The sequence below is a fragment of the Oncorhynchus mykiss genome, chromosome 16 (genome assembly GCF_057628025.1).
Source record: "Oncorhynchus mykiss isolate SJ-2025 chromosome 16, ASM5762802v1, whole genome shotgun sequence".
Taxonomy (NCBI): domain Eukaryota; kingdom Metazoa; phylum Chordata; class Actinopteri; order Salmoniformes; family Salmonidae; genus Oncorhynchus; species Oncorhynchus mykiss.
The window spans coordinates 45909647-46143889 of NC_143037.1; the positions used below are offsets into that span (position 1 = coordinate 45909647).

A 234243-nucleotide genomic window follows, 5' to 3' on the forward strand; every position below is an offset into this window, starting at 1 on the left:
TATTTGAGATTCTTCAAATAGCCACCCTTTGCCCTGATGACAGCTTTGCAAACGCGTGTTATTCTGAACATAGCCCCAAGGCCCCAAAAACTCAACTCTTGACCTTGAAGCCAGTTACACTACTTTTTTTCATTGTTCCCCTCTAATCAGGGACTGATTTAGTCCTGGGACACCAGGTGTGTGCAATTAATCATCAGGTAGAACAGAAAACCAGCAGGCTCCAGACATCTTATTGTAAGAGTTGAGTACCCCTGTCCTAGGCTATATGAAAATAAAGAGACATGAGCCAATTTTTTTTTTAATAGTTTGGCTAGCCATTTTATTCGATTTTCAGGAGTCTTATGGCTTGGGGGTAGAAGCTGTTTAGAAACCTCTTGGACCTAGACTTGGCGCTCCGGTAACGCTTGCCATGTGGTAGCAAAGAGAATAGTCTATGACTGGGGTGGCTGGAGTCTTTGACAATTTTTAGGGCATTCCTCTGACACCGCCTGGTATAGAGGTCCTGGATGGCAGGAAGCTTGGCCCCAGTGATGTACTGGGACGTATGCACTACACTCTGTAGTGCCTTGCGGTCGAGGCCGAGCAGTGCCATACCAGGCAGTGATGCAACCAGTCAGGGTGCTCTCGATGGTGCAGTTGTAGAACCTTTTGAGGATCTGAGGACCCATGTAAAATCTTTTCAGTGGCATCCTATATACAAAAATATGTGGACACCCCTTCAAATTAGTGGATTTGGCTATTTCAGACACACCTATTGCTGACAGGTGTATAAAATCGAGCACATAGCTATGCAATCTACAAAGACAAACATTTGTAGTAGAATGGCCTAACTGAAGACCTCAGTGACTTTCTACCTGGCTCCGTCATAGGATGCCACCTTTCCACCTCCAAATGGACAATGACCCCAAGCATACTTCCAAAGTTGTGGCAAAATGGCTTAAGGACAACAAAGTCAAGGTATTGGAGTGGCCATCACAAAGCCCTGACCTCAATCCTATAGAAAATGTGTGGGCAGAACTGAAAAAACGTGTGTGAGCAAGGAGGCCTACAAAACCTGACTCAGTTACACCAGCACTGTCAGGAGGAATGGGCCAAAATTCACCCAACTTATTGTGGGAAGCTTGTGGAAGGCTACCCGAAACGTTTGACCCAAGTTAAACAATTTAAAGACAATGCTACCAAATACGAATTGAGTGTACGTAAACTTCTTACCCACTGGGAATGTGATGAAAGAAATAAAAGCTGAAATAAATAATTCTCTCTACTACTATTCTGACATTTCACATTCTTAAAATAAAGTGGTGATCCTAACTGACCAAAGACAGGGAATTTTTACTAGGATTAAATGTCAGGAATTGTGAAAAACTGAGTTTAAATGTATTCTGCTGAGGTGTATGTAAACTTCCGACTTCAAGTGTAGGTGTTCCTTTTGTCCAGGTGGGAAAGGGAAGTGTAGAGTGCAATAGAGATTGCATCATCTGTGGATCTGTTAGGTCGGTATGCAAATTGGAGTGGGTCAAGGGTTTCTGGGATAAAGGCTTTGACGTGAGCCATGACCAGCCTTTCAAAGCACTTCATGGCTACAGATGTTGGGAATCATTTAGGCAGGTTACCTTAGTGTTTGTGGGCACAGGAACTATGGTGGTCTGCTTGAAACATGTTGGTATTACTGACTCAGACATGGAGAGTTTGAAAATGTCAGTGAAGACACTTGCCAGTTGGTCAGCGCATGCTCGCAGTACACATCTTGGTAATCCATCTAACCTTACGGCCCTGTGAATGTTGACCTGTTTAAAGGTCTTACTCACATCGGCTGCTGAGAGCGTGATCACACAGTCATCCAGAACAGCTGGTGCTATAATGCATGTTTCAGTGTTATTTGCCAAGCAAGCATAGCAGTAGTTTAGCTCGTCTGGTAGGATCGTGTCACTGTGCAGCTCTTGGCTGTGCTTCCCTTTGTAGTCTGTAATGGTTTGCAAGCCCTACCACATCCGACGAGCATTGGAGCCGGTGTAGTATGATTCAATCTTAGTTCTGTATTGACGCTTTGCCTGCTTGATGGTTTGTCGGAGGAGGGATTTCTTATAAGCTTCCGGGTTAGAGTCCCGCTCCTTGAAAGCGGCAGCTCTAGCCTTTAGCTCAGTGAGGATGTTGCTTGTAATCCATGGCTTCTGGTTGGGGTATGTACGTACGGTCACTGTGGAGACGACGTCCTCGATGCACTTATTGATGAAGCCAATGACTGAGGTGGTCTACTCAATGCCATCGGAAGAATCCCGGAACATATTCCAGTCTGTGCTATAAAAACAGTCCTGTAGCTTAGCATCTGCTTCATCTGACCACATTTTTATAGACCGAGTCACTGGTGCTTCCTGCTTTAATTTTTGCTTGTAAGCAGGAATCAGGAGGATAGAATTATGGTCATGTTTGCCAATTGGAGGGCGAGGGAGAGCTTTGTACACGTCTCTGTGTGTGGAGTAAAGGTGGTCTAGAGGTTTGTTCCCCTCTGGTTGTACATTTAACATGCTGGTAGAAATTTGGTAAAACGGATTTAAGTTTCCCTGCATTAAAGTTCCTTGAACACTAGGAGGCCTCTGGATGAGTGTTTTCCTGTTTGCGTATGGCAGAATACAGCTCATTGAGTGCGGTCTTAGTGCCAGCATTGGTCTGTGGTTGTATGTAGACAGCTATGAAAAATACAGATGAAAACTCTCTAGGTAGATTGTGTGGTCTACAACTTATCCAGGGTGCATTGCATGGTGCAGTTGCCAGAGATATTATAGAATGGAGATAGCTATGAAAGAAGGAATGTATAACGCCCCACCCAGCAGGCCGTCGACCAATCACGTTCAAGTTGGCATGCTACGTCACTTGGTTCCTAAGCAAATCGTCACGCAATCCCTTTTCTAAGTCAGTGTACATGTTGAGGAACGTGACTATTTTCCGCGAAAGTACACAATGTCACGATTCCAAAGCTATACGATACTGCAGATAGCAAGTTAATTATCTCACATCTCGGAAAAGATTTGTAATGTTGTACTCCTTGTTGACGAAATTCGTGCTACTGTTGCGTTTTTGAGCTAGCACCCAATATATGCCAATTCACTCCTTGAAGGAGAGAGTTCCTTGTTACAGAATCGCGCAGAATGGACCGTGCGGCCCATTGACATAGCATAGACACCGTTTCCCATCTCCTCAAATATATATCTACCGTTGTGCCTCTGTGAGGCACATCAATCTGCAGGTTTAACACTGTGAGATTGTAGACTCCTAAATTGATGGTGCAGTTTGTTTAGGCGATGTTACAGCTAACTAGCTACGTTACATGCTGATATTGTTTTGGTATTATTGTGTTTAACTGTCTGCTAACTAGCTTGCCAGACAGCCCATAGAGAGCATTGCGTTGAGGATTTTGTAGTCAACTTGAACTGTAACAATTTTCCATGTTGCTACCAACCTAATTATAACGCCAAAATGAAACATTTGTAAAAAAAATAAATAGATTGTTCTCACATATGAGTGTTATTTAACACTGTAAATTAAAGGAATGTATGGTTTTGGGTGGATTTTTTCTTTAACCCTTGAGCGGGGTTCGGGTCTGTTGGACACATTTTCGATGATTACTAAAAGAAAAATCATACGTCATTCTTTCAACCTGAGACTCATTGGCCTTCTCTCATTTTCTGTGAAGATCATGTAAAATAATCATTTTCATTGAGTGCACACTGTGCACCCCCCAACACATTTAAATTACATATGTGGTGTTTGGGTCCACTGGACCCAGTTTATACATTTCCTGGCAGGGTTGAGGAGACAGTGGATTGCTCAGTGAGACGGAACATAGTAAATAGGCATTTCAACGTCATAGATTTAGCCGGTGGTGACTTGTGGAATAGACACCGGCTGGAATGTGTAAATATTTGTATGAACATAACAAGATTCAACAACTGAGATATAAACTGAACAAGTTCTACAGACATATGACTAACGGAAATTGAATAATGTTCCCTGAACAAGGGGGGGGTGTCAAAATCAAAAGTAACAGTCAGTATCTGGTGTGGCCACCAGCTGCATTAAGTACTGCAGTGCATCTCCTCCTCATGGACTGCACCATATTTGCTAGTTCTTGCTGTGAGATGTTACCCCACTCTTCCACCAAGGCACCTGCAAGTTCCCGTACATTTCTGGGGGGAATGGCCCTAGCCCTCACCCTTCGATGCAACAGGTCCCAGACGTGCTCAATGGGATTGAGATCCGGGCTCTTCGCTGGCCATGGCAGAACATTGACATTCCTGTCTTGCAGGAAATCACGCACAGAACGAGCAGTATGGCTGGTGGCATAGACATGCTGGAGGGTCATGTCAGGATGAGCCTGTAGGAAGGGTACCACATGAGGGAGGTTACCCCAGGAAATCTTAAGTCATATTATATACAGCCGGGAAGAACTATTGGATATAAGAGCAACGTCAACTTACCAACATTACGACCAGGAATACGACTTTCCCAAAGCGGATCCTCTGTTTGGACCACCACCCGGGACAATGGATCGGATCCTAGTAGGTGAACCAAAACAACGGAGCCGCAGAAGGGGCAGACGGAGCGGTCTTCTGGTCAGGCTCCGTAGACGAGCACATCGCTCACCGCTCCCGAGTATACTACTTGCCCATGTCAAGTCTCTTGAAAACATGGTAGACAAAATTGGAGCAAGGGTTGCCTTCCAGAGAGACATCAGAGATTGTAACATGTCTGTTTCACGGAAACATGACTCACGCAGGATCGGTGCATCGGTGATGTTGTACCCACGGTGAGTATTAAAACCTTCCCCAACCAGAAACCGTTGTGAACCACTGCTTTTAATCATGGCAAGGCGACCGGAAACATGACCGAATACAAACAGTGTAACTATTCCCTCCGACAGGCAATCAAACAAGCTAAGAGTCAGTATAGAGACAAAGTAGATTTGCAATTCAACGGCTCAGACACGAGGCGTATGTGGCAGGGTCTACAGTCAATCACGAATTACAAAAATAATACCAGCCCAGTCGCAGACACCAATGTCTTGCTCCCAGACAAACTAAAAAACTTATTTGCTCGCTTTGAGGACAATACAATGCCCCTGACACGGCCCGCTACCAAAACCTGCGGGCACTCCTTCACCGCAGCCAATGTGAGTAAAACATTTAAACGTGTTAACCCTCACAAGGCTGCCGGCCCAGACGGCATCCCTAGCCGCGTCCTCAGAGCATGCTCAGATCAGCTGACTGATGTGTTTACGGACATATTCAATCAATCCCTATCCCAGTCTGCTCTTCCCACATGCTTCAAGAGGGCCACCATTGTTCCTGTTCCCAAGAAAGCTAAAGTAACTGAGCTAAACGACTATCCGTAAAGCTAGCACGCACTTCCTTCATCATGTAGTGCTTTGAGAGACTAGTCAAGGATCATATCACCTCCACCCAACCTGACACCCTAAACCCACTCCAACTTGCTTACTGCCCCAACAGACGACGCAATCACAATCACACTGCACACTGCCTTAACCCATCTGGACAAGAGGAATGCCTATGTAAGAATACTGTTCATCGATTGCAACTCAGCATTTAACACCATAGTACCCTCCAAACTTGTCATTAAGTTTGAGACCCTGGATCAACACCCCGCCCTGTGCAACTGGGTCCTGGACTTTCTGACGGGCCACCCCCGGGTGGTGAGCAACATCTCCACGCCGCTGATTTTCAACACTGGGGCGCCACAAGGGTGCGTTCTGAGCCCTCTCCTGTACTTCCTGTTCACCCATGACTGCGTGGCCATGCACTCCTCCAACTCAATCATCAAGTTTGCAAGACACTACAGTGATAGGCTGGATTACCAACAACGACAAGATGGCCTACAGGGAGGAAGTGAGGGCCCTCGGAGTGTGGTGTCAGGAAAATAACCTCACACTCAACGTCAACAAAACAAAGGAGATGATCGTGGACTTTAGGAAACAGCAGAGGGAGCACCCTCCTATCCACATTGGACGGGACAGTAGTGAAGAAGGTGGAAAGTTTTAAGTTCCTCGGTGTAGACATCATGAACAAACTGAAATGGTCCACCCACACAGACAGCGTGGTGAAGAAGGCGTAACAGCTCCTCTTCAACCTCAAGAGGCTGAAGAAATTTGCCTTGTCACCAAAAACACTCACAACTTTTACACATGCACAATCGAGAGCATCCTGTCAAGCTGTGTCCCTGCCTGGTACGGCAACTGCTCCGCCCACATCCGTAAAGCTCTTCAGAGGGTAGTGAGGTCTGCACAACACATCACCGGGGGCAAACTACCTGCCCTCCAGGACACCTTCACCATCCGATGTCACAGAAAGGCCAAAAAGATCATCAAGGACAACAACCACCCAAGCCACTGCTTGTTCACTTGTTAAACAGCCATAGCTAACATTGAGTGGCTGCTGCCAACATACTGACTCAAATCTCCAGCCACTTTAATAATGAAAAATTGGATGTAATAAATGTATCACTAGTCACTTTAAACAATTCCACTTTATTTAATGTTTACATACCCTACATTACTCATCTCATATGTATATACTGTACTCTATACCATCTACTGCATCTTGCCTATGCCGTTCGGCCATCGCTCATCCCTATATATGTACATATTCTTATTCATTCCTTTATACCTGTGTGTATAAGGTAGTTGTTAGATTGCTTGTTAGATATTACTGCTCGGTCGGAACTAAAAGCACAAGCATTTCGCTACACTCGCATTAACATCTGCTAACCATGTGTATGTGACCAATAAAATGTTATTTGATTTGATTTGTCTTCCTTGTAACGCACAAGTCCGATGATGCTGTGACACACCTCCCCAGACCATGATGGAACCACCTCCAAACCGTTACCACTCCAGAGTACATGACTCGGTGTAGCGCTCATTCCTTCGACCATAAACGCAAATCCGACCATCACCCCTGGTGAGACAAAAGCGCGACTCATCAGTGAAAAGCACTTTTTGCCAGTCCTGTCTGGTCCAACGACGGTGGGTTTGTGCCCATAGGCGACGTTGTTTCCGGTGATGTCTGCTGAAGACCTATTTTACAACAGGCCTACAAGCCCTCAGTCCAGCCTCTCTCAACCTATTGCGGACAGTCAGAGCACTGATGGATGGATTGTGCGTTCCTGGTGTAACTCGGGCAGTTGTTGTTGCCATCCTGTACCTCTCTCGCAAGTGTGATGTTTGTCTGTACCGATCCTGTGCAGGTGTTCTTCCACGTGGTCTGCCACTGCGAGGATGATCACCTGCCCTTCCTGTCTCCCTGTAGCACTGTCTTAGGCGTCTCACAGTACGGACATTACAATGTATTGTGCTGGCCACATCTGCAGTCCTCATGCCTCCTTGCAGCATGCCTAAGACACATTCACACAGATGAGCAGGGACCCTGGGCATCTTTCTTTTTGTGTTTTTCAGAGTCTATAGAAAGGCCTCTTTAGTGTCCTACGTTTTCATAACTGTGACCTTAATTGCCTACCGTCTGTAAGCTGTTAGTGTCTTAACGACCGTTCCACAGGTGCATGTTCATTAATTGTTTATGGTTCATTGAACAAGCATGGGAAACAGTGTTTAAACCCTTTACAATGAAGATTTGTGAAGTTATTTGGATTTTTACAAATTATCTTTGAAAGACAGGGTCCTGAAAAGGGGACGTTTCTTTTTTTGCTGAGTTTATGTGTGACCAATAAAATTTGATTTGATTTGAGCCGTCATGTTGGCGTCATGGCTTTAATTTCCAACTTATTTACATTTGTTTTTACTTACACTTGTGTGTTGACTTCTCCATATTAATGTTGCTTTTAGGTTTTGGATGACTTTTCTTAGCGGTTGTACAATCATCGCGATTTGAATTAAGGGCCGTTTCAGCCCGGAGAGAACATAATTATACACTCGCAAACTGATCAAAAACGAGGGCCGAGGGGCTTACGTTGCCTACTCCCCTTGATTGGCTAATCATTTTGGGATGGGAGACCAAATTAATGCCTATAGATAAATCAACTCTTCAGTAGGAGGTGCTGCCCAGCCTATTGTTTTTTTCTTCCTGATTTGTTTCAAAGGTACACATGTCAACATGTTTTATACAAGGTTTGATTATGTTGAAAATTGATTACCATGATGGCATAATCCTGTAGTTGAAATTTCAACCTCAAAACAACAGTTGATTACTTTTTTAATAAGATCCCATGTATTTTCCACATACTGTAGATTCCACATCACAATACCTTGCACATTATGCTGAAACCATGTTTATTCAACCAGTTTGTCTCCAGTGGGTATTATTGAAAGTGTATATTTTAAAAAAAAAGTGTATCAGAATGTACCAAGATTTACAATTATATTTGAGTCATTTAGCAGATGTTCTTATTTAGAGCTACTTACAGTCAGTGCTTTCATCTTAAAATAGCTAGCTGGGGGGGGGGGGGGGGGGGGGGGGCTCACGGGTGCCCGCATCCCGCTGCTGACACCAGTGTAGAAAATGTGGGAGGCAAATAAAGTGGGAAATGACACTCCCAAACTATTGGTCTCAAGGCAAGCACAAACCACAATCCCAAATAGGCTTACGTTATTTCCATCGAGCCTGCCCTCTTCAACCTAAACTTGATGTACAGCTATGATAAATAACCTAATCAAAGATCACATTTTTCACAAAAATATTGGTAGGCCTAACGTTACATGACTCATGAATGTTCGTTCGTGCATTCCACATCTTGAGTACGTTAAACCTCGGGCATTTTACAGGAAACGGTCACGTGTGTTTGTCTTTTAAGGAATCCCCCATGTTTCAAGTCACTTATTTATTCTCCGAGTCCAGCCCACCGCTCAGCTCGTTGTCAAGAGACTGCCCGTAGGTCTACAGTACCGTTGCTTGACTACCCAGACTCGTTGCTCTCGCCAAACGCTACGCCTTACCCACGTTTCTGTAGCGAAAGACTGAGCAGCAGAAGAATTTAGCGTGAAGGCTTGTACAGTAGCCTATTTGCGGAGTGGGATTGCATAGAAGCGGATGAGAGGAGTTGCAAAAATACTTGGTTGTTTTATTACGACAAGGATCGAAATGATCGTTCTGCTTTTATGTATTCTGTCGGTGAGTAGCTTAGGTAACTTTTTATTATTGTGTGCTACAATGGCATACGTCTTTTGCATTCAGGGAACCATATACAATACATAATATACTACAAATAGCCTATATTGATGTTGTGTTGGGTTTCTTTTGAATTAATTTTACAATTGAAGCGTTTTTAAACAAGTTTGCCAAATGCGTCAAAGCTCATTCAACACTTTCACTTTCGATTTCGTTTTGAAGCAACTGTGTCTACAAAAAAATGTCAGTTAAAGCTACAATGTTGCAATATTTTGTTATTTTACTATCTCTAATGTGAAGCATTAACGCAACTGACTTATGAAATGTGGTTTTATAGGCAATAGTGGCCAATCCTCAAAAGGGCTTAGGTTTTTGAGATACCACAACCTGAGGTTTTCACGTCTCTAATGCCTCCCATTTGTGAAATGGATTTGACAGCAAAGGTGCTTAAATTGATAGATATTATGACAAACCCCTAAACTCAAAACGTGCAGAATAATGCCTGGCTGAAGGGGGTTGGGCCACATAGGTTAATGTAACCATAGCTGCGCAAAATATGGGTGCTGACATGCTGACCAGACCGGACAAGTCGCGCGTGCGTCGCAAAATAAATTTAGAAATCCATGTTATTCAATTATTGCACCCACACTGCTTGCGCGCGCCAACGAGCGTCTGTGACGCCAAGGGCTAAAATAGAAGTAATTCCTATTTCTGACGCAGATCGAGCTGAAAGTCCTGCCTCTCCCATCTCTTTATTGGTTTATAGAAGCAGGTACCCACCTCATTGGTTATACCCACGTGGGTGATTGAAAGACGAACTTTGTTGTCATGGTAATACAATGAAAGTTTAGATGTGATCACCATATAAGTTCAAAGATGGAAAAAGCCTGGAAGGAGGAGAGATGACTAGAAACGATTCAGGTTGGCTGTTTTATGTGTGGATTAATTGCCGGAGTAGAGGTCCTTGTGCATTTCAGGTAAAATAACAACTCAATGTTTATATCCCAGGACAAATTAGCTAGCAACAGCAAGCTAGCTAAAGAGGACAAATTAACGTTAGCTAGCAAGTGCAAGCTAACTAGCTAAATTGCCATACATGTTTAATGCTTTTCGACTTGTCCCCAAATTAATGTAATTGGTTCAGAGTTTGTTTGGATATTTTAACCTGCGTGTCGTGATCGCGTTTGGTGTGGGGGGGCAAAATAAATGTATGTATGATGGCGCACGCGCGCAGCCGGTTTGGGTTCCGTGTCAAGTGTGCTGCAGCAACTATGAAAATGTATGATGAATGTAAGCTTTACTTTTTAGAAGCTGACAAAAATACATGTTACACATGTTTTTTGATGTTTGATGTTGTGGCTATTGTAATCTAATCGGCTCTAAGGAAAACATATGGACTGAGACAGTGAAAATGGTTATTTCTTTTCAGTAAAACGTTCCTATGTAGATTTTATATGTTCAGCCTCTTGCAATTACATTTGATTTGACCCCAAATCAGAGGTGGCTGGTGGGACAAGCTATAGGGGGACGGGCTCATTGTAATGGCTTGAATGGAATAAATGGAACGGTATCAAACATATAGAAACCGTTCCATTTATTCCATTCCAGACATTTCAATCCTCCTATAGCTCCTTCCACCAGCCTCCTCTGCTCCAAATCAATGATGGTGTCCAAAATTCAATATGGCTGCCACAATATCATTAACTGGTGGTTTAATCACCTGTATATACAGTACCTGTCAAAAGTTTGGACCTACGGTTTTTCTTTGTGTCCTATTTTCTACATTGTAGAATAACCGTGAAGACATCAAAACTATGAAATAACACATATGGAAACATGTAGTAACCAAAAAAGTGTTAAACAAATCCAAATAGATTCTTCAAAGTAGTCACCCTTTGCCTTGACAGCTTTGCACACTCTTGGAATTCTCTCAACCAGCTTCACCTGGAATGCTTTTCCAACTGTCTTGAAGGAGTTCCCACATATGCTGATCACTTGTTGGCTGCTTTTCCTTCACTCTGCGGTCCAACTCATCCCAAACCATCTCAATTTGGTTGAGGTCGGGTGATTGTGGAGGCCAGGTCATCTGATGCAGCACTCCATCACTCTCCTTCTTGGTCAAATAGCCCTTACACAGCCTGCAGGTGTGTTGGATCATTGTCCTGTTGAAAAACACTTTTTTATTTTTTATTTCACCTTTATTTAACCAGGTAGGCTAGTTGAGAACAAGTTCTCATTTACAACTGCGACCTGGCCAAGATAAAGCAAAGCAGTGCGACACAAACAACAACAACACAGAGTTACACATGGAATAAACAAACAGTCAATAATAGAATAGAAAAAGTATATATACAGTGTGTGCAAATGAGGTAGAATAAGGGAGGTAAGGCAATAAATACAAATGGGTGCTACGGGTAGGTGCCGCTATAGTGACCAGTGAGCTGAGATAAGGCGGGGCTTTACCAAGCAAAGACTTATTGATGACCTGGAGCCAGTGGGTTTGGCAACGAATATGAAGCGAGGGCCAGCCAACGAGATCATACAGGTCGCAGTGATGGGTAGTATATGGGGCTTTGGTGACAAAATGGATGGCACTGTGTTAGACTGCATCCAATTTTCTGAGTAGAGTGTTGGAGGCTATTTTGTAAATGACATCGCCCAAGTCAAGGATCTGTAGGATAGTCAGTTTTACGAGGGTTTGTTTGGCAGCATGAGTGAAGGCTGCTTTGTTGCGAAATAGGAAGCCGATTCTAGATTTAATTTTGGATTGGAGATGCTTAATGAGTCTGGAAGGAGAGTTTACTGTCTAACCAGACACCTAGGTAGTTGTCCACATATTCTAAGTCAGAACCGTCCAGAGTAGTGATGCTGGACGGGCGGGCAGGTGTGGGCAGCGATTGGTTGAAGAGCATGCATTTACTTTTACTTGCATTTAAGAGCAGTTGGAGGCCACAGAATGAGAGTTGTATGGCATTGAAGCTCGTCTGGAGGTTAGTTAACACCGTGTCCAAAGAAGGGCCAGATGTAAACAGAATGGTGTCGTCTGCATAGAGGTGGATCAGAGAATCACCTGCAGCAAGAGCGACATCATTGATGTATACAGAGAAGAGAGTCGGCCCGAGAATTGAACCCTGTGGCACCCCCATAGACTGCCAGAGGTCCGGACAACGGGCCCTCCGATTTGACACACTGAACTCTGTCTGAGAAGTAGTTGGTGAACCAGGCGAGGCAGTCATTTGAGAAACAAAGGCTGTTGAGTCTGCTGATAAGAATGTGGTGATTGACATAGTCAAAAGCTTTGGCTAGGTCGATGAATACAGCTGCACAGTATTGTCTCTTATCGATGGCGGTTATTATATCGTTTAGGACCTTGAGCATGGCTGAGGTGCACCCATGACCAGCTCGGAAACCAGATTGCATAGCGGAGAAGGTACGGTGGGATTCAAAATGGTCAGTGATCTGTTTGTTAATTGGCTTTTGAAGTCCTTAGAAAGGCCAGGTAGGATAGATATAGGTCTGTAGCAGTCTGGTCTAGAGTGTCTCCCCCTTTGAAGAGCGGGATGACCACGGCAGCTTTCCAATCTTTGGGGATATCAGATGATACGAAAGAGAGGTTGAACAGGCTAGTAATAGGGGTTGCAACAATTTCGGCAGATCATTTTAGAAAGAGAGGGTCCAGATTGTCTAGCTCGGCTGATTTGTAGGGGTCCAAATGACAGTCCCACTAAGCGCAAACCAGATGGGATTGCGTATTGCTGCAGAATGCTGTGGTAGCCATGCTGGTTAAGTGTGTCTTGAATTCTACATAAATCAGAGACAGTGTCACCAGCAAATCACCATCACACCTCCTCATCCATGCTTCACGGTGGGAACCACACATGCGGAGATTATCCGTTCACCTGCTTTGTGTCTCACAAAGACACAACGGTTGGAACCAAAAATCTCAAATTTGGACTCATCAGGCCAAAAGACAGATTTCCACCGGTCTAATGTCAATTGAATATAGAGAAGGCAGCAGACTGCTTGACATGACAACACCAAGCATTCCAAGTCACAAACGCCTCTGAGGATCAATGAGGCAACTCGGAGGCTCCAACGAAAGGAAAGAGAACCCTGGACATCTTCTCCATAGCTCTACCTCTTGCGGTATACCTCTGTGGTATAACTTGTGGCTCCAGGATTGGGTTCTTAAGTCACCTCCTTATTATTTGGAAGTAAGCTTGAATAATTGCTAGTCCAATACTGTTGCCTGAATCCAACATGACCTTCCGTTGGCTCACTGCATTTGTGATGCCCATTGGGATGTTCCAGTGCACTCTTATGATATTTGGGTTGAGCTGGCACATTTATCTAAAACAAAAAATCATGTTCACCATCCTGGCTGTCTGCCCTGGAGTTGCCTTCTACAGTGGCAAGAAAAATGTGAACCTTTTGGAATTACCTGGATTTCTGCATACATTGGTCATAACATTTGATCTGATCTTCATCTAAGTCACAACAATAGACAAACACAGTGTGCTTAAACTAATTACACACAAATCATTGTATTTTTCTTGTCTATGTTTAATACATAATTTAAACATTCACAGTGTTGGTTGGAAAAAGTATGTGAACCCATGACTTCTCCAAAAGCTAATTGGAGACAGGAGTCAGCTAACCTGGAGTCCAATCAATGAGATTAGATTGGAGTTGGTTAGAGCTGCACTGCCCTATAAAAAACACTCACAAAATGTGCGTTTGCTTCTCAAGAAGCATTGCCTGATGTGAAACATACCTTGAAAATGCGATCTCAGAAGACCTAAGATTAGGAATTGTTGACATGCATGAAGCTGGAAAGGGTTACAAAAGTATCTCTGAAAGACATGACGTCTCCTTCACAACCAGACAACCAACCATTACACTACAGCAGTATCCTCAGCATCAATCAGACTGAGATAACTATAGTCAATGGGTCTCGTTGGCATGCAAGCTGCATCTGCTGAGTGCCTGCACCCAACTGTCGTAGAAATGGAAGCTGCTGTACTACAGGTTGCTTTTCTGTAACTTGGTTATGCTACTATGTGCTTGTGTTGTGAAAAACATGAACACAGATTGAAGAACTAGTTATATTCAGCTATTCAAACACAACAGAGGCGGGGCAGTGCCACTCATAGTTTGAGTTATATCAAAAGCAGAAGCGGTGGGTGGGTAAAATCACAGGGGAAGCCAAGTCAGGGGGGAAAAAATGCAATTTATTACAACCTATGTGTTGTGATAATTGCATTGTTTGCTCTATAACCTGTTAGTTCATATGACTTCACAATGTGATAGACAGTGCTTTCGGAAAGTATTCAGACCCCTTGACTTTTTCCACAATTTGCTACATTACAGCCTTATTTTAAATTGGATGAGACATTTTTGTAAATCTTTTTTATTTTTTTATTAAACTGAAATAATACATGTACATAATATTCAGACCCTTTACTCAGTACTTTGTTGAAGCACCTTTGGCAGCGATTACAGCCTCAAGTCTTCTTTGGTATGACGCTACAAGCTTGGCACACCAGTATTTGGGGAGTTTCTCTCATTCCTCTCTGCAGATTCTGTCAGGTTGGATGGGAAGCATCGCTGCTTTGGCTAGGCCACTCCAGGACATTGAGAGACTTGTCCTGAACCCACTCCTGCATTGTCTTGGCTGTGTTCTTAGGGTCAATGTCCTGTTGGAAGGTGAATCTTTGCCCCAGTCTGAGGTCCTTAGCGCTCTGGAGCAGGTTTTCATCAAGGATCTCTCTGTACTTAACTCCGTTCATCTTTCCCTCGATCCTAACTATTTTCCCAGTCTCTACCACTGAAAAACATCCCCACAGCATGTTGTTGCCACCACCATGCTTCACTGTAGGGATGATGCCAGATTTCCTCCAGATGTGACGCTTGGCATTCAGGCTAAATTCAATCTTGGTTTCATCAGAGCAGAGAATCTTGTTTCTCATGGGTCCTTTAGATGCCTTTTGACAAACTCCAAGCGGGCTGTCGTGTGCCTTTTTACTGAGGAGTGGCTTCCGTCTGGCCACTAACATAAAGAATAAGACTGTAATGTAACAAAATGTGGAAAAAGTCAAGGGGTCTGAATACTTTCCGAATGCAATGTATAGGCCTACGGCCGAGACAAAGAATACACAGTGGCAGAATAAATTTAACCGTACCTTTGTTTCATCATAAAACCGGAGAGCGACATCTGTCTGAAGTCTAGCACCACAGACTCCACTGATCAGCCAAAACTGAATGCATGCACACACACTCCTATTGAATATGCATTAGTGTATTGTGAGCAGGCCTATGCCACCTTAATCTACCCAGTTTTTTAAAAAAGATTTACCATTCAAATAAAAGTATTACCATTATGATGTTGTTATGAGTGAGATTGGTTAAAAACAAAGTCAAATGTATTGTTTGATTTAAACAAAAGTATGCATTAATGCATACCCGGCTGTCCCTGGGATATTTTTTTCATAAAAAGGATTTAATGATATTGAACATCGGCCTAAAATATCGTCCATTGGCCTCCCTAAAAAATCCTGTTCGATTGTTCTCTAATTTACAGGGGATTTGAGCTCCATCTAATGGCAGTCGTATTTGATTTTGGACGTCATATTGGATTTGCGGCAAAATCGAGGATGGCCCCAAAGATAATCTGTGGTGGCCCCCTGACGATTGCAAGAGTAACTATATGTGTTTTTGTCAGGCAGGACCATACAGCGTGAATGAGAGTAAATTTTACTCGGAAAGTTGTCTATAAATCAGTTCCAAAAATGACATTCATCATAATATTTATATTATATTCATAGGTCAATCAATCAATAAAATGTATTTATAAAGCCCTTCTTACACCAGCTGATGTCAGAAAGTGCTGTACAGCAAGCAATGTAGGTGTAGAAGCACAGTGGCTAGGAAAAACTCCCTAGAAAGGCCAGAACCTAGGTAGAAACCTAGAGAGGAACCAGGCTATGAGGGGTGGCCAGTCTTTTTCTGGCTGTGCCGGGTGGAGAATATAACAGAACATGGCCAACAGAACATGGCCATGTTCAAATGTTCATAGATGACCAGCAGGGTCAAATAATAATAATACTCAGTGGTTGTAGAAGGTGCAACAGGTCAGCACCTCAAGAGTAAATGTCAGTTGGCTTTTCATAGCCAATCATTCAGAGTATCTCTACCACACCTGCTGACTATAGAGAGTTGAAAACAGCAGGTCTGGGACAGGTAGCACGTCCGGTGAACAGGTCAGGGTTCCATAGCCGTAGGCAGAATAGTTGAAACTGGAGCAGCAGCATGACCAGGTGGACTGGGGACAGCAAGGAGTCACCTGGCCAGGTAGTCCTGAGGCATGGTCCAAGGGCTCAGGTCCTCTGAGAGAGAGAGAGAATTAGAGCATACTTAAATTCACACAGGACACTGGATATGACAGGAGAAATACTCCAGATGTAACAGACTGACCCTAGCCCCCCGACACATAAACTACTGCAGCTTAAATACTGGAGGCTGAGACCGGAAGGGTCGGGAGACACTGTGGCCCCGTCTGACGATACCCCTGGACAGGGCCAAACAGGCAGGATATAACCCCACCCACTTTGCCAAAGCACAGCCCCCACACCACTAGAGGGATATCTTCAACCACCAACTTACCATCCTGAGACAAGTATAGCCCACAAAGATCTCCCCCACTGCACAACCCAAGTTGGGGCGCCAACCCCGACAGGAGGATCACGTCAGTGACTCAACCCACTCAAGTGACGCACCCCTCCCAGGGATGGCATGGAAGAGCACCAGTAAGCCATTGACTCTGCTGCTGTAATAGGGTTAGAGGCAGAGAATCCCAGTGGAGAGAGGGGAACCGGCCAGGCAGAGACAGCAAGAGCGGTTCGTTGCTCCAGTGCCTTTCCGTTCACCTTCACACTCCTGGGCCAGTCTACACTCAATCATAGGACCTACTGAAGAGATGAGTCTTCAATAAAGACTTAAAGGTTGAGACCGAGTCTGCGTCTCTCACATGGATAGGCAGACATTCCATAAAAATGGAGCTCTATAGGAGAAAGCCCTGTCTCCGGCTGTTTGCTTAAAAATTCTAGGGACAGTAAGGAGGCCTGCGTCTTGTGACCGTAGCGTACGTGTAGGTATGTATGGCAGGACCAAATCGGGAGGAGCAAGCCCATGTAATGCTTTGAAGGTTAGCAGTAATACCTTGAAATCAGCCCTTGCCTTAACAGGAAGCCAGTGTAGAGAGGCTAGCACTGGAATAGTATGATAGTGCTAAACACGGCTGCTAGAATCTTGACTAACTGAAGTTTATTTACTGCTTTATCCGGGTAGCCGGAAAAAAGCATGGATGAATTTCTTTGCATCATTTTTTGGACAAAGTTTCTGATTTTTGCAATGTTACGAAGATGGAAAAAAGCTGTCCTTGAAACAGTCTTGATATGTTCGTCAAAAGAGCGATCAGGGTCCAGAGTTACGCAGAGGACCTTCAGGTAAAATATACAGTGAAAACAATAGTGGTCCTAAAACGGAGCCTTGAGGAACACCGGAATTTACAGTTGATTTGTCAGAGGACAAACCATCCATAGAGACAAACTGATATCTTTCTGACAGATAAGATCTAAACCAGGCCAGAACTTGTCTGTGTAGACAGATTTGGGTTTCCATCTCTCCAAAAGAATGTGGTGGTATCAAAAGCAGCACTAAGGTCTAGGAGTACGAGGACAGATGCATTAAAATGTAATTTACCACCTTCACAAGTGCAGTCTCAGTGCTTTGATGGGATCTAAAACCAGACTGAAGCATTTCATATACATTGTTTGTCTTCAGGAAGGCAGTGAGTTGCTGCCCAACAGCTTTTTCTAAAATGTTTGAAAGGAATGGGAGATTTGATATAGGCCGACAGTTTAAAAATATATATTTTCTGGGTCAAGGTTTGGCTTTTTCAAGAGAGGCTTTATTACTGCCATTTTTTTGTGAGTTTGGTACACATCCGGTGGATAGAGAGACGTTTATTATGTTAAACATTGGAGGGCCAAGCACAGGAAGCAGCTCTTTCAGTAGTTTAGTTGGAATAGGGTCCAGTATGCAGCTTGAAGGTTGAGGCCATGATTATTTTCATCAATGTGTCAACAGATCTAGTAGTAAACCATTTGAGAGTCTCCCTTGATCCTCAGAACAACTTTGCTTTGGAGGAATACGCAGATTTAAAGAGGAGTCCGTAATTTGCTTTCGTGAGCTTTTCCACAAAGAAGTTAATGAATTTATCACTGCTGAAGTGAAAGCCATTCTCTCTTGTGGAATGCTGCTTTTTAGTTGATATTTCCACCTATTGTATCTCTGTGTTTACAGGTCTATATTTCCAAGATGCATTAAGAGATGTGTGTGTGTGTGTGTGTGTCCACATTTGAGCAATTTCAGAGCTTACAATATTGGGTTACATGTAACCCCTTCCCCACCCCCCTCCAGCCAGGCATTCTGCACATTTTGACTTTAGGGTGTGGTGTGTCACAATATCTATCAATTTAAACACTTTTGCAGTAAAATATTTTTTCACAACCAGTCCATTTCATAAATGGGAGACATTTAGAGATGTGAAAAATATTGTGTTTTGTTCTACCCCGGGTAGGACTCACAAATGTGGCTGCCTTGCCACAAGCCTATTAGACTAGAGCGTGAATGTTGGTACTTTCCGCCCCTATTGTAGTGGTTGATCTTGTGACAGTTGAGGTGAGAGAATAGATCATTGTAGGAACCATTTTTTTTCTACCTTTTTGTTGACAGGTTTTGACCGTGGTTTACTCATGTGATCCAGAAACACAGTACATGAAGAATGGGGTGTGTTGCAGTATGTGTGGGCCAGGTAAGGAAGAGAACGTTCATTATTTGACATATCTGTACTCTTATCAGCCTTTTGAGTGAAACTGAGTCAATATACCCTTGTTAGGATCTACACTCAATATTCATAATCCGCAAAACTATATTATCTTAACAGGCACCAAGATGTTATCCAGCCATAGCGGTTGTTTAGATCCACATTGTATGCCATGCCAAGAGGGTGAATACCAGCATGCATTCACAGACAAGAACCTCTGTAAACTGCAACCATACTGCGACCCAAGTAAGACTTTTGATGCTCTTAATGTGTTTTAAGACAAAGTATGTGTCTGAAATTAGATGTGTCATGCCCATAGGGGGCACAGGGGCAAGATTTGTACTGTAAAAAAAAAATACATTGTTTCTCTGTAATGCTACTATCCACTTAGCAATTTGATGAAGTTGCCTTTAGCTAGCCCAGATAGGTTCCCAATCCCGCAAACTCATAACTAGCTACCAAGAAGACATTTCAGACTATCATTCAAGTTAGAATAGCTTAGCTATATCAGCTGGCATGCCTGCTGGCAAGGTTAGTAGACTTTAGAAAAGCAAGCATGTACTGAATAAGACTCACAGACCTTTAAATATGTTTACCCAGAGCTGCAGAGAAGCATTTTTAATGTATTTAAAAAAATAACCTCCAGTCAGGAAGATACAGACAGCTGAAGAGGTATGCTTAGATATGCAGAAAAATAGACCTATTTATTTCATAGAATTAATGATTATGGTTCTAGATTGCAGGGAAAAAAGCTGTTTCAGGTGTTTGAAAAATGCCCCCCCCCCCGGACCACCCCCCTGCCATCCTCGCATACTTTCTGCCCCATCAGATTATTGGGGTGCATGATTATTGGGGTGCACCCCTGTCTGAAATGACACCCTTTTCCCTATTATTGCATTACAGCAGGCCCGGGTCACAATAGTGCACTAAGGAATAGCATGCCATTTCAGATTCACGTAGGGCCTACTGTTTATCTGGCTTATCTGTTTGTAATAACACAACACTTGTATCTCCTTCCTGCCACAGATAAAAACTTTGAGCACAGTACCAATAGGAACACAACAAGCATCAGCCCATGCAAATGTAAGCCTGGATACCACTGTTCCAGTGAAGAGTGCCTGACATGTGTTCCACATACTAAATGCAGACCTGGAGAAGAGGTCAAATCCAAAGGTAGAAAACACTCACTTTCCTCATGCTATCAGCAACGATTGAGTTCTACGCTAGTGTGCCCTACTACGTGTTCAAACATGGCTTTTAAGTTTCTGTTTCTATTCTGTTGTATTCTATTAAACTGCAAGAGTTAGGCTAAACTGTGTTATTTTTGAGAATGTGGTCACTCGAACCGTATACTGTATATTTTCTCAGGTAACCCCATACATGACACGGTGTGTAAGGCCTGTCCTTTAAACATGTTCTCCAGTGACAGCTCTGCCGAGAGCAAGTGCAAGCTGTGGACAGTGTGAGTATTTCGATCCTTGTACCATTAAAACAAATGTGATGTGTATGTTATCGAACTGTAATTGAAACCGCAGCCATCATACACATAATAATGTTGGTTTGTTTGATCCCAAATTATGTTTTCAGTTGTACGTCTGAATTCAAAACTGAAGCCGAAGGGACAGCCACCTCAAACGCGGTCTGTGGTAAGTACTATACAGGGTCTACTAATTGAATGCAACACACATTTACACATATCACAACGTTTCCATTCTACCATACTGAATTGGGGAACTATAAAATATATTCCTTTATTGTCAGTTGACCATCACTTTCTCACAGTAACTCATTCACTTGAATTGGGCTACATAGTAGGAGTGGCCTGTTTATCCTGGTTTCAAAATCAGACAGCTTAAACCGAAAGTTGTGGTGGGGCTGTGTGGGAGTGTTTTCTCAGTATTACAGTAGCCTGTAGTAGGGCGGCCAACAGTAGCCTGTAGTAGGGCGGCCAACAGTAGCCTGTAGTAGGGCACGTAACAGTAGCCTGTAGTAGGGCAAGTAACAGTAGCCTGTAGTAGGGCGGCCAACAGTAGCCTGTAGTAGGGCAAGTAACAGTAGCCTGTAGTAGGGCGGCCAACAGTAGCCTGTAGTAGGGCGGCCAACAGTAGCCTGTAGTAGGGCACGTAACAGTAGCCTGTAGTAGGGCAAGTAACAGTAGCCTGTAGTAGGGCGGCCAACAGTAGCCTGTAGTAGGGCAAGTAACAGTAGCCTGTAGTAGGGCGGCCAACAGTAGCCTGTAGTAGGGCACGTAACAGTAGCCTGTAGTAGGGACGCTAACAGTAGCCTGTGTAGTACCTCTGTCGACACTGGTCTAAGGGACACATAGGCTGTAGGCTATGGTTGGTTGGTTTGTTAACAATAGTTGGTTGAATTGTTTGTAATGTTGTTTTGATTTACTTTACAGTGCCAGTACCCAATTCCTATGGGACAATAATCACAATTGTAATGGCCTTTCTAGCTGCAGTGGTTTTGGGTATTGTCCTGTTCAAATTCAGAGGTATTTAACACTAATTGTATTATGTTATTTGAGTGATATCTTTACGTTGGAATCTTTGAGTAATCATGTTTTTATTTTGTTCTAGGTCAACTCGGAGAGGCCTGCAAGAAAGCAAATGTACGTTCTATATATACCTTTAGTACCAGCCGTGACAGTAATGCTGCTATTCTGTTATATTTAGATGCTAACTCACAGATGCATTGTGTCATTCACCGTAGGAATCCTGTATGGACTTGAATCTTAAGAGGGGAACTAAGAGGGCTACAGCAGACGGAAGAGCAGAAGAGGGAAACGCAGGACCTGAAGAGGGGAGGGAACAACTTCAACCTATAATCCCATTTGGAGAGCCATCATCAACACCATACCCATCATGGCCAGGTCCTCAAATACCAGAGGAGGTTGAAGCTAAAGACATGTCTGAAAATGGACAATTGGTGGTGCAGGAGGAGGGTAAATCTGACCATGTTTCTGTTTCTGATAAACAAAGTGTATTTTATGAATAGCTATAGATCACATGACCACCTGGCTTCACCTATTGCTTAACATGATTAACAACAGCCAGGTTGTGCATTAATTAATACAGTAGCGGTGTGTGGGTAAAATCACTGGGGAAGCCAAGCCAGGAAAAAAGGTCATACGACAACCTATGTTGTGATAGTTGCGTTGTTTGCTCTATACCCATTAGTTCATACACCACTGTGATATACAATAAGACTGTGACAACAAGAAGACAACAGTCACACAGTGGTGGAATAAATTCAACTACACATACGTTTTGTTTCATCACAAGACCGAAGAGCAACATCTGACCCGTTGAAGTCCACAAAGCATATTGCATGTAACAAACAGTTGTGTTACCTACAGCATGGTCAATAAAGTTTTATGTTTTCGACAGTTACTAAAGAGCTACTGAATTAGAACCACAGAATTACCTCAAGTCACTACAAAGACAACACGAACACTGTCCCCGCTATTCCAGCACCATTTCAACTTAAAACATTTAAACATCATCAATCAAGGCTATATATGCTTAGTTTAATACACTGAAAACAAACGTAAAAATACCAAGAACATTTTAGTCCAATCAATGTTGCTAAATATAATTCTGGCTGTGTGCGTGTGTGTGTGCGCAAGTGGGAAAAAAAAGAAAGTTCATTCACCCTAATTGTAGATTAGTTGAACGCCAGTGCCATCCTCCTCTCTTTCATGTTGGCAAAACGTTCTATGGCTTTGTCATATAGTATGCTTTTATTTTTTTATTTTCATAGGCTACCTAGATAAAATGCTTGCTATCCTAACTTCCTCACATGGGCAACAATGATTGTTATGGTTGAATGTTCTGTATATTGTAAATTGTTGTAAAAAGTATTGGTTGCTGTATTCTGTTATAGAAGATGTTCATAAGCACACTAGAGAATGGCTTTTTTATTATGTTGTTCTGTTTTAATTACTCTACTTTGCATTAAACTATCAAAAATAAATGCTACTGAGTTGTTCATAAAGACAATGCCCATTCAAATTTGAAATGTCTGTTTTGTTTTTTATTTAAAATCAAGAGACTATTTTTTTGTGTGTCTCAATTTAAGTTACATTTATAAAGTATAGATTTTAATATTGTTGGAGCACACAGTACCTGGCCTTTTCTTTTACAGTACTTTTACATGTTTGGGTCAGTAGCAGGTACTCAGGTTTTCCACAAGGGGGTGGTAATGCTTCACTAGAACCGTGAGATTAGAGCATCAGTCAGGGGGTGGACTTCACCCTCTTGTGGCTCTCAGTGGTGGAGAAAATACCCAATTGTCATACTTGAATAAAAGTAAAGATACCGTAATAGAATATGACTCAAGTAAAAGTGAGGGTTACCAATTCGAATACTACTTGAGTAAAAGTCTAAAAGTGTTTGGGTTTTAAATATACTTAAATAACAAAAGTAAATGTAATTGCAAAAATATACTTAAAGTAAAAATATGGAGCCTCCCAAGTCGTGCAGCAGTCTAAGACAGGCTGTGTCGCAGCCGGCCGTGACCGGGTGACCCATGAGGCGGCACACAATTGGCCCGTTGCGCTAGTGCAGCTTGGCAGGGTTGTGTTTCGGAGGACGCATGGCTCTCAACCTTCGCTTCTCCCGAGTCTGTACAGGAGTTGCAGCGATGGGACAAGACTGTAACTACCAATTGGATATCACGAAAAAGGGGTAAAAAGTACAAAAATAAATAAGGAAATATATAGATAATTCCAAATTCCTTATATTAAGCAAACCAGAAGGCACCATTTTCTTGTTTTTTAAATGTATGGATAGTCAGGGGCTCACATCATTTTCAAACAAAGCATTTGTGTTTAGTGAGTCCACCAGATCAGAGGCAGTAGGGATGACCAGGAATGTTCTCTTGATAAGGGTGTGAATTCGACCATTTTCCTGTCCTGCTAAGCGTTCGAAATCTGGGTGTCAGGGAGCATTTCAGGCTTCTTTCCTCTTAGGTGTTTTCTCATTATCCCCGGATAAGTGCAGTTTACATGCATGGAAACCTGGGTGATTGGCAAGGAAGTTTTTCTAGTCTTTCACCCCCCACTCATCTACCTCTTAACTGAATCTCACCCATCAGATCCTGTAGGTATGATCTCCTGTTGTCTGATTATGTCCGTTTCTCACACACACACACACACACACACACACACACACACACACACACACACACACACACACACACACACACACACACACACACACACACACACACACACACACACACACACACACACACACACACACACACACACACACACACACACACACACACACACACACACACACACACACACACACACACACACACACACACACACACACACACACACACTCTCTCTTTCCATGTGGAGGTTTGGAGATGCAGAAAAAATGAACTGGTTTTGGTTAGCAGGCCTGCTCCCCCTTTTGGCCTCTTCAAGTTGCATTGTAGGATCAATCTGTTTCTGCTCATCTGCAGATCTACTGTGTTCTGGTTTGAAACTGTATTATTCAACTATTGTCTGAATTTGGATAACGACCCCCATGCAGTTTCCTTGTTTGGGCTATGTTCCATCAAATTGCTAGTGTGACTATCACCCTGCATGGCCCAACAATGAGATAACCAATTACTTTATTAATTAATTGAAATTATTTTAACTGATTAAAGGATGATTTCAGTCAGTGAACATGTCACCATGGGCCATGATTCATTTTCCTCCTTGTTATTCAACAATGTTTATCCTGCATTGATTGAGGTTTAGATAACAAATATTGAATTTGCATATCAAGCAATCTGTTAAATCTTTACAGTCAGGTATTAAGCAATATTCTGGAATAAAAATCGTAATAAACTACCAGAATAAGTTTGGAAAGCTAAATATAAAACATTACAAATCTGATTGTGGCCTTGCCAGACCTTGCCCCAAAAAACAGTAAGAACTGGTGAATGATCAACACATGACAATTCCATTTAATATTTTGAGGGATTTTATTTTACCAAAATAAATGTTAATGATAAGACAAATGAAATTAGAATGTACAGATTATTCATGCAAATACATCTACACGTATGTACACAAAACATAACTCTGTAAGTGTCTTCGGTCTTACAAGAAGCCAAACAACATATAGGCCTGCCCAGCATTTTCCATAGTAAGCGTGTAGGCTCCCACATAAAAAAAATAAGCCTGTTCCAATCCCTGGAGTTTGGCATTTTAAAGTGCAAAAGATGTAAACGTGTTTTTTGGTCATTTAAAACTGTAAATGCTTCGTTAAAGAATATCGTGAGCAGTATATCTGGGAATATACAGTCCATTCCTTGATGCCCATTCTGACCAGAATTTGCCCATTTCTGTGCTCCTGGGATGACACTCATTGTCCTGGTGGGGCTTTTTCACCGTTTCCGAGGTCGCGGTTTCTGCCAAAGACCATATTTTGGGCTTTTGACACTCAGCGTTGTCCTTACATCCTAGACGAGATGGGGATGATGTGCGTTTGGTGTAACTCTTTTCGACATAATTTTCCCCGTGAGCACGCGTGCTGTCTCTATGGTCATCGCTTGATTGTTTCTCCAGGCGTGCATCCACCAACTCTGGCGTTGAGTTGTCCACTCTATGTCCAATATCCTCCACCTTGTCATCGACGGTTTGAAGATCTATTTCGTCTTCATCAACCAAAGCGCTTTTCTGCAGAGTGACATCACTCTTCTCCTCGTCGCTTTCGCCCTCCTCCTCGTCAGATTTCCCCTTGAACGCCCAGCTCACCCTATTCTCCTTCTTCAGCCGTCGCCTGGCGTTGGCAAACCAAGTTGACACCTGCGTGAGGCTCATCTTGGTTACGATGGCAAGCATGATCTTCTCGCCCTTTGTAGGATATGGGTTCTTGAGATGCTCGTTCAACCAGGCCTTGAGCGCGCTGGTGCTTTCCCGGGTAGCCACCTTGGCGACTCTGCTTGGGTCATCAGTTGCGCCTGGTCGGTATTGTGGGTAGAACGGCCCTCCTCGGCCGAGAAGCGCTTCATAATACGGAGAGACAGTCTTCAGGTCGAAGGAGTTGTTCTGAAAACACAAGGGAGAGTTGCAACGTTTAAAATGCTGCATAACCGACCACACTGATTTGTCAAGTGCGTAATTACGCATTTCATTTTATTGGCGAGAAAGGCAAGCAATCAAGCACAGTTATACGTTGTATCTGTTGTATTCAGATTACAAAATGTAATGAATTATCCATTAGAAGCATAGGCTATTCTCAAGTAACTTACCATGTGCGCAATGTGTCCGTAGTGTGGATAGGGGATAAAGTTGTATCCCTGTAGTCCTGAATATGCCAAAGGGACCCCAGTCATCGCAGCAAGATGAGGGGCTTGTTGCTGTCGTACCCTGGGTTGAGATCCCAAACCCGGTATCTGATATCCAGGGAGCATGTTGATGTTTCTTTCAAAGAAGAAGTTGCCAAATCCAATTTGTGACGCAGGCATCCTTACGTCCTGACTATCAGATTGTGAATGACAGTATGTGCACCCTCGCGAACTTTTAATATACCCCTGTGCAGTCATGGGCGTTCCTTGGCCGCGGCGACTGACGGGTTGAAAAGACTCGCTTTCACTCGGACCAAATCCCATCAAAGGAGAACTCCGCTGTTCCTTTTAACAGTTTCTTAAAGGCGCTAAATAGCCTACGTGATACTTATCTCGAACCAAGCATTTCTATGGTGAGAGACGAATAATTAAACCTAATTTGAAATTCACAATTTTATTCTGATGCGTAGGATATAGAGATCTAGCTAAATATTTCTAATAATTGACTATTTTTTTGTCACAACATGATCGGGAACCTTAATAATGGGACAATTCCAAACTATTAATTTATGGGTCACCTGAAATTAGCCAAAATTCCACCTTTTATTTAACGCCCAACAAATCGTAATCATTTCACCTATACTTACCCCAACATTTAAAAAATCCAACAAAATTAAGTGTTTTACAGGAAAAGAATAAACACATTTTCCAAAAAAGAATGGAACTATTTTAAACTCAAACTCAAGTGTCCCATCAAATTTGATAATAAAATAAATAAATAAAATTACTTGAATAAGATTAACACCAGGCAGACCTATCTTGGCAGACCTGGAAATTGACTTATGAACATATAGCTGTGAATTTAATTAGCCAACTGAATTAGTTAATGATGTTAACAGATTTTCAGGTTTCTTTCCATGACCATTGACTGAAACTGTAATGCCTTTAATATATTGTTATTTGGATTTGTCTGAGGTTTCATCTAATATTTGTAACTTGAATTAAGCTATGGATTTTTGTAGCCTATACTAAATGTCCCTCAACATCTGAAACGAACAAAATGTAGGCTTTATGCAGATATTCCACAAGTCTATCTTAAACTAGTAAATTCATATCAAATCGGAAAACATCTCACATATTTAGTTAGATACCAATTTACTTGATTTACTATTCCTAATTAACAAATGTAGGCTTAATCTTTGGGTGCCAATTGGTCAATGGGTTTACCTGCCTCAGAACTTTTTTTGTTAATTTATTGTGATTGAACCCTAACAGACTTCCCTTTGCATGTCGGAGAGTTTTGTTGTGGCTTCAGCATGTCGTTTCAACGGGCCTAATTAAAAGTGGTTAAGTGAAACAGGTGTTGACTAATGTATATGATAATTATGAGATAACAAATGGCGATGTGGGAAGGTCGAATGGTTGTTAAAGATACGAGAAGCTACGAGAAGATACGAGAAGAAGAAGGGTTCTTATTCCACTCTGCCCTTTCATGTTCTCCAAAAGGACATCAGTTAAAGGATACGTTTTTACAGAATTTGTGCGCACTATAGGTATTTCTGGTTCATTTCTAAAAGGGTGAATTGTTAAATATAAGTATCAACATGTCAGAGAATAATAATATTTAGCCATGTTTGCATAAAGGTGTAAAAAAAGAAGAAGTTATAAATATATATATATATATATATATATATATATATATATATACATATAACAACGCATAGCTTACATATCGTATTATCTATTTATTTGTTTTAAAAAATAATGTTATTGAAGTAAGATACATTTATAACAGAAGACTAGCATCTGTTATTCATCTGTTATTAGCAGAATTCATGAAGTAAATCATCTTGATTTAAATGTTCACATTATGCTGAACATTGAGGTTATTCAAAAGGCCTATTCCACAGATGGTTTGTTTCTGTCTGTGTGTGTGTGTGTGTGTGTGTATGTGTGTGTGTGTGGCATTAGGTAGATGGAAAGGGATAAACAATGGGAAGAAATACAGGGGAGAGGGGGTATTTGGGCGAGGTCCCTCAGGCCTAGAGCAAATTTGTTCAACTGGTACAATGAGTTGACTGGAGAGCAATGAGTCAAAGGCTTAAATAATGCCATCAGTATGTCTTAAAACACAAACAGCTCAGGGCAATTGCTTTTGTCTGACTTGTAGACTGTTCTTTCAATTATTTTCCTCTTTCGCATGTCGGCGACAATGCAGGTGTTGGTCTTGTTCTGACAGGTTGCATAAGTACTGTTTGCTCTCAGGATGTCCCTCGTTTGCCCAGAAGAGTGGCCAAATGGAGGAGGACTGTCCTCAGTTCCCTGTGAGATTCAGTATACAAGATAAAATGAATGATAGTCTCTTGTGAGTGTTATATGGCCAGCACATGCACGACTTGGCTGGTCTTAAGGTGAATGCAAAAGTTTCCTCCGGGAAAACTCCCTTTTAGACAAGACAAGCAGGCCCACTTTAGTCCATCATAGATGGAATCGACTGGGAGCCTCAATGATGCCTTTCATTTCCCACTCTCGTACATACAGAATCCTATATAACTGTGCCAATTAACCGTGGGCCTCTGATTAAGTCCAGGAGAAGAGCCATGCAGGACAACATTTCAAGCCTCCTTTCTCTAGTGGAACTCTCAATTATGCTTTTAATTTCCCATTCTCATACTGTATTCTATATCTGTGCCCCCCCCCCCCCCCTATAGTCTAACAGTGGGCCTCTGATTGATGAGAAGATCCAGGGTCATGACAACAGCGTGAGTCCTTAATGAGCTACTAACAACAATGGGCTTAGGTGTGACTTCAATTACTGGTCATCACCTGCCGCTGAGCTGACACAACAAAAGGCCTAAGTACGGCATGTCAATAGAATAGCTCACGAGAAGGTGCGAACAACACAACAAAAGCTTAAAGGGAATCTACAGAGTATTCAACACCTAGCCCTTGTTCGTTTAAAAAAAAAACACAACCAGATACCTGTACTTTTCCTAACAGAGAGGGAAAGTGGTAAGCAGAGAGTAAATCTGGATATTTGGCATAAAGAGGGAATGGAACGCATTTCTAAAATGCTTATTTGAATATAATTCACCCAAATACAGAACTAATCACTACTAATGTAACATAAACATAGGAGGCAAGATACACTACCTCTTTAAATCTGACTCAGTGAAACAAGTCAATGTATCAACCTGCTCATTCCCTTAACGTTCTGTTCCATTTCCAGGAAATTAAGTGAATGTCAACTCATCATATAACAAATCCCATTCTTCCCAGGTCATATGATTTAGAGGGACACAACCCCAAATGGAGAAATGTAAGAAAAGTGTACATTTTATCAAGCTCTCCCACCCACTCCTCAGCTATCAACCCCTCCCCTCCCCTCCCTTCAGACCCTCATCCCTCCTACCTCTTTGTCCTTTGTCATTACTCTTATCAGCTACACTCTATCATTCTTTTTATAGAGAAGTGGCGCTGAAACCGCTTGCAAATGTAAGTATGTCTTTGTTAGTGTCTCGGGCGGTAGGCTGGTGTCCCGCCCCTCTGCTCCCTCCTGGGTGTGCTCTGATTGACGGCCCTCTGCTGGGTGAGGGACAGGCCGTGTTCGTTAGGCTGTGACGGACAGGCCAACAGCTGGGGGACTGAATGACTGCTGGTGGTGCTGGTTGGGCCCTCTGCTGCTGCGTTGGACGTTGTAGGACACTGGCCCGCTCCACCACCACCACCCCTGCGAGGCCTCACTGGGCCCCTAGGACCCCCAGCCTGCCCAGCAAGTGTAGTTCCCCGGCAGGCTTGCTGTGCCAGAGCAGCTCGTTAGCTGTTAACTGGCAACGCCCTGCCTCTCCTCCCCAGTGACAGGGGGACTCAGCGTGGTATGTTGGTCCAGGTGGCCCCCAACACACATCTGCAAGTCAACATGCCCTGCTGCCCAGGAGAGTACATAATTCATTCATTGAAGTCAGAAATAGCACTGTAGACACTGAATGACATATTATAGAAAAATTGGTTATAGTGAACTCCCACAGACAGACATATAGTATCTACTACTATATTACAGTAGCTACAGCGGAACATGTGACACGGGAGTACTTTTTTTCTACATGCTGCAAGATTTCCAATTATTATTACTGGAAAATAACCATCCACAATAAGAGAGGGATTAAATGTATTGCTAATGTACACTGTGGCAAATAATTCCACTGCTACTCGTGGTGCCATGTACGTATGCTTGTTTTGTTAAAGAGTTATGAATGGGGGTAGGGGAAGAAAGCAACTCCTAAAATGTAACGAACTTAAGTTCACTGCCAGCATCTAATGAGCTTGTGGGGCATCTGTGACGTGACATCTACATTTCGGCCCATTTGTAAAACAAAGGCTACAAGGAAGCCGGGGGCACTGGTTCTCTGTGTTTCAACCCTTATAACAATGAAAAGCAGGCGCTGGTCGGAGGCAGTGCCCTCATGGAAATGAGCAACCAAACCAACAATGTGTCTCCTAATCTCCTCAGAGAGAGGAATCAGTTACACAGCAGTATGCACCCCTCAATGCTTTTCATTAGAACCAGCGTGCTATTGAAACACTACCCCCCCCCCCCCCCCCCCCATCCCAACCCCCCTAATGTGTAGCCACGGGCTCTCCTCACACATGGGCCAGATACAAGGTAGCCCCTCCAGCAGTGAGGGGGGGGGGGGGGGGGGATCTAGACAGTGGGACAGGGGGTTAGTATTGGGGAGCTAGGCCTCAAAGCATGGGATTAGAGTTAATGTGCCCTCCCTGGGTTATAATCTCTTCAGAGGGGGACTTTGTTTGAGAGCTTGAGGGCAGTAAAATAAGTATCTATTACAGAAACCCCCCTCTTATCCCACACTCCAATAGCCTCCCCCTCTTCAAAAAAATGAAGCACAAAAACACTTGCCTCTGTTCCCCCATGTCTTCTGATATCCAAAAGCAAGTGCTGCTGCCCTTTTCAGCTAATCTGGAGTTAAGGGCTAAAGCCGTATGGAGAGTAACCGCGACACATATTTACTCCATCTGTAGCCTGCAAAGTGAGGAGGTTGATGTAGATCAAAGGAGGCTTAGAAAAGAAGTGAGGATATCACCATGAAAAGAAGAAAAAAAAAAATAGTGTTCTCACAAGTTTCATTTCTTGTTGTTGGGGAGTCATAATGTGAGAGCTGAACTACGGGGTCCAAAGCTGAGGATTTAATGAAATGTAATCTTGTTAGTATACCCGTGTATAAAGAAAAATCTTGATATTATTATCCATCGACTAAATCTTAAGACCATCCCAACCACAGGAGGCTGCTGAGAGGGAGGACAGCTCATATTCATGGCCGTGACAGAGCCAATGGAATGGCATCGAAGCACACATGGAAACCATGTGTTTGATACCATTGCACTGATTCCGCTTCAGCCATTACCACGAGTCCGTCCTCCCCAATTAAGGCACCACCAACCTCCTGTGATCCAACAGCTGATATGAAGTGCCCATTTAACCAAGTTAACTTGGTAGAACTCCACCTACTGTGACTCTCATAAAGGTTAAAAAGTGAACACAAAATTAGTAGCACAGCATAGCACTTTAATATACAAATATCTCAAATATAAATAATGTGCAAAACAAAACAAGCTGGAAGAGGCAGGTTCAATTTGAGGCAATACAAACAACTTGAGGAAAAACATGATGCAAAGCCATGGCACATCAACTAACTTGTTTCCCAATTGAATAAGACACTTAATTATGAACGGACTATTCTATGCCAGTACTCTGGTATTGTTTTGTCTTTCAATAGAATACAACGTGAAATACAAATTGAATACAACGTGAAATACAGAGGGTGAAACAATAAAAAAAAGATTGTCCCTCGTTTTCCTCCTTCAATAGAAATACAATGAGAAATACAGAGGGTGAACCAATAGAAAATAGTGTCCCTTATGACAAATCAACCAACTGACAATGTTAAAGTGCGATCATCAACATTGTAAACGTGGCACTTCAAATCTGGAACGTCAGATCGGCTTGGAAACTACACATTCGGGCACGGTCTTCACTAAACACGGTGCGAGGAAAAAGGCAAGTGAAATTCAAATACACACTCAATTGAAAGAGCAAGAAAACAAATGCAGCATGCCAAATAGCTCCGTATGGAATGTCACATTTTGTCTCACTAGAATCAAATTCTACTTTTAAAATGGAATTAAATGATAATCAAATCATTTTGGGAGATTGTATTGTAGCAATCAAGGCAGTAAACAACAAACTAAACAACTCAATAGTTACAGCTCCCTACAACATAAAAGCATACAGAATACATAATATAAAAGCATACATTACAATTCAAATAAACACACAGTGACTGAACATGTTTTTTGTGATGTCATTTCTGTGATGCCATGGAATGCGGGACATTTGGCAAGCTTCTTTTTTAGCGTGAGAATTTCCTGGGTCTGAATGCGGGGACCATGAGTTGATGGGGTGCTAGTGCCACCCTCTCCTTTACAGGGGCTAGCTCCTCCGCTGAGCCCCACTTCTTCTTGGACTGGAACAACGAGACCAACTTCCTGTTCCTACCGTGGTCTCTGGCCTGGAACTCGGGGAATTCTGAACAAAATACAGACCACCATATAATACATTCTATGTAAGGCTGAAACTGTAATACATTCTATGTCAGGCTGAAACGGTAATACATTCTATGTAAGGCTGAAACGGTAATACATTCTATGTAAGGCTGAAACGGTAATACATTCTATGTAAGGCTGAAACGGTAATACATTCTATGTAAGGCTGAAACCTAACGGTAAGGATGACCTTTTTTGGGCTCTGTTTTGATCTTAGTAACAAATGTTATTCTGTATCAGACCGGGGAGGGAAATATTGTGGTCTTTGTTCATTTCTTGCGTTTAGACAACATTTCAGAGACGTCAGAGAGTCAAAAACAAAATAGTAAGAGACACTCACGTGTCTCCTCTGGAGCTGCTCGGTCATCCTCTGTAGACTCCGTGATGTTCAGGTACTGGCAGGCAAGATGGCCGCTGTAGTCCCGCAGATTCTTCTTCGCACCTGAGAGGAAAGGAAGAACATGTCAAACAATGACTATAAGAAAACATGTAGCTGGAAAAAGGCAATCAATGGCAGAAAGATAATAGATTACCTGTTGCACTGATTCCACACCCCAAAATAAAAAAAAAGCATGTGGGTTAACTTTCCCTGTCATTTACCATATTTTCCAATGAGCAGCTCCAAAATGTGTCGATGGCCATGCAATGCTGCAATATGCAGGGGTGTATAGCCCTGCAAAACAAAAAAAGTGGAAAATTATGCAAATTTATTCCCCACCAAAGACATAGGGGTATAATGCTAATTGTATAACCATTTTTTTTTTTCAAGAACAAAACAGGCTGTCCAATACAACTATTTGAACATAACCTCTGACATCCACTGTGTGCAGAGTTCAAGGTTTAACCCTGGACAAATGTACAAGGCGTTTTAAGACCTACCCCCTAGAGTTCCCCATGGCCCCAACACAGCCAATGAAAACATGAAAGGAGAGAATATACAAATTACCAGAGGTTATGGCAACACAACATAATGACCACATACATAATTGGCTAGTTATTCTCAGAAAATTGCCATAGTTGTGAGTTTGGCACGGTAATACATTTACACAATTGACATGATTTATTAGTAGACACTCTGTGGGCGTGTTTTAAGAATAGTAAACTAACAAATATTTGACTGACTAGGGACATTCTGTTAGTCCCCACAAGGTAAAATGCTATTTGTAGGGGGTTAAGGTTAGAATTAGAATTAGGTTTAGGGTTAGGAGCTATGGTTAGGTTTAGGGTTAAGGTTAGGGTAAGGGTTAGAGTTAGGGTGTAGGGAAAATAGGATTTTGAATTATGTATCCCCACAAGGTTAGTTATACAAGACTGTGTGTGTGTGTGTGTGTGTGTTTTGACTGCTGTATTGAATTTGCACAGCTGGATCTTCACAGGAACCATTACGATGCAACATTATATCACCAACACCACAGAAAACAAGATAACTAACCTGGCCGCAACCCATGGGCTCATTGCCTTGGTAACAAATCTGCCTGGCCGGCCTCCAAATATACAAACACTGATCACTTCCTGCTTATGATATACTGTACTGAAAGAGGAGGTACTCACATGCTGAAAGAAAATTAAAAAACAGTAGTAATGTTATTACTACGGTTCGACAATATTTTATAGCATTCCATTCCTAAGAAATTACAATACAGCCTATATTCACAAAAAAACAAGAGCAAACTCACAGATTTAGTGTTCACATCAGCTCCTGCGTTAACCATCATGGTAGCCATGTCCTCCTTGCCGTGTTTGGCTGCCCAGTGAAGAGCTGTCTGTGTCCAGAACAAGGAGAGGGAAATGTGAGCCATTCACAAAATACAGACGTTTGAACCAAACTATTTCCCTATACAGAACAAAAGCACTTTACTGCAACACCGACACAGGAGTTGCCCTATTTACAGTGCCTTGCGAAAGTATTCGGCCCCCTTGAACTTTGCGACCTTTTGCCACATTTCAGGCTTCAAACATAAAGATATAAAACTGTATTTTTTTTGTGAAGAATCAACAACAAGTGGGACACAATCATGAAGTGGAACGACATTTATTGGATATTTCAAACTTTTTTAACAAATCAAAAACTGAAAAATTGGGCGTGCAAAATTATTCAGCCCCTTTACTTTCAGTGCAGCAAACTCTCTCCAAAAGTTCAGTGAGGATCTCTGAATGATCCAATGTTGACCTAAATGACTAATGATGATAAATACAATCCACCTGTGTGTAATCAAGTCTCCGTATAAATGCACCTGCACTGTGATAGTCTCAGAGGTCCGTTAAAAGCGCAGAGAGCATCATGAAGAACAAGGAACACACCAGGCAGGTCCGAGATACTGTTGTGAAGAAGTTTAAAGCCGGATTTGGATGCAAAAAGATTTCCCAAGCTTTAAACATCCCAAGGAGCACTGTGCAAGCGATAATATTGAAATGGAAGGAGTATCAGACCACTGCAAATCTACCAAGACCTGGCCGTCCCTCTAAACTTTCAGCTCATACAAGGAGAAGACTGATCAGAGATGCAGCCAAGAGGCCCATGATCACTCTGGATGAACTGCAGAGATCTACAGCTGAGGTGGGAGACTCTGTCCATAGGACAACAATCAGTCGTATATTGCACAAATCTGGCCTTTATGGAAGAGTGGCAAGAAGAAAGCCATTTCTTAAAGATATCCATAAAAAGTGTTGTTTAAAGTTTGCCACAAGCCACCTGGGAGACACACCAAACATGTGGAAGAAGGTGCTCTGGTCAGATGAAACCAAAATTGAACTTTTTGGCAACAATGCAAAACGTTCTGTTTGGCGTAAAAGCAACACAGCTCATCACCCTGAACACACCATCCCCACTGTCAAACATGGTGGTGGCAGCATCATGGTTTGGGCCTGCTTTTCTTCAGCAGGGACAGGGAAGATGGTTACAATTGATGGGAAGATGGATGGAGCCAAATACAGGACCATTCTGGAAGAAAACCTGATGGAGTCTGCAAAAGACCTGAGACTGGGACGGAGATTTGTCTTCCAACAAGACAATGATCCAAAACATAAAGCAAAATCCACAATGGAATGGTTCAAACATAAACATATCCAGGTGTTAGAATGGCCAAGTCAAAGTCCAGACCTGAATCCAATCGAGAATCTGTGGAAAGAACTGAAAACTGCTGTTCACAAATGCTCTCCATCCAACCTCACTGAGCTCGAGCTGTTTTGCAAGGAGGAATGGGAAAAAATGTCAGTCTCTCGATGTGCAAAACTGATAGAGACATACCCCAAGCGACTTACAGCTGTAATCGCAGCAAAAGGTGGCGCTACAAAGTATTAACTTAAGGGGGCTGAATAATTTTGCACGCCCAATTTTTCAGTTTTTGATTTGTTAAAAAGGTTTGAAATATCCAATAAATGTCGTGCCACTTCATGATTGTGTCCCACTTGTTGTTGATTCTTCACAAAAAAATACAGTTTTATATCTTTATGTTTGAAGCCTGAAATGTGGCAAAAGGTTGCAAAGTTCAAGGGGGCCGAATACTTTCGCAAGGCACTGTATGTATACAAAGATACTTGTATTGTATTGACATATACACAGAGACTTGTATTGAATTGACATGCACATAGATCATTGTATTGATGTACACACAAATCAAATTGTATTGGTTGCATACACATGTTTAGCAGATGTTATTGTGGGTGTAACGAAATGCTTGTATTGTATTGACATATACACAGATACTTGTAGATACATTCCCAGTAGTGGTTAGTCAGTAGATAGTAATTGGCATAGCATCATTACTCCTCTACCAAGTGGTTTCAACAGTGTGGATCAGATGAGAGTTCTGATAGGCTGGCTGAAGCGGTGGGCCAGCTGTGCACAGGAGGAGTGGAGAGATGGAGGGAGAGGTAGAGGGAGGGACGAAGGGATGGTTTCCTGCCATCTAACAGAGCCTAATTACAAAACAACACTGCACTGTGCCCACACCAGGGGGGAGGGGGGGGGGGGGCCGCCTGTCACAGGGAGGAAGATTGATGATGTTGGTGTGACCCTCAGAGGGGAGCGAGGCAGACCCACCCAGGAATCGCCCTACTGTCAGCACTCAGCCATCAGAAAGACAAGGCTAGGGCCCCACCACGCTGTGTGCCCCCTGTGTGCCCCCCCCACGCTGTGTGCGCGCACACACACACACACACACACACACACACACACACACACGCTCAGAGACAACATGCAGACAATTGCCCACAATTTCACCTGCTGAATCGCCCGTAATTACACAGCCTGAAGTGCTCAGAGACCCATTGACAAGAGTAACACAGTTGATCACAGCAGCGGCACTATGTCAGAAAGTTGTATGTGGTTTGCGTGGGACTTATTCTTGAGTGTGCAGAGCTTGGCTGCAAATGTCAGCCTCTGAACCACAATGTCTATGTTTCTCAGTCTGACTCCAGACATGGAACAGGGAGAGCAGAACAATGATGAGAAGTAGGTTACCTATGTCAATCAAGACTAGTAAAGGTGTTCCTTTACTAGAGTTGGTTAGGCAGCTTGAGCTCACCAACTATGAACATCCTTGTGCTTGTTCAAGGCCTTAAATGGCATTTCTTCATCTCCTGAATTACACGCTACTACATCAGGAACTTGGTGAACTATATCACAACCTTGATATTAGGACTCAGAGCAGTTGGGGGGGGGGGGGGGGGGGATGCACTTCTAGATATCCAAAACCAGTCTGGGACACAGATTGTGATAGATGAAGTCTGGCTCTGAGTATCTCCATTTCTGTTGCCCGCCCTGTCACACGCCGAAGACGGATTGGTCGGCTGGGCCGTTTGAGTGGCAGCTTGGCGGGTCTCCTAGTGAGCGGGAGTGATGGACGAGATGGGACAGGATGTGACGTTATTCCCTCCTCGTGCCTCTCGTTCCTGTCCCAGCCCGCTGGGGCCACCTCCCGCGTTCCTGCCTGACTGATGACACACTCAGTGTGTGTGTGTGGGTGGGTGGGTGTCATGCACCCAACGTGGGAGTTAGTAGTGTCCAAAGGGACAAGGGTTGATCAAGAGGAAACATTGGACAAAATGACCTATGGCCTGTGACACTTTCCTGTTCATAGTAAGACCACTGAGGAGTGATGGGAGAATGATTTACTTACAAACTGCAGGGTCAGAGGAAGTACGTCACAGTCCAGCACGGCAGAAGTGGGGAGCACATGTCACGTGTAGAGGACGAAAAGGACAGAGATCAGGAAGGAATAGGCTATGTTAGATGGGGTTAACATATGTGGGTCTTTGAATTAGCCATTCCCTGTCAATGACAGTTGAGGAGGAGAGTGTAGGTACACAATCTATCTGCTATTGGGAAGGTCAAAGTTTATGAGTGGTCTAAACTTTGTCTGATGGGGACAGAACTTGTCCACAAACGGCACCCAGACCTCAACTTCAGGCCCTAGGTAAGAGTGACTTCACCGCCGAAGAGTGAAGGTGGGGGCATCAAAGCCGCCCGAGGGAGATTTAGCTCCTTCCCGGGGACATGGCCAACACTGTTCTTCAATTAATCCCAGCCTGCTCTATAACTTTCAGATTATCTTTAAGTGGTTGAAGTCTTTGTGGTGCATTAAGAGTCTCTCTCTAATCCCCGCTCCCATCTCCCTGCACTTCAATGGCGACCCTGGTATCTTGTCTGGGTGGGGATGCTGATGGCAGGGGCTTAGGGATAGGTCTTAGAAGGTGGTCTGACACAGGACAGTGTGAGAACCCCAACACAGGGGAGGGACAACAAACATGAACCCAAATCTCTTGAGCGCACAGGGAGACCAATAAAGGGATTTGGGTTGTCAGGGGGAAGGGGGGGGGGGGGGGGGGGAATCCAGGAGCTAAAAAGCTATCTTCCATAATCCTTTTGAAAGCGGCGCCTTTGAAATGCATGATCTTGATGTGTGTACATCACAGGGTTTTTAGAATACAACTAACGGAAAAATAACAATGGAATGTCGACTATTTGAAATGCATTTTTATAGGTTTCATAAAACAATAGGTATCATTTCAGAATATGATCAACTTTCTAGAAATCTAGAAAATGATTGTCAAGAATTGAGATTAACAAGATATAAAGTAGGCCATATCAATATTTAATTCACTTACCCCCTGACAGTCATAGCAGATTCCAAAAAGAAAATAAAGAACACAAATCAGTCAATTATAATAGAAATGTAATACAAATATTCCTAATTAAAGTTGTGGAGAAAGTATACTCACTGAAACAAAGTCCTGGTTTAGTCAAATGAAGGAAAGGGAAGGAGGGAAACTACATTTAGTGGTTGCATCCAATTAAACAAAGCTACCCATTTATCCACAAGATGTATACTGCAATGTCATGCAGACACATCAAGGTAGTTTTGGAAACCTTGGCCTTTGTGAGGGGCAGAGGTGGATGGGTAGAGGTTACCTTCTTGTTGGCCAAGGAGGGCTCCTGTTTTAGCAGCTGGGAGAGGTCAGAGAGACGGCCACAAGTAGCAGAGTAGATCCATTCCTTCTCCACGGGGTCCAGCTGTAGGGATTGGATGAGCTAAGCAAATGGATAGTGTCCATGAAGCACACGTCTAGTATGTACAGTATTATGAATATTCATGTCTAATATGTACAGTACCAAATCAAAGGTTTGAACACACCTACTCATTCAAGGGTTTTTCTTTATTTTTACTATTTTCTACATTGTAAATAATAATGAAGACATCAAAACTATGAAATAACACATATGGAATCATGTAGTAACCAAACAAAAGTGTTAAACAAATCAAACCATCTCAATTGGGTTGAAGTCGGGTGATTGTGGAAGCCAGGTCATCTGATGCAGCACTCCATCACTCTCCTTCTTGGTCAAATAGCCCTTACACAGCCTGGGCGTGTGTTGGGTCATTGTCCCATTTAAAACAAATGATAGTCCCACTAAGCGCAAACCAGATGGGATGGCGTATCGCTGCAGAATGCTGTGGTAGCCATGCAGGTTAAGTGTGCCTTGAATTCTAAATAAATCACAGACAGTGTCATCAGCAAAGCACCCCAAAATCCATCACACCTCCTCCTCCATGCTTCACAGTGGGAACAACACATGCAGAGATGATCTGTTCATTTGGTCTTTTATCAAATAGGGCTATCTTCTGTATACCCACCCTACAGTGTTACAACACAACTTCTTGGCTCAAACGCATTAAGAAGGAAAGAAATTCCACAAATTAACAAGGCACACCTGTTAATTGAAATGCATTCCAGGTGACTACCTCATGAAGCTGGTTAAGAGAATGCCAAGGGTGTGCAAAGCTGTCATCAAGGCAAAGGGAGGCTACTTTGAAGAATCGCAAATATATTTTTATTTGTTTAACACTTTTTTGGTTACTACATGATTCCATATGTGTTATTTCATAGTTGTGATGTCTTCACTATTATTCTACTATGCAGAAAATAGTACAAATATAGAAAAACCCTTGAATGAGTAGGTGTGTCCAAACATTTGACTGTTACTGTATTTATTAGCATATATAAATGTGGAAACTCACAGCCACTGGGGTGGAGCGCATTCTGCCCATACACTCCTCTTCCGACTCAGACTGAAAGAGACAGACAATAAGACAAATGATATGAGTATTATTGATCCAGCATGCTGAAGCAGTAGGGACATCTCTCCCAACCAAAGCCTTATGTTGTTCCACATAGGAATGAAGAATGAATGTCCTAAAGCCCTAATAGACACACCCACACACACACACACACACACCAATCAATCACAATGTTTGTATGTTTATCACCTCAGACATCAAAAGGGACGAAGTGATCCAACAAGTGTCAGACAGATAGGTAGGATGGAGGCAAAGTGAGCTTTTCACACCAAGGGGTCAATGTAATAATAACTGTGAACTCCACTGTTAACCAATAGACAAGTCTGTCTGTGGACCTTAGGGCTCCTGAGTGGTGCAGCGTGTCTAAGGCACTGCAGCTCAGCGCAAGAGGTGTCACTACAGTCCCTGGTTCGAATTCAGGCTTTATCACATCCGGCCGTGATTGGGAGTCTCATAGGGCGGCGCATAATTGGCCTAGCGTCAGCCAGGGTAGGCTGTCAATGTAAATAAGAACTTGTTCTTAACCGACTTTCCTAGTTAAATAAAAAAATACATTGGTCAGAGACCATTCCACCATCTGTGTTCCCCTTTGTTTTAAACGTGGTCAGAAATGCCCCGAAATTAAAGCACACATTTCTCTGAATGCACAAAAGTGTCATTCTGGCTGATTAATGTGGGGAGAAAATGGCCGTTTTCTATATGTTTTGTTTTGTCAACCACTTGATTGCTAATTGTTCTGAGATCATACAGGGACATGATGTAAAAACACCAACGTCTTTCATGTCGCTGTCATACATGCCTTGTATAACACGAAAAGTGGAGGCCTATTTATCCACTGGCACATGTCCACTTTCTCTGCTGGAAATAAAAAAAACAGGGGAAGAAAAATATTGTTGGGCAGAATTTTTTTTCTATAGTTGAGTTTCATTTTGTCAAGTGAATCTCTCAGCACTTTCCTCCTCTCTGTCATGTAATTCCATTCTCTTTGTCTTGAGGTTTAGAACCAGGGTTTAGAACACAGTTTAGAACAGAGTGATACTTCAGCTTCCCAAGCGCTTCAAGAGAAAATGAGAGTAGCACAGGCAGAGATACAACTGCGCAAAGAGGAAGTTCAACCAGCCACAGAGAAACAGCTTTTTTTAGACAAGGGAATATTTGCTGACAACTGGTTCTTTCCACAGCATCAATTATTTTTTGATACAACTCCCACATTCTAATGTTGTCACATAAGAGAGGTGGTGAGATTCAGGAGGCCCTTTTACGTTATTGTGATCTATGTAGTTGTAGAGATCTAGATTACATCCCATTCAACAAGATAGGAACACAACCTAAGTTTCCATCCAATTGGCGACAGATTTGAATGTGAACATTGTCAAAACTGCATAAAAACGCAAAAAAAACAAAAAAAACTTTTTGTCACGGCAGGTGTTTCCATCAAACTGACCTGTTGCTGATAAAAGGCTGTGTGTGATAACATAGTGCACATAAAAATGACTTTTGTGGTTAAAGTTCCCATGTACCAAATAAAAGTAAATGAGTTTCCATCGCATTTTCAACTCTCCTGATGGTTTTGTCACAAAAAAAGTTGCGATAAATAACTAATCTTGCCCAATCTGGCATTGGCCCATGCTCTTTAGACAAGAGTTTGCTGATAAGGCGAACAGGTTATATGATGAGATATGGAGAAGAGCAAAATCATTGTATTTGATAATTGGCAGCCAAACACCAAGTCACCAGCATTAAACTAATAGCCTAACCTCGACATTTAGCCTATATTGGACATTCGCGTGATCACTGATAATTTAACCACAATGTGAAGATAAATCTGCCGATAAACTTTTCGTGCTTTTCCAAGATGTTTTTTATTTTTATTTTTATTTCACCTTTATTTAAACAGGTATGCTAGTTGAGAACAAGTTCTCATTTACAACTGCGACCTGGCCAAGATAAAGCGTAGCAGTGTGAACAGACAACAACACAGAGTTACACAGAGTTACACAATAAACAAGTCAATAGCACAGAAGAAAAATAAAGAAAATAGTCTATATACATTGTTTGCAAAAGGCATGAGGAGGTAGGCGAATAATTACAATTTAGCAGATTAACACTGGAGTGATAAATGATCAGAGAGCAGAAAAGTAAATAAATAAAAACAGTACGGGGATGAGGTAGGTAAATTGGGTGGGCTATTTACCGATGGACTATGTACAGCTGCAGCGATCGGTTAGCTGCTCAGATAGCAGATGTTTAAACGATTTTTGCAATTCGTTCCAGTCACAGGCAGCAGAGAACTGGAAGGAAAGGTGGCCAAATGAGGTGTTGGCTTTAGGGATGATCAGTGAGATACACCAGCTGGAGCACGTGCTGTGTTGGGTGTTGCCATCGTGACCAGTGAACTGAGATAAGGCGGCGCTTTACCTAGCATGGACTTGTAGATGACCTGGAACCAGTGGGTCTGGCGATGAATATGTAGCGAGGGCCAGCCGACTAGAGCATACAGGTCGCAGTGGTGGGTGGTATAAGGTGCTTTAGTAACAAAACGGATGGCACTGTGATAAACTGCATCCAGTTTGCTGAGTAGAGTATTGGAAGCTATTTTGTAGATGACATCGCCGAAGTCGAGGATCGGTACGATAGTCAGTTTTACTAGGGTAAGTTTGGCGGCGTGACATAACTCTTGACTCCAAGTTAACTTCAATGTGATGGTTATTATATTATATGTAGGGTCCTATAAAATGTAATATATTTTTCCCAAAATTCTGTTTTCTCCAATTAGTTTTTCCAGGTTTCCGTTTTTTCCCCAGATTCTTTTTTCAGGTTTTTATTTTCAAAATGACACTTTTTTTTTTAAATAGAAAAAAAACAACAAAAATGGATGGACTAAATCCACAGCAATGCTTAAACCACATCAGGAGACAACTTTTGAGGTCTAGGACAAATCTAGGATGTTTTTATTTTGTGTTAGCCTTTTAAAGTTTGCTTTTCGTTAAAAAAAACAAGGACATTTAAGTGTACCCAAACTTTTGAACAGTAATGTACAGTGGGGCAAAAAAGTATGTAGTCAGCCACCAATTGTGCAAGTTCTCCCACTTAAAAAGATGAGAGAGGCCTGTAATTTTCATCATAGGTACACTTCAACTATGAAAGACAAAATGAGAAGAAAAAAAATACAGAAATCACATTGTAGGATTTTTAATGAATTTATTTGCAAATTATGGTGGAAAACAAATATTTGGTCAATAACAAAAGTTTATCTCAATACTTTGTTATATACCCTTTGTTGGCAATGACAGAGGTCAAAGTTTTCTGTAAGTCTTCACAAGGTTTTCACACACTGTTGCTGGTATTTTGGCCCATTCCTCCATGCAGATCTCCTCTAGAGCAGTGATGTTTTGGGGCTGTTGCTGGGCAACACAGACTTTCAACTCCCTCCAAAGATTTTCTATGGGGTTGAGATCTGGAGACTGGCTAGGCCACTCCAGGACCTTGAAATGCTTCTTACGAAGCCACTCCTTCGTTGCCCGGGCGGTGTGTTTCGGATCATTGTCATGCTGAAAGACCTAGCCACGTTTCATCTTCATTGCCCTTGCTGATGGAAGGAGGTTTCCACTCAAAATCTCACGATACACGGCCCCATTCATTCTTTCCTTTACACGGATCAGTCGTCCTGGTCCCTTTGCAGAAAAACAGCCCCAAAGCATGATGTTTCCACCCCCATGCTTCACAGTAGGTATGGTGTTCTTTGGATGCAACTCAGCATTCTTTGTCCTCCAAACACGACGAGTTGAGTTTTTACCAAAAAGTTATATTTTGGTTTCATCTTCTTCTGGATCATCCAAATGCTCTCTAGCAAACTTCAGACGGGCCTGGACATGTACTGGCTTAAGCAGGGGGACACGTCTGGCACTGCAGGATTTGAGTCCCTGGCGGCGTAGTGTGTTACTGATGGTAGGCTTTGTTACTTTGGTCCCAGCTCTCTGCAGGTCATTCACTAGGTCCCCCCGTGTGGTTCTGGGATTTTTGCTCACCGTTCTTGTGATCATTTTGACCCCACGGGGTGAGATCTTGCGTGGAGCCCCAGACCGAAGGAGATTATCAGTGGTCTTGTATGTCTTCCATTTCCTAATAATTGCTCCCACAGTTGATTTCTTCAAACCAAGCTGCTTACCTATTGCAAATTCAGTCTTCCCAGCCTGGTGCAGGTCTACAATTTTGTTTCTGGTTTCCTTTGACAGCTCTGTGGTCTTGGCCATAGTGGAGTTTGGAGTGTGACTGTTTGAGGTTGTGGACAGGTATCTTTTATACTGATAACAAGTTCAAACAGGTGCCATTAATACAAGTAACGAGTGGAGGACAGAGGAGCCTCTTAAAGAAGAAGTTACAGGTCTGTGAGAGCCAGAAATCTTGCTCGTTTGTAGGTGACCAAATACTTATTTTCCACCATAATTTGCAAATAAATTCATTAAAAATCCTACAATGTGATTTTCTGGATTTTTTTTCCCTCATTTTGTCTGTCATAGTTGAAGTGTACCTATGATGAAAATTACAGGCCTCTCTCATCTTTTTTAAGTGGGAGAACTTGCACAATTGGTGGCTGACTAAATACTTTTTTGCCCCACTGTATATATGTGATGGGATGTATAGACATTATGGATAGAATATGTAGTATATCTGAAGAATACGTAGGATAGAATAATATATGTACAGCAATAGTTGAATAGGATGGCCTTGACTAGAATACAGTATACACATATTAAGTGGGTAAAACAGTATGTAAACATTATTAAAGTGACCAGTGTTTCAATATTAAAGTGACCAGTGTTCCATGTCTATGTACATAGGGCAGCAGCCTCTAAGGTACAGGGATGAGTAACTGGGTGGAGGCCGGCTAGTGATGGCCATTTAAAAGTCTGATGGTCTTGAGATAGAAGCTAGCTTTGATACACCTGTATTGACCTCGCCTTCTGGTGCTCGGGTGGCTGAGGTCCTTGATGATTTTCTTGGCCTTCCTTTGACACAGGGTGCTGTGTTTGTCCTGAAGGGCAGGCAGTGTGCTCCCGGTGATGCGTTGGGCTGACTGCACCACCCTCTGGAGAGCCCTGCGGTTGCGGATGGGGCAGTTGCCGTACCAGGCGGTGATACAGCCTGACAGGCTGCTCTCAATGGTGCAGCTATAAAAGTTTGTGAGGGTCTTAAGGGCCAAGCCAAATTTCTTCAGCCTCCTGGGGTTGAAGAGGCGTTGTTGCGCCTTTTTCACAACACTGTCTGTGTGGGTGGACCATTTCAGATTGTCAGTGATATGTACGCCGAAGAACTTGAAGCTTTTCACCTTCTCCATGTCGATGTGGATAGGGGCGTGATCGCTCTGCTGTCTCCTGAACTCCACGATCAGCTCCTTCGTTTTGTTGACGTTGAGGGAGAGGTTATTTACCTGGCACCCCTTCGCCAGGACCCTCTCACCTCCTTCTTGTAGGTTTAGGGCCATCAAGGAAACCTATATCTTTCTAGATTAATCTCAATCTGTTTAATGGGCAAAAATCGGAATTATTTTTCTAATGAGTTCAAACATATTGTTGCAACTTGCTTTACATAATGACAGAACAAAGGGCAGCATTCAAATGCTAATGCTTGCCCCCTTCATATTGTTTCCCACTCTCAAACATCCATGGTTAGTTTTAAATCCAGATAATTTAGCTACTGCCATCTGGTGGAATTTTGCAGCAACAGTTCCTGCTATGACTCACTATTTTGTTTAGAGAGAGAAAGTAAATAATAAGTATTACTAGGGAGGCAGAGCCAAAGGCCTGTAAATGTCCAACACGGTGAAATGTGACAAAGTAACATTAGGAGAAAGTTTAATCTCAAAAGTATTTTCCTTGTTCCTTGTGTACTCTGGCTCCAGGACCTGCTCTCCTCGCCTCCGCTTGGCATTTTGAGAGGGAAGTGAGAAGAGCATTGGATGACATCTTCTCCTTAGAACTTCTCCTCCAACACTCTGTGTTTCCCTCCGATTTGTTGAGAAGATAAGGCGAGGAGAGAGGACACAAGGAATTAAGGAAAATACTTTTGAGATTTACTCCTGCTGTCACTAGCCTCTCACCTTTGACCCGGAGTCCCTGTCTAGCTCATCCTCTCCATTACTGTGCGCTAGGGTTTTCTCTGAAATGGACGGTGAGGGGGTCCTCTCGGTGTGCTGGTCCTGGAGGCACAGAGACAACATACAGAATTAATCTGTGATGAGGCAGCCTTAGTTTGGCCTCAACACCATTTAAAAAAAGGTCTTAATGTAATTTAAAAAGTGTAAAAGTATATACGTGTGGTTAAGATAAAGTGCACGGCTAAATCCCAAATCACCCCCTTCCCCCTCCATTTGCACCTTCACACGCACAAGTCTCCCAAAGCTGAGGGAGTGAAAATGATCGAATGTGTAGGAGCTAATTAGACCCTCCAAGCCGGCAAGGTTGAAGGCTCCACAGCCAAGTGCTATCGCACCACAAAACACAATATGTTTGGAGTTTGCGCAATTGAATACAAAATAATGGCGAGGCGTGCCTAATTATATGTCAGTGCATATGTTCTTCTGATTACAAGGCTTGACACATTTAACAAATGAAATACCTTCCAAATTAAATGTTTAACTGTTACGGAGGATTACATCTTTTTTTTCCTTCTTTTTTTTAGGGGTGGATCAGCTTAATATTGCGGAAAGATTGTTGCTTCCATCAATGTAATTGTCTGCATCATTTCCAATCCCCCATATCTTTTTTTGGTAAATATATATATATGCATATACATACACACATACATACATACTTTAAGAATATACCTTTATTATTCACTGCAAACCTTACCACCCTCCCCCCCAATTGGAGTAAACTAATAAATAATAACACTTAGGCTTCTACCTTCAGTTTATACGTATTATACACATTTTAAATCATCAAATCAAATTTTATTTGTCACATACACATGATTAGCAGATGTTAATGCGAGTGTAGCGAAATGCTTGAGCTTCTAGTTCCGACAACGCAGTAATAACCAACGAGTAATCTAACCTAAAAACTCCACAACAACTACCTTATAAAGGAATGTAAAGGAATGAAGAATATGTACATAAAGATAGATGAATGAGTGATGGTACAGAACGGCATAGGCAAGATGCAGTAGATGGTATCGAGTACAGTATATACATATGAGATGAGTAATGTAGGGTATGTAAACATAAAAGTGGCATTGATTGAAGTGGCTAGTGATACATGTATTACATAAAGATGGCAAGATGCGGTAGATGGTATAGAGTGCAGTATATACATATGAGATGAGTAATGTAGGGTATGTAAACATTATATTAAGTGGCATTGTTTAAAGTGGTTAGTGATAAATTTTGTACATCAATTTCCCATTATTAAAGTGGCTGGATTTGAGTCAGTATGTTGGCACCAGCCACTCAATGTTAGTGGTGGCTGTTTAACAGTCTGATGGCCTTGAGATAGAAGCTGTTTTTCAGTCTCTCGGTCCCTGCTTTGATGCACCTGTACTGACCTCGCCTTCTGGATGATAGCGGGGTGAACAGGCAGTGGCTCGGGTGGTTGTTGTCCTTGATGATCTTTATGGCCTTCCTGTGACATCGGGTGGTGTAGGTGTCCTGGAGGGCAGGTAGTTTGCCCCCGGTGATGCGTTGTGCAGACCTCACTACCCTCTGGAGAGCCTTAAGGTTGTGGGCGGAGCAGTTGCCGTATCAGGCGGTGATACCGCCCGACAGGATGCTCTCGATTGTGCATCTTTAAAAGTTTGTGAGTGCTTTTGGTGACAAGCCAAATTTCTTCAGCCTCCTGAGGTTGAAGAGGCGCTGCTGCGCCTTCTTCACCACGTTGTCTGTGTGGGTGGACCAATTCAGTTTGTCCGTGATGTGTACGTCGAGGAACTTAAAACTTTCTACCCTCTCCACTACTGTCCCGTCGATGGGTGCTCCCTCTGTTGTTTCCTGAAGTCCACGATCATCGCATTTATTTTGTTGACATTGAGTGTGAGGTTATTTTCCTGACACCACACTCCGAGGGCCCTCACCTCCTCCCTGTAGGCCATCTCGTCGTTGTTGGTAACCAAGCCTACCACTGTGGTGTCGTCCGCAAACTTGATGATTGAGTTGGAGGCGTGCATGGCCACGCAGTCGTGGGTGAACAGGGAATACAGGATAGGGCTCAGAACGCACCCTTGTGGGGCCCCAGTGTTGAGGATCAGCGGGGTGGAGATGTTGTTACCTACCCTCACCACCTGGGGGCGGCCCGTCAGGAAGTCCAGTACCCAGTTGCACAGGGCGGGGTCAAGACCCAGGGTCTAGAGGGTACTATGTTGTTAAATGCTGAGCTGTAGTCGATGAACAGCATTCTCACTTAGGTTTGCCTCTTGTCCAGATGGGTTAGGGTAGTGTGCAGTGTGGTTGCATTTTACAGACACAGTCTATTTTACAATAGTTATATTTTGTTTGTTTTTAGTCCTTCCTCTATTTCTGATGTCCCTCCAGTTTGATTTCTATTTGTAACTGTTTCACAACATTTCTGAGCCTATATACATTTGACAAATGTTATGTTTTACATTGGTGTTCTTGTTATTAGTCCCATCCTTCAGCTCCATTCAACCCCTCCCATCTATCTCTTAACACCATCCATTTTGGATTTCTATTTGCCATTATTTTTCAACTGTGCTTTGATGTTTCACAAAAGTACTGAACCTTTCCATTCTCATAGCTTCTACAGATTATAAATTAAAGAAACATTTTATCTAAATTAATTATATTATTGATTGCTTGACTATGGCTTTTCAAACCACCCATTATTGTTATCTACAGTGTTAGTTCTAGGCAAATGTTGCAATTCTTCAGCCATTCCTGGACCTGTGACCAAAAATGAGCTACATATGGACAATACCAAAATAAATGACCTAATGACTGCCTCCTCACAGCAAAATCTGCAGAGCTGGGAAGATTGTAGCCTCCATATTTATAACATTCTATTGGTTGCAATAAATGTGTATAGTAATTTAAATTGAAAAATGTGAGGTTTTGAATCCGGTGTTGTTTTACATTTCAATTCATAAACCATGTGCCATGGAATGAGTACATCGAAAATCTCTTTGCAATTTATATGGCACAGCTGTCAATTTTTTGGTCCTTAAATGAAATTGGTATACGTTTTTATAATCTATCACACTTTTCTTTAACCATTTATGTTCTTTAATACAGGGCCGACAGACAAGTTCCTTACTTTTTTCCCCTTCTACTTGCCTCTTCCATTTTTGTGGTAATGCTGCAATTAGTCGTAATTTTGGGTAGAGCAGACATTTCCATATGTCTGTGTTAGTTGCATGTGTGACATAACTCCACCAGTCCTATTTATGATATTATTCACTACAATTATACATTTGTTAAACATTTCATCAAAAAATACGTAGTTTTTTTAATCAATTAGTATATTTGAGTTTAACCTCAAGACTTGTTGTATTATTTGTTCTGTCTTTTCAGGTGGATTAAACTGAAATTGCAACCAACTTTGTAAGGCTTGTTTAAAAAATAATTATATTTTGGAGATTATTTCCTTTTCAAACAACCGAAAGTGAGCAGTTGTAATCTGAATAAAGGGGAAAAGGCCATTCTTGAACATAGGATGAGACAATCCTACCAATTTACTAGAGAACCAGTTTGGATTTAAGTATAACTTTTGTATGACTGATGCCTTTAGTGAAAGGTCTAATGCTTTAATATGTAATCATTTCTGCCCTCCGAATTTATATTTGGATTTATATATTAAATACATAGGCCCTTTACATTTTTTCTGGCTTGCCATTCCAAATAAAATGTAATATTTTTTGTTCATATAATTTAGAAAGCAGGTCACTAGGTGTTGGCAAAACCATAAGCAACTAGCTAAACTGTGATATGACAAAATCAGGGTGATTTTTCCACAAATAAACAGGTATTTTCTTTTCCATGGTAGCAAGATCTTATCTATTTTTGCTAACTTCCTATAAAAATGTATTGAGTGAGATCATTTATTTCTTTTGGGATTTATATACCGAGTATGTCCACATCTCCACCTGTCAGACTATTGTCAGACTATGTAGAATTTGTAAAACTATGTAAAATTTGAATTTTTTAGTGATCCAATATAGCACACTTATCATAATTTGGTCATAATCCAGAGAGGTTAGCAAAAGTATCTAGATCCTCTATGAGGCCGTGGAGAGATTCTAATTGTGGTTTTAAAAGAAAACATGAATCATCAGTGTACAATGACACCTTAGTTTTTAAGCCACGGATTTATAATCCCTTCATATTATTGTTGGATCCAATTTTAACAGTTAACATTTCGATGGACAACCATGTTTTACTCCTCTAGACAGTTTAAAACTCTGAGATGTAGCAATTATGTACTATTTTACACCTAGCGTCACTATACATAACTTTAATCAATTTTATAAGAGATTCCCGAAAATTGAAATATTCTAGGCATTTAAATATAAACTCCAGTCGTACTTTATCAAAAGCCTCTTCAAAATCAGCTATGAAAACCAGGCTGGTGTCCCCGATATTTCATAGTATTCCATTGTTTCCAGTACTTGTTTTATATCATCTCCAATGTATCGTCAACGTAAAAAAACCTGTCTGATTAGGATGAATAATATCTGACAATACTTTTTTTATTCTATGCGCCAAGCATTTAGCTAGGATTTTTGCATCACAACACTGAAATCTAAGAGGATTATATCTTTGTTAATTTCAATTTGTTTAATTATTAAATGTGGAACATAAATTGCATCATTCAAAGTCACAAGTGTGTCCTGAATTTAATGGGTTTATTGATCCCGTCACCACTCGACGGAAGTCACCGTCGGAGTTGTCGTCATCAACAACACATGACAACAGAGCAAGTTGGTAGAGGCGAGGGGGAGATTTGGGATTCACGGCACCAATCCATTGCCACGCATAGGTGTGCCTTACGGTAATTGCTTGCTACAGAGTTGATTGCTCAGGTTTAAACCAGGTATGGCAATTTAAGATAATTAGCGTGCAACTCACCCATACTTTCAGTCTCTCTGAGTAGTAGCTCTAATCCTGTTCCATTTGATGCAAGCTCTGTATTTTAAACTAATGTCCACTTGACTAAATATGCAATTAACTTCATGTTTTCCATGCCTGGTCTAATTAACAAAGTAAAGTTCAACTAATTAAATGTACATTCTCATTGGTTAATCATTATGGGTGGGGTTTAGGAGCAAAGGTAGAAAGGCAATCCTTTTCTCTCAGCTCAGGGTTGAACAGCATTTTACAACGTGCTCCATAGCAGTTTGTTTGTGGTGGCCTGTATGTATAGGCCGTTGATGTTAGCTGTACTGGTTGATTCTCCTAGTAAGGGGTAGAGTTAGGCTCTGTTTAGCACGGAAAAAAGAGTAATCCGTAGTTATGCTGTTTAACATCTAAGCCTAGTCTTAAAATGCAGTAGGAACCGTGCTGAGCTTTAGACTCGCCATCATCTGTCATTTTGTATCCTGAATGTTGCTATGACAATGTTTTCAAGACGAGCCAAATTTCCTGCAATAAATCCAAGTACTGTTTTTCTACAACCATTGGTCCTCATTCCCACCTGTCACCTACCTTGGATCTGCTATTCAACAGAGACCATCTCTCCATGCTACATTTAGCTTTCTTGTTTTACACCTGCTTACTGTAATTCTGACAAAGTTCTAGGTAGTATACTATATGTCCACTTCATGCCAAAACCACTTGTGTTGTGCTGTTGCCCTTTTCCTGTGTGAGTAGAGATATTATTTGCACGTACTAATGTGGACACTGACACTATTGGCTTGGCATATATTCTCTTTAAGTGATGCTTCTAGACACACTAAGGCTGCGTTTAGACAGGAAGCCCAATTCTGACCTCTTTTCCACTAATTGATATTTTGACCAATCACATAAGATCTTTTCGCATCAGATCTTTTTCAGAACTGACCTGATTGGCCAAAATACCAATTAGTGAAAACAATAACAGAATTAGGCTGCCTGTCTAAACGCAGCCTAAGTGAAATCCCTTCTGCTAGATTGTGTAAACTGAACAGCTGGTTTTTACTTTGGTAAAATATCATTGTGCAATTAACCCTAACATTTTTTAGGAAATGCAATACGAATTCCACAACTCAAACCAAATAGGAAAGACAACCAGAATGAGGTTGTTAACAGCTGCACCCTTTGAGTAAAAGATATGGTAACTTGCACAAGCCATTTGTAAAAATAATAATAATAAAAAATATACAAAAATCTGAGACAATACAGAATTAACTTTTTGAGAAGTCCATAAAATGACAGATTGGAAATTAGTAAGAAGGATAATAGTATCAAAGTCTTGCTTTCAATCCATGCTTCTTCCGCTCTAATGCCATGCTCTTTGTGTGAGGTCTTCTCAGCTTTCTAGCATACCTATCAATGCATCTCATCCCTCTTTTTTTTGTGGGAAACAAAAAACATAAAAACTGATCATGGTTGAAGCTCACCTCCTGCGTGTGCTCCTGCTTGGGTGCCTCTTTGAAGGTAATGCTGGGGCTTCCGCCAAACCACATCACCTGTGAAGGCTTCCTCGCCTCTGCCCTCTTGGCCGGGTCAGGCTGGAGGTCTGGTTCCCCCTGGGTGTGGCGAGACGAGACCCCCGACACATCCCGCTGGACTGATGCCGAGGGCCTGGCAGTGCTGGCCGCAGGACTGGCCTGTCTGTCTGTCCCAGGCTCTGTCTCACTGCCCTGCTCCTGCTGCCTGTACCTCTTCTTCAGAATCAGGTACTTCTCACTCTAATCGGGACAGACGGCAGGCAGGTGATGAGGAAGAGGGTATAGGACTACTGTATAGGAGAGTTTAACTTTGATCTAAACATAAAATCATTATGCAGAGTGGAATTTCTTCAAAACTAAGATATATTTTATTGTGGAAATAATTAAAACTGTTTGAGATGTATTTGTAAGTTGCCCTTTCTAATTATTATTTAACTGAATGGTAATAACCTTGTGTAGTCCTACAACCGATAATACAGGGCGGGTGCCCTAATCCTATTGATGAATAGCAAACTACATAGTAAACAGACACAGAAAAGAAAATCATTTTATTTGTAACAAATTAACTACCATGGCTGAGTAAAGATAGTGGGAAGGCAACTCAATTTGAGTGTGGAACATTAAAGAACTATGCACACTTATCACAGCACACTTTCTACAAATGGTTGAAAGTTCACCTACATTCTCTGATTTCACAACAGCAATCATGTCGATGATCCGTTTGAACTCCTCTCTGTATTTGTCTGGGGAAAATGAACAATTTTGGCATCATAGAATTAGGAATTAGAATACTAGAATGGACATGAACCTTCTTATGAGGGTCCAAATGTCAGCCATGTTGGTCAGGGAGTTAGTCAAAATCAACGTGAATAATGTATCTGCACTGTATATGTGTTAGCTAGCCTACTGGTTTTAGAGGAATGGTTCCATAAATGTTTCTAATTAACTGGCAATATGCCAACATTCCATTCAAACAATGCCGGCAATTCACAGCCATATATACACTGGCTCAAATCAGTTGATGATAGGATTTAGACAAGTTGTAAATGCAACAAGTACTGATATTGTATCATATAATAGCACTCACAGCTTTCCAATAAAAAAATAATATGAGACATTTATGGTCTATTTACATATATTTTAGAGGCTATTTATACATAAACTGTTTTTTAAAAATTATATTACAAGATTTTAGGTTGACCATAATTCAATAACACAATTTCTGATACATCACATGCCGTACTTTTAGTTTTGCACAAGTAAAAGCAGGAAATGCATCACCTATGCCTCTACTGCAATTCATTCCAATTAGACTGGTTTTGGATTTCTCCCTGGCCAAGATGGCTGCCATTTTCACCTCATTCTGGAACTTTGGGGTTTATAACATATCCCCTCTAGTAATTTAATAGGATCTCTAGAGTTGGCATATCAAGTTCCAAAAATGTGATATAACTTTTTGTTTTCTCCCAAAACCCCAGACTTTCATTCTTTGAGGGGATTAGAGAAAGAAAATGGATGATGAGGATAAGAAATATAATTTGGTCTAACAGTGTAATAATGTAATAATAGTGTTCTTATGGAATGAACTCTAATGGGATTAAGTGTTGTCTTACAATTGATTAAATCTATCTATTTTTAATGGTTTTTTTTTTCATTTTTAAATTTATTTGTATTTTATTTTATTTATTTTTTAACCCTTTTCTCCACAATTTCAGGATATCCAATTGGTAGTTACAGTCTTGTCCCATCACTGCAACTCTCCCGTATGGACTCGGGAGAGGCAAACTCGAGAGCAACCCTGCCAGGCCGCACTGCTTCTTGACACACTGCTCGCTTAACTCGGAAGCCAGCCGCACAGCCGGTGACCGAAGTCAGCATGCATGCGCCCGGCCTGCCACGAGGAGTCGCTAGAGCGCGATGGGACAAGGAATTCCCGGCCGGACAAACCCTCCCCTAACGGCGCTGGGCCAATCGTGCACCGTCTCATGAGTCTCTCGGTCGCGGCCGGCTGCGACACAGCCTGGTATCGAACCCTGGTCTGTAGTGATTACTCTAGAACTACGACGCAGTGCCTTTAGACCGCTGCACCATTTGGGAGACCCTAGATCTTTCTAGTTGACAAGCCTCTCTAAATCAGGCTGTTGAATCACTGGCATTCCAAGACGTAGACCTATTGAGTCTGAAGAATGCATGATGGCTATTTGAGATTATTGTGTAGCCTGTGAAGACTTGTGGCTGATCGTGGTTGATCTGCCCTCCCTGTTACTTCATCATCTTTCCCCTTCTTGCAGAGGCCAGGTTTTTGTCCCAAATGGCACCCTACTCCCAATTTAGGGCACCATTTTTGACCAGGGCTCTGGTCAAAAGTAGTGCACTTTATAAGAAATAGGTTGCAATTTGGGGAGCACGACAGGGGCTCCAAGAGGGAGGGGCTTTTATTCTTCATTCCTCTGCAGGCCAAACACAGCTCGAGTTGCAAAACAATCATCTCAGAAAAAAGTCACTGACTGGGAAAAGGGACGAAGAGGAAACTAAGGCTCTCTCTGCCAACATGAGGCAGGCAGAGATACAAACAACTCTACTCCCATATCTCCAAAAAGCCCACCCCCAACCTATCTGTCTATTTCTGCAGTATTAAAGCTTTCCTATGGGAACCCAAACAAACTGCAAATTGATGGCTATTATAATAGTTTACTGTTTAACTTCCTCTCTGACAGATACAACTGGGTTTGTGAAACGATATTCAGACTTGATGCTGACAGACGTCAGGTTGTATAAGCTGCTGTTTCTGAGAATGTACCTATTACTCCAGCCGGCCAGACCACTTAACATAGGCCATCTTAGTTCAACAAGACAATAATAATGGCTGAAGCCCTGTGTTTGAAAGAATGTTTAGGTATGTAAGAATATAGGCCCGAACAATTGAGCTCTTTCCTTTTTCCTGACAGCAGCAGGGAGTGGAAAGAACATTTTGAATGAGACAGTTGCATAGCTCACAACTTCACGTCCACAAAAACAGGAAATCCAGAGGAAGTGGCCACTTACATCTCATCAACAAAATAATTCCTGGTTTACTAGTACAGGGGTGACAGTTTACATGTTCAGTAATTCATTAGCTAAAAAGGTAGACAGATAGCCATAGCAACTGGACAGACACAGCAATGTTAGCGATCCCCACTATATTCCCACTTTATTCAATCGTATTAAAAAGAGCACCTCATTAGCGATCTAGTTGCGCTGGTGGTGCCTGTGGCCTAAATGATTGCATTATGATTAAAACACTATTATCGTGCAATCGTGCCCATTAAAAAAAATGGGAACACACGTGTTGTTATAAATGACTAAGTACTGGAACTATGTGCTGGAAATCATTTTCATAATTGGACACTCCAGCCATGTCAGATAGCACAATATCAAAGCAGCTTTATTTGGAAACCTCTGTCAACAACTGTACCACTGAGATAGCATCTGGACAGTACAACTGTAAATACAAGGTCACATTGGATAATCATTCATCTAGCGCCTGTCAAAACATGTTAGGGCCTCGTTATTTTATCCAGAACCAAGCCGGGATGATGCCCTGGTGGATTGCATTGCAAGTAATTGGTCAAACGTAACAATATTGTAATTTCAGGTATCAGTCTCAAATTGAGGGAGGACATTGGAGAAAATATTTGCTGTCAAAAAAACTGTAACAGTCTCAGGTTTCAGGATAATACCGAGTTGTGTTCATGACTCAGGGGCTGAGTGGTATTAATTAAAAGGCAGCACCATAATCACACTGTTTATCAGTGTGAATCATTGTTGTCATACCACAACAGAACACCAAAGTCCAATGGTGAAAATGGTTGGTTGTTGTGGTCTGGATCTCAGGCAAGACTTGGGTAGCAGGCACCAGAGAATTCAGGCAGCTATAACTGGTCTCAGGAAAGGAAATTACAGAATTCCTGGTGTAAATGTTCTGTTTAAAGGCCCTTTAATGTAAAACAGATGTTTAGTTTCGGCTACCCGACCGGGAATTGGGAACAATGATAAACAAATGGGTTTGAGGGGAAACTATTCATGAAATATAATTGTTATAAAGGAATTAATTATGTATGATCATATGATGTGTCTGGACCACACAGACTATGTTATTGTGACAGCTAAAATACGTGACAGATGTCGCACGAGACGAGAAACGGTGATATCGCGTCAAGTCATACATCACGAAGCAGTTGATGAGAGCAACTGTTGCAGTTTCGTTGAAATCATTTTTGAAATTCCACATTTCCGATACAATGTACTGCTACTTACCACGCAGCTGCATGTCGTTATGACCAATGAAAGGCCTGTATATTTTCATTAAATCAGCATTTTTTACTTTCCCTCCGGTTGAGCAGAAATAATCCAGCAACGATTCTTCAGTGACATCACCCATTCTTGCTTTATGTGTGCTCGTTTTCTATGACTAAAAAAATGTTTCTTTTAGAGTTAGTATGGTCTTGCTGCTATGACATTGTACGCTCCCTGGCTAATTTGAGAAGGAAAAAAACAAACATTTGTAGCACATGTCCAACTTCACTCCAACCAAACCCAACCCACTCACTGCGCCCCCTCCGTTTAACTATTTCAGTGCTGAAAGAAAACTGTGAGGGGTAAAAGCCATTTGAAAGCATATGTTACGGTATAAGAGATATTTCTGACCAACTTGAACCATTGTGTTTAAGCACAATTACAAACTCTTTAACTCTGATGGACACATTCCCATTAAACCTAACCCATGCATCTCAGTGGATTACTTTGTGTACAAATCTTTCCATTTTCCCGCAAGTTTATTATTTGTGACCAAGTGGGAGGAGGGAATTTACAAGTTATGAAGTCGTAAATACCAGTTTTATGCATACACATGCTTTGAACTCGATAGGCTAATGGCCAACAAGCTGAGTAAAACATGAACTAAAAGTACAGCTATCATGCTTGTAAACAAATATGAATAGATATATTTGTATATATTTTTTTTGGTTGTTGTTGCATTTAACTCCTGAAAATGCTATTATCAAGGTCATTTCCATAGTACAGGGTTCCCAGCAGGCCAATTTTGGCCGGCAAGTGATTCTATTAAGTTTTCAGAAAAAATATATAAACTATTTCGTATTTTTTTGGGGGGGGGACATAAAATACTGTAAAAACGCCAGCAAATCAGCTCCAAGTGATTTTCATTTTGGAAATCTGTTCCATAGTATTCCTATCTATTTTAGAGAGATAAATGTGATCATAGGCGGCACAGGGGCAGGTGCTCTGTCAGATTTGTCCTGTTGTTTCTCTGTAATACTACTAGCCACCTAGCAATTTTATCAAATTGGCTTTAGCTAGCCCAGATAGGTTCTCAATCTCCCAACCTCATAACTAGCTACCAAGCGATTTCAGGCTATCGATCAAGTTAGAGTAGCTAGCTTGTCAAACTATCTACCAGCCATGCCTGCTGACAAGGTTGGTAGACTTTAGAAAAGCAATACAAAAAATGTAAAAACAATTAAATGTACCGAATAAGACTAACATTCATTTGAATGATTTTAGCAGAGATAAGGAGAACCATATTTCGTTTCTTAAAAAAAAAATCATCAGTCAGGAGGATACAGACAGCTCAAGAAGTATGCTTAGATATGCAGAAAAGGATGCTTATTATTCTTTTTCTTTTTTTTTTTTTACATAGAATTAAGCATAATTGTTATGACTCTATATTGTAGAAAAAAGCTGTTTCTGGTGTTTGAAAAACACAAAATTCTCCAACTTCAGGACCGGCCCCTGAATATACTTGAGTATCAAAAGTACCACATTTTTCTGTATTTTTCCCACTTTTCTCCCCAATTTCATGATATCCAATTGCGATCTTGTCTCATCGGTGCCGTTCCCCAACGGCCTCAGCAGAAGTGAAGGTCGAGTCATGCGTCCTCCGAAACATGACCCACCAAACCACGCTTTATAATACCCGTCCGCTTAACCCGGAAGCCAGCCGCACCAATGTGTCGGAGGAAACACCATCCAACAGACAACCTAAGTCAGCCTGCAGGCATGTGCCCCACCACAAGGAGTCACTAGAGAATGATGAGCCAAGTAAAACCCCCCCAGCCAAACCCTCCCCTAACCCGGATGACGCTGGGCCAATTGTGCGCCGCACTATGGGACTCCCGGTCTTGACACAGCCTGGGATCGAACCTGGGTCTGTAGTAACACCTCAAGCACTGTGATGCAGTGCCTTAGACTGCTGCGCCACTCTGGAGTCAAAAGTATATTTAATTGCTAAAATATACACTACATGATCAAAAGTATGTGGACACCTGCTTGTCAAACATCTCATTCCAAAATTAAGGGCATTAATATGGAGTTGGTCCCCCCTTTGCTGCTATAACAGCCTCCACTCTTCTGGGAAGACTTTCCATTAAATGTTGGAATATTGCTGCAGGGACTGTCTTTCTTTCAGCCACAAGAGCATTAGTGAAGTCGGGCACTGATGTTGCACGATTATGCCTGGCTTGCAGTCGGCATTCCAATTCATCCCAAAGGTGTTAGATGGGATTGATGTCAGGGCTCTGTGCAGGCCAGTCAAGTTCTTCCACGCCGATCTTTACACACCATTTCTGTATGGAACTCGCTTTGTGTACAGATGCATTGTCATGCTGAAATAGGAAGGGTCCTTTTCCAAACTGTTGCCACAAAGTTGGAAGCACAGAATCATGTAGAATGTCTGTAGCGTTGATATTTCTCTTCCCTGGAACTAAGGGCCTAGCCCAAACCATAAAAAACAGCCCCAGACTATTATTCCTCCTCCACCTAACTTTACAGTTGGCACTATGCATTGGGGCAGGTAATGTTCTCCTGGCATCCACCAAACCCAGATTTGTCCGTTGGACTGCCAGATGGCGAAGCATGATTTACCACTCCAAAGAACGTGTTTCCACTGCTCCAGAGTCCAATGGTGGCTAGCTTTACACCACTCCAGCGACACTTGGCATTGCGCATGGTGATCTTAGGCTTGTTGCTGCTCGGCTATGGAAACAGCTGCTCGGCTATGGAAACCCACTTTAATGAAGCTCCCGAACAAACAGTTCTTGTGCTGACGTTTCTTCCAGATGCAGTTTGGAACTCGATAGTGAGTGTTGCAACCGAGGACTGACAATTTTTTCACGCTACGCACTTCAGCACTCGGCGGTCCCGTTCTGCGAGCTTGTGTGGCCTACCATTTCGTGGCTGAGCCGTTGTTGCTCCTAGACATTTCCACTTCACAATAACAGCACTGACAGTTGACTGGGGCAGCTTTAGCAGGGCAAAAAGTAAAAGTATAAATCATTTCCATTTCCTTATATTAAGCAAACTAGATGGCACCATTTTCTTATTAATTTTTATTTACGGATAACCAGGGGCACACTCCAACACTTAGACATAATTTACAAATGAAGCATTTGTGTTTAGTTAGTTTGCCAGATCAGAGGTAGTAGGAATGGCCAGGGATGTTCTCTTGATAAGTGTTTGAATTGGACCATTTTCTTGTCCTTCTAAGCATTCAAAATGTTACGAGTACTTTTGGGTGTCAGGGAAAATGTATGGAGTAAAACGTTTATTTTATTTTTTAGGAATGTGGTGAAGTAAAAGTTGTCAAAAATAGAAATAGTAAAGTACAAATACCCCAAAAAACTACTTCCATTGTGGTTACGGTGTTGGGTGGATGTCTAATGCAAACGTCTAGCAACCTTCGCATGTTCAAATCTCATCAAGGACAATTTGAGCTAATTAGGAACTACTTACTACTTTTTAGCTACTTTACAACTATTTACCATGTTAGTTAACCCTTCCAATAACCCTAACCATTTTTAGCTAACCCTTCACCTAACCAAATTTGTAACATATAACAAGTTATGCAAATTCGTAAGATATAATACTAATTTAAATTTGTGATATATCACACGAAATGGGTGATGGGCATCCACAAATGATTACATACCATATCATATCATAATAAATGGAGTGTCTTGATTTACGTACAGAATAATACGAAATGCTTTGAGACCAGGTTGTTTACTTGGGTGTGTAACCATACCCCACAGCAAAAGGGCCCATCCTGCTTAGTCAGAGCCCCAGTGTAGTGGATGGCTAGTGTCAGTTAAGGTATTATCCTTTAACGCAATGTCAGATTAATTGTGTCAATGCATTCTGAATATTAAATGTGTTTGATTTACCCCAGTAATCTCACTCTCCCTTTTTCTCCACTTGTAGCGAGCTACTCTTTAAATTAATTTCGATTTCATTAAGAAATATGCTTGTGATTTCAATTTCATATGTTTTACCATACAAAAAAATACAATATTGAGATGACAATAAGCTCCTTATAAACTGATACAATTATAGAGGGCAGTAGGCCCTAGTCCCTATTAATCTTGAAAAAAAAATGGGAACCTTATGCTCTGCCCTTTTAGAAAAACACCCTTTTTATGAGGGTCAAGAATGATGATCCACCGACATATGTCATGTCTTTGTGTTGTAAAGTACCAACACAGAAGCTGAGAACATATTTAATCACTTTGCCATTACTGAAATACACTGTGTGGAAGGTAAATCATGAGTAGCAATCATGTAATTACTTTGCTCACACTATGGAGCAATTTTGGAAAGTTCTTTCAAAGTACATGTAATCACAGTATTGAGGACACACATCCTAATATATAGCAGGTAGAATTTGTCTGTACAGACTGTATCCATAAATAGGTTGACGTTAGGTTGAAATAGGTTGACGTTAGGTTGAAATAGGTTGACGTTCCCCATGGGGAAACAATGTAAAAGAAAATACTTACATTGCGGTAAACATCTCCAAAAAACATTTTCTCAACAATATGCTCTCAGCCTAACTTCCTAAACTGTAACTTGGGGGATTCCATTTTACATCTACATTTGAGTCATTTAGCAGACGCCCTTATCCAGAGCGACTTACAGGACCAATTAGGGCTACGTGCCTTCCTCAAGGCAGAGGAAGGCACGTAGATTTTGAACCTAGTCGGCTCAGGGATTCAAACCAGCGCATCTTAATCGCTAGGCTACCGGCCGGGATGTATGACCAGAAAGATTCCAGACCAGGAAATACACAGAGGGTGACCCATCACCTGTCGTTTAAAACTTTGGGGCCTTGAGGGGCCTCGTGGGGGCAGATATTAAGCTAGCTGTGGCCCTCCCAGTCTCCAATAACATGAAAGTCAATCAGTCTCTATCTAACTAATGGCAACACGTGGCAGTGGCAGTGTATTGGTGCTGTGCTGACTCTGATAGAGGGCAGCTGTTCACTATGACTAGCATGGTGATTCACTCCATATGGCTGCCACTTGTCTGTGGGCCTTTTCACAGCACAGACCTTGTAAACACTTTATTCCCCCCCCCCCCCCCCCCCCCCACCTAGCTCTTCTGAAGGGGATGATGTTGATTAATGGGAATCGATGGTGGCGGTATTATCAAGCGGACGACCCATAATTTAAGCCAACCGGCCAGCCCTGGGTCTGGGTTACACCATCCAGAGAAAACTGGCTGAGAGAGGGAGGGAGAGAGAGATTAGAAAGGGGATTGTTTAGACAGACAATGGTGTCTACCTGATTTTAATCCCGGCTCCAAAAGAGCATAGGGATTGGCAGAGTTTAATAAATGAAAGTGCTCTCCATAATCGGGATTTGCACAAAGTGCCCCTTTGTGTTAATCTGACATTTTTTACAGGATGCTTTTTGACATCTGTCACAGGGAGGAGTGCTCACATGCCCCAGCTGCTTGGAACTAAACAGAACAACCAGGATGGTAATACTGTACATTTAAAAGGATCTCATCCTTATTCCAAGAAGAAAAATTAATCAAATTTAGGAAAGCGTAACAATGCCTTCTTTCAAACATGTACTCCTAAATGTAAGTAATTTCTCGACAAATTCATTTTGTACCAACAGTATCAAAGAATCCAACCTGATTAAAGTGCAGTTACATTAAACACTTTCTATGCAATGTCTTTCACCTTAGACTTGTGATTGTGAAGACGAGCACACCAGAGTACCGTGCCCAAAGAGCAGCCAAGCCACCATAGACTACTACAAGCAGTGTACCACAACCACAACATATGAAGATGGGTTTATTTAGCTGGGGTTGTTTAATTACTTTGTGGTTCAAAATGAAAGCTGCATTTCAATAATTAAAGTCCAGTGTATCAGCGCTAAAGCATAAAATGTTGGAAATAAAATCAAGGATTACAACAATAAATCCCACAGGGCCAGATGTGAGCACGGGAGGGGCCACTGCCCACTGACAAACCGGATTCTGGATCAGATTAAGACTAGGGACAATCCCAGAGGGGCCACGGTGCCTTTTCCAATGCGGATTAGGGGCATGTGTGGAATCAACATGCTGTAATCCACCGATTAGCTGATAATCACCTGTAAATACACCTTGGTCTGCGCACACTACAGACAGGACAGGACCAGCCTTTCCTGTGTGTGTGTGTGTGTGTGTGTGTGTGTGTGTGTGTGTGTGTGTGTGTGTGTGTGTGTGTGTGTGTGTGTGTGTGTGTGTGTGTGTGTGTGTGTGTGTGTGTGTGTGTGTGTGTGTGTGTGTGTGTGTGTAGGCTTACACGTTTCCTGCCATACCTCTGGAAGGTCTGCCACATGCATGGACCGTGAACCACTATTCAAAGCTGAGAAGAAGTTCTGAGGAAAAGGAGAGGCCAGTCAACCAGATGTATATAGCATTACCTCATCAGGAGTTCAGTCGTGTTCAGCAGGAGTTGCCTCTGTAAAGACTGGCCAGTATAAAAGAAGAACATCTTGGTTATTAAATTAGGGCTAGATTCAATCCGTAGTGAGGAAGATCTGTGTTGTAGCGCAATTTGACTGTTGAGGTAATTTCCAATTGAGCTGACATATGCAGCGTTTACCGTCAATGCAGTCTCCGCAAATACAGGAACATAGACTTTAATTTTCAACTGCACTATAGCAGGTATCTTCCGCTCTACAGATTTAATCTCATTTAATTTAATCTAGGCCGGGTCCCAGATCAGTGCTTTTCATTACTCCATTGTTATTGTCGAGCATTCCTTAAGGAGTTGGCAAGAGAGCAAGAGAAACAGACTGGCACCCAGGCTAACGCAACACCACAGATCCAACGCTTTCTTCAACCTGTCACACCAGCCATAGAAAACGGCAACATCAGTTATACTTTGAAAACATATTCGGAGGCTTTGAGATGATCTTATGCGTAATACGAGGATCCAAGAGGTTGTAGTAAAGGGTACAGCATATCATATCCAAGCAATAAAATACTGGATGTACACCTCGTAAAAAGTATAGGGGTACTTCAATAGAAGTTGTATTGTGTTATGTACCATATGCTTAACTGGATCTGTATCGAGAGGTCAAAGTGTGGGTGAATGATGCAAACACAATACACTGAACAAAGATATAAACGCAACATGTAAAGTGTTGGTCCCATGTTTCATGAGCTGAAATAAAAGATCCCAGACATTTTCCATAAGCACAACAAGCTTATTTCTCTCAAATGCTGTGCACAAATTTGTTTACATCCCTGCTAGTGAGGATTTCTACTTTGCCAAGATAATCCATCCACCTAATAGGTGTGGCATATCAAGAAGCTGATTAAACAGCATGATCATTGCCTTGTGCTGGGCACCTTGTGCCGGGGACAATAAAAGGCCACTCTAAAATGTGCAGTTTTGTCACACAAGACAATGCCACAGATGTCTCAAGTTGAGGGAGCGTGCAATTGGCATGCTGACTGCAGGAATGTCCACCAGATCTGTTGCCAGAGAATTTTAGGATTATTTCTCTACCATAAGAGGATTTGGCAGTACGTTCAACCGGCTTCACAACTGCAGACCAGGTGTAACCACACCAGCCCAGGACCTCCACATCCGGCTTCTTCACCTGCAGGATCGTCTTAGACCAGTCACCCGGACAGCTGATGAAACTGAAGAGTATTTCTGTCTGTAGTAAAGCCCTTTTGTGGGGAAACCTCATTCTGATGGCTGGGCCTGGCTCCCCAGTGGGTTGGCCTATGCCCTCTCAGGCCCACTCATTACTGCGCCCCTGCCCAGTCATGTGAAATCCATAGATTAGGGCCTAATTAATATATTTCAATTGACTGATTTCCTTGTATGAATTGTAACTCAGTAAAATCTTTGAAATTGTTGCGTTTATATTTTTGTTCAGTGCCTTCAGAAAGTATTCATACCCCTGGACTTATTCCACAATTTGTTGTTACAGCCTGAATTCAAAATGTATTACATATATTTTTTTTACTCATCTACACACAATACCCAATAAGCACAAAGTGAAAACATGTTTTTCTAAATTTTTGCAAATGTATTGAAAATTAAATCCAGAAATATTTCATTTTCATAAGTATTCACACCCATGAGTCAATACATGTCAGAATCACGTTTGGGAGAGATTACAGCTGAGAGTCTTTCTGGGTAAGTCTCGAAGAGCTTTGCACACCTGGATTGTACAATATTTGCCTATTATTATTTTCAAAATTCTTCAAGATTTATCAAATTGGTTGTTGATCATTGCTGGACAACCATTTTCAAGTCTGGCCATAGATTTTCAAGCAGATTTAAGTCAAAACTGTAACTCAGCCACTCAGGAACATTAATTGTCTTGTTGGTAAGAAACTCCAGTGTAGATTTGGCCTTGTCTTTTAGGTTATTGTCCTGCTGAAAGGTGAATTGATCTCCCAATGTCTTGTGAAGAGCAGACTGAACCAGGTTTTCGCCTGTGCTTAACTCCATTCCGTTTCTTTTTTATCCTGAAAAATCTGAAAAACTCCCCAGTCCTTAATGATTAAGCATGATCACAAGCATACTCATAACATGATGCATCCACCACTATGCTTGAAAATATGATAAGTGGTACTCAGTAATGCGATATATTGCATTTTCCCCAAACATAATAATTTGTATTCAGGACAAAAAGTGAATTACTTTGGCAAATGTTTAGCAGTATTGCTTTAGTGCCCTGTTGTTGTCCTGTCCCCCCCCCCAAAAAAAAAAATCTATCAATAGGTGCCATTCTTTGCGAGGCATTGGAAAACCTCCTTGGTCTTTGTGGTTCAATCTGTGTTTGAAATTCACTGCTCAACAGGGACCTTACAGATAATTGTACGTATGGGGTACAGAGATGAGGTTGTCATTCAAAAATCATGTTAAATAACCAAGCAACTTATTTGACTTGTTAAGTGCATTCTTACTCCTGAACTTATTTAGGCTTGACATAAAGGGTATGAGTACTTGATTCAAGACTTATCAGATTTAATTAGTAAAAAATTCCAAAAAGATAATTCCACTTGGACATTATGTGGTATTGTGTGTAGGCCAGTGACCAAAAATCTCAATTTTTTAATTCGGGCTGTAACACAACAACATCTGTAAAAAGTGAAGGGGTGTGAATACTTTCCGAAGGCACTGCATAACGTAGCACCACAAAGATTCTTAATGCCATCTGCTGGCAGTTTATAATAAATACATGTGAAGTTACTTGCTAGTCCAGGTGCACGAGGCTGTGATGTGACTCCATTTCAGACATTTGAGACACAGCCCACGCATTACTGTTCATTAACAACATAAGTCAGACTCCTATTTTGTGGTTAAAAATGCACATTTATTAAGTGATATAATAATAAATAATTTTGTGTGTGCTTATATTTGTCCATTTTTAACATACACATGTGAATTGGAAATGTGCCTTTTACATATCCCACTCTCCCTGAGACACCTTCAGAGATTCGGGTCACGGCCCGGGTCTGCCATTATCAACGGCGACCCTGGACCAACTAGGGTCAAGTGCCTTGCTCAAAGGCACAGACAGATTTTTCACCTTGTCAGCTCAGGATTCAAACGACTGATCTTTTGCTTACTTGCTCAACCTCTCTAACCTCTAGGCTACCTACTGCCTTGTAAAAAAAAAATTTGTAATATCCATGGTGTACTTCACTACACACAATGTACTCTAAAGCAAAATGTTTGATGCTTTTTTCTTTTATTTGGTAAGACACTTAAGAGACATTCCTGAAAGGGAGATCAAATAGTTTTGGTTCATAGCAGATTCATCATGCCTGATACGAAAAACATGAAGTGTACACCAACACAAAATGTACAAGTCATGAAATCAAACAATATAAACAATATTTTATATATATAAAACAACATGGCAAGCTTAATAAATATTACAAATAAACAAAAACTGGTGAAGTAAACAAATGTTAAACTATTTGGTTTGGGCAATATTTGACAAGGGGGGGGGGGGGGGGGTTGAGAGAACACATATTAAATCAATCAATAAAACACAAGCTGAATGTCAGTTTGACCATGTCAATGTACTATGGTGGTCAATGCTCCCGCCAAATCCCTGTTCCCGTTAGTGTGGACAGAAAGACATTCAAAGAAAACGGATTCACAAATCATATGCAACCCCAAAGCGTTGTTCAGTCTCTTTAAGTTACTGTATCGCGTTAATGTGTTACATTAAAGGAACACAAAATATGCAACGTCTCAAAAGGTGTTCCAAGCTCATTGTTACATGGATTAGGATTTTTTTTTGTGTGTGTACAGACTGCTCTTTTACATATCACCACATTCTACCGTGCATTTGTTCCATGTAGGTTTGCAGGTTGTAAGTGCATGCTGAAATCTTTCTACATTTAGTGTAGTTACGTTTCCCAAAACAACTCCATTCCACCTAATAACCAAGGGTTCATCTTTCATTATCTTAGTCTTTGTAGTTAAATCATACCACCACTATTGACTGACAAATTGCACCAGCACAGTAGAAAATGTAAAAAAAAAAAAAAAAAAAAGCCAGAATTTACTGGGTCTATTCTAATGCTTAGATGCGGCAATTTTGATAATAAATTGTCGGCTCTGTACGTTTGAAAATACACAGTAGTTGATGACGCAATATGTGGGGCTGTTACTTGTTGCTGGAACACTTGGTACTTAGGTCTTAACATCATTGGGTATGTCACTCAAAGAGGATGAACACCATGACAGAAATCATTTTGATTCAATCAGGAGTTTAGGACAATGTATCGTTCACATACAGACACACCCACAACACATACCCAGACAGACACACACTCACGCGCACAACTCATTCTAAGTGTGCATTGTGAATGTAAAGTCATCCCCTTAGTGATTAGTCTATTTAACAAAAGATACAATTGTGCAACATTTAATTGTTTTCATCAAAGTAAACCAGGAGTAGAACATATACCAGGCCATCCTAGTTGCTGCAAATCACCAAACACATTTTAGAGAGCAATTTTTTTCAGACATTGTGCCCTTTTCTTTTCTTGTAGTTACTTAAAGGTGCGTTCTCCTACTTTTGCATAATTTCAGCCAGTAGTTTTGAAAGTGGTGCTCATGAGCCAAAAGCGCTCCACATTTTTTGAGTACTACGTCATCCAATTGTCTACTGTGTCATCCATCTCGTGATATATTACACATTTTGCAATTTAGATATCATTTGAATGTTGCAATTCGTGTGATATGTCATGAAACCAATTTGTGCAATATGTTATGAATTTGGATCCCGGAGTGCATCTTTAAGAGTTAAAGAGTGTTTGGGCCACCCAAGCCTTTCCTAGATCTTCTCTGATCCACTCCGGTCCATTGCAGAGAGAAGCAGGCAGATCTATGCCTGGACGACCCCTCTTTCAGTCTCTTTTTAGAGGGTAGTCCGATAGGGTGTTACCCTACACCAGTAACTGTCCAGTCCACTGTCCCCCCAAAGGTCCCAGCCTCAGCTCCCCTCGACGCTCTGTCCGTCCGTTACAAAGTGCAAGCAGTTAAATGTCTCTTTGCCTTTTCCCTCCCATCCCACACAATAAACTGAAACCAAATGCAACATCAAAGAATATTCTTATTGTCCGATTGCAAAACCGTGCAGCAGACACTGTCCAACAGGCAATGGAAAGGGAGAAGGCAGCTTGAGAGAGTGCATTTGTGTCACAAGGAATTCAGTCCCCTCTACGCAGACTCCATAGAGTGTGGTTCCTCTTTGTGGTCAGGTTGCCACTAGTTGGTTGGTTGTCTGCCAGAGTGGTTACACCTCCCTAGAAACAGAAAACACACAACAGAGATTGATTACCACAAGGCCTTTGATATATGTATAGAGTAAAAGGCAGTATCCTGAAGATCATTTCTTTAGCTTTGGCTGAAAGAGTTCCTCTGTGGTTTCTACTTTGGTAGTGATTGTAAATAACCATAGCTTGCATAGTGTCAACTTGGCAGAATTTAATAGAACACATGGAAGCCCAAAGAGCACATCCAGGTGTATAGACATGATACCCATGTATAAAGTGAGCTGTGACTTACGATGCAGTGAGAGTAGAGTTGAGCACTAGGGTGGTGCGTATCCTATAGAGCTGGGCTAGGGTCAGCTTCTTGTGCTGATGGGTCTTCCTTCTTTTGGGCGATGACTGCTTCTCTGGGCAACCGGCTGTGAACGACTCACTGCACTTCCCCCCGTGTCCTCCAGAGGGCGCCACCATCGTCTCCCCATCTGAGCTGCTGCTGTCAGCCTGGCTATTGCTGCCTTCACAGGCCTCAGCTGCAGCCAGAGCCCTCTGGACCTGCCGGGCCTCCGCCTTCCTCAGGGTGTCACAGAGCTTACCAGAAGGCATGCTCATACTCAGGAAGTCCTCATACTCAGGCTCTGAGTCTTGGTCAGTCTTAAACAGCCCAGTAAGGTCTTGGGCTGATAGGCTCTTACTGTGGACCAGGCATTCCGCCCTCTCGCTCCTGTGTTCTGATTGATCCTGGGCTGTAAGGCTGCGGGTTTGTATCCGGGAGACAGGGGCGTTGTCACGGAAACGCTGCAGAAGGTTGTCCTCTGAAATTGACTTGATGTTCAGGCTCTGGAGGCTGCGGAGGCGGGCAGTAACCGGGGGGCGTCGCCGAGGCTTCAAAGACTGAACCACTGACAGCTGGGAACCAACAGAGGTTGAATCCTCCTCCTCTTCCTTCTCCACTTCCTCATCCATCAGTTTCCTTACCACCTTTTCACTCTCCATTTCCACCTCCACCCCCACCTCGTGTCCCTCTATCCCTCCTTCCTCTTCAGTCTCCTCTCCCTTGCTCTGGCCTGGTCGTGTCTGCAGGTCCAGCTCTCTCAGTAGGGACTCTGGGGAGAGGGTACCGTAGGCACTGTCCATGGACAGAGAGCGACACTGAGGCTCCAGCTCAACCTCCCCTCCCTCCATAATACCCTCCTGCTCTGGCTCAGGGTCCCGGTCGGCAAGGTTGTCCTGGGGGCTGGCAGGGTTGCAGTGCAGGGGCTCAGGCCCAGTAGGTGGGGTAACTGTGCCCGAGTCTAGGCTCTTCTCTAAGGGTCCTCCTGAATCTGTGCTTGTGGCAGAGGGGTTTTGGTGCTCCCCTGAATCCTCTCCTATGTCCATGACTGACAGGGTCTCTGTGGAGCAATCCGAATGACTGGAAGAGAAAGAGACCAAAATGTTAGACTGATGAGAATGGTTCTAGTAATATAAAACACTAACAATAAATGATAATGTTTACATGAAATAATCTTTGCACAGATCCGATCAACATCTACAGTGTCCTTATAGAAGAATGAAGCTCTACGATGTCTAAGTCGTTGTTTGGGTTTGTACCTTGGTCCCTGCTGATCTTTGTTCCTCATGCAGGGGGAGCTGGAAGTGGAGTTGCTGCTCTTGTTTTCCTCCTCCTCTTCCTCTCCGCATAGACGGCGCTGTAGGGTGACCTGCTGCCTGAGAACCTCCTCAGTCCGCATTCTCTGGAGCTGGTTCTGGACGTTGCAGATGGCGTCAACCCAGCTTCGCCCCTGGGTGGCGCTGTTGGCCTGGAAAGTGTAGGCTGCCACCGCGCTCTTGAACTCATTGAGGTAGATGAGAATGAAGGAGCCTATAGTAAGAGAGAACAGCTAATCAAAACACGTTTCTCAAGCATTTGCGTGAGCCTGTCTGCAGTGCCAGGTGGGAAGGAATATCCCTTTCAGGACTTTTCTAGTGGTTCCACTGTGCCAGACATGCTTAATTAAGCACAGATGAAGTATGTGAAAGAAAACAAATAACTTGAACCCCGGTTTAAATGTAGCTGCGTGCTGGTACTCACCAGGGTCCTTGAGTTCCTTGCAGACAACATTGTGGATGAGGAGGGGCTGTCTGATCACCTTGACCTTCTCTAACCTCTTCACTGGTTTGGTGATGAGCAGCAGGTCTGTGAACAGGAAGCAGTACACCTCCATCTGTGGGAAGGATGGGGAATTGCTTCCAGGTCAATTTCAGGTCACTTGTCATCATTCTAGTACAATAAACTAGGCTAAATCAAATAAGTAAATATTATGAAAGCAATTTGCTCCCCAATCACCCTGGTCATTGACATATTCTATCACAATGACCGTGGGTAGTTCTCAGCCTGCGACAGTTATAATGAGGTAAAAGCAGTTACAAAGTAGCCCAGCCAGACACTTACCCTGCTGTCTTTGCCCTCCTTCATGCGCAGTGCCGCCTCCAAATGGAGCTGTCTGGTCTCCTCTGGTGATGTGCCTCTCATAGGAGCCATCAGGTCGAAGCGGTTAAACTCACGCAGGATCTAAGGAGAGAGACAAGAAGAAGAAGTTACACACCAAGCAGAAACACAATTTCAACCCAGACTAAAAATCAAATTCAATAGAGATTCTCGTCTAGCACCGGTATACCCAGCAAGCCAGCCCTGAGTGTGGTGAGTGCCCACCTTCTCCAACTCCTCGCTGCTCCCCTCCACTGCTTCGTAGGAGTCGATGCGCCCAGAGATGGCGGCTAGCTTCTGCTGCTCCTCCCGCTGGCGCATCTGAGAGTCCACGCTGTTGATGAAGCCCTCCACCCACGCCACCATGCCGCCGACGGCGTCGCGGGACGACGAGTCGTCAGTCTTCTTGAGAACAGCCTTCAGCAGTAGGGGGTACTTGGTGAGTCTCTGGTGGGGCTTGGCCAACATGTCAGCCAGCTTCAGCCGGTTACACTGCTTATGGGTCTCAGCCCACTGCGCAGGGGAGAGAGAGACCAGGAGTTAGAGGTTAAAGAAAATGTGGCTAGGAACTTAAATGAACAACACTGAAAAGTGCTATGTAGAACGTAATAGTGGTATCTGATATTGGTTGACTGTGCTGTATTTGTGAGATGAGTAAATGGTATTTGGTGGGCAGTTGTTTAACTTGACACCATCAGTGTGAACAGAGAGAGAGCGAGAGAGAGAGAGCGAGAGAGAGCGAGAGAGAGAGAGAGAGAGAGAGATCGGGAGGACAGGCGGACTGCGACTCACCGTGACGTAGATCCTGAAGAGCTCGTTGTCCCTGAGCAGTGACCTCATGTACTCCATACTGGCCTCCTCCTCCATACAGTAGCGGATGTAGGGCTTAAACCTGGAGCCAATCGTCCTGAAGCCGTGGTGGAGGTCTGTCGGGTTGAGGAGGGTTCTGGCTTGCCGGGCCATCTCCAGGGCAGGCAGCATCACCTGGTTCCACAGGGCCGTGTGCAGACGCACAATGTCCTGGATGTTACTGAAGAGTCGCGCAGGCTCCACCTCCGTCAGCAGACCACTCTCCTGCAGGTTCAACAGCCCACACAGGAACAACTGGAGGAAGAGAGGACATGGGAGAACAGGTTGCAATATGGGACATCTGATAGGGAAGTACTGCACTAGAGATAGACAACCTACTCCGAGTGTACATTACATTAGGAACACCTGCCTAATATTGAGTTGCAACCCATTTTGGCCTGAGAACAGCCTCAATTTGTCATGGGGCATGGACGGCAAGGTGTCGAAAACGGTCCACAGGGATGCTGGCCCATGTTGACCCAATGCTTCCCACAGTTGTGTTAAGTTGGCTGGATGTCCTTTGGGTGGTGGACCATTCTAGATACACACGGGAAACTGTTGAGCGTGAAAACACAGCAGCGTTGCAGCCCGACACACTCAAACCGGTGCGCCTGGCACCTACTACCATACCCCGTTCAAAAGGCACTTAAACTCTTTGGTCTTGCCCATTCACCCACTGAATGGCACAGATACACAACTCATGTCTCAAATGTCTGAGTGCCACTAACGGCACTCAGAGAGCACACCTAACCAAACTAAAATTCTTAGCACGATTCATTGAAGTTGTTCCTTTGGACTTGACATAGAAGGTTATGTTGTTCTTCCAAAAATGATCTAGGAGGTACACGTGTGTAAGGGAGAGAAGCAATTACTTTGTAAAAGGGCACTTACGTCAGTGATGACTCGTAGTTTCTTGATGTAGGTGGCCTCAGTGTGCAGGAGCTCCCAGATCGCCTCCTGCTGATGGAACTGGCGTCTGGTCAACGTCTGGAAGCAAACAGAACCAAAAACACACTCATGAGGTAATGGCCTCATACACATCCATGTGAACAGACGACGACACTCTCTTATCCATGAGTTACACATAAGAACACAATACACCCACCCACGTTCATGAGTTAACAGCCTTACACAGGTCTGAACATATAAAAGTAGCAACACACACACACACGCACTCATAGGGTAAAAGCCATAAGCCATGTCTAAGAACATATGGCACGAGACAGACTCATGAGGTAACAGCTTTACTGTTACATGTCTGGTCACAAACAAATGACACCATCAGGACCGAGCTCAGTCAAACACTGATTGAGTTGGAGTGTGACTGAAATCCCGATCCCCAATCACACAGCATCTTATCACACACAGACATCGGTCTATCTTGCCTGAGCCCATCCTCTAAGGGTGTGCGTTTTGTCCGGGAAAGAGAGACGGACGCGATTGAGCTGGTAACGTTTATACAACTCCACATTAACCTTAATAAACAGCTGTACAACACTGGCTGTAAACGTTATGCGCCCTGTTGCTGGGAAACACCAGACTGGATGGGCGGGAGATTGTCAGGCCAAAACAGGAACGGATTGTGAACAGTTTATTACTCAATACGGGAGTAGCTACACGCATGCGATCATATCAAAGTTCATTTGTCACGTGCGCCGAATACAACAGGTGTAGACCTTTCAGTGAAATGCTTACTTACAGGCCCTAACCAACCGTGCAATTTTTAAGTAAAAAAATAGGTATTAGATATTTGTATTAAGCATTTGTGGTTATGTGTCAGTGAATGAGTGTGTGTTTCGGTGAGTTTGTTTTGGTGCGTGTGTGTGTGTGTGTGTGTGTGTGTGTGTGTGTGTGTGTGTGTGTGTTCATGTTACCGTACCTCATGGTTGTCGAGTAGCTGTGTCCAGCTGTCCTCCAGGGTGAGGCTGGTCTCCTCCTCCTCCTCCTCCCAGGAGTCGTGATGGAAGGAGAGCTGAGGAGGAACCTTGGGAAGGCCAAACAGAGTGTACGACTGCAGCTTATTCTGGAGCTGCTCCATGCGGTCCACCTCCTAATAGAATGGGGGGAAAACCCATACGTGTCATTAACCACAGCTCCTGGGCAAATTAAGTATTCCTGCTTCATTCGAACGTAATTCACATGCACAGCACCTTTAGAGGAAATCACAAGGTCAGTATTAAATAAAAGGTTAAATAAAATTTAAAAAATCAATAAGAAAACTGTAAGACAGATTGACCTCTTGCATAAGCATAACCCTCAGAGTCCACTGAATTCTTCAATCTTAACAGCTACCCAGACTATTGTCCTGCCAGGGCAGCCTTATGTGTACGTATGAAAATGAGCTCAGTGTATTGAGATCACTTGGACAATAGAGGAGCTGGGTAAGGGGGCGGGAGATGCTAACTATGCTTTGGGGACCTGTCCCCTGAAGGGGATACAGGATTTGGTTGTTTGACCCTGGTTCACTCTTGCTTTGTGGAGAGGGGGCAGGTCTCCGCGGTCCCCCACCCAGCCCTGCCACTGACAGGGTTAAAGATGATGGCCATGGTGAATAGAGATGACCTGGGAGCTGACAGGTGAGTGACAGACACAGTCTCCCTCTGACATCTGCTACTGCGCAGGATATGACCTCAGGGGAGCGCGGACAATGTACGCGTGTGTGTGTGCTTTGTTAGCCTTAAGAGATAAAAGTGAAGGATTATTGCCATTTCGTATTTTTTCATCTTATTTTTTTCCCCCATTCTTGTGTGTGGAATGTTATTATCGTAGTCGGGTCTTGAATAGACATTCCTCAAAACATGTTAATCCTTTGTTCTTACCAGTCACTTCCACCACAGCTACTTAATGCATTTGTTTAGTGGAAGGTTGCTGTGTGAGCCTATTCAGAGGCTTTGGAGAGGAGGGATGTGATCTCACTGAGAGCTGAGTGGATATGGCCTTTGAACCCCGTACCACGCACACGCTTTGCGCCGCACAAACACACCACCTCCCTCACTCTACAAGCTGATAAGGTTTCCCCTCTGACGGCCCGGACCAGGCCTTCACCCCTCACCTTGCCAAAGGCCCCTGCTCCAGTGTTGGAGCTAAAGAAGCCAGAGAAGCGGCTGGCGGCGCGGTTCTTCCAGCTGTCCGGTCCAGCCCCCACACTGGGCAGAGAGCCGCTCAATGCGGTCAGGGAGTCCGGAGACGGGATGCTGGCGTCCCCAAGGAACTCCGTTATGTTCTTCCTGCGACGTGCCTGACCCTGCAAGAACCAGGAGAGACCCGTGTTAAGAGCGAGTTTACATGAAGTCACCATGAAGAGCGAGAGAAAGCGAAACAGAAAGAGAAACAAGAGACAGTAAGAAGAATAGCAACTCGTGCGAAAGGAGAGGAGCAAAGACGGGAGGGGAAAAAAGTCAAATACACGAGGAGAATAAACAGGAAACAGAGGGATTTTTTTAAAGTGATGATGACATCAGCAGGAGAGCTGTTAAAGCAATCCTAACATCCTAACTGTCGTTCAGACACAAACAGGACCACAGGGAAGGAATGCCACTTCCTGAGACGGAACACTAATTACCTCAGAGGGAAAGAGAGCAGGCCGGGGGAGGGGGGGGGGGGGGGGGGGGGACGCTGTTCCATAAGAACTGGCGGACGGCTGGAATTAATCCACTGCATTGCTCCATCACTATTGCTACCCTGTGAGCAAGCAAGCCCTCCCGCTGGCCTGCGCGCCTCAAACATACAATCTCAATCCAATCCACGAGCATCGTCCGGCTGGGAAACCAAAACAAACATGGGCGTCGGTATCTGAGGAAACAGTTGTTTTTTTTTGCCATCAGAGAGAGACAGTGTGTCAGTGCAGTGTAATCTGCTAGTGGGGACTAGGGAGTCGCTGGGCCATTGACCCGTGTTCAGTTCATGTCACAGTAGAAAGGAACATCAATTCCATGGTATTGACTGCTGCTTTCTTATCCACTGCTCTCAATCTCAACTAATTCTGGGTGGCTAACAAATCATAGGCAGAGGATAAGGTCTACGCCTACAGTACGCGATCCGTAGTGAGAATGTACACAAGAGGCTGGTTGGCATTGAGCAGTGGTAAACAAACTGTTGGATGGAGAGGAGCAATAGCAAATTTCTCACACTCACACACCTTTCTGGATTCTTGAAAGGCTTTCATGCAAGAACCCCGTTCCTCTTCTGTTTTAGTATCAAAGTGGGATAAGATCGAGAGGGAGAGTAACAAATGACTGAAGCATAATTTCCCAATCCACTATATTTAGATTTAAGTGCTTCAGTGGAGCAAACAGTGTGGTTTCTCATCCAGCTCTGACCAGGGGGGATTTCTGGGGGATCTTGGCCAAGAGGACAAGGACACAGGTGCAGGAAGTGGACTGACACAGAGAGAGAGAGAAGAGAGAGGAGAGAGAGGAGAGAGAGGAGAGAGAGGAGAGAGAGGAGAGAGAGAGAGAGAGAGAGAGAGAGAGAGAGAGAGAGAGAGAGAGAGACTGTGCTAGTGACAGTATCTCATTGGGCTAGACTAGAGAGGCTAAATTCCTATTAGCTTAGCGTGGTAATGCTCTGGCAACAGCTACACAGAGCATGGTAGGTGAGAAACATGTGATTCTAGTTTTAGCAACATGTTTTTTTAGATTAGTGCATGATAACGAACATTTTGACCAAAACTAAAAATGACACAGTCATTTGCAGGACATTTCTGAAATGATGAGTTTCAATACATTACAGTACAAAACAAAGTCCCGGCACTATGCCCACCAACCCAAAGAGAAGTAGGCTTAGCCTTTGCTACCAACAACTGCGATACCCTAGTGTGACTTCAAGACTTACTGTCTAAACTGGCAAATAGATGTCCACGTCTTTAATTCTAACAGAGATACAGTAAGGGAAAGGCTCCCTGACCCGTCACACAATGTAAGTAGTATAATACTCACCATTGAAACCAGCGGCATGTCAAAGATTACAAAAACCATAATTCGGTTAGAGACTCATTGACTGCAGCCCATACCGGATCGGAAGCAGCTGCAGTGTTCTCTCAAGTTGAACCTCTCTTCGTCCTTCTCCGCATACATGCACGATACACACACACACTTCAGAGCCAGAGCTCTTAGACTAAGAGGGGAAAGCCCCAGAGAGCGACAGCTGCAACAACTAGAAGTTGTTCCCCATCAGAAAAGCGCTTTTGAAGTCAAGTTATGAGCGGTGATGTCCTGCTCAAGTTGAAAGAGTCCACGTTTTGATGTTTGATAGGAAGGACAACAAGAGCCACTCTATCTCCATGAATACACCATGAGCACCACCCCAGGACTCCTCTTTGACCTCTGTGTGTCTCTGTGGTAGTCCTTCAAGTACCGCTGCTCTAACACTGAGAGGTGAAACCTGCTGTGCTGACTGAGCCTGCTGCCTGCCTAGCATTTCACACAGCCACTGTCCTGGAGTCATAGCAACCGGGAGGATCCTGCCTGGCCCATTGTGTTGAGGAGGAAAGGAAGAGGAGGCAGGGCTACTGGAAAAAAGTGTGAGTGTGTCACTTATCTACATAAAGGGGGCGTGGACAGAGCAACAGCTTGCAGGGTAGAAGAGAACAGACATCCTGGTGCTGCAGAAGACTTGCCAACTGTTCAAAGTGGCTCTTTGGCCCTTTGGTTAGAGCCGCAACCGATGTCCAATTTCCTTGTTCTGACTGTTCGGAATCCCCCACAGAGCCCCACCCCGTGCCTTTCCTTTTCTTTTAAACCACTGCACTTCCCTCCAAACTGACTGACAGCTTTATCATTAAAAATCTGCCATGCTTCCTGACCGTAAACAAAACTGTTAGTCTACAGTCCAGCTGTACAGAAATGTATTCAGGCTGTCACTGGTATGACGCATGTACCAGGCATATAGAAACAGACTCACAAGGAGAGTTTTGCTTTTGGGAGCAAAGCAGATTGTCACAAAGTTAATTTGGGAATATCTCCAGTTGTAAGGAGAGAGAGAGAGAGAAGAAAAAAAAAGAGGCATTGAGTGAGCTAACAAAAACATGTATTACTGAATTGGTGAGAACTCTAGTTAGGCCTTTACCACAGTGAAATGACCACAAAGTCTTGCTCTGTTGTGGTTTGAATGGGCATTCCAAGCTTTGAAATTGAGACGTATCTTTTGGCTCCGTTCACCTTAAGAAAATTATTTTAAGAGACATTATTTTGTGAGCCATTAATTTGGCTCACAAACAGCTCTTCATTCAGTGGTGCTTGATTAAAGAAAGGTGTGAAAAACCATACATTTCTAATGTGAAGCCTAAAAAGGTTGACTACCATTTTGTCGACTCGTGAAACGTGAGTTCAAATTCAAGAACTAGATTTCTAACACGCTGTGTGTTCAAAGAATGAGGCTCTCTCCTCACTACCAGTTATTCCTGCAGTGAGGAATAACCATCTTCAGATCATGTTTTTATAGCTCATCTACAGATAATTGTTGTCTGGAGTAGGGCTGGCATAATTACCGTATAACCGACGGTTATGGATGAAGCCTGTCATTATTTTTTTTTTTTTACCATCATAACCAGGGCTAAAATTAACACCCTCCACCTGCAAAACGCAGGTAGATTCTGGCATTGGTGGTAAGATGTCTATTTCACCAGCCACATTGGCAGGTGGGCAGAGCTCCACAGTGTGCGCATTCCACTCACATTTGTGAAGAAAAAAAAAGTCAAGTATGATCACATTTATAGTAAAATAAACGCGGCAGTAGGCTGTTTTCAAAGTGTTTCTGCCGTTTTGTTTCATAGCTGGTAAATTCGTCGCACAAAGTCAAAGAACTACGAATCCTATATAGCCTATTCCACTTCGGTCTACAACACCGCCAGACTGTGCGCACGTGAAGAGCCGAGTGAAATATTCCGTTTTAGAAGCTCTGCACACAGGAATAAAATTTGGTCTGATATATCTGAAATGAAAGTCTGAAGTGAGACTTTGTCCTTGTGTTTCTTGGCTATTTACATTGTTTTGTTCACAAGCTATGTTGTTTTTCTATGCATGAGTTTAAACTGCTAGGGAAGAGAAAACAAGCTGCTACTAGTCAGACTCAATCTCGAAAGGCACAAACATGACTCAAATCGCGCTACCACGGTAACCTTCTGCCATTAAAGGGCAGGAACACATTTTTGTATCTGATATTTTGGTTAAAAGCCAATCGAAATGAAACATACCACATTACTTCTTACTAGAAATACATGTATTGTTTTAGAAACAAAGCATGCTCATCCATTTTTTTGTTTTGTTGGTGTAAATAAGGCAAAGCCAAATATCTTTGGCCTGGTAAAAAAATCTGAGTGGCTGGTAGATTTTGAAATCTACCTGCCACAGTGGCTGGTGATCCAAAAAGTGAATTTTATGCCCTGGTCATAGTCGTTAAAAATGAAACGTTTTTTTTTTGTGTGGAACGAACAGCTGACTGAAGACCAGATGCGGGCATTTGTATGCTCTAACACGGACTCTACAACTACTAATGTTGGCAGCAACATGGACTCTACAATGTGACGAAGGGGCAGCAGGTAGCATAGCGGTTAAGAGTTTTGGGCTAGTAACCCGAAAAGTCGCTGGTTCAAATCCCTGAGCCGACTAGGTGACAAATCTGCCAATGTGCCCTTGAGCAAGGCACTTAACCGTAATTTGCACTGTAAACTAATCTGGATAAGAGTGTCTACTAAATGACGTAAATGTAATTACACTTTGTTGCTCCTTGCTAAAACAAGCAACTTGTTGTAGCAAAGGAGTCTTCGGTTGCCTAGGCAATGCCCACATCCTTGCAGCAGCAGTCAAAAGCAAAGGAAAGGAGAAAATGTGAATCAGAATGTTTTTTATTTTTTGCTATTCGCACGGTCATAACGATAACCGCGGTCATTTGGCTGACCAATGACTGTCATCCAAAATTCCATGACCGTCACAGCCCTAGTCTGGAGCTCAAAAAGCAGTACTCAAATCAGGGATCCAAAAGATCGGCTCTTTCACAGATAGGATTCGATTCCCGACATTCACCGAAAATAGAGCTGTTCGTTCATGAACGACCCATCGCTAGTTTGAATCAAAGTTCCCAACCCAATAGGTTGATGTTTTCCTCAATCAACTCTGTTTTGGTTTGCACGTCTAGACACAACTTTCCACAACACTTTCCTGATTGACTGTAACAAGGAAACAAATGCCCAGTACTGACCTGAAGGGGAAAATCCCTTGTAGTGCCTGTTTCAACAAATAAAGTGTGCCTACTTATTCTACACAGATAGGACTAAGAAAATACTTTCTCATAACATGGCAGATCAACGACAAGCCATCAAATTCAGGTAATCTCTAATCAACTGGAGTAGCTGTCTTTCTTTTAGCATTTATCTCCTGTGTTTCTCAACATAGGCTACTTAAAATGAACCATTTGTAATGGTAGTCTCCTTACAAAAACAGCAGATATTACAGAGCACGTCTACTCAAAAGAGCAGCAGTCTACACCTGACTAAACAGCCCCCCCATCTTACCTATGGTGTTTACTATTTTACCAACATGTCTGTGTGGCCCTGTCTATCTAACCAGCCCTCTCCAAACGATGGTGTTTACATGAGTTTCACCTGGCCTCTGTGTAGACCTTTCGGGTCACCCTCCATTAATAACAGAGAGGACCCTGACCTACAACACTACTGACAGGTCTGGGAACTAGGGTTGGTGGCCCTCGGCAGTCTGCAGTCACGGTCAGCTCCAAGCAGGTTAATGATATCAAGTCTCGTGTCGAGTCGGCTCCTTATCTCATCTTTGCCGTTTGTGGTCTTAACCTTGGTTTTGATGGGGAAAATCTTTCAGGTGCCAAAACCCCAGAGGGGCCTTGGGTGGAGGATTGTATTGAAAGTAGCTAAACAGTCATGCAGTAGCGCCCCCCCCCACCACCACACTGGCCTTTCAGGTCTGTTGTTATTCAGCGATAAGAGGCCCCTAGGATCAGGCAGGCTGATTAACGATTGGAAAACAGTGTGACATTAACTTTCCTGGCCACATGGACACAAACCCACACACACACTCAAATACATGAAAAAAGCCAAAACACGCATTTGCACACACATGACCATAGCCAGTGCCATGGTGGATACAAAGAACCACTGACATAAAAAGGGGAAGAGATGAAATCGTCCATCACCTGGTAAACCAGATATCACTGATAATACAGGCCAATAGTCAGAATGTGATTCCAAATGTGTCTCTACAAGAGGCCCACCAGCATGACAGGAGTCGCCACTGTTCATCTGATTGCCTCGCCTGGTTCACCAACTACTTCTCTGATAGAGTTCAGTGTGTCAAATCGGAGGGTCTGCTGTCCGGACCTCTGGCAGTCTATGGGGGTGCCACAGGGTTCAATTCTTGGACCGACTCTCTTCTCTGTATACATCAATGAGGTCGCTCTTGCTGCTGGTGAGTCTCTGATCCACCTCTACGCAGACGACACCATTCTGTATACTTCTGGCCCTTCTTTGGACACTGTGTTAACAACCCTCCAGGCAAGCTTCAATGCCATACAACTCTCCTTCCGTGGCCTCCAATTGCTCTTAAATACAAGTAAAACTAAATGCATGCTCTTCAACCGATCGCTACCTGTACCTACCCGCCTGTCCAACATTACTACTCTGGACGGCTCTGACTTAGAATACGTGGACAACTACAAATACTTAGGTGTCTGGTTAGACTGTAAACTCTCCTTCCAGACCCATATCAAACATCTCCAATCCAAAGTTAAATCTAGAATTGGCTTCCTATTTCGCAACAAAGCATCCTTCACTCATGCTGCCAAACATACCCTTGTAAAACTGACCATCCTACCAATCCTCGACTTTGGCGATGTCATTTACAAAATAGCCTCCAATACCCTACTCAACAAATTGGATGCAGTCTATCACAGTGCAATCCGTTTTGTCACCAAAGCCCCATATACTACCCACCATTGCGACCTGTACGCTCTCGTTGGCTGGCCCTCGCTTCATACTCGTCGCCAAACCCACTGGCTCCATGTCATCTACAAGACCCTGCTAGGTAAAGTCCCCCCTTATCTCAGCTCGCTGGTCACCATTGCATCTCCCACCTGTAGCACACGCTCCAGCAGGTATATCTCTCTAGTCACCCTCAAAACCAATTCTTTCTTTGGCCGCCTCTCCTTCCAGTTCTCTGCTGCCAATGACTGGAACGAACTACAAAAATCTCTGAAACTGGAAACACTTATCTCCCTCACTAGCTTTAAGCACCAACTGTCAGAGCAGCTCACAGATTACTGCACCTGTACATAGTCCACCTATAATTTAGCCCAAACAACTACAGTGCCTTGCGAAAGTATTCGGCCCCCTTGAACTTTGCAACCTTTTGCCACATTTCAGGCTTCAAACATAAAGATATAAAACTGTATTTTTTTGTGAAGAATCAACAACAAGTGGGACACAATCATGAAGTGGAACGACATTTATTGGATATTTCAAACTTTTTTAACAAATCAAAAACTGAAAAATTGGGCGTGCAAAATTATTCAGCCCCCTTAAGTTAATACTTTGTAGCGCCACCTTTTGCTGCGATTACAGCTGTAAGTCGCTTGGGGTATGTCTCTATCAGTTTTGCACATCGAGAGACCCATTCCATTGTAGATTTTGCTTTATGTTTTGGATCATTGTCTTGTTGGAAGACAAATCTCCGTCCCAGTCTCAGGTCTTTTGCAGACTCCATCAGGTTTTCTTCCAGAATGGTCCTGTATTTGGCTCCACCCATCTTCCCATCAATTGTAACCATCTTCCCTGTCCCTGCTGAAGAAAAGCAGGCCCAAACCATGATGCTGCCAACACCATGTTTGACAGTGGGGGTGGTGTGTTCAACTGTGTTGCTTTTACGCCAAACATAACGTTTTGCATTGTTGCCAAAAAGTTCAATTTTGGTTTCATCTGACCAGAGCACCTTCTTCCACATGTTTGGTGTGTCTCCCAGGTGGCTTGTGGCAAACTTTAAACAACACTTTTTATGGATATCTTTAAGAAATGGCTTTCTTCTTGCCACTCTTCCATAAAGGCCAGATTTATGCAATATACGACTGATTGTTGTCCTATGGACAGAGTCTCCCACCTCAGCTGTAGATCTCTGCAGTTCATCCAGAGTGATCATGGGCCTCTTGGCTGCATCTCTGATCAGTCTTCTCCTTGTATGAGCTGAAAGTTTAGAGGGACGGCCAGGTCTTGGTAGATTTGCAGTGGTCTGATACTCCTTCCATTTCAATATTATCGCTTGCACAGTGCTCCTTGGGATGTTTAAAGCTTGGGAAATCTTTTTGTATCCAAATCCGGCTTTAAACTTCTTCACAACAGTATCTCGGACCTGCCTGGTGTGTTCCTTGTTCTTCATGATGCTCTCTGCGCTTTTAACGGACCTCTGAGACGATCACAGTGCAGGTGCATTTATACGGAGACTTGCTTACACACAGGTGGATTGTATTTATCATCATTAGTCATTTAGGTCAACATTGGATCATTCAGAGATCCTCACTGAACTTCTGGAGAGAGTTTGCTGCACTGAAAGTAAAGGGGCTGAATAATTTTGCACGCCCAATTTTTCAGTTTTTGATTTGTTAAAAAAGTTTGAAATATCCAATAAATGTCATTCCACTTCATGATTGTGTCCCACTTGTTGATTCTTCACAAAAAAATACAGTTTTATATCTTTATGTTTGAAGCCTGAAATGTGGCAAAAGGTCGCAAAGTTCAAGGGGGCCGAATACTTTCGCAAGGCACTGTACCTCTTTCCCTACTGTATTTAATTTATTTATTTATTTTGCTCCTTTGCACCCCATTATTTTTATTTCTACTTTGCACATTCTCCCATTGCAAATCTACCATTCCAGTGTTTTACTTGCTATATTGTATTTACTTTGCCACCATGGCCTTTTTGCCTTTACCTCCCTTATCTCACCTCATTTGCTCACATCGTATATAGACTTGTTTATACTGTATTATTGATGTGTATACTGTATTACTCCATGTGTAACTCTGTGTCGTTGTATGTGTCGAACTGCTTTGCTTTATCTTGGCCAGGTCGCAATTGTAAATGAGAACTTGTTCTCAACTTGCCTACCTAGTTAAATAAAGGTGAAATAAAAATCTCACACACACACTACCCTGCTGGGGTTTTCCCCATCATGCTCATGGCCAAAATATCAATAAATCAGATACAAATCTCCCCCTTGGCTAAGGTTACAGATTGAGAATTCTGCTCATGCAGTTACTCTGTAAAGTTGTGTCAAATCAAAACTACAGCAATCATTGCCTAAGCATTATATTTAAGCTGGCATACATTACACTGGCATCTTGTCTAATATCAACTTAAACGCTACAAGCACAGAGGTACAGAGACCCGGTGGGTGGGTCTGTCTCTGTCTGTCTCTCTCTCTCTCTCACCGGACATTGTGTTGGCGTTGGGCTCTGGAGAGGGGCTGATTCAGGCAGACCCTCAGGAATACCATGCACATGCAGCAGGTCCCAGCTATACCAGGACGAGAGGCGATTAAAACGCACCATTCTCAATCCTCACTTACTGTAGATGCAAAACAAGTCCAACAAAAGTCCAAATGTCATCACTCATTTAGGAAGGTCTGGAATTTAAAACAAAGTCTCTACGAGATCCAAAAAACATGACAGCTCAGAAAAAAAAGAGGAAGAATCCAACCAAAATCCACAGAGGAGGGGGTGTCCAAAGTGCTGAGGTGGAGGAGGATTAGAGCTACTTCCTGTCGGTCACCAAAGCAGTAGTTCCCGGAATCTCTCTGTCTCCTGGCAGGTCAATCATGACACTGAGATCATAAAAATGCTGTGTGTTCTCCCTTCTCCCGTGAAGCCTCAACACACTCTACTATCCAAGTCTCACACATTAACACACAGCCACTGCTCCTGCAGCAGTTGAACTGGCTCCTAGCCCCTCCCGCTCCCAGCCCTGATAGGCCGCAAACAGCAGACATCAGTCCCCACCTGGCTCAGCATACTCAACAAACACAGTAGGCCCACTTTACACACAACACCACACTTAGTACACAGAAATATCCCCATTCATGCTGGATAAACAAACCTTCTATAAGAAATGCATTTGTCAGGTAGGGATAGTTAGATAAACAACTTGGGTTTCAATTGAAGACACGGTTCAGTATTGCACAGCTTTACAGTACTTGGTTGAACCACCAAGATGGACCACATCTACACTACAGCATGTATACTTCAGCATCTAATATCCAAGAGCAATGAAATATCAAACAAAATCCAGCATTTTCACAGCGGAGTTGTCTATTAAAAGTTGAAGAACAAAAACATGAAAGTTAACTCGTATGTCAATTTGTTTCTTCTTAGTTAAGCTGAGATGTGTGAATCGGGTGACCGGTAGCCTAGCGGTTAAGAGCGTTGGACCAGTAACCGAAAGGTGGCATGGTTCGAATCACCGAGTCGACTAGGTGATGAATCTGTCAATGTGCCCTTGAGAATGTGCTCCCGGAGATCGTCAAACGTGATCCCACACAAATGCACGCGACTCCTCCCCGTTGTTATTTCAAAACGACTCTTGCGCCAAATTGCTGGATTGTCCTCGTTGTGTATTTCCCACAGAGGTTTGACGGCCTGAAATGAGTGAGCTGTTCATTTTGTTAGCATATTCCGAGCAGAACAATCACTACTGTAGTCTAGGGGGGAAAAGACATGCGTGGGAGCACTGTGCTTAGTGGGGAAAATGACACCGAGGTCAAGGAGAAACAAATAAGGACAACTGTTTTTCCCCCTTACCCGTCTTCCTGCTACCATCAAAGGACTTTCATCAACACAGGACACTGCAGTCCTACAGTATTTAAAGTCGGTTGATAATACATTTAAACGAATACTGTAAAATATAACCAAACATGCATGTCTGAATTATAATGATTAATTCCAATATTGTCTACGTGTGCAAGTATCATTAAGTGTGTGTGTGTGTGTGTGTGTGTGTGTGTGTGTGTGTGTGTGTGTGTGTGTGTGTGTGTGTTTAGGGTCTCTGATGAGGGTGTTGCAGTGGAATGCTCGCTAGTCACATCTATGTTACTTCCTCTAAAAGATGAGGGCTGCCTGCGTTATGGTTCCCTGAACCCTCCAAGCTATTCAACTCCTGTAATATCAATCAATCAGATTTATTTATAAAGCCCTTTTTACATCAGCCGATGTCACAAAGTGCTATACAGAAACCCAGCCTAAAACCCCAAACAGCAAACAATGCAGATGTGCATTGCTTGCCGTTCGGTGGCTAGGAAAAACTCCCTAGAAAGGCAGGAACCTAGGAAGAAACCTAGAGAGGAATCAGGCTCTGAGGGGTGGCCAGTCCTCTTCGGGCTGTGCCGGGATTGAGATTATAACAGAACATGGCCAAGATGTTCAAACATTCATAGATGGCCAGCAGGGTGAAATAATAATAATAATCACAGTGGTTGTAGAGGGTGCAACAGGTCAGCACCTCAGGAGTAAATGTCAGTTGGCTTTTCATAACCAATCATTCAGAGTTAGAGACAGCAGGTGCGGTAGTGAGAGAGAGAGAGAGAGCAGGTCTGGGACAAGGTAGCACATCCTGTGAATAGGTCAGGGCTCCATAGCCGCAGGCAGAACAGTTCATATATTTATCCCCATCCCCCAGTCTAACTACCTATCCATTACACATCTCCCTCTGGCCACTCCAGTTCCACAGACACCTTCAGACATCTCTAGGGTGGACCATCATTTCACCTTCTACTATAAACCTTGGGTGGAACACAAGCCCTGGTTGACCTGGTTTGTGTGTGTGTGTGTGTGTGTGTGTGTATATATAAACACACTATATATATATATATATATATATAAAGAGTTTCTACTGGTTATATCATTACGAGCCCATGTCAGCATCTAATTCTCAGAGTGACTGAATGATTAGAATGGGGGGGGTCATCTGAAATTCTGTTAGATAAGGGAGTCCTCTCACCTAACACCATAGACAAGGACGGATGGACATGTGGGAGGATGTGGAGAGACTGCCATGAGTCTTCCATCTAAAATCACATGTGTGTGATCTAGCTAGGGAATGTAAATCAAAGACACCAAGCATCCACCGCATTCTGTCTGAAGTACTCCTTGTTAACCAGGTGACTGGGGTCGCCAACAGCTTAGATGATCAATAAATGGTACTATTCGAAAGTTACATTAGGATTACACAGCGACTAGCATTTTCCAAAGATTAATTTTGTACAAACTGCAACTCTTGGGACACAATTATGCTAGTAGTAATTTCACCTTTGGTCAAACGTTTATAAACACATTTTGGGCTTTAGCCTGTGCCTAATACCTTAACCTCTTGGCAGGTAGCAGACACAGTCCTGCCAGTCTACCACCATTTGTGCCATGGGTTTTTCCAGATGCCAGTAATCTTTGCTCAGTACCTCTGGAGCCAGGAATCCTCTAACTCAGAGCTAGCTAGGTAGGTAGGCAGAGGGTTAGTGCTAAGCTCTGGCTGGGCATGGGGATTGCATTGGGACTGTGTGAGCATTGCACAGAATTTGGTGGGAGGTTGAGTATCTAGTATCTACATGCCGTCACACGACAATGAGCCCTACACAGCCCTGCCCATCCCAGGCCTTTGCCTTCTCTGGTCTGGTGAGAGACGTCAACGGTGGTAATTGGGGAGGTGGAAATGGGTGAACGGGCATAATGTGTATTCGTGATTAAGGTCAATGTGGAAACAGAAACCGATGGGTTGGACAAAAGCCAGAACACACGTGGGAAAAGCAACATTTTTGAACATTCGTCATCGGCTTTGATACTCTGATTGGTTAGAGACGATTCTGCCCCTGAACAGGCAGTTAACCCACTGTTCCTAGGCCGTCACTGAAAATAAGAATTTGTTCTTAACGGACTTGCCTAGTTAAATAAAGGTAAAATAAAAAAAATAAGAAAGCTGATGACTTTGTTTTGTACAAAGGCCCATCGTCACCACAAACAAATTCAACGCTGGCAGATTCAGACTGAAGTATGTAGCGAACGATAGAGCAGCGGAAGAATTCGGCTCGAGTCGACAGGCAAATCCTCAGTTGCCCTGCACCTCTTAACTTTCCAAGCTCTATGGCACACATAATATTACAAACTTGTAATATCCCTTTTCGTGCACAACGGACGCTCCTTTAAGAGAAGCAGAATTTGCCTGGTCTATTTGAAGCCTGCCTGGCTCAATTCGTTGTTATGCCAGGCTGTATCCTGTCGCTAGATAAATATTTAAACTACCTGGAGCAAAGTCTTCTGTACGCTCGAGCAGCCAGCCAGGCTCGGAATGGTCCGTGTGTAATTTTAAAAGGGCTGAAGTCAACACCCATAAGGTTCGGCATGTTCCATTTTTCCTCAGTCTCTACCAGACCCTGGGCTCGGCTTGAATGCTATATTAAGCAAATGCATGGCCCAGTGTTGAGCTCCTATCCTACAGGATGAAGTGTGTAGCCTTTCTCAACTCTTTATCTCCCTCTTGAGGACACGGAGAGAATTGCAACCAAGAGAATTGCATCGTTATCGTATCAACAGCTGTCGGTTTGAGATGACGACGCAACAATTCATGACATGTACAGAAAACGGTCGCACCCGGCAACATTACTTAGCTGATGGATTTCTAGTAGCCAAGAAGAGCCAATGAATTTCACTGAAGGGGACTTGTCAAGCATTAAATGTTGACTGAATGAGGCACTTCTAACTAAACAAAGACAGGAGAGGAGATGAACAGTATGACCAAGCTTCTGACTAAATCAGACAGGCCCATGTCTAATGTCTGAGGCTGACGACTTACCCATCCACAGACAGACAGACGGACACTAAAGCCCTGTCACATTACAGCAACCTCAGCTTTATCCCCACCGCTAACCCGCTTCCTGGCCCGGGGGCACGGCCGCAATGACATCACTTCCATGTTTTCAGTGGCACGCAACGCTACCGCGTCACCGTTCACACCCATGAACTTGTTTTTCACTCTGTAACCACAGAGGGCTAGTCCACACAAGCTTCAAAGCAATGTGCAAGAGCATAGCACCAATCACAGACATTATATTGAGGGAAGGTTGCAGCCTCTCTCTTTGTCTGGTGTCAAAATCAGTCAGCCCGGTTCACGCGACACACAGCTATGGAAAGCGTGCCTGTGTTTAGCACAGAGGACCGGGGTGCCAGTTCCCCCCTTGTCCAACAGAGCAGCCAGCCACTCTCTCTCAGCACCCCTTCTCCAGGCCAAAAGGGAACACTTCTTGGTCCTCCCTGTCAGTCGGGGGGAAGCGGCCAGAGGCAGCGCCTCTTCCTGCGTGAGGTCACCAGTCTCACAGCAGGCTCAGAGGCTGGCACAGCCCAGGCTAGTCGGAAACATAGTGGAGGCTGGCACAGTACAGAGGCCATGAGGAAATCGATAAGCAGGGTTTAAGTGTTCAGATGGGAGGAAAGATAGAGGTAAATAGAGGATGAGGTAATGGAGGATGAGGTAATGGTAACTGACTGGCTTATTATCACTACATAGAATGATCCACTACATGAAGAAAAGGCATCACGGGATGAAGGGTGAGATTATGGAAAGTGGGAGGAAGTCACAACAAAAGTTTCAAGAGGTTTTAGAGATGAGTGGGCCATGGCTGTGTATAAGACAGACAGGATTTATAGTTTAACTGTGCTTACAAGTGTCTGTATGAATGTATTTAGCGATGGCATGAATGTGTTTAGTGTGAGAGAGAGAGAGAGAGAGCGAGAGAGAAAAAGAGAAAGACGATTTGGTGTAGTGTGCGAGTGAGAACATACTGTAGAGGCTGCACTGACCAGCAGATCGACGTTGCTCTCCTTGCGTCCAAGGGATCCGTGCTCCACCCTCTCACTACAGAGGGTAAGGATGTAGGGACTTTGCTCCCCCATGGAGGGCTTCATGTTGGGCAGACTGAGCGACCGCAGGTCTTTCACCCCCTGCTCCACCTTCAGCTCATCACCTGGCCGCGCTGAGGAGGAACCAACAAATGGGAGGGTTAGCTTCCTGGGTTTTAAAATGTGATATTTGCAATAGAAAAGTACATCCCGAAAAAAAGGTATCAACATTCTTTTCTTTTTGGCTCTAGCTTCCTGTTGAAGTTCTCGCTCTGCGGGCTCCAAAACAGGACCTCTAATCTAGTGGGCAGCCTTAAATCCCTCTTAAACATTGGATTGTATAAAGAAAAATGCATCAAAGCAGATGATTTGATGCCATCACATTCGCTCTGTTCCAGCCATTATTAAGAACTGTGCTCCCCCTCAGCAGCCTCCACTGATCTATCCTGATTGCCTAGTCATTTTTTACCCCTACCTACATGTACATATTACCTCAACTACCTCGTACCCCTTGCACACTGACTCGGTACTTCTTGTATAAGGCCTTGTTATTGTTATTTATTGTGTAACTATTTTCACTTGTTCATTTTCTTACTTTTTAATCTCTGTATTGTTGGGAAAGGGCTCTTAAAATGCTTACTTAACGGTAAAGTCACCGGTTGTATTCGGCGCATGTGACAAATAATAAATAAAAAAACAGATTAGATGATTTGCTGCTACAGATAATAGTCTCGTGCAGGGATCCAAGATGGGGGACGCCCTGTCCAGTTTCCTCTCTGAACCAAGGGAGAAACAGGAAAGTAAGGCCCTGCCATCTGTCCCACCCAGGCATTTTTAAAGCTTGCGGGTAAAAAGAAAAGCCAAATATTCTCGAATATAGAACAATCAATTAGATTAGTGTTTGTTTCATGGTTTGTTAACCCAACAAATCTGGTTGTCAGTGCAGGGTAGTAATCAAAAGTTGAAACGCATTGTACCTTGGTTGGTTTAGAATCAAAACGATATCCAAAGACAGAGGTCGATTCCGTGGGAAAATATAAACTCAGCAAAAACAGAAACGTCCCTTTTTCAGGACCCTGTCTTTCAAAGATAATTAGTCAACATCCAAAAAACGTCACAGCTCTTCATTGTAAAGGGATTAAACACAGTTTCCCAACAATGAATGAACATGCACCAGTGGAACGGTCACTAAGACACTAACAGCTTACAATTAAGGTCACAGTTATGAAATCTTAGGACACTAAAGAGGCCTTTCTACGGACTCTGAAAAACACCAAAAGAAAGATGCCCAGGGTCCCTGCTCATCTGTGTGAACATACCTTAGGCATGCTGCAAGGAGACATGAGGACTGCAAATGTGGCCAGGGAAATAAATTGCAATGTTCGTACTGTGAGACGCCTAAGACAGCACTACAGGGAGACAGGATTGACAGCTGATCATCCTCGTAGTGGCAGAGCACATGTATCATCATCCTGCACAGGATCGGTACATCCAAACATCACACCTGTGGGACAGGTACAGGATGGCAACAACTGCCCGAGTTACACCAGGAACGCACAATCCCTCCATCAGTGCTCAGACTGTCTGCAATAGGCGGAGAGAGGCTGGACTGAGGGCTTGTAGGCCTGTTGTAAGGTAGGTCCTCACCGGCAACAACGTCGCCTATGGGCACAAACCCACCGTCGCTGGACCAGACAGGACTGGCAAACACTGCTCTTCACTGACGAGTCGCGGTTTTGTCTCACCAGGGGTGATGGTCGGATTCGCCTTTATCGTCAAAGGAATGAGCGTTACACCGGGGCCTGTACTCTGGAGTGGGATCAATTTGGAGGTGGAGGGTCCGCCATGGTCTGGGGCGGTGTGTTACAGCATCATCGAACTGAGCTTGTTGTCGTTGCAGGCAATCTCAACGCTGTCCGTTACAGGAAAGACATCCTCCTCCCTCATGTGGTACCCTTCCTGCAGGCTCATCCTGACATGATCCTCTAGCATGACAATGCCGCCAGCCATACTGCTCGTTCTGTGTGTGATTTCCTGCAAGACGGGAATGTCAGTGTTCTGCCATGGCCAGCAAAGAGCCCGGTTCTCAATCCCATTGAGCATGCCTGGGACCTGTTGGATCAGAGGCTGAGGGCTAGGGCCATTCCCCCCAGAAGTGTCCCGGAACTTGCAGGTGCCTTGGTGGAAGAGTGGGGTAACATCTCACAGCAAGAACTGGCAAATCTGGTGCAGTCCATGAGGAGGAGATGCACTGGAGTACTTAATGCAGCTGGTGGCCACACCAGATACTGACTGTTACTTTTGATTTTGGACCCCCCCCCCCCCCTCTTTGTTCAGGGACACATTATTCCATTTCTGTTAGTCACATGTCTATGGAACTTCTCTCAGTTTATGTCTCAGTTGTTGAATCTTATGTTCATACAAATATTAACACATGTTAAGTTTTCTGAAAAACTTTTTTTTTGCTGAGCTTAGTTCATATATTCTATTTTATTAATTGTGAAACTTGAAGGAGGCAAAATAAGATGTGGTGTTCTGATGGATGCTGACTGGTCCTCTGATGCAGTTACCTTTAACCTTGAGATAGTGTCCACCGAAGCGGTAAGCCTCAAAGTTCAGGGACAGGGGAGTGTTGGACTGGTCCAGGAACAGATCTACCTGGGATAACTCAATACCTTTACGCTCAAACACAGGACCTAGCACCTCCCTGGAATAGAGGAACACAGAGAGAACAGAGTTAACAGACCAACAGGGTTTCCCAACTGGCGTCCTGCCCGTGACTGTATTTGTCCCACCAATTTTAATTGTTGGACTTTTTTCTTTTTTTTAACTGTTAAAAGACTACAAAATCAATTTTTATTTAGGAAATCTGTTCCAAAAATACTCCCACGGATAATAGCTCGATAAATGTGATAGTATACAAAAGCAAGCAAGGTTTTAATCAACTATTATATCCATTTGGGCTTCTTGCTGTCAATTTGCAGTCCACAAATTATTTGTAATTATGTTCCATGTTGACCTTCCGCTCAAGAAAAGAAATAAGCCTGCGGCTGAATCTAGTTGACGATCCCTGCCCTACAGGCTTAGTCAAACCATTCATAACGACCCCACCACTCCCCCAGCCGCCTTGTTTCTCACCTCAGGGTCTTCTTTTTCACGGCGGGGACGATCTCTGTGTCAATGTCCACGTTCAGATCAAACTTTAGGCTGAAGCACTCCTTGCTGGGATCCTGCAGGGGGCGACAGACGCATTGGAAGTTAACGGGCCGTCGAACTGAAGAGCTCAGTCAGAATGCCCGTAGTGATCTCTTTCTCAGTAGATGCACAGGGAGGCCCTTTACTAGCAAGCAGGCTGGCTAAGACTACTCAGAAACAGCCCGTCGGAGACCATTATATATATATATATATATATATATCACTCCCTGGCTGCCACAGAGAACTAACGCGACCTCAGAGACACATGTTGGCTGCTGCATGAAGCCTGCAATCATGTTGGCACCGTGATCATCATACAACCTACAACTTTCCACCACATACAACAAGACAGCTCTTTTCAGACCAACAGACTTGACCCAATACTATTAGGAACTGAGGTAGAGAGAGATGTGGTTTCCTAAGGGGTGTATTTCTACGCCGCACCCCTGCCCGCCTGCATCAATACTCACGTCAGTGTGCCGTCGCCGTGGTTTCTTCTTCACCAACTTCAACCCCCCAGCTTTACGGTCCCTGGGGGGGGGACAACAGTCATTTGCACATTAATTGACACAAATATTGAACAAATCATTCTCATATTAACTCCGTAATGAAACACCTATGGAATAAAAGGTCAACACTAACGTAAACACAACTATCGTATACTAATAGAGCAGTGTCGTCAAAGATGACTCCCCCTCACTCGTCTAGCGTACATTTTCTCCTTCAAACCAAAACGTCAAGCGCCATGCTGACAGACAGACAGACAGACAGACAAAGTGATGATGTCTGGATCGTTGACATAACGGAAGTGACATACCCTCGGTCGTTGGCCCCTTCGTCCTCCTCCTCCAGGTCAGAGGGGGGGCTGGTGCGGGGGGGACAAGAGCGCGTTGAAACGTTCCGGGCCAGGATGGAACCTTTCAGGGGGGGGGGGGGGTTACACAGAATATCTGTTAGAGATCTTTAATAATAAACACTTTTCCTTAATAGCACAGGCACTTCCAGTTTAATCTAGCCTGACTAAATATTAAAAGGACATTCTAAACGTTTGTCAATTCTGTGGAAGGCCGTCGCGACTAACACATGAGTTCAATGAGCACAGAAGAAGTCAGACAGCTTCATATCTTACATGAACACAGTTGTAAAAAAATAATAATAATGGAATCCCGGGTGGAGGAAGTCAGTGGTTGAACAGGAAGATGGTCTAGAATGTATTCTTATGCATGTAATATGGTTTGGGGAAATACATTTCTTTGACTCAACAGTTTCGATACAAGTGCAGCTCTGGGGACCTTGACCTGACCTATCATACCATCATGTTGGGGAAGCTACTCTGAAAAAAATAGTTTACCAAGCTAGCAATTACTCCACACGGGAAGAAGTTAAGCTACTCTTAAGAAAAATATAGTTACTTCGAAAAGAGACTACATCGTGAAAAATGATCATGTCCAATTATGAAATGTCATAGACTACAAAATCGCAAGAACAGATCAGTCTGGATCCCGATGACAGACTAAATGGCACATTCTGTCAGCAAACACAAAAAACTGTTTCAAGTGAGAATTAGGCAGGTCTGATGCCGAACAAGAAAGGAAATGACTGCCTACTTGAAAAGAAAAGTAGTTAGTTACTTTTCTGCCATGTAAGTGGTGAAGCTAACTACTGAAAACTCTACAAAGATTTGAATTTATTAAACTACCACCAAGCTACGACAACATGTAGTTCAATTCCTAATTGAACTACATGTAGTTCACTACTCCCACCCCTGCATATGACTTGACCTGAGTGTAGGATCGGGCACTAAATGTTGTGGAGAGGAAGTCTGGGTGTGTACGTGTTGCGGTGGTGAGTGCTGTGTACCTTGGGTTTGCAGGTCAAAGCGGGGGTGTCGGTCAAAGTGCATGTTTTCTGTGTCTTCTGGGTGGCAGCGGGAGTCACATGACTCACAAAGGTGAAGAGGGCTCTTGTTGTTCAGGTCCAGGCACTCTGGGTGGTGGCACACCTAGAGAGAGGGAGAGAGAGGGGTGAGGGTCAGCACAGCAGATGTACCCAATCAACCTGGCCAGTAGTCTCGCGCGCCAGACACTTCCTCCCCAAGCTCGCAATTAGCCCGGGGAGGTCAAGTAGGTTAACAGAGAGACAGGTCACAGTATAACGACACATACACATCAGCAGGACAGACGGACTTCTGCTCCAGGACCCAAGCCATTGTTTACACCATCACAGGAGCATGGAAGCAGCAGACACAGTTTGATATCACACAGCGCATAGTTCTTCTGACTAGAGTTAGCCAGCCAGCCAGCCATCCAGTCAGGCAGACAGACAGCAGAAGGGAGCTGGATTAGGCCCTCTCCACCTGTGGCCAGACCCAGACAGACCTCGCCCTCAACCGGCCCCTCCAGAGGACAGCAGCCCCAGGGGGTGGCATCCCTGGCCCAGGGGGTGGAAGACATGGGTAGGCGTTTCCCCCTCTCCAGCCTCTTCTCCTCCCCGAGCACCACGAAAACCCAGACCGACTACTATACAGGGAATGAGGACGTTTGGGGAGATACAATTTAGGTCCCGGTAATGTAGTTCCTGTCATTGTCTCGATGTGCTCTGCTCAGGACTGGAGGTTTGTATCACACAGCATGCGTGTATGGGGGGAGGGGGGGGCTTCACGTAAACAAGCACACACACACACACACACACACACACACGCAGAACAACAAGTGTTTTCCCACAAGCTACCAATAACGCAGGTCGAATAACAATCACACAGCCCTGTTGGATGTTCTTACTACGTTGACAAGCCAATAAATACACCTGTAGGCTTTGTATTCCATGCATGGATATAAAGTACCTGTCAACACAAAGATGCAGCATGTCAACTCCAGCTATCCACAAACATTGATAATACCATATGTTCTGCTAGGGCCATTAAGCTGTACTTTAAATCCCTGGAAAACAGTCAAGAACACTTTGGTTTAATGAATTGAGGCGTACAGGAATGTGCCCCTGTTGTGCTCTCACCCTCCACCTACCTTCCAGCTGAGTGGATGAGAGCAGCACTGTCCCCCAGCCATACAGTCAGGCTCCATCTCCAGGCCAATAAGCACCCAGGCATTCAGCTACAAAATCCACCACCTCTCCAGTCCGCTAACTAACAGAGTCCTTTCCTTTCTCTCCTCCAGGAAACAGCCACAAGCTGCCTAATTAATCCATACTTCTCAATGTCTAGCCAGGTTAAGTACCAGTAAGTATTTTGAGGAACTGGTTGGGGGCCGGGGGGAGGAGTAGCTGTGAGGTTAAGACCGGCCAAGCCAAGGAAGGAGTCCCAGTATAGAGATAAACGTGAAGAAGAAGGAGAAAAATAATAATAATACGCAAGCAGATTTAAGAAGTCCAAAGCCCCCTAATCTGGGCTCAGTGGACTGGGCTGGTCTTGCTCTGGCAGAGCCATCTGACGCTCCGTCGACAGGCAGGCTGGGTTGAGATTAGACCAGGGGCCCCTCCCTCATTTCCAAGACAACCAGGCAGGGTCCTCTGACGCTCCTCCTTTCTATTCCCAGGGACCTCTAGTCTACACCCTAACCCAGACACATGTCTAGGGTTAACAACTTGCTCTCTAGGGAGAGACAGAGAGACCGAGAGAGAGAGAGACCGAGAGAGACCGAGAGAGACCGAGAGAGACCGAGACAGAGACAGACCGAGAGAGACCGAGACCGAGAGAGACCGAGACCGAGAGAGACCGAGACCGACCGAGACCGAAGAGAGACCGAGACAGAGAGACCGGAGAGAGACCGGAGAGACCGGAGAGAGACCGAGACCGGAGAGAGACCGAGACAGAGAGAGAGTGAGAGACCGAGACCGGAGAGAGACCGAGACCGGAGAGAGACCGAGACCGGAGAGAGACCGAGACCGGAGAGAGACCGAGACCGGAGAGAGACCGGAGAGAGACCAAGACAGACAGACCGAGACAGACAGACTGAGACAGAGAGAGACCGAGACCGGAGAGAGACCGAGACCGAGACCGGAGAGAGACCGAGACCGAGACCGGAGAGAGACCGAGACCGGAGAGAGACCGAGACCGGAGAGAGACCGAGACCGGAGAGAGACCGAGACCGGAGAGAGACCGAGACCGAGACCGGAGAGAGACCGAGACCGGAGAGAGACCGAGACCGAGACCGAGACCGGAGAGAGACCGAGACCGGAGAGAGACCGAGACCGGTCCGGAGAGAGACCGAGACAGACAGACCGAGACAGAGAGACCGAGACCGAGAGAGACACCGAGACCGAGAGAGACACCGAGACCGAGAGAGACACCGAGACAGAGAGAGACACCGAGACCGGAGAGAGACCGAGACCGGAGAGAGACCGAGACCGGAGAGAGACCGAGACCGGAGAGAGACCGAGACCGGAGAGAGACCGAGACCGGAGAGAGACCGAGACCGGAGAGAGACCGAGACCGGAGAGAGACCGAGACCGGAGAGAGACCGAGACCGGAGACAGACCGAGACAGAGAGAGACCGAGACCGAGACCGGAGACCGGAGAGAGACCGAGACCGAGACCGGAGAGAGACCGAGACCGGAGAGAGACCGAGACCGAGACCGGAGAGAGACCGAGACCGGAGAGAGACCGAGACCGAGACCGGAGAGAGACCGAGACCGAGACCGGAGAGAGACCGAGACCGAGAGAGACACCGAGACAGAGAGAGACACCGAGACAGAGAGAGACACCGAGACAGAGAGAGACACCGAGACAGAGAGAGACACCGAGACAGAGAGAGACACCGAGACAGAGAGAGACACCGAGACAGAGAGAGACACCGAGACAGAGAGAGACACCGAGACAGAGAGACACCGAGACAGAGAGACACCGAGACAGAGAGACACCGAGACAGAGAGACACAGAGACAGAGAGACACCGAGAGAGAGAGACCGAGAGACAGTGAGAGAGACCGAGAGACAGTGAGAAAGACCGAGACAGAGAGACCGAGCGAGACCGAGCGAGAGAGACAGAGAGACCCTTGTTTAGTGTAATAGGCATATGAAACACTCCCCTCCAAAAGCACAATTAAGTTTAGTGTGCTTTGAAGTTTTTAGATGAAGCATGTCTCTGGTTGTTGGATGGGAGATTCAAATGCAACTTAAAAGAAAAGGCCCTTCTCCATTCATTCCAAAACATTGCTATGATGGTATATTGCTAGTTATATTAATCCATAGTTGGAATGTTTCGTTCTGTTCTCTCTCGCTGTTAAATACAAAACATTGTGCTATGTAACAACATGAGCATGTCAGGAAAACTCAAGTGTACTGCTTTCAATTTGTTTTCCTGGAAATAACAATAAAACTTTCCCCTCAGAAGTCATTTCACACACACAGCCCCCTGTATCCCAACAGCTCTCCCTCAACAACCACATAACAGACGTGACATGGTGTTAATGAAATGTGGAGACAGACGTGTGTGTGTGTGTGTGTGTGTGTGTTCAGACGGGTGAAACAGGAGCAAATCAGATGCCATATTTAGACAGCGGGGGGCTCAGCAAGGTAACCAACAACTCACGCACGGGCCGGGTGTCCAGGCAGCTGCATTCCTGTCGGGGCTGAAGCTGCTGAACGTATCTGCTGCCTGGGCGACCCGACACATATAAACGTGTCACCTCTCGGATGAGGAAAACTCTCCTATGACTCTTCTCTCATGGACAAAAAGCCACACATTCAGTCCCAAAAAGAGTTTTGTTATAAAGAGGGGGGGGGGGGCAGACTACATTTGAACATACTCAGAGGACAAGACTCAAAGGCTTTGTCACTGAACCGTTGAATGATTCAAGTTCCCATTTCATCTTAGCGATTGATACTGGGTTGTGATAGTATTTCCCAACAATAGGTCACCTGAGAGTGAAGATGAGAGCACAGCACACTTGGTGGTGGTGGTGACTGGTACTAATGGGCCAATTACAGAGTGCACTGTGACTTTGAAGGAGGATGACGGTCAAATGACAGCTGGCTGGGGATCGGGAGCATGCGTGTGTGTGTGTCCAGACGCATGTTATCAAGTCAACGGGATTAACGGCGGGTTTTGGAGGAGGAACAATGATTGTGGCCCGAGCGACACACACACAAAATGGTCGGCGTTATAAGATTTAATCCCCCTCGTCATTAGGAAAATACTGATAAAATGCAAGGCCGCCAACAGCACTGCATCAATCACAACAGTCTCTCTCCCAGCCTCCCCCCCCAGACTGACTGGCTTTAATATGAACAGCCTGTCCTGCCAGAGCACACCTAATCCCAACCTCTGTGTGTGTGTGTGTGTGTGTGTGTGTGTGTTTACACATTTCCTGCAATAAGGTTGATGATAGTTTCAGTGAACGTTGCAACGAGTGCCTGTACAATGTCATAGTGTGTAAGTGAAAGGTGGAATAGCACTCACTGGAACATAGTTGTCAGGATGGGATATTGGTGGAAGGAGACTGATTATTGAGAGACAATGTGAAAGAGAAAATAGGGCCCTTGTTGTGTTTAGTTTACTGCTCCACACACACGGTGTTGGTACCCACACCCAAAGCTAATTAAATTCCCTTCCCATCTTCCATTGGGTCATCCACATACAGTCAGTCTCTCTCACACACACACACCGCCTAAATCAACACACCATTGAACAGTTATGACGAACGTTCACTCAAGACAGATGATTGTGTTTAGCTGGGTCGAGCACAGCCCAAACAGTCATGATGACATTTGGATATGGCTACAGTCCTCTAATAAAGCCTTCCTTTCAGTAATTTACTGTGTGCCTTGTTAACACTGCAGTCAGTTGATAGTGTGCTGCAGAGTGTTTCAGTGAACTATTCCACAATAACATCACTCCACCCCCACACTAAAACATCACTTCAGGGCCAGGCACTAACGTGTTAGACATCTTTGATTTGGCAACTTGAAGCAGAGTTCACCCTTTAGCGTTAGTTACCTTAAAGCAGATATGCCTTCTCACCATCAGTCATTTAAATACGTAAGACGTACTGAATCACACACACACACACACACACACACACACAGACACACCCTCCCCCGGCTTGGACCGTAAATGAGGCTCGACTGGTGTCTACCGACCTTGGATGACACGTTATCACAACACACGCAAAAGTGACACACAAATGATTGGTTTGACTCAGTCGTGTACAGTCTTGTACAAATAATAAGACTGTGTGCACTCACACACCCTCAAACGAGACAGGCTGTAGAGACTTCAGACTCCCTCATACACTGGTGTCACTCACTCCCGTCTAACTAATCAAATACATTGAACAAAAATATAAACACAACATGTAAAGTGATGGTCCCATGTTTTATGAGCGGAAATAAAAATACAAAAATCCTAGAAATCTTCTATGTGCACAAAAAGCTAATATGTCTCAAATGTTGTGCACAAATGTGTTTACATCCCCGTTAGTGAGCATTTCTCCTTAGCCAGGATAATCCATCCACCTGACAGGTGTGGCATATCAAGAAGCTGATTAAACAGCATGATCATTACACAGGTGCACCTTGTGCTGGGGACAATAAAATGCTCCCCATTGGGTGGACCTATGCCCTCCAAGGCCAATCCATGGCTGCAGCGCTGCCCAGTTTGTGAAATCCATAGATTAGGGCCTAATGAATTGATTTGAATTGATTTGAATTTTGTATTTAACTTATTTACAATGATGGCCTACCCCGGCCAAACCTGGCTGACGCTGGGCCAATTGTGCGCCGCCCTATGGGACTCCCAATCACGTCCGGATGTGATGCAGCCTGGATTCGTGACGCCAGTGACGCCTCTTGCACTGAGATGCAGTGCCTTAGACCGCTGCGCCACTCGGGAGCCCAATTTGATTTCCTTATATGAACTTTAACTCGGTAAAGCCACAGCAGATGTCCCAGACCTGAAAAGCTTCTCCGCTCTCTAACCCTTCCCAGTCCTTCCTATCCTGGTCTGGTCTGTTCTGGGACTCTGTGTTCAGACTCTGACTCCGTCGGCATGCCTTACAACTTATCAATGAGCTGCGTGGGAGAGACTCTCTCCACACCACTTAAAAGAAAATATACAGCTTCAGCCTGGGTGGCCAGCACTCACCGTAATGCTACAGCTGTACTACTGGGACATCGTATCAATCATGGTTTTAATTCAGAATGATGGATTGGTACGCAAATGCTAAACACTAAAATACCCAGGGAGTCTGCGTTACATCAAAAAGACAGTTAAATCACTTCTTCTTAGGCCTGCCATCTAGGCCATCATTACTTTAAGTTACCATTTTCTGAGAACACATTTTCATGCCCCTCTTGGGAGTTGAGCACGCGACTGGGGGGCCCCCCCTCGGTTCACTGTAGAGGTTGGTGTCCTAAACATCACATGCTGTAGCCTCAGTGTACCCAGTGATGTAGCGGAGGATAAATGCAGGTATAAGCCGCACACACACCTATTTTTCAGTGGGTGTTGCGTATACTCACTTCTTAAATCGCCAGGGTACGTGTCATAGTGTAGTGGAGGTATACACCGTATCAATTAATAAAAGGCAGATCAGAATGTTAAGCTTTAAAAAAATGACGATAGACGATTATTTCTTCACATTTTCAGTGCAGCAACGTGCACACGGCAGTAGGCCTAGAACAGCGCAAATGTTCCAAAATGCAATTTGTGGAAAACCCCACTAAATCCCACGCATATGTGAGCGGTCTCGTGGAAATATTAATTAGAAATTAAGAGAGGGGAGATCTAAGGATGAAACAACTATCATGGGTTGCTAATATGACAAGGATCACGCTTTTGGCTGGAAGACAATGAAAGAAAGTCCTTTGTAAAATAATTGCCTCCACGTTTCTATGGTGGGACTTTGGCTATAGGCTACTTTGAAGCAAGGTAGGACACACCTCATATATGAAGTAAAAAGTCTAGGTTTCAAACAGTTAAGGAACAGAAAAAATATATATAGTGATGCTAATTATAGGCCTAACCGCCTAAGGATTTCCCAAATACTTTAACAAAATGTTAACTAGCTACAAAGTAGCCCATGCCTACCTGTCAGAATGATGTCATGATCACTTGCATCAATCCATTGGCCATTTGTTTTGAAAACGCCATCTCATGTGCTACAGAAACACCACTAATCAAAACAACAGTGCTAAGTGCCTGGCACTTAAATTAAAGGGTAAGTACACTTAAAAATAAAAAATGTCAGATTTGTCAAAAAAAGTGGTCTCCTGATGTGGTTTAAGCATTATAGATTATTTGGAGTGCATGTCATTAAAACGGGAAATTTTTGGGCCAAATCAGAGTAAACCCACTTCTCCAGGCACCACCACACCACTGACTGTACCCTTTTAGTTCTGGCTGCTACTGGTAGGCTGGGTGGAAACAGAGAGGTGGGGGGGGGGGGGGGGGGGGGGGGGGGGAGTAGAGGGATAAATTAGATCAAAGGGATAGATCAGAGCCCCGGGTCAGGACTGGGCCAGATCTGACCATTTCTTTTTCAATAAATAAACTTGGGTGAGTCTGTGAGAAGAGGCAGGGGAGAACAGTGCCGCCGCGCTCTCCCTTTCTTCTCCCGCCATCGGTCCGGTTCTCTAGCTGGGCTCTGAGAGAGTGCCAGGACCAGGCCGGAGCTTTTAAAGCAGGAGGTCTTACACAACGCTAGCCTGGCGTGTCTCCTTACTATTAACCCCCCCTCCCTTTACTGTGGAAGGGTTTGCTTTTCTTCAAACACATATGGAACTCTTCAAAACAGAGGCACTTGTTGTATCGGAGCATTCAAAGCTAGGGCAGAGTGAGCGTGCATGTGTTTCTGGGACGCATGGGATGATTCATGTATAAAGGCTTGTACTGTAGGGAGACTTGTTTTCCATCTGTAATGAGGAGATGATTGGCAGAGTGAAACGTCCAAGCCCACACCTGAGGCTGAGTGAATGGTGTCTGGTTGACAGGATATATATTTTTTTTGTATTTGTATTTATTGCCAAGGCAGCAGCTACTGTTCCTGGGGTCCAAACAGTATTAAAACAACCACATCTCTACAAAACGTCACAGCCTACATCATAAACAAAACATTACATCACTTCTCCATCACTACAAATCTACAATATTACAATGTGTGTGTGCGCGCACGTCTCTTCACAGGCCCCGTTGTGCCGTGAGGTGTTATATCTTTAAAAGGTTTCAGATTTGACTTTGCTTGTGGTACTTGATGTATGTACAGTATACAGTGCCTTGCGAAAGTATTCGGCCCCCTTGAACTTTGCAACCTTTTGCCACATTTCAGGCTTCAAACATAAAGATATAAAACTGTATTTTTTTGTGAAGAATCAACAACAAGTGGGACACAATCATGAAGTGGAACGACATTTATTGGATATTTCAAACTTTTTTAACAAATCAAAAACGGAAAAATTGGGCGTGCAAAATTATTCAGCCCCTTTACTTTCAGTGCAGCAAACTCTCTCCAGAAGTTCAGTGAGGATCTCTGAATGATCCAATGTTGACCTAAATGACTAATGATGATAAATACAATCCACCTGTGTGTAATCAAGTCTCCGTATAAATGCACCTGCACTGTGATAGTCTCAGAGGTCCGTTAAAAGCGCAGAGAGCATCATGAAGAACAAGGAACACACCAGGCAGGTCCGAGATACTGTTGTGAAGAAGTTTAAAGCCGGATTTGGATACAAAAAGATTTCCCAAGCTTTAAACATCCCAAGGAGCACTGTGCAAGCGATAATATTGAAATGGAAGGAGTATCAGACCACTGCAAATCTACCAAGACCTGGCCGTCCCTCTAAACTTTCAGCTCATACAAGGAGAAGACTGATCAGAGATGCAGCCAAGAGGCCCATGATCACTCTGGATGAACTGCAGAGATCTACAGCTGAGGTGGGAGACTCTGTCCATAGGACAACAATCAGTCGTATATTGCACAAATCTGGCCTTTATGGAAGAGTGGCAAGAAGAAAGCCATTTCTTAAAGATATCCATAAAAAGTGTTGTTTAAAGTTTGCCACAAGCCACCTGGGAGACACACCAAACATGTGGAAGAAGGTGCTCTGGTCAGATGAAACCAAAATTGAACTTTTTGGCAACAATGCAAAACGTTATGTTTGGCGTAAATGCAACACAGCTGAACACACCACCCCCACTGTCAAACATGGTGGTGGCAGCATCATGGTTTGGGCCTGCTTTTCTTCAGCAGGGACAGGGAAGATGGTTAAAATTGATGGGAAGATGGATGGAGCCAAATACAGGACCATTCTGGAAGAAAACCTGATGGAGTCTGCAAAAGACCTGAGACTGGGACGGAGATTTGTCTTCCAATAAGACAATGATCCAAAACATAAAGCAAAATCTACAATGGAATGGTTCAAAAATAAACATATCCAGGTGTTAGAATGGCCAAGTCAAAGTCCAGACCTGAATCCAATCGAGAATCTGTGGAAAGAACTGAAAACTGCTGTTCACAAATGCTCTCCATCCAACCTCACTGAGCTCGAGCTGTTTTGCAAGGAGGAATGGGAAAAAAATTCAGTCTCTCGATGTGCAAAACTGATAGAGACATACCCCAAGCGACTTACAGCTGTAATCGCAGCAAAAGGTGGTGCTACAAAGTATTAACTTAAGGGGGCTGAATAATTTTGCACGCCCAATTTTTTAGTTTTTGATTTGTTAAAAAAGTTTGAAATATCCAATAAATGTCGTTCCACTTCATGATTGTGTCCCACTTGTTGTTGATTCTTCACAAAAAAATACAGTTTTATATCTTTATGTTTAAAGCCTGAAATGTGGCAAAAGGTCGCAAAGTTCAAGGGGGCCGAATACTTTCGCAAGGCACTGTATATGATAAAGGATATGATGTCATTCGGGCCAATGCCAGAGGTATTAGTGAAGTAGATTAGGTCATTTCTCTAGTGTTGTACTAAAATGCCTGCAGCTTTTCAGTTTAAATTCAGTCAAATAATGGTGATGTACAACCGGATGCATTTTTCCCAGGCTGGGTTGAACACTCCCAACCAAACAGGCCTGAAATCTGATCCCATCAGTGGGAAAGTCATTAGTCAAACTAAACTGTGTGACTTGTCATCTGATGAAATGTATTTTAAAAAGGAGTTGTCAGGCAGACTGGGGGGGGAAACCACATGGAGTGTGGTAATGATGACAAACCTATGACACATCTCCTACTGTAAGTCTTAGGAGAGGACTGACTTTTCCAGATGTACACACCGTAGAGAGTACGCTAGGGAAACAGGTCCGGACTAGAGAGAGGGAACCTGACATCAGTTCAGAATATAGCAGTCTCCAACACAAACCACATGATTACTCAGTGGCAAAAAACCAACAACAACAAAAAAAACAGCTCGTCGTCAATAGTCAACGGTCCATTTGATTAGCTGTGTTTGGTCAGTGGATGTACAGTAGAGTTTGGGAATTGTCTGTTCTAGGACAGAGATAAACTGAAGGACATCCATCTAACAGAACTTTACAGGAAATAGCCTCTCTTTTTACAAAGGAAACATTCCACCAAAAGTGTGTCTCAACATGTAGCATGATTTCACACCCACACCTTGAGAAATAGGCTCGTACTTCAACTAGGAAGAGACTCGGACCACCCTGAAATCAAGCCTTTTGTCCCTAAAAGGTGAAGCCAACCCTTTTGTCATATACCCATATGATATACCACATACACGCAGAGGCATTTAAAAAAAAAATGTCAAACAATCATAAAACTGCAGATTTGCTGTTGGCCTCGTCGGACACTGAACTGTCAACGAAGGCAAAACGAGAGACAACTTTTTCCTTACACACAAACATCAAGAGTTATTGGGGTGGCCACATGAGAAAACTGAAGACCCACTCCCCGGCAGCTGGTCTGTCTCCGCTCTAACGCAGTCAAGTGCACTGAGACGGAGCGAGTGTTTTCTCAGGCTGCAACTGCTGGACTGTGATGCAACCAGCCTTCCTATCCATAGCTTCAGGGAAGGAAAAGAGACCGATAGGCAGGAAGGTGATGTGCACGACCCCCCCCCCCCAAAAAAAGAGGACTCCTAGAGAGACAAATTGCTGATTTGGACACAGGCAGTTCCAATTTCGACTTGGAAATGAATAGTTGGTAAGCCACTTTAAATTTGGTATGAAGAAAATGGAGGGGGGGGGCCACTGGCTGGGCTGGCGTGTGCTGTTGAGGATCTTGGGTTGCTGATATAAGAAGCAGATGTAGAATATGCTGACGTCTGACAAAAAAAGAGACTTAAAAGGCCCCCAAACGTTGCAATTGATGTCTGTTTGTGTGTGTACGCCATCATCACTAGCAGGCAGGAACAGTGTAGAGAGAGAACATGGGGGCTGACCGAAAAGGCTCCAGGAAGTTTGTAGGTGGCCTATGCACCCCGAGGAACAAAAAGGTTTAAAAGTCAAGACATAAAGAGAGGGTGCATTGCACTAGCATTCTCACTGAGGAACAACATATCACTCAACTTCACTCTGGCTGTGGATCTACTCAGTTCAGGTATGATATCCCTTTGCCATACCATTCTCCCACCTGTCCCTATAGATTACACCTAGCTGTGAACCAAAATGTAAGATCAACCCTAAAACCACACAACCCTAGGCAGACAATAACACACACACACACACACACTGGGTTCCTTTCACCGAACCTCCGTACTAATGCACACAGCGGGAGAGGTTGTGAGAGGGGTAAGGATGTTCTCGATCACTCACCTCCAGTTTGCAAACAAAATGTGCTGGGAAAAAGGGTTCCTTCGAAAATAAGCTCTCAGTTTCGATGGGTAAGTGACAAAATACTTCCAAGGTCACAACTGTCGGTAGCAGGCAGACCAGAAGTTAAAATCCCACCCTCGATGGAAGCTTCTCTCTAATCTCGTTCATCCGTCAGTAAGGGAGCGTGAGAGAAAGTGTTTTAAAGTCCCTAGAGCTCTATGAGCAGGAAGAGCTCCAAGGTAGTAGAACGCCACAGGATAACCTGACAGACGAGACTAGATTGAGCATGAACATGTGAGCTGCCTCGGTGTTTGCGATACCCCGCCCCCAACTACACCATCAACCTCTCCCTCCACTCAAAGACCTACCAGCATACACACATCCTGGACTGACTCACTGACTTGTATAGAAACCAGTCCTTATTCTAAACATCTCATGTGTCCCCCCCCCTCCCCCTCCTCTGTCTTCACAGCAATTGAATGACTAAAACTGGATTTTCCCACAATTTCTATGGTTCTCCCTACTCATGTGTATCTTGCTCCTTATTCACCTCTCCCTCCCATTAGTCCCTGTGTTTGACCACTGACCCTTCAGTGGCACAAGGTCAGAGAGTAGCACGCAGGATGGTGTATTTGTGCTTTTAAAAAAACATTTTTTTTTAAAAGAGGCGTTTTAGTAGTTCTTTCCTATATAGTAAAATAAGTTGTCAATGGGAGGGAACAGTGTAAGAAGCAGTGTTAGAGATCTGCACTTGAAAGAAGTAAGCAATATCAGATTAAAATAAGTCACTTGCGTATATGATTTCAATCTTGATGACATGATATTGGAATATTCTAATCCTATGGGCACGGAAGTTAACCTCAACATTGTTGAAACTTCTGGTGGCTGACATATCAAAATGACTGCCTCCCTCATGACCCCATGTCTTCGCACAGTCTACTGTGTTAACCTGTCCACAAACATGGGCCAGTACACTGCTCTCTGTTCTTTTGTCATTCAACCTAAGCCTAGAGGAGTCTACAATTAGACAACTCTGATTCAGGGGTCCCATGGCTGCAGGGAGGCTGGAGAGACTTCCTGGAGGCACAGCCTTGGGAGGGGAGAGGTCAGTTCTGTTCAGGGGATGGGAAGCCCAAACTAATCTCTCCTCTACAAAACAAGTCAACATACGGGTCCCCCTGCCCAACCCACCACCCGCCGTTGCCAACCTCAATTACAGCAGTCTGTGTTTAAAAGATGGGGCGGCAGCCACGCAGTTACCCTGAAGGATTAGTCTGTGGTGGCAGTGTCATTGTTGGGGAGGAGAAGGGGAATGTATTCTGTGTAAAGAGGTGACCCTCCCTTGATGCCGGACCTTGGCATTAATCCCTCCCGGACCGATAAGACCAGATATTCTTTCACAAGGTGTGTTCAGGAGACAAAAGAGATAAAACAGAGAGGAAGATAAGTGTGTAGAGCGTAAAGAGCGAGCAAGAAGGAACATTTTAAAAAGGATACATGTAGCCTAATTATTTCACCGTAGATTATGTTGGAAGTTCCAGGGGCTGGAGTTTGGTTTGGGAGTTCATTCGACTGATTTACAACAACAACAAAAAAGTTGCCTACTATTACTTGCCGTATCCGCGATAATAACATGTTTTGGATTTTGGGGAGATTTTCTCGAGAACACGGGTCCTTCTTCCTAATTGAAGGCTCAGACAAGACCATCATTCTTAAACCGTTAATTAGTTTCAACCATCCTGCTGACTCCCTCCCTCGGAAATTAGCCCTAACCAGTAATTACACATGAAGGCTTTAGTTTGGTTTGCCATGAAGAAGAGCAGAGCTTCACGTGTGAGGAGGGATTTGAATGTTGTGATGTCGTTTCAACCCACCATCTACGCCACGGCGAGCCTCGTTATGAAAGACTTTGAAGAACCAGCCAGTTACATTGGTCGTCCCAAGGCCATTTCCATTGGAGTGTCGGTTGGTCGTTGGTGTTGCCCAGTCAGATGCCCTCTTCCTGTTACTCCACTGCCTGATTCCAGTTAAGAGGCTCACGTGGCTTGGGGTTGGCGTCACCATCTCATGGGTACCTCCTCCTGGCTTTGAATACCTTCCTCACGTCACACACACACAACACCCACATTTGTGATTGTTGGCCGCGTGTCAAATCCTTAGGCCTAATTTCCATACATACAGAGGTATCCCCTTTCTTTTCCGCATTTCAATGACATGTGTGACATTGTTTTGCTGTGAAATTGGTTGTGTTTTTTTGATGCAAGCCCACTACCCAGCAAGATAAGTATCTCCACAGAGAGCACTATTTCATCTGATGACTGCCTTCATTTGCATCATTGATCGTCTCGTCAATCACGATTGAAAATGAATGACCCAAGACTGATGGGGTCACTACTAAACTTATTTCAAGGAAACCCAAGTAAAAAACACAACGGCGATTAAATCTGCCACTGTCATTGAGAACGATTTACCATCGGGAAGACCGCCTAAGCGATTTGTGTACGTCAGAACTTCGGAAACAACCCCTTGCTTGAGCGTCAAGAGAATGGTAGAAAAATAGAGTATGGGAAGAAAGAGGTCGATTGGCTAATAGACGATGATGGCGGTGCGTTGGGAGTTCTGTGGAGTGAAAAGCTTGTTGAAGCTTGCATGAGGCCAACTGTGACTCTAGGTATAGGTCTGTACGTCACCCACGGCTTCCTGCTTGGCTATAGCCACCAGCAGAGACTGTGTCTTTACCCAATCACCCTCTGTGTGTGTGTGTGTGTGTGCCTGTAGACGTCACATACGATTACCGTAAGTGGAATATTACATAGTCATACTACCTGAAGTAGAACATCCACTGGAGTGGAAAATTTGATCGTTTAACGCATTTAAAATGTGCTCTGTGTGTCATTGAGATTACACAGTAGGCCTGTGCTTTATGGGGTGAAATCACTTTCCAGATCGCAAATGCTTTCATGTCCTCGGCCAATTCAACCACGCAATCGCAGAAGTGAGATGTAGCCTATGCCGTAGAAACACTTCAATTCTGTTGCTCTATAAAAAGGTTTCCATAAATCATGTCCAGAGAAAAAAAGAAAATGCTTGAAATGAATATAAAACACTATCATCAGCATGATTGGTTTCTGTGTGAAGAAGGAGTTCCAGTCTTTAACAGGCATATCAAAAGACACTGCTCTTAACTTCCACTATGTACTTCACATTGAAAACCCATTAGCCTACTTTTCCCTGAGCAATCCCAATGCCCAAATCCTGCTTAGTAGTCTAACATCACAGTACCACCACAGCAGAAATCCCACCCATGCCAGCCGGAGTGGTTCTATGCTCCGTCCCAAATGGCACCCTATTCCCTAAGTGTAGTGCGCCACTTTGGAACAGACTCCTATGGGCCCTAGTCAAACGCAGCACTACATAGGGAATAGGGTGCCATTAGTGACAAAAGCCTTTGACTTCTCATACAGGGAAAACTTTCCTTACACAGAAAATTAGGTAATCCTTCCTTCCTTCCTTTTCCTGCTAAAAAACAAAAATCGGAGACTCTGTGCTCTCTTATTTCTCCTTACGACTCATAACGGGTCTACTTAAGCTATATTTATTTTGGCGCTTGTTATATAAAAGGCAATACAAGTTGTGAGGAATATTTGGATGACAATCAAGCATGAGTTATGCACATATTTTCCTGCTTCAAGCAATATTAAATCACTTACTGGATGGTAGAAGTATGTGTCTTCACAAATCAACAGCCAAAGACAACCAGGACACAGTGCTCTGAGCACGTAGAATATGGGTCTACTTTCAATGCAAATTAAAAAAGTATATACACTTGCACACACACACACACGCACGCACGCAAACACACACAAATGCTCTCTCTCCCACGAGCGCGCACACAGACAGAGAGACAACTAGATCATTTTACCTCGAATTATTGACAGTACATCTATAAATCGTGCTCCAGTGTTGGCCGCCCTCATGCCTAAAGACCTTTCCAAAACAGACTGTTCCTCATTAGACCAGGACAGGGGAAGGAGAGGGGAAAAGGAGAAAGAGCCGTATGAAAATTAAAAGGATGTGCACAGCTGCTTTAAATAGTCCTCTGATCTGTCCGTGCCAAGAGGCAGCTAGAGCCAGACTCATGCCGGAGGAGAGCCAAGCAGGGAAGGGAAGCATCATTGGGTAACTCGGTAAGGAATTAAGGCTTACCACTGTACCTCAATACCTGAGTTTCAGTCACCCTATAGATGATTGTTGAATAGCTGACGGCGTGACGTTGTGTGTTGTTTTTGTATTTGTTCAGACAATTATTTCATCACGCTGGAAGTTCAAGGGACTGTTTAGTTCGTGACTCGCTTTAAAAGGGTGGATAATATTGCTTCCAAATAGTGTCACTACTTCCAAAAAAACAATAACAGAGAGATATTAGTCATCAAATGAATATATAAAGGGGCAGGAATAAAAAGGTCAAAACCATCCAAGTGAAACCAATGAAACCAAAGAGAGAAATAGAAGTCAGTCAGCTGGTTGAAACTTCTCCCCTTCCATCCATCCACCCTTCCATTCCGTCACCTTCCCTGCAGCTGTTTGTACTAGGAGGGGCGCGTTGCCGTGAGAACCCACACCTTTCGGGGCTTGTCTGGTCCTGTCCCGTTCCCGTAGAGACAGGGGGGGGGGGGTGTAATTAACTGTATATGTGGGAGACCTGTTACAGAGCGAGCTCAGACTGGCCTCTTCTCCTTCCTGTGCCAAGAATGCCGCCGCTAAATCAGTCAGGTGCACAAGTAGGGGTATTCTTGTGCCCAAGCACCTGCCCCTTTGCCATCCCACCCAGTTCCCTTTTGGGTGGTATAATTTCTCTTCTTTTTTGTTGTTGTTGTAAACAGTTTTTGTTGTTGTTGTTCTGAGCCCACTGCCCCCAAGTCATCGTGACTTCGTCAAGTTCGCCACCCCCCACACCGACCGCTGATCTGCCCTAAACGGAGCTCATACTTGTGCCTTTCTCCCAGTCTGCCCTGTATGGAGTTTGGCACACCCGCCCGGGATCCAAAAATGCGTGGCTTGAAATGCGGTCCCCGGTCGAGTGTGTAGCCATCTACCTAGTTTAAATATCAACAGTGCTGCCACAGAAGCGTAACACTTGGTTAAGCATCCTCGTTAACATTCAGTCTGGTTGGCTGATCACCAGTTCCTTTTAGAACCATAGGGAAGGGTCCTGGAGGGGCTGCAGCACCCCTGACAAATGTAAATACATTTGCCAAATAAATATAAATTACTGCTGTCTGTTCAGAAATACATGAAATAATTCAGAATAGCCTTCTACACCACAACTAGGCCTATAATTTAGCCACAAAAGACCAATAGCTGCAGATTATGTGTAGCCCAATAACAAGGCATAAGCCTGAAGTCGGGAACAAGCAGCACATCTGAAGGTGAACAGCATGCAGCTAAGAGAGGCATTTCATCATTTTTCAAATCCAATCGCGGGAAAACAGGTTGGAATCTATCTGCTGTAAGCTACCAAAATATTTGATCAACTTCCAAATATGCCTATTGGGCGAACATTGTTTTACAGAGTAAGGTATTGTAATGACCTGACTAGATCACAAAAGGAACAATTGTCCAGATAGAGAATTGAGTTTACGAATTGACGGTTTATTAACCCAACTTCTCACAGGCTACCGTTTGGCCGTAGCCCACGCCAAATAAATGAAGGATACTCTATAAAAACAACCGTGACATTCTCTTGTGAAGGCCAGACGTAAGAGAGAGAACAATGGCTAAACCTGGTCTTAACTTCCAGTGCTCCATCCCCCTGCCCAACCCCCTTCCATGCCACTCCGCCAACCACCAGGATGCCCGGCATCAGAACATTCCAGGCATTCCCGTGATTGGCAGATAGCAGGTTGATTGGTATGGCAGACCACTGGGTACTGGTAAGTACAACACAAACAACTAACAGCATAACACATAACGCACAGCTGTCTGTGCGGGTCGCTACAGTGTGTTTTTGGCACAGACACATCGGCCATTGCTGGCGAGTGAGTTGCGCATCATTGCGTGAGTCAGTGAAACCGGAAAGGGGGAGGCTATACGGACACTGCACATGTCCAAATTGATGACATATGTCTCGCAGCAAGAGTCAAGTGAAGATAAACGGATTCGGTTCAGTCAGTGATCCTGATGAGCCCTTCCCAGCTAGCTAGTTTAAGCTTGTGGGCTGTTATTGGCTACACGCAAGCGGGAGAGAAGGACACTGTTCCCGTATTGTAGTGTTGCCGGCTTGCAGCGCAAACTCTCCCCATTGAGCAGTAGACTGTATCTCGGATAATGCCATTCAGATGGTTACTACCAATTTTACAAGTTATTTCTTGTGTAGGCTGTTATCCTATTCAAAATAAAATCACGTCTCACGTTGGCAAGCACCTTGATACAACATTCATTGGCACAGGCTTGTCGCTAGGTTAGTTAATTGGCATGTCACGGTGACATCCAGAGGGTGATCGATACTACAAGTTATTTCTCCCTGGCCCATCAAAATAAACATCACTTTCTTTTACAAGTTTTAACTAGCGCCATGCTGCTGTTGTTGCCAGCTATCAGGACAACCGACTGAACCGAATCCATTCGTCTCCACACTGTTGACTACTCGTGTGTGCCACAGAAAGTTTATGACTAGTGACAAAATTAAGGAATTTAGAAGGGAGGGGGGGGGGGGGGGGGGGGGAGAATTTTGGCAGGCAAGAAAATGGCCTTGCCGAAATCCTCTCCCCCCTTCTAATTTCCTTAAATTTTGTGGCCAGAGTCAAATACTTTCTGTGACACACACTACTAGTCAACATGAGCTACCAAAATGATTCTGAAGTGTGCCAGGCCTTGCAGTCCCAAGATAGAAGGGGGGAAGCTTTGGGCAGGCAATAAAATGCCCTCTACACTTTACAAATAGCCAAACCGAAAGCTGCAGACAATACTAGTGAAATCTCAACTTGCAAGCAAGTCACAGCACTGAAGAATTGAGTGTGTGTGCGTTCACGAGGGGGGGGGGGGGGATTCTGGCAGGGGGAGATTTTCGGATCAATAACGGCACAAATTACCAATTAATCACTGAATAGGTAGTCTAGACTCTAGCTAACCTCCATATACAAAAATATCCAGACAAGCCACACAACATGAATTAAAAGATCAATATTATCTATATTATTAAGTTATTATTTAAAAGCATTGAATAAGTAAAAACAATCAAGCTAGCTAAGTAGCAGATTTACAGCCATCATCAACAATCAGCTGACAGTTTACCCTCTTTTCCTGATGTCAATCATGTCTAACTACCAATCATATCTGTAACTGTCAATCATAACTAACTAGTTCCTTCTATTTCTTGTTTCTAATTTGTGGTGAGTGTGTTGTTGGAAGGTGGGGGTGGGGGGGGGGCATTTCGAGCACCTGCCCCCTGAAAGATCCATGCACGGCCCTGCTGCTAACCGCCACAGCACGGTCAGGCAGTCAGTCAGTCCAGTATTAACTCAGAAGTAAAGGCCTATCTATCGGCCTGAAAAACAGTCCCAGACCTACAACAAAGGTTTAAATTAGCTTCATACGACTATGGTACAAACCCTTTGGGAAACACATGAAATAGTTATCTAAGCCTAACCTCAGTACAGGTAGTGTTAAGTAATGTGACGATGACTCTACTCGTAGACAGCTATAGTAGGTAGTGTCAGTACCAGACTTTCATGGGACACCTGGATGTATTCAGTGAATTATTGGACAGGTGAACTTGACTAATGCTACGCCAGGGCGCATGTCTCATGCGGTGGCTGGAACAGACTCACAAATGCCTCTGGGGCGCTGAGTTACCGCAGAATGGAACGGTTATAATACTATGAAGTAGGACCAAAGGAAGAGCTATAAAGACCAAGCACTTTCAAATAAAATGGAGAAATAACTTGAGGAAAGAGACTGCAGTCCAGTTGACTGACTCTCTCTATCTCCCCTTCTCTCTCCTCCCTGTTGCCAAAAGCAGCTCAGTTCAAAGGGTTTGTTCAAGCTCCTTAAAATACTCTTAAAATGAAATATAAAAAGTTGAATGTTTCTGTTCGGAGTTAAATGGCTTCTTTGATGAGTTCATTTAAAACCACATGGGATATAATACAAAGTGTATTTTTAAAAAGCTCTAATCATGTCTAAAACGTTTATGCAATGCAGGCAATCGGAGTGAAACGCAACAAGAGGTAATAAGAAGAGATGGGACCTGCATAACTGGCCTGCTTCATTAGCGCCCCCTGCTGACTAAGACCAGACCTGTCACAGACAGGAGACATGGACATTTCCCTGCTGCTCTGTCTGCCAACTGAAGACAAAATTAGCACAAGTGAGGGAACAAGGCTTTGCTGTGGCATCCTCTGAAATGTACGAGTTTGTCAACCGACTGGAGAGATGTAGATGATTAAATGGAAATCAGACAGAAAAAAGGCAGTGAAGAAGAAGAGTGGGGGAGAGATTTGAGGCTGGGACAGGGCTGTTGCTTGCAGTTGAAAACAAGGCTTCCCTCCCTCCCGTCCATCCCAGTCCAGTCACCAGCGAGCTTCTCAATCCTCCCCTGCTGCTATCCCAGTCCAGTCCCCATAACTAGCAGGCCTCGTCTTAATCTCCTTACATAACGTCAGCCGGTGACCTCGGCCAAGGAGACGGGTTGCGTCAGTCGGACAGGCTTTGTCCCAAATGAACTCCCCTCCTCCCACCGGTGCACAGATCAACACACACACACGACGTAGACCAGGGATGTCAAACAAATTTTGTCTGTGGGTCGTATTCGGTTTTTGCCAAGGTCCGGAGGGACGCACTGATTAGAAAAAATATATAAACAATAGTCCTCTATCCATCGCTTTTGGAATTTTCGATGCTCCATGACTATCCAGCTTTGGTTTCGGTGATTCTTAGTAACATGGAAAAAGTGAAGACACTGTATAATTTAGGTCCATTATCATTTCTACACAGTTTTGATATGGTTTTAGTCTTTTCAATGTAGACAGAGGGTTGTTTTTCCCTGGTAGAAAAAAATTATACAATAAAAAAAAGTTTACTCAAACCACCCGGGGTCCTGAATGGGCCTGCAGGACTTGAGTTTGACACGTGATGTAGACACGTCACCCACTGTGTACGTTCACTGGCTCTTGCTCAACTTTTACAAACAAAATCCTAAAAGGCCTGTAGAAGATCCTTGTTGCCTGTTATAACACGAGCAGGGCAGGAGAAAAGTGATGTACAGTAGTAGTGTCTCTATCACCCAGGGAAAGGAGGGGAGGGACGGATCTGCCTAATAACGTGTGAAGCCGAAGAGAGGCTAAGAGACTGAAGCTACTACAGGTTCATCTCTCCAGCTCTCCTTGTGCCTTAACTTCCTTATACGTTTTTGCAACAGAGAATTGCTAGAACTAGCCTTGTTGTCTATAACTATCCTTCCCTGTGCTGTGTTGTCTTTATTCCCTAGCTTTGTGCTCTTTTCCATTAATTCTCTCTATTATTTTTCCCTCTTTCACTCCAGTCCATCATTTCCATTTTTTGTTAAAGGGACCGGTTGCTCTGTCACGGAAACTGAGGGTGAAACACATCTTATCCAGATTGAGAGAAAGGGCTCCTGTGAAGTGGACCGTTTGGGGGAGTGCCGAGCGACCAGACAGAGACTGCTTTGGTTCATCTGGCCGTCTGGCTATGGTCCTGTTTTCAGAAAGCAGCCGCTTCAAAGGAATAATTCCTTTCACAGTCTAGTGGCCAGACACACTGCCTCACGCCTCGTACCCTTTTAACACCTAACAGAAGAAAAGGAGTCTCTCCCTAAATCAGGTTGTATGTAGCGGGACCTCACCATAGAGCTTCAATATTCTAGATACCTTTACGAGGGTAAAGGTCTTATGGGGTCAAGCTGGACCTCATGTAGCATACGAGTTCTGTCCAAACGGACAATCCAAATGAAATAAAGTTACACACTGATCTCTACTCACTGTGGATTTATTTGATAATGATTTGGGCTCAATGAATCAGGTTCAAAGGGATAATCCCTAACTGACTGGCCCATCCCAGGATGTGAGTCTTACCTTCGAGGCCTGTCGACGGTCAGGGCACTCAGGATGCTGGCACACCACCCAGTCCTCCTCCTGAACAGGCTTCTCGTCTGGAACACACAGCAGAGGAAAGACCATGAGAAAAACACACCTCTGTAGAAGATCACACACACAGACCTAATAAATATGTCACCCTCGACCACTGCTACTCTAACTTCCGCGATGCATACAAAGTCCTCCCCCGCCCTCCCTTCGGCAAATCTGACCACGATGCCATCTTGCTCCTTCCGTCTTATAGGCAGAAACTCAAACAGGATGTACCAGTGACGAGAACGCTGGTCCGACCAATCGGAAGCCCGCTTCAAGAATGTTTTGATCATGCGGACTGGAATATGTTCCGGTCAGCCTCCGAGAAAAACATTGACCTAAACGCTGACTCGGTAAGTGCGTTTATAAAGAAGTGCATTGGAGATGTTGTACCCGCTGTGACTATTAACCTGTTGCATCTCTAGGGGCGCTATTTCATTTTTGGATAAAAAACGTTCCCGTTTTAAGCGCGATATTTTGTCACGAAAATATGCTCGACTATGCATATTCAGTTTTGGAAAGAAAACACTCTGAAGTTTCAGAATCTGCAAAGATTTTGTCTGTAAGTGCCCCAGAACTCATTCTACAGGCGAAACCAAGATGAAACGTCAAACAGGAAATGAGCAGAATTTCTGAAGCTCTGTTTTCTAATGTCTCCTTATATGGCTGTGAATGCGACAGGAATAAGCTTAGACCTTCTGCCGTTTCCCCAAGATGTCGGCAGCATTGTGACGTACTTGTAGGCATATCATTGGAAGATTGACCATAAGAGACTACATTTTCCAAGAGTCCGCCTGGTGTCCTGCGTCGAAACTGGTGCGCAAAGCCAGATGCAAGTATTTTTCCATTTGATTGAGAAGAGAAACCATGCTTCCACGAACGATATATCATCGAAGAGATATGTGAAAAACACCTTGAGGATTGATTCTAAACGTTTGCCATGTTTTCAGTCGATATTATGGAGTTAATTTGGAAAAAAGTTCGCGTTTTGAGGACTGAATTTTCTGGTTTTTTTGGTAGCCAAATGTGATGTACAAAACGGAGCTATTTCTAATACACAAAGAATATTTTTGGAAAAACTGAGCATTTGCTATCTAACTGAGAGTCTCCTCATTGAAAACATCCGAAGTTCTTCAAAGGTAAATTATTTTATTTGAAGGCTTTTATGTTTTTGTTGAAATGTTGCGTGCTGGATACTAACGCTAATGCTAACGCTAAATGCTACGCTAGCTAGCTACTTTTACACAAATTATTGTTTTCCTATGGTTGAGAAGCATATTTTGAAAATCTGAGATGACAGTGTTGTTTACAAAAGGCTAAGCTTGAGAGATGGCATATTTATTTCATTTCATTTGCGATTTTCATGAATAGTTAACGTTGCGTTATGGTAATGAGCTTGAGTCTGTATTCACGATCCCGGATCCGGGATGGGGAGATCAGAAAGGTTAAAAGGAATCCAGCCACGTCACAGACACAGACGTCATGCTTCCAGACAAACTAAACACCTTCTTTGCCCGCTTCGAGGATAATACATTGCCACTGTCATGGCCTGCTATCAAGGACAGCACCACCCCCTCTCCTTCTCCATGGCTGACGTGAGTCCTTCAGTCAAGGATCATATCAACTCCACCTTACCGGTCACCCTAGATCCACTTCAGTTTACATACAGCCCCAATAGGTCCACAGGTTTGCAGACGACACAACAGTAGTGGGCTTGATTACCAACAATGACAAGAAAACCTGCAGGGAGGAGGTGAGGGCACTCAGAGTGTTTATTTTTTATTTTTTTTATTTCACCTTTATTTAACCAGGTAGGCTAGTTGAGAACAAGTTCTCATTTGCAACTGCGACCTGGCCAAGATAAGGCATAGCAGTGTGAACAGACAACACAGAGTTACACATGGAGTAAACAATTAACAAGTCAATAACACAGTAGAAAAAAGGGGAGTATATATACATTGTGTGCAAAAGGCATGAGAAGGTAGGCAAATAATTACAATTATGCAGATTAACACTGGAGTGATAAATAATCAGATGGTTATGTACAGGTAGAGATATTGGTGTGCAAAAGAGCAGAAAAATAAATAAATAAAAACAGTATGGGGATGAGGTAGGTGAAAATGGGTGGGCTATTTACCAATAGACTATGTACAGCTGCAGCGATCGGTTAGCTGCTCAGATAGCAGATGTTTGAAGTTGGTGAGGGAGATAAAAGTCTCCAACTTCAGCGATTTTTGCAATTCGTTCCAGTCACAGGCAGCAGAGAACTGGAACGAAAGGCGGCCAAATGAGGTGTTGGCTTTAGGGATGATCAGTGAGATACACCTGCTGGAGCGCGTGCTACGGATGGGTGTTGCCATCGTAACCAGTGAACTGAGATAAGGCGGAGCTTTACCTAGCATGGACTTGTAGATGACCTGGAGCCAGTGGGTCTGGCGACGAATATGTAGCGAGGGCCAGCCGACTAGAGCATACAAGTCGCAGTGGTGGGTGGTATAAGGTGCTTTAGTGACAAAACGGATGGCACTGTGATAAACTGCATCCAGTTTGCTGAGTAGAGTGTTGGAAGCAATTTTGTAGATGACATCGCCGAAGTCGAGGATCGGTAGGATAGTCAGTTTTACTAGGGTAAGTTTGGCGGCGTGAGTGAAGGAGGCTTTGTTGCGGAATAGAAAGCCGACTCTTGATTTGATTTTCGATTGGAGATGTTTGATATGGGTCTGGAAGGAGAGTTTAGAGTCTAGCCAGACACCTAGGTACTTATAGATGTCCACATATTCAAGGTCGGAACCATCCAGGGTGGTGATGCTGGTCAGGCGTGCGGGTGCAGGCAGCGAACGGTTGAAAAGCATGCATTTGGTTTTACTAGCGTTTAAGAGCAGTTGGAGGCCACGGAAGGAGTGCTGTATGGCATTGAAGCTCGTTTGGAGGTTAGATAGCACAGTGTCCAAGGACGGGCCGGAAGTATATAGAATGGTGTCGTCTGCGTAGAGGTGGATCAGGGAATCGCCCGCAGCATGAGAAACATCATTGATATATACAGAGAAAAGAGTCGGCCCGAGAATTGAACCCTGTGGCACCCCCATAGAGACTGCCAGAGGACCGGACAGCATGCCCTCCGATTTGACACACTGAACTCTGTCTGCAAAGTAATTGGTGAACCAGGCAAGGCAGTCATCCGAAAAACCGAGGCTACTGAGTCTGCCGATAAGAATACGGTGATTGACAGAGTCGAAAGCCTTGGCAAGGTCTATGAAGACGGCTGCACAGTACTGTCTTTTATCGATGGCGGTTATGATATCTTTTAGTACCTTGAGCGTGGCTGAGGTACACCCGTGACCGGCTCGGAAACCAGATTGCACAGCGGAGAAGGTACGGTGGGATTCAAGATGGTCAGTGTGGTGGAGTGTGGTGTCAGGAAAACAACCTCTCACTCAACGTCAACAAAACAAAGGAGATGATCGGGGACTTCAGGAAACAGCAGAGGGTGCACCTCCCTATCCACATCAAAGGGACAGCAGTGGAGAAGGTGGAAAGTTAAGTTCCTCTGCACATCACAGAAACTGAAATAGTCCACTCACGCAGACAGTGTGGTGAACAAGGCGCAACAGTGCCTCTTCAACCACAGGAGGCCTAAAACATTTGGCTTGTCAACCAAAACCCAGACTAACTTTTACAGATGCACAATCAAGAGCATCCTGTCGGGCTGTATCATAGCCTGGTACGACAACTGCACCACCCTCAACCGCAAGGCTCTCCAGTGGGTGGTGCGGTCTGCACAACGCATCACCGGGGGCAAACTACCTGCCCTCCAGGACACCTACACCACCCGATGTCACAGGAAGTCCAAAAAGATAAATCAAAGACAACAACCACCCGAGCCACTGCCTGTTCACACCGCTACCATCCAGAAGGCAAGGTCAGAACAGGTGCATCACAGCTGGGACCGAGAGACTGAAAAACAGCTTCTATCTCAAGGCCATCAGACTGTTAAACAGACATCACTAACTCAGAGAGGCTGCTGCCCACATTGAGACCCAATCACTGGACACTTTAATAAATGGATCACTAGTCACTTTACACAATGCCACTGTAAATAATGCCACTTTAATAATGTTTACATATCTTACATTACTCATATCACATGTATATACTGTATTTTATACCATCTATTGCACCTTGCCTATGCCGCTCATCCATATACTTACATGTACACATTCTCATTCACCCCTTTTAGATGTGTGTGTCTTAGGTAGTTGTTGGGGAAATTGTTAGATTACTTGTTAGACATTACTGCACTGTCAGAACTAGAAGCACAAGCATTTCCCTACACTCACATTAACATCTGCTAACCATGTGACCAATAAAATTGGACTTGAAAACATACTGTAAACCCATCAGGCCTGAGAATGCTCTATATATAGGGTGTAAGAGTTCACTTGAAAGACCGAGAAAACGGCATTGTTGCCAAGTGTCCAGACATGACAGAGCTGTACTGCAATAACTTTCCAAGAAACTTGGAACAGCAGACCTGTCCACAATGACGACTGTGTCTCTCCCACTCTTTCTTTCACTCCATCTTGAGTATATAATATGTTAAACAACAGGCTCCGGGATCAATGACAAACATCCCATCTAGCCAACGAGAATCCATGTAAAGACAAGTGGTGAGTGGCTAGTGCCAGCCAAAAGTGGTTTTGAATAAGAAGCACACAGACTGCAGAAATCTCAATATCAAAACGGATTCCTTCACAAAAACACAGGAGCAACCAGAAACTAAAACATACCCAGTTCTGAGCCCAAAAGTTAACTCTCTGTTTGTACATGAGCTACAGAGAGAGGACCTCAAAAGTACCTATTAACCTTATTAAATGAGACAAAACAAGTCTTAAACCTCACTCACGCCAAGAAATAGGTCTGGATCAAGGGCTGCGATACAACTTACTAAAATCCCCCAAAACACACCTGTTGCTCTTCCACTACAGGCATGGCACAAGGCAGGGATAGCAGCAGGGCAGGGGCAATCCCTCCCAGAGTCTGTCCCTCCTGCCTTGCCTGGGAGCAGGCCGAGACGTGCTCTCACTCATCCTGGGCCTCTGCCAACACCACCTCTGTTAATGACTCCTTCTAGGTTTACAGGCAGCACACTGCCCAGGGAGACACACATTTTTATTCAGATTTTTTTCTTCCTTCGGGGGCACTTTTCCTCAAACTACAAGTGTTTATGACACTTCCCTAGTCCTAAAGGCAACAATTTTGCACTGCAGAACCGTTTTCGGCCAGTGCAGAGGAAATGGAAAAGAGGTGACCCAAGCTCCAGGTAATGGCCGACCAGGGGTCTGCTCCTCGATCTCTGACTCCTGACCCTGTAGCAACACTCTCTCACCTGTGAAGTTCATGATATTCTGTCTCTGATATAGCTAGCTGCCTATACCTCTGTGTACCATACCTTTACTATGGGACTCTTCCTCCCGCCCTCAGTCTTCCCCCTTTTGTCTCTCCAGCTCACTCGCCTCCCATCACCGTCTCTCCTGCTTTGGATCACTTTGTACCCTCGCACTCCACTTTTCCCTTTCTCTGCCTATTTGCCCCTCACCGCCTGTGTCTCTCTCTCTCTCTCTCTCTCTCTCTGATGAACAGGAATTCCTGAACTCAGCACTGCTGATTAAGCCAAAAACAAACAAACACAAGGCCACATGTGACAGCAGACAATGAGTTGCACACCGAAGAGACAGCAGAGCGTTCAGCCTGCACAGCCTTTCCCTTGCTCTCTCTACAGCTTCCCAGTGCCTCAAGTCAGAGGCATAACGTCAATAAACAAGACACAGCATTGAGTGGCAAGCAAGTCACTTTCATACAGCAAAATAGAAAAGGGATGTGTAAGGCCATGATAATGAAAAAGGGATATTTTGTACCATGGCCACAACTGGCTGAAGACCCCCGTAGCCCAGTCCGATCCTGTGTGCTGTAATCAACTCTTCCATCATTGTCAAGTCAAAGGCCAACATCATGGTCAAAAGGAATTGGATAAAGCCCTTCGAGTAGACCACCAGGCTACTAACTCTACCTCCCTCCCTCGTTCACCCATAAACCTTACATCACATCACCTCATTCTCCCTCAGACCCGCACAGCCTCACCAGCACAGCTCCATGTTTAGGCAGAGCGAGGCAGAGCCAAGAGTACGTTTCGCCGCAAGCCTTGAGCACACTTTTATACGGAATGTTAAGAATGCCTCAGTCCTGCATTCAATTTGCTGAGCTTTGCCGTGGCACATCGGGCGTCTGAGGCTGAGCTATTCTCTGTTTGTTCCGTTTTATTCCCCCCTCTCTCATTTGAAAGGGGATTGAGGGAGGGCGATTGTCTGAGCCGGTTGCACACAGGCCAGGAAGAGGATTATTATGCAATGGCCGCCGTCGACCATCTCCTAGAAGACAAAAGACAGATGGCAGATGGAGAGCATGCTGCCCTGCCAGGGAACAAGGTGTTTCCTAGGCCTGGGGCTGGCAGTGATGTGTTGCACTCTATTGCGCTGCATGTGTCAGCATAGCTTATTTCAGTGTCAGAGGCGGGCTGGAAGGCACTGGGAAGGAACTCTGCATCTGCGCCAAATTGTCCCAGCAAGAAGCCCCATTACAAAAGAGATGAATTGTTAAGATGTCTTAACACTAAAGAGCATCTGCTATAAAAACACAAACACCTTTTCCCGGCGCTACCACTGTGGGATGTAACTGGGGAGGCAAAGATGAGGATGGGAAACGTGATGTAAGGGTAGGCAACAACACGTCCGCCACGCTGACCCTCAATACGTGGCCCCCTCAGGGGTGCGTGCTTAGTCCCCTTCGGTACTCCCTGTTCACCCACGACTGTGTGGCCACGCACAACTCCAACACCATCATTAAGTTTTCCGACGACATGACTGTGGTAGGCCTGATCACCGACGATGATGAGACAGCCTATTAGGGAGGAGGTCAGAGACCTGGCAGTGTGGTGCCGGGACAACTACCTCTCCCTCAACATCAGCAAGACAAAGGACCTGACTGTAGCCAACCGGAAAGGGAGGCCTGAGCACGCCCATTCACATCAACGGGGCTGCATTGGAGCGGTTTGAGAGCTTCGAGTTCCTTAGTATCCACACCACTAAGGACCAATCATAATTCAAACACACCAACACAGTTCTGAAGAGGGCATGACAATGACTCTTCCCCCTCAGGGGGCTGAAAAGATTTGGCATGGGCCCTCAGATCCTGAAATAGTTCTACAGCTGCACCATTGAGAGCATCTTGACTGGCTGCATCACCGCTTGGTATGGCAAATACTTGGCATCCGACCCTAAGGGTAGCGCGTACGGCCCAGTACATCACTGGGGCCAAGCTTCATGCCATCCAGGACCTCTATACTAGGCAGTGTTAGAGGAAGGCCCTAAAAATTGTTAAAGACTCACCCGCACGGCAAGCGGTACCTGAGCACCAAGTCTGGGACCAAAAGGCTCCTGAACAGCTTCTACCCCCAAGCTATAAGACTGCTGAACAGTTAAGAAAATGGCTACCCTTTCTATTTGCATTGACTCTCTTGCACACTCATTGGATTTTACCCACACACATACTACACTGACACTCCAACACACACACGCATATTAGCACACTTTCACACACACACTGCTGCTACTCTGTTTATTATATATCCTGATTGCCTAGTCACTTTTACCCCTACCCACATGTACAGGGCTCCCGAGTGGCACAGCAGTCTAAGGCACTGCACCTCAGTGCTAGAGGCGTCAAAACAGACCCTGGTTCGATTCCAGGCTGTATCACAACCGGCCGTGATTGGGAGTCCCATGGGCGGGGCACAATTGGCCCCAGCGTCGTCCGGGTTTGGCCAGGGTAGGTTGTCATTGTAAATAAGAGTTTGTTCTTAACTGACTTGTTTTATTACATTTTTATTTAACTAGACATTACCTCAATTATCTCACCCCTGCACAATGACTCAGTACTGGTACTCCTTGTATATAGTCTCGTTATTGTTATTTTATTGTGTTACCATTTTCTTTTTTAATATTTAAAAAAATATATTAATTCTGCATTGTTGAGAAAGGGTTCGTAGGTAAGCATTTCACCTTCTATACCTGTTGTATTCGGCGCATGTGACAAATAAAATTAGATTTGATTAATTAGACCACTACCATTATTGAAACCCTGGCACTCTTGTAGCCTGGTCCAGATTTGTTTGTGGTGTTTTGCCAATTTCATAGAAGTTGGCAAAACCGCACAAACAGATCTGGGACCAGGCAAGTACTCTTGTACACTCGGCAGAAATGGTGGCCTGAGCGGAGCAGCCGGGGCTGCCTGGCTGGGCCTTGTTATTCCAGAGCAGCAAACGACGGACCAGCTGTTATTAATGGAGCAGCATATTCAGTGGCAGTCAGTGGGGCCTGAACAAAGTCATCCTGTTGATGTTGTTTTACCCCTGTAGTGGCACACACACACACACACACACACACATCTAAAAACACAGCCACACAGTGCTTCCTCCACTACCAAAGTCCCCAGCAGAGCACAACAATGAGAAACTATTTAGAACAAAAGAGAGGCAGATAGTGGAGGGTGGATCACTATTTGAATGCAGGAAGAAAACATGCATTTCACCAATTTGTTTGAGTTTCAGGCTGTGCCTGGATAACAGTGTACAACAACGTAGTTGAAAAGGGGAAATACATTTTTAGTTCAATCGAATGTTGAAAGAGACATAACTGAGAAATAAAAATAAAAACATTTAAAAAAGTGCCAAAAACACCACAAAACTGAAAGCATAATTCTGTCCAAAGTAAGAGTATTAGTGCACCAGCTTATAATACTCTTATAACCATATTTATGCGTGTCATGTGGGGATCATTCATTACATAAGCAGAATGTTTGAATGCCTTAATGTCTAACTGAGCAGCACCATACAACACCAGGTCATTTCAGTTGATTATTTAATGTGATTTGATCCCATGTCGGGGCAAGTGCTATGGGATGAAATGGCACAGAGCGAAAGGGTGGAGAGGTATGTTCCTCCGTTATTGGGGCCTGCGTCCTGATTATAGGTTAAAGAATGCTACAGTAGGGTGTCCTACATTCAGGGGATAAGGGGAGACGGAAAGGACTGCCCAAGCCACAGCCCCACAGTCTTAGAAAACAAAATGGCTACCTAAAATTCTCTTCTTTAAGTGTCCCTCAGCTGACCCTGTAGTAGAACCCTTTTTGGTTCCAGGTAGAGACTTTTTTTTCCCATAAATATTTATTAGATTTTTTTAAGAGCGCGCAGTCCCCTCGGCAACCCTTACCCCAGCCTAGTTGAGAAATGTTTTCAGTAGCAGTAGAGTTGAGGCTTAATTACAAGGACTGTGGGACCAGGTAGGGATCAAAGGTAGGGATCAACCTGCCGTTCAGTTCTATCTGTGGCAGTCAGACATTCCACTTCTTCTAGAACACAAAAGGTCTACTCTGCAGACACCTGAAGCTGCCCAGCGACTCAGCAGACAGAGCAGAGGCAGACCTCCAAGAAACTGCTGGCCTGGCTGGGTCTGGGAGGATTGGATAAGAGCATTCCTGTAGCCAGCCCTAGCCCAAAGTTATTACATCCCTTTTCCCTTTCACTAATGGCATAGAGGGCAGTGGACGGAGGAAAGCAGAAGCACTGAGTGGAGAAAGACAGTAACGCAATTCAGCTGTCCTAGTGTCAGTCCCAAAAGGCACCCTATTCCCTATATAGTGCACTACTTTGACCAGAGCCTAGTCAAAAGTAGTACACCTTATAACAAAATAGGGTGTCATTTGGAACGTCGACCGACAGTATGCACTCACTCCTTCTTCTGTGGTAAATATTTCATCTCCACAGCAGCAGCTGTTCCTATCCCCATTCGCTTCTCGGCTACTCTCATTTGAGGTGCTCTCTATGCCAGGTCACTGAGTGTCGAGTGCTTTCCACGGACTGAACGGAAGAAGAGAGCAATGGAAAGAAAAGAAAAAGCTTTCCATGATGGTGCTGAAATTCTGGAGGTCAGATCTCTGATGTATAACCACATGGCATCGCCATCTGCTAGCAGAGCAACCGGCTACATTTCATTCTTCAAGTTGGTCAGTGTCATATGACAACGTGGCTGATTCAGATCAATTATACAACATCATAGGCCTAATAGTAAATGTCAAATGCTAGGCTTCATGGAGTCAGTTACCATGATCATCTTCCAATGGAATCAAATTCCCCCTGCCAGTGCCATTCAGTCTAAATGGAAGTAAGCATGCAATGAACATGTTATTACTCACATACCACACAATCAGCTAGGTCAAAGGTCCAGCCCTTGAATATATAATCGGATGCGTGTACTTATCCCGTTCGCTCGATCCTAATGCTTACCGCACAGATCATGGATGACGTCCAGAGAGGAAGACCAGGAGTAGTGCTCTGCCACCTGCTCGGTGAGGTAGGAGGGGAGGGTCTCCAGCTCATACGCCCCCCTCTTCTTCCAATACAGGAACATGGTAACCAACCCCAGAGTCTCCCTCACTCTCAACCCTAACTATGGACCTTAACTCTTCAACCTTACCTAAACAACCTACAAATCCTGTCCCCCGATCACTGTACTCGACTGACACTAATGCCACACCGACATTATGCATTATTTTACCCACAACTACCTACATCTTCCCTTCCTTGCTATATCAAACTCATCTCTGAATCCATCTTCAGACTCCAACTCTCCAATGTAGTCCAACTCTTCAAATCTGCCAACAGCTCATTCAACTTCATTCAAAAAAACTGCACCTGCAAAACTAGGCTATATTACCTCATCCCGCTCAACCACTAAACACTTGCTTTGAACCTTCTCTCCAAGCCATGCACCAGAGCTCCTCGCTTCATGTCCAACTGGGCATAAATGAGTCAAGATTTCCATTTTAACTGGGTTTTTCATTAGCTCTCTGAAGAAACCAAACCACCGTCTTGGTTTGAAAACAGTCTGTTCTTCAGATCCCTAACATTAAAACAGACAGCTCTGACACCTGACTCATCAACACCCTCCAGGATCTGGATTGTAGATCCAACCCAGCCGAAGAAGACAGGTCTAAACCCTCCACTCCAACTGTGCTCTGGTTTCAACACCTTGAAGAACCTAACGTATCCTCATAATCCCCCAAAAAACACCAACTAAAATGTTCTCTCTTTGGTCTTGGTAACTTGTCTCTTCCGGTTGCTCCTTCAGCCCTCCTGAAGTCAAGGTGTTATATAAGCATCCAAACAAAGAGAAGTCCCCTTCCGTCGTCCCCTTCAAAGCCATTCGCTTGAGCTCCTGGCTTTACTGTCGATGTCAAAACAAATCACTTCTCCTAAAATCTCACGCAGTTCCATCTTCCCAAGGTGAAAGTACTTTGTTACTGCAGCCTAGTGATAATTATGTTGTCATCATCCTCCCTTCCTCCCCGACCTTCAAAAACTTCTCCTGTGCGACAAGCCGACAAGCTGTTGAGTGTCATAGCCTGTGTAGGATGTATGGATGATGGGGGGGGGCATTCGACCCACTCCGTCAGACAAGCAATGTATTCATACAGAGGTGCATTGCTATGCATGCTGGGATTGGCAGTCTGGGGCCAATGGTTTTCTCACTGGACAACACAAAGATCTCTTTTAAATTTACTCCTACACAGAGAGCAGAACTTTCTTTATGTTTTGGGCAAACTGTAAAAGCCTGAAATATTTCTGCATTAATTAGGCTGGCTAGAACCTTGTTCTGTCTGTCTCCGGAAAGATTGATTATTTTCTTTATGAATGCAACAAGTCTGTGATGGCTATGTTCAGCTATTTCTGCGGAGGTACAGTAGTACAATACAGAGACATTGGGGAACTGTTTCTCAGAGAGAGAAGACAGACATAGTAAAAACCAAGGCCCTTTTGCAACAACAACAAAAAAAAGGCCACATACAGACAGAAGATGGAACATTTCCGCTCTGCAAATCGAAGATGGTTAAAAACCACACCCGTAAGTCATCAAATCCATTGACAAAACATTTTCTCAACGTCGCTCAAAAAGGTTGATTCGCTGTTATTATACCTCTGTAATAGGAAAATGGAATAAAATACCGTGAGAGCGCACTGTGCTAGCCATGGAAGGGAGGGACAATGTCACACAAAGACCCAAATGTCCAATTTTGGGATGACAAATTAGAGGGTAGGATGGGAGCCGATCTGCTCTGCCGCTCGGGGCTTTGCAGACATGTGGTAATCATCTGGAACAGCTTTGAGTGCACTGCTGCTTGCTATTTAATGATGAGACCAGTCATGGGCTACAGCATGACAACTAGTGCCTGCTGCAGCATAAGGGCCTATTTTCAGCCGCCTCCTGCAGAAACAAACGGAACTACTAGAGGAGGCATTTAGACAAGTAGTCTCCCATCCCTTTCATCATCTCCCAAACAACCTATACAAAGAAAACTGGCTTTTGAAGGGGACATGTCATTACTCTGCAAATTACATCCAATCAGATTGCCCATCCAGTCTTGTAGTTGAGAAACACACATTATTGAATAGTAGCTTGGTCCAGGGGAGTAAAATGAAAATCACTCATACTAACTACCAGGTATATAGTCTATATGAATCATCTCCTCTGTAAACTTTGAAGTATTAAATGGGGAGTTTGAGGAGGAATGAGTTTGATTGAGTGTGGGTACAAAACTGTAACTGGGGGAGTGTGTGTGTGTGCCGGAGGAGGAGTGTGAGTGAGAGTGTTGACAGAGGGAGTGCAGTCGAGCCGAAGGACTTGTGCGTGCCCATGTTGAGGAGGTTTGGGGTTATATTTAGAAAAGTGGCCCATCATAAAGGGACTGGTTAACTCTTCACCACCCAGGCCAGCTGCAAAGAGCAAGCGCCAGGGAATCGAAGGGAGGCCTGTCCTATCCGAGCATCTGAACACCACGGAACAAACAACAGTAAATAGTACATCCAATGGCTTCGTCCTTCAGGGGCAAAAATGTGTTTTGACATCTAGTATTAAGAATAACATTCGGACCAACAACAAAAAAAAGTGTGCTGAACTCAGATACACTAAGAAACAGGAAGCTTGTCTGTCCAGGAGAAAGCATTCAGACTGCTGCTTGCAGAGACAGGCCTGTGTTGCCTTCTATTGACTCTGCTCATAAAGAGCAGCAGCGCATCCACACGCAGAACTAGTGATGCAGATAAAAACTTTGCATCCTGGTCTTTGTTGTACATCAATGAGCATGTGCTGTGCCGTTCAGAGACAATGCAACAGGGCTTTGGCACAGGCACGGCGAGGCAGCCCTTTCCAATGGATACGCTAGAGAGAGCAACCCTCCCATACACACGCAAACACGCCAAAAATGACTTTGTTTGTAAACGTAAATATATTCTAAATACATTCATCCCAATCAAAGACACCAGTACATCAGCTACCCCACTATTCATGTGCCGCAAAAATAAAAGGGTGTGATTGTGTGTTCATTCCCGCAGAGAAAATTGCTATCAGACATGCAATTTAAAAAGTCCATCTTGAAACCACCAGTTAAGAGGGAGAAACAACTGGTATTGCTTCCTTCAGCTTGTTGATATGAAGAATCCTTTAATTGAAACGGCATGGCTGAAATTGCAGTGGGTCTACCCTCTGAAATCCTCGCAGAAATCAAAACACTCATTCTCAGAGTGAAAATACGGTTATTGTCAGGGGGGCTCTAATGTTTATAAACAGTCATTTGGGCGTGTGTGTGTGTGTGTGTTTGTTTATAGAGGGACACTCTCAGAGGTAAACATTACCTCCAATATCTACTAACTTAATGAAGCACCATGTGTATGGCCTTAGGCTAGCCCCTTGTAATTATCCACTCGTTTCTGAAGAGCAGGGAAGCCACTGGTCCAATTTAACAGGGTGTGGTTCTCTCCAAGAGCCATAGAGAATGACGGTTTAGAATTAATAGTGACCATCGACTCATTTGAAATGCATTACCCAAAGTGTGGTAATTAAACAACGTTTTATGTGCGTCCATAATGAGCCTGAACCAAAACAATACGAAATGCTCAGCTGGACAGATTGAGCACAGAACAGGACCTATAGGACTCAAATCCACATATTAAATGTAGATTGCTCCATTACTGAATTAATAGATTTAAAAATCAGGATGATCTGGCACAAAACTACAACTCCGACGAGAGAATCTGATAACAAACTGCATCCTAACACACAATAGCCTCTGCTATCAAATAACGCATGTCCCATCTGACTGAAAGAGGTTGAGTGTCTCCTCTACCTCCCTGAGGGTAAAAGGCTGTGTCACTGTGTCACCTGTAACTCCAACCCGAGATCCCCCAGTCACAGGTCTGGGTCTCTGAAGAACATCCCAGCTAAAACGAGGCTAATAGGGTCATTCCATTTGATTTCAATTACTTTTTGATCGCACCCCTTTTGATTTGAATTCATCTTTCTATACATATTTGCAAAAGGTCGAAGGGGTCAGAAAGTAACTTTTTGGACCTGAATGCAAAAACATTTTAGGAGATAGGAGGTGCTCAAAGTTTTGCATACCCCATCATGATCATTGATATCATTTAAAATCTTAAAAACAGGGTTGACAAAGTATATTATTAATTTCTTGAAAAAAGTTTAATCCATTTTAGATTTTTTTTTTTTTTTTTACTTTAACATAAATTATCTAAAAGCACGTAAAATTCTTTATTTATTTATTTTTGCGTACATTGTAGTTTAGACCCTATTTTACATCATCTGAGGTGTTTGTGTCGTGCCCACTATCAGATGCTCTTGAATACAGACTAGCTGTCCTGTACTAAAATGGGAATGGACAATTCAAATGGTAACAGAATGACACACATCCTTATTATAATCCCCCCCCCCCCCCCCATTTCGTGGTATCCAATTGTTTTTAGTGGCTACTATCTTGTCTCATCGCTACAACTCCCGTACGGGCTCCGATACACAACCCAACCAAGCCGCACTGCTTCTTAACACAGCGCGCATCCAACCCCAACCCGTTCAAGCCCAGGTTGGAGCGAGGAGAGGGACGGACGCAATACTGTTACAAAGTCTGATCCCATATCCTACACCTCCCCTTTACCTGGACATACTATGGTTACACATATGGTTAACATATCTTTACCATACTATGATTTCTGCAGCCTTGAAAGGCAGGCATCAACATGGCCGAACGAGAGGCTGCCAGCAATTTATAGAAATCGCTTTCTATGGGCCCGAACCTTTTTTCTATGAATACAAAAATCGCTTTCTATGGGCCCGAACCTTTTTTCTATGAATACAAAAATCGCTTTCTATGCGTGAGAACTTTTTTCTTTATACGACTACAAACCGCTTTCCACCGTGATAACTTCTTTTCTGTGTGAGAACTTTTTGTTGTCATCAAATTACTGCCAAAAAGTCAGGTGACCTATGCACTTCCAAATATGAAGTTGCAGGCTTGCCATATCTGTCATGCGCATCTCTCCTATGTGCAAATCTTTATGGCAGTAAGTTTACTTAAGGCCCTCGATTTACAAATACAAATCAAAAAGCTGTTTGTGGATAGTGATTTACATTTGTGGATTGGTCATTTACATTTGTGGATTGGTCATTTACATTTGTGGATTGGTCATTTACATTTGTGGATTGTTGAGTTCAATTTTTGGGAAAGTGATTTACAGTTGTGGATCGGTGATTTACATGTGTGAACACATTTAGCATGATATTGATCTCATAGTCTTGACTGAATCAACCTGGGAAAAGCTAGTTAAACTAGCTAATGTTAGCTAGCTAGGCTAATTGAGGCTGCAGTGCATGCGCTCTCATCCTACAGTTACAAATAACTCCATTCAGAATATTAAGTAGCAGCCTATTGTTGTCGTCTCTCCTTCTCATTTGAATTAACTTTTCATTCAGTCATTTTAATTCCATCTGCCATCGATTAGATAGTTGCTTACACTTTGACACACACAGACGCTCTCTGACTGTAGCCTATTGCCACTTTGACGGCCAACAACAAGCCACATGCGCCACGCTCCACTCTCGTGAAAAGCAAGAGCAGCACCATAATTGATAAAAATTTCTCTCTCAACTGCAGCTGTCGCGTTTGGCTCTGTACGGGCCCATCCGGACAAGTCAGTTAAAATGACACATACCCGAGACAATCATATCAGATCTGACCCAGACCTGTGACATCCTTTTGAATTCTGGATCCGCTCAGGTACCAGATCGAGTCTCGGGTGTTCCGGTACCAGTGGATCCGTGAAGACCTCTACATGGATGTCTCATGGTAGAGTGTAGTATGCAAAATGGGGCAACTTTGAGTACCTCCATCTCCTAAACGTTTGGCATTCAGTTCCAAAAAGTAACTTTCTGACAACTTCTACCACAGGCAAATATGTATGGCAAGTTTTGTTCAATTAAAAGGGGTCCGGTTAAAAAGTGATTGAAATCAAACGTAACGACTAAATAGCCCCACAATCTGGGTGAGACCTGACAACAGAACAACGACAGAACAATGTAATCATTTTTGGTTGCCCTGGCCTCCCATGTGTTTTAAAGAGCCCTTTGTAAAAGAGAGTGGGATGATGGGAAAAAAATATGTGCGAGGGCTGAGGGAGGAGGAGGGGGGAATGACCTCCAGCTGTGAGAGCAGGTTTATGTCTATGACTTCATTGGTGGACATGACACATCTGGGAATGATAACACGTTCAGATGAAGCGAGGTAAAGGGCTGGTTTGCAGTGTAAAACCATACCACCTTTGCCACAATACTTGGTAGGCAGGCTACATCAGTCTTTTCATCAACATTGAATTGTTAATAAATTGTTTCATATGTTGTTTTTCATCACATTAGTGGGTGACTGCCATCTAGGTGCATTGACAATCTAAACTGAACGCATCAATTTCAACTGTCAAAACATTCTCTAGGGTTCCTCTACACAGACCTGTTGAGTAGGAAATGGACACACTGGTAGTCACATACTTTGGAGGCTCTGGAACAGATGGGTATCATGCAAAGAGAAAGCAATGGGTTTAAACAGTCACAGTCACATACCCATACCCATGGTCAATCCTTTTCTGCAGTGGAAGAAAAGAGATCAAAAATAAATAAATAACAGAACAAAGCACCACAAGAAAAAAAAAGATGGCGCCGGAGAGGATGGCTGATGTTGTTTCTATCTTATCTTTTCACTTATTTTTGTACATAATGTTGCTGCAACTGTCTCTTATGACCAAAAATAACTTCTGGACATCAGAACAGCGATTACTCACCACTAGGGTTGCACATTTTGGGGAATATTCAGAGGTGGAAACTTTCTGTGGGAATATATGGGAATTAATGGAAATGTATGCTAATTAATACCATTTAAAATGTAGATGTTTTTTTGCATTGGATATATTTAGCATGTCATATGGAGACAGAAACATAAACCTTTTACCTTATCATAAGTAGACATAATTACAAATTATTAAATCCTTCCAATATAAATAAATAAAAACAAATGTAGTTACGAATTGAACTTTATTTAAATGAGTTGACTCTTCACATGGGATGATTTTACTGAACAACAAAAGGGAATATTGAATGATCCCCAATGATCCATCGTATCTTCCAAAAACATTTTCTGTAAAATGATAGTCTAGAAACTTTGGTTGTCTTCCTCTCAACCTTCCATGTCTTCTCCCTGGAACTCCTCAATGTCCACCTCTTGAACATCAGACTCTGAGGACTCATCTTCACTGTCACTTTCCAACCTTGTTGAGGATAGCTCGTTGTCAGGCTCAAAAGCCTCAAATTTGCTCAGATAGCCACCAATTTTTCAACCCATGTATTGGTCAGCCTGTTGCATGCTTTTGTGTGTGTGTTCCCAAACAAGGACCAGTTCTGGCTCTGAGGCGGCTGATGTTGGTGGGATTTGGAGGATGATGAGCCAACAGGGGAAAGAGCCTCAGATCCATAAAGTACCTTACTCCAGGTGGTTGATGAGATAGGTTGGCACGACTGCCTTATTGCATCTCCATCCCAAAGCCCTTGATTGGAAGTGTACTTCGCCAGACTACCAAGAACCTTGCCCTCATCCAGGCCAAGGTGCCGAGACATGGTAATGATGACACCATAGGCCTTGTTGATCTCTGCACCAGACAGGATGCTCCTGCCATACCTGGGGTCCAACATGTACGTTGCGGTGTGTATGGGCTTCAGACAGAAGTCTTCACACTTTTTGATGTATTTCAGAACTGCAGTTTCCTCTGCTTGGAGAAACAGTGAAGTGGGCAGGGCAGTATGGATTTCTTCTCTTACATTGCAAGCAGTCTGAACATCAGACAGGATGGCATTGTCTCTCTCAATCCGTGCAATGGCTACTGTTATAGGTTTCAGGAGTTTCAGGCTGCTTACCAGTCTCTCCCAAAATATCATATCAGCAGACTGTGATAAGGACATTTCTTGGAGAGACTCCTTCTCCTCCAGAAGACAGTCAACCATGATGACAACACCACCCCCCACGGGTGTTGCTGGGCAGCTTCAATGTGATGCTCTTATTCTTCTCACTTTGCTTGGTGACGTAGATTGCTGCTATAACTTGATGACTCTTCACATACCTAACCATTTCCTTCACTCTCTTGTAGAGTGTATCCATTATTTTCAGTGCCATGATGTCCTTGAGGAACAGATTTAATGCATGAGCAGCACAGCCAATGGGTGCGATGTGAGGGTAGAACTCTACTTTAGACCAAGCAACCTTCATGTTCGCAGTATTGTCTGTCACCAGTGCAAATACCTTCTGTAGTCCAAGGTCATTGATGACTGCCTTCAGCTCATCTGCAATGTAGAGACCTGTGTGTCTGTTCTCCCTTGTGTCTGTGCGCTTGTAGAATACTGGTTGAGGGGTGGAGATGTTGTTAATTATTCCTTGCCCACGAACATTCAACCACCCATCAGAGATTTTTGCAATACAGTCTGCTTTCTCTATGATTTGCTTGATCTTCACTTGAACTCTGTTGAACTCTGCATCCAACAAATGAGTAGATAAAGCATGTCTGGTTGTTGGGGTGTACGCTAGGTGAAGAACATTCAGAAATCACTTCCAATACACATTGCCAGTGAGCATCAGAGGTGAACCAGTTGCATACACAGCTCGAGCAAGACATTCATCAGCATCTCTCTGACTCCGTTCCTTCATTGAGTAAAAAACAACAACTTCTGATTCCAGGAGGACCATGAGCTGTTGCTATTGATAAGGTGTCTGATTCATAATTTTCACCTCGAATAGAAGTAGAGGGATTTTGTCAGAGGTTGCTTGTTGTGAGCGCTGAGGGGACTTTATGCACTTGGCCAGATGATTCTGCATCTTTGTTGCATTCTTCACATATGATTTGGCACAGTATTTGCAAATGTACACAGCTTTTCCTTCTACATTAGCTGCAGTGAAATGTCTCCCCACATCAGATAGTGCCCATGGAATATTCCTGTAAAGATCAGAAAACAAATGGTAAAAAAAATATATACAATTCCATGTACAGATAAATAATTAAGCAGTTATCTTACAAAGGAGTTGTTTAATCTAAATGATTTAAAACGAAACATGTATGGAAACAGGTGAATTAACACTCCTCAGTTAGCAGGCTCAAACAAGCTAAAAACCCACATGGTAGCAAAGACTAACTAGCAGAAATTGTTAACAAGTTAGAAATTATTTAAACACACTTTGCTGTAGGCTACTATTTACTAGTTAACAAAAAAATCAGGTCATATCAAAGATATTCATCCCACTACTGTAATCAGAACTTACCAGAAAGCATGTAGTCCTTGGCTCGGACAGTATAGTAGTGTGGGCTCAATAGCATCTCATTAGTGTGCAAGATATTGAGAATCACCTGTACATGTGATGGAAGAATACACTGTACATGCAGAGGGTTACAAATTCATTCAATTGGGGATAGTTTAACCAGAATATGCCGCAAGACCAAGATTTGTCATGTATCCCACAAAAAAAAAGGTTCAGTGTTATAAGCTACCTTTTTTGATGAATTTAAGCAAAATTCCCCAGGCAAGTAGCACTGAAACATGCATGAGAGCATCAACTGTTCTGGATGACTGTGTGATCACGCTCTCCGCAGCCGACGTGAGTAAGACCTTTAAACAGGTTAATATTCACAAGGCCGCAGGAACAGACGGATTACCATGATGTGTACTCCAAGCATGCACTGACCAACTGGCAAGTGTCTTCAGTGACATTTTCAACCTCTCCCTGTCGGAGTCTGGAATACCAACATGTTTCAAGCAGACCACCATAGTCCCTGTGCCCATGAACACTAAAGTAACCTGCCTAAATGAGTACCAACCCCAACCCGAGCACTCACATCTGTAGCCATGAGGACCTTTGAAAGGCTGGTCATGGCTCACATCAACACCATTATCCCAGAAACCCTAGACCCACTCCAATTTACATACCGCCCCAACAGAGGGTAGTGCCTTGCGGCCCAGTACATCACCGGGGCCAAGCTTCCTGCCATCCAGGACCTCTATACCAGGCGGTGTCAGAGGCAGGCCCTAAAAATTGTCAAAGACTCCAGCCACCCGCCATAGACTGTTCTCTTTGCTACCACATGGCAAGCGGTACCGGAAAGCAAGTCTAGTTCCAAGAGGCTTCTAAACAGCTTCTACCACCAAGCCATAAGACTCCTGAACATCTAACCAAATGGCTTCCCAGACTATTTGCATTGACCCTCCCCCCTTTACGCTGCTGCTACTCCTTGTTATTATCTACGCATCGTCAATTTAATAACTCTACCTACTGGTGCCCCCGCACATTGACTCTGCACAGGTACACCTTGTATGTAGCCTCGCTATTTTTATTTTACTGCTGCTCTTTAAATTATTTGTTACTTTTATTTCTTATTCTTATATATTTTTGTTGCCATTTCTTTTAACTGCATTGTTGGTTGAAGGCTTGTAAGTAAGCATTTCACTATAAGGTCACCTGTTGTATTCGGCGCATGGGACAAATAAAATTGGATTTGAAGACCAGAGCGAGCAGCAGGAAATGTCAGGAATATAAAAGGAGGAGAATAAAAAGGAAATCACTGGAGAAAAAGTGGAACAATATAGACATACACGCATCCAAAGAAGGATGTTGAAATCAGAACGAGCCAAGAGCCAGTGACCCCTAAACACACCAGACAAAGGAGACCAGACATCTGCTCCCAGATTACACCAGACAGTGTGTTAAAAACAAGCTTAAAGGCCCAGTGCAGTCAAAACATAATTTTCCTGTGTTCGATTTACACTCACTGGACAGTTTATTAGGTACACCCATCTAGGATCGGGTAGGACCGCCCTTTGCCTCCAGAACAGTCTGAATCGTTGAGGCATGGATTCTACAAGGTGTCTGAAACATTCCACAGGGATGTTAGTCCATGCTGACGCGATGGCATCACACAGTTGCTGCAGATGGTACATTCATGCCGCGAACAGCCCATTCCATCTCATCCCAAACTTGCTCTATTTGGTTTGGTACTTAATTGACACCCAAAAATGATTTGAAATTGAGATAAAACATTTGCATTGCTGCTAGCATAATAGTAGATAACGCTAGTTAGCATTGGCTCGCAAAACTATCTCTAACTCCCTTCATACTTAATGCAGAGACATACTAAATGTATCCATGAATTCATCGGACTCTGGGGAAGTAGATAAATGGATTCAATGCCAAAATCCCTATGTATCACTTTAAGTCCCATGGCGTGGAACCAGTGGAGGCTGCTGAGGGGAGGACGGCTCATAATAATGGCCAGAACCGAGCCAATGGAATGGCATCAAACACAAGGAAACAATGTATTTGATACCATTCCAACAATTTCACTCCAGCCATTACCCCCGAGCCCATCCTCCACAATTAAGGTGCCACCAACCTCCTGTGCATGTAACACTGACAGAACATCCCAATGTCCCATCTAGGCTCTATATCATCCACTAACACCACACACTGTTGGTGACTTCACTTGTCAAGCAAACTACATTCAATCGCACACACAGGTATCATAATTATGTCCCTTTGTCCAGAATATTGTTTAGCCTGTGTACATTCATAATTCTATCCATATTTAGCCATCTATATTTATTGTTGCACTTGTCCACAGAGCGACCAGACAAGACATCTGGTACCAGATTAGACCAGTGTGTTTAAATGCAGAGGCTTAAGAGCCTGGAACACGGATGGTTGAGGCAACCGATTAGGCTACTCAACTTCAAACCCACAGTCACCATCATATACTGACTGTCCATCATATAGGACGAAAGGTGTACAAGAGGGCATTAGGAAAAAGCAGAATAATTGCATTGCAGTATTGTAAGAATCAGCTTTTTGCAGAATTGTATAAATGAAAGAATATCTAGTAGACTTTGAAGTCATGAATGTTTTCAAATGCAAACGTAACCTGCTCGCTCTGACATGTGCTTGGGAGATTGTGTGCTGGCAGGCCAAAACAAACATTTTGGGAAAATGCAATCAATAATATTAGAGGGATATCTACAAACAGGTGAATCTAATTCCTCTTCTTTCAACAGCATTATTTCCCAGTAGACTATAATCGTGGTTGATGTCAAGTCATCTTTAGCTCAAATCTGAGACCAAAATACTTCAGCCATCAGCCACCAACTGTGATGATTCCCCCCTCTGGTCATTTGCCAAGGAAAGGCATCAACTTTGGGAGGTGTTGGCTTCCTGCCTCAGTAAACTGGTGCTGGTCAACTCAAAACTAAACTGTGTCAACTTGGTGCCCTGGGTTCAAAGTCACAAGGTGTTCTTGTTCACGTAGGCTAAACCTACTTTCGACTTTCTTGGCCAAAGCTCTACCAGAGTCTGGTCAAATTAATGTATTTTCAGACCAACTAAACAACATCCATCCTCTGTAAGCACTAGTCATACTTACTAGGGATATAATCTGTAATGCACATATCTTACATCAATTATAATTAACATAAAGGAGGACTCCTGACCAGTGCACGGAAGGAATTACACAAGGGAATAGCCTAGACGACTGTGAAAAATATCCAAGTGCATCTCAAATGGGCATAGCAGGCAAGGCCATCCTTTAACATCAAATCATACGAGTACATGCATGAAACGTCGAAGGATAATACATGTGATTATGAATGACTTTTTTCAGAGCGAAGAGAAACGTGACTGAATATAGGATCTACTTACTGAGTCGTAGTCGGAGACCAAGCCAACTCCTTTGAGGTGACTTGTGCTGTAGAACTGAATTCATGGTCCACTTGCTTGGAACCATTTAGGTCCTATTCTTGGTTCTTCTGCTGAAAATCCCCCAATATCAATGGTTGGTCATCTTCATGTCTATTCTCAACGAATGGTGGTAGATTCCGATGGTCCTGTCTTGAAGTTTGAATCTAACTTGAATGTGCCATTTTATCACTCTCCGTTTCGCCTAGGTGGCGTCATATTTATGATCGCTCCCGTAAACCGCATAATATTGTTCTATATTGGAGCGCTCCCCGTGCTCGACGTTATTTGTAGATCAGTTTGAGAGCAAACAACCTGTTAAAAAACAATCCATTGAAATAATAATCCAACCTTTCGTGACTAACTAACCTGTCACACGATTGGCTGACTGGTGCAGAATATGTCTCATTCAAGGTAATAAACACCGCATAATAAAAGGTCAATTCTCCAATATGGCAAATAGGACGCCTCTGTTTTTGTTTACTCCGCTATGCAGCAGTAACCTGTTGCTTCACAAAAAGCATTATCTTCGTCGTCCAGGTCCGAAATATCCTATTTGCCCAATCACCACTGTAGCGTTAGTCCCTCCCTCACGATACACTTTGTTTTAATCGCCGGTTATTGCACGGGTGAAGCACGCGGGCTACTCTGTTGCAATTTTGGCCACTGACTTCTTCGTTGTTTTCGGCAAAGCACATTAAAGTCGGAAACATAATTCCTCGCCAAGTATCGTCGTCTGTCCCTCCACTTTTCAACCATTAAAAGCCTTTTCCATTCATTCAGTCTACCTTCTTTTCTTTCCAGTTACAAGTTGGCATTATGTTGCAGCTAGGGGCGCCATAGTATGGAAGCCCATAATACCATCTCAAAATGTAAAGGTACTAGATCGAGATTTTTAGATACATAGGTGAAAATGTCGAGATACTAAGTCGACATGTTTTAGATACGGTTAAGTCAAAATTAGCAGAAACGAACAAAACATATATTTTTTTATAGTATGCCGTAATTATAGGAAATGTTTCTTCATTTGTAACTTTGTGCCGTGATTTCAGAGGTGGCACCACAAGTCCCAGAGTTGGGAAGAGAGTTGTTTTCCTGGTGCCCAGAGTTTCTCATGATCGGGTGACATTGAATAACCAACCTATGACATAAAATAAATCAGCTGTAAAACAGTTGTATATGGGCTATGATGGGAACAGATTTGTTCTAATCAGGTCATATGTATTTAAAAAATGAATCAAATCAAAGTTTGTAGAGTCACAAGCTTGATGTAGTCATTGTGAGATTGGAATACGGGATCAAATACTAAACTTTTGACAAAATGTAATACACTATAAGTGAATTTGTCCAAATACTTATGACACCTTCAAATGCGGTGACTAAATTGTATTTGTCACGTGCCCCGAATACAACAGTGTATTACAGTGAAATGCTTACTTACAAGCCCTCAACCAACAATGCAGTTTTATGAAAATACCAAAAAAGTCAGAAATAAGAATAGCAAATAATGAATTAAAGAGCAGCAGTAAATAACAATGGCGGGGCTATATACAGGGGGTTCCGGAGTCAATGTGCGGGGACACCAGTGTCGAGGTAATTTGGGTAATATGTACATGTAGGTAGAGTTATTAAAGTGACAATGCACAGATAATAACAGAGAGTAGCAGCAGCGTGGAGGGCCTTCCTCTGACACCGCCTGGTATAGAGGTCCTGGATGGTAGGAAGCTTGGCCCCGGTGATGTACTGGGCTGTATGCACTACCCTCTGTAATGGCTTGCTGTCGGAGGCTGAGCAGTTGCCATACCAGGTAATGATGCAACCTGTCAGAATGCTCTCGATGGTGCAGCTGTAAAACCTTTTGAGGATCTGAGGACCCATGCTAAATCTTTTCAGTCTCCTGAGGCGGAATAGGTTTTGTTGTGCCCTCTTCACGAATGTCTTGGTGTGCTTGGACCATGTTAGTTTGTTGGTGATGTGGATGCCAAGAAACTTGAACTTCTCAATCTGCTCCACTGTCGAGGAGAATGGGGCGTGTTCGGTCCTCCTTTTCCTGTAGTCCACAATTATCTATTTTTGTCTTCATAACATTAAGAGAGAGGTTGTTGTCCTTGCATCGGGAAACTTAATGATGGTGTTGGAGTCGTGCCTGGCCGTGCAGTCATCAGTGAGCAGGGAGCAGAAGAGGGGACTGAGCACACACCCCTGTGTGGCCCCCGTGTTGAGGATCAGCATGGCGGATGTGTTGTTACCTACCCTTACCACCTGGGGGAAGCCCGTCAAGAAGACCAGGATCCAGTTGCAGAGGGAGGTGTTTAGTCTCAGGGTCCTTAGCTTAGTGATGAGCTTTGGGGACACTATGGTGTTGAACACTGAGCTGTAGTCAATGAATAGCATTCTCACATAGGTGTTCCTTTTGTCCAGGTGGGAAAGGGCAGTGTGGAGTGCAATAGATATTTCATCATCTGTGGATCTGTTAGGGCGGTCTAGAGTTTCTGGGATAATTTTATTTATTTTATTTTATTTCACCTTTATTTAACCAGGTAGGCAAGTTGAGAACAAGTTCTCATTTACAGTTGCGACCTGGCCAAGATAAAGCAAAGCAGTTCGACACATACAACGACACAGAGTTACACATGGAGTAAAACAAACATACAGTCAATAATACAGTATAAACAAGTCTATATACGATGTGAGCAAATTAGGTGAGATAAGGGAGGCAAAGGCAAAAAAGGCCATGGTGGCAAAGTAAATACAATATAGCAAGTAAAACACTGGAATGGTAGATTTGCAATGGGAGAAGGTGCAAAGTAGAAATACAAATAATGGGGTGCAAAGGAGCAAAATAAATAAATAAATTAAATACAGTAGGGAAAGAGGTAGTTGTTTGGGCTAAATTATAGGTGGGCTATGTACAGGTGCAGTAATCTGTGAGCTGCTCTGACAGTTGGTGCTTAAAGCTAGTGAGGGAGATAAGTGTTTCCAGTTTCAGAGATTTTTGTAGTTCGTTCCAGTCATTGGCAGCAGAGAACTGGAAGGAGAGGCGGCCAAAGAAAGAATTGGTTTTGGGGGTGACTAGAGAGATATACCTGCTGGAGCGTGTGCTACAGGTGGGAGATGCAATGGTGACCAGCGAGCTGAGATAAGGGGGGACTTTACCTAGCAGGGTCTTGTAGATGACATGGAGCCAGTGGGTTTGGCGACGAGTATGAAGCGAGGGCCAGCCAACGAGAGCGTACAGGTTGCAATGGTGGGTAGTATATGGGGCTTTGGTGACAAAACGGATTGCACTGTGATAGACTGCATCCAATTTGTTGAGTAGGGTATTGGAGGCTATTTTGTAAATGACATCGCCAAAGTCGAGGATTGGTAGGATGGTCAGTTTTACAAGGGTATGTTTGGCAGCATGAGTGAAGGATGCTTTGTTGCGAAATAGGAAGCCAATTCTAGATTTAACTTTGGATTGGAGATGTTTGATATGGGTCTGGAAGGAGAGTTTACAATCTAACCATAATGGTGTTGATGTGAGCCATAACCAGCCTTTGAAAGCATTTCATGGCTACAGACGTGAGTGCTACGGGTCGGTAGTCATTTAGGCAGGTTACCTTAGTGTTCTTGGGCACATAGACTATGGTGTTCTGCTTGAAACATGTTGGTATTACTGACTAAGACAGGGAGAGGTTGAAAATGTCAGTGAAGACACTTGCCAGTTGGTCAGCGCATGCTCGGAGTACGCGTCATGGTAATTCGTCTGGCCCTGCGGCCTTGTGAATGTTGACCTTTAAAGGTTTAAAGGTCTGACTCACATCAGCTGCGGAAAGCGTGATCACACAGTCGCCCGGAACAGCTGCTGCTCTCATGCATGTTTCAGTGCTATTTGCCTCGAAGCGAGCATATAAGTTATTTAGCTCGTCTGTTAGGCTCGTGTCACTGGGCAGCTCTCGGCTGTGCTTACCTCTGTAGTCTGTAATAGTTTGCAAGCCCTGCCACATCCGTCATGCCTCGGAACAGGTGTAGTACGATGCAATCTTAGTCCTATATTGATGATTTGCCTGTTTGATGGATCATCGGAGGGCATAGCGGGATTTCAAATCAAATCAAATCAAATTTTATTTGTCACATACACATGGTTAGCAGATGTTAATGCGAGTGTAGCGAAATGCTTGTGCTTCTAGTTCCGACAATGCAGTAATAACCAACAAGTAATCTAACTAACAATTCCAAAACTACTGTCTTGTACACAGTGTGAGGGGATAAAGAATATGTACATAAGGATATATGAATGAGTGATGGTACAGAGCAGCATAGGCAAGATACAGTAGATGGTATCGAGTACAGTATATACATATGAGATGAGTATGTAAACAAAGTGGCATAGTTAAAGTGGCTAGTGATACATGTATTACATAAGGATACAGTCGATGATATAGAGTACAGTATATACGTATGCATATGAGATGAATAATGTAGGGTAAGTAACATTATAAAGGTAGCATTGTTTAAAGTGGCTAGTGATATATTTACATCATTTCCCATTATTAAAGTGGCTGGAGTTGGGTCAGTGTCAGTGTGTTGGCGACAGCCACTCAATGTTAGTGGTGGCTGTTTAACAGTCTGATGGCCTTGAGATAGAAGCTGTTTTTCAGTCTCTCGGTCCCAGCTTTGATGCACCTGTACTGACCTCGCCTTCTGGATGATAGCGGGGTGAACAGGCAGTGGCTCGGGTGGTTGATGTCCTTGATGATCTTTATGGCCTTCCTGTGACATCGGGTGGTGTAGGTGTCCTGGAGGGCAGGTAGTTTGCCCCCGGTGATGCGTTGTGCAGACCTCACTACCCTCTGGAGAGCCTTACGGTTGAGGGCGGAGCAGTTGCCGTACCAGGCGGTGATACAGCCCGCCAGGATGCTCTCGATTGTGCATCTGTAGAAGTTTGTGAGTGCTTTTGGTGACAAGCCAAATTTCTTCAGCCTCCTAAGGTTGAAGAGGCGCTGCTGCGCCTTCTTCACAATGCTGTCTGTGTGAGTGGACCAATTCAGTTTGTCTGTGATGTGTATGCCGAGGAACTTAAAACTTGCTACCCTCTCCACTACTGTTCCATCGATGTGGATAGGGGGGTGTTCCCTCTGCTGTTTCCTGAAGTCCACAATCATCTCCTTAGTTTTGTTGACGTTGAGTGTGAGGTTATTTTCCTGACACCACACTCCGAGGGCCCTCACCTCCTCCCTGTAGGCCGTCTCGTCGTTGTTGGTAATCAAGCCTACCACTGTTGTGTCGTCCGCAAACTTGATGATTGAGTTGGAGGCGTGCGTGGCCACGCAGTCGTGGGTGAACAGGGAGTACAGGAGAGGGCTCAGAACGCACCCTTGTGGGGCCCCAGTGTTGAGGATCAGCGGGGAGGAGATGTTGTTGCTTCCGAGTTAGAGTCCCTCTCCTTGAAAGCGGCAGCTATACCCTTTAGCTCAGTGCGAATGTTGCCTGTAATCCATGGCTTCTGGTTGGGGTATGTACGAACAGTCACTGTGGGGACGACATCATTGATGCACTTATTGATGAAGCCAGTGACTGATGTGATGTCCTCCTTAATGCAATTGGAAGAATCCCAGAACATATTCCAGTCTGTGCTAGCAAAACAGTCCTGTTGCTTAGCATCTGCTTCACCTGACTACTGGTGCTTCCTGCTTTCATTTTAGCTTGTAAGCAGGAATCAGGAGGATAGAATTATGGTCAGATTCGCCAAATGGAGTAAAGGTGGTCTAGAGTTTTCTTCCCTCTGGTTGCACATTTAATATGCTGAAGGAAATTAGGTCAAACTGATTTAAGTTTCCCTGCATTAAAGTCCCTGGCCGCCTCTGGATGAGCGTTTTCCTGTTTTGGGTTGCATCATGTATGCTTTTTTATTTCAGGCTATACATACATAGCTTAGGCAATAAATAAATGACCTTACTGCTTCTTTTCCCTTGGCCAGAGGAGATCAGAGTGCATAGGCATCTCTAGGCAACCTGCAGCTATCAGTAGACTACAGTTTATCAGACTCAAGCACAGATTAATTGTGCACGAGTTGAGAAATTATGAGGCAAATCAGTCTAAACAACAGTACTTTGTTTCTCTTTTCAACACTGTTGTGTTAATACCTTTTATTAAATCAAATAAAAAATGCTGGGGCAAATGTCAGCTTGCCAGCCGGCGCTGCTGTGCTGATCTCTGCATTGTGCATAGAAGGAAATTCCACATAATGCTACAAATGAAGAAACCTATCCTATATGTAGTATCGCAACGTTTTGACTTAGTATCTCAACATTTTGAGATTATATCCTGAAATCGTAGACAGTACTGTATCTTGAAAGTTTGAATTACACTTCTAGAAATGTTGAGATAGTATTGAAATTGTTATGGTATTTTGGTGGCGGGAATGAGATTCCATACATTTTCAACTCTACTGATGGTTTTGTCAATAAAAATGTTGCGTTATATAGCGAATGTGCCACTCTGGTCTTGGCACCTGCAATCTAGCCCAATGGTTCTCAAACCTCTCCTTGGGGACCCCTAGACGTTTCAAATTTAGTTGTAACCCTGGCCAGGACCAAGTCTGGGAAAACCTGGTCGACATTATGAGATTATTATGGACAAAAGAGTGAGATTATTTGTATTTGTCAAACGGCAGCCAAGCATCGATTATCATGTCATCAGAATAAGACCCTCAATATTTATTGGAAAGAAACATCAATCTCATCACCGTGCACTTTCACCACCCTGGGAATTTCATCATAACTTAATTCATCTGTAGCATAATAAACTGCATGCTTTCCGGAGTCGTAGTGGGAGGAGCATACAAGATCCTCGTGACTCTACATTTAAACTTCGATAAATGAAATTGTATTGGTAGCACAGCCTACACATATTTTGAAGATGCTCTTGCAGGTGCAGTGAAATGCTTATGTTTCTAGCTCCAACAGTGCAGTATACCTAACTATACAAAACAATACACACCCCCCCCCCCCCCCCCCCCCCAAAAAAAAAAACAATTAAGAAATATCAGAATGAGTAATGTTAGAGTTCGGAATATATATATATATATATATAGTTGAAGTTGGAAGTTTACATACACTTAGGTTGGAGTCATTAAAACTCGTTTTTCAACCACTCCACAAATGTCTTGTTAACAAACTATAGTTTTGGCAAGTAGGTTAGGACATCTACTTTGTTCATGACACAAGTAATTTTCCCAACAATTGTTTACAGACAGATTATTTCACTTATAATTCACTGTATAACAATTCCAGTGGGTCAGAAGTTTACATACACTAAGCTGACTGTGCCTTTAAACAGCTTGGAAAATTCCAGAAAATGGCTTTAGAAGCATCTGATAGGCTAATTGACATCATTTGAGTCAATTGGAGGTGTACCTGTGGATGTATTTCAAGGCCTTCCTTCAAACTCAGTGCCTCTTTGCTTGACGTCATGGGGAAATCAAAAGAAATCAGCCAAGACCAAAAAATTGTAGACCTCCACAAGTCTGGTTTATTCTTGGGAGCAATTTCCAAACACCTGGAGGTACCACATTCATCTGTACAAGCAATAGTATGCAAGTATAAACACCATGGGACCACGCAGCCGTCATACCGCTCAGGAAGAAGACGTATTCTGTCTCCTAGAGATGAATGTACTTTGGTGCGAAAAGTGGAAATCAATCCCAATAGCAAAGGACCTTGTGAAGATGCTGGAGGAAACGGGTACAAAAGTATCAATATCCACAAGCCCTATATTAACATAGCCTGAAAGGCCGCTCAGCAAGGAAGAAGCCACTGCTTCAAAACCACCATAAAAAAAGCCAGACTACGGTTTCCAACGGCATATGGGGACAAAGATCGTACTTTTGGGAGAAATGTCCTCTGTTCTGATGAAACAAAAATAGAACTGTTTGGCCATAATGAGCATCATTACGTTTGGAGGAAAAGGGGGAAGCCGAAGAATACCATCCCAACCGTGAAGCACGGGGGTGGCAGCATCATGTTGTGGGGCTGCTTTGTTGCAGGAGGGACTGGTGCACTTCACAAAATAGATGGCATCATGAGGGAGGACAATTATGTGGATATATTGAAGCAAAATCTCAAGACATCAGTCAGGAAGTTAAGCTTGGTCGCAAATGGGTCTTCCAAATGGACAATGACCCCAAGCATACTTCCAAAGTTGTGGCAAAATGGCTTAAGGACAACAAAGTCAAGGTATTGGAGTGGCCATCACAAAGCCCTGACCTCAATCCTATAGAAAATTTGTGGGCAGAACTGAAAAAGCGATTGCAAGCAAGGAGGCCTACAAACCTGACTCAGTTACACCAGCTCTGTCAGGAGTAATGGGCCAAAATTCACCAAACTTATTGTGGGAAGCTTGTGGAAGGCTATCCGAAACGTTTGACCAAAGTTAAACAGTTTAAAGGCAGTGCTACCAAATACTAATTGAGTGTATGTAAACTTCTGACCCACTGGGAATGTGATGAAAGAAATAAAAGCTGAAATTAATCATTCTCTCTACTATTATTCTGACATTTCACATCCTTAAAATAAAGTGGTGATCCTAATTGACCTAAAACAGGGAATTTTTACTAGGATTAAATGTCAGGATTTGTGTTTAAATGAATGGAGTTTAAATGTATTTGGCTAAGGTGTATGTAAGCTTCCAACTTCAACTGTATGTGTGTGTGTATATATATATATATATATATATATATATATACGTGAATATATATGATATCATGGTTAAATGTTCAAATATATATATACACACATACATATGTGTGTATATATATATATATTTAATGGTGTGTATAGACAGTATTTATATCAATAGGAAAGGTGTGTACAGCAGTAGTTATGTAAGATGAGCCTTGACTAGAATATAGTATATACATATGAAGTGGGTAAAACTGTATGTGAACATTAATAAAGTGACCAGTGTTGAATGACTATGTACAGTACGTAGGGCAGCAGTCTCTAGGGTTCAGGGTAGAGCAGGGTTTCCCAAACTTGGTCCTGGGCCCCCCACCCTGGGTGCACATTTTGTTTTTTGCCCTAGCATTACACAGCGGATTGAAATCGTCAAAGCTTAATGATGAGTTGGTTATTTGAATTAGCTGTGCAGTGCTAGGTGTGTGGGGGGGCAGGACCGAGTTTGGGAAATGCTGGGATAGAGTACAGGGTGGTAGCCGGCTAGTAACAGTGACTAAGTTCAGGGCAAGGTACTGACTGGGCGGAGGCCAGCTAGTGGTGACTATGTAACAGTCTGATGGCCTGGAGATATAAGTTGTTTTTCAGTCTCTCGGTCCTAGCTTTGATGCACCTGTACTGTCTGCGCCTTCTGGACGGTAGAGGGGTGTCTCGGAAACATTCCATAGCTCAGGGGAATTTAACTGAGGTTCTGTGTAGGTCCATGAAAAAAAAAACTATTAAAACTATTTATATAGATATATATACAGTGGGACAAAAAAAGTATTTAGTCAGCCACCAATTGTGCAAGTTCTCCCACTTAACAAGATGAGAGAGGCCTGTATTTTCATCATAGGTACACTTCAACTATGACAGACAAAATGAGAAAACAAATCCAGAAAATCACATTGTAGGATTTTTTATGAATTTATTAGCAAATTATGGTGGAAAATAAGTATTTGGTCACCTACAAACAAACAAGCAAGATTTCTGGCTCTCACAGACCTGTAACTCCTCCACTCGTTTCCTGTATTAATGGCACCTGTTTGAACTTGTTATCAGTATAAAAGACACCTGTCCACAACCTCAAACAGTCACACTCCAAATGGCCAAGACCAAATAGCTGTCAAAGGACACCAGAAACAAAATTGTAGACCTGCACCAGGCTGGGAAGACTGAATCTGCAATAGGTAAGCAGCTTGGTTTGAAGAAATCAACTGTGGGAGCAATTATTAGGAAATGGAAGACATACAAGACCACTGATAATCTCCCTCGATCTGGGGCTCCACGCAAGATCTCACCCCGTGGGGTCAAAATGATCACAAGAACGGTGAGCAAAAATCCCAGAACCACACGGGGGGACCTAGTGAATGACCTGCAGAGAGCTGGGACCAAAGTAACAAAGCCTACCATCAGTAACACACTACGCCGCCAGGGACTCAAATCCTGCAGTGCCAGACGTGTCCCCCTGCTTAAGCCAGTACATGTTCAGGCCCGTCTGAAGTTTGCCAGAGAGCATTTGGATGATTCAGAAAAAGATTGGGAGAATGTCATATGGTCAGATGAAACCAAAATATAACTTTTTGGTAAAAACTCAACTCGTCGTGTTTGGAGGACAAAGAATGCTGAGTTGCATCCAAAGAACACCATGCCTACTGTGAAGCATGGGGGTGGAAACATCATGCTTTGGGGCTGTTTTTCTACAAAGGGACCAGGACGACTGATCCGTGTAAAGGAAAGAATGAATGGGGCCATGTATCGTGAGATTTTGAGTGAAAACCTTCCATCAGCAAGGGCATTGAAGATGAAACGTGGCTGGGTCTTTCAGCATGACAATGATCTCAAACACACCGCCCGGGCAACAAAGGAGTGGCTTCGTAAGAAGCATTTCAAGGTCCTGGAGTGGCCTAGCCAGTCTCCAGATCTCAACCCCATAGAAAATCTTTGGAGGGAGTTGAAAGTCTGTGTTGCCCAGCAACAGCCCCAAAACATCACTGCTCTAGAGGAGATCTGCATGGAGGAATGGGCCAAAATACCAGCAACAGTGTGTGAAAAGCTTGTGAAGACTTACAGAAAACGTTTGACCTCTGTCATTGCCAACAAAGGGTATATAACACATTGTTGAGATAAACTTTTGTTATTGACCAAATACTTATTTTCCACCATAATTTGCAAATAAATGAATTAAAAATCCTACAATGTGATTTTCTGGGATTTTTCTGTCATAGTTGAAGTGTACCTATGATGAAAATTACAGGCCTCTCTCATCTTTTTAAGTGGGAGAACTTGCACAATTGGTGGCTGACTAAATACTTTTTTGACCCACTGTATATGTGTGTGAAAAGAGGAAAGTGGAACACTTTTCCCCAAAAAATTTTTTTGAATATTGCTAGCAACAACAGAATAAATCCTTTTGATTTATTACCTACCATAAAAGAGATGAGAATATCTCATTTCTTTCTTAGCTAATAAACTATGTTAGAGTTTACACTTCCTCTTCCAATTATAACGTGGGGAGGTCAAACTAATGACAATATATTTACCGTATCTATAGATGCTGATTACTTATCCTTGCCATTATCAATCACCTGATGATAAGACAAGACCAAATATTTTGCTAGTGTATGATGTGGGTCGCCGGTTTGCCTGAAAGGGTGTCCGTGGCAAGAAAACGTTTGAAGGCCCCTGCTTTAGCTAACAATGGATACATTTGATGCATGCAATTGTCTCTTGATTGATTGGCCTCAGAAATTACATTGAAAAAAATGCCTCATTTAGTTTTAGCTAAATATTATATTTGATTCCCATGGACTCTGCTACTTTTGGGGCAGAAGTTGCCATTGTGGGCTATGCCCTCCCCCCTTTACAAACCCATTGTCTCTATGTTTATTATGCACACTTTGAAACTAACAAAAATGTCTTGTTGTGCTTGGATGTTTGTATTGAAAGCCAGTAGTTCACACAGTCACATGCCATTCTGATTTAGGCAGATTGGTTTAGGGAAAGGTCATTCCCAAGATTGACCAATAGTTCACCAGCAAAAAAAATCCTAGAATCTGCATGATCTAACCTGTAATGTCTTTACACTTCTCTTAGATGACATTCGAGACCCAAGAAGCCCTTTCAGTCCTCAGCATTTTATTCATATTAGTGGTTGTATAGGGATTCCACGCAGAAGGATTGGTCAGTTGTTTCAATTAAAGCAAAGGCAGCCCATGTCCCTTGGTGGGTGGTGGGAAATGATAGAATCAGATGACAAATCTCCAGCTTACTGTAAACCGTTGACTTCCAACAGTGCCAATCCTACCAGCATTACAAGACAAGAAGGATAAAACATTTTTTTTTGGCCGAACTGTGATGGATTGACCACTAGGCAAGAAGAACATGCCCTCATAGTAAATGCATTCCTCTATTTCTACATTAACACCAATCTCCATTGTGCATGAATCATGAAAAATGGCCCAATGGTTTAGTCTACTACAGTGAGAGCAGGGGATTTCATCAGATAAATCCTATGTGTTTATTCCCGGGCTTTAGGCTCTATTTGGACTGTCTTGAGTGGGACCTCCAATTTGGGAGATTTCTCATTGGGTTGCATGGGTACTCTCAGGAAAGATGTCTGCCCTGACAAAGCTAAAATAATTACGTGACCACAATGCAGCTCCAGTTGTTTGTATGCTCCCCTCCCCAACAAAGGGGAGGGAAATGGTAAACAAAGCAAGCTGGGAAATAGGGAGATTATATAAATGGCCCACAACAAATTAGCAAGTCTCCACAGTTGTATGTGAATGTAGAGTATGCTCACAATGAGTCCTTGTTCTCTCTTCCAAGTCAAAACAATCAATGACCACAAAACCATATCAGACAAGAGCCTTCCTTGTAAAGAGACATGCTTGCATAAGTGTAGGGGGTGGGAGACTAATTTAGAGTCCCACCTGTCTAATCACTTGATATGATTGGGTTCACTCAATCTGTGTGTGTTTGTCATTAGGCTCCTAAACTGTGTCCATATACACTCATAAAACTCTCGTGTGGCTTCCCATAAAATCTACTAGGACTGTGAGTTTCAGGTTGATACATTAGAAAAATAAACCTGAACAACACTTCCCTCTTCAGGACACAAAGACAACACCTCGTAATACTTGTGTGACTTCTTATCCCCTTTTACTGTATGATCCACTCTGGTACGAATGTATGAGAATGTAAACCCCCCCCCCCCCCCCCCCCCCCCAAAAAAAAAAAGTTTGAGGAAAAAAAACGTGAACCTGTAAATCACTGTCCTTTTCAGGACACAAAAAAACCCTACACACCCAAGTAACAAAGAACTTAAAGGAAGTTTTACTTAGGCCTACTATTACCAACTTCTGTCAAACAAAACTCCTGATGGAACAGGAGGGATAAAAGAGAAAGAGAGAAACGAAATGGGCTGAAAAGAATAGAGGACCGGTAAAAGTTCTTGCCTGTAGTTCTCCTATCGCACCATCAATGCCATAGTTAATATTTTGTCCCAAGGTCAGATGAATAAATAGGTCAATCAATGTTCAGTAATCCAGTACTCTCAGAAATGCAACAGAGATGTTACCTGAAGCATTTACATCCATTACTATGGTAAAAAAAAAAAAAACATTTAAAAAAACATGGACGGAAAACTGTAACAATTCGTAGTGAACTACTATTCAGGTACAATGTGTGTACAGGTTCCTCCTTTTTTTTTTTGCTCTGGAATTTTTTTGACAGGTGTTATCCAATAGCTCTATAGATGGATTGTTGAGCAAGTGACATTGTTTTCTTTTGTTTTAATGGGTTTCATTGTCAGAGAAGACCCCTGCAAGCACTTTCATGTCCTTCTCCATCCAGGCTTTTCATGAATATCACTTGTAGAGTGAATCTTAAGCTGTAACATGGCCCAAATGTACAACCTCTTTTCAAGACAATGTACATTCCACAGTGTGGAAAAATAGTGAAGACATCAAAACTATGAAATAACACACATGGAATCATGTAGTAACCGAAAAAGTGTTCTACGTGAGATTTTTTCAAAGTAGCCACCCTTTGCCTCGATGACAACTTTGTCACAATCTTGGCATTCTCTCAACCAGCTTCATGAGGTAGTCACCTGGAATGCATTTCAATTAACAGGTGTGCCTTGTTAAAAGTTCATGCATGTGAGACAATCAGTTGTGTTGTGACAAGTTAGGGATGGTATACAGAAGATAGCCCTATATGGTAATATACCAAGTTCATATTATTACAAGAACAGCCTCATTAATTAGAAATGGAGGTCAGTCAATTCCCAAAACTTCAAGAAGTTTGAAAGTTCCTTTAAGTACCGTCGCAAAAACCATCGAGCTATGATGAAACTGGCTCTCGAGGACCACCACAGGAAAGGAAGACCCAGAGTTACCTCTGCCGCAGAGGATAAGTTCATTAGGGTTACCAGCCTCAGAAATCAGAAGCTAACTGCACCTCAGATTGCAGCCAAATAAATGCTTTACGGTTCAAGTAACAGACATCTCAACATCCACTATTCATGGTCAAATTGCTGGAAAGAAACCACTACTAAAGAACACCAATAATAAGAAGAGACTTGCTTGGGCAAAGAAACACAAACAATGGACATTAGACCAGTGGAAATCTGCCCTTGGGTCTGATGAGTCCAAATTAGATTTTTGGTTCCAGCTGCCGTGTCTTTGTGAGACGCAGAGCAGGTGAGCAAGACAATGATCTCTGCATGTGTGGTTCCCACCGTGACACATGGAGGTGGTGGTGTGATGGTGCTTTGCTGGTGACACTGTCAGTGATTTATTTAGAATTCAAGGCACACTTAACCAGCATGGCTACCGCAGCATTCTGCAGTGATACGCCATCTCATCTGGTTTGCACTTAGTGGGACTATCATTTGTATTTCAACAGGACAATGACCCAACACACCTCCAGGATGTGTAAGGGCTATTTGACCAAGGAGAGTGATGGAATGTGGCATCAGATGACCTGGCCTCCACAATCACCCGACTTCAACCCAATTGAGATGGTTTGGGATGAGTTGGACCGCAGAGGGAAGGAAAAGCAGCCATATCAGCATATGTAGGAACTCCTTCAAAACTGTTGGAAAAGCATTCCAGGCAAAGCTGGTTGAGAGAATGCCAAGAGTGCACAAAGCTGTCATCAAGGCAAAGGGTGGCTACTTATATTTTGATTTGTTTTAACACTTTTTTTGGTTGTGTGTCATTTCATAGTTTGTCTTTACTATTTTCTACTTTGTAAAATAATAGTGAACAAAGATAAACCCTTGAATGAGTAGGTGTGTCCAAACTTTTGACTGGTACTGTATATTATGACATGGAACTTTGAACATTTAACCATGATATCACATCTGCTAGGGACATGTCATGATGGGCCACTTAAAAAGACCAAAGGTCAACAGATTTAGAAAGTCCTGACAGTGACAAGAAAAGCTCACATTTTCAACAACAAAAAGTATATCAATTTGTTTACATTTGATAATGTGTACAATCTTGGCTTTGGAATGTGACCCATGAGGAATAGACATCAAACCCAGTATGTGTCCCAAATGGCACCCTATTCCTTATATAGTGCACTACTTTTGACCAGTGCGCCAGGGAATACGGTGCCATTTCAGATGCAGACAGAGGTTTAACTGCATGTCTAGATATTGTCCATGTGATAGAAACACGTTCAAACATCCTAAACTATTGAATACAGCACCCCCCCCAAAAAACAAATTCTCTCATGATTGTAGACCAAGGTAAACCCAATTGACGCCAACAAGAGGGAGTTGACCTCCACAGCCTGGGCCGTCTTCAGCACTGATCTGGGGTGCGAGTACGCCCTCGAGTCACTCACACCAACTCTACGGTACACCCTCTCCTGAACCTTCACTTCTGTACATTCAACGACCTTAACTCTGGCCTTGGTGTTTAAAGTCAATAAACAAGGCAAAAAAAAAAAAAAAAGAAAAAAAAAAAAGATTTCTTGCTGTGAAACCATAAAAACAAAAACAATCACTTTGCGTTTTTCATCTGGCCAGGTCTTACAAGCCCCTTGAAGACGTGAAGCTTGCCGGCCCCAGTTAGCTCAAAGCTGTAGTCCATTGTGACGTAGGGAGGATCTCCCAGAATTCCTGTCTGTAACAGAAAGAGGATATGGGCTAAGATGACACTGGAGAGGAACAGGACAACAAATCAGTCCGAAAGAAAAAATGTAATAGTTCGGGGCAGTTGTGATTTTTCACGTTTTATTATAGCTGATATTCAAGTGTGAAAGTCAAACAAAGATATTGAACAGAGGTTTGTGGAGCAGAGAGTACATCGGTGAAGTGTTTAGAGTGCTTAGTGTGTGGGAGGTATCATCTCGTCTTACCTGGCCTGTGAGGAGGGTGTTGGGCAGTGTGACAGCCCCCAGCAGAAGACAGTTGACCTGACGGAGGATGGAGGGAGCTACAGGTGTAACAAGGAAGTACAGGCCCCGTGCCATGTCCACACCTCGAAGGACACCTGCGGAACAGAGAGAAACACTACTTAATAGATTGCGCTCACCAGCGTGTCATTCATCCAAGAGGTAGTCATCCATGTGGAGATGCCAAACTTTGTTATTGTTCTAGGTTTGATATACATGCATTACTGTTGCTACCACACATCAGAAGACTGAAAGATGATGTGTTTATGGTTAATATAGTGTATATACACGTACCAAAGCCCACACAGGGACAGACAGGGGTTTGGGAGAGCAGTACTGGGCTTCCCCTGCCTGATACCTTCTCATTCAGACAGCACAGCCCCACCAGACTGGCATTGGCAGTGTAGAGCACATGAGTTGGTGCCACCTCGCAGTGTGTCACACCCACAGCCACTGCTGAATGGGGAACCTGCAGGGAGAGGACAAGAGATGGACGTAGTGGAATTTGTTTTTATTGTTAAATGCTGACTTGAATCCTATGCTTATCATAAATAAACATGATTTGGTGCAAGCAGGCTGGCAGAACAGGACACTTCAGAATGGGTCGCGTCAAAGCTTCAGATTGTGGCAACATTCTTCTTTCAAAAAGTGGTGATGATTTCTTACCTGGTAGGGGGTGAAGCAGTGTAGGGGTCTGACAGGGCCTGGTTCAGGGGACTGCAGCTGGCTGAAGTAGCCCAGCAGAGCCAGGTCACGCTGCTCGTTGCTGCGCTGGTGTCTCCTTTGGAAGAATAATACACACACCGCAGAGGAGAGAGAGGAAGTCAGAGAAGTAGGGCAGACGAAGACTGATACGTCAGCTTAATGGACAAGTGTTCCTGGCAAGAAGTGCAGGGTGGGTTTGTCTTTTCTCTAAAAGTAAAGGGAAAGTATCTTCCATCAGCAAAAAAAATGTATATCCCATGGCAACCAAGAAAGCTGTGGTGTTGTTAGGACTCTTACATTTCTCCCGGGCGGCCTGCTCCTTCAAACTCTGAGTGAATACGGAATAGAGTGTAACTCCGCTGGGCAGGATGAGTTCCAGAGTTGTCCTCCCCCAAAGCTGACTGGACAGGAGGGTGTGTCTGCCAGCCGTGGGATGACCTCAGGAACTCAGGGGTGAGTTGGGGGCACATGACTTTATCCCCACTACTGAGCTGCACCACGTGAGAAATGGAGAAAAGGCGAATGATGTCCACCAACAACTGAAAGCCAAAACCTGAAGAAGCAGGCACATGTTAAAATGGCAGTATGAAAAACATTTGTAAATAATACAAGTATGAATTACTATGCATTACTTCTGTTCAAATGTGTGCTTGCTTTCCCCTTCTTTTTAAAGATTGGGCTATACACGAACATGGCATTTGAGACAAATTTTGCCCCCGGGTTGCCAAGAATACTGTGTTACTGACCTTTGACCCAGCCCATGGTGTTGATGACGATGGGCGTCTCTCGGTTGTACAAGCGCCACAGGGACTTGAGGGACTCCAGATAGCGGTCCAGGTCCGTTTCACAGGACGACTGGCCATAGAAGATCATGTGCTCTGGGGCCCACTGGTGTGTAAAGGGGGGACCTGGAAACAACATGAGACAGACAGACCAGGGTTAGTTTGGATTAGTTAAGACCCAAAACATTTATAGGACCGTTGAAAAATACAGGGAAATACAGGTAGTTACAGTGTATTTGGCATGTGTAATGAAAACTCACTCACTGCACTATAATGTATTGTACACATGATAAAGAAAACAGTTACGATACATACCCAGCAGTGGCTCTCTGACAGTAGACAGAGAGAGACAACCTGAGGGAGTGAACTCTGTCTGGCCTAGGTCACACTCCAGGTATTCTACACTTGCAGTGCTGCACACACAGACACACAGGGAGGGTTAATGCTGTAAGCATTGTATCACTGAAGAACCTTCCAAACAAACAAATCAAAAACACATTACTCACTGGTTAAGTAAAGTATTGATGAGGTGACGGTTGAAGGTGGACTTTCCAACATTCTTAGCACCACATACAAGAATAACTGGACAGCCATCTAGCTCCTCTGTAGATGAAGAACAAAAACAGTCCATAGGTCATCAGGTTGAAATATCTCCGCCTCCATCATGTGGAATACAACAGAAACATGACATGCTTGTCAGTAGAAAATAACTGAAAGGGACCTGTTTGCCATGTTAAAGAGGGGCTGAACTCACTCATGTCACCTCACTTTCCCACATCCCCATTAAGAAATGCCAGGAGCAATGAGAGTTTGAAGTGGGTGAGTTATGTTCTCTACAGTTGTCTGTCGTTTACTTGAAATATCCCAAACAGCCACCGTACACGTGACGAATAGGCTTAGCAACCTGGGCCGCATTCATGATTGCTTGATCTACATGTCAGAGGTATGTTTTGTTCTAGATTACATATTTCTATTTGATCGTTCCAAAAGACTGTGTCCTGCTGAACGCGACCTGGTGACACAGCATGTGAAGGTGATTGGTCAAGAATACCAAGCTCAGAGGATTTCCTGTTTTCTGTACCATCACCGGTATCAGTGTCTTTGATGACAGTTGTGTTTGTGATGCTAACGTTAGCGCACGAATGTGAGGATGTTTGAGTTGGAAAAAAACCCAAGACCTTGATAAACAACAAGTCTCGTTCTTTCAACATAACATTGGCAAAGATTTATGTATTGTTGTCTCATGTAAACAAGTCCGAGGCGCTGCATGCTAACGGGTTTACTTTAGGTCGATTGCACTGCTACGATTGGATAGAGCGCACTTGGCGCAACCGGTTCACCGTGCATGACAATACTCCCTAGGCATTACCATCCCGTGTTCGTGGGCAAGACTGAGCGTGATTGAAATCAAAACACAACCCTCCAATATCCAAGGATTTAGGCGTGTAATAGTTTTCCCTAAATGTCACAAATCTCCCGTTTGGAAGATACTGACTTTATAACCAAAAGTATACTATTTCCACTTTGAAAAAGTGTTTCTAAATAACACTGCTGCCACGTAGATCTTTTTCGACCAAATAAGTTGTTTTTTGGGGTTCCTCTTTGAGATAGCAGGGCTGTGTGTGTGTTTACCTGCACAGGCGTTAACCAGGCCGTTGAGAGCCTCCCTGTAGGTCTGTGACATAACCATGCCTCCGGCTGTTTTCCGCAGTGGGGTTATGCCAAGGCCAGAGAGCGGAGTGTCCAGCATAGCTGAACTCTCTCGGATGTCCCTCTATCATTCAAATAAATCAAATGCATTTATAAAGCCATTTTTACATCAGTAGTTGTCAAAACGTGCTTTACAGTAACTCTACAAAGAAGAGGTCGGTACAATCAAAGTCTGTATGAAAAGGCCAGTAGTAACATGCTGTAGATAGACAACATCGGATTATCAGAGTCAACCCACCGAACTGAGTCCAAACAGCTCTTTGAGGTCTGGGAAACTGGTGAGGAACCGCGTCAGAGGGGTGTCCAGGGGCTCCAGCAGGATCACACAGGAGTCTGAATCTACTTCACTCAACAACCTTCTACGTGTCTCTAAACAGAACACAGAAAATAAAGATTAAATGCTGCTCGTTTGTAAGGTTGCTTCAAACTCAAACCAACAATTTACTCCCTCAAGGGTGATCTAACTAGGCCTATAACTGAAAACAAATCAAAAAAAGAAGGCAGCTGAGGATAGTGTCATGCAAATTATTTAAAGGGTGGACGGTCTCATTCAAAGGCTCTCCTTACCTGTAGAGAGGTACTTGCGGACAATGGCTTTGGCCTCTAGACGGCCCGCTTTCTTGGTCTTGCTGGGGTTAGGGGAATCCCCCAGTGCTGTGACGGTGAGGGGGCAATGTGAGGAAGGGGAAAAAAGTGGGTAGGACTGCTGACCCTCCTCAAGGGTGAAACCATGCACCTCCACCCGACCGTACAGACATGACAGAAGGCACTTCCCCCTAAAACACAGGGTCTGCAGGAAAAAGAGATCAGGGTGACTTAGAATAACTTTAATCCACACAGCATGGGCAAAATTAATAATACAATTTATAAGAGACAAAACACTAGCAGGAGGCATTAGTGAAAGCACACAGGAAGTAGCTTATAGCAGGGAGTGTAGTTGCCACTGAAAAGTAAAAAGTGTAGCTGAAAATACTGCGTAAGTACCTGACCCTGTTGCATGACCAGCACTGTGCGATTATGGATGTAGTCTCGCTCTGCACAGTGAACAAAAGCCTCCTCCTCTATCCTGCCAGGCGCAGCTTTGGCTGAGACACAACTCTCCTGGCCCTCCATACTCTCTCCACCACCATTTTGATGTAAAACAGACTTGGCAAAGGAGCTCCAGTCCTGGGACTCGTCTGAGTCACTGCCCTGCTCTGGTCCACCTGCTCCCCCGTTGGTCAGGGGACAAGAGGGGGTCCTCTCCGTGGCAGCCGGAGTCTTGACCGGTCTGAAGGACACAGCCTTGGCGCCCTTCTTCAGTCTCTTCAGGTTAGGCTTGTCCTTTCTAAGGTTAGATGCGCGGTGCTCTAGCTTGGCCATGGCTGTGCTTGGGCTGAGGTTTGAAGAGTCTGAGTTTTTGGCAATTCTGTTGGACTTGAACCACTTGTCATTACATTGTTGCCTCTTGGACGTCTGCTTGGTTTTGGGGAGAGATTTCTGCACTTTCATGGTTTCTTATGGCTTTCCCTTTGCAAGTAAGATGTAAGGTGGGGAACCCTGGAGAGAGAATAGTACAAAATGAACACGACTAATGCAATGGGCAAGCATCGATTTAGCTATCTGTACATACTATACTAGCAGGCAAGTTAAGATTGATTGTTGTTAGCTAGCTACATATAATTTACCTAACTACTAGTAGTAACAAATTTAACTTATCTTCGCTAAGGTGAATGAACACAGTTGCTGCCCAATACTACAGTGATGTCAATGAATCTCTGGTTAGCTAGCTAAGATAGCTTTTGTTACATTAGTTAGCTAGCCAACAAACGTTAGTGGTGTTCTATTGGAGAGCATATACCACGATCGGCAAGACGAAGGTTGGATACCAAGCAGTACCTCTCCGTAGCTTCTCAAAAATATGCTTGGAGGACCTCTATAGCGAACGAATAAAAATCGTGTTGGCACATTGCTACAGTATAACGTTACTGTTAGCTAGATAGCGTAGTGGTTTCACCATGTGAGCCAGCCAGACGCCATTCTGAGTAATAATTGGCCAACCAGTATCCCACAGCGACGGTTACAGCGTTTAGCAGTTAGCAAGCTCGTTTTGCCGTTACCTACCTTATATTAGTTACAGCTACCTAAAATAGGCATTTATTAAATTAACGCAACCTGGATACAAAATATTAACTATAGCTCAGGCTAGACTGCCCAATTATTTTGGGGGGGGGGGTGGGGTTATCGATAAAATAGGATGGACAGTAAATAACTTCACGGGGTTCACGCATGCTCAGTTGTTCGCGTAGCTAGCTGATAGCGTAGACAGCTAACCATGCATCCACCAAAGAGAACATCAGCTCGAAATATCATTAGTTAGTCGACCCCCAAATAATGCAATTATATAACTACACGATCGTGTAATTTGAACGTGATGTTAACATGCTACCCACCATTCAATTGCAAAGCGTGTATTTACGGTTAGCTAGCTCGCTTGCAATATGCTAGCCTAACCGTCACATCCGGTCCCTACCGCCTGGCCTGGACGAGACATAACGCAATACATGTTCCTGATACGTTAGTCAAAATTACTGTTTATAAATTATATTAAATGCAATGCACCATTCCAACAACCGATAGCAGTGACACGATTGCCAGCATCCTGCAAAGGTAAATCGCGTCTCTGTTGTTTCTACTGGACAGATGAAAGCTTAGGGAGCGTCTGTATAATGTCGAAAACGTCGAGGTGCGTAGCTAGTTAGGGGCCTACCTACTAATAATTTCTGGGTAATACATTTGTCTAATCTTAAACTAATTCTATTTATTTCAGTTTTATTATCTCATATGTGTTGGCATATTTAGTACTACTCAACCCATTGTGCAAATGTCTCATACCAGGTTTAAGTGAATATCTAGCTAATAATGCATCTGAAGTCTGGACTATGCATGACAAATGACTGATGATGGTGTAGTTAAGACTTAAGATTGCAAGAATACTAATAGCCTAATGATATTAATAGAAGTTACAGACAGTAGCCCATTTTCTATTCATTTCTTCAATTGTCATCTGTTTTCTGACTCTTTCAAGCAACTCCATGACACTGAATCCAGTGTACCTTGAGAAGCAGCAATCTACTGTCAAGGGTGAGAGATGCTTACACAGGTGAGCAGCACCCATGCCCAACGGGTGTTGTCTTTTCTGAATGAGCAGAGGGGTCTTGGCTGGTTCTGTGATGCCAAACTGACTGTAGGAGGAGATGGGAGGGCGTACAATGCCCATCGCAACATCCTGGCCTGTTTTAGTAAGATTTTCCAGGAATCTGAGCCAACCACTACCATGGTTAAGAAGGTCTCCCTCCCAAAGGAGTGCCCCACAGACGGCCTGGAACTACTTCTAGACTTTTTCTACACAGGGAATTTGAAGCTTGACTCTCTGAATCTGGACAATGTGCAACAGGCTGCAGACAGCCTATGTGTACCAGATGCGCTCGCCCTCTGTCAGCAGTTCACCACAGAAGGGACCATCTCTCCAGAAGAACCTCCGTCTGCAGATCTTCTGGGTGAAGATGATGGCCTAATCCCACCTGTAATTTCTACAGAAACCAAGGTCCCCCTAAAAAGGGGGAGGCCCCCCCAAAAAAGAGGGAGGCCCAAAAAATCCCAAACCCCTAGTAGCGGCTCAAGTAAGAAGGATCCTCCAGAAGCAACAGCCACCACAACTCGCTCTGGGCGTAAGGTGAAGATCTCCAGAAGGCTGCTTGGAGAGGGCCCCAGGCCGCAGCTCCTGCCCCAGGGAACCACCAGCAGGGGAACACCACAACTAGTTATCAGCCTAATGGATAGAAGTGATGGGGCTGAGGACGAGGGACAAAGCCTCCCTCAGCCTACAGATACAACAGAGGTAGGCTATAATACATAACCTTATCCTAAAGTGTTAACGTAAGAATAGATTAGGAGGGTATGTTCCTAAAGATTTGTATATTTTATACTAGAACTATAAAGTAGGCCAGGGATAGGCCTACTTTGTCAGAGCAAATGGTCGGGGGGCCGGAACATATTTATAAGAATTTGTACACTGCAAATTGGCCACAACTATGCCCAAAAAGAGATTGTATTTGAAAATAATTTCATACCTTATTTCACGATCACGTCTCTTTTTTTATTTATTCGTGGGAATACTTGGGAACAGATTTCCTAAATTAGATATATTTTTTATCTGAATTCCTGGTATTTTCCCCCAAAAACTTTTTTAGAATAATAATTTACAAAAAAATTTGGGGGGCCAAAGAAAATCACTCATGAGCCGGTTTTGGCCCGCGTGCTGCCTGTTGCCGACCCCTGCAGTAGGCCTATACCTGCCAGTGCTTAGGCTATAACTACCCGTGCTTAGGCTATAACTACAATATGATGGATAATGCATGAAATATTGTGTCTCCCAGTTACAGGTGGATGGGCCAGAAGATGTGATGAATGACAATAGAGGATGATTCATTGTGTTTGTCTATTTCGCAGGTAACAGACATGGTCACTGGCATTGTACCAGATGTTAGCTATAAAGCTAATTCTCATTTGCAGCCTCACGATGATGATGACGACGATGATGGTTTGATGGAGGGGGTGGATGAGGACACGGATGAAGAGTATGTGCCCCATGCCCTACCGACTACCACCTCCAGCCCCAAAGGCAGACGTAAAGGACCAGGCAAAGCTGTCAATAAAGAGAACAGTGAGGAGGCAGCCAAGGGCTCCAAAAAGGGCTCTGTTCAGTGCCCCACCTGCAATAAGACCTTCCTCAGCAAATACTATCTCAAAGTACACAACAGGTATGCAACTCACTGCTATCACATTGCATTGACTTTGCATTGATTCTGTCTTTATTATACAATCTTTGTTTTTAAAGGTTGGTCCTGTTGAGATAAAAAATATCTTGCAAGAGAGACCTGAATAATGACAAAGACTGCTATTATCGAGTGACTAGTGTTGTTGTGTTATTTATGTTCTTCCACTGTTCACCAGGCGTCATACGGGTGAGAAGCCCTTTGCATGCTCTAAGTGTGGGAAGAGGTACTACAGGAAGGAGAATCTGATGGACCACCAGGCCCGGAACTGCAAATGTGGTGAAAAAGTAAAAGCGGTGAGTGATCAGCAGGACTAAAGTCATGTCCGCTTAGTCATCAAAAGGAAGAAAAGTGAGCATAAAGGGGAGGGATTACCATGACTTGTCCAATAAGAAATGCTTATTTTTGTTTTCGGTTGTAAAACATTTTGACACTTGTGTGCTCGAAATTATGCAAAATTATAAAATTATACCTTACATTTTCCCTCATGCACTGTATGTGTGTATTCTTGTTGTTACTACAGGTGCACAACTGTCTTCAATGCCCCATGTCATTTGACAGAGTGGTGGATCTACGTCTGCACACTGTCTCCCATACAGGGGAAATGCCCAATAAGGTCCAGCACCTACCACCTTACACCCTTGAACACGCCCACAGGACAGTGAACATCAGGGTTGAGGTCAAGTCTGAATTGAGTTGCGAATTGCTCTTTAACTCCAACCCAATTCTTGAATTTGAATTGGCCACACACCACAGGAAGCATCATTTGAATTGAATTTGAATTAAAGGAAGTAGAATTTTATTCAATGAAATTCTAATTATTTATTCTAGACGTCACCATAGTAATGATTATTTACCAAAACCATGTAGCATAAGGTTGAAACATTTCCAGTTGTAAAACTCATTCTCCTAAAACAATTGGAAATCATTACAGTGATTTGGAAATATTCTAAGATCAGGTTGTCTATAATAATTCATGAATTTGTTTTTCAATATATGAACAAAAATACATTTCCCATATTACGTTAGATCAAACACTGCAATATGGAAGGGAACAATCTAACAACTCATGCCAAAGAAAAAGAATCAAACTAATATTTTAAATGGTATGTGTATTCTTTGCATTAATTAAGTGGCATATCCTTTTGATAAAACATTTGTCAAATGAATTAGGCTCATGTTTCACATCTCAGTTGAATTAGTTTGAATTGCTTTGAATAAAATTAGACTTCCCCCCAATTCAAATTCAATTCAAATTCTGCTTCCTTTGAGGTGTGGCCAACTTAAAATGAATTGTTTGAATTGAATTAATATATTCCAAATTGACCCCAACCCTGGTGAACACGTCATTAACTTACATTTGAAGACTTCTCTCTCTGGTCTGCTTTGTATCAAACTCATATTGACATATTATCGCTTGATCTTGTATCTATTTCAGTGTACGTCATGCTCGGAACAGTTTATGCGTAAAAAAGATTTGAGAAACCACGAAATCAAAATCCACGGCGCACCCAAACCACATGCAGTAAGTCTTCTCCCTTTCCTTTGCGTTAATTGGTCGACCTTTTCCTGTATTCACACCATCTTTTGCTTCTGCATTATTGTCAAGATGTATGACTGCTTGCTTGCTGATCACCGTCTAACCTGTGATGAATATTTCCCACAGTGCTCTCTGTGCAGCAAAGCCTACCTGTCTAAAACGGAGGTGCGTCTGCATGAGGCGTCCAAGCATCGAGGCGAGAAGCTCTTTGTGTGTGAAGAGTGTGGCCATCGAGCCTCCAGCCGAAACGGCCTGCAGATGCACATCAAAGCCATTCACAGGTGGGGCTGCGTCTGGGCATGGTAGTGGGTGAGGAGTTTGTTACCGTGGGGGAGCTAGACTGTTTGACTGAACCGATATAGCCTACTGTCGTATAATGTGACATAATGTATCAAATAATGTGATGTCCCTGTTTGTTTGTCTCACTTTCTCAGAAACGAGCGTCCATTTGTGTGTGAGTACTGCAACCATGCGTTTACCCAGAAGGCCAACCTCAACATGCACCTGCGCGTTCACACTGGAGAGAAGCCCTATCAGTGCCACCTTTGTGGGAAGACCTTCCGGACACAGGGTAAGAACCGCCATCCTCTCTCTAGGCCCTGCAGATGCCATAGCAGGACACACCCATTACTAACAATGAACATAGTTACACAGGTCCTACAGTATGATTTAGTCTCATAGTTATCATTTAGCTAGACTAAAGCACACTCTCTGTCTCTCAGACTAACACATACACTCTCACATTAACATCCAGTGAGCTCTCACACGGCCTATTCCGCCGCTTGAACATTGTGCTTGTGCCGATGCCTATGTGTGTGTTTGTATGTCATTCCAGCCAGTCTTGACAAGCACCACCGCACCCACACGGGAGAGCGGCCTTACAGCTGTGAGTTCTGTAACCAGCGCTTCACAGAGAAGGGCCCGATGCTCCGCCATGTCGCCAGCAAGCACCAGGACGACCGCCCTCACTGCTGTAAGATATGTGGCAAGACCTTCAAGGGTGAGAGAGGAACTGTCGTGGTTGACAAGAGATTGTGGCGTCACTGATGATACTACCTTTTCTGTTGAAATAATATTTTCTGTCATGTTTTAATCTAATCAGTAGATTTCGTCCTGAAAAGATTCAATCCCGACTTTAGTTGAACAAAATGCGGCAAAACACGTTTACTGTATGTTTTCTTATGGCCTTGTTTGTTAAATCCTCCAGCCATCGAGCAGCTCCGCGTCCATGTGCGTCGCCATCAGGGCATGAGGAAGTTTGAGTGCGAAAAGTGTGGCTACAAGTTCACCAGACAGGTAAGCCATGCATTTCCAATGTGCTAGCTTGGTTCCTCAAATGTCCATGCATGTTTAATGCTCACCCAGCCACTGAGGGGATAAATGAAGCTGTATAATTTGAATTGAATACTGAAGTCTCTCCTCTTTTCCTCCAGGCCCACTTACGACGTCATATTCAGGTCCACAACCGCACCGAGAACTACAACCCGCGGGAGAGGAAGCTACGGAACCTGATAGTAAAGGATGAGGGGTCGCAGGAGGAGGATGAGACTAGCCCCTCACCAACACCACCCACTGAGAAGGGGACACCTGAGGGGCTGGCACCTGTCTCTGGACCCAGTGTCCCTCTTCCTGTCTTTGGACCTGGACTCAGTGTGTCTGGACCTGGAACTGTACCAGGAGCCAGTGACATCCTCAGGGTGGTTATCCAGCCCCTGGTGGAGGAGGTGGTGTCAAGCCAAGGGCAGGTGGTGGTGGGCTTTAACCAGGCTGTGGTGGGGCATGGGCCTGGCCAGTTGGAGGTAGGCTTAGCCCAGAGCCAAGGTGTGGTAGAGGTGGGCCTTACTCATGGCCAGGTCGGCTTTCCCCAGGTTGGGGCGGGACAGGGACATGGCCAGGTGGAGGTGCTCTCCTCCCAGGGTTTGGGTGTGGTGGGGCATGGTTTCATTGTGACAGATGTGATGGACCAGACTCTCCTGGTGGCAGGAGACTACCCCATCCCTGAGACCACGGTGGATCTGAAGGACATACGGGAGGATCCTCCTGCTAAGAGCAAGGCCTGAGGACGGGACAGGCAACGTATTGTGACGTGGAATCTACTTGGGAAAATGCATGGGATTTGAAAAAAGTAATTAACTGTTGTTTTGAGGGTGACATTTCAACCACAGGATGTGGTTGTCATCGTAGTAACCAAATTTACTATGTCATCGTAGTAACCAAATTTCAACATAGACAAACCCTTGTATAAAATATGTTGAATTTGTACCTTTAAAACAACATCAGATCTTCAATGTTCTGTTCACTATCAGGAAAAAGAACACAACAGGCTGGGGCAGCACCTAGTGGAGAATCTATCTACAGCAGAGCTGACTGGGGCTTGTTTTGTTTTTTTGTGGAATTTATTTATTTATTTTTTACGAAGTCAGTCGGGGTCTCAACCTACTGTTTAGAGATAGCATAGTGGATTACAAAATGTGCAATTTCAATAGTTTTCCTCTTGTTATGTCAGTCACTGACAGTCAATCAATTAGCCCATGTAAGCTAACATTTTATAGATTGCTAGGTAAGTTAGTCTAGCCAGCTATCTAAATCTTGTTGTAATCATGGCCGAGTTACTGACCGGACACCCAAGGCACGTGCCCTGACCTCCAAGGGGCCCCCCATTGATTTTGTTAGTCACTGTCACACAGATATCATAAGAACATGCAAGAAATTCACATAAAAATTGCTACATTTTCTCTCCTTCCCATAGCAAAATTAGTAGAATTGCATTCAATTAGTTTTGCATTCAATTCGTTTTAAAACTGCAAACTGTTCTTTCTGCCCCATGGAAAAATGTGTAGAATTGCAGGAAGTCTGATTTAAAACTGCAACATTTTCTCCACGCCCCAAGGAAAATGTGTCGAATTGCAGGACATTAACTTTAAAGTAGCACGTTTTTCTCTCTGCCCGCAAAGAGGGGGGCCACTAAAATGTTTTGCCTTTGAGATGGGTAAAAATATTTCTTGGGGGCCCCCAAAATGCTAGGGCCCTGCACATTTGCAAGTTATTAGCGTTATGAACATAGAAAGTAATACATCTTTAATGCTGGCAATCAGAATGTGTTGTTTGGTGTCAAGTTATATGGCTACAATTTGGTTAATGTTTGAAATGTATTTATATGATTACAAAAAAAGCGATTGTTTAAATTGTTATATTTTTAAATAAATGCCTATTTGTTCAGCCCACAGCCCACCATTCAGATTATACTTTGGCACACCAAGCCCAAAAAGTTTGAGGACCCCCGGACTACAACTACCCTTTAGTCTCCCATCCAGGGTTTTAACCAAGCCTAGTGCTGCTTAGCTATGATATTTGTCACTGTCTATTACCAATGCGCTATCTAGAGAATGATTGTTGAGAGATCTAAATAGATTCACTGTTGCTATTGAAGTCATTCATTCATTTGTAGACAAACTGGAATTAAAGCCAGACTAAGTCAGCACAGATGGAACTATCCAAGCAGAAGACACATCTCCTTCAAATGTTGACATTTTTGTTGCGTTTTCAACCAAACACAATTCAATATTACTTTTCTAATACAGTAAATAGCCTAAAGTTAAGGCCATTTTACAAACTAATGTAACATTCAAATTAGTAACACATCCATGGCCACATTTTGAGGTTACTGTAACTTTACATTTCTTCTTATGTAATCATATAAAGCATGCATTTTCAAGATACAGATAACTGCCAAACTAATGGAAACACTTGAGTAAATGAAGGTAAGTGTGCTTCTTGAGTTAATTAAGCAATTAACATGCCATCATGCTTAGAGTCATGTATAAAAATGCTGGGCAGGTTATTATTTTGGCTCCCATGGCTATGCCCCCACAGCATGACAATGGCACCATCCACAGGGCACGAGTGGTCACTGAACGGTTTGATGAGCATGAAAACTATGTAAACCATGTACCATGAGGTGTCTCAGTCACCAGATCTCAACCCAATTGAACAATTTTGGGAGATTCTGAATTGGCGCCTGAGAAAGTGTTTTCCACCACCATGAACAAAACACCAAATTACGGAATTTTCATGGAAGAATGGTGTCGCTTCCCTCCAATAGAGTTCCAGACACTTGAAGAATCTCTGCCAAGGTGCATTGAAGCTGTTCTGGCTCGTGGTGTCCCAACGCCCCATTAAGACACTTTATGTTGGTGTTTATTTTGGCAGTTACCTGTAGCATGCAATGGCCAGTCACAGGTCTGTGGAGATGTTCACAATTGCTGTAATAATCTGCCAGAATCTTGGAACAGCATTGATCACTTACTTTTAATGTAATCTCAACCACAATCTAGGTAATTTGGTTCTGCTATTAGATGATAACCCAATCTGTTGTATAAATAAACAGAACATCTGACATGTGCTTTTAAAGGGTTGAAAGCGTAGTGATGGACATTTGGGTGACAACTAAACCAAAAATCAGACATTGTTTTTCCATTGGAATTTGGTGGTGCTTGTAGATGGTTAAAAGCATAGTGATAACACATTGGAAATTCCAACTAAAACTTTTCCAGTCTTTTAGACTGGGTGAATATAGGTTGTAATGTCATTGATCAACGTTATCAACCAATTATACAATTATCTGCGTTGAAATGACGTGGTGTGCCCGGCCCGGTGGGCATTGCAGTAGCCATGTTTGTCTAAATGAATGGCACACTTGGAGAGTTGCGCAGTACAGAAGAACCTCACCCGGTGGAAGCCCCTACTCAGCCGAGTAGACTATGAAACCCCTCAAGACATTTCCCTACTCTGTGGACTTCATATTCATTTTGCCTGTGCATTGGGGTCTGACAATGAGCTTCAACTCGTCTTAAGCTGCTTCCAGTCGTCACTGGCCAGGCCATCATTGTAAATTAAAATTTGTTCTGGTCCTCACCTTGATAAATAAAAGGTTACATGTAATACTTAAAATACATAATAACCTTAAATTATTTAAGGTTATTAAGTTTGCGTTTTTACACTGTACATCAGTGATGAGACAAATCAAGCCAATAGGTCAGTTTGTGAGAAGTGAATGTAAATGAATGGGATTGTCTTGCATCAAATCAAGTCAAGCAGTAAACAGAATTAAGTAACAGTCCTGCCTGCAGTTTTATTGTGATAACACTCACTGTAAAGGACATCACTACAACACAAAAATGTTTGAACAAACGACTTGTATGAAAACTAAGAAAACACAAAAAACATAATAGCATTCATGTAAGTACACAATACTAAAAATGACTTTAGTCAAACAATGTTACAGAAATAAGCTGAGAATGTGTTATTACTTCCAGTTGAGTGGTCGTTTTACCAAGATCTATTTTCATATGTACCTGTGCCTCCTGTTGCAATGGAAAAAACTAACATTATCAGAAATAACACTATAAAAACATACATTTTCATAAATAAAATGAAACCATTCTAATAAAATAAAGCATATATAATGAAGGCAATCTTCAAAGAAAATATGACCAGTAATTCATGCAGGCTAGATTGGTAGTCATGCCAACAAAGTCTGAAACAGAGTCAGTCCGAATGAGGGAGAGGAAAATGGTGATCAGCATCTGATAGAACATTGTCATTAGCCCCATTTATACCTGCATCCTTTGCCCTGATCTTGTCCACATTCTGATTGTGCCCACATTTTTAGACAGGTGTAGATAATTAAAAGACACATTGTGATCTGATTGTGATCAGATCATCCTGCCCACTTCCAGGTGTAAGATATTCAGACACAATGCGTGTCTGACTACAAGTCTAGACAGATCTGGACAGAGAAACCATTTATATAATAATTATTCCGCCCTCTAAAATCATTGACAGGTGGGACCATTATAACTGATTAGATCAACATGTCAAACAATAAATCAATATTATTTTGAAAGAATAGCTATGAAATCATTTGTATAAAAAGGAAGGGACCAGGAAATCTGGTCACAATGCCGACACAGTGGGAAAGGGGACACCTAGACATTCGCACAACTGAATGCATTCAACCGAGATGTGTTGTACGCATTTCTCTGAATCAGAGAGGTGTGGGGGGCTGCCTTAACATTCAGGGCACCAGGGGAGCAGTTGTTATTGTTGGTGCCTTGCTCAAGGGCAGAAAAGCAGATTTTCCCACTTTGCCAGCTCAGGGATTTGAAAAAGTGACCTTTCAGTTACTGGCCCAACGCTCTTAACCTCTAGGCTACCTGCTGCCCTGGACAAATAACAGACATTTTAAAATCATGTGTAGACACGTTTCTTGAAATGTTTGCACAATCAGAATGTAGACAAGATTAGGACAAAGGACCCATGTTAGCACCAGGTATAAAACAGGGATATAGAAATAGAATGAGAACTCATCTACGGAATCGATCAGCCCAGTCCCAGTTGCATCATATGCAACCATGTTCTGATTCCACCCTATGGTTCCATAACAGGTTCCTAGCAGTATAGCTCTGGACAAATCTCCAGATACATCTCTCAACGATGATCAAATCTGGTTTAGTGCTCAAAAACCTTTTTGTGGTGGTGTTGGCTTTTGGAATGTATGGGCTCATGCCATTGATTCTGAAGGATGATGTTGGCTCTCACTCTAAACAACCGAAAAGTGGAAAACAGCTCCATAGTTACTTGATTATGTAAAAAAAGTAAAATGACACAAGCATAATCAAGACGAAACACTACTACTGCCTGCCCATGTATGGGCAGCTTGTGCTTTCCCCAACATGAGACCTTCATACCCATCCAGTCTATTAGTCCAGTCAATAATAGGCAAACTGAACGTGAGCTATGACAGAGTGGCAGGCAAGTAAATAACAAGGGGATGACACAACTGCACACATGCTCTGTCACAGAAGTGACACAGTGTAATGTAATGACAGTCCTATAGTGATCTCATCCATGCAGGACAATTTGATCATTATAAGCAGTTAATCTCTATAACCGCATTCACTATAAGCAGAGTGCACTATAACGTTTTTCTACTGTCTATCTGTAGTATCATAATGAGGTGTATGTTTTCACAGTAAACCTAAAATGGCACTAATGGCTGAAACAGTAAGGATGATATCCCCTGAACCATTAGTCCATGTAGTGTCTTACACTGGGTTGACGTCGTGGTTCTGGTTGAGATTGAGGTTGTGGTTGTGCAGGGCCTGGTTGCGGTGGTGTCGGTGCAGGTGGATGGAGTTGGCCTCGGGCAGGTCAATGGGTTCAAAAGTGTTGGATACGGCGGGCATGAACTGGCGGAAGATACTGACACTGCCATGCCAGAAGGTGGGCTGGGGCAGGCGGCCCGTGGGGGTCCAGGTACGGGTTGAGGGGTCAAAAGCTTCCACCACATCAGACAGCTCAAACGTGTTGTCATATCCACCAGACACAAAGAGACGACCGCCCAGGGCTGCCACACTGCCTCCTACATGGACCTGAAGAAGGAAAAAATGTGATCACCAGTTGAGAATGCAATTACAGATACACATGCATGACATATTTTGATAAGAAATACTATTGTCAAGGCTGATGGAAAAAGTATGTCAAGCCATAAGACTTAACACCTTGAGTGTGTCACATACCTGTGTCATGGGGCTAATCTTGTCCCATCCATTCTTCTGAGGGTTATAGACGTCGACCTCTGCCGAGTCATCCCTAGAACGCAAGATTCTACAGTGAGAAATGTCACGCCTAGCCAAAATCATATAGCATTCATCTTCCTTTTGCCTGTTTGCTGATGATGGGCAGTTTTTTCAACATTAGAACAGAATAATTGACCTGTATGTAATACCACATTATGTAGAGTTTTTTTTTTTTTTATCTCGTCCAACTGTTATAAAGTTGATCCCATTGAGATTAAAAACGTTTTTTTTTTTTATAAAGTCGCACATTCCTGTCCATATTCTCCTCACCTGACAAAGTATATGAGCCCATTGAGAGTGACTGTTTTGGGAGCGAAGGACCACGGCGGCAGCTCGCCACAGTTGACTAGGGTCCATCGATTGGCTTCCGAATCATAGCACTGGATGGCCATGTTATCCTCCCCAGTGGTGGTCATGGAGCCAATGGCGTAAAGGCGTCCCCTGCACGTGGTGGTGGAACAGTTGTCCATGGCGTGCAGCATGGGGGGCAGGGCCTCCCAGCAGTCCAGCGCGTGGTCGTAGCGCTCCGTGCTGTCTGGCGCCACCACATACAGCTGGCCCTTGAGGACACAGGAACTGTGGTACTCCCGGGCTTTCAGCATGGGCGACACCTCGGTCCACTCATTGACACTGGAGTTGTAGCGCCACACGCCGTCGTAGAGTCGCGAACCGTCAGATCCTCCTAAGGACAGGAGAGAAAGGTGTCAGAGATGGAAGAGATCCACAAAAATACAAGTAGCTACAGTGCATTTGGAAAGTACTAAGACCCATTCATTTTTTCCATATTTTGTACAGCCTTGTGCTAAAATGAATTAAATAAAACATTTCCCTTAATCTACACAAAATACCCCATGATGTCTTTAAGTCTTTAGAAAGTCTTGAAAAATAAATAAATGAATAACTTATTTACATAAGTATTCAGACACTTTGCTATGAGACTCGAAATTGAACTCAGGTGCATCCAGTTTCCATTGATCATCCTTGAGATGTTTCTAAAACTAGGAGTCCACCTGTGGTAAATTCAATTGATTGGACATGATTTGGAAATGCCTGTATATATAAAAAAGGTCCAACAGTTGATAGTGCATGTCAGAACAAAAACCAAGCCATGAGGTCGACGGAATTGTCCGTAGAGCTCCTAGACAGGAGTGTCAAGGCCCAGATCTGGGGAAGGGTACAAAAACAATTCTGCAGCATTGAAGGTCCCCAAGAACACAGGGCATCCATCCTTCTTAAATGGAAGAAGTTTGGAACCATCAAGACTCTTCCTAGAGTCAGGGAGGTGAACAAGTCAGGGAGGTGAACGAGAACCCAATAGACACTGACAGAGCACCAGAGTTCCTCTGTGGAGATGAGAGAACCTTCCAGAAGGACAACCATCTCTGCAGCACTCTACCAGTCAGGCCTTTATGGAAGCCACTCCATAGTAAAAAGGCACATGACAGCCCGCTTGGAGTTTGCCAAAAGGCACCTAAAGACTCAGACTATGAGAAACAAGATTCTCTGGTCTGACGAAACCAAGATTGACCCTGTGGCCTGAATGCCAAACGTCATATACGTCACTACGTGACACCATCACTACAGTGAAGCATGGTGGTGGTAGCATCATGCTGTGTGGATGTTTTTCAGCGGCAGGGACTGGGAGACCAGGGGAAAGATGAACGGAGCAAGGTACAGAGAGAGATCCTTGAAGAAAACCTGCTCCAGTGCGCTCAGGACCTCAGACTGGGGCGAGGGTTCACCTTCCAACAGGACAATGACCCTAAGCACACAGCCAAGACAACACATGAATGGCTTCGGGACAAGTCTCCGAATGTCCTTGAGTGGCCCAGCCAGAGCCCGGACTTGAACCCGATCAAACATCTCTGGAGAGACCTGAAAATAGCTGTGCAGCGACGCTCCCCATCCAACCTGACAGAGTTGAGAGAATCCGCAGAGAAGAATGTGAGAAACTCCCCAAATACAGGTATGCCAAGCTTGTAGCATCATATCCAAAAATACTTGAAGCTGTAATTGCTGCCAAAGGCACTTTAACAAAGTACTGAGTAGAGGGTCTGATGACAATGTAAATGTAATTTCATTTTTTTATATACATTTGCAAAAATGTCAAGTCTGTTTTTGCATCGTCATTATGGAGTATTGTGTGTAGATTGTTTTTCTCATCAATTTCATCAATTTTAGAACAAGGCTGTAACGTAACAAAATGTGGAAAAAGTAATGGGGTCGGAATACTTTCCCGAATGCACTGTGGTGCTTATTGAAAACCCTTTGCTGGTCGAGCAGAAGTTCCCAAGAGGTCAACCTGACATGAGATCTGGGTATCTGTCACGATCGTGTGTAGACGGACCAAGGCGCAGTGTGATTGGAGTTCCACATCTTTATTATGTGAAACTTAAAACAAGAAACCAACAACGACCGTGCAGTACTGAGGTGCAACATGCACCGACTCAAAACAAGATCCCACAAAACACAGTGGGGAAATGGCTGCCTAAATATGATCCCTAATCAGAGACAACGAGAAACAGCTGCCTCTGATTGGGAACCATACCAGGCCAACATAGAAATAAACAAACTAGATTTAGTCACACCCTGACCTAACCAAAATAGAGAATAAAAAGGCTCTATGGTCAGGGCGTGACAGTATCAGCTTTATGTGGAAGTGGCCCTCCACAATATTTGCAGTTTTTTTACATGATGATTAACTTGGAAACTGATGCTACGAGTCCACCAGACATCCCACCAGGGGTCTTTTCACAAATCCAGAACAAATTCAAGAAAGCGTACAGTATTATACAGAGCCATTATTGCATGAAACTCCGTTCCATCTCATATTTTTCAAATGACAGCAAACCTGGTTTCAAAAAACAGATAAAGCACCACCTCATGGCACAACAATTTGACCATGATGTATACACAATACGTGTACGTATTGATATATAGGCTACGTGGGACTTATTAAAATTGATGTAGTTCTGTCCTTGAGCTGTTCTTGTCTATTAAAGTTCTGTATTATGTCATGTTTCATGTTTTGTGTGGACCCCAGGAAGAGCAGCTGCTGCTTTCGCAACAGCTAAATGGGGATATGCAATTTCAATAGTTTAATCAAATGCAATATCTTCTTTCAGTTTCCTGGCCATGTGCTCTACTCACATTCTGTGTCCTTATGTAGTTTCACCTTGTAGATGTAATGACAATATTGCCACAAGGGCATTGAATCAAAGGTACCCTACTAAATCAACCTGAAGACACCTTTCATAAAACCAGCCCATTTCCCAACCATGTGTTCTGTGCTACAGCCATTTGGTCCTTCTGATCCTGCTGCCAGCAATGGTATGTATGAGACCACTGCTAATGATTTATGACCCCTATCACTGACCAGCATTACAGGCAGCGTTAGAGGGCTTGGGATATTTTCTCAGTGGAAACACTGTCTTTTCCTGAACCTGAAGGCCACTCGGTAATGATGATGATTGCCCTTCATTTAGACCTGGGTTCAAGTAGCCTACTATTTAAAATCACTTACAATATGTTATCTGTGCTTGATTGAGCTTGTCTGGCTTAACAAAACAATAGTCCCAAAATGGCAAAACCTGCATGTCAGGCACTACAGGCAGCTTCAAATACATACTCAAAGTATAATACAGATTTCAAATTGTATTTGAACCAATGATGTACACTACCGTTCAAAAGTTTGGGGTCACTTAGAAATGTCATTGTTTTTGAAAGAAAAACACTGTTTTATCCCCATAAAATAACATCAAATTGATCAGAAATACAGTGTAGACATTGTTAATTTTGTAATTGACTATTGTAGCTGGACATAAAAAAATGGAATATCTACATAGGCGTACATAGGCCCATTATCAGCAACCATCACTCGTGTTCCAAATGGCACGTTGTGTTAGCTAATCCAAGTTCATCATTTTAAAACACTAATTGATCATTAGAAAACACTTTTGTAATTATTTTAGCACAGCTGAAAACTGTTGTCCTGATTAAAGCAATAAAAAACGGGCCTTCTTTAGACTAGTTGAGTATCTGGAACATCAGCATTCGTGGGTTCGATTACAGGCTCAAAACATTTCCAGAAACAAATAACTTTCTAATGAAACTCGTCAGTCTATTCTTGTTCTGAGAAATGAAGGCTATTCCATGCGAGAAATTGCCAAGAAACAGAAGATCTCGTACAATGACGTGTACTACTCCCTTCACAAAACAGAGCAAACTGGCTCTAACTAGAATAGAAAGAGGAGTGGGAGGCCCCGGTGCACAACTGAGCATGAGGACAAGTACATTAGTGTCTAGTTTGAAAAACAGACACCTCTCACAAGTCCTCAACTGGCAGCTTCATTAAATAGTACCCGCAAAACACCAGTCTCAACGTCAACAGTGAAGAAGCGACACCAGGATGCTGTGTTATTTTGCCCATCTTATTTATATTGGCCAGTCTGAGATATTGCTTTTTCTTTGCAACTCTGCCTAGAAGGCCAGCATCCTGGAGTCGTCTCTTCACTGTTGACGTTGAGACTGGTGTTTTGCGGAGGAGTATTTCTGTCTAATAAAGCTCTTTTCTTCTTTTGCTCTGATAGGCTGGGCCTGGCTCCCCACTTGAGAGCCAGGCCCTACCCATGGCTGCACCCCTGCCCAGTCATGTGAAATCCATAGACTAGGGCCTAATTCATTTATTTCAATTAACTGATTTCCTTTCGTTGAATTTCGTTAAATGTTGCATGTTGCGTTTACATTTCTGCTCAGTATAATTTCAAAACTATGCATTAAGGTAATCATAGTATAAATGTGGAAAAACAAATGTAGACATTAATAACTGCATTTCTATATCTTCCAAAATATTTTTTACAATAGTTGGGGAGTGCCAAGATGGGGGAACAGTGGCTCTAAAGAGTGTCAGTCATCTTGTGTATATATAAATATTTCATGTGAATCCAGGTCTGTCTATCAGTGATGAGCCCATGGACCACTGCTGCAGTCTTAGCAGGACACCATACCCCTCCCGCCTAGCTAACTCACCTTAACTCTCTTCTCTCTCAAATATAGCAAGAGTAGCTGGCTGCTGTGTTTTATTTATACTCACACTGCCTGCCTGCTATTTCATAAGATGCAAAATGGCTGGAAAGCTGCAGAGCATTCTGGTAACAGAGTGACTAAGACACCACACAGCAACTATAACCACTTACTGTATGTACACTGCAGTCCATTGTAAAGTTAAACTCAATGTAGATTATAGCTGGATACAATAATGTGTTTGAACATATTGCCTGTGTTAAATCTTAAAAGAAAGATGTTATGCTGCTATATCCAGTAAAATCAATACCTTTTATACTTTGTCACATGTAAAACTACTTATTACCTTTCAAAAATCCATTATAAAGTATACCTGTATGATCAGGGCATTGTCAACTTACCTGTGACATACATATCGTTGCCCAGGGCAGCTATACTGTAGCCCCCTCCCAGGTGATCAGGGAACTCAGCCAGATAGCGCCACTGTCCAGTCTGAGGGTTGTAACAGTCCACAGTGACCAGCTCATCGCAGTCCTGGTCACAGCCTCCTACCACAACCAGGATCTCAGCCAGTCCGGTTGAGGGCCGTGGCCGCATGCGCTGGCAGGGTCTGTCGTGGCGGTCGTACTCACACGACTGGAAGCTCCGGGCCTCACTCACCATTCTCAGGCAGGAGGGGGAGAGGTAGACCAGTGGGTCACTCTCCACGTGGGCGAGTAGATAAAACCGGCGCACGAAGGGTAGTCTCACCTGCTGCAGCAGCTCGGGCCAGTAGTGGAGCCGCCTCTGTAGGTCTGCTTTGATCCAGCGCACCGCAATCTGATAGGCCGTCTCCTCCTTGTCCACACACAGCGCGTCGTCCGACACAAACTCCAGCAAACGTTTCCAGGGCAACCGCTCAAAGTCCTTGCCTTTGGCCAGATCCACAATGTTCTTGAGGACAAAGCGGCGTGCGCTGACGGCTAGATCGCGGCAAGCGTAGGCCTCGGCAAAGTCCTGGATCTCCAGGCAGTTGGAGACGTCTAACCTCTGCTCAAGGAAGGCACAGCAGGCCTCTTTGACCGAGGGGAACTGGAACAGGTCGGCAGTCTTCAGCAGAAGATCTACATTATCCTGGGTGACTGTGACTCGGCCTGTATAACAGAAGTCCACCAGCAGGCCCAGCAGTTCAGCAGACACCTCGTGAAGGACCACACGGTCCATGGCGCTCTCTCTCAATGTCCCGGCGAACATGGCCCTGAAGTAGGTGCTGGCTGCGGCCAACACGGTGCGGTGGCAGTGGAACTCCTGGCCCTCGGCGCACAGAGTGATGTCGAAGAACTTGCGCTCGGCACGGAGCTCGTGTATCCCCCGGAGAAGGTTGAAGGCGTGGGCCGTGTCGAAGAAGGGCAGCGTGGACGGCTGCGTCTGGATCACTGGCTTCTCAGATATCACTCCTCCCTCTAACCCCCCTCTGTTCATCACTCCTCCCTCCATCTCTCTGTTTGGATATCTCAAAGAGGTTGTACTCAGAAGATTGGGTTAATCTGAAAAACAGAAACAGCATTAGCATTTCTCTTACAATCACTTCTAAACGGGTTCAGATTCACAGATTCACTCACTGTACCATACTCTTAATACATATCCTACAAACCAAAAACAAACTAAATAAATAAGCAACACTGTAAAATTCAAAAGAGTTAGTGTTTGCAAGGCAAGCTACTTACAGAAACCGGTGGTATTTTCAACACAAATAAGAACCAGCTAAATTACAGTAAAATAAATGATGAGGAACCCCTGCCTGATAAGACCTACTGGGCAAATTAAAACAGGAAAACAACACTGTGAAAAAAGTTGCCTGTGTTCTAGAAGGTACCACTGCAATTTGGACAGCTCCAGTGACTATGAGCAGCTCCCTGTCCGTGTTTAAGAAAGAGAGCTCTGGGTCTATAAATACACCAACAGGCAGTGTCCATTTCCACTGTGTGGGGAGGGGTGTGTGTGTGTGTGTGTGTGTGTGTGTGTGTGTGTGTGTATGTGTGTGTGTGTGTAGTACACCTAATACGTTGTGGATTACCTCAACTCCCATTCCCATATCTCGGTCTGCCTAACGTACATCCTCCTATCAGCCCCCCCGAAGTTAGTTGTCAAACTAGAGCCAGCCAGCCTGCCACTAGCCTGCTGACAGTCACCTTCAGACCCAAACATTGCACTTCCTGTCATAATACCCACAAATCAGCTTGTTAAAAACACAGGACAGACTAAAGCTACCATGTGTTCTAACCAGGCCAAACACAAGAAATACCTACTTGACAAAAAAGAAAGTCTCACAGTTCTCTGAAAACTGTTATAAAACTATTAAATCACCTAGCGTGCCACAGCATAAGGAGAGCTCCCTGGTTTCGCACTGAAAAGTTATAAGTCTGCTCTAATAAGGAGAACATCCATTACAAGGAGGGAGTCTCAAAAGAAAAATGTTACAACGTTTTAGGAGCTGGTTTAAAACTGTGAGTCACTGTGTCGGTAGTGTCGCACGATTCACACATCTAAATAGAAGCCCCTGTTTTTTTACTGGAAGGTTATTTCTCGCTAATGTTGCCTTTAAATCTGTAATCTTCTAGACGTAGCCTATTTGTAAGACGATTATCCGGTCAAATTGTACAATTCATATTGAACATCGACACGGAAGTCGATGCGCCATCAATGCTATTCTACATGTTATGTCATTGGGGAGCTTCAACAGCAACCAGTCATCTGAAGGCTCAGTAAAAACTTTGGGATGGATTCATGGTTACTAGTATCCAACATGATTCCAGGTGGGATTACAGGAAAACCATGCCTACTTGAAGTACACAGGTCTTTATAGAGATGAGCTTCATAAAGGCCTTCCTGGGCCAGAAGAGAAAAAGAAAAGACGCAGTGCGTAGAACCTCAGCGGAGCACACAGCTCACATTCCACACCAGGATTCAACAATGCAGCCAGCAATGCAGCCAGAAAGTTGCGGGAAGGTTGAATGCAAAATAAACATAGGACAACCATGCTCTTACCAAGCTCTAAGAAAGATATGGTTCTCAGAACGTTATGTGCTTGCTGGGCACTCTGCAAATGTACATGAACAACACTGTTTTTTGACAAACATACATGTTAGAACTATATCTGTGGGACACATAGAGAGTAAGGTTAAGTGATTTCCAAAGACCCGAGAGGGGTATTAAGCAATTTACGAGTAGTGTTTACCAACCTAGAATAGCAGAGTGAAAGCGATAGCCTTCACTCAGACCGAGGGAGAGAGCAGAGGTGGGTGGAAGGAAAGAGCACGGGTCGGTGGACTAACTGGCTGGTATGTCAGGACCAGGAGAGGAATACAGAGAAAGTATTGTGACCATCAGGCACCATGTGACTAGAACCTACCCACCAACCCACACAGGAAGCATTTTATGTTTATTGGCAAACGTGGACGATACATGCCACCACCCTCACCACGTTTCATAACAGTAGTGGCCAGTGTGGCCAGGAACTAGGAACTTGAATCATGCTCTATAGTTAGGAAGTATGACCTCCTTGGTGAAACCCCCTAAGATAGTCAACACGGTCAGTCATAGTTCTCAATAAAAAGCCAGTCGTCATCTAATAAGTTGCTGGACTATTTTTCTTGGGTGGGAATGGCTGATGAGCTAAGCTTGGTAATATAGTGGTAATAGATTAATCTATAGGTGTCATTTTCTTCTAAATACACTTGTTCACACCAATGACTGTAGGGTTGACAGTTCAAAATACCAAGAGGTAAATGTCAGACCACATGGTCACAAACAATTTGTTAAGAACATACTTCAGCCTGAAAAAGTCTTCTTTAGGTTATTTTTCTAGAAACATAATATGGCACACATCCTGAAGCCGCAGAGTGAAACCGTAAACAAAATGTTTTTAAAAAAAAAATAATCTTCCCCAGTGATCCTGGAATGAAGTACATTGATCTCCATGAATGTGTGCCTACAGCCAAAAGAGTCATTATGTTATGAAGTGTGGTTTCAGAAAGTCTTCGAATCCAGCTATGAAATGTTTATTTGGAAGCTAGGCCTATTCTGTGTACACGGTTGGGGTAAATCAAAACCAGACTGAACTGTTTTCCTTCCAGTGGGTCCGACTTCACTATGCAGCCAAAACAACAACATATTCCGCTGGCCCCCTGCTGGTAGGCCCTGGTAAACACCAAAGAAGCAAAATCCAAAACCTAATTACTCTCAGTTCAAAACCAACACCAAAATCATGGATCCATAAAGTGCCTAGTCATCACTTTAACTGAGATATAAATAATATTTAAAAAAGAAAGAACAGTGATTAGAAACCCAGGATACATTTGAAAAAGTACTAGCCACCAGCAGGCCAATATAAGCCTGGTCGCAGATCTGTTAGTACTCTCTAATTGCCACATCATATGGTTTGGCAAGAAGGCACTAACTGAGCTGGGACCAGGCTAATATTGCACCTGGTAGGTAAATGTCCATGACAACACAGATGCTGCAGGGCCTGCATACTAGGGGCCTGGAGAACCAACAGAGTGGAGCGAGCTAAAGAGCCAGGTTCTCCACAGCTGATCCCCGTGCAGCCTGGCTTTAAAAAGGCAACAAACCCAGTCAATCACTTTTCACATTCCATCTGGAGAGAAGAGGGAACAGTTTGAGCCCTGAATGTGGTGGGGCTACTTAGATAAGAGTAACACTGGGTGGAGTGGTGGAGGGCAAAGCCTTGTATGCTGACTGATAGCACATTGTCTTTGCTCACCAACCTATAACCTTAAAGTACTTTTCCATAAAAGGCGAGTTCATGTTCTACTTGTCACATGCACCACATCACATGCAAGTACAGTGAAATACTTAACTGGCAAGCCGTACCCAACAGTGCAGTACTCAATATAAAAAAAGTATAACTAATAACAAAATATAATTAATTAAAAAAAAACACATTAAATAAGAGAGAAGCTACAGTATATACAGGGTCTGTGCCAGAACCAAATTTACAATGTGCAGGGATACTAGAGTATTGAGGTAGATATTGGCAGGGATTAGGAGACTGGTAGCAGGATAAATAATAATACATAATATGGCAGCAGCATAAGTGGTGTGTGCGTGCGTGGTCAGATTGTGTATGTAAGTGTGTGGGTGATGGATTAGAATAATGTTCACAGTCAGAGTCATATCTACAGCTAATGGTTCCTCCTAAATGCACATGTACAGTACGTGCAACAGAAATACTTTAGCACAGATCAATTCCCTGCTTTCAGTTCAGACTTCAGTGAACCTCTCTGTTTACAATGTAGTTCACCAACCCAAATCCATAGTAAAAGCCAAATCCATGCAAGTGTTTCAATTTATGATACAAAGAAATGAATCAAGACCACATTACTACAATATCATAAACCCCACAGCATTCATCTTTTTTATTTCTTTCTACCAGTAAAGACAGTAGGCCCAGAGGTATCATGCCCAATCAGATTTGTCCTGTTAAAGAAAATAAACATTAATTGTTTTATTATGACTTTTTTTCTCTCTATGAAATACTAGCTCCTAGTCACTTAGCAATTTTATGAAGTTGGCTTTAGCTAGCCCAAATAGGTTCCCAATCTCCCAATCTCATAACTAGCTACCAAGAAGCCATTTCAGGCTATCAATCAGGTTAGAGTAGCTAGCTTGTTAGCCTCTTTTAGAGATTGAGAGTGAAATACTTACACACTTGTCTCTAACATGTAGGCTCAACATTCACAAACAGTCCCATTACAAGTCAGAATGTTGAACAAACTTCATTTAAACTTACTTTACCTGTTGTCTGACGATTTTGGCTCTATCACGGAGGTAATCTCATACAAAATATCTACAGGGAAGTGTTATCAGCCCAACCGTCAGTATGCTGGTCTGTATATCGGTTTGCATTCACGGTTTTTATTTTCAATATTGATGCAATTCACACGTGACAAACACTTGCACAATATGGCCGAGCCTAACCGAACCAAAAACCGAACGTCAAACACTTCCATCTGATTGCGAGGAAGCGTGCTTCGGGCGACTACGTTCGGTTACATGCGGCTATTGTTAACATATACTCGTTACAGACAGACATTACAGTATGTTGCTTGTAAAAAATATAAGGCTATGTTTTTTAGGGCCCAATTAACAGTCCCATTTTTACCATATTCTTGCCGGGATAAGTATTTTACATGGCCCGTGCACATGCCCGCAAGTTCAGGAATGGGAGTAGGCGTGGGCCGATGTAGGTGAACATCTATTTGAATAAATCCATGGAATATACACCGTCACAAGGAAATACATTTTTGATTCATATTAGGCAGGTCCTAAGAAACATTATAACATTATATTTATTTTCAAAAGAATAGAATGGGATATTTTGAAATGAATTATGTTACTGGTCTGTGCCCCAAGCACATGAAATCAAAAGTTATTTTGTTCATTAAACAGACAAGACACACTTAGGCTACCCTGATCGCAGTCGCACACACAGCATTTAATAGTAGGCTATATTATATAATGAAATATAACAGAGTCAAATACAAATATTTTTCCCAAACAACTTGCGTCATGGCAACGTGTGGAAACGCTGTCATATAAAAAGTGATATTTGGAAATAGAGCCCAAGGCAAGCCCATGTTCTTTGAGCCACGTTTCATCGCTTTCCTACTCTCTTAAGGACGGCAGGTAGCCTAGTGGTTCGAGTGTTGTGCCAGTAACCGAAAGGTTGCTGGATCAAATCCCTGAGCTGACAAGATAAAAATTGTTCTGCCTCTGAAGATGGCAGTTAACCCACTATTCCCTGGTAGGCTGTCATTATAAATAAGAATGTGTTCTTAACCTACTTGCCTAGTTAAATAAAGGTTAAATACATTTTTTTAAACTATACTCTCACTCCGCTTTGTTAGGAAGTAAGCATAGGGTGTTACATTGAAAGTACCTTCATCATGATACCGAAATAAAATAAAATCAATCTATCTTTTCAAAAGCATGCGAGTCTGGTATTCATATTTCACAACCTCTGCAGGCTTTTGGAGTTGCCTTTACGCAATCAAGTAAAATAATAGGCCTTCACTTGATTTAGACTATGTTATTCCATGTTAAATGTTTCTGATCAGTGATAGATGAGCAAACAAAAGACTAGCAATACCACCTCCCCTTATTTGCCCACTCAGAGAATTAACCAAATATACAGACAGCGATTCAGTTAAAATCACATTGGATTGCTTAAGACAAGTCACAGGCTTTTGGTCGGGAGAAGGCCTAGGCTACTAAACTACTGCAGGTGAAGAGCAAAATAATCCACTTGTTAAGCTACATAACATGCTGGCAAAATGTTCTGATCAGTGATAATAAATGAGCCAACTAGACAAGATGATCATGAGCAGCACTCACTTCAACTTAGGCTACAATTAGGCTGTAGAAATGCTAGCTAACAAATATTCAAACAGAGAATCAGTGAAAATAAAAATCTGACATTGATTGATTGATCAAGAAGAGTCCCCATGCTTGTCTCAAAGCAGCGTGAAACGGTGCTGGAATAGTTGACCACACGCAGGTAGGCTATTGCTTCAAATGTACTATAGCAATTGGATGACTTTGGGAGTTTCAGTAAACAACAATTTGATGCCTTCAATTGCTATAGCCTACTTTGTTCCAATATTTTCATAATTCTGTGAAATTGATTCCACACAGTAATTATTTATGGATCCATCCAGTTGTGGTTAAGAAAACAGTGCTTGGGGTGGGCTATGTGAAGAGATGGATGAAGTAACATGCCTAGCAACCATTCAGAGCTTAAGAACGTAGTACATACCAATTAAGCATTAAGGCTGCATTTTATACTAAACCGTAGGCAGAACTTTACCGCAATAATGACTAGATCGGTTGGCAGAAATAAAAGTAAAGGCTTTGTCTCCGGCAATACCTTTAATTTATAAAGAAAAGTTGACAAAAAGTTGGCGGGATGCTACAGTTGGCGGAAAAACGTCTTGGTTTGAAAAGTGTAATATTGTGCACCAGGTGCAATGCGTCAAGAGATTGAAAATATAAGCGACAGAACCTACCGGCGTCACAAAAAGTGGGGTAAACACTTTCCTGTGGATACCCTGTCTCCACCTCCTACCGCCAATAATAATAATACAGGTTATTCAACATTCTGCCTTATAGAGACTATAGCATCTTTTGTAAGGCGACTTTAGACTGAAAATCCACAGAGTAACCACGGTAACAGTCTGAACTTTAGGCAACTAGCTTGTCTAACTATCTCAGCTGGCATGCCTGCTGGCAAGGTTGGTAGACTTTAGAAAGGCAAGCAATAACTAAAACGCAGAGGTCGCGTTAAGAGTTCAGAAATCTGCATTTTCAAAACTCAGACCTTCAGAAAACAAATGGTGTTTTAAACCATTTCTCCTGTGTTCTATATTGAATGTCAAAAGTTTTTTTTTTGTTGCTTCAATAGTGATCATGGGCGTGCAACTATAGTTTTCATGACAGATAATACATTAGTAGAACACATTCGGCTGAAAATAGCTTAATTTTCATCAGATGACAACAGATGTGCAACGCTGTTGGCTAGCAGCCACACATGAGTTTACAATGAAAAGGCAGGGTATCTTTTGCAAAAAAACGATGCACATTTTCTAATGTGCATCCTAGAAAAAATGTAGCCAGCTACATTTCCTAGTATTTTGGTTGAAATCAATCTTGCATTTTATCAAAGAAATGCAGGTTACACTGAGAGAAAAGTAGCTACACATCAATCAGAGCTCTGTCTGCTGATAGAATGCCTGTTGGTGAATTCTCAGAGTGGAGAAGTGTAACTGAAACACAAAATGAGTCTGATGCAGAGCAGAAATTACAATAAGAAATATTGTATAAGATATTTTGTGTGTTTTGTATTTTTTTGTGAGTGAAAAACGCAGAATTGTTTTAACACGAACCCTGCTAAATGTAACGTTACTGAAAACACTGAAATTCCTTTAAATATTTTACCCAATTTTTAGCAGAGATGCATATTTAGTTTCTTTAAAAAAAAAAATAACCAGGATACAGGCATAGAATTGGGCATAATGATTATTGCTCTACATTGCAAGAAAAAGCTGTTTCAGGTGTTTGAATGAAAAAATATCAAATTTATGGACAGGGGCTACCACAGGCATTCACTTTGTGCCCCCTCCGATTTTGGGGGTGCATGTCACCCCTGAGTAGGCCTAATCCGCATTAGATTCTGTTCATTATAAACAAGGGAAACTATTCAAGATGGACAGGTATCCTACGAGTTACCCGTGTCTTTGTTTATGCGATATAACAGCATATACCACCTCCTATATCACGTAGAACTCCATTATTATTTAATGTCAGTGTACAGTCCAATCACGACGGTCTCCTTTCCATCGAGGAAAAACCTTCTTCGCAGACATAAAATATATAAAACATTAAGTAAATACACTTACCAAATGTAACGTATTCTAGTCAACGTATGGGTTATAGTTTTAAAAGCTTTACATTTGTTTACATTTCCTATCTGAAAATAAACTTTGCTGTTGCTTCCCTTCTCCAGTTATCTGCGCCATGATTCCGCGTCGTGTGAAGAATTGGGACAGCCACAGTTTATACATTGTATTTTCCAGATACTCTAGTGGCCGCTCTAACCATGAAAATAAACGTATTCAAAAATGGAAGGCAGGAGGCGAGATCAGGTGGGATCCTTCTAGCCAATGAGAGGGCAGAAGCATGTGAACAACAGGTACAACTGTTTCCACTGGTAACCAAAGCCAGATAGTCAAAATGGCTATATTGTAAAGATGAATAAAATAAAATACATGTACTTTTTCGTCTTCATTTAAAGTTAGGGTTAGGCATAAGGTCAGCAGCGTGACAAATGTTAGGAAGACGACTTTGTGGCTATGGTAACTAGTGACGACCAGGCACAACTCCCAAATAAAATGTCACCTCTCCTACTTATATCAGTACAATCGTAACAACCCCAATCATTACGAAACGTATATTTGATCAAATAAGGTACACGTAGCACATAAGCCATTACATGTGTTGTTCACCAAATTCGACACACATTGACCACACAAAAACTCCTCGCTTGGTGAGTGAAAATAACGAAAAACCGCCACCTGCTGGAGATGATACATTTTGGCCCCAGTTATCCCTCTCGCTTCGACTCTTCCTCTCTGGTACAGCCTCCAAACGTGCTTCTTCTTCTTCTTCTTCTTCTTCTTCTTCTTCTTCGGTATAGTGACGGTCCACACAAACAAATGCTGCCACCTACTGTGCCAAAGGCCTGTGCTATACGGGATCCTTTGAAAGTCCATACCCCATTGAAGCTAACATTTAAAAGGATTAAGGTAAGGGTTAGGATTATGTAATGGTTGCTTTTTGGGTCAGGGTAGGGGTTAGGGTTACGTTTTAGGGTATGGACGTCCCAAGTAACACATATTGCACTCACCCTGTGCCAAATGCTCCTCATTGGATACAGTAGTTGGCACAGTGTGACATTCACAACGTGTGGTTACATACAATGTAGCTAAAACCTAAAACTACTGGATATATTTTTTTTTATCACCATATTTATCCTTAACAATCATTTTTTTTGGTGTCATCTTCATGCTATTGCTTGAATCTGCATCATGCAGTTATGGGCTATTCTTTCTTATTTAAATTGAGAAAATATGTTGCAAATTAAACCACATTGCACGCATGAATTGTCAACATTTAGTTATGCTTTTGTTATAAAATATACATTTTATTTATTAGAAGCGCCCCCTCCCTTTCAATAGCCAAGAAACTGAAAATCTCGTTCAACACTGTGTACTACTCCCTTCACAGAACAGTGCAAACTGGCTCTAACCAGAATAGAAAGAGGAGTGGGAGGCCCCGGTGCACAACTGAGCAAGAGGACAAGTACATTAGTGTCTAGTTTGAGAAACAGACACCTCACAAGTCCTCAACTGGCAGCTTCATTAAATAGTACCTGCAAAACACCAGTCTCAACGTCAACCGTGAAGAGGCGACTCTGGGATGCTGGCTTCTAGGCAGAGTTGCAAAGAAAAAGCCATATCTCAGACTGGCCAATAAAAATAAAAGATTAAAATGGGCAAAAGAACACAGACACTGGACAGAGGAACTCTGCCAAGAAGGCCAGCATCCCAGAGTCGCTTCTTCACTGTTGAGACTGGTGTTTTGCAAACCCACAAATACTTAAAAACCTCTTGGTACTAGGGGGCAGTATTTTCATTTTTGAAAAAAAAACGTTCCCGTTTTAAACAGGATATTCGGTCAGGAAAAGATGCTAGAATATGCATACAATTGACAGCTTTGGATAGAAAACACTCCAACGTTTCCAAAACTGTAAAGATATTGTCTGTGAGTATAACAGAACTGATGTTGCAGGCGAAAGCCTGAGAAAAATCCAATCCGGAAGTGCCCCAGGTTTTGAAAGCGCTGCGTTCCAATGACTCCCTATTCAGCTGTGAATGTACCATCAACGAGCTTACGCTTTCTACATATTCCCCAAGGTGTCTACAGCATTGTGACCTAGTTTTACGCATTTCTGTTGAAGAATAGCTGTAGGCAGCCACATTGCATAAGTGCATAAGTGAGAGATTCTCGCGTAAAATACAGAGGTAGCCATTACTCCAATCGGTCCTCCTGAAAAATGAATTGTTGAAATAGCATCAGATTGATCAGAAATACAGTGTAGACATTGTTAATGTTGTAAATGACTATTCATCTGGAAACGGCAGGTTTTTAAAGGAATATCTAAATAGGCGTACAGAGGCCCATTATCGGCAACCATCACTCCTGTGTTAGCTAATCCAAGTTTATCATTTTAAAAGGCTAATTGATCATTAGAAAACACTCAAAATATTGCTTTTCTTTCAAAAACAAGGACATTTCTAAGTGACCCCAAACTTTTGAACAGTATATAAAACACAGGCAGTATATAAAACACAGGCAAATCATGTTTTTGACTGCAGTGGGCCTTTAAGAATTATTTCATCAGATGGTGTATTGTCTCGTCTTCTGAATATATTCAGTGAATCATTCCAGCCTCCTCCATCATGTCTTTGGGTGGGTGGTCAAAGTCTCACATTGTCTAATGAATACCTGGCTTGCAACCAAACCAGGCCTCATTATCATGGGCTTTCTCCTAGCCAGGGCCCAGCTTGGAAATACATATTTATTTAGATAAAGTCTCTGCCTCAAGGCTTGTCAAACCTTATCTTGATGTAGAACATGTGTGCATATATTCATGCCCACTTCCCACTGTTAATCCACTTAAAAGCTTCTGATGCGTGAGACATCTATTTTTAGATAGTGGTATGGCATTTAATGATGTGCCTTGCTGTTTGATTTGTCTTTTTATTTGTCTTGGAATATGCTGGCTGTCTTGATCCAAAGACCGACTGGCTTTGAGTGGACAGTGTAATATCCATACAGCTATTTGTGTTGCCATATCCTCAATACATAATAACAAAATCAAATTAAAAATGTCATAGTATGATAGTTATAGTTCTTCACATTACAATTAATTGAATGTCTTGAGACTGATAGATGCTGGTGAAAGTCAATCAAAGATAATCCTCTTTGTAAAGGTCTCAGTACGCAGGAAATGCAGCTTGTAAAGGCATCACTAGTCACTCAATAACCATTTTGAAGCATATGAAGGAAAACAATGGTACACATGACCTTCATGCTTAATTTACAGAACTGCTTATAATTCAGACCATTCTTTGTACCACTTGTCCGTAAGTGAACAATAATAAGATAATGAGCAAAGAAAGGGGAGTCTTGAATGTAAAATAAGGGTTAAATTACCCCTTGTAGTGCAATTAAAACTGGCCTCTCCATGAACTTTCTCTGGGCTCACTTGAGGTTCCCTCAGGCTGTTTAGGCCAGGGAAATGCTGACAGCACAGTACAGGCTCTACTTATAGAAGGAACATTGATTGCACTATCACTGCAGTTCTCAATTCATTACTTATGAATCTGAGGATACAGGCAAGAGATTGGAGTTGATAACTTTATTATCTTTGTTTATTGCCATCGTTCAATTTGTAGGATTCTTCATTAAATTCCTAGTTTAGATTTGCCCTTGAAAATTTTTATCCAAATCATATTTTTTAAAAGCTTTTGTGTAATTCTTATTTCTGTAAGACTTACCTCATTATATGTCTATTATCATGTATCATTGTCACACCAGGATCTGTTTCACATGTCTTTGTGATTGTCTCCACCCCTCTCCAGGTGTCGCCCATCTTCCCCATTATCCCCTGTGTATTTATACCTGTGTTCTCTGTTGGTCTGTTGCCAGTTCGTCTTGTTTGTCTTGTCGACCAGCGGTTTGTCTCAGCTCCTGCCTTTCCCCCAGTCGCTCAGTTTCTAATCCTCCTGGTTTTGACCCTGTCCTGCGTCTGAACCCGCCTGCCTGACCACTCTGCCTGAGCCTGCCTGCTGTCCTGTACCTTTGCCCCACTACTCTGGATTATTGACCCCTGCCTGCCTTGACCTGTCATTTGCCTGCCCCTGTTGCTGTATTAAACATGGTTACTTCAACAGTCTGCATCTGGGTCTTACCTTCATACCTGATCGTACGAACTGGCCATGACTGACCCAGCAGACCCGGGCCAGCGGTGCAACGCCATCTCCTCCCAAGGAGCCTCCATTGGTAGGCACAAGCAATTACTTTGTGGTCTTATGGAGGGGGTCCAAATGTTGGCTGGGCGCCATGACCGGTACAGGACGGCAGGACGACTTGTATAATGACTGACAAACTGCCCAGAGAATATATGAAACAAAATAGAATAATAGTAAATGTACGGTCGGTAGCGTATTGCTGCCACTCAGAAAAATATTTTTTTATGTCATTATTCCGAGATGAGATCACGCTACTACGTAATAATTGAATAACTCATTATAACAAGAAAGAAAACGCTATAACAAGAAAGATGTCATTATTATGAAATAATCCAGTTGCACATTATTGCTTGGCTTCCTCTCCTGCACAGGTTGACCTCATGGCTGGTTTGCTTGAGTCGATCAACTTTTATTTGCTCCTCGGTTTGAAGCATTTGGATATATTGGTGTCATTGAGCAATATAGATGGTGTTGTCATTAGTTTATGTATATTGTGGAGAATTCTGTGTTCTCTAAGGCTCTACAGGCATAAAAAACATTCAGACCTCCTTGACATAGGGTTATTCCTTATTGATCAGCAGATGCAGCCGTAGGAGTGGTGGTGGCCACTGGAGGGCAACTTTAACACTGGAGCATATGCAGGAGCTCATCGTCATGAAGTTCATCTATTATACTGTTAAAAAGTCACCACTAGCCCAGTACCCTGTCCTAAACCTTAGTCACTTTTCTAGCCAGCTACCACTCTGTACCCTACCCTGCACTCGAGACTGCTGCACTATGTACATAGTCATTGAACACTGGTCACTGTCACGTCTGCTCCTGTCACGTCTGCTCAAATTTTGTTATGTTACAGCCGTATTCTAAAACGGATTAAATCGTTTTTTCCCCTCATCAAGCGACACACCAATACCCAGTAATGACGAAGCAAATACAGACTTTAAGCAATATTAGCACATTTGAAACAAATAAAACAATGGAGATATCACATTTACAGTAGGGCAAAAACGTATTTAGTCAAGCCACCAATTGTGCAAGTTCTCCCACTTAAAAAGATGAGAGAGGCCTGTAAGACAATCACATTGTAGGATTTTTAATGAATTCATTTGCAAATTATGGTGGAAAATAAATATTAAGTATTTGTTACTTTGGTCCATATTATTTCACTGTAATAGGTACTGTAAATTGGACATTGCCGTTAGATGAACAAGAATTTAAGCTTTCTGCCAATATTAGATATGTTTATGTCCGGTGAAATGTTCTTGTTTCTTACAACGTCATGCTAATCAAATTAGCGCACATTAGCTCAACCTTCCCGAGGGTGGGACACCGATCTATAGAGATCCTTGAGAGTTTAAAAGCATGCCAGTCCGGACCTAAGCCTGTGTTCCTGGCCTTAACCCAAGCATCATCTCTTTTATGAATGACTTTGATCATTCCAGAGTGTACCAGGCATTCGATCTACCTTTAACCCTTCATTTTTTTGAAGGGAACATGATTATTGTCACGGATCCCGGTACTGCTGCTCATTCCGTTCACCAGCTCCGAGGTCTACGTCACCGGCCTTCAAGGCATCACTGATCTTGTCGCGTGTTATTTATAGGTTTACACCTCGCTCTTTTGTTTAGGTTACATCCCTGTGTTATATATATATATATACACACACGTGTTTGTTTTGGGCTTCGTCCCTGTCATTTTCATTATGTAATTTATTTTGTGTGGAGAAATAAAATAAAAAATATTAGGCATTCCTGCTCCTGTCTCCTATCATTATACAGCGTGGCAATTATCCACAATAGTGTTGAATAAATCTGCCAATAGGCTCAAAGCTAAATCAGGTTCAGGGATAGATGAAATACAATCAAGATCATTAAAATAAAGATAATGTTAAAAAAAAGAAAGCCTGTTCACTGAAGGGATTAAAGTTCCTCTTTGTGGTGGCACAAGGCTCAGATGTTTGTATTCTCTCATCTTCAACACAAACAACACAAACAACTTTTCTTTGGGGAAGAAAACAGTAGAAACATACAGTACCAGTCAAAGGTTTGGACACAGCTACTCATTCCATGGGTTTTTCTTTATTTTTACTATTTTCTACATTGTAGAATAATAGTGAAGACATCAAACCATGAAATAACACATGGAATCATGTAGTAACCAAAAAAGTGTTATTTGAGATTCTTCAAAGTAGCCACCCTTTGCCTTGATGACAGCTTTCCATACTTTTGGCATTTTCTCAACCAGCTTCATGAGGTATTCACCAGGAATGCATTTCAATTAACAGGTATGCCTTGTTCTTTGGGGAATTTCTTTCCTTAACGCGTTTGAGCCAATCAGTTGTGTTGTGACAAGGTAAGAGTGGTAAACAGAAGATAGCCATATTTGGTAAAAGACCAAGTCCATATTATGGCAGGAACAGCTCAAATAAGCAAAGAGAAATGACAGTCCATCACTACTTTAAGACATGAAGGTCAGTTAATCCACAAAATTTCAAGAACTTTGAAAGTTTCTTCAAATTCAGTCGCTTTGATGAAACTGGCTCTCATGAGGACCACCACAGGAAAGGAAGACCCAGAGTTACTTCTGCTGCAGAGGATATGTTCATTAGAGTTAACTGCACCCCAGATTGCAGCCCAAATAAATGCTTCACAGAGATCAAGTAACAGACACATCTCAACTGTTCAGAGGAGACTGTGTGAATCAGGCCTTCATGGTCAAATTGCTGCAAAGAAACCACTACCAAAGGTCACCAATAATAAGAAGAGACTTGCTTGGGCCATGAAACACAAGCAATGGACGCTAGACTGGTGGAAATCTGTCCTTTGGTCTGATGAATTAACAAAAAAAAAGATTTTGGGTTCCAACCCCTGTGTCTTTGTGAGACGCAGAGTACGTGAACAGATGATCTCCGCATGTGTGGTTCCCACCATGAAGCATGGAAGAGGAGGTGTGATGGTGTGGAGGAGCCTCCAGCGACAATCTGCGGTCCAGAGCCTTCAGCAGGGGTTCTCAGTTCGGAGCCTCAGGCGACGATCCACGGTCCGGAGCCTCCGGTGACGATCCACTGTCCGGTGCCTCCGGTGACGATCCACTGTCCGGTGCTTCAAGCGACGACCCACGGTCCGGAGAATCCGGCGATGATCCCCGCACCAGAGCCGCCATGGAGGAAGACGTATCTGCGAGCGTAGTGGGTACTTCCCACCCACCACAGCTCACCGGGAGGGGGTAAGCTGTTTATTCTCTGTGTTGGTTGGGGCGTGATAGTGACTTGGGTGGGTCATCTAGGTGATATTGTATTTCTATGGTGGCCTGATATGGTTCCCAATCAGAGGCAGCTGTTTTTCGTTGTCTCTGATTGGGGATCATATTTAGGTAGCCATTTCCGCATTTGTGTTTGTGGGATCTTGTCTACATTTAGTTGCCTGAGTGCACACCAGTAGTATCACATTTCGTTTGTGTTTTATTGTTTTGTTTTTGGTGAGTTTCAGTTTATTAAAATATGTGAAACTCTACTCCCGCTGCGCCTTGGTCTACTCCTTTCAACGAACGTGACAGGCAGTAGCTTCTGATTAAATTACATTTTCACAGGACTGCTTGTCGCAATTTTGATGAGGCTCTCTTGTTCAGATATCGGTAAGTGGACTGGAGGCAGGGCATGAAAGGGATAATGAATCCAGTTGTTTGTGTCACCCGTTTCAGGAAAGTACCTGCGTAATTGCAAGGAGAAGATTGATCAGTGATGCAGCCAAGAGGCCCATGATCACTCTGGATGAACTGTAGAGATCTACAGCTGAGGTGGGAGACTCTGTCCATAGGACAACAATAGGTCGTATATTGCACAAATCTGGCCTTTATGGAAGAGTGGCAAGAAGAAAGACATTTCTTAAAGATATCCATAAAAAGTGTTGTTTAAAGTTTGCCACAAGCCACCTGGGAGACACACCAAACATGTGGAAGAAGGTGCTCTGGTCAGATGAAACCAAAATTGAACTTTTTGGCAACAATGCAAAACGTTATGTTTGGCGTAAAAGCAACACAGCTCATCACCATGAACACACCATCCCCACTGTCAAACATGGTGGTGGCAGCATCATGGTTTGGGCCTGCTTTTCTTCAGCAGGGACAGGGAAGATGGTTAAAATTGATGGGAAGATGGATGGAGCCAAATACAGGACCATTCTGGAAGAAAACCTGATGGAGTCTGCAAAAGATCTGAGACTGGGACGGAGATTTGTCGTCCAACAAGACAATGATCCAAAACATAAAGCAAAATCTACAATGGAATGGTTCAAAAATAAACATATCCAGGTGTTAGAATGGCCAAGTCAAAGTCCAGACCTGAATCCAATCGAGAATCTGTGGAAAGAACTGAAAACTGCTGTTCACAAATGCTCTCCATCCAACCTCACTGAGCTCGAGCTGTTTTGCAAGGAGGAATGGGAAAAAATTTCAGTCTCTCGATGTGCAAAACTGATAGAGACATACCCCAAGCGACTTACAGCTGTAATCGCAGCAAAAGGTGGCGCTACAAAGTATTTACTTAAGGGGGCTGAATAATTTTGCACGCCCAATTTTTCAGTGTTTGATTTGTTAAAAAAGTTTGAAATATCCAATAAATGTCGTTCCACTTAATGATTGTGTCCCACTTGTTGTTGATTCTTCACAAAAAAATACAGTTTTATATCTTTATGTTTGAAGCCTGAAATGTGGCAAAAGGTCGCAAAGTTCAAGGGGGCCGAATACTTTCGCAAGGCACTGTATATGACGCTATCTGACTGGCACAGTAAAGCGTGGATTGTCAGTCTTGGCGTTGGGGGACTCGATCAAGCGAGGACTGGTAGCCTTCAGCCTGAGCTCTGTGATCACAGCAAAACTCCAAGCTTGGGGAGTGGTAATGCTGGATCAATGGGCTGGTGTGGCAGTCAAGCGGGGACTGGCATGAAACTGCGGTTCAACAAGCGCCAACAACAGGTACAACAAGCTAACTAGCTACAGTAGCTAACTTAGCTCACAGGAGGCTAGCTATCATATGAGGTAACGGGATAGACCCGAAGCTAACTAGCTACCTTACACACAAGGAAAGAAATGCCCACAAAAAGCAATAAAAGTTAGCTAGTATGGGCAGGCACAATAACAGGAGAGTGGGGGCGTAGATTAGATAAAAATCAACTACTCACTGTACCTCAAGTCGTTGAAGAATTGTAATTCCATAAGAAAGTAATCCGAAGAGGATTAATAGCAATCTCATAATTTTAAATACATAAATGTGAGAGTGGATAAAAGACAGTGTGTCAGGCCACACCACCTTTTATAATGACAGGTTACGTGAGTACAGTAAGGGTGTGGTGTGACTGATAGCCCCATTTTTTTCAATTTTCGCCTAAATGACATACCCAAATCTAACTGCCTGTAGCTCAGGCCCTGAAGCAAGGATATGCATATTCTTGGTACCATTTGAAAGAAAACACTTTGACGTTTGTGGAAATGTCAATTTAATGTAGGAGAATAACACTAGATCTGGTAGAAGAAAATACAAAGAAAAAACAACCATTTTGAAATGCAGCAGAAAGGTCCCAAATCTAGCCATCACTCTGGTTGGTGTCTACACGAGGGCAGCATTGTATGTGTTGTATGTAAATTTCAGGCTGATAACTTGAAGTATGAGCTAGATACATGACAGTTAGTGTGAAGTCACCCAGGTACATTTGGGCAAATCGTGAAGGACACATTTGCATGACATTTTTCTGCAAGAATATCATCAAATCTGTATATTTGGACTTTGATTTAGCTTTTCCAGTATTAGTAGCCATATTGTAAGTTCAACATTTGCAAAACACCCAGTTTTCATAACTCTCCATGATCTTGCATTTTTCTGTCCAAAAGGAAAAGCCTTGCTATATGATATGGGTCTCTGTAAAGCCCAGCTCATTGGCTATCTAGCTAGCTTTGTTTGACCCCGATTGGTGCTTATTTGACAAAGTTACAGTCAATCAAGTTTGGGCGTCCCTCTCTGACCAAATTTGGTGTCCTATGGGATATACTACACTCCTACTGGATATAGTGAAGTCTGGTTACATTCTAGGATCTCTGAGGAATAAATACGAATGTAATTTGACTGGTTGAAACAACGTTTAGGGTTAGATTTTCACAGATTCCTTTCTTTGCAAATTGAAAGAGTGGAAATACAAAATCGATCGTGCATGCTATATGAACCTTTTTAGGATATGAAAAAGGATTTTATCTAACAAAATGACACGGTCACGTTCTGACCATAGTTCTTGTGTGTTTTCCTTGTTTTAGTGTTGGTCAGGACGTGAGCTGGGTGGGCAGTCTATGTTGTGTGTCTAGTTTGTCTGTTTCTGTGGTTGGCCTGATATGGTTCTCAATCAGAGGCAGGTGTTAGTCATTGTCTCTGATTGGGAACCATATTTAGGTAGCTTGTTATGTGTTGGGGTTTGTGGGTGATTATTTCCGTGTCTGTTTCACCACACAGGACTGGTTTCGGTTTTCACATTTATTGTTTTGTATATTTGTAGTGTTTTCTCGGTATTAGTCTTTATTAAAGATGTTTAACCCTAACCACGCTGCGTTTTGGTCTGCCTCTCCTTCCCAGGAAGAAAGCCGTTAGACACTTCATGTTATCTCTGAGACCCTTGGGATGATAAATCAGAGCAAGATTTCAGAATATAAGTACACATTTCACCTTCCAGAGGTGAATTTATCAAACCTATTGCGGTGAAAAAAAAGTGTTTTGTTGTTAGGAGCTCTCCTCAAACAATAGCATGGCATTTTTTTTCCAGTAATAGCTACTGTAAATTGGACAGTGCAGTTATTAACAAGAATTTAAGCTTTCAGCCGATATAAGACATGTATAGTGGGAGAACAAGTATTTGATACACTGACGATTTTGCAGGTTTTCCTACTTACAAAGCAAATAGAGGTCTGTAATTTTTATCATAGGTACAATTCAACTGTGAGATGATTTTTAAGTAATTGATTAGCATTTTATTGCATGGCATAAGTATTTGATACATCAAAAGCAGAACTTAATATTTGGTACAGAAACCTTTGTTTGCAATTACAGAGATCATACTTTTCCTGTAGTTCTTGACCAGGTTTGCACAAACTGCAGCAGGGATTTTGGCCCACTCCTCCATACAGACCTTCTCCAGATCCTTCAGGTTTCGGGGCTGACGCTGGGCAATACGGACTTTCAGCTCCCTCCAAAGATTTTCTATTGGGTTCAGGTCTGGAGACTGGCTAGCCACTCCAGGACCTTGAGATGCTTCTTACGGAGCCACTCCTTAGTTGCCTTGGCTGTGTGTTTCGGGCCGTTGTCATGCTGAAAAACCCAGCCACGACCCATCTTCAATGATCTTACTGAGGGAAGGAGTTTGTTGGCCAAGATCTCGCGATACGTGGCCCCATCCATCCTCCCCTCAATACGGTGCAGTCGTCCTGTCCCCTTTGCAGAAAAGCATCCCCAAAGAATTATGTTTTCACCTCCATGCTTCACGGTTGGGATGGTGTTCTTGGGGTTGTACTCCTTCTTCTTCCAAACACGGCAAGTGGAGTTTAGACCAAAAAGCTCTATTTTTGTCTCATCAGACCACATGACCTTCTCCCATTCCTCCTCTGGATCATCCAGATGGTCATTGGCAAATTTCAGACGGGCCTGGACATGCGCTGGCTTGAGCAGGGGGACCTTGCATGTGCTGCAGGATTTGAATCCATGACGGCGTAGTGTTCATTGATCATTGATGCCCCACGAGGTGAGATCTTGCATGGAGCCCCAGACCGAGGGTGATTGACCGTCATCTTGAACTTCTTCCATTTTCTAATAATTGCGCCAACAGTTGTTGCCTTCTCACCAAGCTGCTTGCCTATTGTCCTGTAGCCCATCCCAGCCATGTGCAGGTCTACAATTCTATCCCTGATGTCCTTACACAGCTTTCTGGTCTTGGCAATTGTGGAGAGGTTGATTGAGTGTGTGGACAGGTGTCTTTTATACAGGTAACGAGTTCAAACAGGTGCAGTTGATACAGGTAATGAGTGGAGAATAGGAGGGCTTCTTAAAGAAAAACTAACAGGTCTGTGAGAGCCGGAATTCTTACTGCTTGGTAGGTGACCAAATACTTATGTCATGCAATAAAATGCAAATTAATTACTTAAAAATTATACAATGTGATTTTCTGGATTTTTGTTTTAGATTCCGTCTCTCTCACAGTTGAAGTGTACCTATGATAAAAATGGCAGACCTCTACATGCTTTGTAAGTAGGAAAACCTGAAAAATCGGTTTGGGATCAAATACTTATTCTCCGCGCGGTATACAGTATGTACCGACGTTTGTTGTTTCTCTAAAATCTGCGATCCTGACACACGGCGCTGAATGATTTACAACTGCCCTGTTGACGGGACGCCTATCCCTAAGAAGTTTTTAAGCATCTCAATCGCGTGAAGGGGAAAGAGTTCCATTAGGGCATTTAGCGACCCCCGTTACAAAATGAATGACAACTCAGAAATCTCTGCAATGTACACAAACTAAGGACAACACCATCTATATTGCTCAATGAAACTCATATCTCCCAATGTCACAAACCGAGGAGCAAATCAAATTTAATCAACTCAAGCAAACCACCAATAGGTCAACCTGTGCATGAGAGGGAGCCAAGCTTGCAGAGTAGCCTATGCTAGTGTTTCAGTATAATAAAGGCTATTTATCATAATGTGCAACTGATTATTTCGTAATAATGTAATCTTATCTCGTAATAATTAAATCAACAACAAAAAAATCGTAGTGGCAGCAATACACCTAAAACATGAAAATTAGCATTTTATTTTTTACATGTAAAATGTTCCTTCTTTGAGACACTAGATGGAGATATTCTTCACTTTTAGTTTTTTGGCACCCTCGTCTCTCTTGAATGCTCAAAATTGAATCAAGAGCTGTAGGAGAAGCATTGGAAGGTAAAATGATTTATTTCCAGCAGAAATTACATGAGGCTGTGTTCAGTGAACAAAAACAATTCCCAGGCAGATCTTTTGCTTGCCTCTTTAAAATGGCTCATTCAAACATATGGCTTCTAGGTACACTGCCAGTGATATTAATTGTATCTGTAAAAAAATATATATTCTTAGCTTGCATTCATCACATTCTACATAGAGTAGATGTATAATAATTTATTCTGGCAGCAGGATATTACCAGAGGTAAAAAGCCCATCGTTAAGAACTTTGACTGATGGCCTCCTGACATCACTAGACACACTGCAATATGTCTCTGCTTGATGGAAATGTACGAGAATACCTAACAACAATTAAAGGGCATGTCATGAAAATAGATTATTCCCTATTCAGTTAACATTTTGTCAAATGTAAAAAAAAAAAGAAAAAAAAAAAGAAAAAAAAAAAGACTGAGCATTTTTTGGGTGCTTTATGTGTAGTGTTGTCATTGACATATAATTATGCATTTATAAAGATGCACATTAGACTGTGGTTGTGAATCAGCCGAATGGACGCGACGTCAAAAGAGTGATTATACACACACACACACACACATCTGTAAACCACACATAATTCCAGTTGGTAGTGGGATGTTACAGCAGGACTGATTAATGTAAGTCTTGCTAGACATCAGTCCGGATGACGTTGTTCCCATGACGTTGACTCCAGACATTTAAGAATTCAGCGCAGTCGAATTGTTAATTATTATTAATATGACATTGCAAGTGTGGGATTGAATATCAATACACACCTCTGGAGGGAGAGGTGGTAGAGAGAGGGGGGTGGGGGGGAGAAAGAGAAAAAGATGGACAGAGAGAGGGAGGGACTAGGAAAAACCCAGTATGGGGTAGGAGCAGATAATCATAACCTGCTGAGCTAGTACACTTTAATTTCAGACAATAGTAATCATCTCCCCGTGCTCTGATGTGCTTTGCTTAATTAAATGCCATGCTAATTGTTTCATAGTATGGCTCTTCCATGGGGTGGAAGCTTTAGGGAGTTTGTAATAACACACCTTGGCTTTCCTCTATCAGGCAGACAAAAAGTGTGAATTCCTGTGAATCTCCAAGGAAATGCTTGTTATGTATGAACTCATGTGGGGTGGATTTTATGGCTGCCAACTGGAATATAGGTGGTTTCTTCTATGAGCTCCCCATCCAACTGGAGCACCAAGGGAGCATTTTCACTATTCATCAATGCCGAACAACACCTTGTTGATTTGGTCATTTTAAACCTGCCATTGTAGATGCACTTGATGTCTTAGTTCAATAAAGAGGAATAAGCAGTATGCGGATTTACACCACACTGCTTCAGCACCCTCTGCAAACCAGACCCGAGTTTAAATACGTGTATATGAATATTTGTTATAAAAAAAAAACATTCTGTGTATTTGAGTATTTTAAAATACACAGCCCAAAACAAGTAATTTTATTTGAAACTTTATTTGGTTAAAAAAAAAATAATAATAATATATTTTTTTTCAAATACTATTAAATACATTTCAAATTTGATTTGTCACATACACATGGTTAGCAGATGTTAATGCGAGTGTAGCGAAATGCTTGTGCTTCTAGTTCCGACAATGCAGTAATAACCAACGAGTAATCTAGCTAACAATTCCAAAACTACTACCTTACACACAAGTGTAAAGGGATAAAGAATATGTACATAAAGATATATGAATGAGTGATGGTACAGAGCGGCATAGGCAAGATGCAGTAGATGGTATCGAGTACAGTATATACATATGAGATGAGTATGTAAACAAAGTGGCATAGTTTAAAGTGGCTAGTGATACATGTATTACATAAAGATGCAGTAGATGATATAGAGTACAGTATATACGTATACATATGAGATAAATAATGTAGGGTATGTAAACATTATATTAAGTAGCATTGTTTAAAGTGGCTAGTGATATATTTTACATCAATTCCCATCAATTCCCATTATTAAAGTGGCTGGAGTTGAGTCAGTGTGTTGGCAGCAGCCACTCAATGTTAGTGGTGGCTGTTTAACAGTCTGATGGCCTTGAGATAGAAGCTGTTTTTCAGTCTCTCGGTCCCAGCTTTGATGCACCTGTACTGACCTCGCCTTCTGGACGATAGCGGGGTGAACAGGCAGTGGCTCGGGTGGTTGTTGTCCTTGATTATCTTTATGGCCTTCCTGTGACATCGGGTGGTGTAGGTGTCCTGGAGGGCAGGTAGTTTGCGGTGATGCGTTGTGCAGACCTCACTACCCTCTGGAGAGCCTTACGGTTGTGGGCGGAGCAGTTGCCGTACCAGGCGGTGATACAGCCCGACAGGATGCTCCCGATTGTGCATCTGTAGAAGTTTGTGAGTGCTCCTGAGGTTGAAGAGGCGCTGCTGCGCCTTCTTCACGATGCTGTTTGTGTGGGTGGACCAATTCAGTTTGTCTGTGATGTGTACGCCGAGGAACTTAAAACTTACTACCCTCTCCACAACTGTTCCATCGATGTGGATAAGGGGGGTGTTCCCTCTGCTGTTTCCTGAAGTCCACAATCATCTCCTTAGTTTTGTTGACGTTGAGTGTGAGGTTATTTTCCTGACACCACACTCCTAGGGCCCTCACCTCCTCCCTGTAGGCCGTCTCGTCGTTGTTGGTAATCAAGCCTACCACTGTTGTGTCGTCCGCAAACTTGATGATTGAGTTGGAGGCGTGCGTGGCCACGCATTCGTGGGTGAACAGGGAGTACAGGAGAGGGCTCAGAACGCACCCTTGTGGGGCCCCAGTGTTGAGGATCAGCGGGGTGGAGATGTTGTTGCCTACCCTCACCACCTTATCATAAATACCTGGGTTAAATGCATGGGAATGTATTTAAGTATTTTCAAATACTTTCCAAGTGTATTTCCAAATACATTCCAATATTATACTGAAATAGTATTTCAATCCAGGTCTGCTATAAACACATTGACATAATCTGGGTAGACATGCCGGAGAGAATGTACATAGGGTGGAAGACCAAACATACAGTATAATAGTGTTTGTTGTCTTTGACATGGAAACACTGCTTTCACTTAACAGTGGTTCCTTCTTTTATGCATACAGTGTCACCTAAGCAAACCTGTTATTAAGATAACATTCATATTTTAATTAATACGTAATTCCCTTCAAGGCAGATTATATCTCACCAGCGCAGGTCAGGAACAAAAAAAGAAAGAGACAATGAATTTAAGACCCTTTGTAACATCTCAGTTGTTTGGATTCAAAATCTGAGTTGTTGACCAATAGTATTACTGCAAAGTTAACCTCTAATCAGATATCCAACCTACAGTCCTGTAAAGACACAGAACCCTTGCTTCTCAGAGGTGTGACAATAGGGGTTGGCAAGAGCAACACAGAGAATGCTGAATTCCTAACACAATACAGTTGATAAGATTCCCTTCGGGGGCTGGGCCGCCCTACTTAATTTTAGGGTCAGGTGGGTGACCCGTGTGCTCACTTGGTTGTTTGTTGTTCCATGCAGCCTGAGCCCATACAGTTAGTTCTTTGTCAACCATGTCATAAAAGGATGTTTTTCATTTAGAGGACAAAACAACTGCTTTTGTTTCCTGATGCCTCATTGGATGGCAATCAGAAGCCAACGATCTGTACCCTTGTGGTCGATTGCTGTCTGTCAGCCCTTGTTTTAAAGACTTGGTACTCATTATCACCTACGTCAACAAAACAAAGGAGATGATTGTGGACTTCAGGAAACAGCAGAGGGAGAACCCCCTATCCACATCGACGGGACAGTAGTGGAGAGGGTAGAAAGTTTTAAGTTCCTCGGCATACACATCACGGACAAACTGAATTGGTCCACCCACACAGACAGCGTGGTGAAGAAGGTGCAGCTACGCCTCTTCAACCTCAGGAGGCTGAAGAAATTTGGCTTGTCACCAAAAGCACTCACAAACTTTTACAGATGCACAATCGAGAGCATCCTGTCGGGGCCTGGTACGGCAACTGCTCCGCCCACAACCTTAAGGCTCTCAGGTCTGCACAACGCATCACCGGGGGCAAATTACCTGCCCTCCAGGACACCTACACCACTCATCAAGGACAACAACCACCCGAGCCACTGCCTGTTCACCCCGTTATCATCCAGAAGGCGAGGTCAGTACAGGTGCATCAAAGCAGGGACCGAGAGACTGAAAAACAGCTTCTATCTCAAGGCTGTCAGACTGTTAAACAGCCGCCACTAACATTGAGTACATGTAAAATGTAAAAAATATATCACTAGCCACATTAATCAATGACACTTTATATAATGTTTACATACCCTACATTACTCATCTCATATGTATATGTATATACTGTACTCTGTACCACCTACTGCATCTTGCCATATGTAATACTGCCGGGGCGGCAGGGTAGCCTAGTGGTTAGAGCGTTGGACTAGTAACCGGAAGGTTGTGAGTTCAAACCCCCGAGCTGACAAGGTACAAATCTGTCGTTCTGCCCCTGAACAGGCAGTTAACCCACTGTTCCCAGGCCGTCATTGAAAATAAGAATTTGTTCTTAACTGACTTGCCTGGTTAAATAAAGGTAAAATAAAAAAATAAATAAAATAAAACTAACCACTTTTAACACTGCCACTTAATATAATGTTTACATACCCTACATTACTCATCTCATGTATATGTATATACTGTACTCTATATCATCTACTGCATCTTTATGTAATACATGTATCTAGCCACTAGCCACTAGCCACTTTAAACTATGCCACTTTGTTTACATACCCTACATTACTCATCTCATATGTATACTGTACTCGATACCATCTACTGCATCTTGCCGTTCTGTACCATCAGTCATTCATCTATCTTTATGTACATATTCTTCATCCCTTTACACTTGTGTGTATAAGGTAGCTGTTGTGAAATTGTTAGGTTAGGTTACTCGCATTGTCGGAACTAGAAACACAAGCATTTCGCTACACTCGCATTAACATCTGCTAACCATGTGTATGTGACAAATAAAATTAGATTTGATTTGATTTAACGCCCCTTATTCCCATATGCATTACATGTTTAAATCCAAATTACACACACACACACACACACACACGGGATGGTATTCTTCCTCTCAATACAACCATTCAACGCTTGCCTGAACAGTCTAGTCTCATGTAGTTTGTCATGAAAAAAAGCACACAAGTCTGCTTTATTATCCTGATAAATCATGTCTGATGTCAGATTTGCTGATGGTGTACGCGTCATAATCAGTAACTGAATGAGAGCATGGTGATGTGCATAACGTCTGCAGCCACCGAGTCCCACTGCAGGGAAATAAAGGAATAAATATGGATGGAATTAGGGAAAATGTTCCTCTGTCTTTGAAATGACATTTTGAAGTTTATACTGCCTATTCCGAACACCATCAAAAAGCTCCAACAGAACATTAGAAGTCTTTATATTATGTCCAGTCCCTTAACTTCGTAATGTCAGCAAAAATCTTATTTTTTTATACACACATTCATCATATTTCTGTCTTGTCTACTTCAGACATGGGGAATAAAGAGCCACTGCTGCTTCCATTGAGGCCTCCCACCCACTGCAGAAACTCAGCAGACGTTCATCCCTTACATTATCCCTATCTCCTCTCCATTAACACTGCACAATCAATCATCCATGTCACATAATGTATGCAACTGTAGAGGATGGCCCAGGGTAACCTAGCTCAGAATGACACATTTAAACAACATAGAGGAGGTTTAACTGCCACATTGACTATACCCTTCAAGAGGAAATCTGCAGTTGATACATCCATTTTTGGACTTATAAATTAATGAAATGCAGAGGCACAACTTTCCCGTGGGACAGGGGGACATGTCCCCGCCACATTCTGACATTGCATTTTTGACCCCCCCAGTTTTATCATTGTGATGCAAAATGAGGCAACATTGTGCTTTAGGACCATGCAGATGCCTCCGGGCGGTCGTGTAGGCTGTTTGGAGTATTTATCCAAATGGATAAAAAAATATATATACCCCCCCCCCACTTCTAAAACCAAAGTTGCGCCCTTGATGAAGTGCACCCATTGATTGTTGAAGAACTTAACTTACAAATGCCTCATGAGCTTAGTTCAGCTGTTGTAGCCCATCAGAATCCGAAAGTTTATTTTTTTTTACTCCAATGTTTGTAAACAAATTAAAAGTAAACAAACACGGTATAGCCTCAACATGATTCAAATGTTCATTTGAACACCTTGCATCTATGGCACTGTCTGAATTTGAGAGTGGTTACATTTCTCCAGACACATTACTCAGCTTTATACCGAAACAGTGGTGAGGATTACGTTTTTCTATTGTTTTAACTCCGGATTACTCCTTCAAGTGGAATGTTTGTGTATTGACTGTGACTTTTGGAATTAAAATCTGATACACTCTCGTGTAGTTTTATGCAGTTTATGAAGTCAGTCATCATCATTTTCATAATTACTTCCAATGTACTAAAAGATTTATACGTTTTGCCATAATGAGAGATAATGAGGGAGGAGATTTATAAATGGAGACACTATCTTTGACCCATCTCGGAATGTGGAACTTGCAGAATTCAGAACACGGAACACTCTGAACACTCTCAACAGTCAAAGTGAAAGAAAGTCAATATATTTTTTATAAACTCCACGAAGAAGTCAAGTGACTGTATGATGAGAAGGAAGTTTGCCGAAAAGAGAGACATGAAAGGAATCACTGAGAGATGTCTGAACGTCTTGTACTCACCATGTTAAACCGACTCAGTAGGGTGCAGTGGTGCATGTGCTTAGCTCCAGGCCCTGTCATGGCTGCTGCTGTGACTCACCGGAAGCAGAATAATGTATGTCCACAACAAGGTACACTGACTCACTGACTGACTGAGCCGGCCAAACACAGGGCTTCAGCTAAAGGTCAAGAGGTCAAATAATCAGTGTCGGTGGAGCAGACATGGCAAAATGTCACAGTGACATATGTCAAGCACCGGTTTAAATTCCTAAAGGAGCATTAGAAACTACCATTGCATATTGTATTAAACTTGGAAATCATTGGGTGAAAGCTACTATGTTGCTGGAATGTTCTCACTGGTTTACTTATTATGCAAAACCACAACACTGCTGGACGGCATGTTATGCTACGTCAACCATGTGAACAGCTCATAATCACGAGGGAAATGTGTTCCCTGCGTTCCTCCCAACAGACTAATTCCCTGCATGTGGAATGAAATGACACCGACATGACAGTGGCCCTGCTGCTAAAGTGTTCATTCTGGTTCAGTTTGTGGAAAATAACAAGACATTAAACTCCAGGAGGCGTCGAGAGCTGGATGTTTCTGCTTCACAGACTGTCTATGGAGTGCAGCTTCGCCTCTCATCACTAGAGATATATATATACACACAAACACACACACACACACACACACACACACACACACACAGTCTCTCACACACACACAGTCTCACACAGTCTCTCACACACACGCGCACACACACACACACACACACACACAGTCTCACACAGTCTCTCACACACACACACAGTCTCACACACACACAGTCTCACACACACGCACACACACACTCTCTCACACACACACACACACACACACACACACACACACACACCCCGAAGACACTTGACACTTACCATAGTGGCTCCTGCCATATTGTAGAGGCAGCTGTGTTATTAGGACGTTGGATGGCGCTTGTTGAGTCTTGGTGGGCTGGAGAGTGACTCAACTGGTCATTAGCTAGGAATAAAAGAACCCTGCAGCACTAACTACTGGTGTGTTTGGTGTGATGATTATCTGCTGCATGGGTGCATTTAGGTTTCAATGGCTTTCGTGCGAGCTTACTGCCTGCCTTGTGCTGTATTGTAAAATGTTGCTCATGGCAAAACATTGTATATTATGTTTGAGTGGAGCAGATTCATAACACAGCAATATTAAAGAATTAACTGGCTAGGCACAAAAAAAACATGACCTCAAATTGTAAAAGTTACATCAAAACAAGATGACTTGGTGAGATGTTTTCATCCAGTAGAAGATGTGATTATTTCCTGCCAAACACACTTTAAAATTGAAATATAAGTGTTTGCGACAGTCTCAGAGAACAGTGAGGGTTGGGTTTATCCACACAGAAAGAAATCTCATACTTCTGCCTCGGAGCCGACTATCAGATCATTCTGCCCCAGTAATTTCACACACCGAAAATGTGAAATTAGACACAATGCATCAGGTAGAGAGGTAGGGAGAGCAGGGTCTGCACTTTTCCAAAAAGGGTTCTTCCTAGAACCCTAAAGGTTTCTTCAGCTTACAAACACCCTAGTGCCTAATTCTCTGCACAGTCTGTTCTTCATTGCTGCTTAGTTGTGTCCAATGCCATCACCACACTCCCAATGGGATGCTTCAATGAATCCCATATCCATTTGACTCCCGAGTGGCAGAGTGGTCTAAGGCACTGCATTGCATTGCTAGAGGTGTCACTACAGACCCTGGTTCGATCCCAGGCTGCATCACAACCGTCCGTGATTGGGAGTTCCATAGGGTGGCGCACAATTGGCCCAACGTCGTCCGGGTTTAGGGGAGGGTTTGGCCGGGGCAGGCCATCATTGTACATTAGAAATTGTTCTTAACTGACTTGGTTAGATAAATACATAAATGTACGTAAACTCTGAGGAGTGTCTGAATTGGCTCAGACTTATAATTGTTTGAATCAGATGTTTTCATGAAGTGGAATGGAGTCTGCTGTGAGAAAGAATTGGACTGAAAAGGTTTTGATGTTTTTTCCTCACAATATATTTGAATTTCTCAATGGATAGTAAGTAGGCTTATCTCATGAGTAATTTAAATCAAATCAAATCCAATCAAATTTGATTTGTCACATACACATGGTTAGCAGATGTTAATGCGAGTGTAGCGAAATGCTTGTGCTTCTAGTTCCGACAATGCAGTAATAACCAACGAGTAATCTAGCTAACAATTCCAACTACTACTTTATACACATAAGTGTAAAGGGATAAAGAATATGTACATAAAGATATATGAATGAGTGATGGTACAGAGCAGCATAGGCAGGATACAGTAGATGGTATCGAGTACAGTATATACATATGAGATGAGTATGTAAACAAAGTGGCATAGTTTAAAGTGGCTAGTGATACATGTATTACATAAAGATGCAGTAGATGATATAGAGTACAGTATATACGTATACATATGAGATAAATAATGTAGGGTATGTAAACATTATATTAAGTAGCATTGTTTAAAGTGGCTAGTGATATATTTTACATAAATTCCCATCAATTCCCATTATTAAAGTGGCTGGAGTTGAGTCAGTGTGTTGGCAGCAGCCACTCAATGTTAGTGGTGGCTGTTTAACAGTCTGATGGCCTTGAGATAGAAGCTGTTTTTCAGTCTCTCGGTCCCAGCTTTGATGCACCTGTACTGACCTCGCCTTCTGGACGATAGCGGGGTGAACAGGCAGTGGCTCGGGTGGTTGTTGTCCTTGATGATATTTATGGCCTTCCTGTGACATCGGGTGGTTTCGATCCATTTTAAACAAAACAGCACATTTAGAATAACCCGCATTTCCTCTTTCATGAAGAGGGTATGATGACCATTGTTTTTCCCTGTGACTCTAGAAAGGTATGAACTCTCAGCTGTCAATCACTTATTTGGAATCATCATTGTTATCTATTCTTTGCTGTTATCTTAGAGGATTTTTTTTTTCTTGTTGAATTCTTGGAATATAGAACCCCCTCACCCCTCCCTCCTCTCCCTTTGGGATCCGTTGCCATGGTGATGACTATAAGCATTTTATCCTGAGGAATGCGAAATGTAGCCTCTCATTTCCTGTTGTAGCTGCTGGTACCAGTCATTGGTATGAGGCTCCATGCATCTTAAATCCCTTACAAGACAAAGCATGAGCAAAGAGATGCCTACTAGTCCAGAGGCCTAGAATCCTAGGAAATTAGAAAACCATACAACCATTCTCCAATGGACAGGAGCATTAGGGATTTCGTTCCATTTATAACATCTGAAGGTGTAACTTTTTCAAACCAAAACTAAACACCATGGACCTATAAACAATACCAAGTTTACAGTAACCTGATCACCCAGGCTCGATATCCACAGGGTGTCACAGCATCTAAAGGCTTTGGATGAGACTCATTTAAATAAGAGAATTCCTGAGAGGACAATAAAACCCTTTGCATAGAGTCATTTAGAGTTCACCCTGCACATATACAACTTTCCACCGATATCATACATCTATATAGATGGCATAAACGTTCTCCTCAGAGGACAGGTTTTAGACAGATACCAGACATGACTGCTATAGTATTATTCTATCACACGTTCCAGTAATCAACCCTCTGGATACTGTAGAGAGAGAGAAATACATTTTGGCCCCTCAGAGAGGGGAAGGTCATACTAACCCTTAGGCATTGTCTTGGGCCATTTGCCATGCAGCCGGTGGTGACAGAGAGCACATAAATTAGGGCTAAGCCTAAAAGGGTGCTGGCTGACTGGGGTCGCTGACTGGAGTACTTTAATTGTTAATAATAATAACAATTATTTAGCTTGAGCTTATTTTCAATTGTGTACATTTTCACTAACTGGTTTAAAGCAATCTTTTTAAGTGGTTGTGGTAGTCGCACAATGTTTCTGTGCATATAGATGCGATAAAGTGATCAATGGAATTCGACCATAACATTGGAAATGCCACAGAAATGCCACTCATGCAGAACAAATAGGAATAGCTGATTGGCAGTGGAGAGGCCAGGTGCGTCAGTGCACATGAAAGAACAGTGAAGACATGAGACATGAAAAGTCTCCCCTAATGATCTTGTTTAGGGACAAAATTCTACTCTAGGCTGCAGTGAAACTGTAATTTGAATAACTGCACAAAATGTTCCATTCCATTCGCTTCATTTGGATCAGCTTTACGTGTCCCCAACCAATTGTGTTTTTTTGTTAGTTTATTTCCATTGTTTGTAACTTAATTTTTTAACTTATTTTGTACATAATGTTTACTGACCAAAATCCTTTTTTTCCTTTAACGAGTCTGGCGAGCCTGACGCAAATTATATACTGCTTTCTCGGGAACAGGCCTAGATCCCGTGGTTTGTGTGAAGAGGAAAAAGGGGCCAGAGGGCAAGCTGCCTAATGAGAATTCGATCGAATAAACCCCCACTTCCTTCCATTCTGCTAGCAAACGTGCAATCTTTGGAGAATAAAATCGATGACATATGCGGAAGATTAAACTACCAACGAGACATTCAAAACTGTAATATCTTATGCTTCACGGAGACGTGGCTAGAGGGTTTTCATCTGTATTTTTCGTTGCTTTTTACATACCACAAGGCTGGCACTAAGACAGAATTGAATGAGCTGTATTCCGACCATAAGCGACTAGTAGCGACTAGTAGCCGGGGACTTTAATGCAGGGAAACTTAAATCAGATTGACCAAATTTCTATCAGCATGTTAAATGTGCAACCAGAAGGAAAAAAACCCGGACCACCTATTTACTCCACACACAGAGACGCATACAAAGCTCTCCCTCTCCCTCCATTTGGTAAATCTGCCATAATTCTATCCTCCTGCAGGAAGCACCCGTGGCTAGATCAATAAAAAAGTGGTCAGATGAAGCAGATGCTAAACTACAGGACTGTTTTGCTAACACAAACTGGAATATGATCCGGGATTCTTCTAATGGCATTGAGGAGTACACCACATCAGTCATTGGCTTCATCAATAAGTGCATCGATGACGTCGTCCCCACAGTGACCGTGCGTACATAGCCCAACCAGAAGCCAGGGATTACATTATAATTATAATTCCAGCATCCAAACTGTGCAACAGCCATTTTTTTAAATTTTTTTTTTATTTGACCTTTATTTAACCAGGTAGGCAAGTTGAGAACAAGTTCTCATTTACAATAGCGACCTGGCCAAGATAAAGCAAAGCAGTTCGACACATACAACGACACAGAGTTACACATGGAGTAAAACAAACATACAGTCAATAATACAGTATAAACAAGTCTATATACGATGTGAGCAAATGAGGTGAGATAAGGGAGGTAAAGGCAAAAAGGCCATGGTGGCAAAGTAAATACAATATAGCAAGTAAAACACTGGAATGGTAGATTTGCAATGGGAGAATGTGCAAAGTAGAAATACAAATAATGGGGTGCAAAGGAGCAAAATAAATAAATAAATAAAATACAGTAGGGAAAGAGGTAGTTGTTTGGGCTAAATTATAGGTGGGCTATGTACAGGTGCAGTAATCTGTGAGCTGCTCTGACAGTTGGTGCTTAAAGCTAGTGAGGGAGATAAGTGTTTCCAGTTTCAGAGATTTTTGTAGATCGTTCCAGTCATTGGCAGCAGAGAACTGGAAGGAGAGGCGGCCAAAGAAAGAATTGGTTTTGGGGGTGACTAGAGAGATATACCTGCTGGAGCGTGTGCTACAGGTGGGAGATGCAATGGTGACCAGCGAGCTGAGATAAGGGGGGACTTTACCTAGCAGGGTCTTGTAGATGACATGGAGCCAGTGGGTTTGGCGACGAGTATGAAGCGAGGGCCAGCCAACGAGAGCGTACAGGTCGCAATGGTGGGTAGTATATGGGGCTTTGGTGACAAAACGGATTGCACTGTGATAGACTGCATCCAATTTGTTGAGTAGGGTATTGGAGGCTATTTTGTAAATGACATCGCCAAGGTCGAGGATTGGTAGGATGGTCAGTTTTACAAGGGTATGTTTGGCAGCATGAGTGAAGGATGCTTTGTTGCGAAATAGGAAACCAATTCTAGATTTAACTTTGGATTGGAGATGTTTGATATGGGTCTGGAAGGAGAGTTTACAGTCTAACCAATTTAATGAATGGAAAAAGACATCTGTTACATCACACCAAAAAGTGTATCATTTGGAGATTGTCAAGACAAGCTTGGATACTGGGTAGTTGTGCAAGGTAGGGAGGGATGTATTTTCTGTTGGTCGATATTGACATAGTCTATTTGATCATGGTGTTGAAAACGCAAACCGTGATATTGAAGCGCCCAAAGTCTGTATGCTTTGCTTATTGGTTATGTGGTGCATTGGTGGAAAATTAATTGCATAGGCTGATCATTGTCTGCAGCTGGCTCTGATCATGGTGTAAATGAAACAGGCAGGGAGAGTGAACTCATCCGTGGTGGTCGACAAACCCTTCTGGCCCATAGTCCTGCATTGTATCAACTGTGCCACAAAAGCATGCTGAAGTGGCAAAGTCCACATTTATAAACACAGGATCACTACAGTTATTGTTATTTGTGGTCGTGAACATTATTTTGAGGGGGGAGGCTGTGCAATTTGTTTTTTACAGTACAAGCTGAGGGTCATGTAAAACATATTTTATACGTTGGGGACGAGTTGGACCAGCAAACAACATAGCTTAGTATTTTAATTATATATTTTATACAGTGATGTTTGCTAATCTTTGCTCATAGTTATCGAAATGGGATTTTAGTAACCACATTAAATCATGATGTAATTTTACGAAAATCTACTTTGTTCGAACAGATTGTTTTAACGGCTGCCAATGACGTCGTCCTTGCGCTCTTTCCATAATGGCTGCTGACAATACATAGGCACATACAAAGTTTTGTAGGACTTTTGTGTCTTTACCTATGTCTGCTCTTTACAGTCAATGTTCAAGGACGACAGTCATCAAACCACTGAATTATTGATTCATGTATTATTATTGATTCACCATTTATTTTTTGGGTCGGCAGGTAGCCTATAGGTTAGAGCGTTGGACTCGTAACCGAAAGGTTGCGAGATCGAATCCTCGAGCTGACAAGGTAAAAATCTGTCGTTCTGCCCCTGAACAAGGCAGTTAACCCACTGTTCCTAGACTACCATTGTAAATACGAATTTGTTCTTAACTGACTTGTATGTACAGTAGATAAAGGGTTTTGTGAATATAGGATATTCCGTTTTGTATACAGATGTGTGTTTTGGTGGCAGTTGTTATTATAAAAATGTAAAAACCTTTATTTATCACCTTCAGGTTTCTTCAGCATCCTGTGTTCAATGACAAATAGATTGTTAAATGCTGTAATGAGGACTTGGTATTGTGATATGGCTGATAATGTTCCTATTGAGTTGACATTTAGAGGGAGTAGGGAATAGCTCCTTACCAGACAGATCATGATTCTTGGTCCTCGACCAATACGGGTAGAAGGTTTATGATCATTCTAATCAATGCAAATCTCCTGATATACGCTATAATCAAATACATTTTGTCTTAGTACAAACAACACAACACAAGCTTTCAATATAAGTAGACTTACTTCCTGCAGTGGAGCTGCACAGTCATATCATTAAAGTTAAGAACTCAAATTATTCCTTTTAAAACAGACAATATTGCCATTATCATTCTTCTTACACCATGATGTGGAGATAATGTAATTCTGTTCTGGGTTACCAATCCTGGAAAATGTTTAATGTAACATCCTTCTATTCCTGAATTGAAACATTATTATGTGTCAATTGTCAACAATCGACCACACCATAATAATCTTCCCTCCGATGACATGTAGGACACGTTGGTAGAGGTACTATGAAGTAATACTGTGAACGTCTCGCGGACTGAGACGCCTCATGTTGCTGTGACTATTGTTATGTCTCTCTCTACACCAGGATGTAATGCATCCCCCATACATCACTGTATACAGTCTTAGACCCACATGCACAGTAGCCTACATGTAATTAATGATATTTTATGGGTACGTGAGTCACCCTGAGCAGTTCACTGAAACAGTATGTCTGTATTCAACTGCAAATCCTACGAGTTTATGTAATCTTCAATGACAGGTTAATGTGTTCATAGATCATTTCCCCCCCTCATTTGACCTATTTACTAGTAGCTAGTAGCCGGGGAACTCTGACATATAGTCTGGGGGTGTCAATAATGAGCTTAACTGTGAGTCAAAATTGAAATATCTTCTGATTCCACTAAAGCTAAAGTTCAAAACGTGTGACTAACATACTGTGACAGAGTGCCGTACATGCGAATACTCACTCAAATAATTAATTCCCATTCAACATCCTATTTTCCCTCGCCCCTTAACCTAACCCTAACCTTAACCCCAAACCCCTTAACCTAATCCAAAACCTAACCCCTAATTATATCCCTAAGCCTAATTGTAACCCTAATCCTAAACCTTACCCATAAACCTTAATTAGCCATTTTCCTTGTGGGGACCAGCGAAATGTCCCCACTTGTCAGAATTGTCCTTTTTTTTACTATCCTTGTGAGGACTTCTGGTCCCCACAAGGATAGTAAAACCAAAAACACAGACCGACCGACACACACACGTGTTATGCTCTATCGTCGTGGGGACCTAAAGTTTTCCCTAACCCTAAACCTAATCCTAACCCTTATCATAACCCTAAACTTAACCCTAATCTTAACCAGTAACCCTAACCCAAACCTTAAATCTTAACCTAAACCTAACTCCTATCCTAAGGGGTCAGCATGCTTCAGTTCGGCTGGCTCGGCTAGGTGAACCGAATGAGTGTGCTCGCATACTCCCTTAAAAGACATTTGCTTGGAGAACAAGAAAAAAGCAGCAATAGTAGTTTGTCCATTTTGAGAAGCCGTTTTCAGTATTTTTCCTCAAAATTAATTTATGAATTTAAGATAACTCAAGAAATCTGTCATTAAAGATGTTTGGTGCAGAGTTTCTTAATGAAAAAATGTGCATGAAAATGAGTCTTCTCTCATTGAATGACAACAAAGACTTTATTCAAGAATCCCAACTGTTGACCAATCACCAACGAAGGGGCATAGACTTCGACGACAGACTTTGGCTTGCCTCAAGAAAAAAAGTTGTGCACCTGAACAGCTTAAAAAACTCTTGCCCAAGTCCAAAACGAACAAAAACATCATCAAAGTATGTGCACAAACTCTTCCGAACTGTATCGGCTGGGAAGCATGTGGACGCCTTAACCCCAAACCTAACCACTAACCCTTTACCATTACCCTAATTCTAACCCTAATTCTAACCCTAGACCTACAATAACCCCTAAGCTTAAAATAGCCTTTGTCCTCCGGGGGTTGTGGGATATGTCCCCATGAGGGAGAATTTTCCTTGTTTTACTGTCCTTGTGGGGATTTATGGGGATTATAGGTCCCCACAAGGATAGAAGAACCAATCCCCCCCCCCCCCCCCCCACACACACACACACACCATATACAAAAATCATCACATGGCTATCCCTCAGGTCAAGTTCATAGGAGTGCTGATGCTGATTAGCATAGCTTTGACTGAGCGGCCCCTTTGTCATGCATTTGCCACTCTGAATCAAGTTCAACACCTACAGCCACAGACCTGTCAGAGCACAGAGATTTACCACGCATGATGTTGACACAAAACCCCATTTACATATCAAAGTGAGGACCTCGTGCAGCAAACTCCCTCATTTACTGAGAAGAATAATGCCCAAGCACACCTGCTACACAGTGATCAGTATTAGTAACCAGTCCTCATTATTTATAGATAGCCTAGCCTGACATCTTAGCCAGAAACGTAAGAGATGTGGTGTGTGGAGTGTGTCCCAAATGGTATCTATTTCCCTATATAGTGCACTACTTTTGACCAGGGCGCATAGTAATACACTAGGGAATAGGGTTCCATTTGGGATGCAGATTTTGAATACAAGGATGGGAAGGTTTAATGCTGAGGCTGACTGGATTAGCTTTGAGTGCTCTTAGCAGTGGCATGGAACCTTGATTAACACTTGCATTTGTCATTACCATACAGCAAAGTTTCCTTTAATGCTAAGTAGTTCTAAATAATTCAGAGAGTAGAATTATAGTATTTCAATTCAGTCAGTTACTATACAATGCAATATTGTGATCTTAAAGATGAATGAATAATGAAGAAGCTGGGTTATACATTAAATCTGTTATGTTTAATCAATGTTGTATTCTGTTTAACATATGGGGGATGGATGGTCATTACAGGGCTGGTGGTTCACAGGAGATGGAGAGGAAATGGGGAGAACGTGGTTAGAAATGTAGGTAAATGATACTTAAGTTGTTAGTAGTTTGTTTCGGGCCCAAGCTAACTTTGTGTATCACTTTAAGAACAATTTGCACCCACACTATTTGTGGACCGAAATGCCCCTGTGAGCCCATATGTTATAAATGCCATGCTGCACTGTATTGTAGGTAGTACGCCTAATGAACGTTTTGAGATGAATAGGGTGGCATAGCTGTTTGTGTTGTATCCAATTCACCTCGGTAAAGCATATTACTTCAGTCAGCTGTCACAGAATTATTAAATATGGGTATACGTGGATTAAAAAATATATATATATTGCAATGGCACTATTTGTTTATATTAAGTCTGGATACTGCCAGTCAGCAAGGCTGTAGGGCAAACAGGACTGTCACATCCACAAGTCTATTTCTCTCTCAAGCGCATTAGCAAAATACAGCGCCGTCACACCAGTCTATCACCATGCTTAAATGAATGGTTTTCAGCAGTGGCAGACATGAGGCTGCTCTGTCCCGATAGTAATAATGTTATATTATTTATATATAAGCATTTTAATCTTTTAATTAAGTAGGGACAGACACAATTGTCTTCCCTTTATACAGTGTATAAGCAACAGTCTGATGCATTATACCATTACGCTTTAGTTTACGCCACTTTCCAGTGTTTCCCACTGCTCCCATATACAGTAATACCGACCTTATGGCTTGGGCAACAGGTGGCTGGTGAGTGACCCTCCAGTATTAGCAAGATACACCACAGGTAAATAAAGATGACCGGATCAGCTTGAGCAGATGGAGAAAGTAATTGACTCCTTTGAAGAGGTGCCTCCGGAAATGATTTGTTGTCTGAGCAGATCCAATCCTCATTACCTGGGAGTAACCCATGTATCCAACCAGGACCGGAGGAGACGAGGGGGCGAACAATGACAGAGATAAGCGTGCTATTATCCTAGCAACCATCTGAAGAAACACCTGCCAAAAATGGACACGACTCTTTCAACACAGCCCTCTGTCTCCAGCCAGGTCACGCCATTTGTCTCGGCTCAGTCAAGTAAGGGAATCAAAAGGGAATCTAGGCCGGTCCAGCCTCAATATGATTTTGTATGTAGGCTAGAGGAATTGTTTGCTCCATCCCATTCTTCATTAGGTTGATTAAATCCCAATTTAATAATGTTAAAGTCAGTATCAATGTAATTAAGGCTCAGCGTCAGGGAAGTTCATGAAGATTTTTACTATGATTGTGTGGAGACTAAGTCAAGTCAATTAAAACACGTTTCTACTGACTGTAGATTCATGCAAATGAATGATTCATATAAAATATATCTCGAGGGTCCAACCCTTATCATAACAATGATCTGAAAATAAACCCAGTATTGTGTTCAGTCAACAGTTGAATCAAATATTACCAAGAGAATGTAGCTGTTAGTTTTAAAGGAATCCTAACACAGCAAATATCACACATTTATTATAGTATTAAGGGCAGTGTTCTAATATAACATATCGATAAAGCATCTAAACGTACACCTGCGCATACAGACACACTCACAAGATCGTCTCGTTTACCAATACACACATGTGCAGGCAAAAACACTTAAACGGCTATTAAGATGCAGCCACTTGCAAAAATCACTCCGAAGTCGATACAGACAGGGATTAGGTCGGGTGATATGTCTCCCATACGCAGTCAGTCCCTCTTCCTCCTCTCTCCTCCTCCACCCTCCTTCTAACTATTGTAAACACTCAGCACGCTGAGCAGCAACCTGAATTCAGGGCTAGACGTAACATAATAAAGTTAATCCAGGACACTCAAATTAGTATAATATGTTAAGGTCCGTATGGTATGTAATTCATTTGTGGATGTCCATCATACATTTCGTATGATATGTTTTGAATTACAATTCAAATGATATGTTATGAATTGCAATTCGTTCAATATGTTATGAATTTGCTAAACATATATGTTCCGAATTCCAATTTGTTGTGGCTAACGTTAGCTAGGTGGCTAACGTTAGCTAGGTTAGGGGTCAAGGTTAAGGTTAGGTTTAAGGTTAGTGTTAAGATTTGGGTTAGGAGTTGGGTTAAAGGAATTTAGTTTAGGGGAAAGGTTAGCTAACATGCTAAGTAGTTGAAAAGCTGGTAATTAGCTAAAATTGTCTGTGATGAGTTTCGAACACACAACCTTTGGGTTGCAAGATGTTCACATTAACCAACCCATCCACCCTGATCAACTACTCTACTTTTGTTTTTGCCTTAAGTAACCTTCTCTAATATGTAACCATACCAAACATAACATATCACACTAATTTGAGTGTCCCAGATGTACTTTTACTATGTTACGCCTAGTCTGTGATACCAGGCTATAAGCACAAGCAATCGCGTTATGGAGGGGGGAGAGGGAGAGGAGAGGAGCAGTGAGCAGTGCCAGACACAGGGGATTTATTTTAGCCCAGGGAGGGAGCGATACCGGAGGGGAGTGAAACCAGAGGGGAGACCCGGAGCGGAGGGATCAGCCGACCTGAGAAAAACAAGCAGCCCACTGGTCCTAATGAGAGGCTTTTCATTACTACACACACACACAGACAGAGACAGAGGTAGTGGCATGGCGTGGGAGGAAGGGGGAGGGGGGGGAAACAAGGGGAGGCGGTCTTTAGTATCCATATGAAGGTGTTGCTGGGTAAACTCATCTGTTGTGGTTCTTATGAAGGGGGTTAGACTGAGGGAGGGATGGGAGAACGGGGGAACGGGGGAGTGAGGATGCACAGTTCCTATTCAATTGTTGCCGAGTGAACTCATCTGTTGCGTTCCATTTGCCAGAGCTTCAGAATAAATGTGATGCAATTATTCTGTCCCTAGAATACCTGGGGGCATAAATGATAAATTAAGCCTTAGCCTACACACTTGTACACATATGCTGTCCCCAACCGTAAGCCACATGTGGGCATACACACATACATATACACACACAAAATACACATGCACACAAACTTGGCCAAGATCAGACATACACACACATTTAGACATGCACATACACACTAACCTCCACACTGTCACACACACACACACACACACACACACACACACACACACACACACACACACACACACACACACACACACACACACACACACACTCTTGAAAGACAGTACAAGACAGAACAACAAGAATCAGCCGTACGGACAGAGACAAGTCTCGTTTATCTTCTGTCTATGCCGGGCGGCTGTGTGTCCGTTTGCCTGGGTGCAGTGCTGCATGCGTTATGTGGCGTGAGTCTCCTTAGAGGATCACGTTGCTGAGATACAGTGCTGAGAGACAGAGGATGCAGCTGGGAGCATGAGTCCTGACGGAGAGGAGCATGACATGTTCTGTCAGAAAGCTGTGACCCTGATTGTTGACCTCTGCCTCCAGAACCACCAGTTATTGGACCAGGACACCTGCCAGGACTTCTTGTTTCTGTTGTCCAACCAGAACTCGGACTACAAGGATCCAGGTAAGAACATTTAGAACATTTTAATAGAACATTACGCACGTTCTATTATAGTGTCTATATTCCAGAATATTCCAGGCACTATGTTTCTGCACTGTGTGAGTTGGTGACTGTAATTGGTTTTCCCTGCTGTCACTACTTTTTGTTTCTGAAACAGTGAGCTCATATTTGTGACAGTAGCGCTGAATGTGCCTTTCTTGAGGTAACAACTTGTATATACAGTACAGTATGATTGGGACTTTGATTTAATTACATTTTATATGTAGATGCAATTTTCCAGAACTAATGTATTTTTTTGAAGAAAGAAATCACACATGCACGCGCACACGTTCATGCTCACATTCGGTATTACTTTTTTTCTTTCACTTTTGTTTTTTTACCACCTAGTCGATGGTTGCTTGGGTAGGGGTCAGGCTGTGCCTTGGACCCATCTAAGGAGTTTGTGTGACCGCAGGGCAGAGCAACCATAAGTATAGAAAAATATACTCAGAGTGACTTTTTAGTTTGTCTGGGTGAACAGAGCTCCTATAACACTAACAAATCAGCCTTTAGCTGATTAATGACTAAGCCTTTAGCTGATGCTATCCTGATCACTCAACCTTAATATTAGCATTATACAGTTGTACACCCACAACTTCCTGCCACTGAATTGAATAATATTCCGTGGTGTAAAGTACTTAAGTAAAAATACTTTAAAGTACTACTTAAGTAGGTGTTTTTTTTTATATCTGTGCATTACTTTACTATTCATATTTTCGACAACTTTTACTTCACTATATTCCTAAAGAAAATAATGTATTTTTTACTCCATACGTTTTCCCTTACACCCAAAAGTACTCGTTACATTTTGAATGCTTAGCAGCACAGGACAAATGCTTTATTTGTAAATGATGTCTGAGTGTTGAAGCGTGCCCCAGGCTATCCATGAATGAAAAAAACAAGAAAATGGTGCCTTCTGGTTGGCTTAATATAAGTAATAAGAAATTATTTAAGGCCTCCTGAGTGGCGCAGTGGTCGAAGGCACTGCATCGCAGTTGTTAGCTGTGCCACTAGAGATCCTGGTTCGTCATCTGGGTTAGGGGAGGGTTAGGCCGGCAGGGATGTCCTTGTCTCATCGCGCTCTAGCGACTCCTGTGGTGGGCTGACACGGTCGCCAGGTGTACAGTGTTTCCTCCAACACATTGGTGTGGCTGGCTTCTGAGTTAAGCGGGCATTGTGTCATGAAGCAGTGTGGCTTGATTGGGTTGGGTTGTGTTTCGGAGGACACATGGTTCTCGACCTTTGCTTCTCCCGAGTCCGTATGGGAGTTGCAGCGATGAGAAAAGACTGTAACTACCAATTGGATACCATGAAATTGGGGAGAAAAACGGGTAAAAGAAAAAAATATATAAAAAAATACACTTTGACTTATACTTTTGATGCTTATGTATATTTTAGTGATTACCTATACTTTTGATACTTAAAACCTTTTGTGACTAGGGGGCAGTATTTTCATTTTTGGAAAAATAACGATATTTTGTCAGGACAAGATACTAGAATATGCAGTTGACAGCTGACAGCTAAGGATAGAAAGCACTCTAAAGTTTCCAAAACTGTAAAAATATTGTCTGTGAGTATAACAGAACTGATATTGCAGGCGAAAGCCTGAGAAAAATCCAATCCGGAAGTGACTCATCTTTTGAAAGCTCTGCGTTCCAATGCGTCCCTATTGAGCAGTGAATGGGCTATCAACCAGATTACTTTTTCTCCGTATTCCCCAAGGTGTCTACAGCATTGTGACGTAGTTTTACGCATTTATGTTGAAGAATACCCGTAAGCGGCTACATTGCGCAACTGGTCACCTGATGGCTCCCAGAGTGATTCTCGCGTAAAATACGGAGGTAGCCATTATTCCAATCGGTCCTACTGAAAACCCAATTGTCCCGGTGGATATATTATCGAATAGATATTTGACACCTTGAGGATTGATTATAAACAACGTTTGCCATCTTTCTGTCGATATTATGGAGCTAATTTTGAATATTTTTCAGCGTTTTTGTGACTGCAATTTCCGGGCAATTTCTCAGCCAAACGTGAACAACAAACGGTGCTATTTCGCCTACAAAAATAATATTTTGGGAAAAAAGGAACATTGGCTATCTAACTGGGAGTCTCGTGAGTGAAAACATCCGAAGCTCATCAAAGGTAAACTATTTAATTTGATTGCTTTTCTGATTTCCGTGACCAAGTTACCTGCTGCTAGCTACCTGCTGCTACCTGCTGCTAGCTGTTATGCTAGGCTATCGATAAACTTACACAAATGCTTGTCTAGCTTTGGCTGTAAAGCATATTTTGAAAATCTATGATGACAGGGTGATTAACAAAAGGCTAAGCTGTGTCTCAATATATTTCACTTGTGATTTTCATGAATAGGAATATTTTCTAGGAATATTTATGTCCGTTGCGTTATGCTAATTAGTGTCAGTCGATGATTACGCTCCTGCACCGGGATGGGGAGTTACTAGAGGTTATTAAGTATATTTAAAACCAAATACTTGTAGAATTTTACTCAAGTAGAATTTTACTGGGTCTTGTCATTTTCTATTAAGATATCTTTAATTTTACTCAAGGATGACAATTGAGTACTTTTTCCACCACTGACAATATTGACACTTGGATGGAAAAACGTAATGAGAGGACTCATGAGAATCTAGACACACTTTACTTTAGTGAAGAATCTCACAAAATGCTGACAGGTACTTTCAAAAGTTCTCAAATGTCCCACTGTGATCCGTTATAGGAGTCATCCCAATCATTAATTATATCATGTACACACTGTCTATTTTTCCCATTAACATTTATAATTTATCTGAGGGCCTATCATAATGAAAAAGATGACTCATCCTACATTACAGTCATCTGCATATTGTTGGGCATTGAAATGGCTAGGAAGAGTTCTGCTCATACATTTAACATAAGTGTGCAAATGTTAGCTTTTGATGACATAACCTGTAGGCCCATACATTGCAATCTATTCCAGAGAGTTTTAGAACAACATAGCCATTTATATAACAGCTCATTATAGGAAGTTGACTGATTTACTATTCATATATTTGACCATTAATTGTATTCATGATTATAAAAGATCTTTAAATATATATACGATGTTAACTTTAAATGGTTTTGTAAATGCTTATGCGTTGATGAATACATCAGTGAAACATAGAGCTACAGTATAAGACATGTTTGAAGAGCCAGCCAAAGAATTGGGACTGTAGGCAGGTACACAGCAAATGTCATTCAGCTATGTTTCTGCTAAGATGAGTCCCCCGAGGGCATGCGTCACACCATTCCAGACAAAATCCTGTGTCACTCCGCATTATCCTCAGTGAGGGAATCGAACATACTTCACCGTGCCATGGGCGTCCGCCACTAAGCTGTAGGGGCATTAAATGCCATTGCATGTTATTCACTCATCACTGCCAATCTCTTCTGCCACATGAAGGCTAAACTGAAGGCGTTTGTCTTTCTTATTGTGTGGGAGAGATGTAGAGGGGAGATATAGACAGAACTCAGATCAGGCGAAAGCCTGACACTTGCTACCTGGGACTGTGTTGGGCAACTGTAGGATACTGTTTACTGTATATTGACATACCAAAGGAGAGGTGACTTAGAACGGTTTATTATAAGACATCCACTTTGTATGAGAGGCTATATATCAAATCAAATGTATTTGTCACATGCGCAGAATACAGCAACTGTAGACTTTACTGTGAAATGCTTAAAGGTGGCAAGAAAAAGTATGTGAACCCTTTGGAATGACATGGATTTCTGCATAAATTGGTTATCAATTTGATCTGATCTTCATCTAAGTCACAACAATAGACACACACAGTGTGCTTAAACTAATAACACACCAATTATTGCATTTTTCTTGTCTATATTGAAAACGTCATTTAAACAAATCTCGGTATGCGATTTGGAGTGTGTCCAGTTTTTCTAGGATGATGGTGTTGATGTGAGCCATGACCAGCCTTTCAAAGCATTTCATGGCTACAGATGTGAGTTCTTGAGCATGTGGACTATGGTTGTCTGCTTGTTAAATGTGGATATTTTAGACTGGGTCAAGGAGAAGTTGAAAATGCAATTGAAGATACTTGCTAGCTGGTCAGTTCATGCTCTGAGTACTCATCCTGGTAATCTCTGGCCCTGCGGCCTTGTGAATGTTAACCTGTTTATTGGTGTATGGTGTTACTCACATCGGCTATGGAGAGCGTGATCACACAGTCGTCCAGAACAGCTGATGCTCTCATGCATGGTTCAGTGTTGCTTGCCTCAAAGCAAGCATAGAAGGCATTTACCTGGTAGGTTCGTGTCACTGGCCAGCTCGTGGCTGGGTTTCCCTTTGTAATCCATGATAGTTTGCAAGCCCTGCCACATCCAACGAGCGTCAGAGCCGGTGGAGTAGGATTCGATCTTAGTCATGTATTGGCGCTTTGCCTGTTTGATGGTTTGTCAGAGGGGGTGTCTGGATTTGTGTCCCACCCCTTGAAATTGGCAGCTCTAGCCTTTAGCTCAGCGCAAATGTTGCCTGTAATCCATGGCTTCTGGTTAGGATATGAATTTACAGTCACTGTGGGCACTGCGATGTCGATGCACTTATTAATGAAGCCGGTGACTGATGTGGTAAACTCCTCAATGACATCGGATGAATACCGGAACATATTCCAGTCTGTGCTAACGCAACAGTCCTGTAGCTTAGTGGCCACTTCATCGGACTTCTTCTGTATTGAGCGCATCATTTGCTTGTAAGCATGAATTAAGAGGATGGAGTTATGGTCAGATTTTCCAAATGGAGGGCGAGGGAGAGTAGAGGTGATAGAGTTGTTTCGCTACTAATTGCACAGGAGACAAGCTGGTAGAAATGAGGTAAAGCGGATTTCAGTTTCCCTGCATTAAAATCCCTGGCCGCTAGAAGCGCCGCAACTGGGTGAGCATATTCTTGTTTGCATCGATTTGTGATGATAAAAAGACAGCTACAAAAAATATAGATAAACTCTTGGTAAATAATGTGGTCTACAGCTTATCATGAGGTATTCTAACTCAGGCAAGCAGAACTTCGAGACTTCCTTGATATTAGAGATTGCGCAACAACTGTTGTTGACAAATAGACAAATAGAGATTGTGTGTCACTGGCCGACACGATACACTATAATGTCAAAGTGGAATTATGGTTTAGAAATTTTTACAAATGAATTACAAGTAAAAAGCTGAAATGTGTTGAGTCAATACTTATTCAACCCCTTTGTTATGGCAAGCCTAAATAAGTTCAAGAGTAAAAATGTGCTTAACAAGCCACATAATAAGTTGCATGGACTCAGTCTGTTTGCAATAATAGTCTTTAACATGATTTATGAAAGACTACCTCATCTCTGTACCCCACACTTACAGATAATTGTAAGGTCCCTCAGTCGAGCAGTGAATTTCAAACACAGATTCAACCAATTCAAGACCAGGGAGGTTTTCTAATGCCTCGCAAAAGAAGGGCACCTATTGGTAGATGGATACAAATTTGAAAAAAGCAGACACTGAATAACCCTTTGAACATGGTGAAGTTATTATTAATTACATTTTGGATGGTGTATCAATACACCCAGTCACTACAAAGATACAGGCATCCTTCAGTTGCCAGAGAGGAAGGAAACCACTCAGGGCTTTCACCATGAGGCCAATCGTGACTTTCAACAGTTACAGAGTTTAATGGCTGTAATATGAGAAAACTGAGGATGGATCAACAATATTGTAGTTACAGTGCCTTGCGAAAGTATTCGGCCCCCTTGAACTTTGCAACCTTTTGCCACATTTCAGGCTTCAAACATAAAGATATAAAACTGTATTTTTTTGTGAAGAATCAACAACAAGTGGGACACAATCATGAAGTGGAACGACATTTATTGGATATTTCAAACTTTTTTAACAAATCAAAAACTGAAAAATTGGGCGTGCAAAATGATTCAGCCCCTTTACTTTCAGTGCAGCAAACTCTCTCCAGAAGTTCAGTGAGGATCTCTGAATGATCCAATGTTGACCTAAATGACTAATGATGATAAATACAATCCACCTGTGTGTAATCAAGTCTCCGTATAAATGCACCTGCACTGTGATAGTCTCAGAGGTCCGTTAAAAGCGCAGAGAGCATCATGAAGAACAAGGAACACACCAGGCAGGTCCGAGATACTGTTGTGAAGAAGTTTAAAGGCTGATTTGGATACAAAAAAACCTGATGGAGTCTGCAAAAGACCTGAGACTGGGACGGAGATTTGTCTTCCAACAAGACAATGATCCAAAACATAAAGCAAAATCTACAATGGAATGGTTCAAAAATAAACATATCCAGGTGTTAGAATGGCCAAGTCAAAGTCCAGACCTGAATCCAATCGAGAATATGTGGAAAGAACTGAAAACTGCTGTTCACAAATGCTCTCCATCCAACCTCACTGAGCTCGAGCTGTTTTGCAAGGAGGAATGGGAAAAAATGTCAGTCTCTCGATGTGCAAAACTGATAGAGACATACCCCAAGCGACTTACAGCTGTAATCGCAGCAAAAGGTGGCGCTACAAAGTATTAACTTAAGGGGGCTGAATAATTTTGCACGCCCAATTTTTCAGTTTTTGATTTGTTAAAAAAGTTTGAAATATCCAATAAATGTCGTTCCACTTCATGATTGTGTCCCACTTGTTGTTGATTCTTCACAAAAAAATACAGTTTTATATCTTTATGTTTGAAGCCTGAAATGTGGCAAAAGGTCGCAAAGTTACCGAATACTTTCGCAAGGCACTGTAATCTATAATATTAACCCAAATGACAGTGAAAAGAAGGAAGCCTGTACAGAATAAAGTATTCCTAAACATGCATCCTGTTTGCAAAAGGAACTAAAATAAAACTGCAAGAAAAACTGTCTTGAATAAAAAGCATTGTGTTTGGGGCAAATACAACACATCACTGAGTACCAATCTTCATATTCTCAAAATGGTGGTGGCTGCATCATGTTATGGGTATGCTTGTCATCAGCAAGGACTTGGAGTTTTCTTTAGGATAAAAATAAACGGAATAGGGATAAGCACAGGCAAGGTCCTGAAGGAACATCTGGTTCAGTCTGCTTTCCAACAGACACTGGGAGACAAATTCTCTTTTCAGCAGGACATTAACCTAAAACAGCTTGACATTAGAGTATTTTCTGTAGATCGTTGATAAGAAAAAGACAATTAAATACATTTTAATCCCACTTTGTAACACAACAACATTTGGAAAAGTCAAGGGGCGTGAATACTTTCTGAAGGCACTGTACATACATTGAATGGTATACCTTGAAAAAGATGGCTCGAATGGGTTTATATAAGATATCCACTTATTATTAGAGGCTATCCTTTTCACCTTCTAGAACATGCTTTGAGGATAATTTTTAGTGGCAGAGGATTTCAGCAGAAATGTAGTGACTTGTACACTCTAGATCCATCATTGTCGTGTAGAAACTCTTTATAGTTCATGTCTTAAAAATGTTTGACAGTGACATGAGGATTGAAGCTGTTCAGTGAAAGGAAAATGCCAATGGGAGGTCTTGATTCAACTCATTATTGTTATTTGTCACTCCCAGGGAATGTATTTTAAAATAACCTTATTGTGTTGTGTTTACCTTTTTGCTGCTGCCTTTGGAGAGATAGGAGGGTATGAAAAAGCTAACGTATTTTTCTGCTGCTTTTCATGGTGGTGATTGAAGTCATTTTCTTCTTTGTGACAAAGCTCAAGAACTACGGCTTTGGGTACAAACAATCATATATCTTCAACTGTCAGACGGCAGACGCACAGCAGCAGTGGTAATGTACAGGCAGGGGAATTTCCCAGAGAGCACTGTGCTTCTCGTGTAGGTTTAATGTTAGTCTTTCCTCATTTATTCAAATGGTGTTAGATTTCTAATCATTTCCAAATGTATCCTATGTGCATTCTTTACAGAACAGGGTCTTGATATTGCTTTAGAATATTGATCTTCGTGTATGGTGTTGATGGGGCTAATTTGTTGAAATTGAGTTTGGTTGTATTCCTATGAAAATGGTCATATAGAGGGACACACCTGCTGCTTCGTATGAAAAAGAAGACAACGCTGTTTAATAAGATGAATGAGAGAACAGAAAACCATCTCAGACAGATACTACTGAGATAACATTAGATTTCCCAGTTGGCAACTTCCTGAACTGACATTTGTTCAGTTGATGATAAAGGCTAGAAATGATACAGACTAGAAAGTGTGTCACTCAAGCTGTGGCGCATTGGTCAATGACTAGTAGCGAGCTTTTCCCATTCACTTGTGGAGCCTCGCACACACATGAAATGTTTGACTGATTTCACCGTGAATTCACGTTATTTGACAAGTCAACCAAATGTAAATCAAAACACGACGTTGAACTGACGTCTGTGCCCAGTGGGTCAGGCTTAATACATATGCAGGTCTCATTACTAGGCACAGCTTCAGGTGGGTGGGCTTGACAAGGCTTATGTGATCACATCGTACAGTATCTCACTTGCCTCTGTCATTGTATTACCTTTATGACTTTGGTGCCATTTTTACGAGTATGTGGTATATTTTCACAACTCTAAGCACACAAATCTAAACCGATCATCAAAATGGCTCGTGTGTCATAACTCTACGCACATTTTCAATTGACTGTAGAACAAACAAATTCACAAAGTCACTTGTTCACTGCACCAAATCACTCTTTCAATTTGATTACAAGTATCTGCTTTTCAAAATGCAATATTCACATTACTTTATGATTCGTTAACAATATATTTAACCAAAAATTCATTCAAATGTGTATGTGTGCCATTCCGATGGTGAATGGGCAAGACAAAATATTTAAGTGCCTTTGAACTGGGTATGGTAGTAGGTGACAGACCAGGAGTAGGGGTTTGTGTCAAGGATTGCAACGTTGGAGTTCACTCTCAAAGGTTTCAAGAATGGTCCACCACGCAAAGGACATCCAGCAAACTTGACACAACTGTAGAAACTACTGTATGAAAAATGGTTTACCATTGACTATTCTTTGTATTCAGCACTTCATAAATAACCGTTTTGAAATGTGTATGTTGTATTTTTTGCTTTCGGATTAAATGTTAGCGAAATGACTAAACAGTGAGCCTATCATTAGCTGTTGTCTTGGTGACTAAATTAAATGTTCTCATGGTATTTCACAGGAAACTTGGATTTTGCATGATTGACTCAGGGTTAAAAGGTGTGTTCAACTCCGATGAATGCATAATCGAAGGTTCTGAACCTAAGATGGGGGCATAACAAATGTTATCAGTTTAGACTTTCGTACTTAGAGTTTTGAAAATATATCACTTACATCTGAAATATGTGCCAAAGTGATTGGCATCACCTGGGGTGCATCCCAAATGACACCCTAAAAGTGCACTACTTTTAACCAGGACCCATAGAGTTCTGGTCAAAAGTAGTGCAATATATAGGGAATAGGGTGCAATTTGGGATGTAACCCAGATCATTTATTTATGATGTTCTGGTCACCCCTCAGTCATCTATTGGCAGGCCAGGAACAGATGACGCATTGCAGGTGAAATCCAAAACAACAAGACAAGAACATCAAACTGTGGAGATTACTGTAGAACACCCCAGAAGAACTACCCTTCAATCATTTATATTCATACACCCACACTGACTCTGTGTTTTACAGAGACAACATTTCACAGTGAGTACACAAACACACAAAAAAAACTTTGAAAAGCAGTCCATGTCACTGTGTGAGACAACATAGTGATTGATGCCTATGCCTCATTATTACGACATGAGCACTGCTGTGGTAGATCTTCCGACAAATACAGAGTCTGATCGGTGACAACATCACGGGTGGATTGCAATGAAGACGCTGAACTTCGCGTGGAGCACTGTGTTAGCACTGGTTCTTAAACTTAAGGCTAGGCGTCCCGCTAGCGGGAATGGAGCACTGTGTTAGCGCTGGTTCTTAAACTTAAGGCTAGGCGTCCCGCTAGCGGGAATGGAGCGCTGTGTTAGCGCTGGTTCTTAAACTTAAGGCTAGGCGTCCCGCTAGCAGGAATGGAGCACTGTGTTAGCGCTGGTTCTTAAACTTAAGGCTAGGCATCCCGCTAGCGGGAATGGAGCACTGTGTTAGCGCTGGTTCTTAAACTTAAGGCTAGGCGTCCCGCTAGCGGGAATGGAGCCTGTGTTAGCGCTGGTTCTTAAACTTAAGGCTAGGCGTCCCACTAGCGGGACAACTTCCGGTGACACTGGAGGGCGCACAATTCTAATAAATAATCATAAAAATTATGGATATTAAACATTTAGGTACATACAAGTGTCTTATATCGGTTGAAAGCTTACATTTGTCTTAATCTAACTGCACTGTCCGATTTACAGTAGGCTTTACAGTGAAAGCATGCCATACAATTGTTTGAGGACTGCGCCCAACATCAAAATATTTTTCCACCGGCACAGGTTTCATAAATTCACAAATAGCGATTCAATATTCACTTACGTATCTTCCTCTGATTTGTCATCCAAAGGGTCCCAGCTATAACATGTAATGTCGTTTAGTTTTTTAGTTTAGTTTATTAATTCGACCATTTTAAACAACAAGCACACAAAACTTAAAAGCCATACATGCACATGAATAAAATCATTGAGGGTAACACACAATAAAGTCTGGGACTTATTTCCATTCTGGTCCTCTTGAGACAAGATGGCTAGACAAGATCAAACACAGTATGGCAGTGAAATAATAAAACAAAAACATAGAAGAACATCTCTCATCATTCCAGTTACATCATAGGGGCACAGAAGACATCAAACATATTTTTACTTTATTTTTTAAAGCTGTCCAGAGAGGATGTTGTTTTTATAGGCAGAGGCAACTCATTCCATTCTGAGGCTCCAGTATACAAGAAAGTACCTTTCTCAGCATTACTCCTGAACCTGTATAAGCACACATCAGCAACACCTGATCTGGTGCTGTGATTGTGTGCATCCCTAACACGAGGAAAGTAATCACTTAGATATCTGGGTGCAGGACCATAAATACTCCTGTAAACCAAACCTAGTCTAATCTGGGACACCCTAGCCTCAACAGGCAGCCAGTTTAGTTCCTGAAAGCAGCTCCTGCCTATGTACGTGGACTCATCTTCAAAACTACCCTGATCAGCTTATTCTGGGCTATCTGGAGCTTCCCCTTCATAAGTTTAGATAAGCCCCCAAACCAGGAAATACTAGCATAGTCAAAATGGCATTGATTGAGGGCAGTAGCTAGCACTTTCATGGAGTCCTTATCAAGCAGCTTGGACCTTCTAGCCAAAAACATTAACCTTCCCTAGCACCTTATTGGCCATGCTCACACCTCCCAAGCTTCCATCAACGATACATCCCAAGTAGCTAACAGAGGTTTTAGTAGTCAGCACCTCACCCCCTAACTCCACTCTGATTTCAAACGACCTACACAATTTAGATCTGGATCCAAAAATAATTGCACCATCGATTTGAGTAATCCACCCATTCAACATGCCAAGATAGGATTCCGAAAATCTACCCCTAAACTTTGTTTCAACAAGTCAAAATACGTTTATATTTAATCCTCAGATACCCTAAAATGTAATCAAACTACACTGCTCAAAAAAATAAAGGGAACACTAAAATAACACATCCTAGATCTGAATGAATGAAATATTCTTATTAAATACTTTTTTCTTTACATAGTTAAATGTGCTGACAACAAAATCATACAAAAATGATCAATGGAAATCAAATTTATCAACCCATGGAGGTCTGGATTTGGAGTCACACTCAAAATTAAATTGGAAAACCACACTACAGGCTGATCCAACTTTGATGTAATGTCCTTAAAACAAGTCAAAATGAGGCACAGTAGTGTGTGTGGCCTCCACGTGCCTGTATGACCTCCCTACAACACCTGGGCATGCTCCTGATGAGGTTGCGGAGGAGACAGGAGACCCTCAGGAGAC

At 42.9% G+C, this 234243-nt stretch overlaps 7 protein-coding genes across 27 annotated transcripts; 2 read left to right on the forward strand and 5 right to left on the reverse strand.

Annotated features, from left to right (window-relative positions):
* The first annotated feature begins 8826 nt into the window (after positions 1-8826).
* Positions 8827-23040, forward strand: cd40 (CD40 molecule, TNF receptor superfamily member 5). 2 transcript variants are annotated; one of them, NM_001281382.2, is given in 9 exon segments: positions 8905-9134; positions 18927-19005; positions 19138-19263; positions 20044-20190; positions 20386-20479; positions 20605-20663; positions 21422-21514; positions 21600-21631; positions 21733-23040. In NM_001281382.2, coding segments are annotated over 9 exon segments (996 nt in total). In that variant the 5' UTR covers positions 8905-9053; the 3' UTR covers positions 22018-23040.
* Positions 23041-24989: 1949 nt separating this feature from the next.
* Positions 24990-26574, reverse strand: irx7 (iroquois homeobox 7). The gene is made up of 2 exons (XM_021567367.3): positions 26281-26574; positions 24990-26077 (listed from the first exon to the last, which is right to left on the reverse strand). The coding sequence occupies exons 1-2, from the start codon at positions 26572-26574 to the stop codon at positions 25292-25294; spliced, it is 1080 nt and encodes a 359-aa protein (XP_021423042.3). The 3' UTR covers positions 24990-25291.
* Positions 26575-31882: 5308 nt separating this feature from the next.
* LOC110492063 (ankyrin repeat domain-containing protein SOWAHC) lies at positions 31883-57719 on the reverse strand. 7 transcript variants are annotated; one of them, XM_090202897.1, is made up of 12 exons: positions 57408-57715; positions 53793-53854; positions 53061-53351; positions 46618-46716; positions 40458-40508; positions 39350-39451; positions 39160-39171; positions 38058-38060; positions 34614-34700; positions 33538-33610; positions 33278-33379; positions 31883-32920 (listed from the first exon to the last, which is right to left on the reverse strand). In XM_090202897.1, the coding sequence occupies exons 1-12, from the start codon at positions 57529-57531 to the stop codon at positions 32745-32747; spliced, it is 1182 nt and encodes a 393-aa protein (XP_090059023.1). In that variant the 5' UTR covers positions 57532-57715; the 3' UTR covers positions 31883-32744. The 7 variants fall into 7 exon arrangements, 4 of the variants coding, with proteins under 4 accessions (XP_090059023.1, XP_036802848.2, XP_021421727.2 ...); XR_016487291.1 differs by lacking the exons at positions 31883-32920; positions 33278-33379; positions 33538-33610 and adding an exon at positions 34473-34491 and having other exon boundaries at positions 38058-39171; XR_016487290.1 differs by lacking the exons at positions 31883-32920; positions 33278-33379; positions 33538-33610 and adding an exon at positions 34473-34491 and having other exon boundaries at positions 38058-39171; positions 39350-39469.
* A 9423-nt stretch (positions 57720-67142) lies between these two features.
* On the reverse strand, positions 67143-141571 carry plekhg5b (pleckstrin homology domain containing, family G (with RhoGef domain) member 5b). Of its 9 annotated transcripts, none has more exons than XM_036946956.2 (18): positions 140690-141571; positions 117413-117489; positions 95456-95597; positions 94413-94512; positions 94066-94126; positions 93539-93630; positions 92971-93107; positions 90362-90534; positions 75569-75760; positions 74396-74566; positions 73408-73503; positions 72460-72771; positions 71893-72180; positions 71632-71751; positions 71272-71404; positions 70791-71061; positions 69496-70611; positions 67143-69233 (listed from the first exon to the last, which is right to left on the reverse strand). In XM_036946956.2, exons 1-18 carry the CDS (start codon positions 140772-140774, stop codon positions 69224-69226), a joined length of 3576 nt encoding a protein of 1191 aa, XP_036802851.1. In that variant the 5' UTR covers positions 140775-141571; the 3' UTR covers positions 67143-69223. The 9 variants fall into 9 exon arrangements, with proteins under 9 accessions (XP_036802851.1, XP_036802849.1, XP_090059025.1 ...); XM_036946954.2 differs by having other exon boundaries at positions 90344-90534; positions 140690-141544; XM_090202899.1 differs by lacking the exon at positions 140690-141571 and adding an exon at positions 127863-128995.
* A 12165-nt stretch (positions 141572-153736) lies between these two features.
* Positions 153737-162714, reverse strand: nol9 (nucleolar protein 9). 4 transcript variants are annotated; one of them, XM_036946964.2, is made up of 13 exons: positions 162467-162714; positions 161019-161573; positions 160602-160824; positions 160273-160403; positions 159957-160098; positions 158831-158927; positions 158640-158737; positions 158289-158450; positions 157840-158095; positions 157504-157618; positions 157132-157306; positions 156802-156935; positions 153737-156566 (listed from the first exon to the last, which is right to left on the reverse strand). In XM_036946964.2, exons 2-13 carry the CDS (start codon positions 161523-161525, stop codon positions 156444-156446), a joined length of 2163 nt encoding a protein of 720 aa, XP_036802859.2. In that variant the 5' UTR covers positions 161526-161573; positions 162467-162714; the 3' UTR covers positions 153737-156443. The 4 variants fall into 4 exon arrangements, with proteins under 4 accessions (XP_036802859.2, XP_036802857.2, XP_036802858.2 ...); XM_036946962.2 differs by lacking the exon at positions 162467-162714 and adding an exon at positions 161875-162322; XM_036946963.2 differs by lacking the exon at positions 162467-162714 and adding an exon at positions 162138-162312.
* LOC110492065 (zinc finger and BTB domain-containing protein 48) lies at positions 162313-169617 on the forward strand. The gene is made up of 11 exons (XM_021566055.3): positions 162313-162683; positions 163102-163914; positions 164526-164836; positions 165030-165147; positions 165375-165467; positions 166290-166376; positions 166518-166672; positions 166826-166962; positions 167227-167391; positions 167599-167687; positions 167825-169617. Exons 2-11 carry the CDS (start codon positions 163165-163167, stop codon positions 168449-168451), a joined length of 2532 nt encoding a protein of 843 aa, XP_021421730.3. The 5' UTR covers positions 162313-162683; positions 163102-163164; the 3' UTR covers positions 168452-169617.
* Positions 169618-171497: 1880 nt separating this feature from the next.
* On the reverse strand, positions 171498-189316 carry LOC110492067 (kelch-like protein 21). 3 transcript variants are annotated; one of them, XM_036946969.2, is made up of 5 exons: positions 189184-189316; positions 179455-180579; positions 174302-174713; positions 173972-174044; positions 171498-173824 (listed from the first exon to the last, which is right to left on the reverse strand). In XM_036946969.2, the coding sequence occupies exons 2-5, from the start codon at positions 180527-180529 to the stop codon at positions 173498-173500; spliced, it is 1887 nt and encodes a 628-aa protein (XP_036802864.1). In that variant the 5' UTR covers positions 180530-180579; positions 189184-189316; the 3' UTR covers positions 171498-173497. The 3 variants fall into 3 exon arrangements, with proteins under 3 accessions (XP_036802864.1, XP_036802862.1, XP_036802863.1); XM_036946967.2 differs by lacking the exon at positions 189184-189316 and adding an exon at positions 188509-188726; XM_036946968.2 differs by lacking the exon at positions 189184-189316 and adding an exon at positions 180760-181001.
* Between the last annotated feature and the right edge of the window lie 44927 nt (positions 189317-234243).

Excerpts from the sequence above, each read along its gene's own strand:
- LOC110492067 (XM_036946969.2), bottom strand. The coding sequence starts at position 180,529 with ATGGAGGGAGGAGTGATGAACAGAGGGGGGTTAGAGGGAGGAGTGATA. Across the intron at positions 174,714-179,454 it reads CAACGATATGTATGTCACAG|GAGGATCTGACGGTTCGCGA; the intron begins GTAAGTTGACAA and ends TCCTGTCCTTAG. Across the intron at positions 174,045-174,301 it reads GGGCTCATATACTTTGTCAG|GGATGACTCGGCAGAGGTCG; the intron begins GTGAGGAGAATA and ends CTTGCGTTCTAG.
- irx7 (XM_021567367.3), bottom strand. The coding sequence starts at position 26,574 with ATGACTGCACAGGGGTATATTAAAAGTTCGCGAGGGTGCACATACTGT. Across the intron at positions 26,078-26,280 it reads ACGGACACATTGCGCACATG|AACAACTCCTTCGACCTGAA; the intron begins GTAAGTTACTTG and ends TTGTGTTTTCAG.
- cd40 (XM_021564416.3), top strand. The coding sequence starts at position 9,054 with ATGAGAGGAGTTGCAAAAATACTTGGTTGTTTTATTACGACAAGGATC. Across the intron at positions 19,006-19,137 it reads TTGCAGTATGTGTGGGCCAG|GCACCAAGATGTTATCCAGC; the intron begins GTAAGGAAGAGA and ends TTATCTTAACAG. Across the intron at positions 21,632-21,732 it reads AGGCCTGCAAGAAAGCAAAT|GAATCCTGTATGGACTTGAA; the intron begins GTACGTTCTATA and ends CATTCACCGTAG.
- LOC110492063 (XM_090202897.1), bottom strand. The coding sequence starts at position 57,531 with ATGGGTGATGTCACTGAAGAATCGTTGCTGGATTATTTCTGCTCAACC. Across the intron at positions 40,509-46,617 it reads ACAGGGACTCCGGGTCAAAG|TCTGAGTCGGAAGAGGAGTG; the intron begins GTGAGAGGCTAG and ends TGTCTCTTTCAG. Across the intron at positions 33,611-34,613 it reads CTGATGTGAACACTAAATCT|GGCTATACACCCCTGCATAT; the intron begins GTGAGTTTGCTC and ends TTTGTTTTGCAG.
- LOC110492065 (XM_021566055.3), top strand. The coding sequence starts at position 163,165 with ATGCTTACACAGGTGAGCAGCACCCATGCCCAACGGGTGTTGTCTTTT. Across the intron at positions 165,468-166,289 it reads CAGGGGAAATGCCCAATAAG|TGTACGTCATGCTCGGAACA; the intron begins GTCCAGCACCTA and ends TATCTATTTCAG. Across the intron at positions 166,377-166,517 it reads GCGCACCCAAACCACATGCA|TGCTCTCTGTGCAGCAAAGC; the intron begins GTAAGTCTTCTC and ends TATTTCCCACAG.
- plekhg5b (XM_090202898.1), bottom strand. The coding sequence starts at position 127,986 with ATGTTCCTGTATTGGAAGAAGAGGGGGGCGTATGAGCTGGAGACCCTC. Across the intron at positions 75,761-90,343 it reads TGGTCAGTGCAGCCTCTACA|GGTCAGGCACGTCGCAGGAA; the intron begins GTATGTTCTCAC and ends TGGTTCTTGCAG. Across the intron at positions 70,612-70,790 it reads AAAGATCAGCAGGGACCAAG|TCATTCGGATTGCTCCACAG; the intron begins GTACAAACCCAA and ends TTTCTCTTCCAG.
- nol9 (XM_036946964.2), bottom strand. The coding sequence starts at position 161,525 with ATGAAAGTGCAGAAATCTCTCCCCAAAACCAAGCAGACGTCCAAGAGG. Across the intron at positions 160,404-160,601 it reads CCGCAAGTACCTCTCTACAG|AGACACGTAGAAGGTTGTTG; the intron begins GTAAGGAGAGCC and ends TGTTCTGTTTAG. Across the intron at positions 158,451-158,639 it reads TGTCAGAGAGCCACTGCTGG|GTCCCCCCTTTACACACCAG; the intron begins GTATGTATCGTA and ends TGTTGTTTCCAG.